The 288,358-nt window shown below is 45.1% G+C and overlaps 2 protein-coding genes across 2 annotated transcripts; one reads left to right on the plus strand and one right to left on the minus strand.

Moving 5' to 3' along the window:
* The first annotated feature begins 25,556 nt into the window (after positions 1 to 25,556).
* PGM5 (phosphoglucomutase 5) lies at positions 25,557 to 210,499 on the plus strand. Its single transcript, XM_075597528.1, has 11 exons — positions 25,557 to 26,282; positions 78,291 to 78,453; positions 81,367 to 81,513; positions 83,294 to 83,419; positions 84,333 to 84,523; positions 86,657 to 86,811; positions 150,600 to 150,715; positions 164,372 to 164,507; positions 166,258 to 166,441; positions 187,529 to 187,663; positions 209,014 to 210,499. Exons 1-11 carry the CDS (start codon positions 26,025 to 26,027, stop codon positions 209,101 to 209,103), a joined length of 1,701 nt encoding a protein of 566 aa, XP_075453643.1. The 5' UTR covers positions 25,557 to 26,024; the 3' UTR covers positions 209,104 to 210,499.
* An 11,737-nt stretch (positions 210,500 to 222,236) lies between these two features.
* Positions 222,237 to 223,572, minus strand: TMEM252 (transmembrane protein 252). Its single transcript, XM_075597542.1, has 2 exons — positions 223,245 to 223,572; positions 222,237 to 222,768 (listed from the first exon to the last, which is right to left on the minus strand). The coding sequence occupies exons 1-2, from the start codon at positions 223,523 to 223,525 to the stop codon at positions 222,492 to 222,494; spliced, it is 558 nt and encodes a 185-aa protein (XP_075453657.1). The 5' UTR covers positions 223,526 to 223,572; the 3' UTR covers positions 222,237 to 222,491.
* Positions 223,573 to 288,358: the final 64,786 nt, after the last annotated feature.

Raw genomic sequence — 288,358 nt, forward strand, 5'->3', positions numbered from 1 at the left:
TTTTGCAGAGTAAGCGTGCATTCTGAGCACCACATCTCTGTGCCGGTTGGGGTCTGATGGCTTCGGTCCTAGGGCTCTGTGGGCTCGGTCGGTATGCAGGTCGTGCTCAGACAGGTCGGGCACAAGCTGCAAGAAGAGTCTGCGGAGATAGGGCTGCAGTTCCTCTTGGGTAATAGCTTCAGGGATATTTCTGAGGCGGATGTTCTGCCTCCGTTCCCTATTTTCAAGGTCCTCGAGCGCACTTTGCAGGTCGCGGATCGCCTCCCCACATCTCAAGACCTCCTCATGGGTTTCGGCCTGCTCGTTAGTTACTCCCTCAATTTTTGCCTCAAGGTCCTCCGTCCGCTCCGTCAGCGCTCCCACCTCGGCTCGTATGGTTTGGAGGGCTTTCTCCGTGTCCTCCTGGACCCCCCTCCTCATTTTGACTATGAGGGAGTCAAAAAATTCTTTATTTAGGACGGGGGGGTCCGTCTCGATCGGGCTATGTCGGCCGCTGCGCGCCTCGTGCTCCGGTTCCTCCTCGGCGCCATCTTGCCCTGCAGGGCTGATGTCTACCAGGCGCTGTGCCGGAGCAAAGAACTTGGTGACAGGGTTTGGGTTCTTCTTTTGCGCCTTCCCTGTCATCTCTCCGGTGCTAGATGTCGCGGTGGGAGCCACATTCAGGGAGTTTGGGGTGGGGGAAAGTGCCTATTCTAGTAGCTTTTTATGCGAGGGTGCCGGGAGCTCCTCCACTAGCAAACCATCGGCGGTGACATCACCGGAAGTCCCCCGGAAGAGGACGCTTTTAACCAAGGTAAAGATGCCTTAATGCAGGCACTTCAATCTGCATGGAATGATATTGATTGCCTCTATGGACGACTTGATAAAGAGCAAGACGCCACGGCTGCACTACAAAAGTGTCTGTCCACAGCAATTGCTAAGTGCGCACTCCAGGAGAAAGAAAAGCATCAGTTGGAGAGTGACATGGTGATCATGTCAAGTAAGATGGAAAAGGCGTACACTGATGCTGCCCAGGACTAGAGCTCCGTTGATCAACTTAACACAGCGCTGGAGATCTCTCTAAAGGAAATTGACAGGCTTGGTACAGAGCTTGAAGTCTCTCAAAAGGAAGCTCACAGGCTTAGTACAGCGCTGGATGCCTCTCTGGAGGAAAGTTGCCACTTCAACACAGAGCTACGTGCAATGAGAGAGGTCGAAGGGTTTAATAGTGATTTTGAAACTGTAATCAAGTGTGCAAGAACTTCTCTGTCTGAGTCAGTGAAGGAGATAACAGACTCCATGAATTAGAAGAGAAGAGACTATTGGTAGAAGAAAAGTCAAGGATGCAATTGGCACTGGAAGAAGCAGGGGGCGCCTTGGAAAAGGAAAAAGGTAACTGCTTATGTTTCCAGTTAGAACTTTCTAAAATCAGAGCAAACTCTGAAAGAAAGAATAGAGGCATCCTAACATTCCAGAGATACTACAGAGCTCTCATCCAAGGAAGGCTGGAGAGACAGCGTTATCTGTTCAAATGCTCTGCAGCTGTCATCATACAGACCGTCTATAGAGGGATGAAAATTTGTCAGCTTTGTCACCGGAATAAAGCAGCCTGTGTGATTTAATCACAATGTGTGATTGTACTGCAGTCAAATGTTAGAAGATTCAGCAACAAAAACGCTACAGGAATATAAAGAAAATTGCTTGTGTGATTCAGTCCAGATACAGATCCTGCATCCTAACCAAGCAAGCTGTGAGTTCCTATAAGCGCATTAGCTATGCTGTCTCAGTGCTACAGTCTGCTTTCCACAAGATGCTGGAAAGAAGCAGATTACGACAAAGAAGTGCAATTCTGATCCAGTCATTCTACCGTGCTCACGTGGTTTTGAATTTTCTCTATATGTTATAGGATATATATATATATATATATATATATATATATATATATATATGAACAACAAGAAAAGAAAGCGCCCGATCCTAGTGCAGCATGAAAAAATACAATTTAATAAAAATGAATATGAATAAAACCAACAAATGCGAACTCACAAACACAGGATAAATAAATGCATATAATGAGTATACTCATTCGCCAACCGCCCACGTTGTGCCTTGGATGGCGCGCCCTCTCTCTGTCTGGGTTTTCTCAGCTCTGCTGAACCGACATCCAGCAGGGGATACAGGAAAAAGCTCACCACAATGTGACCCGGAAGTCCTCCACAATGTTAGTGTATCCGGATATGAGGTCTGTAGTCCGTGACCCCGCGATGCAGGGGCTGATCAGAGAAGTCTCTCTGCACTCCCAAAGGCAGACCGTAATGAGGTGGGCAGTGAGGATGAGTCAAAATATATATCACAGTGTGACAGCAGCTAAAAAACGCTCTTCTATACGCGTTTCTTCACATAAAGTGATTTCATCAGGAGAAATTGCCTTTGGGAATGCAGAGAGACTTCTCTGATCAGCCCCTGCATCGCGGGGTCACGGACTACAGACCTCATATCCGGATACACTAACATTGTGGAGGACTTCCGGGTCACATTGTGGTGAGCTTTTTCCTGTATCCCCTGCTGGATGTCGGTTCAGCAGAGCTGAGAAAACCCAGACAGAGAGAGGGCGCGCCATCCAAGGCACAACGTGGGCGGTTGGCGAATGAGTATACTCATTATATGCATTTATTTATCCTGTGTTTGTGAGTTCGCATTTGTTGGTTTTATTCATATTCATTTTTATTAAATTGTATTTTTTCATGCTGCACTAGGATCGGGCGCTTTCTTTTCTTGTTGTTCACAGATTTCTGGGAGTTCGTTGGTCCTTGATGAGAGCAGCCAGATCCTAGCATGGACCCTTGGTTTGGTTGATATATTTTTACATTTTTCACATTTTTTATTTTTATTTTTATTTTTATCTTTGACACACTTAGTGTCATTTTTTCTGTATTTTTCCATTCATCATTCATTTAGTATCATTCAGGAGGGATTCATTAGTGCAGTAGTCATAACTACCAACACATGCCATTTTATTATATTTGTATTGTTCACTGGCATATATTTGTGTTTACAGCAGCTTTTTAAACATTGGCACTCAGCATTTTATTATAACATATTGCATGTATTTTTATTAGTGTGAGTCAATCATCCATAATACTGTTGCATTCACTTTTGCCATTCACCTTTGCTATATCCATTTAATACAATCATTTGGTAATTAGTCTGATTTTACACCTGAGGAGCGCAGTCTATTCTTTGTTTGTTATATATATATATATATATATATATATATATATATATATATATATATATATATATATATATTTACCACACTTATTAAGGTTATGGTGAGTAAAAAAAAGTGACAAAAACCCTCCACAGTAAAGCATATAGCAACTGTAAATATTACTGTATGTTCATTTGCATGTCTTAGACAGGTCTGCAACCCTGTCTTTCACCATTATCGCCCAGCACACAGCACTTCCACTGCAGCAAGGGATTCTGGGAAATGACATGCAAATGAGCACACAGTGGCACCTGTTTGGCACCTGTTTAGAGCGTTTAAGGATATAATTAGCTTCTGAAACACCGTTTAAAAAGATTTTTTTTAAATATATGTATATACATACACACATATATATACACATATACCTACACCCACATACGCATATATATATGTATAGCTCTGTCTCCGTGTATCTTAGGTCCGTCCGGGCCTCAAAGTTATCCATGGGTCCCAGGTCCTGTAGAAACTATCAGTGGACTGGCTTAAGAATGCCGTCATTTTTTCCATTTCCATAACCTCGCCAATTCTCCTTTCAACCGCACGTCTGGAGGGAGGGGGCAATTTCTTCCAAGAGGCCGCAATGGCACATCTGGCTGCCGTGAGGATAAATGATATTAGTCTTCTCATCGGAGGGTCTATATCTGCCACCGGTTTAGATAATAAGAAGACCAGCGGGTCTTTAGGGATCGGGAGTTCCGTGATCTCCGAAATGATAGATTTGATCCTTTTCCAGTAATTTTGGATAACTGGACATGTCCACCAAATGTGGGCCATGTCTCCCTTTTGTCCACATCCTCTCCAGGTCAGACACCAGAGGGTATATCCGCTTAAGGCGCGCTGAGGTGAGATACCAGTAGTACATAATTTTATAAATGTTTTCTTTGATTGTAGTGCATATGGATGTTTTTGATGCAAACTCCCATATGTCCTCCCAATCATCTTTGTCAATTTCAATATTGAGATCATTGGCCCATCTTGTCATATAATCATGAGCTGCGGAATCCACTTTTGACTCTAGCTCACGTAAATCTTCGTAACTAGGCCTTTTTGGTAGAATATAACAAAACAATGTTACCGGGCGCTTCTAATAGTGACTAAATGACAATAAAGTAATATAAACGTGATAAATAAATGTGAACAACAAGAAAATATATAAATATATATAGTGAAAAAAATCCTTCACCAAATGTGAAAAAATATATATATATATAGCAGCTCTACACCCTTAAAGGACTGTCCAGGTCCAGAGTTCTTGCGTTTTCTTCCAGGTGGGTGGAGCGCTCAAATCTTGGGATGATATACAGGGAAAAGAATGGAAGAAATAATAGTGCAGACCAAATACAATATGTGCAAACAATAATCTCTTAGATAGGTCTCGCTCACAATAAATGGAGGAATTACAGACGTGTCAGAGACCCTTCTCTCTCTGACTAGAGCCCTTGTGCAATAGATGCCTTCTGATGGTATAGGTATTAAATCAGTATATCTGGTGGGCTAGAGGGGTCCATGAATTCTGAATGTACCTCCTGCAATAAAGAAAGAGAGCACACAATAGTGTAGTACATAAGGGTATAATGTGGCATAAACACACACAGGTATTACACTCACATTTGTACAATGGTATCAATCATTGGAGAGAGCCGTAGGTGACTCGTGGGGGATGCCGCTGGTACAGTCACTTGGAAATACTTCCGCGTACGTCACGTCCGGTGACGTCACTTCCTGTGACGCAGCGGTCAGGGCGGAAGACGCTGTCTACCGCTGTAATCTCTCTGGTTCATTTGCCAGCACCTCCTCACGTCAATCGGCCCCAGAACAGTGTCCTCCAAGTTGCTACAATAGATTCTACGCGTTTCGTAGCTAATTGCCACTTCGTCAGGAATCATCTTTTTGGTAGAAACCTTTGCTACTAGCACATCGAACCCTGACATAGTGGGGAACTCTAGCCTCGGAGATAGTTTTTGAAGAAAGTGCCTAATTTGTAGGTACTTGAATAAGTTTAGATCTGGTATCTCATATTTAGTTCGAAGCTCCTGAAAGCTCAACAATTTATCGTTATTCAACAGGTCAGAAATTACCCTGATACCCCTTGCTTTTAATTGGTTAAACTGTTTAGAGTCGCAGCCCGGGGGGAACTCCGGATTGTCAAATAGCGGAGTAAGCTGTGAGACAGGGGAGAGTAAGCCAAATTTATTTTTGGATTTTGTCCAATCTCCAAAATATGTCTCATCGCTCCGAGTGCTATCTTCTTAGTCTTTGTAGCTCTCCTCTCACCAGCTCACAGACCTATTGGCAGAGAAGGCGTTTTTGCGTAGTGCGTTTCAATGGATAACCAGCAAATCTGTGTCGGGTCGGTGTTCCAAACCACCACTTGCCTCAATTGAGCTGCCTGGTAATATTTGAGAATGTTCGGGATGCCCATTTCCCCCCCCCCCTCCCATCCTCGAGGTCATCAAAACTGTTCTGGCCATCCTGGGCCTTTTACCTTGTCATATAAAGTGGAAAATTTTGTTTTGTAGGTTTTTCAATTCAGACCCTGGTATTCGGACCGGGAGGGTTTGGAAGTGGTATAAGAGCCTCGAGAGGACGTTCATTTTAACCGATATCATTCTGCCGATCCAGGATATCTGGTGCCCGTCCCATTTAACTAGGTCCTTTTTAATATTATCAAATAGAGGAGGATAGTTTTTCTGATACAGGGAGTGATAGTGTCTAATCATATTAATGCCAAGATACTTGACATGTGTGGGACTCCACTTGTAGTTAAAATTTAGTTTTATTAATTTAAGTTATTGGTCTGCCAGGGTCAGATGTAATGCTTCAGACTTCGGAATTAATTTTTTAAGGTATTATTTTGATTATATAATATATTTTCACCTTTTTGTGCTTTAAAGTATGATTATTTTCTTTTTATCGTTCGTATTTTTGTTAAATAATTATTTTGTCAGTTGTCAATTAAGTTTTATTTGTTTGTTGAGCAGTTAGACGCGTGTAGTGACGTCTCTAGTGTTGGAAAGCCACTGCACATGGCGTGAACCCTCGATACTTCCGGGTTTGCTTGCCATTTAATTACTCAGGATTGGTGTTTATTAATTACACCTTGATAAAGAGCTTGACGCAAAACGCGTAGGTGGTTCCCAGTGCCGCCGTTTTATTCATAACCAAATAAATATCAATTTTTATGGAAGTCACCTTCGCTCTCCATTATTTACTTGGTGGAGCGCCATACTTCCTTGTTTTTTCATAATTTGTTTCGGTTTCCTAACAGCGTCGCACAGATGGTTGGAATCATTCGCCGTCAGATCTCCAACTGCAGCACGGGTGTTTATGGCTATCTAATGACTTTTTTTCTCAAATGGGTTAAGTTCATAAACCATAGGGGTTTTAGAAGAAATTTTGGATACCATATTTTCCTGGGGGCTGTACATTTCTATAGAGAAAGGACCGGGTAGGCGTTATCTTCATCAAGGCTAGCCCTACATCTGTATGCTCATATGGTATTTGAAATTGAAAACTCCTGCAAAGAAAAGACTATCAAGAACACTCATGTTTGTTTGTTTTTGCACTCTCTGAGCCCCAGATCCTTCTCTGGACTCTCTCACATAGGTAACCTAGTTGTTGCACCGCCCTGTCCACACCCCCACCCTCTCATCCTCTTTCTCCCCACATGTATTTCTCCCCTCCTAAGTCTCACTCCCCCTATCACTCTTCCTCCCTCTCTCCACATGTATCGCTCTCCCCCCACCTCTCTCTCTCTCCCTTACAACCTTACCTCTCTCTCTTATGCCCCAAACTCTCTCTCCCCCTCTCGCCCCACCTCTCTCCCCATCCCGTATGACCCCATCTCTCCCTTCCTTACACCCACACCTCTCTCCCTCATGCCTCCACCTCTCTCTCCCACATCTCTCCCTTTACCGCGCCTCTCTCTACTTCTTCCACCCTCTCTTCCTCTCCTCCCTCCCCTGTCTCCCTCTCCCACCTTTCTCTCTCTCACACTCTTCTCTCTCTCTTCCTGTCCCACCCCTCTCTTCCTGTCCCACCCCTCTCTCCCTCACCTACCCCCACCCCTCTCCCTCTCCTAACACTACCCTTCTCTCCACCTCTCACTCCTCCCTCCACCATCTCTCTCTCTCTCTCTCTCTCTCTCTCTCTCTCCCACTCCTCTCCCACCCATATCTTCCTCTCCCACACCACTCTCCTTCACCCACCCCTCCCTCTCCCACCGCACTCTCTCTCCATCTCCCATCCCTCCCTCCCTCTCCCACCCCTCTGACTCCCTCTCTCAAACCTCTCTTTCCCCCTCTCACCACTCTCTCCCACTCTATCTTCTCTCCCTCTCCCACCCCTTCTCCCGCCCCTCTCTCTCCCCGCCCTCTCTCCTCCTCCCCCCTTACACTCCATCCCTCTCTATCTTCCTCCCACCTCTCTCCCCCTTACTCCCCACCTTTCTCTCCCCTTACACTCAACTTCCCCTCCCCACGCTCAATAACCCCCCCATATACACAATAACCTCCCAATACACACAATATCCCCTCCCAATACACATAGTAACCCCCTCAATACACACAATAACCCCTTCCCCAATGGACATCCCTTACCATGGGGGAGGTCTCCGGTGCCGCGCAGATCCCATGGGTATATAAGGAAGTTAGGCACAACTTCTGGACAGGCCAAGCTTCCAGTGTGTGCATGGGGTGGGACTTTAGCAGGGTTGCCACCACCCCGGCTTTGACACGGAGACTACGGGTTTTGACCATGTATCTCTGGGCTCGGGGTTTACCTAGTAAACCTCTGGGTTATCATGTACCCATCATGTACCAAAAGGATATAATAATGAGAAACATATCTTGTCCGCCACTCAACACCTGTGTCATCTCCTTGTGACTCAGGGCAAGTCATTTCATGTCCCCATTCATTAGGTACTCAAATTAGATTGAAAGCTTTTCATGCAAGGGTTTCATTGTTCCTGCAAAGTTCTATGCTGTGCTGTTTGGGAAAAACATATGTTGTTCAGTATATAAAAGCAAATTGCAACTGGTTGTTGTGAGAACATGCCCGTTTTATATTCCACCAGCAGAAGGTGCTGTTCAACCACTTTCCTCATGAGAGAAATGTATTTTTAAATTATTTAAAGCAGCAAACAGCTCTACTAAAACCTTTTTACCATTTACCTGTCATTGTGCTGCTGTTTTTAACAACCTTTCCCTGTTTAAATGCTGTCTCACCTGGAGGTTGTCATGGTATCAGCTGATGCCAGTGAGATAAACAGGTGGAAAAAACTCAGCAAAATGAAGATGACGATTGAAATATAAACTAAAAAGAAAGAAACAGATCTGCACAACATGAACTATCAGACTTCAGGGGGGGGCTGCTTTAAGTCACATGAATGATTTAAGTAACATTGGAATGTTGCCCTTTATTCTGAGTTGGTCTAAAACTTTGATACCTCCAGCTATTGACGCAAGTAACAGAAGATGAATTGCCTACATGTTGGATGGTTGTTTCCACAGGCTCTCATTCAGTCTAAATATTACAGCGTTATTTGAATTTTCTTTCTCCGGGTCAGTCTAAAATAAAATTAACAACGTGCAGGAAACATACGTACGTACGTATGTATGAAGAAAGTTACAATGCAGAGGATTAGAGGCAAAAGTAATGTATTTGTTGCAGTGTATGCGATGGAAATAAAATACAGTCTAGAGCATTTTCACATAACTTTTTCGATGGATATCAGTTGTCATGTGACGGATGTATTTATAACGACTAGGGCAACAATTACACGCATTCATTCATTCATTCATTCAGGTATTCATCATTTCATGACTTTCGTTTAAAATTCACCTTCTCAACCCGCATTGACTTTTTTCTGTGAGTGCAGCTTTCATTGTGAAATAAATCTCCATCCCATCCCCTTTTGTACATTTTCTTTCTATTATTGTGTCCTGGAAAATAACAATGTTGCCTTTCGCTCATTATGTCCATGCAAGAGCTATGTCCATGCCGGAGCTATGTCTATGCCGGAGCTATGTCCATACAAGAGCTATGTCCATGAAGGAGCTATGTCCATGCAAGAGCTATGTCCACGCAGGAGCTATGTCCATGCAGGAGCTATGTCCATGTAGGAACTACTTTTATTTACGGCACAAACTTTGTTATACATTGATCATTGATCTAATGCCGGCTTTCCAACACTTAAAGACTCATTTATTTCTACAACATGGAAGACTTTGACTCGGTCATTTACATAAATAGTCTTTCCCAAGACCAACATTTTTCATGTTATGCAGAGCGATTGTACACATACCATGACATTGATTAATGCAAAATCTTTACAGGGACATCTGAGTGCTGACCACAATTCCAGAAAGACTCTGCACGATCCATGAAACAATAAGAGTTCTTAGAACATGCTTTGAGTACATTGACGATCACAGGCATGGGATGACGGATTCCCCTAGATTATAACAGGTAGGTTACATTGCTATATAAATAAATAAGGTGTTTTAACTTCTTTAAGCTCAGATCCACAGAGCTCAGTTAAGTGAGTTAATTTGATGTACAGCTAAGGTGACGCTCCATTATGCCTTAACGTGTATTTTCAAAGCTCAATAATGCTGCATTATTACCTGTTTTCGGCCGGAAAAGGCCATTGTGTTAAGTATAATGGAAGTTAATGCTTATTGTATGCTTCTATATTGGACCCTGTAGGCGGACGCTCACAGAGGTATGCAAGGGAGACTGATTATAGTGAAATTAAATAAGCCTTTTATTGCGCCTGTTTCCTTAACATCAGGAAACCATCCAAACAAGGGGTAAACAAAGCTTCTATTCACTTGGGAGTATTTCTAGTGAAATACTATGCAGTTCACAATTCCCTTAGATAAGCATGTCTTCCAGCCCCAAACATATAGCATGAATTAAGCAGATATAAGAAGTCTCATAAATGAAAGTCTTATCTGTTCCTTGTGGTTTGGAGGGAAAATCTTCTCTGTCCCTGGTTCAGCTCCCTTTTCCTCAGGGTGTGGCAGCATTCAGGTTTAGAAGTTTCCCCTGTATCTTGAAAGCAGCTTTGCTGTTTCTTCTAGCAGGGCTCAAGACTGTTTCTCTCCAAGTTCAGCTCAGGTGTGAGCTAAGGAGTCTCACTTCCTGTCTCAAAAGACAGGCTTTTCTAAGCAATCTAATCAGGCAGGTGGTGTTTGTTAATTGACTACCAGCAGTTAACAACCACACTGCTGGATTAGAGGTACATTACCTGAACAGGGATAACTCCCCTGTTACAGACCCCCAACAGTATTAATCCTCCGGTGCCGGGGCTGCCATGGTCAGGTAACCGCAGCGTGCCCTGGTGCCAGAGGCAGTCTCTCTTGATACACCTATAAATGGATTTCTGTATCTATAGTAGATGATATCCTCTGAAGGTGTCTTGTTTAGGGATTATCTCCATTCATGTGTTTTGAGTGGCACATGAGGGGTTAAGTGTTAGGATATATAAGGGCTAGAGTAACATGCAGTCAGAAACACCTCTGAAGAAGCATCCAGCGAAACGCATAGGGTTGAGTGGATAGAGAAGATGTTGTGAGAACTGAATAAGGAGAATGCAAGGGTCAGGTGGTCCGGGGATGTCATCGAAAATGTGGAACTGGGGGGAATCAGGCAAAAGTGGCGTCTCCATTGGATAAAGTCCTTAAAAGCCTCCTCATTATATATCGATGACTATAAGCCTTAAAGATTTTATTACGTGTGAGTGCAATACGTTTTATTGAAATCTATTATTTTTATTATTTTTATTATTAAAAAAATAAGACCCTGTTTCTCTGCATCTCTCTTTCTCATGAGGTATCCAGTCCTGGTTGCAATGAAGAAGTTTGGAAGTATATAAAGAGGATACATATAGGCACAAAATCAAGTATTTAATGTGTGAGCGCATTACCATTCCTTTTTGCAAATGTTTTATATTTAAAATAATGTTACACTGTATATTTTTTTATCTTTTCTGTTATTTTTCTGTTTGTGCCAACAGTTTAATTGTACTATAAAAAATAGTGGATAATATTCAATATTGTATAGATCCAGGGTGGGCAACTCTGTCGCCATTCGTCACTTGTGGCCAATTGGCAGTGAAACTGTGGTCGAACAGGGCTGCCGGGACTCCCTGATGGGGGGGATTTCTAACTTTCCTAACAGGCGGCAGGGGGAGATGATATGCAGCGGTGGAAGATGGTAAGCTGCGCGGAGATGGTATGTGGCACCGGGCTGAAAGTATTAGCCGGTAACATAATTACTTGTGAGAGTCAAAGCAGGAAAACAGGGGAGGTGCGCCATCTAGCAGCCTGACCCGGAACTTCCTGTCTGCTGCTACCTCACGGCTCCTCTCTCCGTGCTGCTCCTGCTCTGACTCAAGAGATTCTACTACCAGACAAGGTAGGCATGGATGGGAGGACTGGGAGAGATATGAGGGGGTCAGGGAGAGATTTGAGGGGAGATGGGAGAGATGTGAGGGGGCTGTGAGAGATGGGCGGGGGGCTGTGAGAGATGGGAGGGGGGCTGTGAGAGATGGGAGGGGGGCTGGGTGAGATGTGAGGAGGGCTGGGTGAGATGTGAGGAGGGCTGGGGGCTGGGTGAGATGTGAGGGGACTGGGAGAGATGGGAGGGGGCTGGGTGAGATGTGAGGAGGGCTGGGTGAGTTGTGAGGAGGGCTGGGGGCTGGGAGAGATGGGAGGGGGCTGGGTGAGATGTGAGGAGGGCTGGGGGCTGGGTGAGATGTGAGGGGACTGGGAGAGATGGGAGGGGGCTGGGTGAGATGTGAGGAGGGCTGGGTGAGTTGTGAGGAGGGCTGGGGGCTGGGAGAGATGGGAGGGGGCTGGGAGAGATGGGAGGGGGCTGGGTGAGATGTGAGGAGGGCTGGGTGAGATGTGAGGAGGGCTGGGAGAGATGGGAGGGGGCTGTGAGAGATGGGAGGGGGCTGGGTGAGATGGGAGGGGGGCTGGGTGAGATGTGAGGAGGGCTGGGTGAGATGTGAGGAGGGCTAGGTGAGATTTGAGGAGGGCTGGGGGCTGGGAGAGATGGGAGGGGGCAGTGAGAGATGGGAGGGGGGCTGGGTGAGATGGGAGGGGGGCTGGGTGAGATGTGAGGAGGGCTGGGGGCTGGGAGAGATGAGAGGGGGCTGTGAGAGATGGGAGGGGGGCTGGGTGAGATGTGAGGAGGGCTGGTGAGATGTGAGGAGGGCTGGGGGTTGGGAGAGATGGGAGGGGGCTGTGAGAGATGGGAGGGGGCTGTGAGAGATGAGAGGGGCGCTGTGAGAGATGGGAGTGGGCTGTGAGACATGGGAGGGGGGCTAGGTGAGATGTGAGGAGGGCTGGGTGAGATGTGAGGAGGGCTGGGTGAGATGTGAGGAGGGCTGGGGGCTGGGTGAGATGTGAGGGGACTGGGAGAGATGGGAGGGGGGCTGGGTGAGATGTGAGGAGGGCTGGGTGAGATGTGAGGAGGGCTGGGGGCTGGGTGAGATGTGAGGGGACTGGGAGAGATGGGAGGGGGGCTGGGTGAGATGTGAGGAGGGCTGGGTGAGATGTGAGGAGGGCTGGGGGCTGTGAGAGATGGGAGGGGGCTGTGAGAGATGGGAGGGGGGCTGGGTGAGATGTGAGGAGGGCTGTGTGAGATGTGAGGAGGGCTGGGGGCTGTGAGAGATGGGAGGGGGCTGTGAGAGATGGGGGGGCTGTGAGAGATGGGAGGGGGGCTGTGAGAGATGGGAGGGGGGCTGTGAGAGATGGGAGGGGGGCTTGGTGAGATGTGAGGAGGGCTGGGTGATATGTGAGGAGGGCTGGGGGCTGGGTGAGATGTGAGGGGACTGGGAGAGATGTGGGGGGTGGAGGGGCTGGGAGTGATGTGAGAGGGGCTCTGGTCTTTACCCACCTTCCCCCCCCCCACATGCAGTCCTGTTCAACTGAATAAAAACATTTTTTTTTAAACATAACTATAATACATAAACATAAAACATCTCCCCATCTCCCTCCCCCCCCCCCCCTGGTGGGAGATAATCTTTTACTAAAATTTTTGAATCCCACCACTGGGGGAGGGAGAGGGGGTGCTTGATGATGGGGGAGATCAAGGGTGCTGATCAAGGGTGCTGGGGAAGATGATGAGGGGGAGTTAAATGAGATGGTGATGATGAGGGGGTGAGGAGATGATGATGAGGAGGAGGGTAGTGGTGGCGTAAAGGGGGGTGAGAGGATGAGGGGGGTTGCGGTCTGAGGCGTGCGCTTGCTGTGCCGTGCGCGCGCGTGGCAGTTATAGTTGGCTGAGGTTAGGGCAGGAACCGGCCGACGGGGAAAGATGAGGAAAATAAAGATTTTACGCCACTACCACCACTGAAATGTGTGTGTGTGTGTGTGTGTGTACGTACAATGTTAATAAATAATTTATTAAAGCATTTCTTTATTTATTTCAAACGTATTTATAACACACACACACATACACACAGGACTTCAATCGCTCACAGCATACACACAAGAAGCATGCGTCACGTGCACGCGCGTTCGCACGGGCGCACACTATAGAACGGCCCTGAGAATTTATAAACTTGTTCAAACAGTGTGTGTTTAAAATGTTCGCATGCGCAACATAATACCTCAATTTGTACATTGTGTGGCTATTTTCACTTCTAATTCGCCACACCTGTGGCTACATTGAAAAATAGGTTGCCCACACCTGGTATAGACTATTGTTTGGCTGCATCCTTTACAGAAAATCTAGTTTATGTTGTATTTATCAGTCTTGACCTGATATTATTTTTGCTGGTTATAATATGTGTGTACTATACAATGTAGAGCATTGACCTGGTGGCGGTTTTTCAAATTTGTGCCTTTCAGTTTCACTTCGCCTTTTTGATCGAGGGAGTGAGATTGAGACAGAGAGATGGTGCGGACAGCAGCGTAACGGAGGAGTCAGGGTGCGCGGCGGATGAAGGCAGCGTAGCGGAGGAGGCAGCAGTGTGGCCGGTCCTAACACAAAAGTTAGGGTTGGGCACAACCGCCGTAATTACCGCCTGGGTGGGCTCCAGCCGCACTGCTGCCTCCTCCACCCGAGGAGGGGAGGCCCGTGGAGTAGGGAGGGAGAGATGGAGTGAGGGGGAGAAGGAGAGTGAGAGAGAGGGAAGAAGGAGAGTGAGGGGGAGGAGGACTAAGGGAGAAAAGGAGAGTGAGAGAGAGAGGGGAGAGAGAGAGAAGCAAGGAGAGTGAGGAGGAGAGTGAGGGGGACGAGAGCGAGGGAGAGAAGGAGAGTGAGAAAGAAAAGAGAAAGTGAGAGAGAGAGAGAGAGAGAGAGAGAGAGAGAGAGAGAGAGAAGAAGGAGAGTGAGGGGGAGGAGGGCGAAGAGGGGAGAGACGCAGAGTGAGAGAGATAGGAGAAGAGTGAGGGAGAAAAGAAGGGAGAGCAAAAAGAGGAAGAAGGAGAATGAGGTAGAGAAGAGGGAGGGGAGAGATAAAGGAAACAGGGCACAGAGTGAGGGGTAATAGAGAAAGGGTGAGAGAGATGCAGGTAGGAGCTTTGGGAAGCTTTGCGTCCCACAGATTTAATGTAGATTTTACATTACGTATGTGGTCCGCGAACCTTAGTAAAGCTTGGCAAGTGGATAACCAACCAACATAATTGCCCAGCCCTGTCTCCACATATTGTATAAAAGAGTGTTTGGGGAGGTACTTAACCCAAAATATATAAGATCCGTATTTTTGTAATGGATGGGAGTAACACAACCTTTAGGTAAGACACACTTAACATCATGTTATTGGAAGCTAAGGCTGAGGGCCCAGTGCGCACGCAGCGTGCACGACAGGGTGCCTGGCAGAGCTCTTTACCTGAGTCAGCGCGATCTGGTGGACGCCAGGCAACTCGCGATGGGGAGGCGTGGCACGGGCGTGGCCATGATGTCACGCGGCTGGTTCTCCCTCATTGTCTGAACCGCCGCCGTGACGTGGCCAGCGCTCCGTCGCCACAAGAAAAGACACAATCTTTGTCTTTACAAAATGTGGTCGCGCATTGCACATTGTGCCAGGACGCGCAGGCAACAATTGGGGCCAGCCCCATAGAGGGACGTACATTGTGTGCGTCGCACACGCCGTCACCGTCACAGCCGCGGCCACTGGGGACCTAGCCTAATGCAAGTTAGTGCTAGCTTAACATGGTGTTAGACCTATGCTAATGTGTTATACAACAGCCTTTGTTTTTGCCTGCAATTAGCTTTGTGGATATGCGATAACGTCAGGGTCCTGAGCCTCAGAGCCCTGAGATAATGCACCTCTGTGGATCTGGCCCTAAGTGCTGAAGGGATCAACAATGTGTTCCAGACCCTTAAGCCCTAAAATTAGCTCCATTAGATTGGGGTGGGGGCTGGTGCTGCCCCTATGACTGCAACTACATGGAAATTATCTGTGATATGATTGATTTATGTTTTCTTAATAGAAATCTAATCAGCCTTACAACAGGATAATAAGGTTGTTGCCAACATAATGCCACCATGAGATGTTGCTCCAGTCCTGGTTCCTAACGTTCGTTCCACTGGATTCTGACATATTTGCCATGCCTCACATTAAATGTTTACACTGGGTGTGCCAGCAGATTGTTAGCTTTGAGATTGAGGTAGCAGTTTCACCAGACATTTTAAAGACACCCTGTTTTTTACTGACGCGTTATTATTCTCGTTCACATTTTTTATAAGGATCAGAAAAACATCCTGACATTCTCACTGCAATTTTCTGCATTGCTCTTTATCCACGTTATCATCATTATCTACATATGCGCATGAGATTGATGTTCAAAACAGTGGCTTTATTAATGTGCTAACTTAATCGTTGCACATTACTAAATAACAGTCTGTAAGTGCTGAGAAATCTTTCAACCACACATTATATAAGTTATGATCAGTAAAAAAATGTGTCAAAAACCCTCCACCGTACAGTAAAATATCACTTGTGAGCACATTCACATGTCTGACATGCCTGGGCCAGGGGAATGTGCTCACAAGTGATATTTTTATATACAGCTACATAGTAGATGAGGTTGAAAAAAGACATGCGTCCATCAAGTTCAACCTATGCTAAATTTAGATGACAGATACTTTATCCTATATCCGTACTTACAGCATATTGATCCAGAGGAAGGCAAACAAAAAACCCAGTGAAATATCATCCAACCGTATCTCATAAGGGGAAAAATAAATTCCTTCCTGATTCCAGTAATTGGCAATCGGAATAATCCCTGGCTAAACATCCTTCCCATGTTTACTTATTTGGTATATTCCTGTATACATTTCCTTTCTAACAAGATGTCCAACCTTTTTTTGAACAAATCTATTGTATCTAGCATCACAGTCTCCATGGGTAATGCATTCCACATTTGAACTGCCCTTACTGTAAAGAACCCTTTCCTTTGTTGCTGGTGAAATATCCTTTCCTCCAACCTTAAGGGATGATATCGAGTCCTTTGTACTGCCCTTGGGATGAATAGTTCATTTGAAAGCTCCTTGTACTGTCCCCGAATATATTTGTATATAGTTATCATATCCCCTCTTTTCTAATGTAAATAAATCTAATTTAGCTAGCCTCTCCTCATAAGTTAGAATGTCCATCCCCTTTATTAATTTGTTGGCTCTTCTCTGTACTCTCTCTAGATCCATAATGTATTTTCTAAGGAGTGGTGCCAAAATTGTACTCCATATTCAAGGTGTGGTCTTACTACAGCAGCATTTCCCAAATGGGTGTCCGTGGAACCCTGGGATTCCGTGGAGCAGTCCCAGTGTATCCGCCTACGGACGGGCTGCCCGCACTCACTGTGCCGGATTTCCCCCTCAACCTTTTCCGAGCCCGCTCTCAGGTCAGTACGGAACTTCCCGTGCCTGCTAGAGCACGTGTGTGCGTGCAGCCCTGACTGCCTCCTGCCCCACTGCCGCCTCCTTCGCCCCCCGCTGCCTTTGCCCCCCTGCCGCCACTTCCTTAGCCCCCCCCCGCCGCTTCCTTCGCCCCCCTGTCGCCAACTCTTTTGCCCCCTTGCCGCCGACTTATTTGCCCCCGTACTGCCGCTTCATTCGCCCCCCAGCCGCCTTCTTCACCCCCTTGCCGCCTTCTTCGCCCCCCTGCCGTCGCTTCCTTCGCCCCCCCCTGCCGACACCTCCACCCTCCCGCTGCCACTGCCGCTTCCTCTGCCGGCAACCACAGGGCAGGATACCAGCCTTTCCTCCCACCTTAGGTAGGCTGAGGGGTGCTGGGAGAGATATATGTATTGGGATGGTGGGGGTCATTAAAAATGTTTTGGGATGGTGGGGGTCTTTTAAAAATGTATTGGGTGGGGCCTTGGGGGTCTTTTGAAAATGTATTGGAGCAGTGGGAGTCTTTTAAAAATGTATTTGGCCTGTGGGGGTCTTTTAAAAATGTATTGTGTCAGTGGGGGTCTTTTAGTGTTCCATAAGGTAAAATTAAGTGTTCTGCGAAAAAATGAAACATTTTCTCCTGGGCGCATTTCTTTTTTTATTTTTCATGTACTACGCTAAAAATATTAAAGGGGTTCTGTTGCAGGGTACATGCAAACACACACACGAGTTCTTTGGATAAGGCTTATTTATTTGAGCCTTAAAACATACAGCACACCAAAAACAAATAGCTTCTCATCAGCAAACAAAAGAAAATAGCTTCTTCTTCAGCAGACAAAACAAAATAGCTTCTTTTTAGCACACAGTACAAAATAACTTCTCTTTAGTATGCAGGAGACAGACAGTTCATCACACATGTACTTTGCAACACAGACCTTACAGCAGTAATCTCTTCAGCATTTTCAGTCCTGTCTCCTCACCAGCTCCCCTGCAAGTGTCTACAGCCTGGGGTTTTAACACCTTGATTATGCAGCTGGGATCAGACTAATTAAGCAGCCCTTCTCAACTTAACATCGTCACTGCTGCACTGCAAGCCTAAACATAGGTTTTCCAGGCATATGGCTGGTGACGTTCATTCATCCTGTCACAGGTTCCATTCTGTTGTACAAAATATAAAAGGGTTCCATGACTACATTTAATTGGGAAACACTGTACTACAGTAATGCTTTATTAAGGGGCATACAGTAATTATGTTTTCTTCCCTTCCATCCATTGCCCGTTTAATGCAAGATAAGATATTGTTTGCCTTTGCAGCTACTGCATGACTTTGGGCACTATTGCTAAGCCTGCTGTCTACAAGCACTCCTAAATCCTTCTCCATCAAGGATTTCCCTAATTTATCCCCATTTAATTTGTAAGTCGCCTGTTTATTCTTGTTTCCCAAATGCATAACCTTACATTTATCTGTATTAAACCTCGTCTGCCATTAACCTGCCAAAGGTAAATCCCCAATCTGATTTGTTATAGTAGACCACGTGACTACCTTTGGATGACGTCACATCCTTTCCTTAAAATGATTCTGTCACATGGTCACTACAACCAATCAGTTTGGGGATTTAGTTCCCACAATCTGATTCGCTGAAATCCCATGTGGCGCCGGCCATCTTGGATTTAGTGATGTCATCTTAAAGGGAAATGAAGCACAGCCATTCTGATTGGCTGGCATCATTCCCTTTAAATTACATCATTTAAAAAAAAAAGGGCACACGGTTTTAACAATGGACCTTCAGGAACCACCAGATGGCCCCCAGACCCCGTGGGAACCCGCAGACCCCCATGGTAACCAGCCAAGGGCCCCCAGACCCCCGTGGGGATGACCTGGGGACCCCCAGACACCAACGGGTACCACCCGTGGACCCCATTGGGGACCACGGGGACCACCTGGAGGCCCACGGAGCCTTGCAGGGACCACCCGGAGGCCCCCAGACACCCGTGGGTACCCCTTGGGGTGCACTATGTGGCCTGCAGAAACCCGTTGAGACCACCCAGGGACCCCCGCCGGCCTGTGGTATTAATCGTGTGTGTAACAAAATAAATTATGATTTTATGGAGGGTACAGGGGGTGGGTTGTGTATTGTTGCTTGCTAAATATTTTTACATTTAAATTTTATGACTAGTGTAGATGAGCAGGGGGTCTCCGAAGCAGAACCGCATTGGTTTCAGGTCCGGGGACCTTCTGCTTCCTGAGATACAGGCCTCGGTATGGGGTGCCATTATCTCCTAAGCATGTAAATGACCCACGTCCCGCAACGGGGCCTGTATCTTGGGAAGCAGGGAGTCCCCCGACTTGAAACCAATTTGGTTCTGCTCTGGAGACCCCCTGCTCATCTACACTAGTCATAAAATTTTAATTTAAAAAATATTTTTATTTCTAGCGAGATTTGCGCAGAGAGAGGCGGATCTCTCCCTGCAGCAGATAGATGTTGCCGTATGAGCCCATCTCGGCGCCGGCAACTCGCCATGTTTGGAAATGTTGCTCTCACTGGTATTCGGGCTTTTCTGCATACCGTGATAGCAACGCTGCCAAAAATGGAAAATTAAAAACCCTGGCGATAATTTCTATCGGACTTTACTGCATGAGGCCCTAAGTGTCATCAGATGGAGACTTTACTCTCTATTCCAATTTACAGAAAGATCTTTACCTATCCAGAAAATGTCTGCTCGCCAGCTGGGAGAAATGATTGATATTGATGTATGCAACTTTAACTAATAGTCTTTATAAATGAGCTCTTCCCACTGTCTTTTCTCAAAAGAAATGTATGTCTTTTTCTTAACAAATTGCATATTGGTGAAGTTATTCCTGGGCTTTATATGCTATAGTTATCTTCCGACGTCAAGATATGACCAAGCTAAATTAAGCCATGCAAGGCATACATATTAAAAGTCACAGATTGATGGATACTGCCAAGCCATGCAGTATGTTATTTGTGAGTCATCTTCACTAATCTCTGGCATTAGCTGACTGTCTGTATCACTAATACTGGTGCCAGAGAGCACAGACTCTTCCATGTTCTTATGATTATGCGAGCTATTGGTATGAGCATTAACATTACTGACTTAGCCTAACATTTTAAGTAGAAGGCAACCAGTTTTCATATATAACTATTTTGAGGTGCGTAGTAACCAATGTTGGGCTAACATGATAATACCCCCGTTTTGTCCCCTGCGGTTCTTTCAGTTTCCCGAGCCTGCCTCCTTCCCGAGCCTCCTTATCCGCTGCCAGGAAATCCAAGGGCCATTCAGCTATCATTTACTGTACAATGTAAGCGCTGGCAAGTTATTTAAACTGACCCATACAATAGTTAAATACATTATGTATTGCAGTGCACAACATTGACAGCCAAATACACACCTCAAAACATAATTAAGTGGCACTTTATTGTTGAACATTTCAAATGAAATTAAAATGATTTGAAACACCTGAGGCATATATCCACTTCTCTATGATTATTAACAGTTGTTTTATCACTTAAGACAGGGGTGCACAAACTTTCTACGCTGCGCCCCCCCCCCCTGCCTGCTCTCCCCCAGTGTCGTTCCCCCTTATGGCGTCAAATGACGTCGAGGGGTCATGTGACGTTATATGACCCCGTGGCTCCATTTGACGCCACGTTGCCATGGTGATGGGTGTCAAATGACGCCGCTGGGTCATGTGATGTCATATCACATGACCCCACGGCATCATTTGATGCCGCGTTGCCATGGAGACGCATATCCCGAAGCCGACTGAATTAAGGTAAGCGAGTTACAGAGGACTCGCACAGAAGAGTGCAGGGCCTCTGTAACTGCCGCGCCCCCCCCCCAGAAAAATGTCACGCCCCTGACTTAAGATATGCCTAACATAGAAATATTGAATTTGACAGCAAATAAGAACCTAGTCTTCCAACCGAGTCTTTCAAATGTCCTATCTACTGTAAAAACACGGACCTTATCTGACCCTTGGATTTTTTTTTCATGTTTAGCATAACCTTATAGATGTGACCAGTTTTACTGCACGCGACTGCGCCGATTGCGTCCCGAGAGGATTACCGTTGTGGAGGTCCCGTTGAAAGGAATGGAGCCCCCCCCAGCGCCATCGCGGATACCACCTTCTCCAGCGCCACGTTTTCCCCAGATTTTTGGTTTGCAGCGCCGAAAACAGCAAGTCTGGTCACGCCAGCATGTCTATCCAAAACAGTTTTGAATTCTTTGACTATATTAGTGTCTACCATCTCTGTTGGGAGCCTAGTCCACAAAAGTAAGTTCACAAATGCAAGCCTATCGAAATCTTCACAGAGGAAATGATTGTGTACATAGCTTTTGAAACGTTACATCTCTTCAAGTACCACCTCATAGGTCAAATCTATACTATCCAGGGTAAATATCGCAACTATGTAGGGCTATGAGCTACAAGCGGAGGACTAACAGCAGAAAAGACAACAATTTGTATTGTTTCGCTGTTATCTTCTTGTATCTTGGACCAACTAAGTTGAACTGAAACTCTGAAGCTTAAGGCCATAATCTTTACAGTTGGAACCTCTGACTCACTAGAACATTTCACTCCCACTTGGCATCTCAACTGTATGCCAACCTGGTGCAAACACGGAGCTCTGCCAAGCGTGAGCAGAGTTTCATGTACTGTAAGTGCAAACCACATATATATATATCTCATTTGTTAATTGTTTAGTGCGTGCCATGAAAATAAGAGAAAAAAAACTACGTGTGCACTAAGGAACACATTTTACATTTGTATATGTTATAAAGATAGATAACTTTTTAAATGACACCTTCTGTAAATGTATTATTTGTATGTGCATATTTCACTTTGGTTCCATGGAACAATATCCTTTGCCTAAAACCAGTTCTATTTTTCTTCTCTGATCAATTTGCAGTTGCCGTTTCTGACTAATTCCTGCATAGAAAAAAATGTTATGCTGCACTATAAAGTTCTGAAGCCTTATAGGGAAGTGCAAGCCATTTCATACTACTCTTCCTATAATATATCAGCAACTGCAGGCATGTTCATTTCTTGGCAGCAGTGAATGTTCTCTCAAACAGGATAAGTGTTTGTCACATTCCTTGGCGAGAGATACAGCAAGCATTGGAGAGAGTGCAACTGGAGAGAGGTAGAACAAGGTGTACGTAGAAAAATTAGCTTACAACTTCATACATAAAACCTTTATTTTTTTTAATCCACTGAAGTGGTTTAAGAAAACATGGGGGGGGAGGGGGTGGGGGTGGGGGTGCAAGGGGTGTGGGAGAGGAGGGTTAACCCATACAGTGCTGGAAGGATCAGCACTATTTTAAAGGTGCCTTCCTCTCTGCTAAAATAAAATACTACACATTTTTGTTGATGTAACATGTGTCTTGATGCTTTCTTCAATACATTCTTACATTTCATTTTTTTTGTATAGCACCCTCAAGATACCTGCTTGTAAATACATAGTGGGTAATTCTAAAGCCACAGAAGTGACAGTTCGGGCCTTTCTCATTGCGTACTGAAACTGCTGCCTCGTGGGTATAGAATGACCTCCATAGCCTCTAAGCTGCTCTAAAGATCCCGGACATTCATCTCATACAGCAATGTTTCTCAACTTTCTCCTCCGTGTAAATACAGCCGGACCATGTTTTGAGTAGAACCAGGTGATCCTATTTTCGCAGGTAACAAAACCGCATACATGTGCTTGATCATTTTTTTGTTATTGGTAAAATCTGGTCTGGCTGAGATTCCCAGAGGAAAGTGTTGAGAATAAAGATGCATTATTGTTGTGCTCCTGATGGGACTGGAAAAGATGAAGAAAAAAAAACCAGATCATTTGTATAGTACAGGGGCGGCCAACTCCAGTCTTCAAGGGCCACCAACAGGTCAGGTTTTAAAGATATTCCTGCTTCAGCACAGGTGGCTCAAGCAGAGGCTCAGGCAATGCGTAAAATCACAGCATCGCTCATTCAACAAGTTTACACGCTACAAGAGTTGAAATGAGTGTAATAGCTTGTGGCACTTATTCCCCAAGATTTGCCAGGTGTTTGCAGAATATGATGTTTGTTTGCAACTATAAAAAAATTAAAAAGACAAAAAAGAGTTGAAAATTATACAAATCGCATTTTTGGATGAGTGTCTTTACTTGAATGCATCTTTAATATGACTGAGCCACCTGTGCTGAAGCAGGGATATCTTTAAAACCTGACCTGCTGGTGGCCCCTGAGGACTGAAGTTGGCCACCCCTGGTATAGTGCTTTGATTCTCTTCTCGTGCTCTTTCCCCTCAAATATCTGGATGTGCTGCACCTTTAGACATTTGTAAAAGGCATCTAAACGAGATGCTGCACTTGCAACAAACAGCAGATGAGTCAAATCCATTGTCCCAGTAGCAATGAACAACGTATTAAAGGTGCATTCAAGTAAAGACTCACCCAAAAATACCATATGTATCATTTTCAACTTTTTAGTCTTATTTTTTTTTTTTATAAAACAATATGTTTATAGTTGCAACCAAACATCATATTCTGAAAACACCCGGCAAATCTTGGGGAATCAGGGCCACAAGCTATTACATTAATTTCAACTCTTGTAGCGTGTAAACTTGTTGAATGAGTGATGCTGTGATTCTACTCATGCCACAACGAAATCAGGGTTATGAAACAGTAATTCACAAAGGCAGTCATCTTTGCCGAGCCCCCCCCCCCTCCCCCCAACATATTTCAGTTAATTTCGCTTGATGGGACGATTTTGCAATGAAGTATATTTTTGGGATAAGAAAAGAAAAGTGATCCCTGTCAATTACAGCTCAGCTATCATCTGTCATTCCCAGGGATCAGTCATTGCACAGATAAATATCAGTTGGGGTTTAATACAGACAAATGTAAGGTTATGCATTTAGGAAGCAAGAATGAACAGGCGATTTTCAAACTAAATGGGACAATATGTGGTCAATCCTTGATGCAGAAGGATTTAGGAGTGCTAGTAGACAGCAGGCTTAGCAATAGTGCTCAATGTCAAGAAGTAGCTGCAAAGGCAAATAAGATTTTATCTTACATTAAATGGGAATGGATGGAAGGGAAGAAAGTATAATCTGGCCACTGTATCCTTAGTAAGACTACACCTTAAATATGGAGTAAGTATATACAGTAAGTAATCCTTAGTAAGACTACACCTTAAATATGGAGTACGTATATACAGTAAGTAATCCTTAGTAAGACTACACCTTAAATATGGAGTAAGTATATACAGTAAGTAATCCTTAGTAAGACTACACCTTAAATATGGAGTACAGTTTTGAGCACCGCTCCATAAAAATACATTATGGAACTGGAAAAAGTGCAGAGAAGAGCCACAAATTAAAGAGGAGGAAAAATATGACTGATAAGGAAAGACTAGCTAATTTACATTTGTTTACATTAGAAAAGAGGCGTCTAAGAGGGGATATGATACCTATTTTCAAATATATTCAAGGTTTAAACAAGGAACTTTAAAGAGACCAATTCATTCCAAATGCAGTACCAACAACACAGGGAACTTAAGGTTGGAGGAAAGGACATTTCACCAAAAACAAAGGAAAGGGTTATTTGCAGTAAGGGCAGTTACAATGTGGAATTATTTTCCCACAGAGACTGTGACAGCAGATACTACAGATATCTTTAAGAAAACATTAGACATATTTTTTTTAGAAAGGAAATGTATACATGGATATACCAAATACGTAAACATAGCATGGATGTTGACCCAGGGAGAAATCTGATTGCCATTGGTGAATCAGGAAGGCATTTATTATTAGATATCATTGTATAATGTTTCACTGGGGATTTCTGTTTGCCTTCCAATGGATCAATATACCGTACTGTAAATACAAATATAGGATGAGTATTTCTGTTGCCTATATTTAACTTCGGTTGAACTTCATGGGCATGTGTTGGATTTCTACCTTTGATTGGACTCGGACTTATATAAGTGTAGTATGTGACTGCCAGATTCTTGTGTACTTTCTAAAAAAAAAAAAAAAGATAATATAGCATTCATTTATTTACATGATGTGTATAATACACATCATTCTAAGTGCTGGACATTTTTTGCACAGAGCTCCAACAGTTCTCTCTGACCCCTGCTAAGTGCTGTGTGCGTTACATCTCTCATGTAGGCTGACAGGACTTGATACCCTTGAACAAATGTTACTGCACACAAAACAGCATCCAGTTACACAGCTAAAGGACAACAGTTTTCAGCTTCTTTTTCACGGGGATATTTTTGGCTTAGGCTTCTGTTGATTGCAAAGGTTTAGCCCTGCCAGTTTTTTTGGCTAACCCCTGTCCTTGTTCAAAGACTAGCATTTGTCAAGCATTGTAGAGACAGGATTCAAGAGAGGGAGGGAAAGTTGTGGGTGTGGGATAGGGGCTAGGGGGAGGGAGTAAATCACTGCAGGATTACAGTGAGGATCAGAAGATCCTCACTAAGGGAGTTGCACCCAGAAGCTTGAAAGTGCCCCATACAAGTTAAAGAAGAAAACAGCAGAAGAAAGAAAATCATAGATTTAAAAAAAGAAAAAGGAGGTGAACTCTATGTCATTAAATAACAGAGTCTATATCCCATAGACAACTGCAACCAAATCTACAGTTTGAATACACTGTGAGATAGGGAACAAGAACAGGAAACAATTGATTGACCTGAAGCCTGAGATTTTCAGGAGCATCCAGACTGCAGAGGATACAAGTTGTTGCAGTGGAAGCACAGCCAGGGAGGAGCTGACCTGCTTGTTCCTCTCTCTCCCTCTTGGGATACTTTCCCACCCCCCTTGCTATCCTGCCGGTTTTCTCTTGCAAAGCAGCAAGAGCAGTGGGCTGGAGCAGAGAGCAGCACAGGGACAACAAGTTGGAAGGGAAGTCTGGCCATGGAGATGAACCCCATTCCTGTGTTGACGGTTCAAACCGTCCCCTATGAGGACCAGAAACCAGGGAGCAACGGGCTGAGGAAGGCGACAGCAGTGTTTGAGAGCAAGAGGAACTATCTGCAGAACTTCATCCAGAGCGTGCTTTCCTCCATAGACCTGAGGGACCGCCAGGGCTGCACCATGGTGGTGGGGAGCGACGGCAGGTACTTCAGCAGGACGGCCACCGAGGTCATTGTGCAGATGGCAGCGGCCAATGGGGTAAGTAAGCAGCAGGGAGTGGGAGGAGCGACTGGTGGAGAGGGGGCAGAATTCATAGGGTGCTGGAGATGTCCATGGGGACTCCAGATAGAGGCAATCCAATGTAATACATCTATCAGAGCTGTCTTTCAATGGGCAAGGCAGGCATGAGAGGAGCTAGTGTCTCTCAGTAATACTGCATGGACACATCTATGCTTGCAACTGAGATAAGAATAGAAGTATCTTGGGGACAAACATGGAATTGTATGTATGGGGACTTGTTACTAGGAAAGTAGTATCATGGGAGACCCATAATCTCAGGGGGTCCTCCGATTATAGGGCTGCTTATATATCAGCACTTGGATACCTGTAAGTGTCTATAATAAAATTCCTATGTGCTGCGTACCGCGCACTGTACTGTCATTGGGAAGCTCTTTGAGTCCCATTGGGAGAAAAGCGCTACATGAAATAAAGTTGTTATTAAGCGCTGTGTTGAAACCCCAAACTATTTTTATTCAGGGGCACTCATTATGCACAGACACTTCTCATCTCCTAGTGGTGGAGATGTTGGTTCTAGATAGAGACATTGATTTGTGGACAATACAGCTCAAGACTTGTTCTTAATACTTGCACTTTTTATAATCTCACTTTGAGCTGTCTTTCTGTTTCTTGTACTAGTTTTTCAAATTTGTAAGGCAATGAAAGTCAAATACCCGGTTTTATTGGTGGTGGTGTTTTTTTAAGGAGACCGGGAAACTGCTTGTAAGTTACTGTGAGAAATAAGCGTCTTGGAGGCATTGCATTTATCTTCTGGTGTTTCTTAAGGTCCGTCTAATTAATTGCCCACATCTGCTGAAAAGGGTATGAAACAGGTAGGCTTGTGTATAAAAGTATCTATGACGAACTTTCACACTGGTTCAATATGTACAGTTTGGAGGAGAGAAGGCAGAAAGGATATAATTGAAACTTTCAAATGAATAAAAATTGTTCGACAAGGTACGAGAGGGAAGCATATTTCATTGAAAGAAACGTTGTAAAACTAGAGATCATGAAGAATGTAGCAAAAATGGAAAGCTTTGCGACATGTGTTGCCACCCATTAAAGGAGCATTCCTCATATGAAGCAGGGGGTCTCTGGAGCGGAACCACATACATTTTGGTACCAAGGACCCCCTGCTTCCCGAGATGCATATTTCCGTAGGTGTGACCCTCCGGTTTGCTGAGATTCATACATCCAAAGGTGTTGTCAGTTCCTTATGCAGCTTTATAGCTCGGTGTCACACGGGCCAATAGGAAGATGTGACAGATAACGTTACGGCTTCTAATTGGCTCCCCGTGCCACGGTACATATAAACCTCCATTTTCTTCACCCAGTGGGGCTGCTACCAGCATGACCTAGGGAGGTATGTATCTCAGAAAGCAGGGGTTCCCCGGAGGTGAAATTAATGCAGTTTAGGTATGAAGTAGCATTCTCCGGAGCTAGACAACAACAAAAGAACAACCCAGGCAAAACCATACCTTTAAAGGTCTATGTGCAAGGTCATGTGGACCTTTTTACTGATGTTTTCACTACATTTTGGTGAAAAGTGGTGAAATTCGGAAAACATTCTGGTGAAATTAGCCAAATTGGTGAAATGTTGTGGTAATCTGGCACGAAATGCAAAATTCTTGAGCAATGTGACCATTTGGGGGGAAAAATTGTAAAGACATGAAATTGAAGAAAAAAAACCAAACAATTTCGAGAAACACATTTAAAGACGTTTGCTCATGGATAGTGTCAAGAAAATGTGAGGAAGTACTTCCCAGAAACAATGATGCATTCATAGAATAGCTTCCCAGCAGAGGTGGTAGAGCCTAAATCACTAAGGGAATTACAAAAGTACTGGCATACAATAATCCAATAAAAACTGTAAGAACCTTCAAAAAATAGATGGCGATATTGAATTTATTTTAACATTTCATGGGTGGTTTGTGGTGTGGGCTCAAAAATATTTGGCTTGTAGGGGATTACAACTCCTCTGGTACCCAGGTGATTTCCACCAATACTCAGCAGTAGCCATGTTTTATACCATTAATACAGCCAGTGTACACATTGATGCACATCAGTATACAGTAGAGAAAGTCCATACTAATACATCTAATGAGTTTATCTGGGCTTGATAACTCCTCCCAAACACCTTCTACGAACAGTGATAGAATTGCTCTCTTACCTGAGCAGCCTCTAGATCTACACTGTTCAACTACGAATTTATATAGTGCTGGGTGACCACTGCTCACTAAACTACAGTACAGTATGTTCTTATACACACTATAACCAATGTACTAAAAAGTAATCCCACTGTTTCTTTTTGTCTCCCCACATGTTATTAAGATTATAAACTCTTCGGGCAGGGACTCCGTCTCCCAATGTTACATATATGTTGATGTACTTATCCTGATCTGTATTATTATATTCCCTGTATTGTAATCGTATTGTAATGTTGTATAAATTGTAAAGGGATGCATACCCCAGGACATAGTTGAAAACGAGAGGTAACGCTCAATGTATTACTTCCAGGTAAAACATTTTTATAAATAAATAAATAAAATATCTGGCTGGCGCTATACAAATAATAATATGCACACATACACAACGTGCTTGATACTTTGACTTCAAGGGAAGCTCCTGGCAGATGCCGCTGTTTGCATCGTCTTAATAACAAAATGGTTATTTGCATTACTTGATAAACACATCTTGTACTAGAATGGGATTGAGAGGGCACCAATGCATGGTACAGTCAGTGTTGAACAGAGCAGAAAGTCTGGAGGTGGAGAAGAAGCTCTATTGCACATAAAGTACATATATTTTGTCTTAAGCCCCACCAAAAAATGAAATTGTAGAAGATAGATATTTGCCATTTGCAAAAGGCAACAAAGAGAAACATACTCTCAGTGTCAGATTTCCCATTAGGCCCGGGCCCAAAGGCGGCAGAATTTGGGGGCGGCAAAAATGTCCATCCCCCATATAAGTTTGCCGCGCTCTAGGGCCTATCGGACCTAATGGGAAGGTACTTGCCTGTGTCTGCCGCCTCCTTTCTGCCGCCCTCTTGCTCCTTTTGGAATCCCGGCATCAAATGACCCTGCGGACGTCCCCAACGTGACATCACATGGCGTCTCGTTGCCATGGCAATGTGACATTGCGACACCAAATGACGTCCCATTTCCCTGGCAACGTGCCGCCGCTCAACTCCGCAGCATTATTCGGCGCCGGGATTCCAAAAGGAGCAGCAGGGCATTAGAAAGGAGGCGGCCAACACAGGCAAGTGCCTATGGGCGGCGGATTTTGAAATGCACCGTCGCATACTCTACAGATACATATACAAACTCTTTTCAGCTGTTTGGTTATGTAGAAAAGCGCAAAAAAAAACCCCTTTAATTGTAGCCTATCTCAAAAAAAATTCCCCCTACAACCAGCAAGTATCATCTAGATCCTTTTCTGAGTGTCTGAAAATGGGTGTTGAACCTACCTACGAGTGCTGAGACATCTAGGGGCCTATGCAGAGAGCAGCGAATTTTAAAATTGGCGAATTTATTAAAAAGTAGCTTTTTTGGAGAGTTTTATTCTCCATATGCAGAAAAGTGCGAATTCTGCTATGTTTAACATGGATGCGTGTGGCGAGTTTAAATTGGCGAGATGCGCGCTTCAGAAACGTGTAAAAACAAATTTGCGCCTTTTTTTTCCCTTTGCAATGGCCGCGAGCGGCAGCTTCTTGCCAATTTTTTCTGGCGAGGCAAAAAGGAGACAATCGCGCCATTTTTTTGGCGCGAACAGCCGCTAGATGCCGTTCTCGCCTCTCTGCATTAGGATATTTTTAAAACTGGCGAGATTGAGGTTCTCGCCAGCCGCCAGGCGAGTTTTACAAATAGAAAAGAAAAATTGGCGCGTTTTTCGGAACTCGCCATTTTCTGCTGCTTTCTGCGCGATTTTCTCCAAAAATTGGCGAATTTCGAAATAGCGCTGCTCTCTGCATAGGCCCCCTATTGTTTATTTTAATTTTTTTTTAAATGACTATGTGCGAATGTCTTAAACGTTGTTTCGCAAACATTTTAACGAAAATGTGACAATTTTGCCAAAAGTCGGATAGAACTGAATCAATTTTCACTAGAACTTTGTCCCCATTTGGCTGAAATTGGGTAAAAGTTGTAGTATATAAAGGGCCACTTGGCCTACACATTGACTTTTAATGCATGACAAATAGGCAAGTTGAGTCTGGTTGCAATTTTTATTTTGCACATCTCAAGAAATGACGTGATTTATTTTCTTCTTCAAGTTGCAGTTCAAGCTGCCATTTTTAAAAAATATATATATATTTTTCCCATTCAATATGTGCATCAATACAGTCTGCACACTGACAAGTGATTAGCTACGCTGCAGATCGATCCGTTCTCCTGTAATCGACTGTAATAGATTGCTTGCTCAACGTTATTTCATTCAGTTCTTGCATAGCATTGTGGGCAATGTAGTACCTAGAATATGACTGACTGGGGAGTTACTAGATACAATTGGTTCACTGCTAGAGAGAGGGCGGGGCTCAAGAGCCAGAATCAGAAGAAGGGGAAGGGGCTGTCACTTTGGAAATGCTTCCTACATTAGAAACGTAAAAAATGTCTTTAAAACGTTCTTTTTTTTTTTTTTTTTTATGCTACAAGAATTTTCTCATAGTACAGAACTGATTTATTACAAAACACACATGTAGGATATTGCTTGAACGGCTGCGTTCAAATGCACAATGGCTTTGCAGCGGTTTCCCTTCGTGGCCCATGATAGTAGAACTCCTTCCACCTGCAAGTCACATCTGTGTTAAATTCTTTCCATATTATAACCCTGACACTTCCTTCACCCTTATAATACAGCCTCACTTCATTTGTCCCATTCTTGGCATACCACAAGACATGATCATCCCTCTTCAATTCAGTCAGTCTCTCATTCCACATATGTTCATTCCTCGTATAACCCCTGACTCCATTTGTCCCAACTATATTTTGACACTAACACTTCATTTATTCATTCATCTTATGACTAACACTGATCCCAGCAATTACTTAATCTCTTCCGTCCCTGTTCTTATCGCCTTCACATAATTTATCACATATATCATTTTCAAGTTAAGCACAACCATAAGAGAGGTAGTGTTGGTGGGCAACATTTATTTATTTTTATAATTATTACATTCTTTAACTTTTTTTGTAACTACAGTACCTATTTATATTAGTTCTGCTACAATCACTTTCTTTTACAATAACAACAACAACAACAACTAAAAATGTATATTTATTTTCGTTCTTAAATGATATGTCTGCAAATAGAAGGTATGTTTGTAATTTGTTATCTATTTGCTATTTATGTTTGCATGTTAGTAAAAAATGAGACTAAAAAAAACGTTACATCACAAAGATTTGCTGATATAGAAAGTTGGACAATATATGGTAGAAAAAAATAAGCCTTCCTGCCTCTCACCTGTCTCCCCTACAATCTATCTTTAACGCTGCTGCCAGAATCACTACTCTTTTCTAAATCTGTTTCAGCGTCTCCCCTGCTCAAATCACTGTACTGGGTTCCAATCAAATCCCGCATCTCACACTCCATTCTTCTCCTCACTTTTAAAGCTTTACACTCTTCTGCCCCTCCTTACATCTCAGCCCTAATTTCTCGCTATGCACCATCCCGACTCTTGCATTCTGCTCAAGGATGTCTTCTCTCTACCCCCTTTGTATCTAAAGCCCTCTCCTGCCTGAAATCTTTCTCACTGACTGCCCCGCACCTCTGGAATGCCCTTCCCCTCAATACCCGACTAGCACCCTCTCTATCCACCTTTAAGACCCACCTTAAGACACACTTGCTTAAAGAAGCATATGAGTAGCACCGTGGATAATATTATACACCAGCGGTGCACAACTGGGCGGGAGATTTGTCTGGGGGGTGGGGCTGAGGTGTTTGCAGAGGTCCCGCGCTCTTCTCCATGGCATTTAATTTTAATGCCGGGGGATCGCGTGAGGCCCCTGCAAGAAGGAAACTTACCTGGAATCAGACGCGTCTCCATGGCAACGCGGTGTCAAATGACGCCGTGGGGTCATGTGACGTGACGTTACCCCGGAGCGTCATTTGATGCATCTGGAAGGTAGAAGAGGGGGCGCAAGACCGGGGGAGGCCTGGCAGGGGGCGCAACTTTAAAAGTGTGCGCTCCCCTGCTATACACGATACATAAAGCTTGGCCCACTGCAGACGCACTTATCAGAACTCCCTCCTACTGTCTCTGTACGTTCTCCCTACCTACCAATTAGATTGTAAGCTCTTCGGAGTAAGGACTCCTTTTCCTAAATGTTAATGTTAATTTTTATGTCTGAAGCACTTATTCCCATGATCTGTTATTTGTATTATTTATTATTTATATGATTGTCACGTGTATTACTATTGTAAAGCGCTATGTACATTAATAGCGCTATATAAATAAAGACATACAATACATGTATGTATGTATGTATGTATGTATGTATGTATGTATGTATGTATGTATGTATGTATGTATGTATGTATGTATGTATGTATGTATGTAACCCTTCCTGCTCGGCTCCTAGGGAGTTTACATTAGATAGTCTATATATTGTATTTGGCTCCCTCAGTGTATTACCTTATCAGGGTGCTGGGTCTGTGCAGCTCGGTGGTGATGGAGAAAGGATGGGCGCCAGGAACTCTATAGTTATGAACAAGATTGAGTTTACTGCAGTCCTGGAGAAGCACAGTCTTGGAACATTTTAAGTATTGGATTAGAAATAAGAGATAGCTTATTCCTTATGTTACTTATTCTCATAATAGCTTCTGGGTTCCTGCTTGAGCTAGTCCTTTATGTCTTTGGTCAACAAGACCTTAGTTTTATAACGTACTCTGGCCATGCTTGTAGTAGCGCTTCAGTGCTAGGATGGCAGAGGGGGTCACTTTCTCTTCGACCCCACATACTCCCTTGGGATGCTCACAGAAGGAGAGTGTCACCTTATACTCCCCTGGGATGCTCACAGAAGGAGTGCGTCACCTTATACTCCCCTGGGATGCTCACAGAAGGAGAGTGTCACCTTATACTCCCTGGGATGCTCACAGAAGGAATGTGTCACCTTATACTCCCCTGGGATGATTACAGAAGGAGTGGGACCTTATACTCCCCTGGGATGCTCACAGAAGTAGTGTGACCTTATACTCCCCTGGGATGCTCACAGAAGGAGTGTGTCACCTTATACTCCCCTGGGATGCTCACAGAAGGAGTGTGTCACCTTATACTCCCCTGGGATGCTCACAGAAGGAGTGTGTCACCTTATACTCCCCTGGGATGCTCACAGAAGGAGTGTGTCACCTTATACTCCCCTGGGATGATTACAGAAGGAGGGTGTCACCTTATACTCCCCTGGGATGATTACAGAAGGAGTGTGTCACCTTATACTCCCCTGGGATGCTCACAGAAGGAATGTGTCACCTTATACTCCCCTAGGATGATTACAGAAGGAGTGTCACCTTATACTCCCCTGGGATGCTCACAGAAGGAGTGTGTCACCTTATACTCCCCTGGGATGCTCACAGAAGGAATGTGTCACCTTATACTCCCCTAGGATGATTACAAAAGGAGTGGGACCTTATACTCCCCTGGGATGCTCACAGAAGGAGTGTGACCTTATACTCCCCTGGGATGCTCACAGAAGGAGTGTGTCACCTTATACTCCCCTGGGATGCTCACAGAAGGAGTGTGTCACCTTATACTCCCCTGGGATGATTACAGAAGGAGGGTGTCACCTTATACTCCCCTGGGATGATTACAGAAGGAGTGTGTCACCTTATACTCCCCAGGATGATTACAGAAGGAGTGTGTCACCTTACACTCCCCTGGGATGCTCACAGAAGGAGAGTGTCACCTTATACTCCCCTGGGATGATTACAGAAGGAGTGTGTCACTTTATACTCCCCTGGGATGCTCACAGAAGGAGAGTGTCACCTTATACTTCCCTGGGATGATTACAGAAGGAGGGTGTCACCTTATACTCCCCAGGATGATTACAGAAGGAGTGTGTCACTTTATACTCCCCAGGATGATTACAGAAGGAGTGTGACCTTATACTCCCCTGGGATGCTCACAGAAGGAGTGTGACCGTATACTCCCCTGGGATGCTCACAGAAGGAGTGTGTCACCTTATACTCCCCATGGATGCTCACAGAAGGAGTGTGTCACCTTATATTCCCCTGAGATGCTCACAGAAGGATAGTGTCACCTTATACTCCCCTAGGATGATTACAGAAGGAGTGAGTCACTTTATACTCCCCAGGATCATTACAGAAGGAGTGTGTCACTTTAGACTCCCCAGGATGATTACAGAAGGAGTGTCACCTTATACTCCCCTGGGACGCTCACAGAAGGAATGTGTCACCTTATACTCCCCTGGGACGCTCACAGAAGGAGTGTGTCACCTTATACTCCCCTGGGATGCTCACAGAAGGATAGTGTCACCTTATACTCCCCTGGGATGATTACAGAAGGAGTGAGTCACTTTATACTCCCCAGGATGATTACAGAAGGAGTGTGTCACCTTATACTCCCCTGGGATGCTCACAGAAGGAATGTGTCACTGTATACACCCCTGGATGCTCACAGAAGGATTGTGTCACCTTATACACCCCTGGGATGCTCACAGATGGAGTGCATCACCTTGGATATTCACAGCGGAAGGGGTGGGTGGGTGGGTGGGTGGATGGATGGGTGTGTGTGTGTGTGTGTGTGTGTGTGTGTGTGTGTGTGTGTGTGTGTGTGTGTGTGTGTGTGTGTGTGTGTGTGTGTGTGTGTGTGTGTGTGTGTGTGTGTGTGTGTGTGTGTGTGTGTGTGTGTGTACCATAATACTGAGTTAAGTTATGGTGAGTAAAAAAAGTGACAAAAACCCTCCACAGGAAAGCAAATATGCAAATATAGCTGTATGCTCATCTGCATGTCTTAGGCAGGTCTGCAACCCCACCTTTCCCCATTATCACCCAGCATACAGCACTTCCACTGCAGCAAGGGATTCTGGGAAATGACATGCAAATGAGCACACAGTGTCACTTTTTGCCTCAATAACCATTTTTAACATGGTTCCCTATAGGCTTAAGCTTGCTGCATGGTCACAGCTTTGAGCACAGCCAGGGTTAAGGTGCATACCCAGAAAACCACCCACAGACAGCTATTTCGACCTTGATGGGTCTCATCAGTGTGGGGTTGATTTTACTGGGATTGCAAGAGAGGCAATGGGATAGGCTAAACCATAATACTGAGTTAAGTTATGGTGAGTAAAAAAAGTGACAAAAACCCTCCACAGGAAATCAAATATGCAAATATAGCTGTATGCTCATCTGCATGTCTTAGGCAGGTCTGCAACCCCGCCTTTCCCCATTATCACCCAGCATACAGCACTTCCACTGCAGCAAGGGATTCTGGGAAATGACATGCAAATGAGCACACAGTGTCACTTTTTGCCTCAATAACCATTTTTAACATGGTTCCCTATAGGCTTAAGCTTGCTGCACTCAGTATTATGGTTTAGCCTATCCCATAGCCTCTCTTGCATTCCCAGTAAAATCAACCCCACACTGATGAGACCCATCAAGGTCGAAACAGCTGTCTGTGGGTGGTTTTCTTGGTATGCACCTTAACCCTGGCTGTGCTCAAAGCTGTGACCATGCAGCAAGCTTAAGCCTCAAGTAGACCGGCCAATGAGAGCCATGGGGGGGGCGAGACACCGGCCAATCAGAGCCGTGGGAGGGCGGGTGGACCGACAGACCACTCAAATGGTCTCCAGACACTCTCAAACAAGATTTTTGAATTTATAGATATAGATATAACAATAGCAAGAATGTTCCGGGCACTCAAAGGGAAAAAGTAAAAGGAAATAAACTTATCTGATCAGTTGTGGTGCTCACAGTGCGGCCAGGATCACCATCCAGCAACAAAAAATAGATAAATACCCAATATCAAAGAATCTGGAGCACTCACAAATTCAAAAAAATACAATTTAATGAAGTAACACAGGAATCAGGGGGTAATCACAGAAAAAAGAAGCAACGTTTCGGACCTTACGGTCCTTTCACAATGTTACCACTATAAGAGCATTCCACAGTAGTTATTACTTAAGAAGATAGTAGATAACCTAATTTATACATTACTTTCAAATAAGTTTAATTTTCAATCAGACAGATTTCATTCACATTTTTGCTTTTGCTGAGGCAGCAATTTGCACTTCTGGTGTATTTGATTTTCATTCATTTTTAACTGGGGGATCTCTCCCTCTAGTCATTAATCTGAGAGATGGAGTGTTCTTGGGACACTTTTGCCGGTGGGCACAAACATTGCGGTGAAAGAGAAAAAGACATACCCATGAGCCAATCGTGAGCGCAATGTCATTGAATATACGTACCGGAAAACATATGCATTCTCAGCTTTGGGGTGTATCCTGTGACATTGCTGAGATCAATTGCATTATTATTATCCTTTATTTGTAAAGCGCCAACATATTCTGCAGCGCGGTACAGCGCGGGTAGAGAGTGACATCAATTACATAAACTGAATGATAGACAAGTAAGGTCAGACAAGCGCATTGTAGACAAACCCTCAATAGAATTCATTGACTTATCTCCGGGGAAGTCATTCTTGAGTCAAAGTGACAGCTACAGTACAGATCGGAATTCATTGACAAACCCCACAGAATGGAGGTGGATTATAACCAATATACTCTATACAGCAGGCGGTGGCCAACGCCAGTCCTCAAAGGTCAACAATAGGTCAGGTTTTAAGGATATCCCTGCTTCAGCACAGGTGGCTCAATCAGTGGCTCAGTCGTCAGCCCATTTATGTTGCTATAATAAATTAGATACTGTATACATAATAATTATACCAAGATTCTCAGTGCAAATGGCAATTGCACTGAATCAGCAGTTTTACTTAATCCCCTCATCCATATTTTACGAAATATTCTCTTGCAATAAAGCTCTTCCAGTCCAAATTAATATATTCTGCACTTGCATTCAATAAAATTGCGAGTTAAAGCGGCAATTAAGGTAGGATTGACGCAGGGGGTTTCTGGAGCTCAACCCCATTCATTTCAGCTCTGGGGACCCCATGCTATCTGCTATCGTACTGCTACACCCTCAGTAGTAAGTGCCGGTGGCCACTCTGCTCGGCTAGGGACCACTTAACGTCCGCTTTTCAAAGCTCCCGCTCCCTGTGGGCCAATAGGAAGCCGTGACGCGGAAGCATTAAACTTGCAGGACATACTGGCAGCACCTACGGAGGTCTTTACCTCCTGAAGACGTGGGTCCCCGGAGCTGAAAGGAATGAGGTCCAGTTCCGGAGACCTCATGCTTCAAACTCAAGTTAAAAATTACAAAAAAAAAGAAATTACCAAAAAAAAATTGCCCGCTTGGATTGCTACTTTAATACAGTAATAGTGATAGAGGGTATACTCCCCCATTGGCTGGTTTTATAGTAAGCGCTAGCGTGCATGCGGCCACGCGCACAGCATTACGCACGTTTTGAGCCTATAGTCCAAACAGTGACGTGCATGGCTAGGGGGCGTGGCCATGACATCAGGAGGGAAGGCCTCACTGTGATTGGCTCACCGCGCGAAAATACAAATTTCATGTCTTTCCTCAGATCTGCCGCGCCAATGCTCATGGCCATGCGTGTACGTCTCAACTATAGCAACGTCAGGCTCACACATGCAATTATCATTGACGCACTCGCGCACGGAAGCGTGCGCGCTCCCTATATTACAGGCCTTAGTCTTTGGACGTCTTCCTCTGTCAATCTCTCTCATATACAAAGATTTCACTTCATTGGTTCAACTAGTTTTTGTGCCCTTTGGCCAAGGGTCTCTTTCCATGAGCTGGAATTTCTATTTATAGTGTAACTATGAAACAAAGGCTGTAAGCAATGGAACAGTGATTCAGCAGCGGACTCTAAATGTATGTTAAATATAAATGTGACTACAAACGCTGTTCTTGGTAACTAGGTGCTCCCTTTTGCTGAAAGTAGTGCCGTTCAGTTCCGGAGACCCCCTGGTTCCAGCTATGTAAAAAAATAAATGATTTGCAAAGGCTAGCTGTTATAACTGAATAAGAGGTCCTCAAAGCTGAAGGTTTTTGATGTGCTCCACGATACCTCACTCATTTTGCTTCAGACAGCTTTCTATATTACTATTATTGGGTCTGTGACAAGCTCCCTTTTAAACTCAGCTGCGGAATATTAAATGTTTAGTTTTTAGGCCTACATATATGCTAATTAATTGAAGGCGATGGGTCGAAGTGATTATAGTGTCTCACCATACATCTTAACCCCCTTAGTGCAGTAGGATTTGCAACACATTGTGATCTGACATGATTAGAAGATTGAGGCAGGGCTGTCACGATTCAGATAAAGAATAGTTTTGAATGTTAAAAGAAATAGATATCAGGGGCATACAATGTGACGAAGAATGGGATATGGTGTATCATATTATAATATATAGAACAGTGCAAAACTCAATAAACTTTCTTTTAAGACAGACTATTCATGGGATTCCATTTCAAATGGGAAAAATGCTAAGATACTAGAGTGCTAAAGTTTTTCAATTATACTTTTGTGGCTTTTTAAGTGACCCAATAACAATAAAAAGCTATTTAATGAAGTTTCTTATTACATTTGACTAAGATCATGCCTCAATTAGTTATTTTTCTGTTAGGAAAAGGGTACAAATGACATTGTGTAGAATTTGATACATCCTATTACAATATGTGCAGTGATTTATTGGGGCTTATTCTGTAAGCTCCGATAGTGCTGTTCTGTGCGAACTGCACGGAAAGCCCCATTGAAGTCAATGGGGCTTTCTGTGCAGATCGCACGGAACAGCACTAATGGAGCTTACAGAATAAGCCCCAATAACTCTTCCACTAACTAACTTCCCCAACACCACAAGCTGCAAATCCTCTCATAATATCAATTCAAACAGCAACAACACTATTTTTGTGCCTTGATACATAGACCTGTTACAGAAGTACTCTGCACTGCTCAATTACATTTTGGGGGGATATTACTTTTTATACTACCTTAACCAGATGGTCCCTCAGAGTGGAAATGTGGTGCCTCGACCTCTGGAGAACACGCGGTTCCTGAGATACAGTTGTTTTTGTCTACCAAGCAAAACTACTTGCCTGGTGGACTCAATTTGGCTGCAATGTCAGGCTTGCTCCGACGGCCAATAGAAAGCTGCAACATCATTAGGATATGGTGTTGTGACTTTCCATTGGTGACTGCACAGCCTTCTTTGTAGTCACTGTTACGTATGGCACACGGGTTAATACACTCAGCTATCTAGCTGATTCACTTTTCTCCATGCATGGACCCTCAAATGAACAATCCATCCAGATGTAGCCAGGGTACCTGAAGCTTCCGTTTTACCTCCATGCTGTGTGGGGAGCTGCGGGGGCGGCCGCGCCGCCAGGGACTCCAGGATGTATAGTTGCACGGCGCTGCCATGTTGCGCGTGTTCGCGCATGCGCAGTAGCGTGAGAGTTGCGGCGGCCCTTACCGATGGTTTTGCGCATGTGCAGATAGAAGCGCGCGAAGCAGGACTAATCCTGTGCAGGCTCTGAGCTGCGACTACAATTCCCATGAGCCTCAGCAGGGTCACAGGGTGCAAGGCAGCCAATAGGGCTTGAGAGTTGCTGGCTGACAGGAGAGGGAAGTGGCAGTTGGTGACAGTTGGTGCTAAGAGAGCAAGGAGAGAGGAGGTGCGTAGTGCAGGGGGTAAGTGACCCACTGCATAGGCCAGAATATTCCCTTAGGACCCAGTGCAGGCCCTGAGTCACCACCAGCTTGTTGTACTGCAGGGAACAGCCCTAGATAGGGACTTTACTCACTTATTGATAGTAGCAGTCAGGGACACAGCAGCTTCCTGAGCTACATGGTGATCTGAAGTTTGGGATCAGACTACATTGCGGAGTCTTCCAAGGTTCTAGAGAACCACAGGGGGGTGACTCGACGAGAGTGCCTTAAAGACACAGTCAGTCTTAAATCTTTTATCTCTGGGCAACCGCACCCTCAGCCAATCGATAGTCATCTGTGTTGTCATCCCGAGGTCTTCGGTTCTGACCCGATCCATCCCTAGGGGTCAGATTTAATCCCGACAGAAAAGATGCTGATTCCTTGGGGTAACGGAGCGAGATCTTTCTGCCTTCATGGTTGACTACAAGGCGGAATGGAAAGGCCCACCGGTAGCGAATACCCTTTTCCTGGAGTACCGCCGTGGCTGGTCGCAGCCCTCTCCTCTCAATTGTCATCCTGGACAGATCCTGGAAAATCAGGATGGTGTTGTTTTCAAATTCAATTAAGCCGCTGTTTCTGCAGCCTTTTATAATCCTTTCCTTGGTTGCATTCTGGTGGAGTCTTAGAACCATATCTCTGCTTCTTTTGGGGTCATCAAATCTCGGATCCAAGGCTCTATGAGCTCTATCCATCTTAGAGCTGGGAGTAAATTGACGTAAACAGTCTCTTAAGATATGGTTGGAGGGCTTCCGTGAACACCTGGTCAGGAACATGACGGATTTATAGATTCTGCCTTCGCTCTCTGTTCTCCAGATTGTCTATACCATCCCTCATAGCTCTTATCTCTTCATTGAGATGCAGGACCTCATCGTCATTATTTACCTGGTTTTGTAGGGAAATGTCCATCTTATTTTCAAGCTCTGCAGTTCTTTTAGCCAGTAAAGAAACTTCTGCTTGAAATTCCTTTACAGCTCTATCCAGAGATGACTGAAAAACTGCTTGCATTTCTTTAAGCATGTTCTGGAGGTCCTGCTTAGTAATTACTGTGCCTACCTCTGCCATACTCAGCTCTCGGTTAGAAGCAGCTCTCCCCACTGCCTCCTCCCCTGATGTGGCCCTCTCTGCTGAGTTTCTCAAAGTTGCCTTTCTAATAGGAATATCCCCTCTGGTCCCGCAACTTGCCTCTCTCCTTCTTTGTTAAAAATTGTAGATGCGCGCTGCTGTGTAATGAGCTCGGCGACTTCATTTTTGTTTTTCCTTTTATCCGCTGCCGCTGGCGACTCGTGGTTGAAGCGGGAGAGATCTGGGGTCCCCGGCTTCTGGGTTTTCTTCTGGGACATCCCCGCTGGTTCCCCAGACTGTTAGAGTGTCCCGCGGGACTGATCGGTGCGGCGATCAGAGGATATAATAGATTATGTCGTCGGAGTGCATGGAGCTTCCTAAGCCTGCGTGCATACGCGTTGATATCACACCCGCGCCCCAATTCTTGTATTTTTAAGACATTTTGTAACCAATATTAACCCCTCACGTGCCAGATTGATTAAAGTACTTAATAATTTCTGCGATATTCATTACAGTCACACTGACACAAAAATCTCAAATATCTCGGGAACCAGGAGGAGTATAGATGAGCTGTGGTGGACCCTTCGGTTCAAGTAAATAAAAAACATAGGGACATTCCCTTTTTAAAAAATCTAACTATGTGATATTGCCTATGTAGCCCCCACCTGGGGACTACTAATTAATGTAAGCGGTTAACAGACTTAATAGGTTAACCGGGTAGGATAACCCTGGTATTGCCCCCCCCCTATCATGTGAGACTGTGCAGAAGAGATTGCCACTCCCTTGCAGGTTTTGTGACCTGTGATGTCATCATCGGGAGATAGAAGGGTATATATATCTACACCCAATGTTCTATAAGTAGGTTCCTCTGAGTTCTTGCGTTGTCTTCCAGGTGGGGGGAGCGCTTAAATTCTCAAGGTGATATGCGGAAAAAAATGGAAAATACAATAGTGCAGATGGTATTGAAAATATGTATAAACAATATGTATAACAATAAACAATAGTCTCTGTGTTGGTCTCACTCACAATGAGTTCTGTCAGAGAACCTCACCATGAGTCCTGTAAATATGTTCAAGTGTATAGATGTGTGTAGTAAGAGTGTCCTGTTCCTGTTAATTGTTTTCAGTTAAGGAACATGCCCTTTTTACCGTAGTTAGCGCATATAGTAATGGCCCATGAGTGTTCTCATTAGTGAAGAGGATTGAGCATGTGCTTAGTAGAAGTTCTAAGAGTTGTAGTTCCGGAGTATAATCAGATCGGCCTCAGCGGAAGGTCCGTAGTAAACTCCTGATCCAATATGCATGGACAAAGTATGCAGTATACAGTAATGGGATACTGATCCCAGAAAGCAGAGTGTATTCCCAACAGGTATCCACTTGAGATTAGGCACTATTAATGAGATGGCATGAGATTGCCAATCTAACCAATACTAAGGCAAACAAGCATAAGTACCTCCCCAGCATAGAAGTGAAAGCTACCAAGAGAAGAAGCACAGAGTAACTCAATGATGTGCCATATACACGCCGAGTCTGCACCGACCCAGCACCCTGATCAGGTACGAGAGACTGAGCATTGCCATGTATACAGTTCAACTCAATGTAAACTCCTTTAGACCTGGGCAATGAGGTTTACACCTAGAAGACTAAAAAATACATAATGGTTACAAATAGCAGGGAAATGCATTGAAGACCCCACAAGCAATGAAGGAGTTTGTTGATTTATTTATTCATTTTGAAACAGTGGAAAACATACCGGCATGAATTTCCTGGAAATGTTGTCTGTAAATGTACTTTACTATTTGGGAACAGAGTTATGTGCTGTTATTGACCACCAGGAAGTTTGACGTCATTACTTAATGGTAATTTATACAGATTACCTTACCATATGACAATTACTGGGTTCATCTATGCCAGGGCTGCACAACACGCGGCCCGCAGGCCTCTCTGTGCGGCCCTCGATGAGATTTAAAAAAAAAAAAAAAAAACTTTGAAAAAGAAAAAAAAACTTTGAAAAAAAAATGGCGGCGATTCCCCGCGGTCCCGGCGCGCATGCGCAGGGCCCGCTCCTTGCTCCCTCTCCCTCCCCCAACCCCCCGCTCGCAACGTGGGACGGACGGGGAAGTCACAGCCAGCTGAGCTCTTCTGCGGCCGCTCCCCCCCCTGATCCGAACGTGGATATGTGCAGGGGGGTGAGGTGAGGTGCAGGGGGGTGAGGTGAGGTGCAGGGGGTGAGGTGCAGGGGATGTGATGTGCAGGAGGGAGGGGATGATGTGCAGGAGGGGTGATGTGAGGTGCAGGGGGTGAGGTGCAGGGGTGATTGGAGGTGCAGGGGGTGATTGGAGGTGCAGGGGTGATTGGAGGTGCAGGGGATGTGATGTGCAGGAGGGAGGGGATGATGTGCAGGAGGGGTGATGTGAGGTGCAGGGGGTGAGGTGCAGGGGTGATTGGAGGTGCAGGGGGTGATTGGAGGTGCAGGGGGGTGATTGGAGGTGCAGGGGGGTGATTGGAGGTGCAGGGGATGTGATGTGAAGGAGGGGGGGTGATGTGCAGGAGGGGTGATGTGAGGTGCAGGGGGTGAGGTGCAGGGGTGATTGGAGGTGCAGGGGGGTGATTGGAGGTGCAGGGGGTGAGGTGCAGGGGATGTGATGTGCAGGAGGGGGGGGTGATGTGCAGGAGGGGTGATGTGAGGTGCAGGGGGTGAGGTGCAGGGGTGATTGGAGGTGCAGGGGTGATTGGAGGTGCAGGGGGTGATTGGAGGTGCAGGGGGGTGATTGGGGGTGATTGGAGGTGCAGGGGGGTGATTTGAGGTGCAGGGGGGTGATTGGAGGTGCAGGGGGTGAGGTGCAGGGGATGTGATGTGCAGGAGGGGGGGTGGTGATGTGCAGGAGGGGTGATGTGAGGTGCAGGGGGTGAGGTGCAGGGGTGATTGGAGGTGCAGGGGTGATTGGAGGTGCAGGGGGTGAGGTGCAGGGGGTGAGGTGCAGGGGTGATTGGAGGTGCAGGGGTGATTGGAGGTGCAGGGGTGATTGGAGGTGCAGGGGTGATTGGAGGTGCAGTGGGGTGATTGGAGGTGCAGGGGGGTGAGGTGCAGGGGATGTGATGTGCAGGAGGGGGGGTGTGAGGTGCAGGGGGTGAGGTGCAGGGGTGATTGGAGGTGCAGGGGTGATTGGAGGTGCAGGGGGTGATTGGAGGTGCAGGGGGTGATTGGAGGTGCAGGGGGGTGAGGTGCAGGGGTTGTGATGTGCAGGAGGGGGGGATGATGTGCAGGAGGGGGGGTGTGAGGTGCAGGGGGTGAGGTGCAGGGGTGATTGGAGGTGCAGGGGTGATTGGAGGTGCAGGGGGGTGATTGGGGGTGATTGGAGGTGCAGGGGGGTGATTGGAGGTGCAGGGGGTGATTGGAGGTGCAGGGGGGTGAGGTGCATGAGGGGGGGTGATGTGCAGGAGGGGTGATGTGAGGTGCAGGGGGTGAGGTGCAGGGGTGATTGGAGGTGCAGGGGGGTGATTGGTGGTGCAGGGGATGTGATGTACAGGAGGGGGGAGGTGATGTGCAGGAGGGGTGATGTGAGGTGCAGGGGGTGAGGTGCAGGGGTGATTGGTGGTGCAGGAGAGAGTGATGTGAGGTGCAAGGGGAGAGAGTGATGTGAGGTGCAGGGGGAGAGAGTGGTGTGAGGTGCGGGGGGGGGAGAGTGGTGTGAGGTGCAGGGGGGGAGAGTTGTGTGAGGTGCAGGGGGGAGAGTGGTGTGAGGTGCAGGGGGGGAGAGTGGTGTGAGGTGCAGGGGGGGAGAGTGGTGTGAGGTGCAAGGGGGGAGAGTGGTGTGAGGTGCAGGGGGGGAGAGTGGTGTGAGGTGCAGGGGGGGAGAGTGGTGTGAGGTGCAGGGGGGGAGAGTGGTGTGAGGTGCAGGGGGGGAGAGTGGTGTGAGGTGCAGGGGGGAGAGTGGTGTGAGGTGCAGGGGGGAGAGTGGTGTGAGGTGCAGGGGGGGGAGTGGTGTGAGGTGCAGGGGGGGGGGAGTGGTGTGAGGTGAAGGGGGGAGAGTGGTGTGAGGTGCAGGGGGGAGAGTGGTGTGAGGTGCAGGGTTGGGAGAGTGGTGTGAGGTGCAGGGGGGGGAGAGTGGTGTGAGGTGCAGGGGGGAGAGTGGTTTGAGGTGCAGGGGGGGGAGAGTGGTGTGAGGTGCAGGGGGGGGAGAGTGGTGTGAGGTGCAGGGGGGGGAGAGTGGTGTGAGGTGCAGGGGGGGGGAGTGGTGTGAGGTGCAGGGGGGGGGAGTGGTGTGAGGTGCAGGGGGGGGAGAGTGGTGTGAGGTGCAGGGGGGGAGAGTGGTGTGAGGTGCAGGGGGGGAGAGTGGTGTGAGGTGCAGGGGGGGAGAGTGGTGTGAGGTGCAGGGGAGGAGAGTGGTGTGAGGTGCAGGGGGGGGAGTGGTGTGAGGTGCAGGGGGGGAGAAGGATGTGAGGTGCAGGGGGGTGGGATGTGTGTGGTGTGCAGGGGGAGATGGGGGTATGAGAGATAGATGGGGAGTATCGCAAAGGTTGATAGTGAGGGGTTCTGGGGGAGATATGAGGATGATGATGAGGGGTGCTGGAGGAGATATATGATGATGATGATGATGATGATGATGATGATGATGATTTTACCCGTGCGGCCCAATTTTTTTTTTCTTTGGAGCAGTTCGGCCCTTCTCGCTTTACGAGTTGTGCAGGCCTGATCTATGCATACAGGATGGGCAACCCTCGCTGAGCCCAAGCAAAGAAAGGGAAAGTGCCCCTCCTGGGTAGAATATCGATATATGCCACAAAAAGAGAAAGCGACCCCAGTTGTAAGTAAGGAATTCGTGACGGAGGGTGAAAATGAGCTTTTATTAGGCAAGTTAAAATAATGGAGCAGCTAATCGACGAAAGACGAACTGTACCTGCAAACGGCACTTGAAGAATATTAGAGTGAGCAATGCACACGTGAACAATGTAGGAATAGTACTAACCTGCATAAGCCAATCCAAATTGCATGTGGTCAGGGTAGCTAGCTACTAGGTACAAGATACTGATCTCTTCATATAGATGACTATATACAGGGCTATGTATTATTTTTAGCCCGATGCAGCAGCTGTATACCTATACACTACAGATAAACCAGCCAATTTATGAGTATTCCTCGCAGCACAATAGGAGGCTTAACCCTATACTAGCCACCCCAATCAGGAGCCATTACTACCCTGACCACATGTTATTTGGACCAAATGTTTTTTGTTGACACTTGGGTATCGGGCTATATGTATTCACTAGATAGTATTGTGTTATATACTGTCTGCACCGTTTTCTAGGGAGAGCATGCAGTCCTTCAATAAGGTAAGGTGGAAAAAAAAACTCTTTCTTCAAACTTGGAGTTATTTTGAGCACTATATCAACCAATCTATGTGGCAGATGCCTTTAAACAATCTGGTTAATATAAGTTTGCACAAAGCTTGTAAATATGTCAAGCAGAAACTTAGACAGGGTTTTGATTTCTTTAGCCCCTTTGTGTGATTTCACTGTATGTTGAACATGGTGTGTCCTCTCTTTCATATGCAATGTATCATCCTCTTCTACTTCCCTGTCTCTTGCTCTGACAGATGACGGCATGAATAAATAATGATGTTTATAGTATACTGGTGAAAGGAAGAGCAGCACTCGGGACTACCTAAGAAACATGTCCTTTTATGAGGACTAAGAAGTTGGTGAGGTAAAATAAAATCACTTTGATTTGTCCAGAAGGAGTGATGCACTTTCCCCAGTATCAACTATGGATTGTTGTCCCAGAGTACTAGTACCCGCAAGTATTATGTATACATTAGATTGTAATCCCTTGGGGACAGGAACTCCCTTTCTTAATGTTGACTTTGTTCTTTGAAGTGCCTATTCCCATTATCTCATTTAGTTTTGTTACATGTTTTAGTGGAAGAAACAGCAAGACTTAGCAAAAGTGTGAGTTAAATGTATCACCCAAGCAACATGCTTGGGAGAAAGTTGAGATTATGGAAAGCTCAGGTTCGGACATATTACGTTTTTAACAATGGCCTGACAATGACTATCACGGGAGACAAGGACAATTATACCAGGGATCAGTACACTGTTCAGAACTGCAGAGTTGAACAAAAGTGAATTTATTGGGAAAAAAAGTTTCCACAAACCTCCGGTACATAAAACACACACACACAGACTCACCCAACTGGGGTAACTGGGGGAACAACCTAAAGTCCTTGGTGCAGGGACCTCTGTCCAGACGTTTACCCCGATACACGTTCCCATAGCACCTCTGTCCTTGGTAGTATGAGTTGCACTGCTTTGCTTTCCCTGAGGCAGCAGTTTCAAATTTTCTGCCGTCGCTTCCCTCCAAACTCATCCGCAAGTCTCCGGAACACCCTCGGATGAATTTGAATATTTAAAGGATCAGCTTTGGCTCTCCATGTACCCTGCAATAAGTCTCTGGAACCAAAGCCGGGTTCCTGCCCATATATCCCTCGGTATCCATCCACTAACATGGAGGAAGGAGGACCGACCAATCTCCCTCTGTCTTCGGGGTCCAATCAGCAAGCGAGGGCTCCCCTGTATGAGACCAATCCCGAGTGAGGGCGGCTACCACACATCCAGGACAGCCTACAGGGGCGGGCTTAAGTCAAATGGACCAATGGACACTTAAATGGACCAATGGGAATTGTGCCTACCGAGCACAGTCCCGGCAAAAGTTCCTCTTGTTCTTCCAATACTCCAAAGGGATAGGTGACTCATTGTTTGCCCGAACAATGGTCCCCCCGCGAGGAGCCATTTTCCCCACACCTGAGTCCACAGCCCTGCATCACTCGACAATGTCCCAAGCCACTCACCTTATCTCGCCTAAGATCTCCTTTGTGTTGAGGCTGGATACTTGTATACCCATCTTCCACACAAAGGGGCGCACATTTAAAACACTCAACATACCGTTCACCCCTGGTTCCCGAAGTGCTGGAATCAGGCTACAAAATATAACATCAGCCCAATGTGGGCACAGTATACATATACAGGATGGTTACCATGAATTGTACATACACAAATAAATACCTTATATTATTGGCAGGTAGGGGTAATGGCGGGCTTAACATATTAAAAGCAGACAAATCTACCCCTACCATCATACCTCCCTCTTAAGCAGAGAGCTCTGGAGTAGCTACCGCAGCGGGTTGGTCCCCAACAATGATGCTCAAAGGTTTTAGCTTAGCCGGCCCAGGATTGTCCTGCCGGGTAAGTCCATTGTCGTGCTCGCTCCCCTTCTTGTGCTGTACACTGAAGTCATACTCCTGTAAGGCCAGACTCCACCGCAACAGCTTGGCATTATCCCCTGAGACCCACTGCCACCAGTTTAGGGGATTGTGGTCCTTAATGACTATGTACACTTATGGCTGGAGTTTCGGGAGGGCCCACACTATGGCCAAGCACTCCTCAATTGTAGCATAGGCGGCTTCCCGATTTAGCAACTTGTGGCTAAAGTACACAATGGGGTGTTTGACCCCATCGGTACCTACCTGACTCAGCACCAGACCGATGTCAAAAATAGAGGCATCGCTCGGAATCAGAAACCTGCATGTGGGCACAGTATACAAATATAGGACCGTACATACATGAATAAATAAATATATCATATTATTGACAGGTAGGGGTAATGGCAGGCTTGACCTTTATTTAACAGCAGTAAAATCTACCCCTACCATCACAATGACATCCAATACAGTATTGCATAGAGGCATTCTGATACTTGGGTCTGGACTTCTGACGCGTGAGTGCCTGGATATATATATATATATATATATATATATATATATATATATATATATATATATATATATATACTAGCTGAGAGACCCGGCGTTGCCCGGGATGTAATGTTCCTGCTCTCCTCTCTCTCTCTTTTTCCCTGTCTCCCCTCTCCCTCTCCCCTCTCTCTCTTCCCCTGTCTCCCCCCCTCTCTCTTCCCCTGTCTCCCCCCCTCTCTCTTCCCCTGTCTCCCCCCTCTCTCTTCCCCTGTCTCCCCCTCTCTCTTCCCCTGTCTCCCCCCCTCTCTCTCTCTCCCCCTCTCTCTCTCTCTCTCTCTCTTTCTCTCTCTCTTCCCCCTCTCTCTCTTCCCCCCCTCTCTCTCTCGCTTGCCCTGTCTACCCCCTCTCTCTTCCCCTGTCTCCCCCCTCTCTGTGTGTCCCATGTTCCCATCAATCCAGCTCCCCCCCCCCCTTTACAGGTCTGGTCCCTCCCCCCATTTAGCAGTCCGGTCCCCCGACCCCTTTCCAGCTCTGTTCCCCCCTCCTTTACAGCTTCATGCAGTGTGTGTGTGTGCGCGTCAGTCAGTGTGTGTGTGTGTGCGCGTCAGTAAGTGTGTGTGTGTGCGTCAGTCAGTGTGTGTGTGTGTGTGTGTGTGCGTCAGTTGGTGTGTGTGCTTCAGTCGGTGTGCGTGTGCGTCAGTCGGTGTGTGTGTGTGCGCGTCAGTCGGTGTGTGTGTGTGTGTGCGCGTCAGTAAGTGTGTGTGTGTGCGTCAGTCAGTGTGTGTGTGTGTGTGTGTGTGCGTCAGTTGGTGTGTGTGCTTCAGTCGGTGTGCGTGTGCGTCAGTCGGTGTGTGTGTGTGCGCGTCAGTCGGTGGGTGTGTGCGCGTCAGTCGGTGGGTGGGTGTGCGCGTCAGTCGGTGGGTGTGTGTGCGCGTCAGTCAGTGGGTGTGTGTGCGTGTCAGTCGGTGGGTGGGTGTGTGCGTCAGTCGGTGGGTGGGTGTGTGCGTCAGTCGGTGGGTGGGTGTGCGCGTCAGTCGGTGGGTGGGTGTGCGCGTTAGTCGGTGGGTGTGTGTGTGCGTCAGTCGGTGGGTGGGTGTGCGCGTCAGTCGGTGGGTGGGTGCGCGTTGGTGGGTGCATGCACGTCAGTCAGTGGGTGTGTGTGTGTGCGCCAGTCTGTGTGCGCGTCAGTGGGTGTGTGCGTCAGTCAGTGGGTGTGTGTGTGTGCGCCAGTCTGTGTGCGCGTCAGTCAGTGTGTGTGTGTGTGTGCGCGTCAGTCAGTGGGTGTGTGTGTGTGCGTCAGTCAGTGGGTGGGTGTGCGCCAGTCTGTGTGTGCGCACGCGCATCCGGCTATGTGTGTGTGTGCATCAGTCAGTGTGTGTGTGCATCAGTCAGTGTGTGTGTGTGTGTGTGCGTCAGTCAGTGTGTGTGTGTGTGCGCGTCAGTCAGTGGGTGTGTGCGCGTCAGTCAGTGGGTGTGTGCGCGTCAGTCAGTGGGTGTGTGCGCGTCAGTCAGTGGGTATGTGTGCGCCAGTCTGTGTGTGCGCATCAGTGTGTGAGTGCGCGCGTGCATCTGGCTGTGTGTGTGTGTGCGTCAGTCAGTGTGTGTGTGCGTCAGTCAGTGGGTGTGTGCGCATTAGTCAGTGGGTGTGTACGCGTCAGTCAGTGGGTGTGTGTGTGCGCGCCAGTCTGTGTGCGTGTCAGTCAGTGCGTGTGTGTGCGTCAGTCAGTGGGTGTGTGTGTGTGTGTGCGCGTCAGTCAGTGTGTGTGTGTGTGCGTCAGTCAGTGGGTGTGTGTGCGCCAGTCTGTGTGTGCGCGTCAGTGTGTGTGTGTGCGCGCGCATCCGGCTGTGTGTGCGCGTCAGTCAGTGTGTGTGTGCGTCAGTCAGTGTGTGTGTGTGTGTGCGTCAGTCAGTGTGTGTGTGAGCGCGTCAGTCAGTGTGTGTGTGTGTGTGTGCACGCGCCAGTCTGTGTTTGCGCATCAGTGTGTGTGCGCGCGCGCATCCGGCTGGGTGTGTGTGTGCGTCAGTCAGTGTGTGTGTGCGTCTGTCAGAGTGTGGTTGTGTGTGTGCGTCAGTCAGTGGGTGTGTGCGCGTCAGTCAGTGGGTGTGGGTGTGCGCGCCAGTCTGTATGCGCGTCAGTCAGTGTGTGTGTGTGTGTGCGTCAGTCAGTGGGTGTGTGTGTGTGTGTGCGCGTCAGTCAGTGTGTGTGTGTGCGCCAGTCTGTGTGTGCGTGTACGCCAGTCTGTGTGTGCGCGTCAGTGTGTGTGTGTGCGCGCGCATCCGGCTGTGTGTGTGCGTCAGTCAGTGTGTGTGTGCGTCAGTCAGTGTGTGTGTGTTTGTGCGTCAGTCAGTGTGTGTGTGTGTGTGTCCGTCAGTCAGTGTGTGTGTCCGTCAGTGTGTGTGTGCGCGTCAGTCAGTGGGTGTGTATGTGTGCGCGCATGCCAGTCTGTGTGTGCGCGTCAGTGTGTGTGTTTGTGTGCGCGTCATTCAGTGTGTGTGTTTGTCAGTCAGTGTGTGTGTGTGTTTCAGACAGGCAGTTCGTGTTGCAGTTCGTGTGTCAGTAAGTTTGTTGTTGTTGTTGTGTGTGTGTGTCCCTTCTCCCCCCCCCCTCTGCTTTTTCCTCTGCCCTGTCGCGAAGGGGGGGTGGGGGGTGGTTGTTGATACCTGCTCACGCTCCCGGCTTCCCGACCTGGCCGCTGGTCCGGGCGGGGGGGTCGATACCTGTTGGCGCCGCCGCGGGTGGGGGGGGGGGTGGTTGTGGGGTGGTGATAGCTGCTGGCGCTACCCGGCTTCCCGGCCCAGCCGCGGGGGGGCGGGGTTTGATGAGGTACCTGGCAACTTGTGAGAGTCGGTGGCATCGGTTACGGCTTCCCGGCCCTGCCGCGGGGGGGGCTTTGGAAAGGGGGGATGATGAGGTACCTGGCAACGTGTGAGAGGCGGCGGCGTTGGTTACTTGGCGGGATTCGGTGTGTCGAGAAGTGAGGTGGAGGAGTGGGGGCGTTTGAGGTGAGGCTGTGGCGCCGAGGAGCGTGCGCCGCTGGCCGTGGGTAGCGGTGCAGAGGCTGAGGTTTGCTGTGGGTGTGGGGGGGGGGGGGAATGTGGGGAGAGGAGAGGAGAGGTGAGGCGGCGGCGGCACCGAGGAGTGGGCAGCATGGCTGAGTGTGACCAATGAAGCATGCGGGGCGGGGCTGGTCCACGGACCAATCTGATTGGCCAGAGGGTGAGTGACAGGCCAACTGACCAATCAGATTGGCCTTATCAGATTGGTCTTTGGGACAGACATACAACGTTTTGAAAAAAAAAAAAAAAATATATATATATATATATATATATATATATATATATATATATATATATATATATACCTTTTGAAGCACGAAATCAGGGGACAGCACTCAGGTAAGTTGATCACCAGTTCTTTGTATTAGAAAAAAGACACATATACCGACGTTTCGGTCCCCCAGCGGGACCTTTCTCAAGGTGGTGCAATGAATACAGTGCAGAGTACATATATATATATAGCCCAAAACCCCAGTGCTGCTAGATAACACCAATCATAGCAATTTGACATCACCTGCCTGTGTAATCTGAAAACAACCTAACAGCAAGGAAGTAGTGGCCATTTTGAATATATTAGGCCGGTAGGTCGTGCTAATGTGTATATGAGCCTACGCAGGAGGCTCAGGAATTTTATAACTCAGCTGATGGCCTACTGTGGTAGTGTTCGTCTGTATAATCCAGTAGTACGGCGGCCATCTTAGGCCTGGGACATAGTAAAGAATTTGGTGCTGCTGCTCGCCCTTGCTTGCTGCCGCTCGCTCTACCAGGAGCTTTTTGCTGTCCTGGCAGAGGAGACAGCAAGAGCGCTTGGGAGGTGGGTATCACTGTGTGTGTGTGTCACTTTGTAGCTGTCAGTGTGTGTGTGTGTCATGGGGTAACTGTGTGTGTCACTTTGAAGTGGTCTGTGTGTTTGTGTGTCACTGGACCTGTGTGTGTGTGTGTATATGTGTGTGTGTGTGTGTGTGTGTGTGTATATTATATAATATTTTAAAAATTAAAAAAAAAGACGTGAGAATAAATTATTTATTAACATTGTGCAACTTTGATAAATATACACACACACACACACACACACACACACACACACACACACACACACACACACACACACACACACACACACACACACACACACACACACACACACACACACACACACACACACACACAGTGACACAGTGACACAGTGACACACACACACACAGTGACACACACACACACAGTGACACACCCATGACACATACACACACAGTGACCCACACACACACACACAGTGACACACACGCACACAGTGACACACACACACAGTGACACACACACCTCTGTGCTGCCTCTACTCTGTCTGGTCTGGTGGCTCTGCTATCTCAGAACACCGACACAGTAGGTAAAATGCCGGCTGCAGCCCCATTGGATGGGAGCGGTCACATGACCGCTCCTCCACTTCCCCAAGCGTCAAAATTTCAAACTTGCCTGTCTCTTCTGATTTTCTCAGCCTCCGCAAGCATCAGCGACGCTGATTTTACTATGTCCTAGGCCTTAGATACACTGCACATGCGTGCATATAGCTGTCACATAGTGTGCCCGTACCCGAGTGGGTTAACTGGTAACAAGAACAACCTAATGTGTAGAGCGGTTGGCAGGGAGGCAAAGACTGTGAAACACCTAACGTGTGTGCGCATCAGTCAGTGTGTGTGTGTGCGTCAGTCAGTGGGTGTGTGTGTGTGTGCGCGTCAGTCAGTGTGTGTGTGTGTGCGTCAGTCAGTGTGTGTGTGCGCCAGTCTGTATGTGTGCGTCAGTGTGTGTGTGTGCGCGCGCATCCGGCTGTGTGTGCGTCAGTCAGTGTGTGTGTGCGTCAGTCAGTGTGTGTGTGTGTGTGTCCGTCCGTCAGTCAGTGTGTGTGTCCGTCAGTGTGTGTGTGCGCGTCAGTCAGTGTGTGTGTGTGTGTGTGCGCGTGCCAGTCTGTGTGTGCGCGTCAGTGTGTGCGCGCGCGCATCCGGCTGTGTGTGTGTGTGTCAGTCAGTGTGTGTGTGTGTGTGTGCTTCAGTCAGTGGGTGTGTGTGCATCAGTCAGTGGGTGTGTGCGCGTCAGTCAGTGGGTGTGTGAGCGTCAGTCAGTGGGTGTGTGTGTGCACGCCAGTCTGTGTGTGCGTCAGTCAGTGTGTGTGTGTGCGTCAGTCAGTGTGTGTGTGTGTGTGTGTGTGTGTGTGTGTGTGCGTGTCAGTCAGTGTGTGTGTGTGTGCGCCAGTCTGTGTGTGCGTGTACGCCAGTCTGTGTGTGCGTGTCAGTGTGTGTGTGTGCGCGCGCATCTGGTTGTGTGTGTGCGTCAGTCAGTGTGTGTGTGCGTCAGTCAGTGTGTGTGTGTGTGCGTCAGTCAGTGTGTGTGTCCTTCAGTCAGTGTGTCTGTCCGTCAGTGTGTGTGTGCGCGTCAGTCAGTGGGTGTGTATGTGTGCGCGCGCGCCAGTCTGTGTGTGCGTCAGTGTGTGTGTTTGTGTGCGCGTCAGTCAGTGTGTGTGTTTGTCAGTCAGTGTGTGTGTGTGTGTGTGTGTGTGTGTTTCAGACAGGCAGTTCGTGTTGCAGTTCGTGTGTCAGTAAGTTTGTTGTTGTTGTGTGTGTCCCTTCTCCCCCCCCCCCTCTGCTTTTTCCTCTGCCCTGTCGCGAAGGGGGATGGGGGGTGGTTGTTGATACCTGCTCACGCTCCCGGCTTCCCGGCCTGGCCGCTGGTCCGGGCGGGGGGGTCGATACCTGCTGGCGCCGCCGCGGGTGGGGGGGGGGGGTGGTTGTGGGGTGGTGATAGCTGCTGGCGCTACTTGGCTTCCCGGCCCGGCCGCGGGGGGGGGGGGGGTTTGATGAGGTACCTGGCAACTTGTGAGAGGCGGTGGCGTCGGTTACGGCTTCCCGGCCCTGCCGCGGGGGGGGGGGGGGGGCTTTGGAGAGGGGGGATGAGGAGGTACCTGGCAACGTGTGAGAGGCGGCGGCGTCGGTTACTCGGCAGGATTCGGTGTGTCGAGAGGTGAGGTGGAGGAGGGGGGGCATATGAGGTGAGGCTGTGGCGCCGAGGAGCGTGCGCCGCTTGCCGTGGGTAGCGGTGCAGAGGCTGAGGTTTGCTGTGGGTGTGGGGGGGGGAATGTGGGGAGAGGTGAGGCGGCGGCAGCACCGAGGAGCGGGCAGCGTGGCTGAGTGTGACCAATGAGGCGTGCGGGCGGGGCTGGTCCACGGACCAATCTGATTGGCCGGAGGGTGAGTGACAGGCCAACTGACCAATCAGATTGGCCTTATCAGATTGGTCTTTGGAACAGACATACAACGTTTTTAAAAAAAAAATATATATATATATATATATATATATATATATACCTTTTGAAGCACGAAATCAGGGGACAGCACTCAGGTAAGTTGATCACCAGTTCTTTGTATTAGAAAAAAGACACATATACCGACGTTTCGGTCCCCCAGCGGGACCTTTCTCAAGGTGGTGCAATGAATACAGTGCAGAGTACATATATATATATAGCCCAAAACCCCAGTGCTGCTAGATAACACCAATCATAGCAATTTGACATCACCTGCCTGTGTAATCTGAAAACAACCTACCAGCAAGGAAGTAGTGGGCATTTTGAATATATTAGGCCGATAGGTCGTGCTAATGTGTATATGAGCCTACGCAGGAGGCTCAGGAATTTTATAACTCAGCTGATGGCCTACTGTGGTAGTGTTCGTCTGTATAGTCCAGTAATACGGCGGCCATCTTAGGCCTGGGACATAGTAAAGAATTTGGTGCTGCTGCTCGCTGTTGCTTGCTGCCGCTCGCTCTACCAGGAGCTTTTTGCTGTCCTGGCAGAGGAGACAGCAAGCGCGCTTGGGAGGCGGGTATCACTGTGTGTGTGTGTCACTTGGTAGCTGTCAGTGTGTGTGTGTGTGTGTGTCATGGGGTAACTGTGTGTGTCACTTTGAAGTGGTCTGTGTGTTTGTGTGTCACTGGGGAACATGTGTGTGTGTATATGTGTGTGTGTGTGTGTATTATATAATATTTTAAAAATTAAAAAAAAAGACGTGAGAATAAATTATTTATTAACATTGTGCAACTTTGATAAATATACACACACACACACACACACACACACAGTGACACACACACACACAGTGACACACACACACACACACACACACACACACACACACACACACACACACACACACACACACACACACACACACACACACACACACACACACACACACACACACAGTGACACACACACACACACAGTGACACACACACACACACCTCTGTGCTGCCTCTACTTTGTCTGGTCGCTCTGCTATCTCAGAACACCGACACAGTAGGTAAAATGCCGGCTGCAGCCCCATTGGATGGGAGCGGTCACGTGACCGCTCCTCCGCTCCCCCAAGCGACAAAATTTCAAACTTGCCTGTCTCTTCTGATTTTCTCAGCCTCCGCAAGCATCAGCACGCATGCGGAGGGAGAAACTATAGCCGCGCTGATTACAGAGGCAGGGGCTTTGTGCATCTGTTCAGCGCGGCTCAGCCCGCCTCAGCGACGCTGATTTTACTATGTCCTAGGCCTTAGATACACTGCACATGCGTGCATATAGCTGACACATAGTGTGCCCGTACCCGAGTGGGTTAACTGGTAACAAGAACAACCTAATGTGCAGAGCGGTTGGCAGGGAGGCAAAGACTGTGAAACACCTAACGTGCTCACCAAATGCGTGCAGAGAATAGAGTGGAAATAAAATATATACAGGGATAACGTGGCTGAATCTTAAGGAGTCTTTCAAATATGAATTCCGTCAAGCATTGGGCACGCAATGTCTGTCAGTATGTGAAACTAGTCGCAATATGTATCAGTGAAGACCCATCGACGTATAATCATGAGGTTGTAACCATCATATGGAGTACTGACACAAAATGATACATTTGGAGACAAATCCTTATGTTGATGAGTAGTGTGGGACACGATTAGCTGAATAATGCAACTATGTAGTTTCTATACACATAAAGCAAGGCATTTCTCTGAACGCTTTTGGTATTTATATTTATATATATATTGTGACAGAAACCAGGGGATGGTAATAAATTCCGTATATAGGGCTCCCAGGATACTAGACAGTTTCTATCCTGTTTGGCCTGGGAGTGCAGCCTTATAATACATACACTCCATCCCACAGTTTGGCAAGCGCTGGAACTGAGGGATGAGAGATCCAGACCAGAGTTTGTCTGCTGCCTGATTTCTGTCACCTGTCATGCTAATTAGGAATCAGGTATGAAAGACTGATTTCCTGTTTGCTCTGGTCTCCCCACAAGAGCCAGGAGGCTGGAAGGCTGCTGAACTACAGAGGGGAGAAGCCTCTTCCCCAAACAGGTTCAATCTTTCTGTTCATTTGTGTAAGACTGCAAAAGTACCGTGTTTTGATGTTGGAAGTGGAAAAGCCACTTCCAACCCTGAGTCAGGGATATCTAAGTTAAGTTATCGCTCAGGTGAGCAGCTTTTGTTTTGATCTGTTTTCTGTTGTATGCACTGTGGCAGTCTCAGTGCCTGGGACTGAATAAACCAGGCATAGCCTGTTTAAAGGAACAGTACGTGACGCCTCATCATTTAACCTACCCTAAAAGACCGTGTTCTAAACAGTCCCGGACAAACGACGGAGCCCCGGAGTAAGCCGTTTGTCACATATGGTGGAGAATGCGGGCAGAGCACTAGGGGGTCTGCGGGTTGAAGAACTTTGAAAAAAAAAAAAAAAAAAAAAAAAGTTTTTTTCATCCTCTGCAAACAAGATGGAAGACGTGGTGGGTGCGCTGGTACGCAATGTCGCTGCCCAGAAAGACGCGAATGAAACCCAGCAACAGCTGTTAATAGCCCAGCAAGAAACTAATACAAACCAGCAGCAGACGAATGCAGCCCAGCAACAGCTGCTAATAGCCCAGCAAGAGATTAATGCCAACCAGCAACAGGCGAATGCCAACCAGCAACAGGCGAATGCAAACCAGCAACAGACGAATGAAGCCCTGCAAAACGCGAATGCAAACCAGCAAGAGACAAACCGCTTGCTAAGAGAGGAGCAACAGCGGTTCGCTCAGGGCTTACAGCAGGAACTCGAGATCCTGAGGGGGACTATCAGTAACCTTCCACTGGCAGCGGCAGCCCCAGTACCGAAAATGACCAGGGCAAGCCACTACCTTCAGAAGATGGGACCCTCGGATGATGTGGAAGCCTATCTTCTCACGTTTGAACGCATGGCACAGAGAGAGGGATGGCCAGAAGCTGAGTGGGCTGGTCTAATCGCACCCTTCCTAAGCGGCGAACCCCAGAAGGCTTACTTTGATCTAGAGCCAGCCGAAGCTAACGTCTATGCAAAATTGAAGTTCGAGATCCTCGCCCGCCTCGGCGTAACCACGGCTGTTCGCGCCCAAAGGTTTCACGCATGGTCCTTCACGATGGATAAAGCCACCCGAAGCCAGATGTATGACCTCATCCACCTCGCCCGGAAGTGGCTACAACCCGAGATCAACTCAGCCAGCCACATCGTGGAACGGTTGGTCATGGACCAGTTCTTGAGGAAACTTCCCTCTGCCTTACGCCGTTGGGTCAGTCGGAGTGACCCCCACAATGCGGATGAGCTTGTGGCCCTCGTAGAAAGGTACAATGCAGCAGAAGAGCACCCGCAACCCACAGTCGTGGAGCAACCCCACTACCCGAGGTTCCAGGACTCTTCCAGAGACGGTAAAAGGGTACCGGGGTTAAGGGGCGCTGAAGAGCGGCGACCACCTTCACGCAGCACCAGCAACAGTGGTTCGCACACTAAGGGCAATAGCCAACATGGGGAGCCGGGAAAAGGCTCTAAGTGGGACACAGACTATGTACCTAAATGTGTAAATTGTCATGAGAGGGGCCACACAGCAAAAATCTGCCCACTAAATGATGAGCCCATGCAATGCAACAGCGTGGAACCTTATTCGCTGTTGTCCCAATGTATGGGCCCTAGCCCAGAGGACCCCTTGAATAACCATCTGTGGGCATTTGTAAAGGTTAATGGTAAGAGGGTTCGGGCACTTCTTGACTCTGGGAGCATGGTCACACTAGTGTCCGAATACCTCTTGCCCATTAAGAAGAAACAGGGAAACAGTTCACAAAGAGTGGCAATTTGTTGTATACATGGGGATAATCATGAATATTCCACTGTTGATGTTTTTTTTGAAACAGAGTTTGGTTCTTTAGATTTCAAGGTGGGTATTGTACCCAAACTGGCACATGATGTGTTAATAGGGACCGACTTTCCCCATTTTCTAAAAATGTGGTCCCCCGCTCAGAATAGCGCCCAGAGTTCAATAGCGGACCATAACGAAGTATTAGAAGAAACAAATCCTTTCCCTTTTTCAGAAATGGAGGTTGACGAGGGCCCAAATAAGAAGGGGGAAAAGGAGGAGTGCTGTAAAATTCCCTTCCCCATCACTACTTTGGTAGGGAATACCCCAAATCAAGATGTTGAGCAGACACTTACCACCCAAGAACCGGATAAGACCCTCGCTGACCTAGAGGTCAGTCCTGGGAGTTTTAAGAAGGCCCAGTGGGAGGACCCCACATTAGCGGTAGCAAGGGGAAATATACGGGACCAGAATAGTACTCCTGGCCAACCAGATAGGTCACTTGCTTACCCCTACTTCGAGGTAGAGAACGACCTAGTATATCGGGTTGATAAAAGGAAATCAGTTACAACTAAACAATTGTTGGTACCACGGACATTCCGTAACGTAGTATTACACCTCGCACATAGTCATCCATTGGGGGGACACCTAGGGGTGGAAAAGACAAAAGAAAAGGTTCTCCGAAGCTTCTATTGGCCTGGGGTTCTGGCAGAAATTACGAATTATTGTTCCTCATGCCCAGAATGTCAGATCACCGCCCCGTTCAAGGCGTACCGCAGCCCATTGGTACCCCTTCCCATAATAGAGGTACCATTTGACCGGATTGCTATGGATCTAGTAGGACCCCTAATAAAGTCTGCTAGGGGACATCAGCATATATTGGTAATATTAGATTATGCCACCCGATATCCGGAGGCAGTTCCCCTACGTAGCACCTCAGCTAAAAACATAGCAAAAGAGTTAGTAGTTCTGTTTTCCCGGGTCGGGATTCCTAAAGAGATTCTATCTGACCTGGGAACACCATTTATGTCCCAAGTAACGAAAGAGCTATGTAAACTCCTAAAAATCAAGCATCTCAGAACCTCAGTCTATCATCCACAAACAGATGGTTTAGTGGAAAGGTTCAATAAAACCTTAAAGAGCATGTTACGGCGGGCGGTTGATAAAGATGGGAAAAACTGAGATTGTTTGTTACCGTACCTGTTATTTGCCATTAGGGAAGTTCCCCAATCATCCACTGGCTTCTCCCCGTTTGAACTATTGTATGGCCGACACCCAAGGGGCTTACTGGATATAGCCAAAGAGACTTGGGAACACGAGGTTACCCCTTACAGAAGTGTAATAGAGCATGTTGCCCAGATGCAGGACCGCATTGCTGCAGTCCTACCCATAGTGAGGGAACACATGGAGAAAGCTCAAGAAGCACAGAGGAATACATATAATAAGGGTGCTAGGGTCAGAATTTTTTCTCCAGGTGATAGGGTACTAGTTCTGGTTCCCACCGTGGAGAGTAAATTCCTTGCTAAATGGCATGGGCCATATGAGGTCTTGGAAAGAGTGGGAGAAGTAAATTATAAGGTAAGACAGCCAGGTAGGAGGAAACCTGAGCAAATTTACCATATAAACCTACTCAAGCCCTGGAAAGATAGAGAAGTCTTGTTAACCCTAGTACCCCCAGGTCCGTCAGAGAATCAAGAAACTGACCCAGAGGTTAGCATAGCTGAAACCCTGTCTGTTCATCAGAAACGAGAGGTTCAGAATTTAGTGAAAAGAAACAAAGAAATCTTCTCTATACGGCCAGGTAGAACTAGCGTAATTGAACATGACCTAGTCTCTGAACCGGGGGTCCGAGTTAACCTTAAACCGTACCGAATCCCAGAGGCCAAAAGAAAGGCTATAGGTTTAGAGGTTAAAAAAATGCTAAAACTAGGTGTAATTGAGGAATCCCAAAGTGGGTGGAACAGCCCTATAGTCTTAGTCCCAAAGCCAGATGGTACAACAAGGTTTTGTAATGACTACCGGAAACTAAACGCGGTGTCAAAATTTGATACTTATCCTATGCCCAGGGTAGATGAACTTGTAGAGAGACTGGGCAAAGCCCGATATCTCACAACCCTAGACCTAACAAAAGGGTACTGGCAGGTTCCCCTCACAGAAAGGGCAAAAGAAAAGACAGCCTTCTCAACCCCAGACGGCCTCTTTCAGTATAAGGTGTTGCCTTTTGGCTTACATGGAGCTCCCGCCACATTCCAAAGAATGATGGATAAAATTTTAAAACCACATGCTCGGTATGCTGCCGCCTACCTGGATGATGTGGTAATCCATAGTGAAGATTGGCAATCCCACCTTCCAAAGGTCCAAGCTGTGCTTGACGCAGTCCGGTCTGCTGGACTAACTGCTAACCCCGCTAAATGCACTATTGGTCTGGAGGAGGCCAAGTATCTGGGATATTCTATTGGCAGAGGTTTACTCAAACCCCAAACACTCAAAGTGGAGGCGATACAAAATTGGCCAAGGCCAGTTACAAAAAAACAAGTAAGGACCTTTTTGGGGTTAATTGGGTACTATAGAAGGTTTATTCCCAATTTTGCAACTAAGGCAACCCCACTAACTGACCTCACAAAAGCAAGAGGACCGCTAATGGTAAAGTGGTCCCCCGAAACCGAACAGGCCTTTAGAAGCCTGAAAGAAGCTCTCTGTGCCCAACCAGTGTTGGTCACACCTGACTTCTCCAAAGAGTTCGTAGTCCAAACCGACGCATCTGAGGTAGGGCTGGGGGCGGTACTCTCCCAGGAGTCTCAAGGTGAGGAGCACCCCATCCTTTATTTAAGTAGGAAACTAAATCCCCAGGAGAAAAATTACTCCATAGTAGAGAAAGAGTGTCTCGCAATAAAGTGGGCTGTAGAGACGCTCAAATACTACCTGTTGGGGAGAAAATTCCGGTTGGTCACAGATCATGCACCCCTTACCTGGATGTGTCAAAACAGGGAAAAGAATGCTAGAGTGACCAGGTGGTTCCTAAGCCTACAACCCTTTAAATTTTCTGTGGAACACAGGTCAGGGCACAAACATGGCAATGCTGACAGGTTGTCAAGGATGCACTCCCTAATATCCATGGTCGCTCATCCCTCGAGGTCTGAGCTGGGGGGGAGGATATGTGACAGAAACCAGGGGATGGTAATAAATTCCGTATATAGGGCTCCCAGGATACTAGACAGTTTCTATCCTGTTTGGCCTGGGAGTGCAGCCTTATAATACATACACTCCATCCCACAGTTTGGCAAGCGCTGGAACTGAGGGATGAGAGATCCAGACCAGAGTTTGTCTGCTGCCTGATTTCTGTCACCTGTCATGCTAATTAGGAATCAGGTATGAAAGACTGATTTCCTGTTTGCTCTGGTCTCCCCACAAGAGCCAGGAGGCTGGAAGGCTGCTGAACTACAGAGGGGAGAAGCCTCTTCCCCAAACAGGTTCAATTGTTCTGTTCATTTGTGTAAGACTGCAAAAGTACCGTGTTTTGATGTTGGAAGTGGAAAAGCCACTTCCAACCCTGAGTCAGGGATATCTAAGTTAAGTTATCGCTCAGGTGAGCAGCTTTTGTTTTGATCTGTTTTCTGTTGTATGCACTGTGGCAGTCTCAGTGCCTGGGACTGAATAAACCAGGCATAGCCTGTTTAAAGGAACAGTACGTGACGCCTCATCATTTAACCTACCCTAAAAGACCGTGTTCTAAACAGTCCCGGACAAACGACGGAGCCCCGGAGTAAGCCGTTTGTCACAATATATATAAATATTAGACAGAAAAAAAGAAAGAAACCCCAAATCAAGCACTCTGTTATACCAACAAAGTAAGAAAATATTGAATTTATTACATACAAAATAAATAAAAAAGAGCTTAAAAACTAGAATATCTCCTGTAATACACCTCAATTAGCATGATCCCGTGATAAACAATGCAGAAAGCGCCTTTTCACTGTGAAATGTGTGTCTCTGATAGAGCAACCTGATCACAAATTGTGTCAGATGACACCATGGAAAAAACATGCTCTGCGGTCAAACACATGTAAACTACTGACTAAATTGCACAATAGCAACACATTAGCGGGGAAAGAGGGCAGCCAAACCAAAATAAAGCTAAAATAAGTTATATACTGAGGCTGTGCTTATATTGCCGGCGACAGCGACGTGACGTTGCGTCAAAACAAATGCTTTGTGTGACGGAGCGACGGCTTGGCCGCGATCGCTGGAAGTCATCTCAATTTGATTTTTCCAGTGACCACAGCCTGACGTCGCCGGCACTATAAGCGTAGCCTAAGACAGGCCGCGCTTTCAAACAGCATAACGGGATCAGTAGCAGAGATCTGATACGTTACTGGACCGGATCTCCAAAAATTCTCAGCATAAGGTTTGTATAATGATTATATCACAATACACGCATTTTTATATATATATATATATATATATATATATATATATAGTGCAATGCAGCAAGCATAAGCTTAAAGGGGTCATGTGAAATTGAATTTGAAGCAAAAGGTAGCACTGTGTGCTCATTTGCATGTCATTTCCCAGAATCCCTTGCTGCAGTGAAAGCACTGTATGCTGGGCGATAATGGTGAAAGGCGGGGTTGCAGTCCTGTCGAAGACATGCAAATGAGCACACAGTAATATTTCCATTTGCTATATGCTTTATAGTGGAGTTTTTTTTGTCACTTTTTTTATCCACCATAACTTAACTAATGTCTGGTGGATACCTATCCAAGCTTCAAATTGCATAGCCAGTATAACCAGCCTCACACTGATGAGACTCAAAAGGTTGAAACAGCTGTCTGTGGGTAGGTTTACTGGCTATGCATCTTAACCCAGGCGATGCTGAAAAGCTGTGCAATGCAGCAAGCATAAGCATAAGCGTAAAGGGGTCCATGTCAAAATGGAGTTGAAGCAAAAGGTGGCACTGCATGTCAATTCCCAGAATTCCTTGCTGCAGTGGAATCACTGTATGCTGGGTGATAATGGTGAAGGGCAGGGTTGCAGACCTGTTGAAGACATGCAAATAAGCACACAGTAATATTTCCATTTTCTATATAGTTGTAAGTGTGCTATATAGCAGGTGATTTTAAATGTAAGTTCACATTTGTGCTTACTGTATTTAATAAATGGGATTGATACCTATTTGTGGTTACCGGTCATCCTAATGTGGCACTGTGAAAGTTCGCCAGCACATCAGCAGAGAGCGAGTTCAGGCAGCTCTTCCCAGAGGTGGATGTGATTACTCCTTGTTACATAGTTACGTGTGTGTGTGCGTGCGTGCGTGCGTGTGTGCGTGTGTGTGTGTGTGTGTGTGTGTGTGTGTGTGTGTGTCGGATGAACAAAAAAAAAGCCAGATGTGAATGATTCTGAACCCATTAATGTCAGGATGCCCCCTCTTCACAATTTCTAAAGCAGCAATCCCGCCTGGGATCTGTGACGATTCAGGGGATTCCTTCCCCTTCTTTTCCCTCTGTTCCATCTCCTGCCAATTCCTCTACCCTTTCCCACTCCTGTCCTGTTCCGTCTACCTCTCCCTCACTACCTCAGTGCATGCCCCGCAGGTCTCGCGCGCCCGCGCGGTCCCCGCGCCCCTGCAGGGACGCTCCCCGCTCCCGGACACCCGCTGTGCCCGCGGCTAGTACCTCACCTTCCCTGGTAGCTCCGTCCGCTCCTCTTCTCTCCTCCAGCGGGGTGCCTGCGGCGCAGTGCTCCGCGCGCCTGGTGACCCAGCCTGTGCGCGTGCTCCCTCAGCTCGTGGAGGGCGCGCGCACACGCTCCTCCTCTAGGCCCTGTCGCCCTTCTGCTCCCTCCTCTCAGTCCCTGCGGGCCATCTCCCTGTCACAGCCTGTGTGCGCGCATCCGCAACTTACAGAGGGGGCGCGCACACGCTCCTCTTGGGACGGTCACATTTCTGACACCTCCTCCCAAACCCTTCAGGCCATTCCCCTGACTGCCCCTCCTGTCTCCTCCTCTTCTCTCCCTGACCTATCTCTGTTGTCTCCCACTTCTCTCTCTGCTCCTCCCCTCTCTCCTATTGGTGTGTCTCCCTTTATAATCCCTGTCTGTCCTCTCTATCGTCGCTCTGCATAGTTCCTGTTTCCCTGTGTGTGCTGACCTATGCTGTGCTCCCTCTGTGTCCCTGCTGTATCCTGCTCCTGTCTTTATCTTGGATTTTCCTGGCTTTTGACCCCTGCTTGTCTGGACTGCTCTGCTCTCTGGTATCCCTTTGAACCTTGCTACGAACTCTACCTCGCTTACCTCTGGCATCCTTGGACCTGGCTTTGTACCCTGACGACTCTACCCTCTGGACTCCTGGACATTGGCACACGAACACGACCATTCGTACGCTTACACCATCTGACTTTGCAAGTATATCTAACAACTCTCTCTACAGGCCCAGCAACGCCATACCACACTCCGGGCTCACTCCCACTGCTGTGGGTGTGTGGTGTAATACCGTTCCCACCTCAGTACTGGGGTCTTGCCAGGTCTGCGGGCATACAGGCGTGACATAATGCAGAGCCCAACAAACGCAGACCCCCCTGAGGTGGGTACCAGTATTTCCATAGAGGCCCTACAATACGTTAGTAACCAGCTGTCCACTGTCTCCCAGCAGTTGGCAAAATTCTCCCCTCAGGAGAGTCCCATGGCTCCTACGCCACCGGTGGCTACTACCAACGCCAACCCAGAGCCACGGATTCCGTCTCCGAACCACTACGATGGGGACCCCCTCGCCTGCCGCGGTTTCTTAAACCAATGTGAGGTGCAGTTTGAGATGTCCCCCTCCAGTTTCACACTGGTCGTACTAAAGTAGCATATGTCTACGCCTTGCTGACCGGAGACGCCCTCGCCTGGGCCTCGCCCCTATGGGAGCGCAAAAGTGTACTAACGCAAGATTACTCTGTCTTCAGACATGAGTTTCAACTTGTATTTGATACTCCTTCATGGCGCGAGACAGCCGCCTTCTCTCTTTTTCACATTTCTCAGGCCCGAAGATCAGCTGCCAAATACGCCATCGAGTTCCGTACGCTGGCCACCGAAGTTCAATGGAATGATGAGGCACTCGCCGCCGCGTACTGGCACGGACTTTCAGATACGTTGAAAGACGACCTAGCTACTCATGCCCGGCCTTCCTCCCTGGAGGAGTTGATTACCCTGAGCGTACGCATGGATCAGCGTACTCAGGAGCGACGGCACGAAAGGCACTGTTCTCGTTCTCCTTCTGTTGTCTCTCACAGGTCGCCTACAACACCTTTCCTGGCACTGGAGTCTCCGGAACCGATGCAGGTCGGCAGTCAGCAACTTCGGGCCACGGAGAGAGCGCGGCGTTGCCTGAATAGACTTTGCTTCTACTGTGCTTCTCCGGAACATCGTCTCCAGAATTGTCCCCTGAAGCCGGGAAACGGGCACACCCAGTAAAGGTAGAGGGGCTTCTACTGGGTACTGTCTCTCCTTGCCCCTCTCCTCCCGAAGCTCTCCCAAAGAAGTTTCTGCTTCCTGCCACGTTGGAGGGTCCGAACCTGTTCCTGAAGGTTGAAGCTTTCCTCGATTCAAGATCTGGTGTTAACTTCCTGGACCAGAAGTTCGCATCGGAGAATCACATCCCCATGGTCAGAAGGAAGACCCCCCTTGGCCTCGAGGCCATCGACGGCAGGCCACTCCAGCCGGCATTTATCATTTGGGAGTCTATTCCGCTTACATTGACCTTGGCTGATGGTCATAAGGAGGTAATCATCTTCGATATTTTTCAATCTCCCACGGTGCAAATTATTTTAGGATTGCCTTGGCTTCAACTCCACAATCCGTGCATTGACTGGACTGGTACTCTTCCTCTCCAGTGGCCTTCGTCCACAGACGCCGTTCCTGTGGAGCCTCCTGTAGTGGTGCTTGCCGGCCTGGATTCCGTTTCTTCCAATCTATTGACCCTGCCTACCGTGTATCATGAGTACCTGGATGTGTTCAACAAGGTACAAGCGGAGATTCTTCCTCCTCATCGTCCATATGATTGTCCTATCGATCTCATTCCTGGGACCATCCTGCCGAAGTCTAAGTCATATCCACTCTCCGTCCCGGAGACCGAGGCCATGACGTTCTACATTCAGGAAAACTTGGAGAAGGGATTCATCTGCACCTCTACCTCCCCTGCCGGGGCTGGCTTCTTCTTTGTGAAGAAGAAGGATGGATCGCTCAGGCCGTGCATTGACTTCCGCGGACTCAATAAGATCACGGTGAAGAACCGGTATCCTCTTCCGCTTATCTCAGAACTGTTCGATCGTCTCCAGGGGGCCTCTATCTTCTCAAAGCTCGACTTAAGAGGTGCCTATAATCTCATTCGTATAAGGGAGGGGGACGAGTGGAAAACTGTATTTAACACACGTTCTGGACATTATGAATATCTTGTTATGCCCTTTGGTTTATGTAACGCTCCTGCCGTTTTTCAAGAGTTTATGAGCGACATCTTTCGTGATGTATTGGGAACATTTGTCATAGTCTATCTAGACAACATTCTAATTTTTTGTAAAAATCTGGAGGAACACATTTCACATACCAAACTAGTGCTTTCTAGACTCCGTTCTAATCACCTATATGCCAAGATGGAGAAGTGTTTATTCCACCAGCCTTCTACTGCCTTCTTAGGCCATATCATCTCCAGCCAAGGCTTCTCCATAGATCCAGAGAAACTGAAAGCTGTTCTCGATTGGCCGCTGCCGAATTCTCTTAAGGGTGTGCAGCGTTTTCTCGGCTTTGCCAACTATTACAGGAAATTCATCAAAAATGTTTCTTCTATTGCTCTTCCCATCACCGCACTGACCAAGAAGGGCACCGATATCTCTTCCTGGTCTCCTGAGGCTATTCTTGCTTTTGAGGTCCTCAAGAAGGCTTTCGTTTCTGTACCCATCCTTCGTCATCCAGATACCTCCCTCCCCTTCACTTTGGAGGTCGACGCCTCGGACGTAGGAGCCGACGCAGTCTTTTCCCAGAGGACTTCTCCCCAAGAGAAACTTCACGCCTGCGGTTTTTTTTCACGGAAATTTTCATCTGCCGAAAGGAATTATGATGTCGGTAACCGTGAACTTTTGGCCATAAAACTGGCTCTCCAAGAATGGAGGCACCTTTTGGAGGGTACCAAAGAACCAGTTGCTAACCTCACTGACCACAAAAATTTGTTGTATATCGAGGGGGCCCGACGTCGGGGATCCCACCAAGCTCGCTGGTCACTCTTCATTTCCCGCTTTAACTACACCATCTCATATATTCCTGGTACCAAAAATGTCAAAGCGGATGCTCTCTCTCGTCAGTTCGCCACAGAAGCCGAAGCCGATGAAACCACGGAGCCTATTCTTCCTGCCAAATGTATAATTTCCGCTAACAACTTTGATGTGCTGTACGAGATCAACAAAGCTCAAACTCACATTCCCAGCAGGTTCAGGGTACCAGAAGGACGCCTATACGCAGCTCCACGCTTTCGCTATAAAGTATTACTTTGGGGTCACTCTTCTAGAGCAGTCGGTCATCCATGCTTCAAAAGGACAGCAGATCTCATTAAGCAGACTTTTTGGTAGCCAAAGATGAACCAAGACATTCTCAACTTTACTGTCCTGTATGTGCCTAAAGTAAGACACTCCATCACAAACCTTCTGGTCTTCTCTTGCCTGTCCCCATTCCGGAACAACCCTGGAAACATATTTCAATGGATTTTATTGTTGAACTGCCCATTTCCAAAGGGATGAACACCATTCTGGTCGTAGTAGACAGGTTCTCTAAACAAGCACACTTTATTCCCCTCAAGGGTCTTCCTAACTCGGCTACGTTGGCTGATGTCTTCTCCAAATAAATTTTCAGGTTACATGGCGTACCCATTTCTATTGTCTCTGACCGTGGATCACAGTTCATCTCGAAATTCCCAAAGACTCGGTATCTCTCTTTTGTTTTCTTCAGGATACCATCCTCAAACCAATGGTCCAACGGAAAGGATGAACCAAACCCTTGAACAATATCTAAGATGTTTCATATCGGACTCACAAGACAACTGGGTGGACCTCTTACCATGGGCCGAATTTGCCATAAATTCTGTGAAAAACGAGTCTACTCAGGAGTCCCCCTTTTTCATCAACTTCGATTTCCACCCCAGTAGCCTTCCACTCTCGCCCTCCCCTTCGGGCATTCCTGCGGCCGACTCTCATGTTGTTAATCTCCAAGAATCTTGGAAAAGGATCCTCAAGACTTTACAATCTGCGGTTGCCAAACAAAAGTCCAAGGCAGATCGTCATCGTCAACCTGGGCCTTCCTTCAAACCTGGCGACCAGGTGTGGTTATCCTCAAAATATTAGGCTGAAAACACCATCGCCTAAACTATCTCCTAGATTCCTAGATCCATTCAAAATTTTGGAGAAAATTAATCCTGTGGCTTACCGTCTCGACCTTCCTCCTACTATGAAGATTCCATCCGTTTTCCACGCCTCCCTTCTTAAACCTTTCGTACCTAGTCCTCATTTTCCTGTCCCCTCTCGGAAACCCGATCCAGTCTCCACCCTTGGACAACAGGAATATGAGGTCCAATCACTTATCGATTCCCGCTGGTCCAAAGATAAACTTCAATTCCTGGTCCACTGGAAGGGCTATGGCCCAGAGTAACGGTCATGGGTGCCGGCTCGTCACATCCATGCCCCAAGACAACTCCTTCAAATCCATCAAAACTTCCCCCTCAAGCCGTGGTTGGATCGCTCGGAGATCGATCCTGAAGGGGGGGATACTGTGACGATTCAGGGGATTCCTTTCCCTTCTTTTCCCTCTGTCCCATCTCCTGCCAATTCCTCTACCCTTTCCCACTCCTGTCCCGTTCTGTCTACCTCTCCCCCACTACCTCAGCGCATGCCCCGCAGGTCTCGCGCGCCCTAGCGGTCCCCGAGCCCCTGCAGTGACGCTCCCCGCTCCCGGACACCCGCTGTGCCCGCGGCTAGTACGTCACCTTCCCTGGTAGCTCTGTCTGCTCCTCTGCCCTCCTCCAGCGGGGTGCCCATGGCGCGGCGCTCTGCGTGCCTGGTGACGCAGCCTGTGCGTGCGCTCCCTCAGCTCACACACTCCTCCTCTAGGCCCTGTCGCCCTTCTGCTCCCTCATCTCAGTCCCTTCGGGCCATCTCCCTGTCACAGCCTGTGCGCGCGCATCTGCAACTTACAGAGGGCGCGCGCACATGCTCCTCTTGTTTGGCCGGTCACGACTCCTCCTCCCAAACCCTTCAGGCCATTCCCCTGACTGCCCCTCCTGTCTCCTCCTCTTCTCTCCCTGACCTATCTCTGTTGTCTCCCACTTCTCTCTCTGCTCCTCCCCTCTCTCCTATTGGCGTGTGTCCCTTTATAATCCCTGTTTGTCCACTTCTTCCTTGCTCTGCATAGTTCCTGTTTCCCTGTGTGTGCTGTCCTATGCTGTGCTCCCTCTGTGTCCCTGCTGTATCCTGCTCCTGTCTTTATCTTGGATTTCCCTGGCTTTTGACCCCTGCTTGTCTGGACTACTCTGCTCTCTGGTATCCCTTTGAACCTTGCTGCGAACTCTACCTCGCTTACCTCTGGCATCCTTGGACCTGGCTTTGTACCCTGACGACTCTACCCTCTGGACTCCTGGACATTGGCACATGGACACGACCATTCTTACGCTTACACTATCTGACGTTGCAAGTATATCTAACAACTCTCTCTACAGGCCCAGCAACACTATACCACACTCCGGGCTTGCTCCCCCTGCTGTGGGTGTGTGGTGTAATAACGTTCCCACCTGAGTTCTGGGGTCTTGCCAGGTCTGCGGGCATACAGGCGTGACAGGATCTTACCTGATCCGCAGTCCCTCAAGGTACTATACTGGAGGGGAGGTGTTCCCTACCTGTCTTCCGATGTCTCCCGCGTGAAACGTGAATCAGATCTGGAAGAAAGCAGGGTAGGTTACTTCGGTGTAGGTATACGGCACTTAAGATAAGACATAGAGGGAGAGGGAGGCAGGGAGGGAGAGGGAGACAGGGAGGGAGAGGGAGACAGGGAGGGAGAGGGAGACAGGGAGGGAGAGGGAGACAGGGAGAGGTAGACAGGGAGAGGGAGACAGGGAGAGGGAGACAGAGAGGGAGAGGGAGACAGAGAGCGGGACAGGGAGGGCGAGGGAGACAGGGAGGGAGAGAGAGGGAGGGAGGGAGACAGACAGGGAGGGAGACTGACAGGGAGGGAGACAGACAGGGAGGGGGAGGGAGAGGGAGGTGGAGACAGGGAGGGAGACAGGGAGGGAGACAGGGTGGGAGACAGGGAGGGGGAGGAAGAGGGAGGAAGAGGGAGGGGGAGGAAGAGGGAGGGAGAGAGGGAGGAAGAGGGAGGGTGAGGGAGAGAGGGAAGGTGAGGGAGGGAGAGAGGGAGGGTGAGGGAGAGAGGGAGGGAGAGAAGGATGAAGAGGGAGGGAGACAGGGAGGAAGAGGGAGGGAGACAGGGAGGGAGACAGGGAGAGTGAGGGAGGGAGATAGGGAGGGTGAGGGAGGGAGACAGGGAGAGGGGGAGACAGGGAGGGAGACAGAGAGGGAGAGAGAGGGAGACAGGGAGAGAGAGAGAGAGAGAGAGAGAGAGAGAGAGAGAGAGAGAGAGAGAGAGAGAGAGAGAGAGAGGGAGAGGGAGAGGGAGAGGGAGAGGAGAGAGAGAGAGAGAGAGAGAGAGAGAGAGAGAGAGAGAGAGAGAGAGAGAGAGAGAGAGAGAGAGAGGGAGGGAGGGAGGGAGGGAGGGAGAGAGGGAGGGAGGGAGAGGGAGACAGGGAGGGTGATAGAGGGAGACATGGAGGGTGAGAGAGGGAGACAGGGAGGGTGAGAGAGGGAGACAGAGAGGGAGACAGAGAGGGTGAGGGAGACACACCCACTGATACACACACACATACACCCACCCACTGATACACACATACACACACACACACACACACACACACACACACACTGATACACACACACACACACACTGATACACACACCCACTGATACACACACCCACTGATACACACACACTGATACACACACACACACACTGATACACACACACACACACTGATACACACACACACTGATACACACAGATATACACACACACACTGATACACACACACACACTGATACACACACACACACTGATACACACACACACACACACACTGATACACACACTGATACACACAGATATACACACACACTGATACACACACACACACACTGATACACACACACACTGATACACACACACACACACACACACACACACTGATACACACACACACACACACTGATACACACACACACACACACACACACACACACACACACACACACTGATACACACACACTCACCCACTGATACACACACACACTCACCCACTGATACACACACACACTCACCCACTGATACACACACTGATACACACACACACACCCACTGATACACACACCCACTGATACACCCACTGATACACACACACACTGATACACACACACTGATACACCGCGCCTCCCCCTGCACCGCCCGCCAGCCCCTGCACCGCCCGACAGCGACCGCGCAGCCACCACTGCCCGCCCCCGAGCCCATCTCTCACACCAAGGGGATGGGGGGAAGTGAGCACCCAGAGAGGCAAAGGTGGGAGCGCCGGGGGGCAAAGGTGGGAGCGCCGGGGGGCAAAGGTGGGAGCGCCGGGGGACAAAGGTGGGAGCGCCGGGTGGCCAAGGTGGGAGCGCCGGGGGGCCAAGGTGGGAGCGCCGGGGGGCAAAGGTACAAGGTGGTACAAGGTAGGTGGTACAAAGGCACCCCTGCTACCACCTCCTATTACCCCCCGTGGCTGGGACCCGGGACAGAAGGGGGACACTCACCGCGCAGCCGACAGAGGAGCCAGGAGCGGGAAGACAGACACACATGTGTGCTCTGCATAAAGCGGTAGCCCCGCCCCCGGCTTCCTCTGACCTGCCTGCGACCAATCCCCTGCGGGCCGACCGACATTCTAAGTCCCGCCCCCCGGCATTCTCCTTCATTCAATCCCCCTGGCAGCATGCATTCATTCATACACACATATAGAAAATGCTTACCGGCCGCCGCATTCTCCTCCCCGCCGCTGCCCCGCAATACCGGGACCAGGGACAAAAACCGGGACATTTCCGGGACGGACCTGAAACCGGGACAGGACAGAAAAAACGGGACTGTCCCGGCAAAACCGGGACAAATGGTCACCCTACCTATAGCATTTGACTGATTATCCATATTTCTCTCATTTTTGCGCTCAACGACTTCTGGCTATCTATATAAGAGTAAACCTGTGACACTGTGTGCTCATTTGCATGTCATTTCCCAGAATCCCTGGCTGCAGTGGAAGCGCTGTATGCTAAGAGATAATGGGGGAAGGCAGGGCACAAGCGATATTTTTATGTGCTGTACACTGTACGGTGGAGGGTTTTTGTCACTTTTGTACCCACCACAGTTTATTTACTGGTCTATAAGAATAGGAGTTTTTAGAAATGCTGGAATTTATGACATTTTCACAGTGAGCGATTCTTTCATGTGTTTGGCGGTGTCATTTATTTTCAACTTCACGTTACTGTACTTTCACAAGTTCAGGCCTATTTATGAGTTGGGATGTCAACTGTGTCTTAGAGGTTGGGTTGTTGCAATGCATTGCAGGCATTGCCCACCTATCATCATTAGATAGAAAGAAAGAAAAGCAAAACTCATCATTTTATATTTTTTATTTTTACATGTGTACATATGTTTTGTTTTAAGACAGGGCAGGAACAAATGGGTGTGTAGCCCTAATGTAAAGTCCATTGCAATCTCCCAGGGATGTAGTGTGTTTGTTCAATGAATGTGCAGAAGGAACAGATATCATGTAATTTGGCAGCTGCAGAGATGTAACCACAACAATGCAAATACTGTAGTCATTTAATGCTGTCAAAAGCAGCTGCACATTTGAAATACGAACCATAGCTAGATAGATATGTTTTCCTATTGATATTACATTCAGAGATGTTTCCAGCTGTTTTAACTCTTTCACTGTGACACATTACAGGTACCGCTGTTCTCAAAGAAGTTAAATAAATAAAAACAATTTCTAATTGTTTTCATTTCTGCTGCGAACATTTTCACTCTTCAGTGATAGAATGTTTGCTAATGCATGAAACAGCCAATGTCTTCTCAGAGCTGAGTGGTATTGAACCATTTTTGCAAACTTTACCTCCACTAAATGTTTTGTAAGATTTCCTCGAGGCAGAAGGCTAAATATATCATTAAGTCTAATAGGAGGCACAACTTGCATAGCTTTCTTCAGGGCAGCTAAAATAAAGCACCTATCTGAACAATTACACGCTTTTTGATATTACATGAGGTAACAGTTCACCACCCAAATTTTTAAATATAGGGCAGTGGTTCTCAATCCTTTAATAAGGACCAGTTTTTTGGGGGGGCAATTAGCCAATATCCTATTCATATGCACAATTCATTTTTTCACCTGTGCATGAATGCATTGGTTATTCCTAAAACAAGAAGGCAGGGCTGTAGGGTTTCAAAAGACAGGTTTGAGAACCACTGATATAGGGCGTGTTATTAAGCAGCGCAAAACCGCGTTCATTTCAGCTCTGGGGGCCCTCTGAGATACTTATTGGCATAGGTGCTGCCGGTTACTTCCTGGCTCTTAAATCTCCTGCGGCATGCAGGATAATTGAAAGCCAAGGCGTGTGATGTTGTGACTTCCTATTGGCCCGTGTGCCACGGGAGATTTAAGACTCCATTTTGTTTCCCCCTGCAGGGGAAGGTACCGGGTTCACCTTGGGAGGTAAGTATCTCAGGAAACAGGGGGCCCATGTAGCTGAAATTAACGCAGTTGAGCTCTTGAAATCTTCTTGTAAAAAAAAAAAAAATACAGCGTAAGATCAGATCAGTATATCGCAGGGGTTGTCAACTCCAGTCCTCAAAGGCTATCAACAGGTCAGGTTTTCAGGATATCCCTGTTTCACGTAGGAAGGGGGGTCATTCCTGCTCAACCTTAATATCCATCAATATATAGTTGTAGTGGCGGTGCAATGGGAAGAAACCAATATATTTCCAAAAAGGTGTTCAAAAGATGATCACCAGAAAGATTCCCATTAAGTTGCACTCAGCCTATTGTTTATTTTTCCTTATAATTAAACAGTAGGTGTCCTAAAGTTGCTTATGTTTCACAAACACCAAGGAGATAAGTACATAGGGAAATATTAAAAGTTAAAATCATTTTATTAAACTCATCTATCAAAAAAAAAAAAAAAAAAACTATATTAAAATTCTTCCTTCTCTTTTTTACACAGTATATTTACAAGTTCCTCCATGACGGCTGACGTCATCAGTGATCTTGAAGAAGTGCCGGTCCACGGCATGAAACAGCTGTCGGGCAGTCAGGCGACGCGATCACTGATGACGTCAGCCGTCATGGAGGAACTTGCTTCACACAGCATGCTCAACAGTTACTAGACGCTGGATGCAGAGACGCGGAGCTAACACGGTTGTATGAATCTATATCTATTTACAGTGTGATAATGCCACTCAGCTGTATTCCAATCCAGCATTAAGATATGTGTAAATATATTAAAAAGGGTACCTTACCTCATGTATGAAAGGGTAGCAGAGTGGCTAATAACTTCAGTGTATTTCCAAGTGCAATCACTGACTCATATGAAACGCCAGACTTGGGTTAAAACACATGGTGCTATTATTGTATGCATATATATGTTGATAAGGCCTTTACCCTTTGCTTTACCCATGTGAGATCAGAGCCGCATCTGTACTATACTCTGTTTATGGATATTAAGCACATATAGCTAAGACAACAATAGTGAGAATTAAATATATATAATTCTTAGCAGGGCTGTATTGACCTTAAAGGCAGCCTACCCAGCTAGCTCACAGTCCTACACGATACCAAGTGCAAACGTAACATCTGGTGCTGATATTGTATATGTGCATATATGTGCTTATAAGGCACTAACCCCTTGTTTTACCCGTGTGAGATCAGAGCCGCATTTGTATTATATTCTGTTTATGGATACTAACTACATAGCTAAGACAGCAAAAGTAAGAATTAAATTTATATAATTCTTAGCAAGGCTGCATTGACCCTAGGGGCAGCCTACGAGCTAGTTCACAGTCCTACATAATACTATATATACTGATACTTACCTTCTGTAAGAAATAACAGTAGATGAGCTGTGTTCTGACTACTGCTGTGTTTGTAACTTAGCAGGGTTACAATAGTAACCATCCATTATTGAGACAACTATTCCATCTCAGACATTGATATTTTGTGCAACTAAGATTGATACTCTATACAACTGAGAGTGATAAACCTATGATTAGAGTGTTGTTCACTTCTACATATACTAGCGTCTGGAGACTGTGTGATAACCAAACGATTACGATATAATTACCATTGGTGAAACAATTAGTACATACTGTGTAAAAAAGAGAAGCAAGAATTTTAATATAGTTTATTTGTTTTGTTTTTTGATAGATGAGTTTAATAAAATGATTTTAACTTTTAATATTTCCCTATGTACTTATCTCCTTGGTGTTTGTGAAACATAGGCAACTTTAGGACACCTACTGTTTAATTATAAGGAAAAATAAACAATAGGCTGAGTGCAACTTAATGGGAATCTTTCTGGTGATCATCTTTTGAACACCTTTTTGGAAATATATCCCTGTTTCACAACAGGTGGGTCAATCAGTGGTTCAGTCGAAGATCTATTGGTAGCCTGTGAGGACTGGAGAATGGCTTCCCCTAGTCTAGCCAGTGACTAACTCCAACACAGATCACTCTCGCCATGGATAAGCACGAGAGTCAATTACACTATACAAGTCAGGCTGACACCGTTACATAGAACTCAAACTTAACCTGCCATACTCAGGCATCAGTCCTGATCCTGTGGAAACTTGGCTAAAAATGTAATGGTCACGTTAATATTGTTTGCATGTTTTTGTACTCTTCATTGGAGATGTGCAATGGTCAATGACATATTGTTATACACATGCTCCATAGCCAGTTGACCTTGACTTCCGCATCAGGAATGCACAAAATTGGAAGAGGAGACTTAGGTGAACAACAGAATGCCGGAGGTTATTGTAAATACATATTGTAGACTTGTAGTGCCTATTCATTAACTCTTTGGGTGCCCCAAGACGTAGCCACAACATCATAGGATCTGGCACTCCAGGGGCCCCGTGACAGTGTGGCTTCATCATGCCCACCTAGAGCTTATTTTGTAGGGCAGGTCGCCTCCTGCCCTCAGCAAGCTGTAATGCAGGGAAGTAGAAGAGAGGAAGCCCTCCTCTTCCGTTTCTGGATAGAGGGATGTCTTGATCATGTAACCACTGAGGAACAGTAACCGGATCACCGTTTGACAGATTGCTGACCCGTGATAATGACATTTCCCTGTGAAAACAGCCATTTTCACACAGAGTTTAATCTCGCCGTATTTTTGAATCACTTATTGCATGTCCAAGCTGTGTGAAAAACTGATGAGATTTGGTTCCAATTGCGTGTGATATGCAAAGGAAGCAAATTCGCAAAATGGTATTCTCACGGGCTACTCATTAAGCCGCGAGAATTCATATCTCCAGGGACATCATGGCCGGAAAGAAAGGGAAAGGCAGAGTGAGTGAGCAATTAAGGAGTAGGTCGATTTACTTATACTCATTCAAATAGATGAAACTACACCCACACGTGGTGAGATGAAAGATACGGTGGGGACATACATGAGAGAGATACCTCACAGAGGCAAGATTACTGTAACCAAATGAGATGGAAAACGTGTGATTTTTATGCATAGATCATTTTCAATGAATTCGGCAAAATCGACAGATTTTTATCAAGTCAAATTGCATGCTATTTTCATGTGGTTTTGCATAAGCAATATTGCAGTTTAATAAATAGGCCTCCGCAATAAAAATAGCATTGGGTTTATTTCTATTTTTTTTTTTTTTTTAGCTATTGCAACACTGTTGTACAAAGATTATTGAAATATTATGACTCTCTGTGATCCATGATGCTGCAATTCTATATGTAACATGGATTCATAACTCCTTTTTAATTCTTGTCTTTATACATTTAGATTGGTCGTTTGGTTATTGGTCAGAATGGATTACTGTCCACCCCTGCTGTGTCGTGCATCATCAGAAAAATCAAAGCAATAGGGGGGATTATTCTAACAGCTAGCCACAATCCGGGAGGACCTGGAGGAGATTTTGGAGTCAAATTCAATGTTGCTAATGGAGGTAAGAATCTTATTTCCAAAGCACACTCATTAGTGGGAAGCTTAACTACATTTTTGACAAAGGATCTTATTCACAGCAGCGATACTAATATATTGAAAGAGCATACATACAGCACTGCTTAATGGATACAGTATGTCCAAACAAGTGGAGACATCCGTCTCGGCTTAGACTTTCAATGGAAAATCGTTTATTGGTCAGTTGAAGGACATTTGCTGGTCACCTTCCCAGTGGTTTGCAGTCTTCTTCAGCAAGTGTTGTTTTCATGCTCCAGTAATGGCATACACTTTTGTTAGTCTTTTCACCGCTACCGCACTCATGATATCAGACCAACTGTTATACTGCCACTCAGGATCGGCATGTGGGGCCCAAAGTCCTACCTGTGGAGCGTTTGCAGCACTGGAGGGATCCCACCCAGGGGGGTCCTGACACGGAAGTTGAGCCCCACCGGAAGTCGGGCCTGGCATCTGTGATCACCGCCTGAGTCGGCTCCCTCCGTTGCCGCTTCTGCGCACTCAGAGCCCTGTGCAGTCGCACCAATAGTACCTCTATCATGCCAGCCCTGTAGCCAGAGTGCCACTTGTTTGCCATTATAAGGTGTTCTCACTAATCTCCCTCTTTAGTGCTAAAGTTTACTTTTCCTAGACCATATATTAACTTGGTATTGCCACACACATTTTACAACACTTGTTAATTAATATTAGCTGCTATCGTTCTACTCTGTACATCAGGGGTGCGCAAACTGAGGGGCATGAGATTTTTGGGGGGGATGCAGCGGTTACAGAGGCCCCATGCTCTTCCCTAAGGCATTAAATGCCAGGGGATCGCGCGAGGCCTCTGCAACTTCCCTTACCTTGTCTTCGTCGATGTGTCGCCATGGCAACGTGGCATAAAATGATGCTTTTGGTTACGTCACCCCGCAGCGTCATTTGATGCCGGAGATAAAGTAATGAGGGGGGCGATCAGGGAGGGAGAGCAGGCAGGGGGGCGCAGGGGAATAATTTGTACACCCCTGCCCTACATCACAATAGTGTAACCCATCATGATGCCAACTCTGTCTATGTAAACATTCGCACTCTCAGCTTGTAGGCCAGGGGCGCTCAACTTCAGTCCTCATGGGCCACCAACAGGTCAGGTTTTCAGGATATCCCTGCTTCAGCACAGGTGGCTCAATCTGTCCCTGCTTAAGCAAAGGTGGCTCCATCAGTAGTCATTCATTATGACTGAACCACTAATTGAGCCACCTATGCTGAAGCAGGGATATCCTGAAAACCTGACTTGTTGATGGCACTTGGGACTGACGTTCGCCACTCCTGCAATAGGCTCAGTGATGCTGCTTCATTTAGCATTTAACATCTAAAAATGAGGCTTCTTGGTATTCAGACAAACACCAAAAACAGCCAACAAAAATACATTGGGAAAATGACAATAAATGAAAGTGCGAATAAAAATATTCCCTTTTTTCCCCTATGAAATTCACTCACAAAAGCATTCAAATCCATCGAAATGTCACAGGCAACAAATCAGAGATTGTACACTGATGCCTCTGTGAACATGTGTAACGGTGGTTCCTTACTAGTCTGACTCCCCCAATCTCATATTGGCCCCTGTGGTCTAACCAGCCCCCATTACATGGTCGTGTCTGGTGGTGCACCTGTAGGCAACAGTACTCCTGAGTCTCCCGCATGGAGGTATTCGGGGATTGTCACGCCAGACAGGCAGCTGAGGTAGTGTGTGCGAGTCCTACCTATATCCAGTGCAGCGCCTCCACCTCATCAGGATCTATGTGTCCGCAGGGAGATGGTGCTGATGAGGAACTCCTTCTTGGTGGTGATTGCCCCTGTAGAGTAATTGCAGACTCACACCATGGGGTTCTCGTTGAACAAGCCATCTTTATTTGCATCTTGTGGTTTGGGCCAGCTGCCCCTCACAGTTAGCAGCTCAGCCTTGCATCGCTCCGTGCTCCCCTTTAAAAGGTACACCCTCCCAATGAAGTGGGATCCCCTCTCCCTCGCAGGGAGATCACCCCTGTGCCAGGTCCCTGGACACAGTTGGCCTTCTTTGGCTTGATACTGCTGAATATAGAATAGTGCCACTAGTTACGGCACTAGTGGGCACATGGATTTCCCGCCATCCTCCTCACTCTTTCTTTCCAAACTCAACTGCTTGCACTATGCATCACAGCTTCAACACTAACTTTGGGCAGTGCTGTGCCTTATGTACCTCAGGAGGCAGGCATATCTCTGATGTCACTAACTGTGGACTCAGAGCATTTAGCCACTCCCATCCTTACATAGGGCACCTCACCAGGGTGTGAGGGCAAACCTCCATGATTACTGCTGGCATTCCTGTAACTTACCAGGTTTTGCTGCCAGCAGGAGAGATGACTGCAGACCATTATTATGCATGGCTACACATGTATTAAAACAATATTTATGTTTGGATTTTTAAAAGCATAAAAAGTACCTAAAAGCTAATCGTTCACGGCTGCACTTTCACTTGCTAATGTTTCTCTGGACACACTGCAAGAATGGTTAATAAATGAGCTGGCACCTGCTACTTCTCAAACCACACAGTTCATTCACATATGAAACTGCCACTATATATCTACTGGCATATGGTTCATGAGTGTATTGTTCAGCCAGATGTTTCCTTAGAAACATTGCTGCAGATGTTGGTCATATCTCACTATTCCCTCTGTCCCTTTTTGCCTATGGAACTTGATGGGCTCAATAACAACAGTAGCTGTTGTGATTCATCTGTTCTTAGCACATTGTCACTTGGTTCTTGGTAGTCATTTGTAACCAATCTCTGTATTTTTCTGACCGGACAGAAAACTCTACCGATCGTCTGACAGTGTTTGTTTAGTTCAATGCTCAAGTCGCCATTTCTTTTATTTTTATATATCTATTTCAGGTCCTGCTCCAGATACTGTTACAGATAAGATTTTTCAGATCAGTAAAACTATCGAGGAATATGCCATTTGTCCGGACCTCCGAATCGACCTCTCACGAGTAGGAAGACAAGACTTTGACCTAGAGAATAAGTTCAAACCGTTTAGAGGTATTCACATTTTTTCTGTATATACCAGCGTTGCCCTTAATTCAAGGAGTTCTCATGCACAATCTTTAAATGAGACAGATTTCTTTTCATAAGAGGTATCAGCATTCAACTACATTATGTGGACACATTAGGACAAAGTAGCTCTCATTTGTGCTACAGTACATATTAACCTTATATTTCACACGAGAGCTGCTTACGGTAACAACTGCATAGCAGAAGAAAATAAATAAACTCCAGTTTCTGTTAAGTAAAAAAATATGGTGTTTCATCAGTGGATAATAACGACAGCAATAAAAACTCCTGTTCATCACTATGCAACGAGAGAAAATAGAGATGGAAGAAGAGTGGTATGACTAATATACTACATATTAGAAAATAAAGTCAAAGCAAGGTTTAACTGGTTGTGAAAAGCAAATGATATATGTTTTGATGAAGTGACAATGGAAAATAAATAATATGAGGTGATTTTTGGCATCAGTGCCTTGACTGTGCTTGAGAAGAGAGATAGATGATAGCTTGTTAGGCAATGTTCACTTAGTAAGTAAGTTGTTGAGTGTGGAATTACCAATTGCTGACACAGAGAGGACTTAAGATGCAGTGGGAAAGATAGAGACGTCTACAAATTTTTCTCTGGTGTACAATTATGTCTAATGTAAATTATCCTTATATTTTTACATTGTTTTAGCACCTCCCTGTCATGTTTCTCATCATCATTAGGTTACAAGAAGCATTACCATTACAGAAGTCTGTTTTTTTAGACCATAAGGCATTTCTGTCTCATCAGAAACAGAAAGAAGTACAGTAATAGGTACATCAAATATATATAGGCCGGAATTCCTTAAGTGCTAATGCAGGGTATCGCTCCCAGATCCAGCATTGACTGCCCTTGACTTCAATGGTTCACGATTCAAACACCCCACATCGACGCTTAGTAAATCTCCCTACCAGGCAGAATAACTCTTTTTAGTTTGGTTGTTTAGAAATCTTGTTATGTAAACACAGACGTTTTGGATCTTGCTTTGCCATGTTCGCTATCCCACTTATTGCTTAATAACTTTTAGTAATTTATTTAAAAATTGACTAAATCTTCAATATATTTTTAAAGCACAATTAAGTAGCAATCACCTTAGACCAGGGCAGTATGTTGCCCAGCTGGAAGAGCTATTGATGCCAATGTAATATACCGTGTTCGGAGAGCATTATTACTAAAGATTTTTGTTCTATAATGTTTTTTATTTAACTGTTAACAGCTGTTATTGGTTCATATTGATATGCTGGAGATGGACAGAATTTACACCAGGCAGGAAGCGCTGATTCTCAGTGTTCTGAAACTTTAGCATTTAATAGCTATTACAGGTAACATTTTTGTTGTCAAATACTGACATTCGTACAGTTCAAAGGCAGATTATGTGGTCCACTTTTTTCAACAGATAGAATAAGAGCAATTAGTGAGACCATTATTGAGTCATAATGATTCCACACTATTTAAATGCTCCTGGCATTGGTGTCTTGAAGTTGGTGGGCAAGGAAGTTAAATACATATTGGGAAGTACCAGAGCTAGGGAGCTGAATAGGAAAGGGGTTTCTATTTATGTAGAGACAAACTGGACAGAAAAGATCCAAGAACAAATGAGTATTAATGGTATAGCTGGTGATTAGAGCTGAGATCTAAGAGGGACAGAACAGTGAGAAAATGTAAAAAGTAGGAGAACTTTGTTAATACAGAATTTAGAATGTTTTTTTTATTTTTATTGAATTGTATATGTTTTTTCTCTCTTAGTTGAAATAGTGGATTCTGTTGATGTTTACCTCAATTTGCTCCGAACTATCTTTGACTTTAATGGAATAAAAAGCCTGCTTACTGGACCCAACCAACTGAAAATACGGATCGATGCCATGAATGGAGGTAGGATCGGTTCCAAAGCTCCTATTTACTCCTCTGAGAGTATTATGCATTTCAGTGACACAGGTCATTAGCGGTCATTAATAGCGCTTCAAGAGAGACTGTTAATGACCCATAATTGTTATGGCGCTCTAGTCTTCAAAGAAAGATCATATGCTATAGCCTTTTTAATGTCTTACCAAAACATGGAAAAGCTCATTGTTGAAGACTATCCCTAGTAATACTCAAGAAAACACATTACTGCTATGTTACTCTTGCTGTGTTAAATAGAAGTGTCCTTTTTTTTCATCCCTCTTTTAGGATAACCAGTATGGTGGTAGTACCTTTCTGTACTGTAAATTAAAATTCACACATACTGTAGCAGAGAGAAGAAGAAACAAACCAAACAGTTTCTGGGTTAGCCATGGAGCTGACTTTTAAAAACATTGAACATTTTGTGAAAGGTTGTGTGTGTGTGAACCGTCAGACACAAATATGATGAAGTCATTGTATAATAAAGTGGTTTCAAATAGCTGTTTTATAAAATTGAATGCTGACCTGCAATGCTCGCATCTGTCCTTCACCAGTTTCAAGATGCACGTAACCAAACCAGCTGGCACAGTAGGGACGTGTAAACTCCAGTCTCTGTTGAAAGCCAACATGTTAAAGAGCAGGAAAGTTAAATGTAGCCTCTGATTAGTGGGCACCCCTAGGAATCTCATGCACAGAAGAGTGTGGGATAGCTTAGAAATCCACTGGCTATGGGATATTGGCTCCTGGTTGTCCCTGCTATAAAAATAACTGTTACTGTTAATTCTTTGGTATGCAATTCAGACAGTTTATTGGTATAAAGTATCCACGCTGAAGCATGTCAGAGATTCTGATACGTAATGATATTCTTAAGCATGTGTTTCACTCCGTCTCATCCCTCTTCCAGTTATGGGACCTTACGTGAGACGGATCCTGTGTGACGAGTTAGGAGCACCTGCCAATTCTGCGGTGAACTCTGTTCCCCTGGAAGATTTTGGTGGGCAGCATCCTGACCCCAACCTGACGTATGCGAGTGGTCTCTGGGAGGCCATGAAAGGAGGCGAGCATGGATTTGGAGCCGCTTTTGATGCTGACGGAGTAAGTATGTGGTGTATTTGAGGCCTGTGGTTTACTCTGCCAGAATTCTCAGTTGCTTTGATAATAGTTTAACAACTGAAAGTCTATTTAGAGACATGTCGTAACCAAATATATGGGAAAGGGGAAGGGGGTGGGGGTGGGGGGGATTTCTCATACCCTGTCTTATCCCCCGATGCACTCAGACATATTCATTGTGTGTTTTGACAGAAAGTGAAAATTCATGATATTAGGGTTGCCATGTGGTTTGTCCAAAAATACTGGACACAATGGTGACAGATGCAACCCCCCAATACCCCACATGCCCCCTGAATACATATAAAAATATACCCCCACGCTCCCCGAATACATATAAAAATATATCCCACGCCCCACCAATACATATAAAAATATATCCCCACGTCCCCCGAATACATATAGAAATATTCCCCCACAACCCCCAATACATATAGAAATATACTCCACGCCCCCCAATACATATAGAAATATACCCCCACGCTCCTGAATAAACAAAAAAATACCCCCACACCCCCCGAATACATATAAAAAATTGCGGAAGGGAGGCTGGTGTTTGTGGATGGGCAGAGGGTGGTGCCGGTGGCTGCAAAAGGGCCAGTGGCTGCAGAGAGGGGGGTGGTGGCTGCGGAGGGGGGGGACAGTGGATGCCGGGGACCGGCGGCCAGTCAGAGCAGTTGCCGCCATGCCCAGCTCTCCCTGCTGCAGGCTTCTCTCTCCCTGTCTGTCCCACACCGTGGTGTCTGAGGCTGACGCGCGCCGGGCCCCCCACACACAGCATGGGACAGACAGACAGGGAGAGAGAAGCCTGCAGCGGGGGAGAGCCAGGCATGGCGGCAACTGCTCTGACCGGCCGCCATTCCCCCCGCTGCAGGCTTCTGCACCCTGTGTTCGGAGAGATAATACCAGACACATACATGTCCGGTATTACCTTTTACACCGGATGCAGGGGCTGTCCGGTTCAAAACCGGACACCTGGCAACCCTACATGTTGAAAATAAGAAATACTTGTGGTTTGGGCCTTCTTGACTTGTTTCTGCAGCCACTGTGTGAGCAGCCAAAGGGTTATCAGGGTTACTACAGGTGTTTTGCATGCAAAAGAAATTGGTACCTGCCTAAAATGTTTTTTTTTCATATTTAATCCCTATTAGAATGAGCTAATTACAATTACCTTTTACGCATTGAAATATAACAGATTGCTTTTAATGGTATAAAGGGGAAACAATTACACAACAGATTTCATTTGATCCATTTTTGCTATGCTAGCACTTATTTAGCAAATACAAATATTGCTTGTGAGCACATTCACGTCTCAGACAGGTCTGCAACCCTGATTTTCACCGTTATCTCCTAGCATACAGTGCTTCCACTGCAGCAAGGGATTCTGGGAAATAACACGTAAATGAGCACACGCAGTGTCACCTTTTTTTACACTTATTTACAAACATTGGCTGAGTTACATTATACGCTCGATGTGAGACACTAAAAGTCTGCTATATAGGCAAAAAAATGGTCAGTGTTACATTTGTACAATGTCTCGGGTCACAGTACATGTACTGTCCTCTAGCATTTTCCTAACTCAGTTTCTTCCTCTGGTTGATCATTTACAGTAGCTACTGTTTCCGGCACCACTCTGGCATCACAACGTTTATTCAATGGTATTCTCATTTTTTTGTTTTACTCCATTGTTTGTGCTATTCATTGTCTCCACCAAATGCAGGACTAGAATGGAATTGCAAAGCACACACAGAACACTGGTTCGGGAAAACGTTCCCCTTCAGCTGAGCACTTTTGGAAAATAAGCATTGTCTGCCGGCCACCACATTGGCCCCTAATCAATATGTTAGGTAGTAGTCTTTTCCTTGCTGGAGAACAGCTCAGCTCCATTCAAATGAATGAGAGTAAAATCTTCTCCAGTGAACACAGCGTATTGAATAAGGGTCGGTGATGGAGGAAGAGCCAATCAATAAAAGGAAAACCACATCTCAGACACGAATGATACTTTGACACTGGAGCCCCCTTAATCTATGCAAAAAAAACAAAACATGTTTTTTCGGGGGGAAGGCTAGCTGCTTAGATCGTTTCATTGATGACAATGCTAACTGCTTGCATTTTTTTCAGGACAGGTACATGATTTTAGGAGAAAATGGTTTCTTTGTGAACCCCTCTGACTCACTAGCAATAATTGCTGCCAATTTCTCCTGCATTCCTTATTTCCGTCAGATGGGAGTTCGAGGGTTTGGGAGGAGTATGCCCACAAGCACAGCCTTGGACAAGTAAGTAGACCCAACGCAGATAGAGCTTCATTGTGGTTAATAATAGTAATACTGCATCTTCTTATCTGAACTGCTTTACATCATTACTCAGTTTGTAATTGAACTTGGTTTAGCTTCCCTGGAAACAAAGGCTTTGTTGCTTTTACCTGCTTTTAAATCTGAGAATCTCAGCGTTGCATAAATGTCTGACACTGGTCTCCAGTTACAACTTGGTAGATTTCTTCATTCCCTCTGACGGGGACATGTTGATACGAAGTTAATTGTGCTTCAGAGCTATAATTGAAGTATCCATATTACACACTGAGCATTTTACAATGATAGAACGGCATGAACACATACAAGGAGATTTACTGAATAGAACAGAGATTTGTTGTTGTAATTCAAAGCTCTAGTAGCTATACTGGTCCTGGAGAAAGGTAGATTCATTGTTGGTTGTGATACATTTTAGGGGATGAAAAGTAAAGTTCATCAAATATTAAATGATGGTGTATGGAACTTTGACGACCTCGTTGGTTTCTTCTTCAACATAGTACTGTACACTTGAAGGAAAAAAAACGTTGAGTTCATAACACTATAATTCCATCTGCAAAGAACCCTAATGTTGGTTCAATATAAGGTAGGCCGCCTACAAATGAATCTACATTTATTTCAGCTTCCAATTTGAAAACATACGTTTCCCTCTTATACCTGAGGGAAAACAAAAACATATTTATTGGCATTCAGAATAAGTTTTCTTTTTACTTTGTAAGGCATGCACATGACTGTTTTGACCACGGAGTACATTTTTCTGCTGTTGTAATATTTACAATACTCATTCTGTTTTTTGTTTTTTTTAAATGTAACCCTGATATTTTGCATCAAAATGAAGAGAAACAGGAAAGGGATATGTCAGCCTGGTGATAACTGGGTGATAATTGAAACAGAATGTAGTTTGATCGACAATGTGTGATAAGTAATCAGAGCTACAGCACACGTCATTTGTCCTGATACATTGAAAGTCATTTGTCTAACAATATTACATGAAAAACAAGCATCCAGCAGCTAATTCTACGTGTACATTTTTAGAAGTGTACTGTCTGAAATAATTGCTCACGAAAAGTTAAAGAAACTTGTCAGACCTTACTGGTTGTATTTATTTATATAAATGTTTTACCAGGACGTAATACATTGAGAGTTACCTCTCGTTTTCACGTATGTCCTGGGCATAGAGTTGGGTTGCATTCAGTTGTCAGTATTGGATAATTTTCATGGCTTTAAATGTGATACAAAAATGGAAGCCGGTTTCCAATTAAATGCTTTTCTGAGTTTGCAATGGGAGATCTGGAAATTGTTTGGCAATGGGATTTGTTGCTTATTATTTCACCGAGGAAGGTTTATGTGATGTAATCTGCCTCCAGTGATTCCCTTTTTGTATCATCCATGGCAATAATGTTCATGAATGAAGAGGGTGGAGCAATACTGTATAAGCAAAGTGTTTTAAACTGATTGTATTCACAGTCTTTTACTTTACACGGTTCAAGAGCTTGGGAACATACATCTTGGCCCCTCCAGTATTGGTAGGGTGACCAATGAATTTTTAAATAGCTTCTACCCTATCACTTGTATGTCAGAGCAAATGATTTTGTAAGAGAACAGCAGTTACACTTGCTAGACAGTGAATAATCTTAATTATCCTCTAAACCAGGGGTGTGCAAACTTTTTTCGCTGCGCCCCCCTCCCCACCTGCCTGCTCCTCTCCGTTCTGAGCCCTCCCTCCTTACCTCGTGCAGCATCAAATGAAGCCGTGGACGTCACGTGACCCGTAGCATCATTTGACGCGTGTGACGTCACATCACATGACCCCGCGGCTTAATTTGATGCCACGTTGCCATGGACACGAGTGACGTTGGCAGAGTCTAGGTACGTTTTACAGTTGCAGGGGCCTCACGCGATCCCCCAGCATTTAATTTAAATGCCTCGGGGAGCACGCCCCACACTTTGCGCACCCTAATTTAGAAGCACCTATCTTACATCATTCTTCATTCAGTTAAATGGTGATTGTTAACATGCTTTACTGAATAACGTATGAATTTGACATCCAGCCACCCTATTGTTGAGTAACCTCATGCGAATTGCAAACCTGTAGACCGAATCATGGCAATGTGTCATTTTTAATTTGTGCAACAGTTTTGGGGTCTGTGTTTCAATGTGGAGAGAAGGATGTTTTGATGCTCTGTTGCATCTGTTATGTGCACAGTTTTGTCACGTGTAATAAATACTTTTGATGTCTGGTGCAGAATGTTAGACTTGCTGACTGACTACTTCAGATTTGTCATCTTTGCTGTTGCAAACAAAACAGAAAAAGGGACAAAAAATGACAAACATAGAATTTCATACATTGCTAATTATAATTATATTCTGCGTTGCGTATCTCCTCCCTACCAACATCACACAAATTAAACATGTTACACACATGGCAAAATGATGATGGACTCGTGGCAGAAATGGAAACATTTTTGATCCAAACATTCACGCAGAATAAATTACATCCCAGTTTTGCTCCAAAATTGCATTGATATAAACTGAAGCCGTTTTCAGATGAAATTATTTATTGAATTTCACTTTGGCGGATATAGAATAAGCCCCTTAGTCCTTTTACTGTAACTGATTATTTGCTGTGCTTATTCTGACACAAAAATGTCTGACTTTAGGAAGACAAGGTTTCTAAACATGGTTAGTTTGCTCACAGAGTTGTCTCACAAGCAAGACTTGCCATTTGAGACTGATCTTTGTGTAGCAGAACAATGTGAATACCTGTGGTCTGGCAGAAAAAGCATTGTTCACAAACGCATTCTACTCAGCAGTGTTCAATTAAAATGTCCAGGGGAACTGCTACATTCTGCCTAATAATAAAAGCACTATTAGTGCCAGTATAAGGTACAGTAAGTACCTTTTACAGACTGTGAGACACAATAATATACTTCAATGCCATAGCAACTGGAATGATAAGCTAACATGCCTTCCAAACAGAGAACCTGCCTGTGGGTGAAACTTATGAAGACAATGGCTGCTTTCCATTGGAGATTCTATTCGTATTAGTGAAAGTGCCATCCAAAGAAAAAGAGGCGGGAAGAAAAATACTGCTTTCCTACATCTACAATGATGTCAGTCTATTGGTTATTCTACAGATGTTTATTCCTGTATATATATTATATATATATATATATATATATTATTTTATATGTATTATTAACCCCAGGTATAGTGCACTTAGAGCTGCAGTGAAGTGCTTTCAATACCATGTGAAATCCAATGTAAAGTAAACTGTATATACTGTAGTAATCTCTTTCATTAAACGCGATTGGGGCACTATTGCATGGAAAGCCTCATTGGCTTCAATAGGTGTTTCCGTGCAATAGTGCCACGATCAGCACTACTGCAGCTTAATGGATAACACCCTTACTAAAATAAAAATGACACACACATTATGCAAAAATACGCAAATACTAAAAAAAAATTAAAAAAAAAGCTATTTGTGATCTTAGGGGAGATTTGATTCTCAGCACGACTTGCAGGGATTATTTTGTGTGAGATATTTAAAGAAATTAGTAGAATGGGCATCTTTTCATCACCCTCTATTCATCAAAACCTCGGATTGGCATGTGACATTTCTGGCTGCATCTTTGCTCACAAACACTATTCTCACATGTTAATGAGTAGCCCTTAGTACATTTTCTGGATGAACAAAATATTGCATAACACACTGTAGGAGATGTGTGCAGAGATTTTCAAGCAGGAGACGGTTTTTAAAGGAAAATCATATAGGCTTTTATTAGCTACAACTTCTACAACATAATCAGCTTGTGATCAGCACAACAGACCTAAGAAAAACATAGAAATTCCAGGGATGGGAAGAAGGGGAGGGGAAGGGGACAGAGGAGAGCTCCCGCATCAGCACAGGTATAGTGAAAAATATTGAGCAAGTAAATAAGACCATATACTGGTGCAAAAGGGGATAAGGGTAAATGTGAACAGACAAACAAAAGATTCCCCCTTGAATGCACTCAGATAGATCAGTAAATGTGATATGATTGATACATTAAAAAACCTTTAATCACATATAAAATAATGTTGTAAAGAGGGACATGGTAGAAACAGTCCAGGGCCAGTCCCTAATAGCAAATCAAAGAATCTTCCAACACACAAGTAAACGGAAGATAATGAATAGCAGTACATCAATACACTGGGGGCCAAATGGCCAAGAGATTCACCTATTAATACCTACAGAGAAAGGTACTCATCCAGATAGTGGGTGCCCTTATATCTAAAAAATCAACAGACCTAGGTAGATGCAGGCTGCTGATACTGAATCTGTAGGGGTAAATAACTTAAAGTGAACCGGTCCACTAATTGGGACCCATATAATATTAATGGCCCACACTTAGGTAAGATGTAATGCAACACAGAAACGGTGTGAAACACACAAAATCAATGACAACTGAGTAGTGCACATAATAAACACATAGCCACACGTGGAAAAATAAATCTATAGACGTAGCTCTACAGATGAGGACAAGATTCCTTGCGTGATAGTTTAGACATCTGTCGAGGGCAAGCACAAAATGTGCTATATTAATGCCCTGAGGCACGGTTCAAGGACCGTATACAGTTAACGCCTCTACAACATAATAGTAGGTTGTACAGAAATCACACCTTATATACACTGGCGACACACTTTATTGAAGTGTGGCCAGTTCCGCAAGCCGGGAGATTTCCCGGCTTGCAAGTGGCATCCCCTCGGCGTGCCGCGCGTCACCGATGCGCGGTCACGCGTCATCGGGTGCCTGCGCCCCCTGCACGCGCGTCCAGGGCTCCCCGAGGGAGCCCTGGTGTCCCGCGATGTGGGGGGTGGCGGCAGGGGGTTCCGGGGGACCCGGCGGACCCGGAGAGGAGAGGGGGAAGCCGCGATCGGCGGGCCTCTCCTCCGCTGCTTCGGCGCGCGCCCGGCACCCTCCGGCGCGCGCCAGGTAACTGCTGCGGCCGAGAACGGGCAAATGCTCGAATAAACTCGGCCGCAGCAGTAGGACAGCTTAAATGGGTCTCATGGTAAGTAGTGTTACTGATACTGCATATTAAGATGACAACGTATATTGCTGAAAGGTGGTGTAAATGAAGGTAAACACATAATACCCAGGTTGGGTGATCAGTGTTAGCCCCATGGCTCTACAGATGAAGGTAAGATGCCTTGTGTGATAGTGTAGAAAACTGTGAAGGGCAAGCACAAAGTGTGCTATATTAATGCCCTGAAGCACGGTTCAGAGACCGTATCAAATTAAGGCCTCTACAACACAGTGGTAAAATGCACAGAGATCACACAAAATAACCTTACATTAATAGTACTTCATACAAATATCACTTAATAGTGATGTAGATGAGGTAAGTATATACTTCCCAGGCAAGGTGATCAGTAACAAGCCTGTGCTAATGGGGACTGAAAGTAACACTATGCTACCACATTCAGATGTTATTAGACCATGGAGATATCCAAATGAAGCAGTGGGGCTGTGACAAGTACAGCAGTGTGGGAGGGGTTTTGCATTCAAGTGCCTCTATCTAGCCATGTGACATAGGGTGTCCGTGGGGAGTCCAAACGGACAGGCTAGTAGGATGTTACACTTAGCTTGTAGTGCTGTGCTGTGCACATCCATCGTCACTTCGCCGGGTCCAAGTGTAAGGGGAAGTGGAGGCAGGATGCCGTGATGTATACTCGGCGGCTGAAATCCCAGAGACGCTATCACGCTTGTGTGTGGCGTCCAAACAGCATGGTGACGTCACTCCGTTCCGGTCACCTGACGTACGTTTCGCGCGTGTCCACGCTTTCTCATATCCCTCTTTACAACATTATTTTATATGTAAGAAAAACATAACAGGCCTATCTCATACAGGGAGTGCTGACTATACCACAGCTTACCACCCGTATCGATGGGTTGGAGGGCTAAGCCCCTTACCAACAACATCACAGAAAACAGTGTGGTCAGTTTACCTTCGGGCCCCTTTGGGGTCTGGCTAAGAGGGTGTAAGTGTCCCCGTACACGGCTTGCTCTCTCCAGCGATCCAGGTTGCATCCCTGGATCAGAGAGTCTAATCACAGCGTGGTGTCTCCCTGGATCGGAGTTTTCCCTGCAGTGACTGCTGCAGGCTTTTTAAAGGCCTCCAATGAGGCAGCTGAGCAGGCCAATTAAGCCCTCTGGTTTTAACCTGGTCAGTGCTATCTCAGGGGCTGAAAATATGTTTCCCTGTGCATTATTATGTGACAAGTGATCTACTCTGTTACACACACATTGTTAGGACCACCACCAGCATTCACAGGGGTCCAGGAGAGAGGTCTATACCTGGGCAGCCCCCAGGTTGTTAGCGGGGGCGTGGGAGGGAAGGAGATGTGTGTGTATGACACCCTGTTTTGAGTACAAGAGCGGTGGTTAAGGCCCTGATTCACCTGTTAGCAGGCCCTGCAGAGAGGGGGCCATCTGGCCCTAGAAGTTCCGTATGAATTATAGTCGGGCTTAACTTCCGGGTTCAGCCGGTCGTTCCAACCTTCGTTGCCTGTTATAGTTGGCTCTGCATAGGTTTTGTGCATGACTTAATAGTAGATTTGCTTTTTTAATCAAATAGAAGAGAACAATTTGAAAAATTTAAACTCCTTTAGTGTAAGACAGGCTAGTTATACTTTACATCCAGGGAATGGAGTAAGCTGCCATTTTTGTTTGTAACTTAAAAGTCACATGGGTTGCATGTGTGCAGAATGAAAGCCATTATCCTTGGTGATGCTTAATGTGACATTAAGTTTGGTTAACGTTAACTCACATAACAGAGCTTTATGGATCCAGGCTAAAGGGGGTTATTCATATAGGTTCATGAAAACTATACAATTCAAATCAGTGTGAGTTTCTGTGTTGTAGGGCACATTCAGCAATATCACACTTTAATGAAAAACCCCTGAGAGTCAGTCATAGAGTAGACATCGGCAGAAGCAGCTATTCTGTATCCATCAGGAACTTCCGGAGCTCAATACAAAATGGAGGACCGGTTTGGGAAGAGTCTAAAAATAATAGCGATGGTTACAATACAAAAAATAAAAAATATTAAATGATAAAAGACAGAAAGAGGAGAGAAGAACAAAAGTCATTGCATTTGCAACATTTTCCACACTTTGAATATTAGATAATATACAGTAAGTTCAATCTATATTTGTTTTTTAATGGAAACAGCCAAACATAAAATTCTCCTTTAATGCTCAACGATCTGTATTCTCAGCAGCACTCCGTGACTGACCTTACAGATCCAACTGGGATAAAACGAGCAGTGCAAAATGAAGTCCATATGTTTATTCAATATGGCTCATAGCCAATGCCTTTTCCTGTTTTGAAGATAAAAATAACAAATGAGTCAAGGAAAAAAAAAGTTAATGGTAGCGGAGAATATAACCATGAAATGTAAACTAATCTGAGTACTGTGCACTTACTTGTTTAGAGACAGAGATATAATTATTGTGATATGGGTTCTACTCAACTAAGAATATATATCAGTGAATTATGCTATAGCCATTGGCAGTCAATTTTAAAAGGTTAAAACGCACTTAAGGCTGAAGACTACATATTGCATCAGGATTTGACTTTTGTTCGAGAGCAGTTCCACATGTAGTTTGCATCTGATAGCTGATGACAAGAATTTGGAGCAGAGGCCTTGCTGTATGGCCTACCAGCCACCAATGTCATTAGTTTGTAACCTTTATCAACACTAAATGATACTATGAAAGTGATGTAAAATGAAGAATAAAGTGTTAGGGACTAGAAATGCAATGACAATTCTAAGATGAGTAGAGTGGGGTTTAAACAGGATTTGTTCTACTTCCTGTTTTACTTTCTATTCTTTAGGGGAATTTCTGAAAGTCTGCAAAACTGTGGCAAAAAGCTGCCTTTTCTTCAATTCACCCTGTTCTGTTATATGCTGTAGCATTGCACCTGTTTTGCAGACATGAAAACACTGGCGCACAAGAGAACACGTATTAAACATTCCATTGTGTGAAAATGGTCAAAAGAAAAATTATTAAAGAAAAACAGTCTATTATTAGCCACTATTTTGTCTTGTAGCAGTTTTGCATCTTTTTTTTTTTGCCCCAGAGAATCCACGATACATTAACCCCACAGTAACAAACCAGGAGCAGCTTAAAAAATAAGTAACAACATGGTACTGTATATTTGAAACTTTAAAAAAAGTTGTTGTACTTTCATACGTACAGTAGTTGTAGGAGCAGATAGAAATGTCCTTTCTTGTGCGTTAACTTCCATCCTTTCTGTGTTTAAGGAGTTCGACCGATAAAAGACAGTCTAGAAGAGTACAGAATCTTAATTAATTGAGGTGCTTTGTGCGATTCACACACCCTGTTTTATATATAGTCATCTTCATGCTTGTACAATATCCAATATTAGCGGACAGAATAACTAATCTTTAAAACCTGGAATGCAGAATAATCTCTCTTTCCATTTAAAGGAGGTTATTAATTCAACTGAAGTAGTATTTATTGCACAGAAACTCACATTTACTTAAATGGGAGTTTCCATGCGATAGTGCCCCGATCGGTTTAATGAATAACCCCCTAAAGTTAGCCAAATATCTTTAGGTGCAGTATCTCTTAAAGACTTTGGGGTTGATCCTATAAATTCAGAAACGGACAATCTCTGTAAACTTCCATCCAAGTCAATAGGTGATTTCGGCTGATCACGGTGCGATCAGCCACTGCAGAGTTTGTACAATCGGCTGCTTTATCCATCCATGGCCCCTGTTCAATTGAGTGAAGTGGGGTAAACGCACAGGTAATGATGCATGAACTTCAATTCACTTGATTGTAAATGAAAACATTGTTTACTGCATGTTACCCTGCAAGTTCTCACTATATGGGATAGGAATGTACAGTATGCATCGGAATTCCCAGATTATAAATGCAATAAGGGAGTGACTGACTTCAGACACTTCTGACATCACAGGGGTTTAGGGAGTGAATGCGTTGCAAGGAAATCAATCCAAAGAAAACAAAACCGTTTTACATTGTTAAACCAATGTTTTCCTGCTGCGCAACAGCAGGGGTTGTATTGTTTAATGGTTTTCAAACTACACGCCGTTAAACCTAGGCGGGAGGAAGAGATTACTGTGCTAACAAATGGAACATCAGATTAAGGGATCATTCAGATAAGATGTTTCAAAGGTCAGCTATTGAAATATTGGGTGGCTGAAATATGCAGAATACACTTATGCACACTGGAATAAATCTGCTGTTGACAGGAAACACCTGCTTTAATGTGATCCAATATCCACAGGACTGATGTAACAGGAGGGGGGCCCCTGATCTGGATGGGAATATTATTGCTGTGACAGCTCTCAATCTCAGAGAAGAATTAGCACATTTGTATTGAAGACTGATGCTCAAAAACTCTGTTAATATTTTTATACATATAGTTAAAAGTCACTTCATAACTGATCTTGTGTCATAACGGATGTTGCTATAAGCCACATGATACACATGTATTAGGCTGCATTGTCCCCTCTGGTGCAATATAATGAGATATCCTGTGACATTCCGTGTTATCACTGCTATTGAACCCCATGGAAACTGACATTCTGCGTTAGAACAAGATATATTGTGTCAGCTTGGGAAACAATGTCACCCAAGCTGACATGTTTATTCTGGGGGGGGGGGGGAGGGGGGGAACTGCACTATTCAAATACAGTTCTGTCAAAATCTATCAAAATAAAATGCTTTTAAAATGCAATGGTGACCTATCTGAATCTCTTTAAAGAAGCAATCACAGGGGGTGTATTTCTGGCAATTTTTTTTATATAGATGTTGCCATGCCACCTGTGGCTACTAGCCTGCCCTTGTACTGGCAGTAAGCCCTGGTAAGAACAGGCCTTGCCAGCAGTTAAGATGGGTTTTCCCCACCCCATGGTGGTGCACTTGATTGACAGTGGGAGGCGGTGACATCAGGCCGGAGCATGTCCAATCGTGGGACAGACCTGGTGCCCTCCTCCTGGCTGTACTTAAGGGCAGTGCCGCCCCAAATTCAAGAGTGCCTCTCCCCACGAGAGAGGCATAGTTGCACACAGGGAGCCTGAGACTGGGGCCTTCCCTATTCCTCTTCCACTTGGGGGAGAGTGAGTGTAGACCTATAACCTGACTCCTGATAGGGGAGTCGGGAAGAGCTAGGACAGCTGCAGTGGCCCTGACCTGTTGTTATTGTCCAGGGACCATCATCCAGTGGATAGCTGATCCTGAGATTGGGCAGACCCCTGCTGTGTTGTGGTGTATTCAATAAAGACCGTTCGTGTTTGCATATACCTCCTGCCTGGTGTGTGATCTTACTGGGAGGAGAGGGAGTAATTCTGCCATAGTAGATCACCTCAATTCATCTTGGAGACAGCAGCAGATGGAGGCGCTGCACTGCTAGAGAACCATGTGGGTGATGTATCCCAGAAACCTGATCCTGTGCCCCCACTATCACCGGCGGATAGCTCAGACCTCCTGTTACCAGCAGGTATCATGCACCACACGACTGGTAATGGCCAGATCTTCCACCGGGTGGGGGAAACACTGTTACATATACATAGTTGAGGCAGGGGGTCTCCGGAGCTGAACCCCACTAATTTCAGCTCGGGGACCCCCTGCTTCCGGAGATACCTGCAAATTAGGTGTAGCTGCTCTCCTCGGCAAGCAAGGTTCACAATATGTCTGCTGTTCAGATATTTTCTGGCCTAATTGGAAGACGTGACATCATCGGTGCGGCTTCCTATTGGCCCATGAGTCACGGGAGCAACAAACCTGAAATTCCTGCTTGCTGAGCCAGAGCAGCTACCAGCACCTACTTTGGAGTTAAGTATCTTAGGAAGAAGGGGGTCCCCGGAGCTGAAATTAAAGGCGTTCAGCTCTGGCAATCCCGTACTTCAATTATATATATGTAACGGTGTTCCCCCCCCCCCCCCATCTCATATTGGTTCCTTACGTGAGGAAACTGCCCCATGTTACATATACTACAGTGTGGTGCACCTGCTGGCTTACAGGACTCCTGAGTCTCCCGCTTGATGGTATAGGGAAATACATCAGGACTGGCTCGTGAGGTGATGCTGAGAACTACTCACTTCTGGTACAGCGCCTCCATCTCTTCCAGGTCCCCACGACAGCTGGGAGGAGTCTCTGAAAGAGAACCTCTGGGTGCAGCTTCTCCCTGAATGACTCCACTCAGGCAAGAAGGTTCTTTCAACTTGGACATTCTTTATTGTCATCTGGACTGGCAGACTGCCCATCATTGCGGCCGGTCTCTAGCCGCACATCATCAAGGTTGCCCACTTCAAGGAAGTCCCTGGACACCACTCCTAGTCAGGGTTCTAGAAGCTGTCCTTGCTCTTCCCATACTCTCTAATAGAGTAAGGGGGATAGTCTGTCCACCTCTCCCCTAAGGGAGGGCCACAATCCTTGCCAGAGCCCTGGCACTGTGTTGGGTCAGACAGTCTCAAGTGGCATGAGACACTCACACACACACTTCAACACACTAAATTCAGGAAGTTATGCGTACTATATAGCTCCAGTAGGCACCACCCCTGTGTCACTTTAAGTGGACACAGAGCATGATGTCACTTCCTTCACTACACAATACACATCACAGGGGATGAGGGCAAACCTCATGATTACTCCTGGCAAACCTGCCATTTTAACAGGAATTATTGCACAGGAGGAGAGAGGCATGTAACCCCAAAATTACACAGGGCTACATATTGGAAAAAAAACTTTAACATTTTTTGGGATTGCTCCTTTAAAAGAGATGTGTGAAACTGTAAAAAATGCAGTCGCACTCTTAATTTTAACCACACTGGCAGCATCAAAGGTGTAATTAATTATGGCCCCCCTCCACTGCCTCTTCCTCCCTTAGTAGAATACCATACTCCCAGGGGTGTGCAAATTTGGGTGGGTGCGGAGGTTGCAGAGGCCCTGTGCTCTTCCCCAAGGCATTTCAATAAAATGCCGGGGGATCGCGTGAGGCCTATGCAATGTCTCCTACCTTGTCTTCGGCGACGTGTCGCCATGGCAACATGGCGTCAAATTACACCGTGGGGTCAAGTGGCCCTGCGGCGTCATTTGACACCCAAGGTAGGAGGGGGGCGCAAGCCAGTTAGGAGAGCAGGCGGGTGGGCAGGGAGAAAAGTTTGCGCACCCCTCCCATAATCCATCTCCGGACCCAGTGGCCACAGTAACTTTAAGGCCTGGCAGACCATACACAAGGGGGCCTAGTGAGCCTGTCTCTTCCTCTGGCAAGTAGAGGAAGAGAATCATTATTATTTTTTATTTTCTTTTGGGTCCCAAATTATTTTTTTTCCACAATTCTTAGCCTCACACAATGATGTAACTGTGTGCGAATAAAAGTTTTGTTCATTATTTCCCTTTGCTAACATTAACGGAGATTCGTGGATATGCGGTTACCCTAGAGGCTTATTAGCATCTCATTTGCATATGAGTAAGCCTAACTGCCATCCAAAGTTAGCGATACAATATTTTACTGTTAAGTCGAAGTCAACGTTACGTTAATCACCTTAGTGGATAGGAGTTAGGATCGCACCGCCGCTTAGCAATTCTCCACATGCATTTTTAAATACAGACAGTCCTCGGTTATCCAAGGGAATCTGTTCTGGAAGTAGCTTTGGATAGTGAAACCGTTGTAAAGTGAGTCCCATGTTAATCAGTGGCGGTGAACGTTGGATAACACATTCAGGCGTCGAAAAATGATCCTTAGGGTTGCATTGTAAAGCGTTGGATATGCCATTCATTGTAAAGTGAAACGTCGGATAGTGAGGACTACCCGTAATAGAAAACCATAGTGCTTCCGCTGTCACGTTGTCGGGTACCGTCAGACCCCTGGCACTGAAAAGCTTTGAATGGCAAGCTGTGTGGAAGATAAAACTTGCAATTCTTAGGTGATCAGCGAGTGGCAGTGGAAGTGATAGAATGTGCATGGTAAGAATGCAAGGCTGAGAGAAAAGAATTCTGTGTAATAAAATGTAGGGTCTTATTCTATACTGTACTGTACTGTATAGAATATGTCAAAGAGGCTGTTCTACCTTTCTCATACAAAATTCCTCGTTGAAATCAATGGGGATTTTTGATCAAAAAAGGTTCAAACGGCCACTTTGAAAAGGTATACTTTTTACCGTACAAATATTTTCTTGTATGGGTTAACATAATACCGTCCCTCTCCCTCACACATCTAATAAAGACAGCATTTTTCCCACATGGAATATGAAACCCTAATAAGCCCACAACTAAAAGAGCTTTTTATGTTTATTCTGTGTCATTTGCTACAGTGCTTTCAGTGGCCAAATTTTTAAAAGTCATTAGTCATAACTTAAATCACGCAGCCCGCGCCCCCCCTACATAATCTTGCGCCCCCCAGTTTGCGCACCGCTGAACACCCTATGAAGAGCATCTTAAAAGTGTCATCCATAAGCATATTGTCTGAGACACTAGGAGACCACAACTGCAAGAAGAGGAAGCAAGTAGGCATAGAACACAAACTCACTGGTGAACTGCACAAAATAAATGTTATACAAGTATAATGTATATGAAGCGGCGGATTTCAAAATCTGCCGCCCCTAGGCACAGCTGTTGGGGCCGCCTCCTTACCTGCCACCCCCTCCTTCTGAACCGCAGCGTCATATGACGCCGTGGACGTCACCAACGTTGCCATGGTGACGCAACGATATTTGACGCGGCGACGTTGCGTTGCCATGGCAACGAGACGCTGTGACGTCACGGTGAAGTCCGTGGCGGCATTTGACCCTGCGGTTCAGACGGAGGAGGTGGGCGGGAGGTAAGGAGCCGGCCCCAACAGCTAAAATGATTTCCCCCGATAGGCCCGAGAGCGCAACATTTTTGCCGCCCCAAGATTTAGCCGCCCTTGGCCAAGGCCAAACAGGTCTAATGGGAAATCCGCTACTGTGTATATGGCACCTAAACAAAGTTTGACAGACAGGTCACTGATATAAGAAGTCTGAGATATATTTGCAAACTATTTTCCCTACAAGATTACAATTAATATAGTCCATGACATGGCAAATCCCAAAACATTGTCTTTTAGATAATAGGTGTGACCCCACATATAATCTTACAGGAAAAAAAAACTATTTGTATACATAAATACATCATGAGAATTATAGGTCGACACTAGAAATAATAAGATTATTTTGCGTACGGACAATGAGGGACACCATCCCTGAGAAGAGAGGGCGACATACATATATTGTTATAATGTGCCAGGTTAAAAAAGTGGGGTTTGGGGAACACATAACAAAGAAGTCAGGTTTGTTCGTGAGGCCTCTGTAACTGAACTTACCAAGGTTCAGATGGCTGGTGTGACGCGTCGCTATGGCAACGCGACGACAAATGCCGCCGCGGGGTCATGTGACGTTACGTCACATGACCCCGCGGCATCATTTGAAACCGACCTAAGAGGTAAGGGGAGGGGGGCGCGAGCAGTGAAGGGAGCTGGCAGGGGGGCGTAGCTTCAAGAGTTTGCACACCTCTGCTCTAGGAGATTCGTTATTGAGTCTCACAGTGATTGCATTATCTGAATTTCAAAGGAAGTGTCCAATATCACGTTCATATGTCTACAGGCAATGCCAACATATTCAAGTAACAGTTTTTGTGCGTGAAAGCCTCGGACTCGACTGCGACATGTAGTGATATTTACAATCCATCCTGAGTTTAAAAGACGCATAGAAAAGTTATTTTTGGAAATGTAGGAGCCAGATGAGCCTTCCCTGCCGGTCTGAGCTATGATAATTACCTACAGGGTGATAGATTTTTCGTGCATTTGGGCTCATGTTTACTAAGCAGTGCTATTCCATAAGACACCTTCTGTGTGGGATGGCCCCTCGTTGCCCATTCAAGTGAATAGGCTATAAGGTGTCTACAGGATCTGTATTTTATGGAATAGCACAGCTGAGTAAAAACAAGCATGAGTTTTTTTGGAAGGTTAAAAGGCTGTAAGAGTAAACACAATGTTTGGTGAGGGTATCAAAGAATGGCTCCAATCTTCAAAGCAGGATTACATGCATCCGAGTTAAAAAAATATTGAGTAAAAAATAAAATGATCGCGCACCATACTCAATAAAGTAGTCAATAAGACTATTTTTATATCTGCCCATTGTCTTCTATCTAATCTGGCCATTGCGTTTTTTTCTGCAAATACAGTATTCTTGGACGAAAATGTGGGGGGGGGGGGGGAACTGTCTTAATAATGCTGTGTAGTTAGTGTCCTGTTCGTGCAAAGCAGTTTTTTTTAAACTGTAATCAACTCTGTCCCGAGGCATTGCAGGCCTATCTCAAACACAGGAAATATGATCTTACATACACTTACCGTGGTCTATTTCCTTAAATAAGATAGTCGTGATGTTTTTAGCTTTAATAACTAAGGCCATTGCAGTTTATTACAGGATATGTACTAGATGAAAAGCAAATCACACACACTCCCCCTTGCCCTTCCCCCCCCCATTCTCTCTCCCCCCCCATTTTCTCTCCCCCCCCATTCTCTCTCCCTCCCCCATTATCTCTCCCCCCCCCCATTCTCTCTCCCCCCCCATTCTCTCTCTCCCCCCCAATTCTCTCACTCTCTCCCCTCCCCCTCTCTTTCGGGGGAGGTCCTTCCTAGTGCAGACACCAGAAGTTTTCAATGACTTCCAGGTCGGACCGCTGAGGCTGTCTCCGCCTCTGCCATCCTCTGCCGCCGCCCTCCTCCTCCTCCTCCTCTGCATCCTCAGCCCCTGCCACCATCCTCCTCATCTGTTTTGGTCACTGGGCAAACTAGGCAGCAGAATTTGGCGACCCCCAAATATTTCCAATCTAGGCATCCACCTAGTATGCCAAGTGGTTAAACCGGCCCTGACATAGATTACATAGACTCATGCCTATACTATTAAAACTTCACTGGATGTCTCTGTGGATGACAATACTCAAAACTATAGTAATATAAATATATTTATTGCAACCGCTGATACTATATAAAAAATTATAATTATACTGTATTAGAAAGTATATATTATACATGCGATCCATGTTTCAATATGGCTTAGATAATAGATAGCAAATCAAATTGTGCCACACAATGGCCTACTCACTCCTATTATTTTACCCCTTACCTCCAGAGGGGCCGGCAGTGCATTACAGTGGAAAGGGGTCATATGAATAGTAACCATGAGAGACATGTAATACTGTACTTCATCGCCGTCTCCACCTCTGAAATATCGCGAGGATACACCGTTTTCTCACTCGTGATGCAACTAAAATCCTAACTCACTCACTTATCCTGTCCCACCTTGACTAATGCAACCTTTTCCTAGTTGGCATTAACCTCATCCGCCTGTCCCAGCTTCAATCCATCCTGAATGCACCCGCCAGACTCATCTACCTCACTCACCGCTCTACATTTGCTGCTCCACTATACAAATCCCTACACTGGTTTCCCATATGCACTAGAATTAAATGTAAAACCCTAGCTCTGACTTTATAAACCTCTCAACAATGCTGCCACCCCCCCCCTTACATCTCAGCCCTCATCCCCAAATATACACCTATATGCCCCCTCCATTCTGCCCACAACATCCGCCTCTACTCCTGCCTTATTACCTCCTCTCACTCCCGCCTACATGACTTCTCCCGTGCTGCCTCCTTTCTCTGGAATTCCCTACCACGTACCATCAAACCCCACAGCTTGCAGGCATTTAAAAACTGCCTGAAAACCTCACCGTTTCAAGCAAGCCTCTCTAGCACACCCATAACACCCTCCCCGCCAACCCTATTGGTACTACCTGTGCTACTAGACCAGATGTGCGCAAACGGGGGGGCGCGAGACTGAGTGTGGGGGTTCACGGTTTACAGAGGCCCTACAGAGGCCCCAGGCGCTTCGTGAAGGCACTTAAATTAAGTGCTGGGGGAGCTGCAGGGCCTCTGTAAACCTTTACTTACCTTGGCTCCACACGCGTCGCCACGGCAACGCGGCGTCAAATGACGCAGTGAGGTCATGTGACGTCATGTTGCTATGGCAACGTGACGTCATGATGCCGGTGCCACGCTGGAGCCGAGGTAAGTGGGAGTGAGGGGGGGCGCTGGGGTGAGGTGACTGCCGACAGGGGGGCGCAGGGAAAAAAGTTTGCACCCCCCTGTGCAAGCCCATACTCCACGCTAACACCCCCTAACATCCACACCCCCAAACCTTAATGGGATCAGCTGTGTGGCTGGACCATACTCAAGGAATACGCCATCTCACGTAAGCAGCCACTTCACCTTTTGTTTCAACATTGTCCCTCATTCCTTCTAGATTATAAACTCACGCGAGCAGGGCTCTCATTACCTTCTGTATTTGTACATATCTGTATGTAATAATCAAATCGTTGTATCCCCTCTGCACCGCGCTGCGCAATATGTTGACACTTTACAAATAAACGATAATAATAATAATAATAATGTCAATGTACTCAATCTAATAACGGAAAAACACATATATTGAGCAAATTATGGAGGTATATATACAAAAAAGCACTAATAAAACAGGATGCAACTGAAGACAATATGGAATAATAATTGAGCTTCCCAGTGGGGTTAACATGTTTATAATAAATCTACAACTCCATCTGTTACTGAGATTATCACATGCTTACTGTACATATTTTCCATTTCTTCATGTTGACATAGGAAATATTCAGAATATCCTACAAATAAAATAGCAGGTGCAATTGATAACATGCACTTATTCCCTGACAAAGCTTTACTCAGTGGAGCTTGGTGGCTACAGACTAAGTGAAGACACTGTGCCTCGTGAGCTTCTCTCTCTTTCATGGTATTTTCCCTTACGATGGCTTGTGGAAACAAAACATTGCATAACAACATTAAAATGAATAAATAAAGGGTCATTTGCTCTGTGTGTCTGAATAACTAATCTCAGCTAAGCGCTGCCTTTAAATACACTGTACTAGACAATTCCCAGTCTCCTTTTGCCAGGTGCTAGTCCATACTTTATGCTTTCACTTCATCTCTGTATCATTTCCGCTTGCTCTCCCCATGCCTGGCTTGTACGTGGCTTTACTTGACTGTGTTGCCTTACGTTTACTGGGTTCATCATGCTGCCTGTTGCCGCCCTCCTCCTTGGGTTGCGCTTATAGTGCCGGCGACAGCGACGCGACGACGCGGCAAAACAAATCTATTGCTGCCGTCGCGTGCGCTTAAAGTAAGCGCGACGTGACGGAGCGACAGGAGCGATGCTGGTGGTGCAAATTTTTGAAGCCGGTCAAATTTGATTTTTCAGAGGCTGTCACCAGATGTGAACCAATCAAAGACCTGTTTGCCCGCGACGAATTACAACTTTAGCTAGCGGCGACGGCGATGGGTGACGTCATCCGTCGCGTCACCAGCGCGCGCACTAGAAGCGCAGCCTTAGTGTGGGCCTCTTACTCTCTGCCTTACACCTTCTCTGTCAAAGTAGCAAAGCCTAAGTTCTGAATTCAACAAATTGTTACCACTGTTACCAATTCATTACCTACATGCACACACATTAAATAAATACACACATGTGCAAATATTACATGAATTAAGTAGAAATAGCCGTGTTAGTCCAGTTCCAATTGTAATGAGTACTTCAGTATTAGGTGACACCTTATTTAGTTATTTATTATTTATTTATAAAATATTTTACCAGGAAGTATTACATTGAGAGTTACCTCTCGTTTTCAAGTATGTCCTGGGCACAGAGTAAAACAAATAATACATGGTTACAAATACAGTTACATAAATGAGCAGGGTATACATTATATACAAGACATTGCGTGCACAGTTAAAGAAAATATATATTTGGACTAAGGATTAAAATATTGTTGGTCCAAATAATATAATATCACTTGTTAGTCCAAATAAAAAAAGTTATCACCTAATGCTGAAGTACTCATTTACTCTGCATTTATTACATGGAATGTAACTAAACATTTTAACGTTTAGTTTCACAACTAAACAATGTTTCTTCTCCCTTGAAGAAGCAACATTGTTTAGTTGTGAAACGCGCAGGAGGAAGGACTTGAGTTCTGTTTTTGCGGAGGACCCATAGCCTTCCGGAGCTTCGTTTGACGTTTTTATCCGCTTTTTCATCCTTGATTAAATGATTTAATTGTTTGCACGTTGTGGGTTGCCTTGCGCGTTCGTTTGATAGATTTCTCATATATATATTGTGATATCGCCGTCACAGTGCAGTATCTTTAGTCCCAGATTAAGGCAGGAAACTTTGTACTTCTTTATGTTGGGTTTATTTACAGGGGTTAAATAACACAATAACAGGCCCACCGTCCCTTGGATGCAAAACAAAATCATAAAATAAACACCTACTCCTATTCAGGAGTCTAACTGCACAGCAGCTCCAGCCCTATCTATGGCCTCGTCCAGGGTAACGCTGAGCACGCACTCGCACTCAGCGTGATCAAACACATTGATATAATGTGTTTGTCCAACGTGAGTGCGCATGCACGTGCCCGTGAGTGCATAGCGCCCAGCTGCTTGCAGAGTCAAACAAATTTGATTCTGCCACGTCACATGAGCGGTTCGCCCAATGAGGGCGAACCAGCTCCGTGACATTATAGCCACGCCCCCATGCGCACACAAATACAATTTTCTAGCAGGACACGATTTACTCTGGCTTCACATGTGCCTGACGTCACGTCGGCGCTAGTTCCCAGCCTGGCCGCGGCCTAACTGGTAGCCACCAGCATAGCTGCTTATCAGCCCAAAAAGTGTACTACTATATGCAAACCGTATGAACAGTTTTAGGCACTTCAAAATATTACTTTGCTCTAATCTGTTGGGGGGGTTCGGTCCCACGAGAGTCAAAGAATCCCTCTTCTCTGTAGTTCCAATATTCTGGACAGGACATCCCTGCTTCAGCGCAGTCTCATGTCCTTCATTCTTCTTCCTGGAGTTAAAACCCAGGCAGTCCCAGCAGGCTCCGCGACCACCATCTAGCAAGCCTAGGGGACGGTGCCAGCCTCTTTCTGGCTGGGGAGAACTCCCCCCCCTTCTCTGGGGAAAGCAGTCTCTCAGAGTGTGCAGCTCTGTGTCTGTCTTTAAAACTCCTGTTCCTTCAGGAGTCCAGCCTGCTTAATTAGTTGCAGCTGCAGCAAGCTTTCCAGGAGGAGGTTAACTGTTTCTACGCTGGAAAGCACACTTACTGCACTATTCCAGCACTTATACAGTAGTTAATAGTTTAATGATGAGCAAAAGCTGTAATGGTAACTATACAAAAGGTATTGTAGCTTTAGGAGGGTGGCAAATGCACAAATAAAGAAATTAGAGGGCTCAATGCAAGTGTTTCCAGAGCTGTCATAGTTTGGGAATATTAAGACTTTGAAAGTCAAACCAATTCTATTTAAAAAAAAAAAAAAACACATTTAAGGATCCTCCTGTCTGTGAATTGTAACAGCTTCCCTAGTGAATTATTTTTTCCATTACAATAGGGAACACTGAGCTATGAAAAGGATTTATAACTTGTATTAGATATAACTACACATTGTAATTCATTATACAATAGCCAAAAAGGCATGTGTCCCAAGAAATACTCGCTGAAGAGCCCCAAGGATTTCACACCTGCCATTCTTTGGCTGGTTCTTACAGAATCTTACATAGAGATGTTCATATAAACCGGAATGCAAAGAATTAGCTTGTAGTAAATCATCCATATTTATTTACATGAATAAATCTTACTGTAAAAACCTGTCTATTAGTGAGGAGTAGGCACAATAATATTATTTAATTTTTCTCTTTAAAGTATTTTAATGTTTTATTGCGGGTCTTTTTGCCGGCCCTGGGCTTGGCTGGGCCAAGGCGGCACTCTGGCATAAGGCCCCCCTTGAAAAAAAGGGGGGGACTTATCTAGACTAGCAGCCCTCCTCCGGTAGCGTCACATCACATCACTTGACGCTGAGACGTCGCGTTGCCATCAGATGACATCATGACATCATGTCATGATGTTATTTGACGGCAACGCGGCGTCTCAGCATCATGTGATGTCATGTTGCCAAAGCAATATGACATCATATGATGCCGTGATGTTGCCTTGCCATGGCAATGCGACACTGCAGGAGGCAGCCCCTTCCAGAAAAGGTAAGAGTGAACACACACACCACCAACCCCCACACCTACTTCTCTGCCACTCCGGGGCACCCCTGCTTTCTCCTCTCCCTCCTGTCGGCGCCGGGATCCAACTTCCAACCAGAGAGGGGTGCTGGAGGAGGCGGGACCCCACACTCCCTCCTCCAGCTCCCCCTCCGGTCAGGTAAAAGTTGGAGCCCGGCACCGACAGGAGGGAGAGGAGGAAGTGTGAGGCCCTCGAAGGCGCGACATGGATGCATGTGCATTGTCCAGGTAAGAAAGACGAATCAGGGCACTGCGGATTTTTCAAAAGGAATTTATTGAACCAACAGGTAAATCGACGTTTCAACTGCTTCCGCAGCCTTTCTCCAGTGGAGTGACGTATTTTCCCTGGTCTCAGGATCATCGGTTAAAAGCCCAGCATCACCTATGCAGCCCAGCTCAGCACCACCTGCACAGCCCAGCATTACACACACATCCCAGCGTCACCGCCCAGATCGTTGCCCTCCGCGTGGTGCATCCACAAGCTCCTAGTGATGTCAGTGCAGCCGGGACTTTTCTACAATAAGCGGTTCCTCCGCAGCCCCAGGTGGAATAAGAGGGGGAGAAGGAGACTTGGAAGTCGAGCCCCTCTTCCCCCTCACGGGTCTCGGCCCGCTCATCTGGGGTACCCGGAGGATATATATGGGTCTAGTTACCACCAAGCATGTCCCTGCCCCCCACACAATACACAACACCCAACAAACATAAATAAATAAATAAAGATCATCTCCATGTCAAATAGTGCCCCACATAGGGTGACACAGGATCTGGGAATCACACAGGATCTGGGAATCACACAGGATCTGGGAATCGCACAAGAAAGAAGTTAAACCCATATGATCTCATATAACAGAGATGATTAACATTTTATTAAAAAATAGTAGTATATATGGAGAAGATATGTTATATGGGTTAGAGGTATATTATTGTTATGTTGAGTACATGTGTATATATATATATGTGTATGTTTGTGTGGGTGTACATATGTTTGTATATATGTGTGTTATTACATATTACCAGTGGTTGACAGGTCACCGGGAAATCTACTCGCCACACGAGAGGGTCTGCTCGCCACCTGGTGCCGGGCGTGTGCTGCTTGCTCGCCCGGGGGTTGGGTCCACTCGCCCGGGGCGAGCAGGTGTGTGGGTTTGTCGAACACTGCATATTACTATATACGCTATATAAGATTCCGCTATGATAAATATCTGCTGTTTCGGTTTGGCTGTACACGGTGTGCTACGAGAAGGTCTATTATGTCACGTCATAAGGACTACATCAGTGATGGAGACTTTTCAGCACATGCGGACTCGTTCGATATAAATATATTTATCTCTATATGAAGAAGCGGGTTATATGGAGGATACATACAATACAATTTACATATTATTTGTCTCTACGGATTGAAATTACCGCACGTATTGTATCCATATGCTAATGTTTCTCGTGTCATATCTGCCTTATATGTTCGGGAAGATGGTGTGCAGACATATATATATACATGTTTAAAATTTCATAAGTTAGCTTAATTAAAGCTGTTTAGAAGATGTTCACATTAGATAAGATTACAAACATAAGGGCTCAACGGCCTAAGGTTACTGTTATTTTACCAAGGTTAACCCCGCTAACCCCATTACCAGTAATAGCAATATCTAGATTACAATCGGGATTCAAGGTTCATGGTCATTAAGGTCACTGTTAGTGGCACTGAGATGATGTCACTATCATTTTATGTTGCAGTTCACAAAATATGCTTTGCTTTTTCCTTTTTGAAAAGTGCCGGGGGAGATACTCCCCTTCGAGCATGTGTCCCCTTCATCGGTCCCCAAATATGAGGGACCGATTCCAAGACCCAGGGTGGGATATCTTCAACACAGGAGACTGGCCCATCTTTAAAATGGAGTCAGAAGACCCACCCTTTGGGCACAGGAGCTACTCTCGGGGGCTCCCGAGATACGCCCTTGTTTTTTGTTTATCCCTTTTTACAATTTTATTATTATTTTCTTTTTCCCGTTTTAGCCCTCTTGTCGCTTCCCCTGTCTTGTCTACCTTTCCCTGCCCTCTCCCTTTCCCCTCCCTCTCCAGGGAGCATGGATTCCACCCAGAGCGTCTAACCGACACGATAGTTTGGGACACATCCGCCAGAAACCTCAGATATAATTTCACAAGTAAGTATGCAGATCACTATATATATCATTCCCTGCTTCGTAATACATGGCGTTAACATTAATCTCTCACAATGTGAAGGGCTTTAATAGCCCAATCAAAAGAAAGATTGCCTTTACAGATTACAAAAGAAAACAAGCGGATGTGCTATTTCTACAAGAAACACACTTTAGTAATAATAGCTCCCCCAAGTTCCTAGATAGGGGCTTCTCCCAATTTTATACAGCATCAGCATCGGTCAAAAAACGTGGGGTAGCCATCGTATTTAACAACTCAATCCCATTTATTCTCCAGACAATCAAAAAAGATGTAGATGGTCGTTATATCATTTTAACAGGGACCATACATGAGCAGCCTATTACGTTGGCCTCCCTCTACGCGCCCTGTACACAGGATGCGTCCTTTTTTGACAGATTCTTCCGCCTGCTAAACTCAGCAGCTAAGGGATACACTATAATAGCAGGAGATTTTAACATCACAATGCAATCCTCAATAGACAGATCAGGGGGAAATGACTCCGATAATAAAAAAGCTCAAAATTCCCTGCACAATGCCCTGAAAGATAATCAATTAGTAGACATATGGAGGGAGCTCCACCCTACGACAAGGGACTACACTTTCTATTCCCACCCACACACCTCATATAGCAGAATCGATTATCTCTTCGTTTCGTGCCACCTGGTCCCTAAGGTCAATCATACAAAGATCCATGATATTTCATGGTCTGACCATGCACCAATTGAGCTCAGGTGCAACAATATTCAGACCAATAGACCAGGCGCAAACTGGAAACTTAATGAATCCATTCTTAAAATACCCGAAACCTGCGAAACGATAGGTCAAGAAATAACTCAATTCTTTGAGATAAACACAGGCTCTGTGGAGTCCCATATGACTTTATGGGAGGCTCATAAAGCAACGCTAAGGGGCATAATAATTAATCTCACTGCTAAAAGAAAACGAGTGAGGGATTCCAAAATTCGGACGCTCCAATCCAAATTGAATTCCCTTTCATCGAGTCATAAGACCAATCCCGATCCACTTACGACACAGGAACTTAAAGATACAAAAATTGAATTGAATATGTTATTGACTTCCCGGGCAGATAACTCCCTATGTTGGTCTAAGAGGAAGTTTTATGAAAAAGCTAACAGGCCGGATACGATGCTGGCGCGCGCACTGAAAGATAGGCAATCTAAGTTTAATATCCAAGCTATACGCTTACAATCGGGTGTACTTACGGCCAATCCTAAAAAAATAGTGGAAGAATTCGGTTCATTTTATGGCTCCCTATACGACGGTAAGAAGGTGGCACACAATAACAACACGAGCAGCGCACTAAGAGATTTCTTAGCCAGCTCAAAACTGGAGAGATTGACAGAGCTAGACAGAGAAGCTATGGGCGCTGACTTCACATTGGAAGAAGTGTCGCAGGCCATCAAGGAGCTTAAGCCATCAAAGGCACCAGGCCCTGATGGCTTTTCGGGGCTTTATTATAAGAAATTTTCCGAATCACTTGCTCCGAGGCTGCTCCAAATGTTTAATGCTATCTTAGCAGGAGCCCCTATTCCTGGGGACATGCTGCGGGCGTCTATATCACTTATACATAAACCTGGCAAGGATCCGCTAAATTGTAAAAGCTATAGGCCAATATCTCTAATTAATACCGATATCAAAATATATGCGAAATTATTGGCCAACAGATTAAGTCACATCCTACCCAGACTAATACACCCAGATCAGGTCGGTTTTGTTAAGGGGAGGCAGGCAGCGGATAACACCCGACGATTTATTGATCTGTTGGAATTGGCTAACAAAAATAACACACAAAGCATGCTATTAAGTCTGGATGCAGAAAAAGCTTTTGATAGGATAGACTGGCCATACTTAAAAGAGACGCTCGCGGCATTTGGCTTCGGAAATCGGGTGAGTAGAGCGATTATGTCACTATACTCAGGCCCAACCGCCAGGGTCATACATCAGGGCTTCCCCTCGGTCCCATTTCAAATCCAGAGTGGCACAAGACAGGGATGCCCTTTATCTCCCCTCCTGTTCGCCCTATGTATTGAACCCCTCGCGGCACGAATTCGAGATAGCCCGGATATCTCAGGGTTAAACGTTTACTCCCAATCACATAAAGCGGCCCTCTATGCTGATGATATCCTATTAATTATCTCCAAACCCCTTACGTCATTACCTAACCTGTTTGACCTACTAGATAAATTCTCCAAGGTCTCAGGTTTCAAGATTAACCAATCCAAATCTGAAGCTCTGAATATCAACCTCCCTAGACATACAGAGAAATTACTGAAACTAAATTTCAATTTTAACTGGCAAAAGAACTCGATAAAATATTTGGGGACCTATATCACCAAAGATGCAAAAAGCATCTATAAAGCAAATTATCCCAAACTGATCTGGACTCTAAAACAAGACCTAATCAGATGGTCTTCCAAGAAGATTTCTTGGATCGGAAGGATTCACAGCGTTAAGATGAATCTACTTCCCCGTATCCTATACCTCTTCCAGACACTACCTGTGCCACTCAAACTGAAGGACATACTCTCACTTCAGTCTGGAATATCTAATTTTATCTGGGGAGGTAAAAAACCGAGAGTAAATAAGTTATCTATGAAGAGACCTATTTTAGCGGGTGGCCTAGCGGTACCCTGCCTGTTGTCATATTTTAAAGCGGCTCAATTAAGCCAGGTCATACAATGGCATTCCGACCCCAAATTAAAAAGATGGGTTGAGCTTGAACATGCAGCTTGCTCCCCTTTAGAGCTTAACAATTTGATTTGGCTACCTAAAACATCAAGGAAAAACACTATTTTACCGCTCACCTCAATAGCTAACTCCTTATCTGTTTGGGAAGCATCAAGAGTAAAAAACTCACTTACTTCAGCAAATTCCCTGATGTCACCCATTTGGAATAATCCTAGCTTTGCACCGGGTCTTATTGGTCATAATCACTCAATTTGGAAACAAAAAGGCTATACTAGACTCAAAGATCTGGAGGGCCATGATCTAAAAATTAAATCTTTTGACCATATCAGACTAGAAAAAGACATCCCCCACACTGAATTCCATAAATACCTCCAGCTCAGATCATTTTATAATAAATTTGCCCCATACCCCCCATTGGCGAATTTTGAAAAGCTCTGTCGGGCAGAAACCGACACTAAGGGACTCATATCTACGATATACAGAGAGGTAATCGAGCCTGCAATCTCAAAGCACCAATCACCTACATTCCGTACCCAATGGGAAAGGGACCTAGGGGAGACCTTGGACGACGAAGAGTGGAATGCTATATTCATAGGAGCCGCAAAAAGTTCTATATGCACCACACTGAAGGAGAACGCATATAAAGTTCTTATGAGATGGTACCTCACCCCACTCAAATTATCTAAGTTTATACCAGGGTCCTCCCCATTGTGCCCTAAACAATGTGGAGGAACAGCTGACCTGTTACATATGCTGTGGTCTTGCCCGCTGATATACCCGCTATGGGAAAAGATCAGAAATTGGATCCAGAGAGTTTTCGATCTCACTATTCCCCCAGACCCGTGGCTGTTTCTCATGAACAGACCCCTAAAGAACCTATCAAAATCACACAATAAACTAATTGCACATTTTGCTCTAGCTACGCGGTGCGAGATCGCAGCACTATGGAAACGCCCCGATATTCCAATTATCCCAAAGATTCGGAATCGTATTTGGTTTATCTGCCAGATGGAAAAGTTAACGAGCTTAGTTAATGACACTGGTGACAATTATCTAAAAGTTTGGGCCCCCTGGCTTGCCCAAACAGACATCCCTGGGGTAGAGCGTAACACAATTTGGCTATAATAGTAATAAATGCGTTCTCCTTTGGGGGCATGAGAACCAACCCCACACCTAGAACCTCATACTCCTTACGCCCAATCACTTATTCTACAGAAAAGCCTCACTAGTTGATACATAGTCCTCACGCTGTCCTGGTGTTCCCCAGATATATTCTTATTCTTGTCCTTGGATACACCTTCCCCCTCTCCTTCCCCCCCACCCCCTCCTTTACCTCCTCCCCCCCACCCCCCACCCCTTGGTTTTTTTTTTTTTTTTTTGTTTATATATTATTATTTACCCCAGTACCTTACACATGACGATTCCCACTCACGTGGTTAAGTAGGGCTCGAAAAACTACGTGAGTTTATTATGCTCTTGTTATTGTATATGATATGCTAAATATGCACCTGATGTCTTTTTTTTATGTATATCATGCATTTATAATAATAAAATACAAGTTATAAAAAAAAAAAAAAGTATCATGTGTTGTATTTCAATTTTCTGTTGTGCAACATGTTCTCTATATTTTGGATGCGCAATGTCCCATACTTTCTGCTGCATAAATTGATGCAAAGAGCGACATTGTAAACATGCATCTCATAACATGCATCAAGCTATTTTATTCTATTCCACCTTGGGCTGCGCTTATAGTGCCCGGCGACGTCGCGCCAAAACAAATACATTGAATCCGTCGCATGTCCTTACAGTAAGCGCGACGGTGACGGAGCGACGGAGCTACAAAAAAATTTGAAGTCAGTAGAATTTGATTTTGAGAGAGACGGTCGCCACATGTGATTGTCTCTACACCAATCACAGAGCGCCTATTGCACTCTGCCCGCCACCTCTGTGACGTCACTGGCCTTGTCGCCAGTGACGTCACTCAAAACTAAAGTGCAACTTTTGCCAGTGGCGACGGGTGACGTCATCGGTCGCGTTGCCTTTGCCGGCACTATAAAACGCGGCCTTGTTCACTTGTGATTTGAGAAGTGGTTATACGATTAAAAAAAAGAAGTTAGAGACGCAGGCAAAATATTTCTGAAAACGGCATCTGATGTAAGAAACTTCATTAACAAGTTTTCCACAAATCGTGCAGACCACAGGGGGGAATGGAAAATATTCACCTGCTGTACTAGAAGCAAGGAATGTTGTTCCCCGTATCTATTGTTAGTTATTGCACTTCAAACTTAAAGGTAGGGTTGGGAGATTGAGGAAATCCGAACCTCCCCCCCCCCCCACCCACGATCTTCCGCGATCCAGACTAGCCCAAGGCTCAGATCTCAGTGCTAGTCCAAAACACATTTTTTATAACTTTCCCTCTCTTATCAGATCCTGTAATATATCCTGCTCCCTATAAAAGCTGCTCCTCCCTTCCCCTGTTGCAATTCAGGAGGGGGAGGAAAGGTTGAAGTAGGTGAGGAGGATGGCACGGATATATAGAGAGGGCCAGAGAGATGCAAGAGGGGCAGAGGGAGTGACAAAAGGGAAAAGAGAGAGGCAAAACACACACACACATATATATACAGATGCAGCAACGAGTATTAGAACTCTGCCTGGGTAGATTCTGGGGCAGTCTCACAGTAAATGCCTCAACATTGCTGCAACATTGCCTCAACATTTCTATGAGATTCTTAATGGCCCATAGGATTAACACAGCAGGGGGTCCCTGCAAACTGAATGGGACTGCAGGGACCCCCTGCTGTGTTAATCCGATAGGCCATTAAGAATTTTACAGAAATGTTGAGGCAATGTTGAGGCATTTACTGTGAGACTGTCCCAGAAGCTCCCAGGAATTTCTTCGGTAAGTGTTCTATACTGGTGGCTTTATCAGGAAATATATATAGCTCAACCCCGTTATAACACGATCCGCTACAACACGAATCCGCTTATAACGCGGTCTGAGCATGGCTCCCGATTTGAAAGCCGCACTTACCGGCATATAGATCTCTCTCCTCACTTCATAGGGCTGTGTACACTTGCTCATATCTCTGCTCTCCACGTGCTCATCTCTCTGCTCTCCTCTCCGCTGGCCACATGCTCATCTCTCTGCTGCCCTCGTGTGCTGCGTCATTGTTTTTTAAACATTCAATGCTTAATACTTTGTTGACTACCCGACACATACAAATTGAACATAAATACATTTTGTATAAAACACATGCAGGGTTTGAACTCAGGACCTTCTCATACCAATCACAGACCTCTACATCACACAGCTCTTGTGGTGTAGAGGTAATGTTTTAATCATTTACAAATTATACCATATCATACAGGAATTGAACCCAGGCCCAGAACCACATATGTTGGTTAAGGTTTGTAACTCTACACCACAGGAGCTGTGTGATGTCACAGACATCTAGAAATAAACATAAAATTTAACATTGACATGTACGCTGTGGCAATGTGTTGTAGAGGATAAATATATTTATAGGGTATGTTTTGTCACACCAAGCCTATGGTGTAGAGGTAAGAGGTAAGGCATTGGTATGAGAAGATCCTGAGTTCAAACCCTGCATGTGTTTTATACAAAATGTATTTATGTTCAATTTGTATGTGTCCGGTAGTAAATAAAGCATTAAGCATTGAAAGTTTAAAAAAAAATTACTCAGCACACGACGGGAGAGGAGAGCAGAGAGATGAGCACGTGGACACAGCCGTATGAAGAGAGGAGAGAGAGCTAGATGGCAGTGAAATGTTAACGCGGTCTCGGGGTTTTGGACCCCTAGGACCGCGTTATAACGGGGTTCAGCTGTATGTATATATATATATATACTGTATATATATACAGTATGTCAATGTAATAATACATATGTCAAATATACATATTGTTTGTTATTCTACAAATGTTATGCTACATCAGGGGTAGGCAGCCTGTGGCTCTTTCAGCACCTACATGCGGCTCTCCTCACTGTGCTGCTCTTGGCTGCAGGGGGGGTGGAGAGGAAAGCACAGGTTGGACCTCTTGTTGCCACCCGGCATCTCTGCTTAACAATTCAGTAAATTACATTCAGGTAAAGAGCCTTACAATTTTAACTATAGAAAACTATGCCTTCGAGAGTAGTAGTAGCTGTATTGGACCCGGAGAAGTATAGTTTTGATGCAGGTTGTTATGGATTAGTATGACAAGTCATCATAGCTGAAGTTGCACACAAGCTTTTACAAGTGGTGTCTTGCATAGTACTGTCCAATACATCTGAATAAGGGACTTGTAAGGTTTTGAAAGTTTATATACAACTACATCTATCTAGAAAAAAATATTGGTCTTTAAAGCAATAAACTATTTCACAGAGAAGTATCTAACAAAATGCAAAGCAATGAGATTTTTAGTTTGATAAAAGGGGTTGTTTTTATGGGTCAGCAGATATACTTGATAAGTGACTCCAAGGGACTGCCAACAAAGAAAACTAACCCCTATTTAAATCCATGTATACATTCATGAAATCACACTTGTAAAAATAAAAGCTACTTGTTTATCAGACTTTACCAATTAGATAAGAACCTGGCTGCTTATCAGGCAAGATAAACTGCCCAGCACTGTACTAGGTCCTTATATGGCTGCTAAAGACTGCTGACCAAACCAGGTCATTTGCTTCAGTGTGTTATTGTTATCAAACCACTAGTTGTCCAACACAAACCATCCACTAATGTTCCATTAAATCAAAATTGAACATAAACAAAAGGGGGGGGGGGAGGGTTGATCAGAGTTTTTAGACGATTTTCCTTTTTCTCATCATGAAATACTAAGACTATGACATTGCGAAAATTGCAGTGTTTCCTCAATGCATCTTTTCTATTTTTTTTCTAACTTGTATTATTAATGAATTTAGACTGTAAGAATGCTTATATGCCCTAAAGGCATCCTTGGCAGGAAAACAAACCCTGTGGTATTCATCGTAAAGCCAATTTTCTGTCTACAAATATAAATAATAACCCTTGTCACATCTGAAAAATGTATGTGCACTTACAGCAAATCTATATTATATTTATGGATTACAAACCTCTGCTTCATGAAACCTGCACCTTCAGAGATTCAACTCTTCAGTTTCATTGTGTCTTGTCTTGATTACTAAAACCATCCCGATTCCATATTTGTTATAAGAGAAAAGAAATCCATTGAGCATTAGTGGTGGGAAGATATCTAGACCCTTAACTAGATGGCCAGTCCTAAAACATGCAGATAAAGTAGAAAACATCTGTGTACCCTGGGAAACTACTGAATCACAACTTTATTATAGGGCTAGCATTGCTCAGGCACATGCATGAAATGTAACACAAGTGAACCAAGGGAAATTCATTTTGGACACGCGCCTTGTAGTTTGTAAAGTGGAATAGAGATTGAGTACCTCTTAGTGAAAAAATAGGTGTGGAACCAGCGCTTATGCTAACAACAATAATGAATAATTTGTAAAACAACCTTAGATACAATGTCCAAATGGTAGTCCTGGAGCTGCCGAAAGAGATTGTTCTGGTATTTTCCACCCAGACTTGTATTTGCAGAAAAAAGCAACCACCTCTGGCGCTGAGGCAAGGATATGGATGGATGAACTTGAATTTCTTCTGATGAACAGTGACCTCAGGAAAGGAAAAAATAGAAAGACAAAACATGCAGGGGATCTGCAATAGTGTATTACCCAGGGATAACAAAGATATAAATGTGAAGAGCAATTTATTACACAGGGTTAAAAATGACCATTAAAAAGACAAATGCTATACATATGAATGAATAATTGATTAAGTGCCTAAGCACTAACCCAGATCTTGAGCACTAGCCAAGATCTTAGTGATTGCTCCGCCTGGTTAAAACTGAAATCCTACTCACCAGAGGTGACTCGGTCATGAGCACGGGTTTATTGGTCTTTGCCGCCGGATCTGCCGCTGTGCCTTGGGGTGTATTCGTCTGCTGCTGTCGGGGGATCAAATTCTGTGCTCCGCGATGTATTTGTAGAGGGAGAGAGGGGGTGGCCTGGTATTAAAGGGGTTGCACCCCATTTGGCCACCCCTGACCGCACCAGGGAGACAAGGGGTTAACTGGGCTGAGGTCCAGAAATGTGATGTAACCCTTGTTATGACATGTAAATGTATTTCCCCTGTTCCATTGTAATGTCTGGTTACTCAGTGTTTGCATCACACACACACTAGAATCCATCCGGGAGCACAAGGGTTAATAATTCTTTAATGATTATAGCTCTTTGTGTAGTTTTCCCGCCTTTTCAGGCACCATTTTGCAGGTCCCCATTGGCCGCCATTAGGGCTCAATGCATTTCAATAGGAATTTGTGCTGTTTTCGTCCTGTTTCCTGTAGTGACCAGCAGGTGGCGTCCGAGAGGGAGAGCGGCGGTTTCCCATTGAAAGTCAATGGGCTCATTGACTTCAATGGAGATGCCTCGAGGTAACCTAGTTGGCTGCCGTCCAGACCGCAAACCGCAAAGCGGATACAATGTCCTTCAAAAGAGCTAAAATCACTGGGTCAAGTTCAACGTCAATTAGCGGGGAAATAAACTGTTCTAGGGCACCTAGGGATAAAATTCTTTTTGCCCCTAGTTCCTAAGCGTCCCCCCACTCGACCACCACCGGGTCCCCGAATCCTGGACCCCCCATAAGGGTCGAACCAGATAGAGCGGGTCGCGCCATAGGCTTTGCCGGCGGCGGCAGAAACGGCTCAGAAAAATGACTAAGTGAGAAATGCTGAATTTTAGGAATCCATATCTCCGGTTCCGGAGGGTTCAGCGGATCAGGGTTTGGGGTATCTGTAGCCACTGCTCCGGCATCGCTGCAGAACCATCCTTGACCCGCTTGGACCAACCCGACGGAGTATGGACCCCCTTGAAGTTCGGGACTTTTCCCATAGACTTCAATGGCAGAAAACCCCCATTGACTTCAATGGCGGCGATTTACCATTGAAAGTCTATGGCGGAGCTGCCCGTTGTTTTCAATGGGGATTTAGTGAAAAGCTGAGATTTCTTTTTCAATGGAGATTTTTGTATTAAAATGATTTAATGTGCATTTGTGTAACTCCGGTTTCCTAGGTCGTAGCAAGTCGCTTTTTTGACCATATGGTGTCCCAGTTCTGGCAATGCGAACTGGGAAGTTTGGACCTGCTAAACCTAACGGAACCGGATATTTTAATACGTTTATGTTTTATGCTTAATAGTGTATCCTAAGGTAGGGATAAGTTCAAAAGGAAATTCTTTTGGGCCATAAGGTAGCAGATGGCCCTGGGGACGCCGCTATGTCTAGGATTTAAGTGCTGTTCAAAGAGTTTTATCACCCTCACTGTTTATCCGAAGCCCAAACCAGGGCAGGTCTTAAGTGTTCCAGTTAACACCTTTCAACAAAGGTTTTCCTGCCAGAACTCCAAATAGTAGACTTTCTGGCATTCCTGACGTAAATGTGGGGCTTCAGAAATGAGACCCCCAGAGTTCTACTGCCCATGTGCCAACTAGCAGGGGGGCATGGGTCAGAATGCTTTCCCACGTTAGTGAGTGGCTGGAGGTAATTGTAAACCAATCCCCTGTGCTTAAGGTTAAGAATAGAAGGAGAATGGTTTATAAACGGCTGTCCACCCATATATCCTTTGTCTTCGTTTGCTGATATGGTTACCTGATATCACCTGAATGATTTCCTCACTGCTGAAAGAAATGCTACATCATACTTCTCATTCCCCAACCCTTAAGTAAGTGTACTTCTTGTTTGTTACTGTATTATCTGTTGTGTTCACCTTTATTCTAAGGAATAAATACAATTTATTATATCTTAAGCCTCGTTCAGTTCAAACCCAATTATTTTTGTGTAATATTAATAAGCCTGTGGAAGCTATCGTCACAGGCGTATTAATATAACTGGTGGCAGCTGGCGGGACTGAACTGGACCTGGATTACAGTATTCTGCGGGGTACTGTGATCCAGTGGGAACTTGATGGTAATTGCAAGTTCCTGGGACTAAAGATATTGAACACACAGTAGTGCAACAAGTAACGCAAGTTGTCACACCACCTCACTGCTGCGACCCAGAACTCAGAGCCATGAGTGAAGCGGAGAACCTCTATTACCTGAGAACTAGAAATCAGCTAAGAGACAAGTGCCGTGCCTATGGACTGGAATATGTGGACCAGGAGGTCGAGGACATGGTTGTTGCAGTCACCGCATATGAAGCTGAGCATCCAGAGGTCCTGGAAGTAGCTCAGCTTGCCCTTTTACAGCCGCCCGGAGATCAGGGACTGAACCCAGTGCCGGGCTGGCAGGATCCCGGGGAGGGACCAAGTGCACCTCCCAGGACAAGTGCAGCAGGAGGGGCACGGGTAGCTGCGGCTACCAGTCCCTTTACCCCTGAAATGCTGGCACTGATAACAGCGTGGGGAGACCGAGGGACACCGGAGGAGCGGCTACAGTTTATCTCTATGGCAGTGAACAGACCCGCTTATTGCCCCCCGGTCCGACCCCCCAAAGATGGACTTCAACTGGACAAGCACAGCCTCACCAAGTATGTGGAGGGCACTGATCAGATTGACATGTTTCTAAGGAACTTTGAAACGCAGTGCCGGCGGTACGGGGTGCTTCCCCAGCATAGGGTTGCACGCCTGGACCCGCTACTCTCCGGCTTGGCTAAGCAGACCTTGATGGCGCTTCCAGATGAGTTTGCTGATGACTATGACCACCTGAAAGAACTTCTGCTGTTTCAGCACGGTTTTACCCCTGAAGCTTACCGGGGTAAGTTCCGGCTGGAGGAGAGGCACCCTCAGGAGACCTATGTCACTTATGTGACCCGCATGGCTTTGTACGGGTTACACTGGGTGGAGGGCTCTGAGGCCAAGACTTACCAACGCCTGCTGGACCTCATCTTTCAGGAGCAGCTCATGCAGCAGTGCCCGCCGGCGGTGAGGGCTTTTGTGTATGATAAAAAGCCCAAGACCTACACCGAGGCGGCGAGGATGGCAGATGACTATGTGGTCAGCCGGTCCCAGATGACCGCCAAGGTACCAGCCAAAGCGGTAACCCCACCGGCGCCGGCCAAGAAAGCTGTGAGTACCCCCCAGTGGACCCAAAAGCCGCCTGCGGGCAGCGGGTCACAGAAGGCGGGAGAGCTCCGGCATGAGCGCCGGTGCTACAATTGCAACAGCACTGGTCACCTTAGACCAGATTGCCCGGAACCCCTGCGTTCCAATGGACCCTACCGAGGGCAACGCACCCCAGCTGCAAAGCCGGTAGCCCGCGTGCGGGTGGCTTCCACCAAAGAACCAGGACCGGTCATGGAAACAACTCCCAGCGAGACGTCCCATGTCACCCCTACCCCGGTTTCTTCAGTGCCTACAGCCAGGAGCGGAGAACATCACAGCGCAGACCTGCAGCAGACAGACGGCAGGAGCAAGCATCTCACCCCGGTCACAGTCGGTGACCGGCAAGCAGTTGGCTTACTTGATTCAGGAGCTGCAGTGACCCTGGTCCGACCTGATATGGTCCGGCCAGAGGAATTGATCCCAGGCCCTGGGATGCAGATCACTGTGGCTGACGGAGAGCCACGTTTCCTGCAGGTGGCCCGCATTTTTTTGGATTGGGGGGTGGGCAAGGGTGTGCGGGAGGTGGGGGTTTTACCAGGTTTGGATGCTGAAATTCTTTTGGGCAATGACCTGGGACCGATGACCTGCACCTACGACCGTGTGCCCCAGCCCGCTGCAGTGGCGGCGGTTACCCGGAGCCAGACCGCGGCAATGCCGGCGGTGGCCACCCCAGTCCCCCAGCCTTTGGGACCAACGTTAGCGGAGGGCACAGAGGAGCCCAGGGAGGTAAGCCAGGATCAGTTGCAACCACAGGCTGACTTACTGTTCCCCCTTACCGTGTCCCTTTCCCCTGACAATGACATGACTGGAGGGGGGCCAGATTTAGGAGCCCAGTTTAGGGAGGCAGTGAAGGCAGACCCTACCCTGGCCGGCGTGAGACTTCGGGCGTCCGAATCTCAGGCAGGGGAGGGCACTGAGCGCTGCCTATGGCATAAGGGACTCCTATACAGAGAAGAAGGGAACCCGGGAATAGAGAAGGGATTGACCAGTAAGCGACAGCTAGTAGTACCCCAGGGGTACCGACAGCAATTGTTACGGGTAGCTCACTCTATTCCGTTAGCGGGACATCAGGGGGTCACCAGAACGCGAGCCCGGTTATTGCAGCGTTACTTCTGGCCGGGGGCATCCAGGGATGCGGCTGATTTCTGCCGCTCCTGTGATACCTGCCAGCGAGTAGGTAAGGCGGGCGACCGTGTGAAGGCACCCCTGAGACCCCTACCGATAATAGGGGAACCCTTCCAGAAGGTAGCGATGGACCTGATAGGACCCCTCATGATTCCTAGCAGGTCAGGGAAGCGCTACATCCTCACGGTGGTGGATTTTGCCACCCGGTACCCTGAGGCGGTAGCGCTGGGCACCATAAGTGCCAAGACAGTGGCAGCAGCTTTGCTGAACATTTTTGCTAGGGTAGGTTTCCCTAGTGAGATCCTAACTGATCAGGGGTCGCAGTTCATGAGTGAACTGTTACATTGTCTCTGGGATGCCTGCGGTGTACAGCACCAGCGCACTACCCCTTACCATCCCCAAACAAACGGATTATGTGAGAGGTTTAATGGTACCCTGAAGCAGATGCTTCGGACCTTTATAGAGGCGGAGGGGAAAGACTGGGAGATTCACCTGCAGCACTTGCTGTTTGCCTACCGAGAGGTACCTACAGGAATCTACAGGCTTCTCCCCCTTCGAGCTACTATATGGCCGCAGGGTACGTGGACCTCTGGACCTCTTCCGTGAGGGATGGGAGGGGGAGACTACCGCTACTGATGCTTCAGTGATCCAGTATGTGGTACTGCACCGACACACTTTATTCGAGCAAATACCCAGTATGTACCTGGCAGATACCTGGAATGCGCCGCTCCTCACCTCTGACAAGCCCCGTTGTGTTTGCCTTCCCAGCCTGGGTTCATGCCTGGCTGACGGGCGGCTGATCTGTTAAATGATAATGATTAGGATTTAATAGGCTTCAATGCTTCGCGTGTCTACCAGATGGCATAAATTCATGAATTGTAATGCAGTATATATATATATACTGTGCAGTATTGCAGCCAGCGGGAATAAAATGCTTCAATCCCTGCTTGGAAAATACCTCAATGCACTCGGGCAGAAAACAGTCACAAACCTCAATACACCCGGGTATACCCGAATTCGTGGGACTAGCCGAGCTCGAATAAAGTGTGTCGCCAGTGTAGATCTCAGAGACCGGTTAGAGATGCTTATGGGGGTGGCCCAGGACCACCTCAGGGCTGCTCAGACCAAGCAGAAGCAATGGTATGACCAGCAGGCCCGTAGCAGAGAGTTCATCCCAGGACAGCAGGTGCTTGTTCTCAAACCCACTCGGGAGAACAAGTTAATGGCTGCCTGGTCGGGACCGTATTCGGTCATCCGAAAGGTGAATGAGTGCAACTATGTTGTACAGGTAGCGCCTGAGAGGCACAAGACATATCACATTAATATGTTAAAGGAATACCGAGCACCGAGTATGGGAGCAGTAATGGCCATTTGTAGCCCACTGCTGGAGGATCCGGCGAGCAATGCTCTGCCTGATCTCCTAGGGGAGGCAAAGCAAGGAAACACTGTTGAGCAGGTAGAGATCGGGGCACAGTTGAGTGCTAGGCAGAAGGGAGAAGCCAGGGACATGCTAGCTCAGTATAGCGCCCTCTTCACTGACATGCCAGGGACCACACATCTCACCAAACACCCAGTACACACAGGGGACCTGCAGCCTCTGCATAAGCACGCTTATAGAGTGTCAGCAGAGGTCAAGACAAGTATGGAGAGAGAGATTGAGGAGATGCTGACCCTAGGGGTAATTACTCCGTCCCAGAGCCCTTGGGCAAGTCCAGTAGTCCTAGTGCCTAAGAAGGACAAAACCACCCGGTTTTGTGTGGACTACCGGTTGCTCAACGCTGGGACGGTGTCAGATGCTTACCCCATGCCCCGCATGGATGAGTTACTAGATGAACTCGCGGGGGCAAAGTATCTGACCACCATGGATCTGAGCAAAGGCTACTGGCAGATTCCCCTGACCCTGGAGGCTAGGGAGAAGTCAGCATTCATCACTCCAAGTGGCCTCTATGAGTTTTTGGTGATGCCATTTGGGATGAAGAATGCCCCGGCTACCTTCCAACGCCTGGTCAATAGGTTACTGGAAGGGATGCAGAGCTATGCCAGGGCTTACTTAGATGACATTGCTGTCTTTAGTAATTCCTGGGAATCCCACATAGGACATGTAGCTGCGGTGCTGGATAGAATCAGGGAGGCTGGGCTTACCTTAAAACCCACTAAGTGTATGGTAGGGATGGCAGAAGTCCTGTACTTAGGGCACAGGGTGGGTGGAGGGCATCTCAAGCCAGAGCCAGCCAAGGTAGAAGCCATAGTTCAGTGGCCTGTTCCAAAAACCAAGAAACAGGTCATGGCCTTTTTGGGCACCGCAGGGTACTACAGGAAATTTGTCCCACAGTACAGCGCCGTGGCCAAACCCCTGACTGATCTGACTAAGAAGCAACTGCCTGTGCTTGTTACCTGGTCTCCTGCCTGTGAAACTGCTTTCCAGGCACTGAAAGCTGCGCTTGCTGAGGCCCCCATCCTGGCTGCCCCAGATTATACCAAGCATTTTCTTATTCAGACTGATGCCTCTGACTTTGGTGTGGGGGCTGTGTTGAGCCAGGTGGGGGACGACGGCAAAGAGCACCCTGTGGTGTATCTCAGTCGCAAACTGCTCCCCAGGGAGGTGGCATATGCCACCATTGAAAAGGAGTGCTTGGCCATTGTGTGGGCACTCAAAAAGCTCCAGCCCTATGTCTATGGGAGGGCTTTCACGGTCATTACCGACCACAATCCCCTGAGCTGGCTACAGAGGGTATCAGGGGAAAATGCCAAACTGCTGAGATGGAGCTTGGCTTTGCAAGAATTTGAATTCACCATTCAGCACAAAAAGGGCAGTGAAAACAGCAATGCTGATGGGCTCTCACGCCAGGACTATCCCTCTGAGACTGAATTCATTAATGGTGCCAGCAGTGCCCCACTCCCCGTCAGGGCCAGTGGGCCACAGGACACGCATTAAGAAGGGGAGGTGTAGAGGGAGAGAGGGGGTGGCCCGGTATTAAAGGGGTTGCACCCCATTTGGCCACCCCTGACCGCACCAGGGAGACAAGGGGTTAACTGGGCTGAGGTCCAGAAATGTGATGTAACCCTTGTTATGACATGTAAATGTATTTCCCCTGTTCCATTGTAATGTCTGGTTACTCAGTGTTTGCATCACACACACACTAGAATCCATCCGGGAGCACAAGGGTTAATAATTCTTTAATGATTATAGCTCTTTGTGTAGTTTTCCCGCCTTTTCAGGCACCATTTTGCAGGTCCCCATTGGCCGCCATTAGGGCTCAATGCATTTCAATAGGAATTTGTGCTGTTTTCGTCCTGTTTCCTGTAGTGACCAGCAGGTGGCGTCCGAGAGGGAGAGCGGCGGTTTCCCATTGAAAGTCAATGGGCTCATTGACTTCAATGGAGATGCCTCGAGGTAACCTAGTTGGCTGCCGTCCAGACCGCAAACCGCAAAGCGGATACAATGTCCTTCAAAAGAGCTAAAATCACTGGGTCAAGTTCAACGTCAATTAGCGGGGAAATAAACTGTTCTAGGGCACCTAGGGATAAAATTCTTTTTGCCCCTAGTTCCTAAGCGTCCCCCCACTCGACCACCACCGGGTCCCCGAATCCTGGACCCCCCATAAGGGTCGAACCAGATAGAGCGGGTCGCGCCATAGGCTTTGCCGGCGGCGGCAGAAACGGCTCAGAAAAATGACTAAGTGAGAAATGCTGAATTTTAGGAATCCATATCTCCGGTTCCGGAGGGTTCAGCGGATCAGGGTTTGGGGTATCTGTAGCCACTGCTCCGGCATCGCTGCAGAACCATCCTTGACCCGCTTGGACCAACCCGACGGAGTATGGACCCCCTTGAAGTTCGGGACTTTTCCCATAGACTTCAATGGCAGAAAACCCCCATTGACTTCAATGGCGGCGATTTACCATTGAAAGTCTATGGCGGAGCTGCCCGTTGTTTTCAATGGGGATTTAGTGAAAAGCTGAGATTTCTTTTTCAATGGAGATTTTTGTATTAAAATGATTTAATGTGCATTTGTGTAACTCCGGTTTCCTAGGTCGTAGCAAGTCGCTTTTTTGACCATATGGTGTCCCAGTTCTGGCAATGCGAACTGGGAAGTTTGGACCTGCTAAACCTAACGGAACCGGATATTTTAATACGTTTATGTTTTATGCTTAATAGTGTATCCTAAGGTAGGGATAAGTTCAAAAGGAAATTCTTTTGGGCCATAAGGTAGCAGATGGCCCTGGGGACGCCGCTATGTCTAGGATTTAAGTGCTGTTCAAAGAGTTTTATCACCCTCACTGTTTATCCGAAGCCCAAACCAGGGCAGGTCTTAAGTGTTCCAGTTAACACCTTTCAACAAAGGTTTTCCTGCCAGAACTCCAAATAGTAGACTTTCTGGCATTCCTGACGTAAATGTGGGGCTTCAGAAATGAGACCCCCAGAGTTCTACTGCCCATGTGCCAACTAGCAGGGGGGCATGGGTCAGAATGCTTTCCCACGTTAGTGAGTGGCTGGAGGTAATTGTAAACCAATCCCCTGTGCTTAAGGTTAAGAATAGAAGGAGAATGGTTTATAAACGGCTGTCCACCCATATATCCTTTGTCTTCGTTTGCTGATATGGTTACCTGATATCACCTGAATGATTTCCTCACTGCTGAAAGAAATGCTACATCATACTTCTCATTCCCCAACCCTTAAGTAAGTGTACTTCTTGTTTGTTACTGTATTATCTGTTGTGTTCACCTTTATTCTAAGGAATAAATACAATTTATTATATCTTAAGCCTCGTTCAGTTCAAACCCAATTATTTTTGTGTAATATTAATAAGCCTGTGGAAGCTATCGTCACAGTATTACTTCCTGGAAAACACACGATCCTCTCGCTCGCTGACGTCCCCACTGAATGTCCACTGCTACGGTGTCCTTGCGGTGCCAATAAGCCTTCCAACGCGTTTCGAAACCTCCAATAATGTGTTTCTTCGTCAGGGATGGGTACTGCATGCATCTACAGTTCTATATATACCCCAGTCCTTATTTCAAAGCTTAAAAACGGCGCGGTTTTGTCCCTTGATAGAACAATTATCTCCTCATTGAGACAAACATGCGATTGCTAATGTAAATATGACATTCAAACCAAAAATATAGTGATAATTGATTACACCTATAATATATTACATCTAAGCATCTCTGGGATGGAATAGACAAATAAAAAATAAAGAAATAAAGAAATAAACGAAAGGTAACTTGGAAGTGTGTTATAATTGGTGTGTTATAATTGGTGGTATTCGAGCTACTCCCCAATTAGGAAAGTGTTGTGCATATTGCAAATCCTATGTCCAAGATTTGGTGATTTAATAACCATCACAGAGGTGCTTATGTTGTACATTTAAAAACTTTTGCAAACTTTTAATACATGATACATACCAATTGTTCTATAAACATAATTTAAAATAATTTAAAGGAATACATTTGGTATGTTGTACAGAATATAATATATAATATAAAATATAATATATAAAATACATATATAGAGCATCGGATATAAGGAAATTATGGATAATAATTAATAATTGAAATTCAGATTAGAATTAAAACTAAAACTTAAAACTAAAATTAAAATTAAAATAGAGAAATGGTGACAAGACATAAGTTGCAACAAGGAAGGAATCTCAATGTAACTCAACTTGTGATTAAAATGGTGATAGAAATTTTTTATATATATATAAAGTGATATAATATCATATAATGAAAGTGACTAAGTGAATAGTGGATACCGTTTTTTATTATTATTCTTTATTATTGTTCTTATTAAATAAAATTTATTTTTTATTTTTTATGCTTAAATAGTGATTTTAGAATATATGTGTATGTGGTGATTTATATAAAATGATTTTTATTTTTATAATTTTTTATACAGTATATATAATAAGATTTTTATAATTGGTGATATTTAGTGATAAATAACATAATAATAAATAGATGTTAAAATGAATGAATGAATAACAGGCAACATATAACTCATACGATTATATTAAAAGAGAAATTTCTAATCTTTCTAGCAATGTTGTGGTAATGTTATAGTAATAATATAGTAATAATAGTCGGCAGACAAATTATTAAAATTTCCTAATTATTAATCATTTTGATTTAAGAAAGACTGATAAATCGAATTCAACGTTCAACCCTAATGGGCTGAGCGTCTTTAACTCAAAAATCCAGAATGATTCTCTTTTTGAGATAAAATTGATTTTGTCCCACCTCTGTTACTAAAAATGGGACATTCAATGGCATGACATCTAAGTCCTATAGGGCTTTGTGACTGAACTGTTTTGAAATGAAGGGACACGTTATGTAATTCGAATCCCCTCTTTATATTATAAATGTGTTCTCCCAGTCTTCTTTGTAATGTTCTACCCGTGCGGCCCACGTATTGCAGACCGCGCGGGCATTCTAAAAGATAAATGACAAATTGGCTATGACAATTAATAAGAGTTCTGATGGGTATTCTTTTTGTGTATTATTTGATATAAACTGTTTTGTTTTAATACTGTACTGACAGGCTATACACTTCGCACATGGGTAGTAGCCCCTAATATTATTTTTAGTGATGTTATTCTTATTGAAGGGACAACTGGGTGACAGATATGTTTTCAAATTGTTTGCTCTCCTGAAATATATTTCAGGTTTCTCTTTAAGATGTTTATTTAAAATCTCATCTTGTCTTAGTAAACCCCAGTGTTTGCCAAAGATTTTAATTATCTCTGGTGCCAATGTGTTGTACTGAGTGATAAAAGCCACTGTGTTGTTACTGTTATCTTGTTGTTCTTTTGGTTTGTATTCTAATAAATTTGACCTAGTCATGTTCCTCACAGTTTCAACCGCTTTGTCCAGCTGATGTTTGTTATAATCTCGATCTAAAATTTTTTGTTTAAGATCCTGCGCCTGTACATCAAATACAAGAGGGTCAGAGCAATTCCGTCTAATCCTAACCAGCTGTCCCTTGGGGATATTTTTTATCCAACTTGGATTATGGTTACTGCTGGCTAGGAGATAATTGTTGGCCTGGACCGGTTTATAATACGTTTTTGTTTGTAGAACATTATTTTCAACATATAGCTGTAGATCTAAAAATTCAATACAGTTTTTACTTTCTTTAAAAGTGAATCTTAAATTTCTATTGTTATTATTAAGGTAAAATTTAAATTGTTCTAATTCTAAAACAGACCCCTCCATATGAATAAAATATCATCTATGTAGCGCCGCCATAGGACCAAATTCACCCCCAGCTCTAAATTGGACCAGATGTAATCATCCTCCCATTTCCCCATAAATAGGTTCGCATAGCTGGGAGCAAATTTAGTACCCATGGCGGTGCCACATACCTGTAAATAAAACTGTTCCATAAAAAGAAAATAATTGTGTCTTAAAATGAAATTGATAGAAACCATTAAAAATTCTACCAATTTTCTTGATATTGTTTTATCTTGTTCTAACTTAAATGATACAGCTTCACAACCTTTCTCATGTGATATGACGGTATACAGTGATGTCACATCTGCCGTGACTATTATAAAATCCTGATCCCATTGGATGTCCACTAAAATTTGTAAAATGTGGGTGGTATCTCTTACATGGGAACGTAGTTTAACTACATACTGTTGCAAATGGTAATCAATGAACTCTGATAATGATGAGGTTAATGATCCTATACCAGATATTATTGGACGACCTGGTGGTCTTAATAGGTCCTTATGTATTTTTGGGATCATATAAAAGATGGGGATTCTTGGATATGTATTGTAAATAAATTCTTGTTCTTTCTCCCCTATGACTCCGTCATTGACTGCCTGTTCCAATTTAGATTTTAATATTTCTTGATATTGGACTGTAGGTTTTTTTTCTAACAAACAATAAGTGTCTTTATCTTCTAATATATGTCTTGACTCCTCTATATAATAAGAGGCGTCCATGATTACGATGCCCCCCCCCCTTTGTCCGCCGACTTAATTACTATCTGGTCATTGCTTTCTAGCTGTGTGATTGCCTCTTTTTCATTTTTACTTAGATTTTCCCTCCTTGTTCCTTCCTTTAATATACATTTTTCTATGTCTGCTGTCACCATTTCCGCAAACGATTCCACCAAGTTACCCCTTGCAAATTTTGGGTAAAATGTAGAACTGGCTTTAAATTTTGTGGATAGTCTGTCATCCTTTTCATTTATAGTGGTATCCAATCTGTTTTTATTTTTTGCAAAGAATCTTTTTAATGCTAACTTTCAAATGAATTTTTGTACATCCACATGTAACCCAAAATGATTTGGGCCACATGTTGGAGCGAAAGTCAGGCCCTTGCTCGAGACTTGTTTTTCATATTTAGTCAGTCGGTACTTACTAATATTAAATATATTCAATTGTTTCTTTAATTTTCTAACTTCCTTTATTCGCTTATTGCTCTGGCTGGTCTTTTCTTTCCCCCCTCTTCTACCTCTTTTTCTATTTTTCTTTTTCTCGAATTTGGTGACTCCCATTTTTTCTCTGGTTGTCTCCTCTGAAACTCCTGATCTCTTTCTCTCTTCCAATCTAAAAAAGAAAACGTTGTTTTCTTTTCCTGATTGGAATTTTGTGTTTCTCTTATTTTTTTGTCACCACTATTTGCTTTGGGGATTTTTTCAGGACTATCCGATTTTTTAGATTTTGAGGTACGAGGAGGGCTCTTCTTCTTTTGGTTTGTGTCATCTAGATGTAAGCCTCTTAATTGATGGAAGGGGGAGTTAATATGGTATTTTGGTTGTATATTTTCAACTTCATTGTTGTTTTTACTCTCCTTTTTATGTTGGCTTTTATCAGTATTTTCTGTTTTCTTATTATTGTTTTGGTGTCTTGATGGTGTTCTATCATGAGATTTGTCACGTCCATCTTTAGATGGTACTCGCTTCTTATTGTCATAATAAGTATTCTTGTTTTTACTTTTACTACGTCCTTTGTAAAAGTTCTGGGATCTTTCTTGGTTAGATGATTTTTTCAAGTTTCTGTATTTACCTTGGGCATAGTCTATTCTATCCCTTTGATGTTTTATTCTTTTATTTTCTTTAATGTCTGCCTCTACTTGTTTTGTCTTTTTTTCTATTTTATCTTCATAAATTAATTTTTCCTGACTGTTAACTGTCTCGAGATATTCTTGAATTTCTGTGATTTTATTATCCAATTTACGAAGTAATTGTCTTCTATTTAAATAAGAAATTTCATTAATTCAAAAGAACAGTTATCGAGTAATCTATTCCACTCAATTATAAATTGATCATTATTAAAATCGGTGGTGGGTGATTTAAATATTCTCAGACCGCGGGGGATCATTTTTTGTCCTAAATATTTTTCTAAAGCTACTGCATCCCACAATTGTCGAGATTCATGAATCAATAATTTTTCTAATCTATCATAAGTGGCTTCTAAACCTTCTACCTGAACATCTTCTTGTATCATAGGTGTATCTGGGGAGTTTTGTGTGGAAAATACTGAGTCTATATCTAGACCCCTAGTACTACGATTCTGAAATAAAATTGCTCATATTGATATTAATGTACTATTATGTTACACGGCAGCTAACACCCAAGATGAACACAGCTTAGTGAAAAAATAGGTGTGGAACCAGCGCTTATGCTAACAACAATAATGAATAATTTGTAAAACAACCTTAGATACAATGTCCAAATGGTAGTCCTGGAGCTGCCGAAAGAGATTGTTCTGGTATCTTCCACCCAGACTTGTATTTGCAGAAAAAAGCAACCTCCTCTGGCGCTGAGGCAAGGACATGGATGGATGAACTTGAATTTCTTCTGATGAACAGTGACCTCAGGAAAGGAAAAAATAGAAAGACAAAACATGCAGGGGACCTGCAATAGTGTATTACCCAGGGATAACAAAGATATAAATGTGAAGAGCAATTTATTACACAGGGTTAAAAATGACCATTAAAAAGACAAATGCTATACATATGAATGAATAATTGATTAAGTGCCTAAGCACTAACACAGATCTTGAGCACTAGCCAAGATCTTAGTGATTGCTCCACCTGGTTAAAACTGAAACCCTACTCACCAGAGGTGACTAGGTCATGAGCACGGGTTTAGTGTGGTTTTAACAAAAAAGCGCTCAACCTATTATAAGCAAATAAATATACAATTAATGTGCTACATAAAATATACCTGTGCACAACACCTACAAAATGTGATACACTCATACAATTATAATTATTAAAGTGATGAAATATCCCAAATCAAACACGTCAGTAAATTATGGGATGGCAGCCATAGGACAATAAAACAAATCTATCCAATGACTTGTTACAACAAAATGATAAAACAAGAGGCAAAAAAATCCTGGCGAAATATAATACAATGTATACCAGTCCTTGCTTGAAAAAGAAAAGATTCTTGATCACAATCCTTTTCTTGCAGACGCTGGTCTTACACTGGCTCCTCACAACTGCATGGTTCTGTGGATGAAATACAAACAGACCATTGCGCAGTAACTTCTAAATCAATTGTACTCACTCCCTCAACTACTAACTACTTACAGCAAAATAGCAGAGAAAAGGCATTGATTGGTATCTTTGTCACAGGAATTGGATCACTGGTTACCACAAGTTCCCCAGGTTCTTAACTTCCATAGGCACCAATAACACAGGCTGAAGATCTCTGTGCAGCAGGGGATGGACAATGTGGGTTGGGGGGGGGGCACAGGAAAAGGAACTTAGAGGCTTCAGAGCCTATTCCTCAGTGTGGAACCATGGTGGGAGTGAGAGGATAGGGAGGGGGGATGGGCAAGAGGTCCCTTTGATAATAGTCCTTTAATTTTCCTTGAATCATTGATTTTTGGGTTTTGACTGTGACTGTATACCTCGAGGTCTATTTTTTTTAGGGATCCACAGTACTATATCTATATTTTGCGTTAGTTTCTCCTGGATGGGTCTATGCCAGGCCGATAAGTGGCTTAATTGTGCTGCGATAAAATATTTATTTAATACAGGCAAAGCTAGTCCAGCTTCTGACCTTAATGCATTAAGAACGGTTCTTTTTATTCTCGGTTATTTCTTTCCCCAGATAAAAGTGTACATTTTACTTTGAATATCATTTCAAATTTTGGTTGGAATGGAGACCGGAAGTCTATGCAACAGATAGAGCAATTTAGGAAAGAATTCATCATTACTGATATTATTCTGCTAATCCATGACACCGCGGGTCACGTGACCTGATGTCACATGACCCCAGAGCATCATTTGACGCTACTGCCAAGTAGGAGAGGGGGCGGGAGACCGGAGGAGGCCATCGCGGGGGGCACAGCCTCAATAGTTTGCGCTCCCCTGATATACAGTACCTGTTCCATTCCTCTACTCTTTATTGTCTGAAACAGTTTGGGGTAATTGGCCTTATAAAGTTTTGAATATCTAGCAGTCAGATACACCCCCAAATATTTTATACTATTTTCTTCTCATTTAAAATTGAAATTAGTTTTAGTAATTTTAGTGTCCCTGTCTCTACTCCTAATACCAGTGCCTCTGATTTCGTGTTGTTTATTTTATCATTTGAGAAAAAATTGAATGTTGAAATCTCCCCAAGTAGATTAGGAAGTGATGTCAGTGGTTTGGTAAGTGTTAGTAAAATATCATCTGCGTAAAGAGTTATTTTATATTCTTTAGATTGTTTTGTCAGTCCTTTGATATTTTTATTAATCCGAATTTTATTTGCTAATGGTTCTAGACTCAGTACAAATAATAATGGAGACAATGGACAATCTTGTCTATTCCCATTATTTATATTAATTACACTGGAGCTGATCCCAGCGCTTTAATACCATCTAGTATATTTCCCCTGATTTCTCTAAAGTTATAAACATATACGACCAGTCCACTCGGTCAAATGCTTTCTCAGCATTTCGAGATTAGTAACGTAGGTATTTTTGATATATTTGCTAAATGTGTGAGATTTATTACTCTCCTTATATTATCGGCTGCTTGTCTCCCTAAAATAAATCCCACCTGCTCTGGGTTGATTATTCTAGGTACATCCACAGAAAGTTCATTCGCGGTGCACACCACACTAATTTTTATTTTATTATTACTGTGAATATTTATAAGTGAAAAAAACGTGATACTGAAAAAATGATAAATAAAACGTCATAAAATCTGACATGTGATGCCTTGACCTATAATTGCTGCTGCCATGAATTAACCGCTAATGACAATGTAGTTAGTAAGCAACTGTAAGACATTATTGATCCATTATACACTGACATGATCATTGCCTAATACTGTGCTACAATTGGCATAGGGCATGATCACTGAATATAGTGAGTCCTGAGTTGCAACAATGTCACTTAACACTTCATTACTAATCCCATGCATATACACAGATATGGAATCATACAGTTCATAGTTGATTAACTGGCTCTCATATACTGTGAGTTCACATACATAGTTTAATGCAAACTCCTTTGGAATATGATATTGTAATTCTCAGTTATATGCCCAGGAGACCATACTGATGAGCAATGATGTAGTAACATAAATCACAAAATTGCAAGAAAATAAGAGTACTATGGGGTCCCTTGTCTAGCTAAACTCAAATATGCGAAAAGCTGCTTTTCTACAGGCAGCGCAGTTCCAACATCACTGCCAAGGTTTATTCTGGACTCCCTCTCCCAGATGACAATGCTTAATATACACTGATAGGCTTGCGAAAATGCTCATATGTTACAGTTGCAGTATATATGTTTATACAGAGAGTTATGTATCCAGGAGTTGTTCATACTCCATGCTACCACAACGAAGTTAAAGTTACTGTCAGTGCTGTGGGATCCTTTCACTAAACTCAAATAAGAAAAAGCTTCTCAATGAAGGCAGCGCAGTTCCAACATCACTGCCAAGGTTTACTTGGGGTTCCCTCAGTCTGAGTGACAACGATGGTAGTGCACTGTGGGCATAGCAAAATTGCTGTATAAATTGTGTCACAGTCGTGGCTAGTTAAAGATACTTAGCTGTATAGTTGCAATCACAATCGATCAGCAGGGCTCCGAGTGCAATGGCGGCGGCAGTCAGCAGGTCGGTGGCACCACGTGACGTCACCACGTCACGACGCACTACGCGTTTCTCTCCAGGCAGAGCTTCATCAGGGGCAAGATGGGTATAGGGAACATCCTCCTACTGCATATATATAGTAAATCTCATGATTGTACCCAATGAACGCAGTGCCAGGCTAAAGGGTCCTGTGACAGCACATAGATCCAATACTTTGCCTGTACTGGTGATGTTCAATTTGCACATGTAATCTTGCCTCATTCTTATCATATCAGCGATGTACTAATTACCCTTGTGAGGTGGATAAGAAGTGGCACATATGCATATACCCTGATGTTTAAAACACTATAAAAAACATAACCACAATACTGTAATTGTTACTTAGTCATTTATTTATCTACATAAAGAAGATCAAGAAGAAACTTATATATAAATATGAACTGCACTATATAAATATGTGTATCGTACACTGACTGGTTCTGTCCTAACCAGTATAATGTACCGATTGGGACCCCGAACAAAAAATCAAAAAAAAGAAAAAATCAAACACTAGCAGGAAGTAACTTTTAGGGAGCTTCTAGAGCTCCTGGGTCCTTTTCTTCTCCAGATCAGGGTACTGCATGAGTCGCAGCTGGAGGCCAGCTCAGATGTCACTTTGCACGGAGGCCAGTCAGCCTTCCTCGTCTCTCGGGCAGGGGAAGAAAAAAGATCCCGTGTGGGATCTTCATTCTTCATTCTTTGTTTGAATTCTTCTGTCTGGTAACAACCTTGGTGATGGACCGGTAGTCATTTTTCCGTTACTTTTTGGATACTTTCTCGGACCTCTTGGTCTTTTTGCTTGCTTCCTTTCTGGGTCTTCCCCTGTGTCCAGACGGGTATCCTGGTAGATTTGCTGGGTGACCCCGCAGTCGGAGGTGATATACAGTAGATCTTTGTATTAGACCCAATTTGATCAGTGCTTTTTCTCCTTCCTCCAGATTCTTCACCACTATTGTTGAACCATTATGCCAGATCACAAGCTTAAATGGGAAACCCCACTTACAGTCTGATTTTGGGTGTCCCTCTGCTTCTTTGTGGCCGGTTGCAGTTCCTTTCTTTTTAGCATAGTAGAGGAAGCTAGGTCACTGAATATTGTGATCTGGTGTCCTTCAAATCCTATCCACTGTTGCGTTATGGAGACTTGCATAAAGGCTTCTTTCACTGAATAATAATGAGTCCGCAATATAACATCTCACATCTTGTTAGGGTTAGAACTTTGATGCTGCTGGAGTTGTCGGCTTCTTTTCTCTGATATTGGCGGTTTGGCTCTCTGCCCAGACGCCCGATCAGATGTTTTTTTTATTTTCCTGCCAGGGAATCGGAGATGCTCCGTGTTAGGCGGCCATCTTTTCGGCCGTCGTGCATGCGCCGTGTGTTTGATATTTTAAAGTAGTACTACTAGAGTTTAGCCAGATATTTCTTTCCAAAGTAGGAAAGGCAACTTGTGGGTGTTCCACAGCGATAGAAAGAAACAGGAGATCCTCACCAACGGTAATTATAATATGTATATAGTAAAAAAAAATACAATTTGTTAAAACGTACGTTCAAGTAAGTATTAGTGCACACTGATCTCGCTGGCCATATAGTCCACACCCCATGTTGTAGCAGTAGGATACTCCCCGGCAGCTCACACCGCTGCTGTAGAAGCCTCATGGTTGACATCATAGTGAAATACCGTGAGGCAATCACCAGTATACCAGACCATACGTTTGTTAGGCTAGACATCAGACAGTGCAGCAATGATACATGCATGTACAATCAGTCCAACTACAATGATTAATTACATACATTTTAATGCAGCTGAAATTGGGGTTACTCACTAATGCAGTGAGTTGTATTATCTTTAATGAGAAGACTTCTGGAGGGGATAAATATAGTCAGTATCCTTATACAGGGTATTATGTTCATGTTCGGGGAATATGGAGTCATGGATTTAAAACCGTACTTTTACTCTTTGTGAGAAAGCAGACACCCCAGTATGGGCTTCATATACATACAGTACATAAGTAGTCTCAATGCTAACTTCTCACTTACGAAACATGGTGTCTGTTTCCACTCGTTTATCAGATTATGTAAATAATCCTTTCCCTGCCAGAGAGATTAGCATTGCAATGCCACTGTCAGTAAAGGGGGTAACTAATGTTTTTTCTGTAAAATAGAGTATACATTTGTAGTTACTGTATCTTATCTGTCCTAGTTTGTGCTTCCAGTTTACTCTTCCTACATCAGATGAACTGCAGTCTGTGTGTCTAGAAAGTCTTGTTTATCTGCTGTGCGCTCTGCTGAGGTTTGACAATTCTCTTCTCTCCACTTCATAAATTAAAAAGGAACTTGCTAAAGTTAAAACCCTTTACCATATAAGGGACAGCCATTGTTTAGTCCTGCTGTAATGCTGCAGTGTGCAGAACTGAGGCCATGTAAGGGAGCAGGGATGAGGGAAAACATCCAAGCACTGGCCTTCTCTTTGTATGAATGCTGCTTCAGGTTTCCAATAAAGTGCTTATGTCCAGATCCACAGAGGTCCTGTAACACAGGGCTCATAACGGGCCATTATCAAAATCAGTAACAGCCATTGGTTATTTTCCCTGAGGTTAACAAACATCCACAAAGCTATTTATATGCAAAAACAACTGCAGTTTTATATCTCCTTAGCACAGGCTTAACACCATGTTAAGTTAGCACTTCCTTACGTTAGCTTAAAATAACATGACTTACGGCTGTTTTACCTAAGGGTGGCTGTCCTGGAACTTCTCTGCATGTTTGATTTCTCTGTTCTGAGGCAGCCATTACTCCTCAGTGTAGTTGCAACAATGTTGCTACCCCTTGTGGTTTCCCAGCCAGTTGCCTTGGCAATGCCCCTTTTCTCTCAGCTAGTTGAACTGTTCCTGGCTCCCCCTGCTATGCTTTCATAAACGGTATAGCCCTGATTGTATTTACTGTCTGAACAGGCAAGTTTACTTCCTTTTGGAATCAGCAGCCTTGCGAGTAACATCCCTTTTACTGTTATCCCAGAACAAGGCAATCATTTTCTACCTTCCTCTCACAAGTGCCACCCCCCAGTTATTCTATGTTCCTGTATACCCCTTCCAATAAAGTTGCAGAAAATAGAAGGACTCTGTGTGCATTTAAAGGGGACGCGTTACACTGCTTTGAGCCTGGACCAGAACAGTGGCTGATACTGGAAGACGTTTAGCGTGCTTGTCTATTTTTTTATCTTTTAATTACGATGGATTTCTTTATCAAAATCTAAAACATCAACATTTTTGTACTCTCATATCTTCTTTTAAGTTCAAGTTGAACTATATTATATATATATATATATATATATATATATATATATATTTTTTTTTTATCTCCTTCCAATGGATGTGACAATAACTCATGTTCAATTATTTGTAACGATGGTTTCAACAACTTGCCTGGTATTCATGTGTTAATTTCGCCATCATTACATATGTTATTGGTATTGCCACTCAGTGTCCTGCTTTGATAACATCTTGTCTCCAGTGTTGTCTCATGCAAAAAATATTATCCCCTTATACCTTCACAATTCCAATATGCTAACACTAAAGTCAATTTGTATTAAACTACCCCAGTAAAGTCATTGATTCTAATTGAGACTGTAACGTTTGTTAAGTGTTTATGCACCTTAGACAATCAGTTATATCCATTCTGGCAGACTCCCCGTGACTGTTCAATGAATCGCGTGCTGTGTAATTTATTTTTGCTTATATTATGAAACAGCATGTAAGCATTAGACTTAATCTTACAGAAACAGATCGGCAAATGGGAAGGAAGTTTTAAACAAGAGGAAATGGTCTTTTATTTGTGATTTTATTTATTATTAATTTGCATCCAGAAATAAGTTTCATATGGTGTGACATGCTGGTCAAATAACATTAGATTTCATTTAGGTTTGACCCAGCGCACTGCCCTTATTTGCAAAAACCCAAGTTACAGTATGAAACGAATAAAAACCACAATAAGCCACACAATGATTGTGGGTTGTCATACAATAGCTTTAAGAAAAAAGATGAACTCTGCTAGACTTGTAATTGTGCTCCCAGCGTGTGAGAGACTGCAGACAAAAAAAGAACCCATTCGGGGATATGTCTCTTAGAGAGGTATGCGAACCATGTAACAACAAGTCATTCCTAACTTCTTTAAGGCTAGAAGGGCATGGGACAGATTATTGTATAATGCACTGCAGAGCCCCCAGTTGCAAAATTGCGTTTGCAATAGTTTTTAGGACTTTTACAGTATGTTTCAGAGTGATACAGTAATTAGATGCAGATGGCAAATTAATATCAGTATGCCAAGAGTAACACAGCTGCAAAAAATATACAGTTTGAGGGATGCAATCAACACGTTTTATTTGTTTTTAGATGATGAGACGTTAATGATAATTCTAATATTTTATGACCCATAAATCAGTTTAAATGCAATACATTTTGCACTGCCATACAGTAGAGGTGCTTTATGCGCAGTTGAATTATTTATAAATGACCTTCTCCCTTCCTCTGTATGTTAGCAGTGTTACATTTTCTCACATGTTCTTTCTTTATCTTTTTTGTCTCATAGAACTAAACTCATGCTATTTGTGTCATATGCGTAATAATGGTTTAGTGAGATATATGTTTGTATTAAACCACTCCAGAGAATTGATAAAGGTGATTTATTTTAGAAAGTCTTGTATGATAAGGGGACACCTACTAGTAATACAAGGCTGGAAATGGGGAGTTCAGAATGGCAGGATCGCTGGTTAGATATCCGAACTTCTGCGTTCATCCAGATGTGGTGTGGAGGGGGGGTATTGTGTCGGTATTGCGTGTATGGGGGCTTATTGTGTGAACATTGTGTGTGTGTGTGTGTGGGGGGGGGGGGGTATTGTGTGAAATTGTGTGTGTGGGGGGGGTATTGTGTGTGTGTGTGTGTGTGTGTGTGTGTGTGTGTGTGTGTGTGTGTGTGTGTGTGTGTGTGTGTGTGTGTGTGTGTGTGTGTGTGTGTGTGTGTGTGTGTGTGTGTGTGTATGGGGGAAGGAGTATTGTGTGAATATTGTGTGTGTGTGGGGGGGGGTATTGTGTGTGTGTGTATGGGGGGAGGAGTATTGTGTGAATATTGTGTTTGTGTAGAGGGGTATTGCGTGGAATTGTATGCGTGTGGGGGGGTACTGTGTGGGATTGTGGGGGGTATTGTGTGGGTTTGGGGGTTGGACCCTTGGGGTGGGGACAATGAGAGAGAGAAGGGAGTCAGAGAGAAAGAAGGGAGTGAGAGAAGGGAGTGAGAGAAGGGAGTGAGAGAGAGAGAGAAAGGAGTGAGGGAGAGAGAGAAGGGAGTGAGAGAGAGAGAGAGAGAAGGGAATGACAGAGAGTGAAGGGAGTGAGAGAGAGAAATGAGTGTGAGAGAGAAGGGAGTGGGGAGAGATGAAGAGTGTAAGACAGGTAGAGAGAGAAATAGAGGGGGAAAGTGAGAGGTGGGAATAGCGATGGGTGAGAGCGAGGAGATGTGTCAGGGAAAGTGGGGGGCTCCACAAGGCCACCGACAGCAGGGGGGGGGGAGGAATGAAAAAGCTGTAACCGCCCTGAGAATGTTGTAATGCCATTTTGGATACATTTAGAGACTTAAACAGTATTGCACTTAACATTATGTAAGCATATATAACATCTGTACCATATATATTTACATTACCTAAGCTTGCAAGTGAGTTTCAATGCACTTAGCTGCCTGGGCAACTTCAATGTAAAAATCAGAAGCAGACAGTTCAGGGGCCACTATAAGGCTCTCAGTGGGCCGCATTTGGCACACTGGCGGCAAGTTGAAGAGCCCTGATCTAATACATATAATACCCAACTGCTCTTCTTTCTAAGGCTGAGGCTATGCCCGGCGCATGTGACGTCGTGCGCGCCTGTCGGCTAAGCGATATTGTGGCCTGTGATCCACAGCAATGGGTAGGCGTGACTATGATGTCACATGAGCGGTTCACCCTCATTGGCTTAATCGCTCACGTGACCCAGCAGTCGCGAGACAAATTTTTTTTTAAAATTGTCTCGCGACAAAACGGTTACCTTGGTCTGAGCACAGATGGTACAGGAGGCCACCAACTTCTTCACATCCTGGCGGAGTTCTGGCCACCAGAATAAGTGAAGAAAGTTTGAGGTCTTCCTCTCCACCCGTAAACTTAGAGCTGTGTCCCCAACATACAGTAGTACTTCTTCGCCAAAGTGTTGGTGAACAAAGAGCTTATTTAAAACTAGAGTCAGAACATAAAACACAGACAGAGCTCAGTGCACATCCAGTGAAACTTATACACGGTACAGTGCCTAAATATATATGTATAGATATCTATTAAATAAAATGATCTTTTAGTTTAACATTTCGGCCAAATTATTGTAAGCCCCTGAGCCACTACACGGCAGACCACATCTCAAGGGTCCCTAACACTAATATAAATTCTTAATAACCTGTGCATTACAAGGAAGAATGATTTATAATAAATCTGTCAAAATTAGTTGCATAGTTCTAAGTCTGATTGAAGCTTTTATTAACCTGTACATTACCAGGAAAAGCACTTTGTATTAGATTTGTCACAATCATACTGCAAGCAAGCCAGTTCCCCTGAACAAAGAGCTTAGCCAGAGGTATAGGAAGACCCACAGGTTTGTCTGGTTGACAAGCAATGATCTGCTGCATGTGTTGTGAGTGATAGAGTAGATGATGCATGCTAGAGGCATAATGGTCCTTTGTTGGTCTCCTCCACACCATCTTCCAGAAATTGTCTAGAGAGAGCTCCGGCGTTGATGTCTTACCCCCTCAATGTGATGGCAATGTTGTTCCATACAATAGATGTTGCCATTCCTCCGGGGGCATCTTGATGAAGTTCTCAGTTCCTGATATCGTAAATATTTTCTAAAAGAACCTAAATGGGTGTAACCTGCTCTGGAGTTGACTCATTTGAAACAGGACTGCACCAGCCCCAATGTCAGAAGCATCCACTTTGAAAACAAAAGGCTTGGAAGAGTCTAGGTGAACCAAAATGGGGGCTGTTGAGAAAGTTATTTTGAGTATTTGTAAGGCAGTGAGGGTGTCTGGGGACAATTGAGAAGGATTCACCCCATTTTATTCACAAGGGCTGTGATCGGAACCGTAATCTGAGAGAAATTCCGGATGAACCGGCTATAGTAATTCGTGAAGAACAAGAATCTATGGATGGGTTTGAGGGCAGTGGGAATAGGCCAGTCAAGAACAGCAGAGATCTTTGCCAGATCCATTTTGAAGCTGTCAGACGAAATAATGTATCCTATTAAGGAAATATTCTGCTGCTCATAGAGACATTTTTCAAACTTGGCAAAGAGATGTTGTTGCCTAAGTCTTAATAGAATCTGCCTGACCAAAGCCTGATGTTCGTCCATGGATTTGGAGAAACTTAGTATATCATCCAAGTACATGATGACCAAGAGATCAATGAGATCCTGGAATATTTCATTAATGAAGTATTGAAATACCACTGTGGCGTTACATACTGTAGGCCAAAGGGCATGACCATACTCCTGGTGCCTATCTCTGATGTTGAAGGCCATCTTCCATTCATCACCCTCCTGTATATGAATAAGTTTGTAGGCTCCTCAGAGAACTATTTTCGTAAACAACGTAGCTCCTCTAAGTGGATCAAACAACTTGGGAATCGGGAAGAGGATACCTGTTTTTGAGAGTGATTTTTATTCAGACCTCGGTAGTAAATACAGGGTCTCCAAGACCCATCTTTCGTTTCAATGAAAAAGAATCCTGCCCCTGCAGGTGATGAGGATTTACGAACGAATCCTTTTTCAAGATTTTCCAGGATATACTCCTCTATGTCCTTTGTTTCAGGCTCGGAGGAGAGGAGGTATGTACAACCATGGGTAGGAATGGAGCCTGGGTGAAGGTTTATGCTGCAATCATAGGGCCGATGTGGGGGAAGTTTCTCAGCTTGTTTTTTGTCGCAGACGTCCACGAACTCTCAATACATCTCTGGCATGCTACAAATAAAAGCATCAATAGAATTTTTTTTGTCCCAGATAGGATCAGCATTTCAGAAACAAGAAGTTTGACAGGTGTAACTACATGCCATTACTTATCATGTGGACCATTCAATCCATGGATTGTGCTGCTGGAGCCATGGAAAGACCAAGAGGAGTGTTTCGTGATGGAAGCTGCTCACGTTGACTCGTAAAGTTAACAGTTCCCAGGAGATGGTTCCTGGGCCCCAAGGTCTCCAATCAATGGCCTCTACTGCCAGCGGATCTTTCTTCAGTCGAAGCAGAATGATGTGGGACTGCACAAAAGCGTGATTCTTGAAGTTCCTAGCTGCCAGAGTCGACAAATGCCTGTGTTTGATGTATAGCATGACAAAAAGAGTGATGGACAGGCAGAATGAGTTGTGTAGGCCGCAAAGGAGGAGGAAATGCCTTGGGAGTGTTCCTCTATCTTTACAAGGCGTTTGAGTTTCCTGGACAGGTAGGACAAGTATGGAGAAAATGGCCCTTTAAATGACAATAGAGGCAAAGACCAGCAGAGAGTTTTCGGTGCCTCCAGTTCAGATAGCCTTGTACCTACTATTTGCATGGGCTCCTCTGGCTTTGCAGGCTCAGTCTTGCACGGTTGAAGGCATAATGCTAGTCGAAAGTTGGAAACTTGCCAAGAGCAGACTTTCTCAATCTGGCACTTCCAAAACCGAAGGTCCATGCAGATGCAAAAGGCAATTAGTTAATTAAGGTCTTTAGTGTTTCCCGGCATGTCAACTTGTCCTTGAGCTGGTCACTGAGCCCCTGGAAGAAGACGGACAGCAAGGCCTCATTGTTCCATCCTATCTCGGCTGAGAGAGCGCGAAATACTATCGCATATTGACCTACTGTCCGGGTCCTTTGATGTATACAAAGGAGTTATGCTGTAGCAAAAGAGGTGCACCGTGGAGCATTGAAGACCTTCTTAAAGGCCTCAATGAAGGTCAGAGAGTCGTACAACAAGGGGGAATCCTTCTTTCAGATGGCGGAAGCCCATTCCAAGGCCTCATCTGCCAAGAGGGATATGATATATTTCACTCTGGAGCGATGGGTGGCAAACATTGATGGCTGCAGCTGGAACTGTATGGCACACTAATGCAGCTGGATCTTTTCCACAGCACTGTCGAGTCAGCGTATGTAGTTCATAGAGTGTGAGACATGGGGGAAGAGCTTAAACACACAAGCGGGGAAAAGAATAAACAGAAATCCAAGGTAACAAAAATCTTGCTCAGGCACTTGCTGGTTTGCAAAATGATCGCTATATAAAAGCCTAGGTGTAGCCAATTACAAGTATCTATCTTAGTTCAGGGTGAATGAGGCCAGTGTCTTCTGCCATCTTAGTTCAGGCAAAGGAAAACCACCTAAAGATCTCGGCCAACTTGGTTGAGTCTTCAGGGCCATACACCTTCCAGTGAACGTTGTACTGGATGCCACCTTATGATTATGCCTTATTAGTATTTTTGCTGTGCAAGGGGGAGGGTGGGGAGGGAGACTGTGTAGTGGAAGGTATATATGAATCCATTATCAGACCTTAGTGACCAACTAGCCAACTAGGTTGCCTACGACTATCAATGTATTGAAATGTTTTAAAAAGTTTAATCAAAGTAGTTTTATCACCGATTCTTGGTGGGTTTATGTTTGCCTACGCATACTGTGGCCATTACATATGTAGGCAAGATAAGTCAAACGCTATCCCATAAAAAAAATGTATTGTATTTTTTGGCAGTAACCGATATCGTCAGGTATTGGACTTCAGTGCATATTATGTGAATACGTAATTGAGTGGGTAATTACTCATATGCATGCTCATCTGCATATGCAGTGTTAAAAATATTGCTGCAATATGTCCATGGTAAAAAGCTTGTTTTCGCTGCTTTACCTATGGCTTCATGACTTTAGAGGATAGATTGATCCATAAAATTGGCATTAAGCATTAGTACTCCCCCCCTCTGCCTCCGACAATTGGGGAACCTAGGCCACAGAGCCAGAAGGGTGACAGTCCACCTTAGCTCAAAATTTATGTTTTTAGGCACACTTTTTTATGTTTCAAATTAAACAAGCCTTCCAGCAGCTTTCAAGTTCAGAGCAATGTTGGTGTAAAATAATTGTTTATGGAGACTCAAACAAGATTGTCATCGGGAATTTTTTTTAAAGATGCCTTTAGTAGCATTGCTGTAGGTATTTGGATATTAACTGTACTTAGGAATGATCCCTTAACTAGATTCTAAAGAATTGTGTTACATGTTTAGTGATATTTCCATTGTGCTTTTTGGCCTATATCTAAAATGTCCTAAAAATATATAATTTATGAAAGAAACATTAACCGTGTTATGTGGGCTATTACATGCCTGGGTGCTTTTACTTTATTACAAATCAAAATTAAACAGTTACGTGGGCCTGAGGCTTTAACATGCAGAATTTCTTGTTTTGGGTGTTTGGTGTTGTAGCCTGTGGGGTTATTTACTATCTTCAGGGTTTATGCATCAAGGCAAACGTGGTATCTTTCATATGTTTTAGGAAGAATGGAGTCTTCATCCTGAGTAAATAAGCAACTCGAGAAGTTTGTGCTGCTTTGTAGACGGTTAATAGCTGGCGGTAAAAGTTTGTCTTAACAAGCAACCATGGTTACTATAAATTGTTGTGGCAAAAATAAATCACTAACTTTTCATAAAACTCAGCCCCTTCTTGTTCATTTTCATGAAATTAAAAAGCTGCTGCTGCAGAGTGGAACAGAGCACAAAACCTGGCCTAAAAATCGAAAGGACACATTTTAGTAAATCATGCTGGGAACTATCAAAGCCAAACTCAGGTTGACATTCATTGTTAAGCCCTAAGCTGACGGGTAAAGGACTTTCCTGATCATATATAAAAGGAATGTATTCATTCACAGGCTGTGAAAGTCTAAGGTAGGTCTTGGGGGGAAGATCTGCAGAGTTCTGTTAAATCGGGGCAAAGTGCTTGGTGTTATGATGTCATTTTCCCTGAGTTTAACGGGTATCCACAAACCTAAATATAGGCAAAATAAACGGCCTTTAGTTATTTCGTTATCATGGCTAAATGCAATATTAAGTTACAGTAGCACTGTCTTGCATCAGCCTCAAGTAACATGGTGTTAAGCCTGCCTTACCCAAAGGCGGCGTTACTCCCATAAAGACCCTGAATAGGTATATAATTAAAGTTAAAAAGGAGAAGAACGGAGAGGGAAAGAAGCCTGTAAATAACAATATGATTGTTAAATCATATCTTACTGTGGTCTCACACTTATCCAGACCCTGTAAAATACCTATCATCACGGTCTGAATGTGAGTAACACCAAGTTTAGCTGTGACCTAACTAACGTAACGGTCAATCCCTGCGTTATCTATAACAGAGCTCTGCGGGTATGCGATATTAGAGGGAACACCTCTTTTGCATGTTATTAGCACTAACATCTGTTCTAGTAACGCAAAGGCTCGTTACGGCTGAAAACGGCACTCAACGCAGCGTTAGTGAGCTTTGAAAATACCCGTCGGCACATAACAAGACATTAACTTAAGTTAACATCTCGTCAATAACGGTGTTTCTTGGGGTTTCCTCCATGGTTTGGTCACTGACTTGCTGAGCTCTACTGGCATCTAGTAGGTCACAGGGTAGATTTACACAGCATTTGACTGGGGCATCTAGTCCCATTGGGAATCCTGATTTTAGGCTCCCCTCAACCCTTACCCATTTTGGTTGTCAAGCGGTATGTTTGGTGCTACAACCAGATTCCCCAGTGTGCCCTAGATGTCCCAGTAGGTGCCGGTGCTGAGCAGGGAGTGGGTGAGTTGTTTTTTTGCCTGTGGGTGTCATACGGGTGGAGGAGGTGCCTGTGGGTGTCGAGCAGGAGGGCCTGCGAGTGACAACTGGGGAGGGTGGCTGCTGAGATCCAAATTCTTTTGATTTCCATAGAATTAAATGAATTACAATTTGGGTACTAGTCTGTTCGGATCACTCCTTGCAGTGGCCTAGTATTATTATCATATCAGTACATGCACTGGATCAGTACAAATGTGTCAGAGGTGCTGCAGTAAATTATCTGGATGCAATTTCAGGAACTCAGTCCCACATGTCATTCATCATCTTCGTTTGTGCAGATAAAGGTTGGAAGAGTCAGGAGAGACACGTACGGCAAATGCTTTGCAAATAATTCTGTTTCTATCTCTGGACTACTAAATATAGCCACAAATTTGACCAGGATCAAAACCCCAGATCACCTTTCAGCATCTTCATCTGTGACTTACTAGGGGATTCCTTGACACATGTGCCTCAAAAGCAAACACCTACTGCCAGAACTTTGACAAACAAATTCTCTCTTTCTCATCAAACCAACTACTGCATTGAAATATTTCCTTCCCCTACACAATCTTTTCAAGCCTTTCCTCCATGCCCTACACAGTTTTCTTTACCCCAGCCTATATCAATTAGATATTGTACCAGAAAAGCTTGACTACGTTCATATTTATGAAATCAAAACAAGTTATGGTGAGTAAATAAGGGACAAAAACCCTCCACCCTACTGCGCACAGCAATGGTCCCCAACACCCTAAGCCTTTTGTGGGTGCCCGCTAATGACTGGCCAACCAGTTGATAATATGGCGTAGGTCAGGGGTCACCAGCATGTCGATCGGGAGCTACCAGTAGATCGGCGGCTGGCAGCGAGTAGCTCGTCGCAGTGCCGCCGACAACTGCCTCGTGCCTCTCGGCACCGGAAGTCAGGCCCAACCTCCGCATCCCCTAGCGGAAACTGGCGTGGCACTGGAGGCCTCATCCCAAGGTAAATAGATATTGAAACTGGCAGTCTCAAACTAGTGCTTCACAGCCAGAACAAATATCTTAATGTAACCAATTGCAATGAATATGTTCATATATGCAGTATTATAAAGAACTTGTTTTGTCCCCTCCGTATCAGACTGATGAGAAATTGCATTAAAAAATACTTGAATAGATGAAAGTCATTTGGTAATGAAATAAGTACTCACTGCACCGGTACACAGATGAGCAATCCAGGCTAGATCGGTGTGCTGTGCGTCTCCGGATAAACAATGCAGATGAAGGGCCCGAACAACCGGACACAAGGAGAGTACAGCTAAGAAGCAAAAAAATATTTGGTTATCCAACGGAAACTGTTCTGGAAGTAGCGTTGGATAGTGAAACCATTGTAGAGTGAGTTCCATGTTAATCAGTGGTGGTGAGCATTGGATAACGCATTCAGGCGTTGAAAAATGGCCACACAGTGTTGCATTGTAAAGCGTTGGATATGCCATTTGTTGTAAAGTGAAACGTTGGATAGCGAGGACTATCTGTAGTAACCTGAAGTTGACAAGCAGCCAGGCACATTGGTGAAAAGTTTATAATAGTTTTGCTTGTTTGACTGTATCACCTGTGATTATAAACATGAATTATTCAAATATGGTAGAAAGATGAGCTAATATGTTTCCAACATGTACGTAACCCCAGACATATTTAATTTTGCACAGTATATTTGTGTTGGTTCATTCCTCCAAAACAATGGCCCTTCTATAAAGTGCCATAGTGCAGATTCGGCATCGTCGCATGGAAAGCCGTATTGATGTCAGTCGGGCTTTCTGTGCCATATCGCCATATCACCAGATCTGCCCTATCGCACTTTATAGAAGGGCCAATTATTCATTTTGAAAATTGTTTGGGAAAAGCTGTCTGCACAGAAATGTTAGTTCAGTTTCATGCACATGGAGTGTATGTTCAAGAGCTGTAAAACTTCTTCTTTTTTTTTCACAGCAAAAACTATTTTCTTTATAAAGTTAGTGTAAGTACTTTGCATGTATCACAAAGTGACATACTGGGAGGTCAACAGAAGTTTAAATTATGGCGTTTCTAGGAAGCACCTGTTTTTTTTCTCAGCAACTAAGGTTGAAAAAATGATATACTGTATGTCCAGCTGGTTAAACACTTGTTAAATTAAAAATGTCCATCCAGATGTCTAAGTTGTAATCAAATAAGTTAGTTTGGGGTTTTATGCTTCTTTGCTATTACTTGGAAGTGCAAGTGCACCAATCTAGTTCTGCATATGAAAATAATAAATACCTAGCCCAACATTTCGTATTTCAGAGGCTTCAGGTGTAGTCCAGGTTACTGTACCGGTCTGTGTGTCGCTCTGCACCAGTAACCATTACAAGATCCAATGGCCATATGAAACAAGTATGCAAAAACTGCACCTGCAACTTGTATATCACTTCTGTCATATTTTGTTTTTCAGAGTGGCGAAGTTAATGAAAATTCCTGTCTACGAAACACCAACTGGTTGGAGATTTTTTGCAAATCTAATGGACTCGGGCAGATGTTCCCTTTGTGGAGAGGAGAGCTTTGGCACAGGTAAAATATTTGTGGCTTACCCATTATCATCAGCATGTTGGACTATTTGAATATGTAGGCAAGAAAAAATGTATGCAGCACACTGAAAGAATCAAGCACAATTTATGCTACAAAATACATTTATTTAGAGCCAGAGCACTAATTTATTTTATCACTCTGTAGTCACACAAACATGCATTTCTAAGGATAAAATCCATCCCTAGATTTCTTTTCAGAACCTATCAGGTTGCTTAATGGGGCATAAATCAAGACTCCCCTTGAAGTAAGGTTGAAAAGTAAGATTGGAAGGATGTGTGGACCAACTAGTCCGAGCTCAAAATTGTTTAACTTACCTTCACCAGTCTCTTAACATTTCCACTCATCCACTGCAGAGGCCCAGCCACGGAAAGACCACAACTGCAGAATAACTTCCTCAGATGTAGATCAATCACCCCTTGGCTTTCCATAGTTATCTCTGCCTCTGGTGTGCTTCTTCTGCAGTAGCCCTTATCATTGCCGATTTTTCACTAATCCTGGATGCGTCGATTTTTCAAGCCAGGCAACTAAGCATTTGTAGATACATCCCTACGCCATTGCAAGGTATCATGTTTACCCTACATTTGTATTCTTTTTCATGAGAAACAGTCTTTACATTGATAAAAATAGACAATACATGGAAGAATTTCATATGCACGTGTAAAGTTGTGTCGTACAGCACACATAATGTGTGTCACACACCAATGCAAATGCCGGAAGATACAGGTTTTAAACTAGAGGTGTTATTAATTCAATAAATGGGCATACTATTTCAGGGAGGGGTACAATATTCCAATCGGATTTATATTATATAAAACTGTGACTTTATATTCTCATTTTTTTCCCAGTTTTTTAAGTCCCGAAGCACCCCGTCATAATGATCATTTGTATATGTCCTTATCTGTTTCGCATGGTTTGTCCTTATTTGTAGGTCCTTCAGTTTATGTAATTGATGTCACCCTTTTACCCGCACTGTACCGCGCTGCGGAGTATGTTGGTGCTGTGCAAATAAACAATAATAATATGTCCCTAATGTTGTGTGTTGGGCTACAGAAAGGATTCACTACTGATGTGTTAGAATTGTTCTTGCTTATGGTATGTTAAGGCAGGGAGTGCTCAAAGTTACTGTCCTTCGCCCCCCCTGCCTGCTCTTCTTCTGGGTCGCGGCCCCCTTATCTTTAATGTGGCGTCAAATTACACCGCTGCGTCATTTGATGCCTGTCGCCATGGAGACGCCTGGACCGAAGCCTGTTAAGTGAGTTTACAGAGGCCTCGCGCTGAAGAGCACAGGGCCTCTAACACCGCGCCCCCCCCCCCCCACACCACCACAAAAATCTCGCGCCCCCCAGTTTGCGCACTTGTGTTAAGGCATGTTTATTCTTGCATTAAAAGTGTGTACTGTTTTACCAACTATACTTTTAAAACAAAAACTGCAACTGGGGCATTGTGTGCATACATGTATTAGGTAGAGCACATTTGATGAGCCACATTTAATTGAGCCCTGAATTTTGTAATCCATATTGGTATGTGGTATTAAGATTCTGTCTGTGGTTTGGACATGTCTGCTGGTTTCACACCTTTTGTGCAGACAGGGAAATGTCCTCTATTTTCAGTATTGTGGCAGAGCACTTCAAACAGTCAGCTGTTGCAGATTACAGTACATGGTTATATGCAGAAGGGTGGCCGGGGCTCCTGCAATATTTAATCACTGTAGCGGATACGTGAAAGATCTTTGGCAACAAGGCTAGAGGTGACTACTAGAGCAATGCAGTTATCCTTTTTGCAGTCAAGAAGTTTCCTGCGTTTTCTGGTGACTCTGTGTATTTGGTTGTCTGTAATCATAGGCGCTGCCTTGCCATGGTTTATGAAATCCCTCTTTAGAATGTGTAGATTGTTCTCTCTGTATGTAATTCTAGAGCACATATTAGTATGTTATGGTTCGGCTATAAATGATACAATGTTTTTGTGTCATAGGTGAAAACTATCATTCCTGGATGTATGTATTACCTTGTCCTTCAGGATGATGATGGTGTGGAGGAAATTCATTTAAATGAAGGAATGGCTTAGTTTGAAGTTGATCTCAGCTTAGTTTAGATTAAGTTTTTGGGGAATTGTGTGAGGTTTTGTTAGATAGGGATTCAGATTATGAAGTGTCTATCGTGTATATACTGAAGATTATTTAGGACTTGATGATTAGGATGTGGACACAAGATTCTTTGCCTTAAAAGAGGTTGGTGTGTTGTGGTACTATGATACTTGTACCCATGGCTGTTTCCATCCTTTGTAGATACTGTACATGTGATAACTTCCATCTATTTACGCTATGTTACATTTGTTATTTTAATCAATGCTTTAAATTCAGTGAATAATTGTCTTAAAACATCTGTTGTGCTTCATCATAGCTTCTTCTGTTGACAAACAAGGAAGCATGAAAATGCTCTTACATTGTTGTATATGTAACTCCCCTTCCCCTCTACTGTAGGGTATCACATCAGATACCTCCATAAAGTACTTGCTCAGTCTCTGAGCCATATACAGTAGATGGTGCGGTGCAAGTGCTGGCCAGGCGTGGACGAAAGTGTGGAATTGAAATGGGCGCCTGTAACCTTTATAAAACAAAGTGTGTTATTGAACGCTGTCCAGAAATACTTCATATACAGTAGATATGCACAGATAGCACGACATAATACACGTGACAAAATATAAGAGCTTTAAGGGAATCATCCTCTAGTACAGGGGTGTGCAAACTGGGGGGGCACGAGACTTTTCTGGGGGTGTGTGGTGGTTACACAGGCCTCTGTAAACTTACAAGACTCTGTAAACTTACTTACCCGGCTTCAGTCACGCGTCTCCATGGCAGCACAGCGTCAAGTGACGCCCGTTGCCATGGAGATGGGAAGTCAAATGACACCGCAGGTCGTGTGACATCACGACCCGCAGTGTTACTTGACGCCACATTAGAGGTTAGGGGGCGTGGCCCCGGATGAGCAGGCAGGGAGGCGCAGCGCAGGAAGTTTAAACAATCACAATTGTCTGGAATGAAATATAAAGTCTGTATCTGTGGTAAGGTTGCCAGGTGTCTTATCCAAAAATACTGGACACAATGGTGAAAGGTACGAAGCGCTCAAGAAAATTTGGTGGAGTGGGGTCTGTGGAGAGTGTGCCCTTTCCAGAATCATCATCATCATCTCATTTCCCCCCATCATCATCATCTAATTTCCAACTCCGATCATCATCATCATCATCTCATCTCCCCCCATCATCATTATCATAGTCCCCCCCTCATCATCATCTCATTTCCCACTCCCATCATTATCATCTCATTTCCCCATCATCATCTCATTTCCCACTCCCATCAAAATCATCTAATTTCCCACTCCCATCAAAATCATCTCATTCCACCCCCATCATCATTGTCCTCTTATTCCCTCCCATCATCATCATCATCAACATCTTATTCCACCCCCATATCATCATCATCTTATCCCCCCCCCCATATCATCATATTATCCTCCCCCCCCCCATCAGCAATCCCTCAGATGGATTGGAGCACTAGTTTCTTGAAGACAGGGCTGCTTTCAGCAGGCCTGTCCGCTTTCGTGGCGATTCTGCTCCTGGGTGTAGGTCACAGCAGTCCCAGCTGGCTCTGCCTGTGTCCATTCCAACAAGTGTCCTTCCTGGTTAGGAAAAGTCTCTCAAAGCTGGGAGCTGTCTGACTGCCTTTTAAACCCCTTTTTAGTCAGGAGTTCTGTCTTCCTAGGCTGCGCTTATAGTGCCCGGCGACAGCAACGTGACGTCGCGCCAAAACAAATACATTGAATCCGTCGCATACGCTTACAGTAAGCGCGACGGCGACGGAGCGACCGAAATTTTTTAAGTCAGTAGAATTTGATTTTGGGAGAGACAGTCGCCACATGTGACTGTTTCTACAGCAATCACAGAGCGCCTGTTGCACTCTGCCCTCCACCTTCGTGATGTCACTGGCCTTGTCGTCAGCGACATCGCTCAAAGTTGAAGTGCAACTTTCGCCGATGGCGATAGCGACGGGTGACGTCATCGTTCGCGTCACCGTCGCCGGCACTATAAACGCGGCCTTAGTGAGCTGCACCTGCAGCTAGCTCCTACAGAGGAGTTTAACCTCCTGCATGCTGGAAACATACACATTGCACCTCTCTCTGGCTTGCACAGACAGTGTCTCACAGCCCGCATGATAAAACACACAGTCGCATGCATTCTTTTTTCAAATAGCAATGATACATATCAGACATAATATTATTCAAATAACATATTTACAGATTCAAACATGGTACAGCATCAAAGTTGCAGAATAATATAATAACAGTGGCAGCGGTATAAGCACTGATCTCTATAATCAGAGTGTATTCTAGCAGTAATGGGCTGGATCCGGTTTCCTGACGAAACTTCCTTTTCCGTCTGACACTTCTATGAAGTGTACCCTCTTACATCAGCCACATACTCCGCTCGGTCATTGGAAATTACCTCCGGGGTGTTGTCTGCAGACAGACCCTGCACTCGAACCAGTGGGGAAAGCTGGGGCATGAATTTACATATTTACATGTAGCCCCCTTCTCATGGCTAAGGGAACAACATGTGCTGGATACCTGTCTGGCATACAGGAGGCCTAATCCTCCACCACTGGGAGCCTGGGGTCATCGCGTTCTATCAGTACACAGCGCCTCCACCTGAGAGGGATCCTAGCACTGCTGGATAAGTCCTCTTCAGGACCAATACAGTAATGAATAAAGATACACACACACACTTGTATGACTACTTATCTTTACTAACACATATATCTATAACAAAATAACAATACAGTCCCACATACAGTACCCACACATATACGCGCCCCGGTGAGATCCCCCAAAGTACTGTGGTACCCTGGGCACCTAACCACCTGGGATCCACAGAGCAAAGCTCACCCAAAGTGTGTGGAGTAGCGCTACCCCGTGTGTGGCTGTTGGTGCACGTGGGTACCTTCCTGGTCTCCGTCCAGACCAGGGTATATGGAGATGATGGAACCGCAGAACCGCAGAACCGCACAGTGATCCCACGACGCGGTCTACCGGATCCTTTCTCTCCGCCTGCTGCGTCCACCTCGAGGGAGCTGTGGTTGAAGGGTGCGCTGGTGTGTGCATTGTCCCTTTGAGTGTCCCTTAATGTCTATATTGTGCCTGTGGTCTGGTCCACGACCGTAGGCCACACGCACCGCTTGGCGTCCGTCCGACGGTGATACTCAAAATCACTATCAGCACTAGCGTAGTGACTACAGGGAAGCGATCCTATCTAGGGGCCTTCCCTGCAGCAACCACAACCTGGAAGGGACTTAGGGCCAATCTTGGGCCTACGGGGGGAATTTGGCCTAATCCGGGAGCCACGGGCACCCAGACACTACCTTCTCCCTTGGTGTCTCTGCTCCAACTGTCAGCAACTGTCGCAACTGTCAGCAACATTCTATCCTTCATCTGTGGCTCCTTGAGCCCTATTGGCTCTCCTGCCCACATGGTATTGCAGCCTCTGAGGCTGCTGGAACTTGTAGTCCCTAGGTCTTGTCTGTAGAGCCTGCTCTAAGATGGGCACCACTCGTGGCTGTACTGCATGCGCAAGACTGCTACTACGCATGCGCGAGGCAAACCAAATGGTGCTCCCCGCTGTTGGGTGCGCGCAGAGCTCCAGCGACTTGGTTGCCACACAGCCCTGCCCCTAACAGCCTGCAGCCCTACCAGATCACTCCCTTCACCTATGTCGGGTCTGCCGGCAGCGCTGGCGGCAACCGAGCAGATCTGCAGCCATCCCCCCAACCTAGAGACCCGAAAGTAGGGGACCTGGCTACATACATATTTTTAATAAGAAAAGATCAAGAAAAAAGTGGACCTGTAGTTTCGTGACTATTTTATTTTTACCTGGTGCGGCCCGAGTCCTGCAGTCGGATTTAAGGATTGTCCCCCAAGCTTATCGGAGTTTGACGGGTCTGGTCTACCGGGTCATACCCCCAAGTGTCCCAAACTCTGTCCAGAACACCCCTCTCAGCTTTGCTCAGCCGTGTCATGTTTTTTCAGTGAGACACCCCATATACATTTTGGGCAGGATTGCTGCTTCAATGCATGCCTTACGCAGATCCATATGATATGTAGTCACTTTGTCAATACGAATGAGTAAGGGCCTCTGTGTGCACTTCAGGGAGGAAATGACATGGAGGAGTGAAAGGAGAAGCACTCAGAGGTTTGTCAACTGACAATATAAAAAGGGTTAACATCAGTCGGGAAGAGGCCATTCATGCAGACATAAAATAGATAAACACTTTGTAATGAGATGCATGTGACACTGCTGTTTGCCCGAGTGAAAACAGACACAAAGCAAAGGGTAGCTTGTTCTCTGCAACATAACAGAACAACGCACACCACACCTCTTTCTGCTGTCTACTTCTGTGTGGTCCTGTGTTTTCATTTAGACATTTTGGTTGTCAGCTAAAATAAAAAGGGGGCAACATGAAACTGTTTCCCTGAAATACCATTTTTCCTTTACAAAACTGATTTTGACAAGGATTTGTTAGCATTGAAAATTGCATTACAATACTGTCAATGTTAACAAGAACAATATGCTTATTTCATGTATTTTGCTAATGAAAACGAGGCACTAATTTACATGCAGTTAACAGTATTATCTTTCTTTTAACTTTTCATCTTAACCAAAATAATATTGTATTCCAAAAATGCTTTCTAGAGGAACTTATTCATTTTTGTTCTAAATAGCACTGGATGTTTCTCACGCTTCTCCACTGTATTCGTACAATTTTCACACTCTTTCTCCCCTCACTCACATATATAACAACCCTGCACTATGCTTTTGCTATTGTTTCATCCATAGTTCTGTTTCACATTCAGAAAAATACAATGCACAAAAAAGTTAAAGTGCTGCACACCTCGTAAGTATATGAAAATAAGCGAAATACTTGCATGTTTAATACCTGGGTCAGGGAAAACCTGTCTAACGAAATCCTAAGCATAGATATGAATGGAAGATCCAAGGCACTACGGATTTTTAAGGGATTTATTATGTCAAAAATAGCGCAACGTTTCGACCTGCACAGAGGTCTTTATCAAATGACATGCCGGTCACATGATAAAGACCTCTGTGCAGGTCGAAACGCTGCGCTATTTTTGACATAATAAATCCCTTAAAAATCCGTAGTGCCTTGGATCTTCCATTCATATCACATTCAGAAAAGCCATCAAGTTATTGAAGAAAATGTCATTACCAATGTAGTGGTACTGAGCATTTCTTCTGTCACTGCATTAAGTAACCCAGTCCTGTGGAACATACTTAAAGGGGCGATCTCTCCTAGGATCAAAGTGAACACATTCCAGTGACATCTTCAAGGGGTCTAATTTTTTTTAACGGAAATTTGACACCTATAAGTGTGTTCAAGAAATACTTGTTCAGGAAACAGGTAATACCCTCTATCCCGGAACCAGGGTCACGTCTGATGTGGGAATAGCTCCAGTTAGCTTTAACTCAGCCCCCTTTCCAAAGCACACCAAGTCCTGCTATATTTTCTTCACTTTATTGGAAAGCATGATTTATATACAGACTCTTGTGGATGGTATGTTGTGATGAGAGAGTGCTTCTCTGTGGGTGCTTTATAATTAGGGGCAGGTAAAAAGGAAATGGCCTTGCCAAGAGGAGTGTAGCATAGAAGGGTACTCACTCAGCCAGAGTCAGGAATGAAAAGGAAGTGTGGGGGAATCTGGGTAACAGGAATAGTTTCAGGGACCGACTAACTGTCAGGAAGACAGGGGGAGGGCAGAATAGCCCATTCTGAGAAGGATCTCAGAGGTTGCTATAGTAACCCACTGACTACATGTACAGTGGCAGGGATTGTAACATTGTGTCTATCACACAGGCACTGTGTGTGTATGTTCAGAGCAATTATACAGTACATGCAGCTGAAAATAAGGAACTGACAGGCAGAAGCTGCAAAAGGGGGGGTGAACAGAATATGAATCTTGTTCCAGGACACCCTCCACAAAAATTCTCCTAGAGCAGCATAGACATAATGCTGTTCTGCAGTGTGTTCTCAATAAGCATGAAATGTGCATCACTACCTATTTGGACACTGGTTCAGATAAAAGTGAGTATCTTAGTTTGTGACCCAACACCCGTGTGCCATGTGCCAGGCATATCCCTTGGGCAAAAATCAAGAGTAAAAGAAAGCCCTCATTCTACCTTCTATGGGGAGATTTAAATGCTGATATGTGGTATTGCATCAAATTGGGGGGAACAATACCCTACATCGACACTTTGTGAAATATAGCCTATATTTATTGCTGCTTTCATGGTTACAGTAACTCCACATACAGTAAACAAGTAAACTGAGTACATATAACAACATATAATTTCGGAATGGAATTATCTACAGTAGTTTGCAGCAGCTAGGAACCCAGTGCAGTGAAGGAGTAGAATATACTTTTCTATGCATTACATTTTATAGTGTATAACAATACATTGTAATATGCTGCCTCTCAGTGTGCTGAATGAGTAGCTTAATGACTTGAAAACTCCCTCAGAAGTGGGGGAACCTATTACAAATGTCAACTCTCCTGTGGACTTTAGCAAAGTCTTGTTTTTTCTTCTCTGAGCCAAAATTTGATTGTAATCTCTTTGGACTGGGATAGTAATACATTTTATGTACATATATTATTAGCACTATAAAAGAAAAAAAGATTATTTTTTACAAAGCAGTCTTTTACAGACTCCTCGTGACATAATGGACTTAATGATAAGGTATCAGTATGAATGTAAAATCTTTTATATTTAAAACAAAAATTAAGTAATATAATCCAGCTGTATGCCTATGAAACAAGACATAGCTCAGCTTTGATACCATCATATTTTTGCTTTAGCCAGTAAATAAAAGCAATTTATTTGCTATAAAAGGCCAGGCAGCCTTGAGACTGTCTCGCATAGTGTTTCCCAGAACTGCTTTTTGGCAGCATGTCATGGAGCTGAATTCATGTTTTGAACGAAACTTCCATTTCTGTAACAGAACATGGAGAATGTCTGTGATGTGTTGGTTGTGTTATGCAGTGTCCCCTTCACCTGGTTAAACCCCAGTCCCCTGCCCGATCAACCACCACCACCCCAATCAATAACCACCACAGACTCAAAGTATGGAATAAGGTAGCCACAGTTTTATTCAACCAACTAACAACAGTAAACTGGGTCTAGTAACCTTCCAGGGCTATGGTGCACAGGCCTCTCCATCTACTGGAGAGGAAACCCAAAATCCCTTAAGCCACAAGATCCCATCTAAATATCATTTGGAACTAGCCCCTCAAGCATGGCCACCCCACAGAGCTGTGACACACCTAACCCACCTTCAGACCCATAACCATTCCTCTTCATCAAGGGGCGGGTGTGCTCCGTGTGTGCGAGTCTCCTTAAATGGCTAGCATGCCCCTGAGGGTTGGAGGGTGCCTAGTTTCCTGGTCACGAGGACCCTGCCCCCATTCTGGGGTCTCCATCCTATTACTTAAAGATTAGAGGCAGGCACTAGAAACAGTTATTATTGAATTTCATCTCACACAGTTTGTACTCAGCATTCCTCAGGCGTGGAGCTTTTATATTACTCAGAGACATTCTCTACATGGTTTTATATATTCCATAAGGGCAACAACTGGGGAAATGATACAACCCTACAGTACTTTCATAGCCTTTGCTAGTCATTTGCAGAAGACTGTACATTTGCAGTGCTTAGCAGATTCTGCATGCACAAGTAGGATGTACATAAGGATCTAGCACTCATCTAAGCAACACAGCACAGGTTTACAATTTCAGCAGTATGTATGTATCAGTATAATAGTGAACTTATACAGTGGGGTGCATCAAGTACTAGACGTAGGGCTGAATACGTAGATCAGTAGTATCTCACTCGCGGCCTGGTTGGAATCCCAGTGTCACCTCTGCTTGTGATCCCAATGTCCCTGTGCCTCACACACCACAATTTTATTGTAAGCTCTTTGGGGCACAGAATTATTGTGCCTGCAAAGAAATCCTTAGTATATTTGTCAGAAATATTAATGTTAGGGGTCAGCAACTATAAATATCAGAGGCATCATTAACTCCTTTTATTACCAAAGGTGCAAGAAATACATTGTATTTTTCCACTGGCCTACTAAATCCAGTCACTGATTGGTGCGCTGGGTGGGTGGTGGGTGTAGAGGGAGAGGGGGGTTAGCCCGGTATTAAAGGGGTTACACCCCATATGGCCACCCCTGACCTCACCAAGGAGGCATGGGGTTAACTGGACTGCGGTCCAGGAATATGGCTTACACCTTGTCATGTCAGGAAACTGTATGTTCCCCTGTTCCCATGTTTCATTATAATCCTGTATTTTAATGTTTTAAACTGCATTTCTGTATCTCCAGTTCTGGAGGTCACAGAGAGTTGAAATTTGGCCAATATGTGGAGTCACTGTAGGCATTAAAAACTGGCAAATTTCGACCCACTGAGCCTACCAGAATGGAACTTATTAATATGTGTAGATATTAAAGTGTATATGTATGGTATTTTGGATCTGTTCTGAAAAATGCAGATGCCATCTGCATGCTAATAGGTCATGAAGGGCAGCCGGCTGATTGAGCCTAAGCAATGTGACCAAAAGGTAACTGCCCTGATTGTTTACACTAAGTACTAATCAACAGACCAAGTACTAATCAACAAGACTCTGCCACTCTAATTGTTACCTAAGGGCAGAGAATCATCAAACTGGAGTGGTTTGTAAGTGTTATGTCTACACCTACAAACAATGCAGATACTTCATTTGGTAAACTGGTCGTCGCCCCTGATTTAATTATGGGGCTACCCATAGAGTCCCAGTACACATGGGCTAATTAGCTGGGGGGCATGGGTTAATCTGTGTCTCCACGTTAGGGATTGGATACAGATAATTGTTCACCAATAGTCTGTATTCAATGTTAAGAATAGGGTTACAAGGGTATATAAACTGTGTCAACCCTACAGTTTTTAGTTGTGCTTCTGATTCCACCTGGAATGTCACCGGATTGCTGGAGAATTGCTAGCTGATACTTCTCCATCCCCCAACCCTAAGTAAGTGTTACCTTCTTGTCTGTTAATTGTACTATATTGCTGTGTTCACCTTTTTAAGGAATAAATATATTTTATAATATCTAAGCCTCGTTCAGTTCAACCCAGATATTTGGTGTTCCTTATATCTTGTCATAAGCTACCGTGACAGTGGGCTCGTGGTCCAACAGAGCTTCTCAGTCCCACTCCCGTGCTGCTCCCCCCTGCCACCCCCTGCCTGGATAAAGGAGCAATCCGTGCAATATCCTATGTGTGTGTTTTTTTAAATAAATTAGTTCTGTAGTATTAGATAATACTTACCACATCTTAATGCCATTTGTAATGAGTTTTAATATAAAATATGTTATGAGTTTTAATATTTATCATAGCTGTATACTGTTTCTTAATGTTTACTTACATGGGAAATATATTATCCCCATATAATATTCAAATGTGCAGCTGGACCATACGCCAACTTGACACACTCATCCCACAATGAGCAGCCACTTTTACTTTTGTTGCAACATTGGCCCCCTTTACTCCCTCTAGATTGTAAGGCCCCATCCATGGTGAAGCTGAGCGCGCTTGCACGCTCATGCGACATGTGATCAAACACATGATCGCAATGAGTCTTGTCCATCGTGCCCGGGGGTGCTCTGTGCTCAGCTGCTTGCAGAGACAAATTTGATTGTGGCGCTCGCTGGCACGTCATGTGAGCAGTTCGCCCAATGAGGGTGAACCAGCTCTGTAACGTCACGGTCACACACCCCATACAACCCCCGACATGCAACCCCCCCCCCCCCCGCACGCAACTGCAAATTTCAACTGGCCAGAAATCACCCCTGCTTACTTTGCGCCTGACGTCATGGCGCTTGACCGAGAGTGTGCTCACTCTCAGCCTGGCCTAAGCACTCAAGAGCAGGGCCATCATTACCTCCTGTATCTGTTTGCACTTGTTTGTCCTTACTTGTAGGTCATTCTGTTAATGCAATTGATGTCAGCCTGTACTCCCATTTTACCGCGCTGCGGAATAATCATAATAAATAATAATAAATATTTGTGAGTAAACACTTATAGACATGTTTGACACTATATAGAATACTAGCTGATATACCCGGCGTTGCCCGGGATTTCATTTTCCCGCTCCCCCTCTCTCTCCGCTCCTCCCCCTTCACAGCTCCGGTCCCCCCCCCCCCCTTCACAGCTGTTTAGTGACTGGGTGGGTGGATGGGTTAGTGACTGGGTGGGTTTTAGTGACTGGGTGGGTGGGTTAGTGACTTTAGTGACTGGGTGGGTGGGTTAGTGACATTAGTGACTGAATGGGTGGGTTACTGACTGGTGGGTGCGTTACTGACTGGGTGGGTGGAGTTCTGACTGGGTGTGTGGGTTAGTGACTGGGGGGGTTAGTGACTGGGTATGTGGAAGACAATGACTGGGTGGATGGGAGACAGTGACTGGGTGGATGGGAGACGGTGACTGGGTGCTTGGGAGACAGTGACTGGGTGGGTGGGAGGCAGTGACTGGGTGGGTGGGAGGCAGTGACTGGGTGGGTGGGAGGCAGTGACTGGGTGGGTGGGAGGCAGTGACTGGGTGGGTGGGAGACAGTGACCTGGTGGGTGGGAGGCAGTGACTGCCTGTTTGGGAGACAGTGACTGGGTGGGTGGGAGACACTGACTGGGCGGGTGGGAGGCAGTGACTGGGTGAATGACAGAAACTGGGTGGGTGGGAGGCAGTGACTGGGTGGGTGGGAGGCAGTGACTGGGTGGGTGGGAGACAGTGACTGGGTGGGTGGGAGACAGTGACTGGGTGGGTGACAGTGACTGGGTGTGTTGAGTGATTGGGTGGGGTGGGTGACTTACCTTGACCGTGTGGGTGCTGCTTCCTGCTTCTTTGCCGCCAGACGCGTCACCTCCTGCCCCTGATATCCCCGTGGCAGCTGCCTGGGGTGGGAGGTGTGCTCGGTGGAGGGGCGCGTGGGAAGTCGGCGGGTGGGGGGGGGTGGCGAGACTGGGGGACTGGGCAGGAGGCGCTCGCGGGGGAAGCTGGTTTTGCGCTTCCCCTCCGTCCCACGTTGGGAGCGGGGGGGGGGGGGGCGCGTGAATTTGGCGGCTGGGGGGGTGCGGAGAGTGGCGGCCTGTGGCAGGAGGCGCGTGGGGGAAGCTGGGTTGGCGCTTCCCCACTGTCCCACGTTGGTAGGAGGTGGCGGGGGGGGGATCCTAGGGGGGGACGCAGGAGGGTGGAGAGTGTGAGGTTGCGGGGCGGCTTCAGGTAAGGTGCGGTGAGGCTGAGGACGCGGTGTGTGGCTCTTATGCGGTGTGAGGAGGCTGTTAGCGTGAGGGCGTGTGTAGCCATGTTTCTGACGTCACCCCACCCCTCAGGCCGCAACCAATGAGCAACCGCACAAACCCACACACAAACAAACTTTCAGTTATATTTATATAAATATATATATATATATATGTACAGTATGTTTGCTAATATGACCTTGTTGACCCAGTTTTAGTTTGTTTGTAATGTATTTATGTTGCTTCCCTTCAGGATCAGATCACCTGAGAGAGAAGGATGGACTTTGGGCTGTTCTGGTGTGGCTTTCGATCATGGCAGCTCGAAAGCAAGGTGTGGAAGAGATTGTAAGAGATCACTGGACAAAATTTGGCCGCCATTATTATTGCAGGTAAAGGCTGCATCAGATGTTTCTTTATGTATGATACAATTGGCCACATGTTTTAGAAGAGAAAGTTACGGCACTGGTATATTCTCAAAGACAAGAAATGCCAAACTTTCACATTTGAAGGAAACATGTTATACTTGAGTAATTTTGAAAAATACTCATTATCCCATTTCAACATGTTTTTATAACGACTACTTTTGGGGTTAGCAATTATAACAATTAATTTGATGTTCGCTTAGATTTTCTATGACCATTTAGGAGTGCAGCGATGCATTTTCTCATTGAGTGGCACGGTCATCTTTTCTTGTTCAGTCTACATCTGATTCTTGTTATGATGGAATTTTGTATGGATTCTTGCGTGTGTATGTAATCAGTGTGGACTAAGCGCAGCATGATTACAATGTATATGACTCGCATTGAAACAACATTTCCTCCAAAATGTAACTGGCCATGAGAAATGTAAACACTGAAATTAGTGTTTCTTATGTGCAGATTGTACTTGATTACTGCATTTAAAAAGGAAAAAAAATGGCATTCTACTGACATCACCATGGAAATATTATATCCCCCAAAGAATGTCCATTTTAAAAAGGTCTAATTCGCATGGTTGCCACCTTCTTCTGAAGGCTAACTTGGAGACAACATTTTTAAATTTAGCGCTTACCTTCGTCTCCCGGAATCTCCTCCTGCAACCAGTCAATATGAATACACGGCATCAAATGACGACATGTTGCCATGATAACGGGATGCTACGTGATGTCATGACCACACGTGGCGCCACGTTGCCATGAAAGGGACGCCTTATGACGCCGATGCGTCATGTGACATCACGTTGACATGGCAACGCGGCGCGATTGGACACTGCGCGCCATATTGACAGGAGTTGAAGGGGAGGATACCGGGAGACACCGCTGCTGAACGCCACCGCACACCACCAACCCGGAGTTGTACAAGGTAAACCTGTAGCCTAGAGATACGTGACCAAAACTCGTAGTCTCCAGGTCAAATCCGGAGTGGTGGCAACCCTGCCAATTCGTGAAATTTCTCTAACTGGAAAATAGTCAGAAATTAAAAAAACATTGGTGTCGTCTTTTGTAGGTTAAAGAGTTTCAGGCATAGGGCCTCTTACCGTGATCCAACCATAGAAGGCCTCCCCCTGTTTCAAAAAAGTGTTTATTTATTTTTAAAGAAAGGAACATTCACCCTTTTCCAAGATGGCCGCTACGCAGCTCCATAAATTCCAGTCACTGATTGGCTCTAAGCTACTGTAAATGCTGTTAAAGTGGAGATGCGTCTCCTGAACCAGAGGGCTTCCAAAGCAAACTTCCACTGGTAGATTCCCAAGTTGTAACAATGTGAAAAAAATACGCAGTGTAAATTGCTGTTTTTAAGTATTTTCAATGGTACAGATATGAAATAGCAAGAATAAATAAAAGTTCACTCAACTTCAGATTTTTGTAAAAAAAAAAAAAACTATTAGTGCATCACTTATTGGCACGCATGCGTGCTATTAATATGTCAAAAGCGCAAGCATGCTATTTTTTTAAGCATGTATGTGTGTTAATTGTATTATTTTATTTCTGCGTTTACTTATCTTACTGACTGACTAGCATTACGTACGAGAAAATAATGTGCATTCCAGTTTTAGGTAACTTCCCATTATTTCCTCTCATTTAACATGGTTTAGTGAAGCTGTGCCTTAATGACACATTCATCGGCATAGTAATGTGGCATTTCTTTTTTTGCGTGGCAGATTTGACTATGAAGCTCTGGAGGCCAGGGCTGCATTTTTTATAATGAGAGATCTGGAGGCTTCGATGACAGAGAAGTCATTCAGTAATCAGCAATTTGCTGTGGGAAATCACGTATACAGCGTGGAGAAAACCGACAGCTTTGAATACGTGGACCCAGTGGATGGCACAGTGACAAAGAAACAGGTAGGGACAGTCTATGGAGACGTATCACTTGTTGCAGTGCTCGTTGCAGTGTGTTTGGAGGAGAATTCGAAAAAATAAATGAAGTGTATATAATTAATGTTTGTTTACTCGGGAGCTGCTGCCCCGCCAGCACCCAAGGGGTTAAACGACCGAGACCTGTGTGCAATAATTATTCAAATAACAAAGCGTTTATACATGATGACGGTTTTTTAAGCTTTCTTTCATGCTCTTTAAAAATAATTTTTTGAAAAGGTTGACTGAATGAAAAAGAATCGAGAACAAGACTTTTTTTAATAATAAATAAAAATGAACAGTTTTACCGTCACTATCCCCTTTTCAATAAAATAGTGGGTGGTGATGGCTACAATTCTGTCTCTGGTCGATTTTTTTTTTTTTTAGACTGTAGAACCAATTTCTCTGTCACTTACAGAACAAATAACACGCAGACAAAGATGAAAGCGACATTGTCTTTTTTAAAGAAAAATTACAATACAAATTAACATTTTAAAATCTAGATATAAGGAGTAATGAAAGCTAAAAGAAGACAGGGTTTAATGTTTAAAATGTTTTCAAGTTATTCCTACTCGTGTAAAATAAGTGTTTTATCAGCCAGTCAGTGGCCAATACTTGTCATACCATATCATTGTATTCCTGTTAAGCATATCGCAAAAGTGGCTCTGATTTGCTCGGACATGCCAGGTTTCACAAGCGCTCTCTGCGTTAAATGTAAATACTTGGTATGGAAACAGGATTTAGGGTTAAGTAGTCAAACAAAATGTAATGTGTTATCTGTATAAATAACATATATGCAGCCCCATATTTCTATATAAGCTGTGCTATGTCATATGACACTTTCCGGTGCCAGGAGGCACCTTATGGTCAATCCACCTATAGCACCCCTTAGAAAATATGGGCCTTGTTTTCTTTATATATTTTTTTTATTCACTTACTACCGCTTGGGTTTGCATTGCATTATAAAGCAATGACAGCCTCCTTTAATAAAAATGTTACAATTGTGCCTGTTTAAGAAGAGGACAGGTCCCACCGAACACAGTGACGCTAAGGGCAGGGTGACCAGACATCCCGGTTTTTCTGGGATTGCCCCGGTTTTTGGGCTTGTGTCCCGGTGTCCCAACACCTTTTTCAAAAGTTTCAAAACGTTCCAGTTTTTCGAGCTGATCGCAAATGCGTGGCCGGCAAGAGCTGATCCTGCGCACTCGCAATCAGCTCTTGCTGGGCCCCACATGCGATAATGACCCACGCCGATAGCGAATGCCCTGCCACCAAGAGCCAATTGGACATGCACGGCCGGCAAGAGTCGAAATGGCGCATGCGCAATCGACTCTGGTCCTGGTTTTTAACTGGAGAAAAATGGTCACCCAAACTAAGAGGTCAATTCTGTATAGTCCAATAGTTCGGGCTATTTTTGTCTCAAAATCCCTATTGAAGTCAATATGGATTTAGAGCCGAAAACAGCTGCTTCAAAGTATATATAATTTACCCCTTAAGGGAGCTGCTATAGGAAGTATATCAATCACTGCGATGTAACCCCTTAGACATGTTTCTGCCATTGTTTCATTTTGGAAAGCGGGAGGACTGCACAAGTGCTCTTCGAATTCTCTTGTATAATGACCATCCCACTCCCTCTTCCTATTCAGAGAGGGAAAGATATATTTTTGTTCTTTTCAGGAAATACACAATTGGGCAACAGAAAGATTTTTCTTTCACAAGTGGCACTGCAGATATTAAACCATTGTACCGTGTTTATAACCACACTGATTTAATTTTTGGATTGATATCGCTTTTCTTAACTTCTCCACTTAGGTGGGGTCTGTTATGATTCCATGTAATTCCTCCATACCCCGCTGAGCCTTTCAGCAAAGAATAAGTAATACAGTGCAGCCAAGGGTAGTAAATGGGTTATTGTAACTGCTAAGCCCTGAAAGAGCCAAGCACATTGTAAACATTACAAACAGAACACGATAAATATGCACATGTATGTGTACCAATTCTATCAAAATGAAAACACGTCGTATTGGTTAGGTGATGTCATGTACCTCTAAAACAATGACACGCAATACAGTAAAAAGTTAAGGACAGCTTTTTGGGTCAGTTCCTTATGTTGGACTGTGGCTGGAATAATGTAGGCTAAAGGAAAGATACATTTTTTTTGCTCACTGGAATTGTTACAGTTAGAATTCCTGCTATGGTTCAAGGGAGTCGCTTCCAATGTTTAAGTATAGTAGACATGACCAATGTCTTGCAATCTTTTGTCACATGTCCATGGAGATCTTTGCATACGAGTATGTCATTATGTTCAGAACTTCGTCAGCCTACATTTGCGTCGCTCTAAAGGCGGCAGCCAAAGGGCGTCAGCTATTTGCTGCCATTCGCTGATGTTACAGCTGCTCTGTTATAATTCCAAAACACATCAGCCTTCTCACCCCCCTGTACCCTGGGGTTCCATTTACCCGTCCTTACAGATTGTAAGCTCCATGGGGCAGGGCCCTCGTTACCTACTGTTACAATGTATTTTCATGTTCGTTATTTTATTGTCCTTCATACTCCAACCCTACTGGACAGTAAATGTTGGCACGTTTCAAATAAATGATAACAATAATACCCACTGTAACACATTGAAAGCCTCCTCAGCCGTAAGTTTGTAATTATAAATAGCAAAAGTGATAAATCCCTCCTCGTTTTCTCGTTTTGTCTGTCAGTAAACACATGAGAAGATTGTTAAGTGGTTAATATTTCATCTTTGTAACCTAACAGCAGTAAATGGTTTCCGTATGGCATTGCGGCCTGTTTTTTAGTAGAGGAGACAAGCGTGCCTTTAAGGTGTGGGTGTCTGATGTATTCTCAGCTGTGGTCTAGTACTTCAAGCTTTCCAGCCTTCTAGCAATACATCACCTGTCATATTCCCCTTTGGTGCGAGGGTTTGTCTGTGTGTGGGCATGTCTATATATAATTCAATTGACCAAAAGGTCATGTCAGTGCGAACCCCTCCCATAAAATTATCTCCCCTTATATTTTCTGCATGTTATAGAACCCACTCTTTAATATCTGTTGCAATACAATGATTCAGTATCAGCTTTTACCAGAGAAGCTTAGCAGTTCACAAATCTACTGGTAATAGTGTAGGGTTGTAGTGCCGGACATGCGTGGGAATGTGAGGGTGAGAGTGAGCGTGTGTGGTCAGTGGTAGACATTTGTTTGTAGCAAAAGGGAAATGTTCAAATAATTGCCACTGCAGAGGGCAGCAGAAGGAGCTTACTTTGCAAAATGTTTTAAAGTTACTAATGAATGGAATTGCATCAAACCTTGTAATTTGTCTGATTTAACCCCTAACATCCAAACTGGCTAAGAGCCGTATACCCTGCACCGACGTATTGTGGTAGTGGCATCAGACCATAAAGCATATCAGAGGAAGCTAGTGTTGGGTTTGATGTGCTTGTAGCCAGATTTAAATATACATATTGCGGGCTATGTACTAACAGGGATCTTTCGGGGGGGATGGTGTCAAAATTGTAATTCTGCAAAGAAGTATAAATATTCATAAAATATGTGGGACAGCTATGAAGTTCCTCGTGACTTTTTATATATGAGGAACAGTTCATTGATTGAAATTATTTTGGGTGCATCGTGTCGCATTGAATACCTGATTGATACAACTTATATTAAAACAGAATCATGTGTATTTTATATATATTTTTTTTTAATAACTAGTTTTAGCAAATACAAATGATTAGTGTAATATAATTTATAATAGCCATACTGTGAAAATAATACTATTTGTTCATCTAGATAATTAAACATTCGTGTTGAGTCCAATACATTTTTGGTTTATACATAGCAACTTCAATCTTTGCTAAGAATACAAACAGACTTTTAAGGGCTTACACCAGGTTCAACATGGTGGACGATTTTGACGCACGTTGTACTTTTTTCGCATACAGATACTATTATTTTTGTACTTATCATTAACATCTGTGCACAATGCACATTTCATTTCTGTATTCCAAAATATGTGACTAAAACTTTTTTTTTTATGCTTTAGGTACACATTGAGAAAAATATGGTAGTACATAAGAACACACAAACTCAATTAAGTTTGAGATCTACATGCATCAATTACACGAGGTTGAACTTGATGGACGTACATCTTTTTTCAACCTCATCTTCTATGTAACTATGTAACGACTAAAATACTATTTGCAATGCTTTTTACATAGGCTCCTTAGTTTCGGTTTGGGATACATGCAATACTGATTGAGCATGGACACATATGATACACAGTTGTGTGAAAAAGAAAGTACACCCTCTTTGAATTCCATGGTTTTACATATCAGGACATAATAACAATCATCTGTTCCTTAGCAGGTCTTAAAATGAGGTAAATACAACCTCAGATGAACAACAACACATGACATATTACAAAGTGTTGTGATTTATTTAACAAAAATAAATCCAAAATGGAGAAGCCATGTGTGAAAGAGGGTGTGCTTTCTTTTTCACACAACAGTATATGTTGCTGGGTGCTATCTATGGTATTTCTGGGTTGGAAACACATGATATGGATATTTGAAATTTGTTCAATTGTATTTTTCAGTGTAATAATACTTTCTAAATCAATACAAGCTATATTTATGATGTTGGATTTTTCTTTGTTAACCCTTTGCGGTCCAATTAATTTTCACTAAGTGCGCCAGCAGGTCTAATTTAATTAAAAAAAAAAAAAAACACATACAGCTCAACCCCGTTGTATCATGATTCGCTTATAACGCTGTTTGAGCGTTATTATTATAATATTGACCGAATATTAAAAAAAAAAATGCACACTCACAGCACACTGTGCACACTCACAGCACACTGTGCACACTCACAGCACACTACGCACATTGCACACACTCACAGCATACTGCACACACTCACAGCACACTGCACACAGTCACAGCACACTCACAGCACACACAGCAAACTCACACCACAGACACACCACATTCACAACCCCCTCCCCCCACCCCCCTACCTCCGGTGTCAGCTGCTGGGGCATTGTGGGGCTGCCTGCGGTGGGGCTAGGGGGGATTGGTTCTGGGCTCGGGGGATCAGTGCTGGGTTGCAGGGATCGGTGCGGGGCTGGGGGGGTTATTTGGTGCGGGGCAGGGGGGATCGGTGCTGGGCTCGGGGGATCGGTGCCAAGCTGGGATGTGGGGATCGGTGCGTGGCTGGGGGGGAGATTTGGTGCAGGGCAGGGGGGGGGGTCGTGCCGGGCTGGAGGGATCGTGCCGGGCTTGGGGGATCGGTGCCAGGCTGGGATGCCGGGCTGCTGGCGGGGATCGGTGCAGGGCTGCGGGGGGTGGGTGGGGATCAGTGCGGCTGCTGGGAGATGTAAGGGGAGTGCTGGGGATGTACGGTGGCTGGACCAGAAGCGGCAAAATATTTTGTCGGATATATTCCGACATAGGACCGCAAAGGGTTAAACAAGATTTGTTACTGGATGATGGTATAGTTTATGTACCTTATATATAGCTTGGTATAATAGATGTTGAAGTGAAACTTCTTTGCTGGCACCTATAGAGTTTTGATAGGAAAAATCACTTGTCTTGTAACGAAAAAGCTTGACGGAAGTGACGTTACACTACACATGGACGGGCGGCCGCGAATGCACATACCTCAAAGTTCCAGGCCACATGAAGGTTGTAGGCAGCGTATACGCAGAAGAGGAGATTGCAGGCCGCACCACGCATGCGGGGAAGCCAATATTGCCCACCACGCATGCGCATTACCGCCCTTCTCTGTTTCCGCATGACACAACGGCCGCCGAACTCTGTACGTGCGCAGAAGTGCCAGCTCGATGCCGCGCATGCGCTGAAGAGGAAGAAAAACAATGCACTGAATAGGAGGAAAAACACACACTGAAGAGGCCACACACACACACACACACGCAGAAGAGGACACACACACTGCAGAGGACACACACAGACCACTGTTACTACAGGAAATCCAAGTGAGTGCAAATACAGTAGCAAAAAAATTACAAATGCACCATTTATAATAAAAAAAGATGTGCAAAACATGCAAGATGTGTAAATATATAAAACATGAAATGTGTATACATTTATATAATATAGTAACAGTGATGATTATAAAAAAAAGAAAAAAGAGGGGTTGGGGTGCCTATCATGCACGTTCTAACTCAAACTTCTTTGGGTTTTGTCACTGAAATTGTCTTTTGATTTTCACGATTTGCATTGAATGAAAGACAAAGGCATTTATATACTTTACAATCCAAAATATATGTATCTTAGTTTAGTGATCATAAGTCAATTATATCATGTATTCAAAGTGATAGTATGGAAATTTCAACACAAAAATGAATAAAATAAATTATACTCTCATTGAATTAAAAACATCACCATCGCAAATACAATTTCTGTGACAAAACACAAAGAAGTTTCACTTAAATGCGCGTGCTCAGCACACTCAACTTTGTTGATGCAATGATTCTCTTTCTTCCATTTTAGATCAGACATACGAGTAAAATATGGAAAATAAGCTATACCATCTTACTCGTATATGTCTGTTCTAAACTGGAAGCTAGGGACTGAGTGCATCAAAAAATCTATTACCGTATATCCTAAAATACTCAGTGTCATATGTTGGCTTGTCATTATTCATGTAATGGTGTATGATCTTGTTCATACATATCAATGCATAAAACAAAATTGCGTCTACTTGTGCACCAAGAAAAAGTTGACGCATTTCTGGCGCACACATGTGGCTTATGCTTGAAATTGTTTTATACATATATTTTGTGCGTGCGCCACCGACAGGATCCAAACTCCACCCACTAGCGATATTTTATTAATTGTAAAAAACCTAAAAAATTGATGCACACACTGCACCGCTAATTACATTCGGTGTTATACATTGGCACACAAAGATGCATTCATGTGCTACTTTTCTTCGAGTCAGTTTTCAAACAAATATAGTTTTGGTGCCCGTTTAGACATTGTACCCACTGTCTCTGGAAAGATAGTCTGGTCAGTGGCTGCCAAATAAAGTAATAACCTTGGCAAAGCATTAACCATAGAGCAGTGATTCTCAACAGAGGGTTCAGGACCCCAAGGGGTTTATGAGGTGTCTCCAAGGGGTTCGGGCCCCAAAAATTGTGACGGATCCCAGGCAGTATAGTGGGTCCCACACTGCACCTTAGCGTGATCAATGACAGCAGGAACTTCAAAAGCTCCTACCCATAATGCTTTGCGGTCACAGGGGCATTGCATTGTTGGGCGTGATTTTGGAAGCTCCCAGAGTAATTGACATCTATTCCCATGCTGCCTGCACAAACAGAGGTGCATTTTGGGGGCTTATTTAGCATGTCTGTCTCCATGAACTCAGGACACTATACTGCCTAGGATCAGTCAAACAGGTTTGTTAGCATTAGTCTGAGTAGGTAATAAGATTTATTAATTAGGGGTTCGCGGACAAATATTTTCTAGCAGGGGGTGCACAGTGTAAAAAAAAGGTTGGGAACCTCTGACAGGCCATTGGTAAGAGTAGCACAAAGTACTGTTCCTTTATTTTAGGAGAGCCTGACATGGGACAAATATTCTTAAAACCTCATTTATGAAGGTTTGAGCAATAATTATCATTTGAAAGCAAGGGAAAAAATGTTTAAGAAAAAATAAGTGGAGATTTCCAAATAAAAAAGCGCCCCCCCTGTAGTATCACAATTGAATAATGCATCAGAACATTAGAAATGATTAATATGCTGTTTTGAAATGGAGATGCACTTATGCCCACCATTAATAATATGGCGACCTGCTCTTTTTGAAGAATCCTTATATGCGTATGCTTGCGTGACAGCAGTACACGTTTTGGCTTAGATCAGAATGTGGTGTATGGCAGTGCATTGCTTTGAAACGTTACTGTTTCATTCCTAGCAACAGTGCGAGCGATGAATTTCCACATCTTCGTGTGCCAAGAGAAACAGTTGTTACCAGCGGAAGATGAAACATACATCAAGAGCATTTGAGCAGTCTGTTTCCCTGGGTAGAACACTTCATATCAGGTCACAGGGCAAGAGACCAAGGGATTTAGGTATTAGTCTCCCGGCTGCAAAACTGGGGCAAAAATAGCACCAGGTTTATCTAAGAAATTTGCCTTTAGTATGTGTTCTTTGACAAACCTGAGTGCTATTTTTGCCACAGTTTTGGAGCGCATTGTTACCAAAGCTAGCGGGTCTTGCTGTTTTTTGTAGTAAACATGTCCAAGGACTTTGATGAAACCAATCGTCTTCTTTTTTTTCAATTGTAGAAACCGGGCTATAGATATTAAAATGTTTTGAGTCAGTCTATGATTCCAGTAAGGATGTAGGTATATCTTTATTTATAGAGCGCTATCCCTGTACATAGCGCTTTACAGCAGTAATACACGTGACATAATAGGAACAAGCGCTTCATACATAAAAGTAGACATTAGGGAAAGGAGTTGCTGCCCCCAAGAGCTTACAATCTAAGTGACCTGGATCACCCATAATACTGTACTATAAATCTGTAAATGGAATAAAAGCTATATTTCCCGGGTCAGACGGTGTCTTAAGGAATATCACCACTTAGTAAATATGGGCCGACGTGTCAAGTTGATGTAAGAAGAGGTATTCTGATCTCATCTTGTTTCTAATGGTTTCAGCGTATCCTCTATACCTCTCTTCAAGGGGCGTAGCTAAAGCCCGGGGGCCCGTGCTCTTGGGTGCCCGCTAACCACCCCCCCCCCCCCACCTGTCGGCTGCCCAGATAGAGACAGGCTTCGGCGGGTAGGAGGAGAGCGGAGGAAGCAACTTCAGAGTGCAGAGCTGATCACAGAACGGAGGGAGGAGGGGAGCAGGGTTATCTGGCTGCTTAACCACTTCCGGGCAGCAGGTGGCACTGCAGAGCTCTCCATAGCTGCTCCTCTCTACATCTCCCGGTTCCTTGTACGTGTTGGTGTGTGTGTGTGTGTGTGTGTGTGTTAAGTGTGTGTGTATATATGTGTGTGTCTGTTTTGATAAGTGTGTGTATGTATCTGTGTTGGTAATTGTATGTGTGTATGTGTATGTTTCTGTGTTGGTTGGTGTGTGTGTATGTGTTGGTGTGTGTGTCTGTGTTGGTAAGTGTGTTTGTTTATAATATGTGTTGGTATGTATGTGTATTTGTAATGCATATGTGTGTTTCATGCGTTATGTGCATATATATGTGGTATATTTAGTGGGGTTTTTTATATGTTGAATATAAATATGTATTTGCATATGGTGTGTGTGGGTGGGTGTTACACTAATGTTACATGTTTGGTATGTGTGTATATGGTGTAGTGTTTGTGTGCATATATGGGAGGGGATGGAGGAGAGAGAATGGGGGGAGGGAGGAGAGAGAGAGAGAGGGTGGGGGGAAGGGAGGATGGGGGGAGGGAGGAGAGATGATGGGGAAGGGAGGAGAGAGGATGGGGTGGAGAAGGGAAGAGAGAGGATGGGGAGGGAATGGAGGAGAGAGGATGGGGAGGGAAGGGAGGAGAGAGGGAGGATGGGAGAAGGGAGGAGAGGGTGGAGCAGAAGGGAGGAGAGCGCATTGGGGGAAGGGAGGAGAGAGGATGGGGAAGGGAGGAGAGAGGTTGGGGGAAGAGGGGAGAGAGGATGGGAAGGGAGGAGAGAAGATGGGGGGAGGCAGGAGAGGATTGGGGGATAGAGTATGGAGGGAAGGGAGGAGAGAGGATTGGGGGAGAGGATGGAGCAGACAGGGAAGAGAGAAAATGGGTGGTTGGAGAGAGTGAGGATGGGGAAGGGAGAGAGTGAAGATGGGAAGGGAGAGAGTGAGGATGGTGGATGGAGAGAGTGAGGATGAGAGAGTGAGGATGGGGAAGGGAGAGAGTGAGGATGGTGGATGGAGAGAGTGAGGATGGAGAGAGTGAGGATGGGGAAGGGAGAGAGTGAGGATGGCGGCTGGAGAGAGTGAGGATGGAGAGTGAGAATGAGTGAGGAAAGCAACAAAAAAAAGGGGGGGAGGGGGCACGCATGTGTCCCGTTTTTTGAAAATCTGGTCACCCTAAGGAGGGGGAGGTCTGATGATGATGAGGATAAGAGAGCTGATGAGGAGGGGGGGAGCTGATGAGGAGGGGGGAGAGCTGATGAGGAGGGGGGAGAGCTGATGATGATGATGGAGATGAGATGGGGAGAGATGATGATGAGGAAGGGGGGAGAGATGATGAGGGAGGAGAGATGATATGGGGGAGCGAGGAGGAAGAGGGGGGTAAAAGTGAGGAGGAGGGGAGGGAGATGAGGATGGGGAGAGATGAGGAGAGGGAGAGATGATGAGGAGGAGGGGGCAAGATGATGATGGGGAAGGGGAGAGATGATGATGACGAGGAGGGCTGGGGAGAGATGAGGAGGGATGATGAGATAGAGGATGCGGGAGGGAGAAAAAATAGCAGTCAGTATTAATATTAATGAGGCCCAGAATTTTTTTTGCCCAGGGGCCCGCGAATGTCTAGCTACGCCACTGCTCTCTACCTTATGATTTGAGCAGTGTCAATAGGAGAAGTTAAAAAGGAGGATCCCACATAGCATGTGAAAGCGATGTATTAAACAACTTTCTGTTATTATCAGTGTAATTGGCCACCTAAGAAAGATTCAATTATGCTTAAAATGACACTCATAAAAAATCAAATGTGATGAACACAACAAAAACAATAATTTACCTGTAGATTTGAGGATTGACAAACACTCTTATCTCTAAAAGACATTAGCTAAAGATTATAGAAAGTCTTTAACGCATTTGTTAACCGTGTAACTGTTTAAAAAATACCTACTGTACACTTGTCTATTTTTTTTAGGCGTCAGCTACATTGATCCCATTAAACATGCCACTGTCCTTAGCTCACGTTGATCCTATGCTCCTTCAAGCATAAATAATATCTAACAGTATAATGTCACGTATCAAATGATTTGTCTGTGGAATTATTTGGCCCCTTAATGTCAAAATCCTCACCACTTGATTTAGCCTCAAAACACATCTACCCACTGAATCCAGGACAACTGTGTTATACTGTATGATCCATGTGTACAATACATAGCTTTGTATTCCCATTCACTGGTCTTTAAGCAACGCTGGTTGAATAGAATAAGGTACGAAGAAAGACTGGCTTGGATCATTAACTCCTGTCCTTCTAAATCTTGTTCACTCTGCCAGTGACAAGGACAGCTGTCTCCGGACACATTCCAGGCCACCCCAGTCTGTGGCAGAGGATTTGCCTGACACTATGTTACCAATCTACCCTCCAAGCACTTCTGCTGACCTCACCTCTTTAGTCAGATAACAAGTCTATTTTACCCAGAGAGCAGTAATTTTGTTGTGTCTTGCCAAACTGATATTGTCCTGGTGACACCTGTATAGTATTACTGCAGTAAAAGGCAAAGCAGCATTAAGGACACGCTAAGTGTTAACTCCTTCAGTGAAAAAGCGTTATAGAGCAACCATGGGAATTATATATATCTCTCACTTTAAATTATGAGTGGCCGTGAAGGGATTTTATAAAGCTACCAATTTTCTGGAAGGCTTAACAAGTTGCTCTTAAAACAGAATCTTTTAATAAGTATTTGTATTTATCACACTGATAAATCAAGTGTGGCATGTATTTGACTATTTATTACCAATTCCTATAAGTTTGGTGCCACATGTGATATCGATCTGTGTGGAGTCTGCTCTGGTTTGATGAAGAAATAGTATGCATGGAGCACCATCCCTCAGGCTATGAGAATAGATTAATTATTTAGCTAATTAAGGGGGGTATATATAGATGTGGGTGAGGGACACGACTGTTGCCAAAGCTGCAACTCAGCGAAACACGTTGAGGTCCTGATGTGTGAGCTCAGAGAGGAACAAGAGAAGTGCAGTCTGTGTTCCTGGGTGGCTGTAACCGGAAGTTATACCAATAGATGTCCCATTGGAGCGGACTTCAGCATTGTGGAGTGGTGAGATCACGACTCGCCATACCTCTGGAAGTTACCAGTTTTTACCTGTTTTTATACCTTAAAGAATGACCTTCCTGTAAGCTCTGAATCTGGAGGGCTTCTTCAATTTTGAAATAAAGTCTGTTTGCTTTTATATACTGTCTGCACTATATTTCGTTTCCTCTCTCCCGAGAACACCAACCCACATGAGATCATCTTTGCCACTGATTGTGATATGTAAATTTAACACCACTCACATGGGAGTAGAACTATTGGAGGTTACTCAGACTATTGCCGTTTCTCAACATTGCCATGTTACACTATTTGTGTTCTCTCTGTGTCCTCTTTTTCTCCGGGTGCGGTCCCCCACTTCCCTTTTCAGTAGAAGACCATGTACAGCTCAAGAAATTTCTGAGATTTCTATTCTAAGGGTTGAGTAGAGGAGTATCTTTTATTTTTTATCTTAATCACTTTTTTTTTGGCTTATTTCACTGGGTTCACTGTTTGCCTATACGCATTTGGTTTTCAATGTTTATGAAGATTTATAGCTGTACACGCGTTTCACAATCACTAAATTGTTTTACTTGAGAATATTTTGTGTGGGAGCACCACCCTAGGAGTTTTTTGGGTTCCGTTCCCACTGCAACAGGCCAACGGGAGGAATAACGGCTGCTAAATCTGTGATGTTTCGGGACACCTAGCTTCTTCCTCAGATTTGTATATGCACCAATGAATTGGAGTAAACTTTTTGGCAACACAGTTTCCTGAGTGCCTCCTTTTCTACTTCCTATGGCAGACATTGTCTTTATCCAGGTTGTGTGACTACATGGTTTCTATTGGGATTTAATCTTTCGAAATCTGAGAACCGTGGATACATTTATAGAAACTCCCGCCCCCCCCCTCCAATCCCCCTCCCCCCGCCCCCAGACACACGTGGCATTAAGGTTATCTACCTGTTTTTTGCTATTTGTCACTGAGAAGAGTTAGTGCGCTCAGTGGAGATGTGCAAAAATGCTGAGCAAAAAAACTGATCCTTCCCCAAATCAGAGATTTGTTTCTGAGGATCTTAAATGTTATTTAAGTATTATAATTATTATTAATAATAATAATAATAACAACTTTATTTAAATAGCGATTTTCTCCCAATGGAACTCAAAAGTACTTCACAAATACAAAAAGGAAAAAAAGAAGAAAATATTTAATGTTATAAAAGAGACCAAACACAAGGAAAGATATAATACAGGATGGGACGGCACTGTAGTTATTAAACGCCAGACAGGTTGTGGCTCATTAATTAAATGCCTGGGTAAACAGGTAGGTCTTGAGCCTGTGTTTATAGATTTCAAGAGAGGGGGCATGGGGGGCGGGGGGAGGGGGGTTCTCTGGGACGAGACAGATTGTTCTAGAGAGAGGGGGGAGAGGGTGTCTTTCTGACACAAAGTAGGATAATTAGGGTGCTGCTTAGGATCTATGTAAACGTAGTTATTAAAAACACAGGGTGGGTGCTAGCCATGAGATCCTATCATGGCGCACACGTGACAGTAGTATGACAGTTGACATAAAAATGAGCTTTTAATAAGGATATTTAAATAATGGAGACTTACACATGTGCTCACAATGCTCTATCTACTAATAGAGTATATAAAAAACAAATATACATGAACACAAGGTGCGACACGGACCAGCTATTTAAAGTGATAATATAAAATGAAGATATATATATATATCTCAAGAGACAGGGGTGCCCAATGCTACATCCCATTGACAAAACATATATGGTAAAAGTATAAAGTAAAATACTTCAATAATAATAATAATAAATACTTGGTTATTTGGTTAACCCTTTGGCCAAAGCGTCATAAGCCTGCATACCAACGCCAAGGTATAACCAAATTAATGCAGGTCCTACACTACACTGTGAACACTTCCCATTACCTCTGTAAGAGGGGAAGAACCATCATAAGTCCTGTTCCTGCAGCAAATGAAAAGACCTCCCAAGTTAAAAAGGTGAAGGAGGAGGAGTGAGCTCTGGGGGGAGGTGCCACCAGCCTCCGAACAGCTGCTACCAGTCAGACATTAATTAACACACATTCCCAGCTAGCTCAAACTCCCACTATACACACACACACACACACACACACACCGTATTGGCCCGAATATAGTGCTATGTTTTTTTCCTAAAAATGTCCTTCTGAAAACTGTACTGGTATTATATGCGCAGACTAACAGCTTTTATTTTTCATGTAGAACACCTTCAAAACTTTAGGGTCGTATATTGTGCGAGGCCGTACTATATTCGGGTCAATACGAAAGAGAGAGAGACATAGCTTCATAGCTACATGAATATCTGGAACTAGAACATGGCTAAAGTGCTAAAGATAAATATCTCATATGGCAATAGTCTCTCTCCGATCTTCAGACCCCAGACGTGGGTAGCAAGCGTCTCCCCCCCCCCTCTCTATGACTGCCTCTGCCTCGAGGCTGCTTGTGGTGTGTGATGCCTGCCTACGACCCATCGTACGATGGGTACGAAATTTGCTGATTGGCTCAGCTTCTTTCGGGGTAGCGTCATTACAGTCTGACGTCTCTTTTAAAGATACTGGTTACCTTGGTAACCGGTTTGCGTTCAACTGAATAGTGATTAGTTCGTAAAGGGATACGAACATGGCTGGCTTTAATGTGACTTTCTAATCATAGGTCCAAAATGTAGTTATGCTGGGAGTTTTGCGATTTTCACAAGACTTGGTAAAACTCACTAATAGTGCAAATGTTCATTGTTGAGAAAATGAAGCGATGTCAATGTAGCTTACGGAACACAGACTTTTTACCGTTGCACTGTTTTCTGCAAAAAAATCTGTACAAATACTTGCGAAATGATCTAGAATTATATTGCACATTTCTCTTCCTGATCTTAGCACTGGGAATATCCAATATAAAATATTGATCTGCAGTATCCTGACATTTTCCATCATTACAAATGGCTGCCAAGATATGTCCTGAACTAGTCCACATGCACTGAACTGATATTTTTGGGGTGCATGTAAGGTACAGTACGCGTAAGGTGGTCCTGCTCTGCAAACGATCCAGTCCCATAGTTAAGGCTGTTTCTTAGATCCACAGATCGACGATCCTGGATGGCTCTGAGGGGTGATCAGATAACACTTGGCAAAGCTTATTGCAGTGAAGCACTGACTAAACTCATTAAAGAATCACATATACCAAAACCTGTTACTAGATTTACAACAAACAATCCGCTATACTATATTGTATTTGTTGTTTTTTTTTACAGCTACAAAATTTAAACGTTTATAGCCAACTCAACATAATATTTCAAAAGATTTAGCAGGAAAAGGTTGAAATTCATAATGTACATGTTTAGGTTGAAGAGGGCGCACATTAACCAGTACAACTGCATGCTCACCTCAGCCTTTAGATCACTCCTCTCTAGGTCATATACTTTTACTTTGTGTTTCTTCTGTACTTCAACTGACTACTTATATACCATGGACACTGCTTTGGAAATAAATGTTTCAAGCTTTCTCAGGAACTAATGGCATGACTCGTTGGGAGAGAAACAGTGACCTCTGGTGGCTTGTGAGTCTAATGACAGCGCACGTGCAGTATGACACAGAAACTAATGTCCATAATGAGCAAGTATTGACCAATATATATAGTGGATATCGAGTTGCCTGCCGCTCCCCTCCCACCCTGAGGAAGCGTGGATCTCACACGAAACAGTCCGTCGGATTTTAGTGACGTCACTCTTGATGTCGGCGGTGGAGCCGCAGCACCGGGAAGTAGTTCAACGCACACGTCTGGATGTCTGGATGTCTGGTTGTATAGCGCTGCTATTTACCCCCTTTCAGCAACTCCATTTTGCTATTACTATTACTATATGTCTCCATGATACATCACACTTACTTGACTCCATATGAGAGATAGTGGATCTCTCTTTGATGCATGATAATTTGTATATTGCTCAATATGTGGGGGACGAGCATGGCATATGTATCTGTTTACTGCAAGTGTACAGTGAGTCCGTTATTGACACGAGTAGGGTAATACACCCCTGTTTATACTCCTAAATGATATGTATACTGATTGACATACCTATCTATTGCAACAGGTTGCCACTCTGTACCGCACACCAACTGCGCATGTTTTAGGGACTCTAATTAAGGCTGGGTCCATAGAGGGGGAAGCCGCGCTGAGCCGTACGGACGCTCCGCGCTGAGCCCCACCATCCTCAATGAGGATGTCTTTAGAGGCGGCTTCCGCGAGCGTCCGCAGGCGTGCTGAGGCGCCGGGATTTTCAGCCGACAGCCGAAACTGTTTCTCAGCGCGCTGTCGGCTGAAAACACCCAATCGTCACGAAGCAGCGTCATGACGTCAACGCCGTGACGTTGACGTCGGCGCTTCGCGGGCTATTGGCCTAGCGACGTCACTGCCCCGCCTCCCGATCGCGCCCGCTGGCTCTCCTGCCTGTCCATGGAATCGCTCCTGACCGAGCAGGCGAGCCTCCGCGTCAACGTGGAGGAGCACGGCTGGACCCCTCTATGGACTCAGCCTACGCCTCATTATATCCTGAGAAGTTTATTTCCAACACAATTATTGTTCAGAGACTATAAGCAAAGGTTTCTATCTAACTTTGAGAAACCCATTTAACGTATCAACACGATTACAAGAGATATTGAAGTCTGCTAGTATTTAGCCTTTGAAGTAAAGATATTGTTGCTATCCGTGAATTGTTACCTTTTCCAATAGGAACCTTATGAGAGATACAGTTAACATATGTATGAATACATTCATGGCATGTGCATCTTTTGCACACTCCCTGTACTGTGATTAATTGTGGAAGGGATGTTTATACTCAGGGAGTATTAACCCCTTGTGGGGCTAACTTGCCTTCCCACATACCGAGTACTCCTTACCCCTCGCTTGTGCACCACCACCAATATTTTAAACACTCTATTGTGTGTATATATACCTTCACACCCTGTGTCCCTTGAGTTGATATTGATAAAACTTTATTATTTTATATTTGGTTGTACTATTCAACGGAACGGCTTTAAGGGGTTATTTGTACCCTGGATAAACGTTATCCCTCCATTTTCTACTGTCCATGAGTGCAAGATTTGAGGGATTATTTTTGTTGTAGAATCTTCTATTTTTCTACTTCCAGTTTTTGCACCTTGACCAATATATAGCAAGGAAATCTTTGTGGCTATTTTATTTGTGAATATTTGCAGCTTACCACTGACATGTTATGTGGTCATGATTTATTAGAAATGTTTCCTTTAACATGTCTCAGTGTTGCAAAGCTTGTTGAATTACTTGGCTGATTTTAATTTGTACACAGAAAGGGATATAAATACATTGCAATTAGTAGAGTTAATTGTTTGGATGTCAAATCGAAATATTGCTTGTTGAGGCAAATAAAAAATATGAAATTGTATTTTAGTCTAATTTGACACACAATGTTGTGTGGTTTATTGAAAGCTCTAATAATAATATTAATTGTTATTGGTGATATTAATCAAACAGATAGGTGTCTAGGTAATTTGACACCCTTATTGTAACGCATCTTATACCTCATACAGGCCCACATTTACTAAGCGATGCTAAGTCATGGGACATTTATTTTTCAAATGGAGAAATTTCCAATAGTAATGTTTGTTAAAAAAAAAAACCTCCAACTCATTAGATCAATATGGAAACATTAAGGGATCTGTGTACTATGCGTCGCAAGTGGAATTGTTTCGTGTTACATTGATGCACGGAAATCACAAATCATATACATTATTTTATTAATAAAAACAGAGATGGCGGGTGGGAAACTCCTTTTCTGGCTGTTAGGGACAAAATGGTGGCCCCTATTTAAAAATTGTCAGCTTGTCTGCCTGAAAAGCTCCGCCCCCTAAAACCTTTAGCCAATAGAACCAGCCCTTCACATAAGTAGAAACATTTCAAATAATTTAACCCTGTGTGTGACACGGGTAGATGCCACCTCAGTCATGCGACCCATTCCCAAAGGGTACACGGGTCACTTCTTGTTCTGACAGCGGGGCCTGCAACTCGTTACAAAAACAGTGCTTTGCAGAGCCATCTGGCAGAGAAGGGGTTGAACACGAGTAGTATGCAAATGAGTTAGTTATAGAGGGCGTGTGCGAAACTGAATGCGTGTGTGCATTATCTGCGTGTGTTATTGGCACGTGAATGTGTTTGTTCTTTAGCAAAGGATGCCAGAACCTGCCAATGAATGTAGAAAGTAAACACATACTCTTTTTTTTTTTTTGTAACTAAAAACACAAGGTATTTCATGATTAAATCCCCCCACTATTAATGATGTTTTATACGGATTAGCTCGCTTGCTAGTAACCTCTTTTATATGGTGCAGTCTTCACTAGCTTACTTTAGTATGGCATATTTCCAGTGTAGCTTTCTCTTCTAGGTTTCTATTTCTCTTCCAAGTGCACATCGCTCCTAGGCCTTGATCCACCAGAGCTCTGTTAAAGCAGAACTCATAACGGGTTGTTACCTACAACAAGAACAGACATTATGTTCCCTGAGTCAACATGGTATCCTCAAAGCTGATTATATGCAAAAAGTAATGTCTGACCGGCATCAATTTTGCATAAACTTAATATCGGGTTATTTAAGTAATAATCCCCGAAGAACAGGGCATTACTGGCCAATAATGCCCTGGCTGGAAGAGTTGAAGGCCCAAGGCATTTTGTTCCTTATTAAGACAGGTCATGGGAGTTGCTTGTCCCGCTTTCCCTCCGGGAAAAAGAGTAACTATCTAGAAATAGTCTAGACTAGGGGTGGCCCACCAAGTAGCACGCAGTAGCATTTGCAGTTGCCCCCGTGACCAGCTTTTTCTCACGCTGCCCGGCTGGCATCTTCTCCCACTGTCCGGATGGAGGGGAGCTGGGGCCTCACTGCAGATGCGGAAGTGGGGTCGGCCCCACTTCTGGTGTGGGCCAGCGTGAGACGAGGCTGCGTATCACGCAGGCAACTTTACAAGGTATGAAAACCAAAGAAAAATATATATAATGCTCACTAAATCAAATGATGTGATGATAATATGATGGTGCCTGAGCCGTCAAGATTGACGGTGGGTGCAACTAATGAGCTGCAATAAACAGAATTTTGATTTCAGCTGAGAAGTGAAGGCATCTTTATTGCTACCACTTAACAACTAGAAGCTCATTTCGTAGTGCACTCCTAGGCTTTTAAAACTTAACATTTAATTGATAATTGGAATAAAATAAGTTCTTAACATAAAGTGATAATAATAAATACATATAATGTACATTGGCGGGAAGGAATGAGGAGACGATAGATGGCCAAGGTATATAGTCTGGTATGCTTATGCCTAATAGTACAAAGCAAAAGCAGTGATACCTAATAGGCCTTGATTGGGGGAGTGGGTTACTCAGCTGGGAGAGCTCAGAGGTGCTTGCCCTGTGTATGTGTATTGTGTGTCATGTGGCATAGCGTACCGAGCACCCAACCTGTATTGATAATTAGCCCAAATCAGTGTACTAGTCCTAAATAAATAAATATAATATTATGGCTAATAGATATAATCTACCACTAAATAAATATAATATTTAAGCTAATAGATATAATCACTGTATGTGCAACTCAATGACAGGTTGGTGGTACGTGGATTGATTCTGCGCCCAATGACATTTAACAATCACTCTACACAGATAGTATATACGGCAAGCTATTAATAATAAAAGACCAGGATAAGCTGATACTAAACACTCTGCTAGGTATTAAAGCAGTAAACAAATTATTACTGTGGTTATTGAATAAGCCGTCAATAAATAATCAATACTGTGAATAATTGTCCTTAGCAAAAATCCCTGCACACATAACCTTCTACCATTTCATAGAGCCATTTATACATGAATAGGTGTCAGTGTGTAGCAGATGCTGGCAGTCTAGCAGTAGTGAGATTGGATATGCATTAAATCGCAACAATTTGCAATTAAATCCCTGCTAGCTACGGGACAGAGTAGCATAGTGTATCACAGTACAGAGACAGGCTATAACAAGAAACCACTGAGCGAGTAGAACCAGTTAAGACCTGGACGCGATCGCATTTAAAAGGAGCACCAGCAGAGAACACAGACACAAAATATTGATACTACCCGTCTCTCTCAATTCCCTCGCGCTGACGTCACCACGCCAAAACGCCCTACGCGTTTCCCTCCTTGACGGAGATTCTTCAGGGGCGAGAGAATTTGTGTGTGGGTGGGGGAATTGTGAGTGAGGTAAGGGCGGATTGTGAGTGGGGAATTGAGAGAGAATAGGAGGGGGGAGAGTGAGTGAAAGGAGGGGGATTGAGAGAGGGTAAGGGGGAGACGGGGAAGAACGAGAAAGGGGGAAGAGTGAAAGAGGGAGAGTGAGAGAGAGGGGGTGAGAGAGAGACGGGTGGGAAGGGCTCACAGGCCTGCTGACATGGCGGGCCCAGGTGTAAACTCTAGTGCTTGGCCACCGGGAAAGCTGTCCCCCGACCCTGTCCGCTCCAGACAGACTGCCGTTGTCTCCACCACTGCAGTCCTATGGCAGAGATCGGGAGGACAGTGCCCCCAAAAAATGTTTTCCCTTTTATTGGTCCCCTTTTAAAAAAAAAAAAAGATTGCCCCCCTCCCCTGTCTACAGTGTACAGTATAAATGGGACAAGATCCGAATACTCTCATCGGTAGAGTGGTAATTTCACAAAATGTCTGTTGGGCTCCATTTATTTGCCATGTTCACATGATGCTTGGTAAATATAAAAACGCACGTTCGAAAGGTCTTTTGTTTAATACACCGCTATGTATACCATGGTCACAAAAGCTAGCACTCACTTTTGACCTGAGTTCTGCAAGGTCACTGATGGTTCATACCTCCTAACAAAAGGAGTAATACCATCATTATCAAATACCTCTCTCGACATCATTTTGTACCAGTACCAGTGCACCAGTGGGAAACGTACTCAGTTCCACTTGAATTGTTCACTATCCCCTTTGTTCCTTAACATGAAAGTGCCCACGATCCGTATGCAATTCAGATGCGATAAATGCTGCTTTGTGGTTTTCTAGGGCCTCCGAATTATATTTGCCGATGCATCCAGGCTAATTTTTCGACTCAGTGCTTCGGGCACTATTGGAACTACTTTACGGATCTACGCAGAAAGCTACGAGAAAGATCCCAGCAAACACAATAAAGAGCCACAGGTAAAGGGTTTTTTTTATGGAGTGAAATAATTCTTCTTTGCATTGCCTGCTCTACTGTCTTGAATGTGTTTCCTCTTTTCAGATATGGTCTGAAGCTTTCCACATGAGTCATACACTGAGAAACATGCACCTTTATTCAATATGGTGAGATGCAGGGCAACAACGCAGTAACTGTAATGCATGGCAAGCTTTTGTTATGCAGCCTCTCACTTTATTGACTAAGGGGTCAAAATGGTAAATATCAAGAAATATGCTATTTGTATTACTTACACCAGAGTACACAGTGTTAACCCCTCGGTGACAGAGAGAACAACGCACCAGAGAGCCACTGCCCCTCCGGCACATACTGATCACGTGACCGCACCTCAGAGTGGTCACATGATCGCTGCATCACTGATGATGTGAACAATATACTCTAAATACAAATATAGGATAATATCTGTCGTCTAAATTTAGCATAAGTTGAATGTGATGGACGTATGTCTTTTTTCAACCTCATCTACTATATAACAGGAAATGAGTCCACCTCTTCTATGCCGATACCTGCTACATTGAAAACGAGCTGAAAAGTCCCATGATGTAGTCACTTCATTATGGGGGCCCCTGGAGAGCCAGAAGCCATTACGCGGTGGCTACATCATAGGATACTCAACCAGTTGGCCCAGCAAAGTAGAATCCAGTGACTGCTATATGGAAACAATGAGAGCCGAGCTAAAAAAATCAACATGAAGAAAATTCACCATCTTTAATAATCTTGGAAAATATAATTTGAAGGATCAGGATGGCACGGGCAATGAGATGGTAGTTGGTAAATGACACCAGTGCTATAATCTTTCACTAGGTTGTTCCCAGGGAAGCCATCTGCTGAATAATGACGAAATGACTGCCATGTTCTCGGAGCAGAACATCAGCTATTTAGAATGGTGAACAAGATCAGAACAATGTTTTCTATGTAACAATACAAACATCCTAGAATAATTGCTATAGCTGATGGCATTTATGCGATCGTTGGGAAATTAAGGTTACTCATTTAAAAGAACAGCTTTCATGGTCAGTGAATCATTTCTAGAAGACATTAAGAAACGTAACGGCAATGGCCTTCAATGGGAACATTACAAACGTAGTTTCAGTTAGTCAATGAGAAATAAATGAATGAGAAAGTACATTTTAGAGATACGTGGTTCTATTACACAGTCAGATATTAAACATTACCATACCTTGCTTTCAGTGTTTTAAAAATACCCCATGTGAGCACATTCGCACGTCTCAGGCAGGTCTGCAACCCTGCCTCTCCCTATTATCTCTTAGCGTACAGTGCTTCCACTGCAGCTAGGGATTCTGGGAAATGACATGCGAATGAGCACTCGCAGTGCGTCACTTTTTGCTTATAGTCCTTTTCAACATGGACCGCTATAAGTTTGTTCCTAACGCATTACACAGATTGTCCAGCACAGCCTGGGGTAACGAAGTGAACAGCCACTAAACCTAGCTCACAAACAGCTGTGAGTGTACATTTGCATGTCATTTGAATAGCAGTTTTTCGGACGGTCACAGCGCAGTCAGACACTTGGGACTAGATTGAATAAGGACCTTTTTGAGAACTTGAGTATAAGAATCCAAGCAGAGGGATGAGTGAAGTTATGGTGTCAGCCATGTGCCTGTCATGCAGGATACTACGGTACTGCAATGTAATGGAAAGAGAGATAACAGGACCTTGCTTATGCAGATTGATGAGATTAATTTGGTACACACTGACCATGACATCCCTGTGGCAGGGAAGAGGAGATTACTGGGGGGAGGGATAGATTTGGGCAGCATCTGTTAAAGTTTCCCACATAGTCAGATTCATTAGGTTATATATTTTTTTTTAACTGCATTTATTGAAATTTCTTTTTGATTACAAAAAAATCGGAAAAATAAGGGGACCTTTTAGGGAAGGAAAGTTAGAAAACCAAAGGGTATACAGAAATAAATAGGAGTTAATAGGGAAAACTGGGGGTAGGGTACAGAGAGGTTTGTAGCCTCTGCATAGTGACAGGAGACTGAGTCTAGAACACTATACATACAAGTGAACAGAATGAGTCTAGAACATACATAAATGTGACCAGGGAATTAGTCTGGCACAAGATACATAAAAGTGACCAGAGACAGGGTTCTGGGGGTGTTACTGTGTTTAAGGCCTGATTACATTGCGCAATCCGCTGTCAAATTGAAACCAAGGACTCCAAACCAAGTTACACAGTTAATTTGTTCACACAGTAGACCCGTGATTCTCAACCAGGGCTCCGTGGAACCCTGGGGCTCTGTGGAGCAGTCCCAGGGGTTACGCCTAGCCGCCCACAGCAGCTTTCCTGGCTCTCCCCCTCCCGCCGGCTCTCCCCGGCTTTCCCTCCCCCGGCTCTCCCCAGCACCCGGCTCTCACTCTCCCCGGCTCTCCCTCCCCGCCTCTCTCCCCCCCCCCCCCCCCGCTTATAGTGCTGGCGACGCTGACGTCATGCTGCGGTCGCTGTAAAAATCAAATGGAAGTGACTTCCAGTGATTGCGACCCAGCCGTCGCGCCGTCCTGTCGCTCCTACTATAAGGGCACGCGACTGCGTCAATACATTTGTTTTGACGCAACGTCGCCAGCACTATAAGCGCGGTCTAATATGTGTCAGCCAGATAGGGGTTCCCTGAGATTTTTCAAAATACTTCAAGGGTTCCTCCAAACAAAAAAAGGTTGGTAATCACTGCCATAGACTAATCAATCTTTCTATTGTCATTGCCTCTCAGACTGCATTCTTGACTTGTGCTAAATAGGGGGCCTGTCTTCCATGCTCTAGTCATTTCACGTCTAGTTGCGAACAGTATATGGAAACATAGGGGTTGATCTTCAGAAGATCGCTAATTTTTTAACGTTCCGTTAATGTCAATTTAACGTACCCATATCCGTAACTCATATCCCCAAAAATGCTTAGAACAACGATGCCCTGTCATTTTCCTTAAAAATAACGGACGTTGGGCTTACTCATTTGCAAATCATATGGTAATGAGCAGTTTTCTTAACAAAAGAGATCCTCAGACCTTCGTTAATGTTAAAACATGGTATTAAGGCCACGATATTTAGCACCTTCCCAAAGCTGCCCTTACTCACACCCAGAACCTGATTATCATTGCGTTCTTTCTTAGAATAGCCTAAAAGCAATGTAATGCGTGTGGGACTTAACCCTTTCATTCCAAAAAGTTACACGGGTCATATAAAGATATATATTATGGGTGAAATAAATGCCTGAAACACATCATAAATTATATATATTTTTAGTGATTAAAGTGATGTTTGTGTGAATTAATATGGTATATAATCTAATTATGGGCATACAATAATGTGTATCCATACATCCCTCAACGATATAAATTAATCTTTCATTTTTATTAAGGTTCAATTAAAATTAATGAAGGATGTCTTTCATTTATTTGAATTCTACATTAGTACAAATTATATATTAATTTATAGTGTTGAGGTATGTATGGAGATACATTATTGTACACCCATACTTTATAAAGTCAATATTACATTATATACCATATCATTAAGTGAAAAAGTTAATAAGTGTAAAAATGATAGATTTCTCAATATTATAACAACATTTGCATTAGCTGTGGGTAACACACATGAAAATCTCAGTTAACAGCGCTGCCTTCATAATGAACCTTAAAGTTTGACCAATGCGCATGTGCAGTGTATGAGACATGAAAATCACAGTTAATAGCGCTACTACTTTGAAAAACAGACTTTATTTTTGCATCTCATTAGCTTCGAGGATCCCCGTTAATTAGAAGAAAAATAACGTCCGTTCCCTATTTCTAGAATGTTACATTATGAGGTGAAAATTAGTGGAGCTCTGAGGATCTACCCCTGATTTCACCAAGGTCTCTGTCTGGCCCACCGATAGGTTTACTTATTAGTTTAGATTTTTGTATATTTTAGCTAATTTATCAAATTCAAGCTTGTGCTTACTATGAAATCACAAGAAAATTAAAATGTACTGTAGACCAATACATCACCCCATTCTTTGCATACTATTGGAAAATTACATAAAATGCTAAATATAATCGTCTTTGTCTTCACTACCAGCTTGCATTTTATAATACTTTGTTAGTTTACTTTTTTTTCTCAATAATAATGTATTTTTCCCTCAACTTCAAAAATCAATTAGGATATCTATGAGTGGCTAATATTCAGTGACCAAACATGTTTACCTTTTTTGCAAACTCCTTCTACAGAAGAGATACAAATATTGGTTGGACCATTACTCAGCACGTACATAGAGCCATTTTCTACAAATCGTTCTTTAGAAACCTGTAAAGTACATTTTAAAGAACAAATCACGTTTATCTTTTCATCAGGTTTTTCAGTACATTACGACAAAAAGAATTTAAAGAAATTATTAATTGACTTTCTATTACTAAATCTTAGTATAACATATAAGGGCCTATGCACTAAGCGCCGGCAAAAAAAAATCGCCGGCCTGTTTAAATTGCCAGTTTTGACAGCGTTGCTATCACGGTGTGCAGAAAGCCCTGAATGCCTGTTATAGCAACATTTGCAAAACTGGCGAGTAGCCGGCGACGTGATAATCTGAAAAGGGCTCACCCGGCGACTTCTTTCTGCTGCAGAGTGAGAGCCGCCTCTCCCTGCGCAAATCTTGCCAGAGATCAACATTTTTTAATATAAAATGTGATACTCGTGTATTGTAGCAGGGGTCTCCGGAGCAGGACTTCGTTGATATGAGGTCCGGGGACCCCCTGCTTTCCGAGATACAGGCCCCGTTATGAGGTGCCGGTATCTCCTGTGCATTTTATTCCCACGGTCACGTGACGCGGGACATTTAAATGCATAGGAGATACCGGCACCCCATAACAGGGCCTGTATCTCGGGAGGCAGGGGGTCCCGGACCTCAAATCAACGAGGCTCTGGTTCGGAGACCATTTGTTACAATACACTAGTATTAAAACCCAAATCAAAAATGTAATACATTTGTTACGACTATCTACTATGGCAGCGCTGCGCAAGCTTTCCTGCTCGCGCCCCCCCTCCTGCTTCCCTCCCTGCACGTGCCTCCCGTCTCTTATCTCCTCTCCAGCTCCCGGCGCCAAATGATGCTGTGGGGTCACGCTATGCTGTTGCCATGCCACCGTGATGTCACACTAACATATCACCTGTGGTGTCCCGCAAGGCTCTGTTCTGGGGCCCCTACTCTTCTCGGTGTTCATTAATGATCTTCCCACAGCTTGTAAGGGTGCTTCAATACACATGTATGCAGATGACACAATCCTATATGCACACAGCCATAGCCTCTCTGACCTTCAACACATACTTCAGTCTGACTTTTTGAGACTCGAAAACTGGATTTCCCAAAACAAACTGTTTTTAAACACTGACAAGACTGTAACAATGGTATTTGGGACCAAGACTAAATTTTTAAAGCTTCCAGTGACTGAGCTCCAGATCAGAACCAACGCTAACACCACCCTAATTCCTGTTACTAGTTTTAAATACCTGGGCATATGGTTTGACTCCCACTTAACATTCGGAATGATCATTGATACCCTGACAACCAAGACCTATGCCAAACTAGGGGTACTTTACAGGAACAAATCCTCCCTAAGTCTCCTGGTCAGAAAGCGTATCGCACAGCAGATGCTAATGCCAATTATTGACTATGGAGACATAGTATATGGCTCGGCACCTCAAACCCACCTTAGCAAACTTGACACCCTCTACAATTCAATTTGTCATTTTGTTCTCCAATGCAACTACAACACACATCACTGCGAAATGCTCAAAGAACTAGATTGGTCATCACTAGAGTCTAGGCGCAAAGTTCACTTTTCCTGTCTTGCCTTCAAATTCTTTATGGGCAAGCTACCCAGCTACCTGAACAAGCTCCTCACCCCTACCACATGCAGCACTTATCAACTGAGATCAGACTCCAAAAGACTGTTCATGGTCCCAAGGCTCAACAAAGTATCCGGCCGCTCCTCCTTCTCTTACCGTGCACCCCAAAACTGGAACAACTTACCAGAGACCCTCACATCCACCACCAGTTTAAGTTCTTTCAAATCTAAGGCTGTCTCACACTTTAATCTGGTCTGTAACTGTTTCATACGCTCATAATATATATTATCTCTAACTGTACATGCAATGTCTTGTATATAATGTATACCTTGTTCATTTATGTAACTGTATTTATAACCATGTATTATTTGTCTTAACTCTGCCCAGGACATACTTGAAAACGAGAGGTAACTCTCAATGTATTATTTCTGGTAAAACATTTTATAAATAAATAAATAAACATGACCCCGTGGCATCATTTCATGCTGTGTTGCCAAGGTCAGTTAGTTGCAGAGGCCTCACGCGATCCCCTGGCATTCATTTAAATGCCTTGGGGTAAGAGCACAGGACCCCTGCAACCGCCCGCGCCCCCTGAATAATTTTGAACCCCCCCTGGGGGACGTGCCCCCCAGTTTGCGCACCGCTGTGCTATGGTAATAAAGCTGCTTTGATGTAATTTTTATTAATAGTGTGCGGGAGCAGGGGGTCTCCTGAGATGAACCGCATTGATTTCAGCCTTTGGGACCCCCTGCTTCCCGAGTTACAGGCCCTGGTATGGGGTGCTGGTATCTCCTCTAGTATTTAAATCCCACGGTCACGTGACGCGGATGATTTAATAATGGCGGCGATACTGGGCATAAGTGGTTTAGCTCAGGAGACCCCTGCTCCCGCACACTATTAATAAAGATTACATTAAAGCAGCTTCATTACCTAAGCGAATAGCCGTTAAGGCACAATAGCAGGTTTATTGGGGGAGGAGGGGGTGAGTGAAGCGGGTACTTGGCCCTTTACTCACCCCCTCTGCCTCCAATAAACATTACAATATGTATTAAGCACCAATACACCACCCACCCCCTGTGCCCCTACATAAAAACATTTGTATTTTTTTCTGCCAGAAGTGATGCCAGAGGCCGGCGGGGGTCCCAATGTGGTCCCTGCGAGTGTCCGTTGACCTCCAGGTGGTCCCCACGGGTGTCTGGGGGTCCTCGGGTGGTCCCCGCAGGTGTCTGGGGGTCCTTGGGTGGTCCCCACGGGTCCCCACTGGCCTGCGGTATCAATTCTTTTGGGGGAAAAATGGTGAATACATTGCAATAAATACACCTCCCCCCCCCCACCTCAACACATACAGTACAGTAATGGGCAAACTTACTATTATCCAGATATGGATAATAGATCCTTTGCCCATTAGTAAATAAAACATTAGCCAGCATAAATAAAGTAAATAAACCTTTCGACTTACCCCTGCCATCATGAACGGTGTCCTCGTCAGCATACTGCAAGTCCTTGTCCTCGGATGCCAGAAAGAATACAAGAAAAAATACAATCTAATGGCCCCTAACCCCTTAATCCCGTTAGCGGTTAATAACCACTATAGTAATTAAGGGGTTAACCCGCCCTCCCCCGCTACCCACCAGGGAGGCCTAATCACCCACCCCGTGACAACTGCACCCACCCTGTACCCATTGATTGGCATAGTGGTACATATTGTAATGTTTATTGTGGGCAGAGGGTGTGAGTACCCGCCAAGGGCCAAGTACCCGCTTCACACACCCGCTCTGCCCCCAGTAAAGCTGCTGTGGTTCCTTAACCCCTTCATTGCCTTAGCTGTTAGCCGCTAAGGTAATGAAGTTGCCTGTAAATGCATTTTTATTGCATGGGATTCATGCCGGGGGGCTCCAGTGCTGATATTAATGGGTATCAGCTCAGGAGACTCCCGGCTTCAATCCGATGCAGTTAAACGCATTTTTTTTTGTAAGTACTCTCTCGCCGCTTATTGGCAGCTTCTCACCACATTCTTGCCAAATTTTCCTGGCAGTAGGATTTTCAGAGGAAATCTCTATTCTAAAGCCTTCATTAGCCCCGATAAGCTAATTGGGCTACAGAATTGCATGAGTTTGAAAACCTGCCAATAAGGGGCTTCTCACTGCTCGTTTGGCGATTTTTTTTTTTCCCTCAGGAAAAAAAATGCAGAAAAGAGCTTTTATCGGCGACTTATCAGGGCTTACTGAATACCAGTAGGCCTTTTGGGCGAAAAGGCCTCTAAGTGGCTTATCGTCGCTTAGTGCATAGGCCCAAAAATTTGCTGTTTAGTGGTTTGTTTCCACATCAGCATTGAGGTGATTTATCTTCAGTACAGCAGGTGTTTACAGCTTACAAAAATCACTTACAGATGCAGCCACGAGTATCCGAACACTCGCCTGGGAAAATCTGGGGCAATCTCCCAGTAATGCTGCAACATTTCTGTGACATTTCTGCAGACAGACTAATGGCCCATCGGATTAACATAGAGGGGGTCCCTGGCAGTCCCATTCAGTTTGAATAGGACTGCCAGGCACCCCCGCTGTGTTAATCCGATGGGCCATTAGTCTGTCTGCAGAAATGTCACAGAAATGTTGCAGCATTACTGGGGTATTGCCCCAGATTTTCCCAGGCAAGTGTTCGGATACTCGTGGCTGCATCAGTAGGTGACAATCAGGGTTGCGACCTTCGACTATAGGCCATCCTGGAGATTTTTTTTTTTTTTTAAATATAGCACTTACCTCTACATCCTACCGGCGTCTTCCCCCTGCAACTCTCTTCTGCTGTATATGGCTGCACGGCATCAAATAATGCTGCATTACCATGACAACAGGACGCTACGTGATGTCATAGCATCATGTGGCGTCAAGTTGCCATGATGTCGCCCCGCATGACACGTAGCGTCTCGTACCGCCCCGTTGCCATGACAACGAGACATCACGTGGCGTTCCCGTTGGCATGGCATCGCGGCGCCATTTTATGCCGCGCAGCTATATTGTCAGTAGCTACAAGGGGAGATGCAGGGAGGACATTGCCGCAGCCCGCCCAGGGATGCCACCACACGGAGGTTTACTAGTTAAACCCGTAGCCCAGAGATATGTGGCCAAAACTCGTAGTCTCCGAGTGAAACCTGGAGTGATTGCAACCCTGGCAACAATAACAATTGAGATTTAAGATGCAACTGTAGTCTGCCTCTCTCTCCCCCCCCCCTTTCTTTCTCCCTGTTTCTTCCCCCAAATCTTTCTCTCTTCCCCCCTTTCTCTTCAAACCCATATTCCAAGGTCTGGAATTAGTTTGCAGATTTCCAGTGATAACAGAAAACACGTATCTGCCCTTTTTTAATTGATCACAAAATGATGTGGATGAAAGGAAATTTTTACATTTGAATTTCTGCGAAAATGTTTGCCCATACTGGTGCTTTCCATGCTCTCGCTCAGTTGTACAGCTATGCTATGCAGGCCCCTGCCATAGGCCTCTCATCCTGTCATGTCCCTAGTTTCACACATGCGGCCAATCTGCCGTCCACGGCTCCTCAAACTTGTCCCTCTCACAGCAGCTAACTCCATCTGGCTGTACATCTGATACCAAGTGCCCAGCATTGTCGTCATTGCCAGGATCACGTGCATGATATCTGCATATATTTTTTTTTCCATCCTTTTGAACCATCACCTTGAAATAGTGGCAAGAAATCACAAGAACAGGGCTGTCATGTCATTAGACTATTTTAGTGTTTTGTTCAGTCATTTAATAACCATAGTCAATGCAGAGCTATTTCTGGGAAGTACCTTGGACTTTCTTGTCAGCACATTTCATTGTTCTTGTTTATCATTTAATCAGTGTGAAGTGAAAAGGTTAATAAATGAGTTGTGTGACGCATGTTTTGAGAAGAAACCTCGTTGGTAATTAGATATATGTTTTTACAGCTTGATTAACCTTGCTCTGAAAGTAAATAACTGACGCTGCTTAGCTACAGATTCACACACACGGCAGTGTTTGACCTGCTAAAGGAAGTGTTCGCTTGATGTGCCAGAGCTCAAGTGCTTATGATAACACACAATTGTGTTGTGGATGTTAACTACAATACATTATACAGTGAGGGAAAATATGGTCTTAGGCCCAGATCCACAAAGACCAGTTAACTCCGTGCTATTAACAGGACGTTATCAAAATCATTACTGGTCGTTTATTTTCCTTGCGATTCTCGCCTGTCTGCATTAACATAATCTTAACGCCATCAGAGAGAGAGTGAGAGAGAGTTAAAGCAGCAAAACAGCGGGCCCCACATCTTTTAAAATGTCTTCTCTTAGTTGTAGGATTGAAGCAGGTGGTCCCCATAGCTTACATCAGAAGACATAAAGCCCCAATGCTACATTCAATATGACAAATGATATACTGCAGTTACATATTTCTCTGTCTTCTCATAAGTAAGGGTCATTTAGTCAAATTCTTTAGCCAAGGTATCCCGTTCCTGACACTGCCTGCAAACGCTCTCTCCACCTCTCTAATGGAGGGAGAGCTGTCTCAATAGACTGGTGGGTTTGGGTTCTGAGCTTACAGGGGTTGTGCGTTTGTAAATTTCAATTGGTAAACAATTGTTTGGAGGTTTGTGCCCCCTCCTCCCTGGTTTTAAGTTCACTCATCCCACTTTTAAACGGCAGGTCTTGTTATGCACCTGTCAATGACCATGTATATATTTGTGTCAAAAGGAGTGCTACTGGTATTGTGATCCAATGTCGGCAACAAAAGACAACAAGCCGCAATGGTACATCCAATATGAACAATGATATCATTGTATAGTCTCCCGGATCTTAACTGTGATAATTTCAGCTCCGAGGACCCCCTGCTTCCAGAGATACTTAACCCTGATAGCCCTTATCGGAGCTTAGTGAATCCCAGCCTAGGGCCCTTATTCAATATTCTGTGAACCTGCTTCCCAGTGCTAGACAAGAGACCATTCATGTGGCCCCAGACCAGTCACATGACTGGGAAGCGGCTTCACAGAGTGTTAGTTAGGTCTCTATATTTTATCTTTCTGTTAATATACTATTTTAGTGAAATACAGTCGGGCAGATTAAGGTGGGGGCACAGTGGGCACGATCCATGGGAACTCCTATTCATGGTGTCAGGGGGAACTCATGCCATCCTGGCAGCAAGAAAAGGCCTTGGCATGGCTGGGCCCCCACTCTGCCGGAGGTTCTTGTTGGCGGCGCCAGAACTCGGGCCAGCTCTGCACCAGAGTAGCCCTCTTCACCACCCCTCCCCAAGGTAACATGCTCAGAAGAGGGGGGGGTGGATTGAGTGTGAGGAGGCATTGATTGTGGAGGGGGTATTGAGTCAATGTGAGGGAGTAATTGAGTGTGAAGAGGGGGGATTGAGTGACATAGGAAGAGGTCTGAGTGAGAGGGGTGGATAGAGTGAGGGGGCGTGAATGAGAGTGAGGAGGTGGGGGAAAGATTGAGAGAGGTGTGATTGAGTGAGATAGTGGGGTGTGTAAGAGGGAGCGGGAGAGAGGTGGAGTGAAAAGAGGGAGGAAGAGTGAGAGAGGGGAAAGGGAGGAAGAGAGAAGAGGGAGGAAGAGTGAAAAGGGGTGTGAGAGACAGAGGGGGGAGAGAAACATAGTGGGAGTTAAAGGATGAGAGGGGAGTGTGAAATAATGAGCGTAGTGTGAAAAGGGGGAACAAAATAGAGGGGGTGAGAGCAAGGAGATGTGTGAGAGTGGGGAGTGTAAGAGAAAGAGAGGAGGGCTCGGGTGGAAACTAGATTTATTTAATAGTTTTTATTTGCTGGGTCCCTCCTATCTTAAGTGCCCGGAGCTCCCCAAAGCCTTAATCCGGCCCTGAATACAGTACAGCACGTTACAGAGGACCCTGTAATGCACTGTAATAGTCTTTTAAAAGGCTCAGCAGCGATACACAACTATATTCTGTCAGAGTAGTCATTGGGGAAGTTTTTTTTTTAATGTCTCCTAGCTGCAACACTGGGGAGAATCCAGTGCAAAAGAATTGCCCCAGATTTGTCAAATGAAAAAGTCTCATTGCTTTCAATGGGATTCATTTTTCTTAACAAATGTTGTGTTTTTTGCACCGTTTTGTTCATGTTTTGAAACTGGGAGACTTTATTAAATAGATCCCATTGTTATTAAAGGCTGACAACTGAACTAATCGTCTGGGCTCAGATAGACTGAAATAAACATATCTATGTTAGAGTATTTTTCTTTGATGGACTAACATACTCGTTCTTTATTGATATATCTACCTATCTTATACTATATTTGTGAAAGCACTGTATGCCTGTCTGCATGGCCTCTGTCCCTAGGGGAAATCTCATTGGTCCCTTGGCCCGCCCGCCCCCGCACACCTCTCATTGGCCTGAGGCGGAGTGACGGGCCAAAGGACACACACAGACACACAGACACACAGACACACACGGTAGGGGGGGTGTTGTGGGGCCACAGTGTTAGCAGCACATCTCCCGGTCTCTTACCCGCCGGTCCCGGAGGCTCCGCCTCTTCCTCCCCGAACATCAGCCTGAAATCCAAGTCATTGTGACCCGCGCGCACCTCCTCCTCTCCCCGTGTCTCCCCCCGGTGCTCCGCTCAGCTCCGCTCAGCTCCCCCCCGGTGCTCCGCTCACCTCCCCCCCGGTGCTCCGCTCAGCTCCCCCCCGGTGCTCCGCTCAGCTCCCCTCCGGTGCTCCGCTCAGCTCCCCCCCGGTGCTCCGCTCAGCTCCCCCCCGGTGCTCCGCTCAGCTCCCCCCCGGTGCTCCGCTCAGCTCCCCCCCAGTGCTCCGCTCAGCTCCCCCCGGTGCTCCGCTCACCTCCCCCCCGGTGCTCCGCTCAGCTCCCCCCCGGTGCTCCGCTCACCTCCCCCCCGGTGCTCCGCTCAGCTCCCCCCCGGTGCTCCACTCAGCTCCCCCCCGGTGCTCCGCTCAGCTCCCCCCGGTGCTCCGCTCACCTCCCCCCCGGTGCTCCGCTCACCTCCCCCCCGGTGCTCCGCTCAGCTCCCCCCCGGTGCTCCGCTCACCTCCCCCCCGGTGCTCCGACAGGCAGTGGGCAGGCAGCCTGCACCTGCCACGCGGCACCTAAGATGGCGGCGCCCGAAAGGACTCCCTCGCGGACTAACTAAGATGGCGGCGGCCGGAAGGAGAGGTGACGTGTGTGTGTGTGTCTCACTGTGTGTGTGTGTGTGTGTGTGTGTGTGTGTGTGTGTGTGTGTGTGTGTGTGTGTGTGTGTGTGTGTGTGTGTGTGTGTGTGTGTGTGTGTGTGTGTGTGTTACACTGTGTGTGTGTGTGTGTGTGTGTGTGACACTGTGTGTGTGTGTGTGTGTGTGACACTGTGTGTGTGTGTGTGTGTGTGTGTGACACTGTGTGTGTGTGTGACACTGTGTGTGAGTGTGTGTGTTACACTGTGTGTGTGTGTGTGTGTGACACTGTGTGTGTGTGTGTGTGTGACACTGTGTGTGAGTGTGTGTGCCCCCCCTCCCGTCCACTGTCCCCCCCCTCCCGTCCACTGTCCCCCCCCCTCCTGTCCACTGTCCCCCCCCCCTCCTGTCCACTGTCCCCCCCCCTCCTGTCCACTGTCCCCCCTCCCGTCCACTGTCCCCCCCCCTCCCGTCCACTGTCCCCCCCCTCCTGTCCACTGTCCCCCCCCTCCCGTCCACTGTCCCCCCCTCCCATCCACTGTCCCCCCCCTCCTCCTGTCCACTGTCCCCCCCTCCTCCTGTCCACTGTCCCTCCCCCCTCCCCTCCTCCTGTCCACTGTCCCTCCCCCCTCCCCTCCTGTCCACTGTCCCTCCCCCCCTCCCCTCCTCCTGTCCACTGTCCCTCCCCCCCTCCCCTCCTCCTGTCCACTGTCCCTCCCCCCTCCCCTCCTCCTGTCCACTGTCCCTCACCCCCTCCCCTCCTCCTGTCCACTGTCCCTCACCCCCTACCCTCCTCCTGTCCACTGTCCCTCCCCCTCTCCCCTCCCCCCCCTTTCCCCTCCCCCCTTTTCCCCCCCTCTCCCCTCCACCCCCTTTTCCCCCCCCTCTCCCCCTCCCCTTTTCCTAGCGGGAAATTTAACTCCCGGGCAACGCCGGGTCTCTCAGCTAGTAATACATAGAAATAAGAGTATTGTGAGGTTCAATGCATTAAAAGCATGTGTACCACTATATCTAGGAAGAAATATAATGTTGGCCCATTAATATTTGCTGGTATAAACAGCACAATTGTTCAAATAAAAACAAACGGTAATTTTACAGAGTTAAAAGTAAATGTATCTTAGTATCAAAATTGAGCAATGGTGACATGTAATTGAACATGTGTTCACAGAAATTAACTGTCAGGCGCTCATGCGTGGTGGCGCAAGCAAGCAGCAAATTCAAATTTGCTTGCTTGGTAAGCAGCTAAGCGCCGTGCATGCTCAGGCGCTTGCTCACGCTGGCCACACACATTGCTGCAATTGCGGCCGGCGTGAGCCCATCCGCTCAGCGCCACCCTGGCCGAGGCCTTACATCTCAGCCCTAATTTCTCGCTATCCAACATCCCGACTCTTGCGTTTTGCTCAAGCCCTCTCCCGCCTTAAGCCTTTCTCACTGACTGCCCCACCCCTCTGGAATGCCCTTCCCCTGAATACCACTCTCTCTATCCACTTGCTTACAAAGCATATGAGTAGCACCTTGGATAATTCTATACACATGATACATAAAGCTTGGCACTCTGCAGACGCACTTATCAGAATGCACTCCTACTGTCTCTGTACGTTCTTCCTACCTATCAATTAGATTGTAAGCTCCTCGGAGCAGGGACTCCTCTTCCGAAATATTACTTTTATATCTGAAGCACTTATTCCCACGATCTGTTATTTGTATTATTGGTTATTTATATGATTGTCATGTGTATTACTTCTGTGAAGCACTATGTTGTTTAATGGCGCTATATAAATTAAGACATACATACATACATTTGCAGCAAGATCTGAAATTAGCGATAGCATGGAAATGGATAAAGCCTGCACAGGAAACCACAGGCAGTGTGGGCTGCAGTCTAATTCTGCTATTACTTAACATACAGTATATTGCATCTGTATCTTGATTACTTTCCCATATACTCTCTAATGACATGAGGTACGTGAAACAAATGCAGCTAAACGATGTGCCTGATAACCCTTAACATCTTGCAGATGGCATTGTTAGGGCATATGCCAGATCCCATGGTTTCTTCCCTTAAAATAAATTAAACTGAAGCAAATGGGCTAATTGTGTTTGTATGAAGCATAACTAACAGGACATGGTGGAAACAGTCATTTGATTTTCATGTTTAAAACATACAGCACACCAAAAACAAATAGCTTCTCATAAGCAAACAAAAGAAAATAGCTTCTTCTTCAGCAGACAAAACAAAATAGCTTATTTTTAGCAGACAGAACAAAATAGCTTCTCTTTAGCAGACAAAACAAAAATAAGGCAGCTTCTCTTTTGTATGCAGGAGACAGACAGTTCATCACACATGTACTTTGCAACACAGACCTTACAGCAGTAATCTCTTCAGCATTTTCAGTCCTGTCTCCTCACCAGCTCTCCTGCATGTGTGTACAGCCTGGGGTTTTAACACCTTGATTATGCAGCTGGGGACAGACTAATTAAGCAGCCCTTCTCAACTTAACCTCGTCACTGCTGCACTGCAAGCCTAAACATAGGTTTTCCAGGCATATGGCTGGTGACGTTCATTCACCCTGTCACAGTACAGAACTTGGAAGATGCTATACACAAAGGCAGCACTCAGTAATACAAGAGCCCTCAGTGAATAGTGGGGGGGGGAAACGCAGGAACAGGGAGAGAAAAACAAGGAAAAAACACATAGGGGAGGTGGAGGGGGTGGAGACAGGAAAAATAGGGGGGCAACGTTTTGGGGTAATAACCCTTTCCTCAGGCCCATTCCCAAAGGTTAAATTGACCAGTGGTACTTCCCATTCCCTATATACACAAAGATACAAAAACCCCAGTAATGGTTTCAGTCCAATCACACTCCTAATGAGAAGCTATTAGGGTACTCAATGAAAAAGTATGTCCATTGCAATGTAGCACAGTTCAAAAAAATCAGCACAGACGGTGAGGGAATATGAAGTATACTGAACTTGGATCAGCTGTGATATTCCTCTCTGTATAACCTCCTGCTGGCATCGCAATGGAGCAGCCCCATTTCATATTTATATAATGAGCATGAGGCTGTACTGTAACCTTTCCAAAACACATTGTTAATTTGAAATCGTAGTTTGTATGTTCATTATATAAATAACATGGAAATGTTGACAGTTGGATACTGTATGTAATCTTCTGTATGATGTGTGAGCTTATCTTATATACAGTAATTTAATCGCATAAAAAATGATGCTTGTCATATATACAGTTGTGTGAAAAAGAAAGTACACCCTCTTTGAATTCTATGGTTTTACATATCAGGACATAATAACAATCATCTATTCCTTAGCAGGTCTTAAAATTAGGTAAATTCAACCTTAGATGAACAACAACACATGACATATTACACCGTGTCATGATTTATTTAACAAAAATAAAGCCAAAATGGAGAAGCCATGTGTGAAAAACTAAGTACACCTTATGATTCAATAGCTTGTAGAACCACCTTTAGCAGCAATAACTTGAAGTAATCGTTTTCTGTATAAATTTATCAGTCTCTCAAATCGTTGTGGAGGAATTTTGGCTCACTCTTCTTTACAACGTTGCTTCAGTTCATTGAGGTTTGTGGGCATTTATTTATGCACAGCTCTCTTAAGGTCCAGCCACAGCATTTCAATCGAGACTTTGACTGGGCCATTGCAACACCTTGATTCTTTTATTTTTCAGCCATTCTGTTGTAGATTTGCTGGTGTGCTTGGGATCATTGTCCTGTTGCATGACCCAATTTCGTCCAAGCTTTAGCTGTTGGACAGATGGCCTCACATTTGACTCTAGAATACTTTTGTATACAGAGGAGTTCATGGTCGACTCAATGGCTGCAAGGTTCCCAGGTCCTGTGGCTGCAAAAAACAAACCCAAATCATCATCCCTCCACCACCGTGCTTGACAGTTGGTATGAGGTGTTTGTGCTGATATGCTGTGTTTTTGTTTTCGCCAAACGTGGCACTGGGCATTATGGCCAAACATCTCCACTTTGGTCTTGTCTTTGCAAAGGTCATTGTTCCAGAAGTCTTGTGGTTTGTTCAGATGCAACTTTGCTAACCTAAGCCATGCTGCCATATTCTTTTTTGAGAGAAGAGGCTTTCTCCTGGCAACCCTTCCAAACAAACCATACTTGTTCAGTCTTTTTCTAATTGCACTGTCATGAGCTTTAACATGCTAACTGAGGCCTGTAGAGTCTGAGTTGTAACTCTTGGGTATTTTGCAATTTCTCTGAGTATTGCACAGTCTGACCTTGGGGTGAATTTGCTGGAACGTCCACACCTGGGAAGATTGGCAACTGTCTTGAATGTTTTCGACTTTTGAATAATCTTTCTCACGGTAGAATGATGGACTTTAAATTGTTTGGAAATGGCCTTATAACCCTTCCCAGATTGATGGGCAGCAACAATTGCTTCTCTAAGATTATTGCTGATGTCTTTCCTCCTTGGCATTGTGTTAACACACACCTGAATGCTCCAGACCAGCAAACTGCTAAAACTTCGGCTTTTATAGAGGTGGTCACACTTGCTGATGATCAATTAATCAAGGGCATTTGATTAGCAGCACCTGTCTGCTACTTAGCATCTTAATTCCTATGGAAGCAGTAAGGGTGTACTTAGTTTTTCACACATGGCTTCTCCATTTTGGCTTTATTTTTGTTAAATAAATCATGACACGTTGTAATATGTCATGTGTTGTTGTTCATCTGAGGTTGTATTTACCTCATTTTTAGACCTGCTAAGGAACAGATGATTGTTATTATGTCCTGATATGTAAAACCATAGAATTCAAAGAGGGTGTATTTTCTTTTTCTGCATGTGCATACTTTTTCTGTGGCATGTTAAACATAAGAATGAAAGGACAAATAAGTTAAAATGTGTGTAACAACCATTTTTGTGAGTTTAATGAGTATTCTGATCATGAGCATGACCGTAATTGCATGGATTGGTCCAGCACTAATAGGTTGAAAGTCCAAATAAGTAAGAACCCTTGAGTGCAGGTCACTACTATTAATAGCCTCCAGTATCAGTGACTGAGGAATAAATAAAACCCAGAACGGTGTTGTGCTTAGCAAAGCAAACACATCCTGAGAAATACATACAGGTACATACCCCACTAGAATATTACAAGTAGATCATTACCAAACTGGTTAACGACAGGGAAAAATTCTGCCTGCCTTCTCATTTGCTCAATTACAATATCTGCCAGTGATATGCTTCTTTTTTTTCTTTTTTAATATCAATCTTCATGACATTGTTACAGCTCACAGTGTTGCCCTTCCCATATCTATGGGTGGCATGCAACGCGTTGCTTGCTCTAATACTACAGCAACACATTTGGCTGGGATTCACTAAGCAACCATGTGAGGTATCACACCCTGATCCAGCGTTAGCTGCCACTGACTTGCACTGGGGGTGGTGACGGCTGTGGTCATGTTGTGGGGGGCCAGACAAGCCAGCACGACATTGCCTGCCACACACGTAACATCTACAGTACGTGGATTGTTTTGTATGTCCTAACTGGTTTGCGTTAAGGAGGGCCAATGGACAAACTCCTTTCATTTAGTTGTTTTACTCTGTGAGGATTGTATACATGAGGGTACTTTTGTATAACAGTGTTTTGTGATTACTGCCACAGCAGCTCGTGAGAGCCGGAGATAGGGACTTACAAGCTAAGCTGCTGCTGCTGCTGCTGCTGCTGCTGCTGCTGCTACTGAGTGACCTATCTGCCCCTAGTGCCATGCTTCCCAAGTCAAATCAAGTCAAGGCCACAAAGTGAACACTCAACATCCGTTATGCGCTCTGTCTCCAACATACTAGATTTGATTGTTTTTTCTACTAATCTCCTCCTCTATCTAACTGGCTCCCTTGTCCTGACTGCTTGGAAATAGCATCCTTCATGGGCTCCATCTCCATCATAACATACTTGTATGTGAGGATGGACATGAAGACAATAGACATTAGGAATTCTGCATCTGGCCTCCAATGACTTTATTAGGCCTGCTATATATCTAATATATTATCTAATTATTGTCCTTTCTGGCAAAGCAGAAGAAAATTCTGCATCAAAGAGCAAATGGTCAAGACCACAATGTGAACACTCGGCATACTTGTCTGCAACATACTAGATAGGAATGGTCTTGCAAAATAGTTTCCGCCTCCACTTGCAACCTTATCCTGCCTGAGTTGAAAAGCGCATGCACTCCGTCTCATCTCCAACATAACATACTTGATTTAAATGGTCATTTTCAAGACAGTCTCCTGCCTCTTCTAACCCTTGTTCTGTCGGACTTGAAAAGAGTGTTCTTCATGCAATCCATGCACTCTCCAACAAAATATAACTGATTTGAATAGTCTTTCTAAATCCTTCATGAACTGTCTGCTTTCCAAAATAACGTACTTGATTGGAATGGTCTTTCTGAATGGTCTTTTCCACCTACTAAGCAGTGCCCTCTTCCTTTTGCATTTGGAAACCGCATTCTTCATACACGCTGTCTCCAACATACCATACTTGATCATTTAAATGGTCTCTCTAAATAGTCACCTTCTTCTAACTAGTTTTGTCCTGTATCTGTTTTACTTTATCCTGGTGTTTGTTCTTGGAAACAAACACAACCCATATTATTATTTGTATTATCATTATTATGTTTGCTAAATAGATTGTAAATGACACAATACTTTAATAGGTAGCAAAAAAAACAGCTAGATTACATGACGGTATTATTTTTTTCATCGAATGTACATTTTCCCCAGAATCCACTTTTGACAACAAAATAAAACACATCTCTAGAGAAAAAAACAATAACGCCAGAGAGTGGGGAAAAGGTAGAAGAGAAGGGGAATAAATGAGAAAAGATTGAAATTGAGAGTAGAGGATAAAAGGCGAAAGGACAGAGAGTGATTAAGAGTCACAAGGCTTGTGAAAATGATGAAAATAGAGACAGAGAGAGTGATGACCAGATAGAGCAGCATTTTCCAAACCTCTCCTCATGACCGGCGGCCACTCCAGGGTTCTGAGACAATCACGAATGAAAAGTTCAGTCCGCGCTCTGGCTCTTTTTGATAGCATAGAAACGATCGGAAATAAGCAGGAACGGTACACTTGAGTGTGTACTGGTGGTGGGTCGACTGTTGTGGCTGGCGGTTTTACTACCCACCACCAGTACACACTCAAGTGTACCGTTCCTGCTTATTTCCGATCGTTTCTATGCTATCAAAAACGGACAGGCATCCTAAGGACACCTATTGAAGGCCCCGGTTCCTGCGCATGCGCGCTACACTCCGCACCACGCTACCACACGTGGAGGACAGGAGAGTGAACAGAGACAGCCCCAGCGCGCGGGTCTGATCTCTCAGAACTGAGATTACCCTTCATACTTCCTATGTGATGCCCTACTCCTGTGATAGACACCAGAATCGGGGATTATTAAAGAAATTTTATATGTAAGTTACTAATTTTATTATTTGTTGCTAATACAATATCTATCTCTCATCTTGGTGCGCTTTTGTGTTTTTTCTTGTTTTTCTGAGACAATCACATAGCATTCTATTAATATACAAAAACAAGTGCATTCACCTGGATGCAAGTGCTTTAGTTATTCCCAAAACCTGGTGTGGCCATGGATCACGAGAAGAGGTTTGGAAAACACTGAGATAGAGGGACACAGCAACAGGGAACAGGTAAAGATAAAGTAGAGAGACAGAGTTAAACACCACTAATCAATATACTGTGAAAACAGTTCCCTATGTTGTACAACAGATCTGCCTATACAAATGGGACAAAAATCTTCTCCAGTATGAGAAGTTGTCTTCACAGCGTATTGAATAAGGGTCAGTAAGATGTCCCACTTAAATAGAAGTATTTGGAGAAGCTATAAATCTCTGTTTCCAGAAGAGCGAGTGTCACAAGAGGAAAGGGAAGAAGATGTACAAGTTAGTCAAGTAATGGATGAAAAAAGAATAGCATAACAGATGAAGATGTGTACAACAAATATGAAGGAAAATGGAAAGCAGAGAGGCGGGGCAGAACAAGGAGAGAGCAAATGAGATCGGGTATACTGTGCGTGTTTTCAGAGGGTTAAATGAGTTATATACTGTATAGTAGCAGCTCACTTTTACCATCACTCACAAAAGCTGGGCCAACTGAGACTCTATTGAGCATTCTCCACAAATGTGAACAGCCTTACAATGAAGACACATCACCAATGATATTGTAGATACAGCACATCCAGGCAATGCTTGTCAAAGTCCCCGCATATTGACCACGTAGTCAGTTATCCAGTTCTTTTCTTTTCGCAGGTGGTGCTTGGTCCTCTAATAGCTATCGCTCTGAAGCTTTCCCAGATTCATGAGAGAACAGGTCGCAAGGGACCCACCATTATCACCTGAACACGCCACTAAGAAATCACCCCGGGCCAAAGTCAAGTGTGTGAAAGAGAGATGATTTCCTTTAACTAGCCAATGCCTTTTATCTTAGCTGTATATGCTTTTTTTGAATGTGGAAAGATAACATGTGTTATGCCTTTTATCTTATACACTGTAATTGAATCAACAACTGAAGGCCACTGCATATTAACACCTGTGTGTCGGTAATGCCATATCCTTGTTTTGTTACACTTCCTAATTGTTTTGTGTTTTCTCTTAATTATAACATTAACAAATATGTTTGCAAAAATGTATCATTAGCAGTGATGGGATGTGAAGTTTTTGTACCTGCTCTGCCATGTACTGATCCTTATGAAAGGCAGAAAACGGTGAAAGAGGCATAGCAGTGGGTTTTTTTTCCCTCTTGAAGTCACATTTATTAATTTATGCCACTTTCTGGGGGGGAGGGGGGGGCTTTAGTTACCACAATGTGTAGGAATTTGTGGATGTTGTCACAAAAGTTAAACAAGTCACTTTTATATAATGACACACTAGTGATTCAGAAATAAGCACGTAGTAAAAATAATGTATGCTATTTAAATACACACTGTGATAAACTCACTGTGATAAACAGCTTCTTTTTAACTTCTTCAGGGGCGCCGCCAACATACTGCGATGGAATTAACATCACAATGCAAAGGGCTCTTGGCATTGCAGGGGTTAAAGGACCAGGATAAAGCACATATAGGGGTCTTTTTTTTTTGTGCTACGCTGTAACTCATAAATAAATGAGAATACTGTAGATTTGTGCTTGTAATGGGAATGAAACATTGTGGATAGTGGTATTGTGTTTGAAGGCAGGGGAGCACAATCACTTTAAGGGTGCAGTCCCACATACAACGAGGGGATTAATTGCAGTGATAGCTTCAGTAGGTTAAATAGGTTATGTATTTGTTTTGGAAGAGAGAAAAAAAAAACCAATATGTTTTCTTAAATCATTTTTGAAAGTGTGGACACTTTCCTTTCTTACTACAAGGATTCTGCACCCGAGAAGTCTGCGAGGAATGGTATTGTCAGTCCGGTTTGTTCAGGCTCACACTGACCGACAGGGGGCTCTGTGAAGTCAGGAGGTCCAACAAGGACATGACTCGCCAATGTTCCTGGAATGAGAAGGAGAGTGACACAATGTGAGGTTGACTAGGGAGACTGGCAGGATATCTCACAGCAGTAAGTCTTTGAGTATAGTTGCATAAAGTAGTTGCAGGGACAGTCAGATTGCTCCATGTCTACCAGTGTAGTGTATGTTTGAATTAGTTTGCTCTGCATCTCTCAGTGTGTGTGTGTGTGTGTGTGTGTGTGTGTGTGTGTGTGTGTGTGTGTGTGTGTGTGTGTGTGTGTGTGTGTGTGTGTGTGTGTGTGTGTGTACAAGATCATAACGTTGTCTGTTATGGTCCTCTAGTGAAAGCTATCTGTTTTTCCCTGTGTAACCTTGATACCCCGGTCTGACACTGTATTTGCGTCACCCCAGTTTTAAAGAAACCAGATTTATTTATTTTAACACCCACTTCATGTCGGAGGGCCAATTTAGAAGAGACGAGAGTGATAAAAACACACCCTACAATTCAGGTTCAATTTTTTTACAAGCATTCTCAAAAATGATTTTCAAATACTTATGTTTGCCTGTTTTTAAAGTACTTAATCACCCAGTTTACTAACTTACTAAACATTCAGTTTGGTTCTAGGTGGAATTGCAAGTGGAACTGTACACAAATATTTTTTAATATTTTCCAATTTTTGTACCAATGTGTTAATCATCCAGATTTAACCCCCCTAAACATGTCACTGCCATTTGCTCAATTTGGTCCTAGGGGGACTGCACCTTTAAACACTGTTTTTAAAGACTATGGGGCTCATTCCCAAAGCAGTGATAAGTGGTTTTAAGTGCGATAAATGCCCTTACAGCACGCTACTGCCTGTTCTGCTATTCAAACAGCAGTGATAACAGTGCAGTATCGCGCTATAATGGCTTTTTATCACCAATAAACAGTCCGTGGAAAAAAAGTCGTACGATAGGCCCAAAAATGGCAAACCTGCTGTTTTTTGCCAGTAACTGCTATTCACAAAGCAGTACATTTATTGTACTGTAAAAGCTTACCATTTCTTTTCACCAGCTAAAGGCTGGCGCAAAAAAGATGGAGACATGCATAAAAGCATTTTTTTTTCTGCACAGCATTAATACAAGAGGCTGTCGGGGGCCTCTGCGGGGTGTCCGGGGGTCCTCGAGTGGTTCCCCGGGTATCTGGAGGACCTCGGGTGGTCCCCGCTGGTGTCCGGGGGCCTCCGTGTGGTCCCCGCTGGCCTGCGGTACCAATCCTATGCACACAAAAAAATTGTCCAATACACTGAAATAAATACACCCACCTCCCCCTAACATATATATATATAAAGGTACAGTAATGTGCAAAATTACTATTATCCAGATATGTGCATTTGCCCATTTAAATTAAAAATTTAACGAGCAAAAATAAAGTAAATACAACATGCACTTACCCCTGCCAGCCTGCCAGGATGAAGGCCGTCCTCATCCTCATCACTATCCATGTCCTCCGTTGTCAGCAAGAATAAAATAAAAATACAATCTAATGGCCCCTAACCCCTTAATCACCTTAGTGGTTAGTAATTAAGGGGTTAACCCACCCTCCCCCACTACCCACCCAGGAGGCCTAGCCACCCTCCCCTGGCAACTACCCTCACCCTCCACCCATTCATTGGTACAGTGGGTACATCATGCCCATGGGCATGATTTAACACTATAGCAATAAATGGTGAAGCTAAAAAAACCAGGCCCAAAATAAAACACATTACATAGAAAAATAAACACGTTACAAATGCCAATAAACCAATTGATTGGCACAATGGGTACATCATGCCCATATAATATGGGCATGATTTAACACTATGGCAGTCAATGGTCAACCTAAAAAATAAACAACCACCAACAATATCCAATGCAATCAAAACAATCACCAAATAAACAACAATAAACAAGTAAACACCACAAAATTACCAGCAATAAATTAAACAACTACCAAATAAAAAACAGAATTAACAAATAAAATACCAAAAAAAAGAAGAAATAAAAGAAAGCGCCAAATAAACACCATTATTAAAAAGTAAAAGATCAAAAATAAACCACAATTAAAAAGCAAACAACAAAAAAGTAACAGAAATAAACAATTGAAAAGACCACAAAAATTCCCATCATAAAAATCAAAACACAAAATAAATAGCAGAAATATTTCAAAACAAAGAACAAAAATACATTGAAAAGAAATACAAGCAAGCATTTGCCAAACAAATCATTGCTTGTCACTGTATGTTTTATAGAGGGGCATACATAATTACAATGGCAATCACTGGGCAATAAAAAAATTACAATAAAAAAAAATACAATGAAAAAACCTGTAAAAGAAAAATAACATTCATTCAATGTTTTTTCTTACCATTAAATGTCTTCACCCTCCGATAACCCGTGGTCTCAGCAAGCTCTGGAACAAATCCACGATCCAAAACAGCAACGGGCCTCAGGTAAAGTCCAAAGTCCTTTTCTTCCTTCTTTTCTTATTTCTTCTTTCTTTATCTTCATCTGTTAATTGTAATCCATTTGGGGGTCTTCTTTCTTCTTCTGTATCTGTATCTTCATCTTTTTCCATCTTCATCTGTAACGCCATTGTAATCCTATTGGGGAAGAGGTCTTCACTCTCCAGCTTCTTGCCATCAAATGGTTATCATGGTTATCCCAGCCAATCAGGTGGCGTGGGAACCATTTGCCACTCAAATGTGGCGTCACAGGCCGTATAAAAGCCTGTGCAGTCTCATTTGACAGCAAGAAGCTGGAGAGTGAAGACCTCCTCCCCAATAGGATTACAATGGCATTACAGATGAAGATGGATGAAGATGAAGATACAGAAGATGAAGATACAGAAGAAGAAAGAAGACCCCCAAATGGATTACATTTAACAGATGAAGATAAAGAAGAAAGGACGTTGGACTTTACCTGAGACCCGTTACTGTTTTGGATTGTGGATTTGTTCGAGAGCTTGCTGAGACCACAGGAATCAGAGGGTGAAGACATTTAAAGGTAAGAAAAAACATTGAATGTATGTTATTTTTCTTTGACAGTTTTTTTCATTGTATTTTTTATTGTATATTTTTTATTGCCCATTGATTGCCAATGTATTTCTGTATGCCCCTTTAGGGCTATACATACAGTGACAAGCAATGCTTTTTTTTGGCCAATGCTTGCTTGTATTTCTTTTCAAAGAATTTTTGTTCTTTGTTTTGAAATATTTCTGCTATTTATTTTGTATTGATTTTTAATGATGGGAATTTTTGTGGTGTTTTCAATTGTTTATTTCTGTTATTATTTTGTTGTTTGCTTTTTAATTGGGGTTTATTTTTGGTCTTTTGCTTTTTAATAATGTTGTTTATTTGGAGCTTTTTTTAATTTATTGATGGTTTTTTTGTTGTTGTTTTAATTGTTAATTCTGGTGTTTATTTGGTAGTTGCTTAATTTATTGCGGATAATTTTGTGGTGTTTACTAGTTTATTGCTGTTTATTTGGTGATAGTTTTGATTGCATTGGATATTGTTGGTGGTTGATTATTTTTTAGGTTGACCATTGACTGCCATAGTGTTAAATCATGCCCATATTATGAGCATGATGTACCCATTGTGCCAATCAATTGGTTTATTGGCAGTTGCAATGTGTTTATTTTTCTATGTAATGTGTTTTATTTTGGGCCTGTTTTTTTTTTTTTGCTTCACCATTTATTGCTTTAGTGTTAAATCATGGCCATATTATATGGGCATGATGTACCCACTGTACCAATGAATGGGTGGAGGGTGAGGGTAGTTGCCTGGGGAGGGTAGTTAGGTGTCCCAGTTGGGTAGTGGGGGAGGAGGGTAGTTAGGTGTCCCAGTTGGGTAGTGGGGGAGGGTGGGTTAACCCCTTAATTACTATAGTGGTTACTAACCGCTATGGTAATTAAGGGGTTAGGGGCCTTTATATTGTATTTTTTATTGTATTGTTGATGCCCACGGAGCACATGGACGGTGATGAGGATGGGGACGGCAGGGTAAGTGCATGTCTTATTTACTTTATTTCTCCTGGTTAATGTTTTATTTTAACTGGGCAAATGCACTATTATCCATATCTGGATAATAGTAATTTTACCCATTACTGTACTGTATGTATTTTTTTTTTAGGCACTGGATTTTTACCGCAGGCCAGCGGGGACCCCCGGACACCCGTGGGGACCACCCGAGGACCCCCACAGGTACTACCCGAGGACCCCCATGGGTACTACCCGAGGACCCCCTGACACCCACGGGGACCATGCGCAGGGACCACCCGATGGCCCCCGACACCTGCAGGGACCACCCGAGGGCCCCCAGAAACACCAGGGACCACCCGAGGGCACCCAGACAACCACAGGGACCACCCGAGGGCACCCGCCGGCCTCTGGTATCACTCCTGTGCATAAAAACAAAAAATTGCTTTTATGTGTGTTAGGGGGGTATAGGGGTTGTTGGGGGCACAACGGGTGGGTGGGTTGTGTATTGGTGAATAGTACATGTTGCAATGTTTATTGGGGGCAAAACCTGCTATTGTGCCTTAGCCCCTTCATTGTCAGCGGCTATCCGCTAAGGTAATTTAGCTGCTTTAATGTAAATCGATCGCCTGTAAGAGCCGTGCATGGAGACACAGCATCTCCATGCAGCTTTTACAGGCTGCAGTTTTTTCTATCAGCTATCGCACTATATAATTTATAGCACTGATACAAAAACAGCTCGCAGGGTCATGCATTTGTTTATCAGACTTTTAAAAAAATGGCCTTCACTTCTTAGTGAATCCCGCTTTTGGCTTCATGTCTTATAGCACGATTAAAAAAATGCATTGTCGGACGCAAAGGCACTGATTTTTATCACTGCTTTTTGAATAGGCCCCTGTGTATTTATAGGGTAATGACAGAGGGAGAGGGTTTTCAAGCAAAGAAGCTGATTTTCTCAGTATCACTGAGTGCTGCCACACCTTAACCAGAATAGGCCCCTCGATTGCCTACAGACATACTGAACAGTTGTAGCCAGCCTCAGTTTCTGCTAAAAACACTTCTGAAACACAGCCCCAGTGTTTACATGCCTCATTACATTGGCCACCTGAAATAAAGTCGTCAAACTCCAAATTATTTGGAAGAAAGGAACAGTAGATCTCTGAACATACGGTTGCTACACATTGCTTCCCAACATCTGCACAGATGCTGTCCAACTAGGTCCAAGAATTCTTAATCATAGCTCCTTTCTTTGATTTAAAGGAGCTGAGAAGGAATCCAAAGGGCAATAAGCAATAATCAGCATAATTAAAAACTTGTTGTAGAATGTGTTTATTTGCACAAATCATGACAGCATCTAAACCTGAACCAAAAGGGAATGACAAACTCTAGTGAGTCTACTTCTGAAACATCAAGAATGTCTTGGGTAGTTAAGACGTATTATAAATGGGGTGTCCTGTTTAGCAACATTCATCAGACTTAAGATTGACGAAGCACTAATGCAGGTTTTCGCACCGAGATCCAGTGTTATCTGCCGCTGACTTGATGGTTCGGGATATAATAACCTGCGTTGGCGCTTAGTGAATATACCCCTAAAGTGAGAGGGGTGAAGATATGATTAAGAATATAAAATGTATGCTACTGCTGTTAGGGCTTAGTTACCATAGGAGCTCATGCCTAACTGAGAAAAACAGGTTACAACTATCTCAAACTTGTAGTTATCCGGGCTGAGTTGTATCACATGTACTAGAATATTACAATTAAATACAATTGTGACGCTATGTATGTGTCCCTTCAAATAATGTGTAAACATCATATTTTTCAAGAAAAGAAAATGACTGGAAGATTTTAATGCTGATGTGTAATCAGGATGAAAAGGGGAGAGGGGAAGTAAAATCAGTTTATATTGACTTCACTCATAAATACACTCACAGATACCCACACACAGTATGTATTTAACTGTGTCGTAATTGTTTTAGAATCTAAATTGAATTGCAGCTTTGGCTACCTCTGGTATATGTTACACTCGAAAAGCACATTACATGCATGTGATCCGTTTGAACTCATGTTTGCTTCACCGGGAAAATGATCAACATGACTTTTGTGCTTCAAGGTTTCACTTTATTGCAACGATTGTGCATGCAGCAAGCGTCATTTAGATTGTTACTGTTACAAGGAGTAAAAAACATTTTGTTTCTTTCAATGCTTCTTCAAAAGTAAGCTGTGATATTAAAGTTTTTAATAAAGTGGAATGCCAGGTTTGCACATCTGAGGCTCTGTTGCTTTTTTTTTTTACATTATACAAAATATTAGAGACTCTTTCTTAACATCAGTTAAGCAGCTCAAAGTCAACAAGCAGGTGTTTTACCAAACCTCTTCTCATCTACAGTATCAGCGTGAGCTGATAGAGACAATCAATGCATTTGTGAGCACACATTCCTTATCTATGAATGGAATATACCCTGGATTCTGAACGAGGGGGCGCTACAAGAGGTTTAGAAGTTTGTAGACATTTCCTATTCAAAGTGCCTTGCGCCTGTCAATATTGCAGTAGAGCAATTTGTTTTATGGAATTTAGAAATGGAAGAAGTTAGGATAAGGTTATGAATCAATTAATATCTGTGCAATATACTTCCCTTTTGTTAACATTGTTGAAAACCACAAATACTGACCGACCTTATTTGCCTAAGAAATGAGAAAAAAAAAAATCATTTATTTGATGTGATACAATTGTTTTACAACAACTTGGTAACAATTGGCTTGATTTATAGGCTCAAGTTGGAGAAAAATGCAATGATTTTATTTCAAATGCACAGTTCTGCAGCAATATTTTTCTCATCATCTTACTATATATTTCTGAAAGCAGTGTATGTATGTATATTTCCCTGGTGTGTTCCCTGTCCCTAGCGGCAATCTCATTGGTCCCTTGGCCCGCCCGCCCCCGCACACCTCTCATTGGCCTCACACACTCACACCACTGCTTCAGGCCCCCTTGGCCCGCCCCCGCACACCTCTCATTGGCCTCACACACTCACACCACTGCTTCAGGCCCCCTTGCAGCTCACTTTCCCCCCTCCCGTTGGCCGTCACTCTCCCCCGTCACCCGGACCGCAGCTCACCTTCCCCCCCCCCGGACAAGCCCCGCACCTTCCCCCCTGCCGGTGGCCGTCACTCTCCCCATCACACGGACAGGCCCTGCACCTTCCCTGCTGCACGTTTCCCGGTGGCTCGCGCTCACAGGTGCAGAGAGGGGGCGCGTGCGCAGCGCTCCCCGGACGGGAGCAGGGAGAGCAGAGAAGGGCCAGGCGCGCGACAATCGGAGGAGCGTGGGAGAGAGGAGCGGTGCTGTGAGTCCTGGAAGAGGTGAGGGGGCTTTGTGTGTGCGTGGGGAGAGGGGGGGACAGTGTGTGTGGGACACCGTGTGTGTGTGGGGGGGAGGGACAGTGTGTGTGTGGGGGAGGGGGGGACAGTGTGTGTGTGGGGGAGGGGGGGACAGTGTGTGTGTGGGGGAGGGGGGGGACAGTGTATGTGTGTGTGAGGGGGGGACAGTGTGTGGGGGAGGGGGACAGTGTGTGTGTGTGAGGGGGGGAACAGTGTGTGTGTGTGTGGGGGGGATAGTGTGTGGGGGGGGGGAGAGGGAGGGACAGTGTGTGTGGGACACCGTGTGTGTGTGTGTGGGGGGGAGGGACAGTGTGTGTGTGGGGGGGGGAACAGTGTGTGTGTGGGGGGGGAACAGTGTGTGTGGGGGGGGGGACAGTGTGTGTGTGGGGGAGGGGGGGACAGTGTGTGTGGGGGGGAGCGGGGGGACAGTGTGTGTGGGGGGGACGGGGGGGGACAGTGTGTGTGTGAGGGGGGGACAGTGTGTGTGGGGGGGACAGTGTGTGGGGGAGGGGGGACAGTGTGTGTGTGGGGGGGGCAGTGTGACTCCCGGGCAATGCCGGGTCTCTCAGCTAGTTGAAAATAAATGCCTATTTTTGTTTTTATCGATGCAGTAAAGAAAAAGAACTCGGGCACTCCCTATAAAAAAGAAAGCAGAGAAATATAGCAAGCTTAGCTTCAGTGGATTGGGTGCAGGGTGGATGATCAGTGTCCACCAAAACTAGATCAGGCAATATTATATATGGAAAAAGTATTACACTGCACTCCAGGTTAGAAAAAATAGAAAATGTCATTAATGCATCAAGGCAAGTACAACCATCAACAACGATGTTTCAGACCACAGAGGGTACTTTCTCAAGATCCTAATGCAGCATTGAGAAGAATGCATATTTATAGGAGGACAAACAATCATTGTTAAACAGTACCATGGTCTGAGAGGGATGGGTATATCAGGTGTTTAGAGAAGGGTAAAATTACATTAGTCTGTATTAATTACACCCTGGTGTTCACAAAGCTCTGTTCACCATCTTAGAATCTACCTATTAATGGGTCATTAAAGTGAAAAAATAATAAAAACAGCGCTCCTTGTGAGGAAATAACAATAAGTGCAATAAAGTGATATGCAGTGATGATAAATGATTCAATTGGTGACAATAGTGATAATAAAGTGAATACACAATAATAAATATGCAGCTCTGAAAACCCTTTCTTGGGAACGGTCCTTGACGTTCCCTCTTGGTGAAGCGTTGGTGAATGTTAGGGGAGCGTGATACGTGGAATATACTGTATGTGGAAAAGAAAATAAGTCATATAGTGTGATAATGTATAAACAGTGTTCAATATCTGTCCTGGAGGAGTCTTTAGATTTTAAACTCACATTCTTTCAAACAAATAAAGGCATCTCCAAAACAGTGGCAAAGGTGTTTTCAGTGAGCAGGTCTTCCTTCAATATGGGGAAGTGACGCGACGGGAGAGAGATCAGAGCGGAGGAGGGGGTGAGAGCCCAAAAGCTACATTCACTTTTTGCTATGTGCCTGTATTTTATGTTGAAAATGTAAGTGTATTTCCACTAGTTCTAATAGATAAAGAGTTTTGCATTACACTGGTGTGCACTTGTCACGGTAGACCAAGCTTATTAACACTTTACCATCTGGGTCCTTTGATTGAATAAAGCATGAAACAAAATAAATTGTATTTATTCACATAAAGAACACACAGCTGGAATTACAAAATTATCACAAATAAACACTTAACTGGGATGGGGCAAAACTAAATAAAATGTCCACGGAATGAAATCCACAGAAATCAAGTCTCTAGGCATCAATTCCCAAACGCGGGGTGATGCGCAAAAAGAGCCGTGTAACCATCCTTGGCTAGTGGCGCTGCCTGCAACCACTCTTACTCTGCCGAAGGTGATATTTTCATTCCCCCAATGCAGAATTAGTTAGCAAATCCTTAGTCCTTACGAATACTGAAAGCTGGATACAAATCTTTAGTTGCGATGAAACAGTCTCTGGACTCCCCCCCCTCCCCCCACCAATGCTGTAGCTTAGATGAATCAGATGGAACTTCTTACAAGATGGCACTGAATCTGTTATATGATGGAACTAACTCCTCACTGGCTGCACAAACTTTTAAAACTTTCACATATCCTATATTTTCAGTCTGCAGCGAATCCCTGCGTGGGAACTAAACCTCCCACCTATGGCAAGGTTTTGCCAGGCATATACATTGCATATAGGATTGTGTCATCTGCATACATGTGTATTGAGGCTTCCTTACAAGCTGTGGGAAGATCATTGATGAACACTGAGAAGAGTAAGGGCCCCAGAACAGAGCCTTGCGCATTGCGCTCCCCTATCGTTCACGAATGGGTCATAATGGTCTGCACATGTGTATTCACTGCAGTGATGCTGAAAGCACCATTTGTATGTATGTAATGTGCACAGTTTAGCAAAAACTATAGTGCTAGTCTACACCAGGGGTGTGCAAACTGGGGGGGGGGGCGCACCGGTTGCAGAGGCCTCGCGCTCTTCCCCAAGGTATATAAATTAAATGCCGGGGATCGCGTGAGGCATCTGCAACTCAACTTACCTTGATTCAGAAGGCTCCAGTGATGCGTCGCCATTGCAATGTGGCGTCAAATGATGCCTCAGGTCACATTACGTCACGTGACCCCGCAGCATCATTTGACACCGCATCAAGGTAAGGGAAGGGGCACGAGCACCAGGAAGGCAGGTGGGCGCAGCTGCAAAAGTTTGCGCTCTCCTGGACTAACCTATACCCATTTTAAAAATCCCTCAGACCAGAGAATCATTCAATAAACTACAATCAGAAGATCCTACAACAACAACTGGCCTGGATATTTTTCAGGGGAATGTGGTGGAACGCCTTTTCTGAACCTTTTTCATAGACCACGTGGTAAATATCTTTGATTAGATCCCTAGCAGTGTATTAACTGTGAGTCTTAAAAGAGTAGGTGAAAAATCTTACATAAAATGGATGTATTTCTTGAAAACAATGTATTCAACCTCACCACACTACTGTTGAAAAGAATAGTGTAGTCTTAAACAATTCATCATACTTATGATATGAGAAATTTGAATAGTAATGTTCGATCTAAGTAATATATTTTAAGAGACGTTTTTATGATTGCTTATATCCACTTTTTCCTGCATACTGTAAGCACTTTTAGAGTTTAGTTGATCCCAGTTAAAGAAAGTTAAAACACAGAATTTGAATGCAAATATTTTTTTTAATAAATGAGAAAAACAAAACAACATATTCAAATAATGATAACAGTGACTTAAGAACAAACAGAATGAACCAAATAGCTTTTCCACTTCAACAGATGGAAGCAAAATAAAAAGGGAAATCGTGTATATGTGTATATGTATATATATATATATATATATATATATATATATATATATATATATATATATATATATATATATATATATATATATGTCCAGGGATGTATAGACAAGTATTTAAACAGATTAGCTACATACCAGACACAGATATGTTATATTGTCTAGCAGCTGACAAGTGAGTTGACTAGAGTACAGTTTGGAAATGTCAGTATTAATGTAGCTTTCTATTGTTATTAATATAGCTGGCTCCTTCTATAGCAGGAGTGGCCAACTCCAGCCCTCAAGGGCCACTAACTGGTCTTATTTTAAGGATATCCCTGCTTCAGCACAGGTGGATCAATCTGTGGCTCAGTCGTTAACTGACCTGTTGGGGGCCCTTGAAAACTGGAGTTGGCCACCCCTGATCTAAAATAATGTCTGATGAATAGAGAGAGACAGGATGGATGGCGATTCACAGTTTTACTCCAGTTTACATTGACCAACTCAAACATTACATGTGGAATCAATTGTCAAAAATGACTTTCTGCAAAACTCCAGAAATGCAGATGTTCCAGCGCTTTTGTTTGGCCCCAGTATTGTAGCAGGAATCCAAGTAAAATGTATGGTCATCAACGAGTGAGGCGAATACTGGTGCAAAACTGGAGTATATCCCTGATATATCCTGGTCAATTAATTTGTTCATTAGAACAAGCTTGACAACATTCACTGTTGAGTTGTCCACATTTCATTTTGTCTAAGAAAGACACGTGTCTTGTAATTTCAGCATTTACATGGCGTGTGCACTTCTAACTGGCCAGCCAATTTTTTCTATTTTCTCATTTTCATATGTGATTACATTGACAAGTCAATATTGTATTTTCCTATTGGAAGACGACCATCAACACAACAAGCATGCTATTATCTACGCCTGGCTAAGAAGAGATGATTGTGCATGTACATTGTAGCATATTGGTTGTCTTTTATATGTTTTGCTGTATGCTGTTTGCATCTCTCAAGATCATAAAGAAATGTACAAATATGTTACAGGTGGATTATGGAAAATTGCAACATGTCCCACAACATTAGAAAAGGTGAGTGATGCACTGGAAAACCAATATAAACACATTTATAGGATAAGCCAAGCTGGTAGTTGCCTAAACACCCCCAACCTACGATGTCTACATTGTTCTTCTTTCCGAGGAAGTGTGAGTTTGACCGAAACAAACATATACTTCTGCATGTTTTTGCATACTAGTCTTTCCAAATCCCATATGTCTGTAAACATTGCAAATCAATATAATATTAAATAATGTAAACAATTTGCCTTTCCGTTTATGTAACACAAGAGTCACAGATTTCCAGTCATCCCTTTCATTGGTGTTCCCTTGCGCGTTTTACCAAAGGGAACTCCTCCTGTGCTGTGAGGTTGTGGGACATCACAAGCGACCTTTCTAGTCATACGCTTACTGCATCAGTGCAATACATTCATGATGCTGCAGAGAGCATGCTGCATCATATTTGACGTTAAATGCTTTCCTTCCAAAATCTGTTGATAATACTTTTATCATTAGTCACATGCTTCCAGTTCATTGGCGTTGACAGGACCTTGGTCCTCTTCTGGGCTAGATTCTGTGACAATGCTAGGCATCTGCACTGATGCTTCATATGAGGGGGGAGGCCCTTCACATGCATATGTTTCATCCACAATGTCCACAGTGCTTTCAGTGTATAGCGGAGGGGGGATGTTGTAGCTTTCTTCAGCCTCTCTTATATGAAAGTTTGTTTCTGGATGGAGATGGATTTCTCTGATTATGCTGTCATAGGACGGAGGATAGAAATCTGTCCTGAAATGAAGAGAGAAAAAAAGGTCAATATTTTCTTGAATAGATGAGATAAGGGTTCATGCAGAGCAAATGACGAGGATAATGTAGACTGACCCCAAATGAATCACACACACAATACTGATGGATGCAAGGGATAGTGTATGGGATTTATCCTTTAATGACTGGATGTACTAAGACTGGAGGAAATACACCGACCCTTAATATTTTTTGCTGTAGCTAAAGAAAGTTTGCAAAAAAAAGTTATTTAAGTGTATAGACTACTAATGTTTACTTGCCTCATGATACGTTTAAATCTGTCTGCATGAAACTGAGATTTGTAGTGGTAACCTAATTGTCTTTAAAGCTGGTTGACCTAGTTTGAATCCCAGTGACGCTTATTTGTGATCTTGGGGAAATTAGTTTAATATCTTGGGTCTCGTGCACCGAAATGCATTTTTATTCTGCAGTGCCATATCAGAACAGCAAATGAATCTTACCTGTCTACTGTGTTAACATGTACGTCTTGTCGATTATGGGCTCGCCTGATCATGGTACGAAAGAGGCTTTTGTGGTTGGCCTCATGATATGTGCTCCAGAAAATCCCAGCCAGGAGCAGGAGAAATCCTAAGGGTAACAGAGAATATACCAGGATCATTTCATTCCCACAGTTGCAGACATAGCTGGACGATATGTGGAAGGCTCCCAGGCACACCAGAGAGAAGCCACTAATGAGAAGAGAGAATCGGATCACTGTATACACACTATTCGTCATCTTCATGGTTGAGAGCTGTGAGTGCAGGGAACACTGAGACTGACTACCCGATCCACGCCATTCAGTGACTTTATATGTTATGAAGAGAGGTGGCCTCTGGACAATGATTGATGAGAGCCATGGACAAGATATTCATTAACTATGGGAGGATGTTATTTAGAGGTAATATCCTCTAGGATTAACTTTTAATCAGAAAGGTAATGACCACAGAAACGCAAAAGCCTTATGCTTAGCCTTTTGCTTGTGTCAGTCTGGGAGGAATGATTAGTACAACTTACCCAACAGCTTGGTTTTATACGTAACACACATTTCCCTACACACATTTTTAAACCTGATAACATTGGAAAGTATTGGCATGCAAATAGGGCAATGTATGAAAGATTCCCTGCCACTATTTGATTCCTCTTTCAATTAGATTATTATATATATATATATATATATATATATATATATATATATATATATATATATATATATATATATATATATATATATATATAGATAGATTATTAGATTTCAATCATGCTGTTTTTCTTACCTATGAAACGTTGTTACAATATTCAAGTCTCCTGGCTACAAAACTGTTGCAAACAGCATTAGAGTTATAAAAAAAACAAAATCCCATTATATTCATCATCATGTTTTCTATGATAAATTTGATGCTGTTCCTTGCTGCAGGTTTGCAGTTCTGGGGGGGCTGCAGCCAACTTTCCCGGGGCCCCACCTGGCAGTGGCGCTACTCTCTTTCTCTTAAACTTTACCCCTCTCATTTTTGTGATGCTCTGCTGGGAGATTATCTTTTAATGTGGAGTTTTTGTAATATTATGAACATTTTGTGCATTTCAATATAGGTCGTTTTATTTAATTAAAAATGACAAATTTAAAATAAAAAAATGTATTACTTGCAATAATAATTTGGGGATGTCCTGAAACTTGACTCTGAATTATCATCTATCATACAGGACCAACCCAAATTTGTGTTAAAAAAAAAAAGCAAGAACACTAGCTACACACCTTTCACCAAGTCTTTACACACCACCAGTCACTCATACCAAGAAACTTATAGCCCCAACAGGCTTTCATAAATGCCGTTATTACAGTATCTGTCGATATGCAAAACCGATACAGTCAATCAAATCCAAAATGAATAATGACACATTTAAAATAAAAAAAAATATTACTTGCAATAGTAATTTTGTCATTTATAAACTGACTTGTGTATGCGGAAAAGAATATATTGGAAGGACCATCAGACAGCTGAAGGTGAGAATTATGGAACACCTGTTTCAAGACATTTCTCTGAATGTCCCAATGGTGACATAAATTCTTTCCCCTTCAGCGGACTTGAACAGATCCCCTTGCCAATTAGGAAAGGTGATCGTCAGAGTACTCTAAACAAGGAAGAAATGTTTTGGATTAAGACTTTAAATTCATTGGCCCCTTGCTCTGTTTTGTTTGTTGTTTTTTATTCATTTGTATTGTTTTAAATGTTATATGTGTTATTGTAGCAGATCTTTTTGCCACAGCTGTCACTCCACTAGCCACGGCGGGACTTGATTCGGTTTCTAATTTTCTTTGGGTGCAGTTATGTCCGTGCACAGGGGGCGTCAGCAACCGGCATTAGGACTGCTATATACCGTTAGGTCCGGAAATAATTGGACACTGACACAATTTTCATAATTTTGGCTCTGTACGCCACCACAATGGATTTTAAATGAAACAACCGAGATGCAATAGAAGTGCAGACTTTCAGCTTTAATTCAAGGGGTTGAACAAAAATATCGAATGAAACGTTTAGCAATTGCAACCATTTTCATACACAGTCCCCTTATTTCAGGGGCTCAAATGTAATTGGACAAAATAACACAATCATAATTAAAATGTTCATTTTTAATACTTTGTCAAGAATCCTTTGCAGGCAAAGACTGCTTGAAGTCTGGAACACATGCACATCACCAAACGCTGGGTTTCCTCCTTTGTGATGCTTTGCCAGGCCTTTACTGCAGCTGTCTTCAGTTGTTGTTTGATCGTGGGTCTTTCTGCCTTAAGTTTTGTCTTCAGCAAGTGAAATGCATGCTTGATCAGGTTGAGATCAGGTGATTGACTCAGCCATTGCAGAATATTCCACTTCTTTGCCTTAAAAAAACTCCTGGGTTACTTTCGCAGTATGTTTTGGGTCATTGTCCATCTGTCATTGTCCATCTGTAAAGTGAAGCGGCTGCTTCTGTCTTCTGTCACATCATCAATAAACACTAGAGACCCAGTGCCATTGTAAGCCATGCATGCCCATGCCATCACACTGCCTCCACCGTGTTTTACAGATGATGTGGTATTCTTTGGACCATGAGCCGTTCCAAGCCTTCTCCATACTTTTTTCTTCCCATCATTCTGGTACAGGTTGATCTTAGTTTCATCTGTCCAATGAATGCTGTTCCAGAACTGGGCTGGCTTTTTTAGATATTGTTTGGCAAAGTCTAATCTGGCCTTTCTATTCTTGAGGCTTATGAATGGTTTGTACCTTGTGGTGAACCCTCTGTATTTGCTCTCGTGAAGTCTTCTCTTTATGGCAGACTTAGATAATGATATGCCTACCTCCTGGAGAGTTTTCTTCACTTGGCTGGATGTTGTGAAGGAGTTTTTCTTCACCATGGAAAGGATCCTATAATCATCCACCACTGTTGTCTTCCATGGATGTCCGGGCCTTTTTGTGTTGCAGAGCTCACCAGTGCGTTCTTTTTTTCTCAGAATGTACCAATCTGTTGATTTGGCCACTCCTAATGTTCTTGCTATCTCTCTGATGGATTTTCTTTTTTTTTTTTTGCAGCCTAAGGATGCCCTGTTTCACTTGCATTGAGAGCTCCTTTGACCGCATGTTGTGGGTTCACAGCAACAGCTTCCAAATGTGAATGCCACACCTGGAATCAACTCCAGACCTTTAACCTGCTTAACTGATGATGAAATAATGAAGGAATAGCCCACACCTGTCCATGAAACAGGTTTTGAGTCAATTGTCCAATTACTTTTGGTCCCTTGAAAAAGAGGGGGCTACATATTAAAGAGATGTAATTCCTAAACCCTTCCTCAAATTTGGATGTGAATATCCTCAAATTAAAGCTGATAGACTGCACTTTAAGCCCATATTCATTATTTAACTGTAACTTGAATTAATTTTGGTACACAGCCGAAATAACAAAACTTGTATCAGTGTCCAATTATTTCCGGACCTAACTGTATACTCTATCAACAGGAGTATAGCTACTTTTCGACAAAAAAATGGTTACGCAAAATGCGTTAGAGTGCTCCTGCAGGATGTTTTTATTGTACTGCCACGGTAGATAATACATTTTCGTACATGATCCAGCCTTCGTCCATTTTTGCGGCTGTGCACCGCTGTTCTCTTCCCCCATGGGAGTTCCTTCCTGTTTTATTTATATAGTGTATTGTCTAACTATTGAATGTATAAAGTTTGTTGATGCCAATGATGGGACGAGTTATGGAATCTCATTGGCTACAACTGCACCGTGATACTATATAATGAGGAAGGGAAGGACTAATTGTAGAAGCCCCCTGATGAGCTTTTGGCAAAATGCAGAAGGCGTTGCTTTGTGGAACTTTGAGGACACTGTATAAAGAAGAAGCAGCAATCTTGGAGGTACTCTAATCCCAGAAGAAGAGCAAAGCGAAAGACGGCGGTGTACAAGCGGGTCAGGATTTAGTGAACGCTGGAGAGACGTTCTGTTACTTTGGATGTATCAGACAATATTACAAGCTCATTTTATGGAATTTTTCTGAGAGCATTTTTTTCCTTTTTTTGGGATTCATTAATTAAGTAAACAGTATTACACTGTTATTCATTTTTCTGTATTTATTTACTTGGGGGATTGAATCCATAAAATATCTTCCTCTGTTTAAGAAGCCTGATCACTCATGGTACATTTGAGCAAATAAGATTACATGACTGGGCACTTTAATATTATTTTAAACAATATTGCACTGTTTTGCTGTTATTTATCTTTTCACATGACCCTGGGAGAGATGGCTCAAATAAATTCCAAGAGCTGTTTCCTAGAACGGAGGGGGGATTCTGTAGATTGAGAGCTGCATCTACAAAAGGGGGTTGTATTAAGTTCTCTATCGAGCACATTATTTTCACTAAAGTTTGAGGAAGGTGGTTCTGTTTGCACTTTATTGTATTTTTATCAATGCAAAGGAATGTCTTCAGGCACCACATGGGTTAATATACCATATAAACACCCTACACATAAAATACAAAAATCCTAACATCTACATGTGCAAATGTTAAGCCTTTAGTAGTCCACGCAGCGATGTAGTCATGGGTTGACCATGACTAGCTGGCTTCTTGATTTTCTAAGTGGTTAATATATTTTTTAGTTCAACACTGTTAATATTATGTATTCATATAATTCATTCTAGGTTGGCTAGTCTTATCTTGCCTATGTCTGCACTGGCTATTGTATACACATAGGCAAAATCCACCTAAAGCCAGCGTAGGGTAGGCGATACAAACTGGTGCTATTTTTTGGCAGTTGCCCGAAATCACCAGGTATTGGAGTTTAGTGATATCATGGGAATAAGTAATTCGCTGTTAGTGCCTCATTTACAAACATTTACAAACATTTGCAGACATTTGCATGCTTATTTGCGATACTGCTGTTGAAGTTAACACTCTAGTCTAGCATATGTAATTAGGCGATGCATACTTATTTGCATATTAGTCAGCTAACATTACATTTAGCCCACACTGTGATAAAATGACGCCTCGATCATGTCATCGCTCCACGTAGCGGTCAAGTGATCGCAATGTGCCGGAGAGGCTGTTGAACTCTGGTGCCGCAGCCCATATGGCTCTCGTAAGGGTTATTATTAATCCCCTTAAAGTGTAGTCCCATGCTAATCATGCTCAGATCTAGCAGTCAGGAAATGCCACACCATATCTAGAGAGAAACGCCTGCACACTTCCCAAACACCCTCCACCCCCTCCTCCACCCTCCCCCCCTCCTCGTGGTACAGAAGCTGCCGCGCTAGCCCCGCTCTGGCTTAGGAACCTTGTTTAACCTTTTGCTAACTCTAGTGTCACATTGGCTAGCACACTGGCAGTCATGGTGTTTAGTACACACCATGTCTCTTTTTGCTTGTTTCAGGAGGACACGATGACCTCCTATTTCCTCATCCCTGCGTGATGTCATGGGCGAGTCATGGTCACATATTGTAGTCATAGTGCTAGGATTTCTGTAGAAATGAAGAGATCTTTTTGTCACGTGAAATCTGTTGCCGATTTGCTTTTTTTTCAGCAGGATGACAAATAAATAGCCCTCTTGTGTGTGAATTTATTTGACAGCTTAAAAATTCTCATTCTGGATTAAACATGCAGAACAATAAAACAGGCCTCCTAAAGTCAACAAGTTAAACCTTTAATAATTCGGAAACAGGTGAACAGTTGGACATCCGCACAACAAGAAGTTCCACATGACAGCGTAATGTGACATTTATTGCACAATTAATGGGCTGTGCTTCCAATGCTAAAAGTCAACAGAGTGTTCTATTATTTGATTTGATTGCTACTTCTAGCCAAAAAATAGCTCATTCATTATTTTTCTTCTAATTTTTCCTCATACTGTGTCAGTGTCTCTGACTTCAAACATAGCTTGGATTAAAACATATACACCGTGAAGAAAATGTACGAAATACGGTGCACCACCAAATCAACGATGGAGGGAGAGGGTGACTGCCATACAAATATTTATTTGGTCATGAATGAAAAGGAGGTACAAAAAGAAAAGGAACCCTAACACGTATACACAGAATACAGATAGGAAGACAAAGTGATATTGATCACAAGCACCAACGATGCATTGTCAACACACATCTTGCCTAGGGTTGCTAGATTGCTTCACCAAAAATACTGGACACAATGGTGAAAAATGCGGCACACTCAAAGTCGGTGGGGAGCCATGTTATTTATACATTCTCAGACGTTACGTCATTTTTTCAAAATTTCACTCCATGTATGTACCAATCTGCACCATTTCATATTCTATTTCGTAGAAAATTCTAGGAGGCGTTTGGGGATTGAGTGCCCTCCCAGCATTTTTTACAAAATAGAATATGAAATTGGTGCATACGTGGAGTGAAATTTAGAAAAAAAAATGACATAACGCTCAGATAATTTATAAATAAGATACCTGCAGTCATACATTGCGAGCTATACTGATCTTAATGCTTCTCTCCAACTACCTCCCCCCTTATTACCCTTCACCCCAGCATTTTCCCCCAACCCACACCACCATCTTTCCCATTGTGGTTTTCCTTGTCTTTCCCTTCCCCTGTGTTTTTCCCCATACCACCATATTTAGGGTCTATTTCTGTATTACCCACTTGTGTGACATTGCTCCAAGAGTATAGATATCTTGTGCTTTCATTATTACATTTTCTATTTGGCATATTACCTGTTTGACATTTTTTTCTAATAGTCAGTGAGTGCTGGAACATGCGTCTGGGTTTTGTTATTGTTTGAGGGGGAATTTGGGTCCTCCTTGTTCCATTGGCACCCTGCATATAGTCTTTGAATTACTGTTTTAGAGTGCAGTCTATCACTAATGTTAACTATATGTATATATTTCTCTACGGATGTCTGCACATAGCTCTGTGATAGACTGAATGGCCTGTCACACCCAGAGACAGCCTGGGTGACAGCTGTCTGCACATCCCTCCCCTTTTGTGATAGGCTGAATGGCCTGTCACTCACCCAGAGGCAGCCTGGATGACAGCCCATTATATGTCTGCACATCCCTCCCCTTTTGTGAAAGGCTGAGCGGTCTGTCACTCACCTACAGACAGCCAACTACACTGCACATCTCTCCCCCTCTGGGTTAGACTGAGTGGCCTCTCACTCACCCAGAAAACACTAGCAAAGGGGATTTTAATGGCAGTGGGGGGCAGAGGGAGTAATCTCTCTTATATATATATAGATAGATAGATAGATAGATAGATAGATAGATAGATAGATAGATAGATAGATAGATAGATAGATAGATATAGATATGCATATATATATTCATATAAAAGCCTAAGGATGTCTCTGCACACCCCTCTGTGCTAAGCTGAATGGCCTGTCACTCACCCAGAGACAGTCAGTGAGGCTGCACATCCCTCCCCCTCTGTGATAGGCTGAGCAAAGGACCCAGGGACTGCCAATAACACTGCACATCTCTTCCCCTCTGTGTTAGACTGAGCAGCCTCTCACTCACCCAGCAATTTGAATGGCAGTAAGTTGGAGGGACATGTGTTAATGTCCTTGTCACGGAAGACCAGGACAATTTACACCAGGGATCAGTGTAACGGGGAGGAAAGGGTTAATACCTGATTTGCCATGCATTACTGTTGTTGCCCTGTCCCCGCCATTTTTATTCCCCATGTGCAGGCCATTCCCTGTCTGCGAGGGTAAAAGACAAGATGCATTGCTTGCCATAGCCTCTAACCAACACATGATAGAAGATCTTAAATGTAAGGCAGGAGGTATTTTTTTGTAAGTCTAAGCAGGAATTACTTGGACATCCAGCTGTGATATGGGTGAATGAGCTTCGGTGTTTTTATGACCAAGCCTGAAAGGGTTGTAATTATTTTTATGATGGAGCCTCAAAAGGCTCCCACAGATTTAGAGTCCCCCTGTCTAAAAGAGTGTCAATTATGACAATACCCAGAGGCCAATAATGTATACAATACTGGCAACACTGCAGATGTCAGGCTAGTGACACCAATAAGTCAGAGACCAGACACAGTGGCCCCAAGAAATGGGTGTAGCCCAGGTATGCTAAGTGGCATAGGCATCAACCTGACCCATGCGCCCTGCCCACCGGACAGCCCTTTTGACCGGTCTTATGAACTGTGGGTCACTTGGCTATTCGTGGTTTTTTTTGTTCCCACGAGGGGATTGGATCCACATGTTAAAGATAGCTTTGGCCAGTCTATAACTGTGGCTCCCCAGCTATCCCCAGTGTGATTCCTGAATTTTAATCCATGATGTAAAGATGCAAGACTTTGTTCCAGTACAGCAGCAACCAGTCCAGGAGTGAAGGGGTTAACAACCACATAACCACAGGACTTTTAAAACCAAGGCTGCATTTCTTGCACTGGCAAGCAAAGGACCATTTCTTTCGTTCCAAGGACAATTTATTTTGTTTCCTGATCCCAGTGAGTGTGTTTTAAGTGTATTCTGCAGATGTCGTGTGTTTGTCTATTAAGGAAATAAATCACAATTTGTTTTGCAACTTGTTCTGTTCAATCAAGTACCCAGAAATATAAATGTGTTGATAAAAGTTGATGTCATCGTGACAATCAGTACACAAGACAGAACTGCAGAATTGAACAAAAGGGAATGTATTGGGAAAAGTTTCCAAAAACTTCCAGTACATAAAATAAACACACAAACTCACCCAACTGGGGGTATTAACCTAAAATCCTAGGTGAGGGGGACCTCCGTGCGGAAGCTTACCCCGATACGTGTTACCAATTTGCGCCGCTGTCCTCGGTAGTATGGACAGCACTGCCTTGCTCTCTGCTAGCTAGTAGTTTTAAATTACCGCCATTGCTTCACTCCAAAAAGCTCCAGCCAATGCTGCAAACACAGGGAGCAGCAACACTGGGTGCTCCAGACCCCTGCAATGGGTCTCCTTGGTTCCCTTCTTCTGACTCCCTGTCAGCTCTTCATTTACAGGGGCTCTGCCAGTCGCCTGTCAGCACGCAGCTTTCACAATGAATATCAGGTCCAGAATGGAGTATGCATACCCTTGTCCCAATGAGGGAGATGTTAGGTAGTCTGGATAGGAACAATATTCCTGGTCTCTGCTCATGACCCTAAACCCGTTTGATGAGATTACTGGGGTTGAAGGTGGGCCAGGACAATGCTGATACAATCTCCTTCCACAGACAAACAATACAGATACAGCCCCAAGGTTTAAAGCTTTCTTGCAGAGTAAGTCCACTGAGCAGGTGGTCGACCTCTCCCTGGTTCCTCAACAAGGGGTCTAATCCCATCACAGTGTCCAGGCGTACAATACCAACTGTTGATGTGATTACAGCTCCTTCTGAAAGAGAGAGTTAACCCCTACAGGTCCCCACTATTGAACAGAGCTGTACATCACTGTTTTCCATCCTCCTTTAAGAATAACATATATAGGACTGCTACAATAAACTGTACATACATAAATAAATACATCATATCATTGACAGGTAGGGGTAATGGCGGGCTTAACCTTTATTTAAATGCAGACAAATCTACCCCTACCATCACAGTCCTAATTTATGTAGGCTGCACATCTATGCCCCTCTGTTATAGGCTGAATGGCCTGTCACTCACCCAGAGACAGACAGTGATTTACCATTCAGTTTCAAACGAAAACCATTTCACATACAATAAATAAGTTACAAGGCCAAACAGTTGATAAAACATGACTTTAACGACCTGGGCCTGTTTTTAGTCAAGGACAATTATATGTTGCTCTATCACGAGTCAGATCGTTAGATTCACTTACTGTAGTGTCGGAAAAGGACCCAGAAATTGACAATTGTGTTTTTAGAGCAATCTTTGATTTAAAAATATAAGTACAAAAAAAAATGCATGAATGTTTAATTAATAACCTTTTAGATCTCCTAGATCATTCAGTGTATGTTACGCCGGGTCCAGCTAGTATTATATAAATGATCACAAAGAACAGTTCCGACTCCCAAAAAGAATGCCCAAACAGTATTCTCTGGGTGACCTAATAGTGAGAATAAGAAAATAACAACAACAAATAGTGAATATTATTGATGCATTGCAACCTTTAATACAGTATTGAGCATCAGGATGTAGCCTGCAACTGCTGGACCCTCGGGCAGCAGAGAGTTAAAATATTTTACCACTAGATAGAAGTTTCCTCTCTCAAGAACACATCTCTAGAGAGTGCGGGAACATGCTTAGTATTTGGACTTTGTATCACTTTCCACACAATTTGATCAACAGTTGTACATAAATAGTGCTATATATAGGCATGTCAACATCATCGTGTATCTCGGATAATGGTTTACAGTGGTGCTGAACCAATTACTTTAAGGAAAGTTATAGAAGTTGATTATTACATATCAGAGAAGCTTTATAGAAGAAAGTAAAAAATTAACTTGAAAAACAGACTTTTATTGCAGTTATATAAAAGTTTGACATGTTTGTTAACATGCGTTAAGAGATTAGATTATGTAATCTGAGATAAGAGGTTACATTTATGTAAGGACAACAATACAGTAAGTGCAGACTTCTTCAGTGAAAATACTCAAGAGTGCATCTACACATCTCACACAGGTTCTTACACTGGTGCAGTTTAACAGTGTTATTTGTCAAAGCTGCCCTGCTGCAAAACTGAGTGGGACTTATTTAACTATGGTCCTTCAAAAAGAAGCACACCTGGGATATATGGTATTACGATATGCAAAGTCTATTTTAATTACTCCTATTACCATACATATGTAGAAAGACTCACTGTCTCCAGAGACAGTGTCTGCTGCAGTAGCGCTGTGGGGGGTAGGGGGGGAGGGGAGGGTCTATGCTTTCATATTAGACAACATACACTGATGCCACATGACACACCGTCATGTGACCACAGCTTGCCCCAACGCTGGAAACAATCAACCTTGCTGTATCTGTATATCTCAGGTATCTCAGATGTGCTCCTTCTTGTGCACAGGTGTCTGTCCTCTTGTTGTTTGAAAGTCAGTATCTCTCTCTCATTAGCTTAGAAGATACCCATTAAACTCAGGGAACGTAACGTCCATTACCTATTTAGGTAACTGGACGTTATTTGTCCTGATGTCATTGAGTTTAGTGCATCTAGCCCATTGTTAATTGACTTAAATGAAAATGTTAAGCTTGTAAAATGTACTGTACAAATAATAAATGGGGAAAGTTCCTCTACAGGATGGGCATGTGATATGGGAAAACTGGTAAAAATGAAAAATGAATGTCCAGAAATAACCAAACTTAAAAACATCCCTTATTATCCATTAACAGCTTCATCCAGTTAATTTATTTCCAGCTGCTACTAACACCGTTGCAGTTTACCAGTACATCTGGGTAATACTAGGTCATTTTGTTTCCTCTTTTCTCTATGCAATGGAAGCATTACAAATATTATATTATAATATTATATAATATTATAATATTGGTAGTGTAGATCCTTCTAATAGAGTCACACCGTACATGGTTGCAGGTCTCAAATGTATTGGTCAAAGGTTTGAACTGAATAATTTGTCATATTGGATGTAGCGTTGTGGCTTCTTTGTCTATTGTGCGATACAATACCAGAAAGAAATGTGAATACTGTATCATTACAAAACTTATGGGTGCATGGGTTTAGCATATATACCAGGACTGGGCAAATTACGGGCCGCAGGCCACCTCTGGCTCGCGGGACGGTTGAATGCAGCTGCCCAGGTAGGGACTCGCTCCCCGGTCCCTACCTGTGGTGCTGGTGGTGGAGACAGTGTGGTGGCAGAGGAGGCAGCAGCGCGTCCAGAGCCCACCTGGGTGGTCCTAACACAGAAGTTAGACCCGACCGAGTGTCGGGCCAAACTTCTGTAATCACCGCCTGGGTGGGCTCCAGACACTCTGCTGCCTCCTCTGCCACCAAGCTGCCTCTGATGCTGCCTTCGTCGCTCACACCACAGGTAAGGATCGGGGAGAGAAGGACAGCGAGGGAGGAGAGTGAGTAAGGAAGGTGATGGAGAAGAAGAGTGGGAGAGTGAGGTAGGAAGGTGACAGAGAAGAAGAGTGAGAGAAGGGATAAGGAGAGAGGGAGAAGAGTGAGAGAAGGGAGAAGAAGAGTGAGAGACTGGTGAAGTAGAGTGAGAGAGGGAGAAGAAGAGAGAGAGAAGGGAGAAGGAGAGTGAGAGAGGGAAAAGAAGAGTGTGAGAAGGGAGAAGGAGAGTGAGAGAAGGGAGAAGGAGAGTGAGAGAAGGGAGAAGGAGAGTGAGAGAAGGGAGAAGGAGAGTGAGAGAAGGTAGAAAAAGAGTGAGAGAAAGGATAAGGAGAGTGAGAGAAGGGAGAAGGAGTGAGAAAATGGAGAAGAAGAGTGAGAGAAGGGAGAAGAAGAGTGGTGGAGAGTGATGGAGAAGGACAAGGAAAAGAGTGGCAGAGAGTGAGGGAGAAGAAAATTGGTGGAGAGTGAGGGAAAAGTAGCGAGAGTGAGGGAGAAGGGTTTTGAGGAAAGGAGGGAAAAGAAGAGTGGGGGAAAAGGAGGGAGAAGGAGAGTGAGGGAGAAGAAGAGTGGGATAGAAGGAGGGAAAAGGAGAGTGAGCGAAAAGGAGAGTGAGGGAGAAGGAGAGAGAGGGTGTGAGAGAGGAAGGGGAGTGAGAGAAGAGGAAGATGAAGAGTGAGTGAAGAAGGTGAGTGGGGAGAAGGAAAGATAAGGAAGGAGAGGGAAAAGGGGGACGGGGGAGAGTGAGGAAGGAGAAGGAGGGAGAGAAGAGAGAGGGGGGATTAAAATAGAAGGGGGAGAGTAGGTGAGAAAAGGAGGTAGAGAGTGAGTGGGGTAAGAGAGAAAGGGTAGGGGAGATACAGATGGAAAAAAGCTGGTGAGGAGGGGAGCTTTGGTAATCTTTCCGGGTCACAGATTTAATGTCCTATAATGCTCTAATCGGGCTTTCTAGAGATGTTAAACTTATTACTTTCATATGATATCATCAGATACAACTGTTTGTTTCATAGCATGTAGAAGTGTAAAATGATGCACGCAGAATCAGATGCCCTCTGCCACAGGACCACCTGGCCGTTATGTTATGTGATTTAATGATAAACACAAGGCAGGCAGGTTATGGCCCTTATTCTGTAAGGTGTGATCAGCGTTGATGACGTGCTATTGCAGGGAAGCCCTGTTAAAGTCAAAGGGGCTTTTCATGCGCTAGCACGTCACCAGCGCGTATCACACCTTACAGAATAAGGTCATGTGTCCTGGCTGAGGCCACATCATTTTCTTCCAAGAATAATATGCACACTTTTAGTTTAGCATTGCATAGGCCACATTGGGTTCATTAGAGAGGAAGTTCCACTGTGGTAACATTAACAAGCACCATAATTATTGACAGCCACAGTTAACAATACGGATGTCAAAAGAAGAAGAAACATGACAATGATTAAACCTTTTCACTCACTTGTTTCCTATGCCAGTGTTCCTGCTGCACACAGATGTCCTACTGCTGAGTTCTGGCTCAGCTTGTTAACCTTGCTGGACAACGATCCCTATTTATCAGCGAGATTCGCAGATTTTTAGCTATGCATATAAAGTTTATTTTGTTTCTCCCTGAAGATATTTCCCTCACCCCAATGCCAGTCAATCGATGTTTTAGAAAAGCTGCGCATTTTCATCGCAAAGCTCCCTGAAATTAGCGTTCACCTGTTGGTTAGTATGTGTTTAACACATTGCTGTTTATATTTATAATATTGCATTAAACTGTAAGGTTTAGTATATTTCAGAAGGCTTATTCTGCCTCTCGCCAACTTCCAATAAAACCCACAGAAGTTAGCAAAAAAATGGACAAATGCCACTTAGGGACTGTGACGCTAATAATGAAAGCTACATGTGATTAAGTCTACCAGCTAATAACTGCACGTCAAGAAAATAAGCCACCATTATGCATTCCTACTTACTTTGTTTAGACGCATAGTGGATTTCATTTAGCCTAGTGTACTGCTTGTACAACCCCTAGCAAGGATAAGGCACTCGCATTTAGGTGTGTAGAAACAGTATTGTGTAAAATTTATATACTAAGCCCAAGAGGATATGGTCATTCTGAACCTGAAACCAATACAAGAAGAATTGTCACGAGGGGTGTCACCAAAACACATACCTGTCATGCAAAGATGGTGGAACTACATACCCATAACCGCAACAGAAACCTACACAGGACAGTGTACATGTTCATACGGCCACCCCACACTCATCTACCTCCACTGCTGATACCAATCTGCTCAATGTGAAGATGGCGGAGCTTCAGAGGCAGGAACAATCATTGCTCCTCTGTCAGCAACAACGAAACATAATGTTAGAAAAAAATGTATGCTGAGCAAGTTATGGGCAATAAACTCTTATCTTGTAGGGTGACATTGTTAGCAGATTGAGATGCAATCAATTAACATATGTTATGGTATTGTCCTAAAGTGGGGCAATTTTGGAAAGAAGTAAAAACGAGTAGATTTGGTTTTGATTTGAATCCAGATCTGATAATATTCATATTAGGATTTCATGATACAGTCAAAAATATAAACAAACTACATCGGTTTATGTTATTGAGAGCAATAATTCTATCTCAAAAACTAGAGCTACAGAAATGGAAACCACATTATACCCCCTATGTTGATCAGTGGGTAAATTCAATAGTTCAATTAGCTACTTTAGGGAAATTCTCATTTAAAAAAAAAACATAATATAATTGTATATGAAGACATATGAAGTCTCTTTTTAAACGTTGGCTAAGTAACAAGGAAAATAAGGGAAAAGAATATAGTATTTTCTTTCTTTTCTCTTTTCCAAGTTAAACTTTCTATTTTAAAATGACTATGGATTTCCCCTATATATAACCTAAAATAATTATAGAAAGTTTGGTATATATAATATTGTGAATGTTCTGTGTACAAATATTTATACATTTTAAAGGAAAAGTTCTACAAAATTTATGTATTTTCCAAGTTATATTAAAGGAACAATTCACCCCAACTAACCTCTGTTTGATTTTAAAGGATTGGAACTTAGCCCAGCTCCTGAGATACTTAATGGTGAAGTTACCAGTATGAGTTCCTGGTTTTTAAAAGAGGAATTTAAATGGTCATCCAATAGGGAACCACAACTCATTATGTTGCAGCTTCCTATTGACCTGAGATTTGGCAGCCATTTTGTTTCCGTTTAGGGAGATTTAAACTCGGTAACTATCTTGGGTATTGGGGAGTCCCCAGAACTGAAAGTAGTAGCGTTTGGCTCAAGGGACACCCAGTTCCCAAGCTTTAAAACAAGTGGGAGGGGGAAAATGAGTAGGAGGGCCTGCTCTTTAAATAAATATACATATACAATGTATATATCATATAAATGACAGATCTGGTGGAAGCATGGGCCTGGTTGTAGCATATCTCCATGGATGTGATTGCTATGGCTGGATTGGGTAACGTTCTTAAGAACCAAGGCCTTAAGGAGTAGTCACTATCACTTGTAAAGGAATGGGAACAACTGAAACTTAATTGTGGGGCAAATAATACAAATGAGCAGTAAGGTGTAATATTTGATAAGTGTACTTACCAAGAAGCCATTCCAATTGTGGTTGTCTAACCTCCAGTAGGTCCGAAATGGCATAGTGGTAAAATATGAAGGAATCGTGGGTGCAGCCAGGGTATTCAGGAATCAGATTGGTGATGAGAAGTGAAGCAAAAGAAGTGAATAGGACAATAATGAAAGTGTAGTTTCCTATTTATTTACGTGGCATCATCCCTCTGTGAAGGCACTAGTGCTACATGGGTGCAGTTCAAGGCTCCCGCAACATTTGGGAAGCGAACGAACCAGTAACATTTTTATTTGGTGTCATTGATGGCCTGTTGATTCGGAGGGAACTTTATTAATATTTTAATTCTAGAGAGCAATGCCCTCAATGCCTGCTTCAAAATGTGGGATAAAGCAGGCTGAGATACTCCTTCAGAAACAACTACTACCTAGTGAAATTACCCCGTAGCACAGAAATGTGCAGTACTGCCAGAGGTTTTGTCATTGGAGGTACAGTATACCTGTTCTAGGCTCTAGATCAGACTGAATGAGAATTTCAATGCTGATCACTACAAGGACCAACTTTAAATTGGCCGCTCACATGACAAGGTGCAATTTAACACCCTCGTTTAGGTCATTTTAATAAATTAGGCATGGACATCTCTCCGCTCTGGCCATCAAGTCTTCACATTAACATGCCCTACGTAAAGAGTGTTTGGCACCTATGTTTAGCCAACTCTAAATTGGGGTCTTATTTTTACGAGGCGTAAAACCACCATGTAGCGCGGGCGCAATGAGTTTGCACTTCAACTCTAAATCACTTCCCTTCCCCCCCCCCACCCCCGTTTACAAACGGATTGTAAAAAATATATATTTTAAAATACTTATAGCTGTCCGATTGTGGTAATAAAAGGCATCCGTCACCCAGATGGAACCCTTTAATCGTGTCACTGCAATGTCACATGTGACACGTTGGCCTTAGCCCCGGCCCCCATTCCTGGGGTCTATTTCCTGCGCTATTAAAACCTTCAGGAGGATGTGACAGTGAAGGAAGTGCATGTGTAGGATATTTATACGTTAATTTCCACATTAGCTCAATGTTACTGATCTATTTTATTGCTTAACTATATTTTTATATCGTCTCTTATTTTATTTTGTTAATTGTTCTTATCTTTATATGACTGTACAAAAAAAAGTTATTTTTCGGAGCTATGTAAGTGGTACTGGGGTTTGAGATCTGTTTCATTTTTATGCCACACAAAAAAAGTGGCCCTACAATTTTAACCCATTCCCTGCCAGTTTTGTCTAGCACAGAAGGAGTTAAAGCAGCAATACTGCTTCCCGCTCTCTTTTCTTTTCTTTCTTATTTTTATATGTAAAGCATGAGACCATGTATAATTCTACATTCTTACCTACAGTACGATGGCAATCGTTTGGTGCTCCTGTTATTAGAAGAACGTGGTGTGTGTGGTGCTCAAACCTGGGCAAGTGTCCTATTGAGACATATGACATATTATAACCATTATATGGTGGTCCGGTGATAATGGAGTGCCCCTCAATAAATTGCAGAGAAACTGAGTAGTACTGTAGGGGAAGTGACAAGTGGAGTCAGTTGGGACAACCACAGGGATGTACACAATAATCACCCAAACAGTATATTGAAGAAAGCAATAAGGATGGAAAGCAGGATTTAAATAAGGCACTAAGGCACTTTACCTGTTGGTTCCCAGGGGCACTCTCCAGATCAATGCGTGCAATCCGTCCGTTGGTAGATTCAGAAGTACAGAGAGTGCAGACAGAGCACAGCTCCAGACGTCCTGCAATGTCAAGCAGGAAGAAACACACCAGGCCACTCCGCAGTAATAAAAAATAAAGATTGTATTGAAAGCTAGTAACACATACAGGGAACAAAAATAGGACAAGAGGAACGCACCTCTTGTCCTATTTTTGTTCCCTGTATGTGTTACTAGCTTTCAATACAATCTTTATTTTTTATTACTGCGGAGTGGCCTGGTGTGTTTCTTCCTGCTTGACATTGCAGGACGTCTGGAGCTGTGCTCTGTCTGCACCCTCTGTGCTCCTGTTATTAACCTGTACAAATGCTGATTGTGTGCCTAACTAAATGTCTGCCTTTCCGTTTGACTCAGTCCTTCAGTCAGTGTAACTCAGCAGCTACAATGTATCCTGAGATTACTAAGGTAACATTGACTATTGTTACAGTTTGCAGCTCAAACTGCTGGGAACGTTGGCAACAAATGATCACACGCATGAACGTGTTGCAACGATCTTGCACTGCTTGGGAGGTGTGCTTTAAAATGAATGAAAATGGCATTAAGAGTTGAATTAAAACAAAACAAAAACACAGTCACTATTATCTAATATTACAGAACTGACTTATTTAAAAAAAAACATATTAGATTTCACATGTTTTGCTGCTGCAAGACAAAACCTGCCAGAAACTCAAGTGAGAGACAAATGATTACCAAGGCCATTTGCAACATTATGTTAGAACAGGAAACTGTATCCAAGTGTAACATTTGTCAGGTGTCTGCATGCCAAAATCTGTTTCCTAAGCAACTCCATAAATGTTGCTAGTTATTAAACTATCTGGCACGTGGACAAAAGTCAAATGTCTAATGAGTTTCCTGAGGCGAATACTACAAAATGGGAAGATGTGCATTAGCCTCGTTCATTTCAGCTCTGGGGACCCCCTGCTTTCCTAGATACTTCCTATATGCTACCAGTACTTCATGGTAATTACATCTCCAACTGCGTGCGAGCAGCTCCCATGCCACGGGAGATTTAAACATGCATGTTGTTTGCCCTGCCGGAGATGGTACATGGGGCACTTTTGGAGGTAAGTATCTTTTGAAAGCCAAGGGACCTCGTAGCTGAAATTAACGAAGTTCAACTCAGGAAACCCCCTGTTTCCCACCTAGAAAATAAATAAAAACAATTCTAGGCGGAATCATACTTTTAAAGTACTTTTTTTTTTATCATGCTTTCATCAGTAGTTTGGAGAGTGGTTTTGGAGTCAATAGGAGGAGTTTGAAAAGAGTTACATGATTTTTATATTATTATGGGATAAAGTTCTGCGTTTCATGCAAGCCATTGTTCTGCCATTGTACTGTGGATATCACAGACCACCGATTGCCAAACCTTGGACCTGTGTCACCAGATGTGAGAAGGTGTTCCAGTTTATTCCTCAAATGTTCTCACAATGTTTTTTTGTTTTTTTTAAGAAATTTGCCTTGTAGCAGAAGAGCTTGTGGTTACATCAGTATCTTGATGTAGCCTAGTGCCCCTGGCTATATCCTTTCCCTGGCCCTAACATTTTTGTAATGCTCGGCCTGCCCACAAGCCAGACGAGACCCCGGGACTGAGGTGGAAGGGAGAAATACCAACTCCAGCTTAGAAGGGTAAAGTCCGTAAGCCAATGGTCAAGGTGTAGGGAGAGCAGCGTGGTAGAGTGTCCGTAAGCCTGGGTCGTGGAGCGGAGAGAGCAGCGTTGTAGGTGTCCGTAAGCCGAGTCCAAGGGATATAGAAGTCTGCAAGGTAGAGAGTCCAAAGCCAAATCCAAGGGGGTCCAGAGAGCAGCGTGGTCGAAGTCCAAAGCCAAAGGTCAAAATCCAGGGAGGTCAGCAGAGAATCCAGGGACAGGAACAGGGACTGCAACACAAGAGAGCCAAGCAGAAGCAGACAGCACCAAGGTACAGAAGCTATGCAGAGCAATGTGGTAACGGTGAGGGGAGACTAAATAGTGGGCTGGGACCTATCAGGGAAAAGGGAGGAGCGGAGGTCCGGCCCAAGGGAAGCCCTGATAGGGGAGAAGAGCCTGGGGGTGGACCTGGTGGAGCAGGGGCAAGAAAGCGTGCCGATGCGCGCGCCGCACTGGAGGAGGCGGGGTCAGGCTCCTGGCACCAGAAAAGGGAAGCTTGGGTCCGCGTGCGCCCGAAAGGGTGACGCGCGCGACCCGGAAGTGCGGGAGCAGCCGCGGGGGAGACGCCGATGACCGGGGAATGACGCCGGGGACCTGTTACGCCGGTGCTGCCCGCAGACCAGACCCGTCCCCTGAGCTGAAGGGGGAAGTGGTAATACACGCACCCGCAGCAAAGGGAGCGTGTCCGGAGTGGAGAACGGAACTTGAAAGTTATGGACGCGAGTGCGCTGACGCTCTGAGCGGCGTACCTGGATACGTTGATCCACTCGGATAGCCAAATCAATGAGGACCTCCAATTGATCCGGCCTGGATTGGCGAGAGAGTTCGTCCTTGATGGGATCTGCCAGGCCTTGCCAGAACACGGAGACGAGAGCCTCTTGTCCCCAGTTAGTCTCGGCTGCTAGAGTCCGGAATTCCACAGCATACTGCGTCACCATTCGCCATCCCTGAGGGATCTGGAGGAGAGAAACAGACACCATCTCCCGACGAGCGGGAGAATCGAATACTTGTTGAAACTCGGCTTTAAATGCCGGGTAATCTTGGGTAAGGTCAGAACGTCGCTCCCAAACCGGGGAAGCCCAAGCCAGGGCGCTGCCAGTGAGGAGGTTATAAATGTAGGCTACCTTCTTGCGATCAGTATTGTAGAGATGGGGGGCCATTTCAAACTGCACCTCACACTGGTTCAGGAAACCCCTACAATCTTGCGGTTCACCTGCATAAGGCTTGGGGGGAGGAATCCTTACATCTGAGCTGCTAACTGCGCTTGCGGAGTGGGGGCTTACATCTGGCGGGGTCGCGGTCGGTACCCTGTCTGAGAGTGCCACAATTTGATCCGCCATGGCCTGGTTTTGCTGAAGCAGATTGGAGAGAAACTGTTGAAGTTCGGTCTGGTCTGCGTCTTGTGGGCTCGACATAATGTTACGCCGGTGCTGCCCGCAGACCAGACCCGTCCCCTGAGCTGAAGGGGGAAGTGGTAATACACACACCCGCAGCAAAGGGAGCGTGTCCGGAGTGTGGTATGAAGCGTTGCCAGGCCAGGTGAAGTAAGGTAGACAATACTTGCCGGTACCGGTTGTAGAGATAGAGTGAATGATGCCTTGCCGAAGTCAGGGAGTGGAGATAGGTCGTAGTCCAAGCCGTGTTCAAGGGGTTACCAGAGTGAGCGTTGTCCAAGGAGTGCCGAGATCAAGAGCCAGAGGGGGTAGTCGTACGAGCTGCGTCAGAACCTGTGAAAACACTGAGAGAATCCAGAAGTACTTCCATACAGAGACTATGTCGAGCAAAGACTGAGAGCAGAGAGGAGCTAGATAAAGCAGGAAGGTCCAATTAGGAACGGAGGCGGGACAGGAAGAGCTACAGGGAGACACTGCAGATTGGTGCAGGCATAACAGGCCAGGTGAGTCTTGTTAGTAACCTGAGTATGCCCGTGCAGTGTGCGGGGCGGAGCCTGAGGTCCGGGGGACGGGAAGAAGAGTGTGTAGACTAAGCGTGCTCCGTAACTCGTGTACGCGTGTGAACCGAGCCAGTTGATGGTGCAGGTGTGCGTGCAGGAGGGTGTGGGCGCGCCCGGCGCTGAGCAGAGGAATCGCTGAGGGGAGTGATCCCGCGACGGCGGCAGGGGCGAGGAGCCGTGGAGGCCGGTAAGGCAGGATTGTTTTGTGTGTCCAGGGGCTCCCTGCGGGGAGGGAGTGCTCTGTGTGGGGAGCGAGGAGAACGTCGATTCCTGACAGGACCAGAGGCAGTGGGGAGAAGTGGGGAGAAGAGGTAAGGAGGCGCTGGTAGCGGGAGTCCCCGCAGTGCGGGTCCTTACAATTTTAAGTCCTGATAGGAACAGGCAGTGTTTGGGGTTAAACTCCTGCACAGTGGCCTAGCTTGTGAGTTGCATACTGGATAAGATACAATGTTATCATATCGAGCAGCAGGCCTAGTGGAAGTTTGAGTCTCATGTCTGGGAGGGTACTGACTGGATCACATGCAAGGGGTGTGATGCCTGTATGTACCTGGACCTGCCCTGTCATGGGGCAGGGTTACAAACTCCTCCCCAGGTATAAAAGTTGGCACTTCACTAAATTGTGTAGGTTCTGTCCCCTCCCTCTGTGGAGTGGGAGCTATTCCACCTTGCCCTATCAGGGGGTAAGGGCAGGCCCACCAACAGGGGTGGTCTGCCGGGTTGATGTCCTGGGCCCCGTGAGTCAGGGGCATGCGTGCCCATTAATAATAATAATTTTTTTTTAAACGCATTGTGCTGCCAGGTCTCTCTGATGGCAGCGCCAGAAATCAGCTGGGCTAAGGTTCTGGCGCGCCAGCATGACAGGGAGGCCCGGCGCGTGTGTGAGCATCAGCGTGGGACAGACAGTTGCCTGCAGCGGGGATGGCAGCTACTGCTGTGACCTGCCATTGGGCCCCTCGCAGCACCGCCAGACACCGCCACCCCGCCCCCCCCCCCGCCGCCACAGCTCCGCCAGCCACCGGACACCCCCCCGCAGCACTGCAAGCATCTGGACACCCCCCCGCAGCACCGCCAGCCACTGGACACCCCCCCCCGCAGCACCGCCAGCGACCACCCCCACCCCCCCGCAGCACCGCCAGCAACCGGACCCCCCCTACAGCACTTCCAGCCACCGCCCCCCGCAGCAATGCCAGCCACCACCCCCCCCGTAGCACCGTCAGCCGCCCCCCCCTATATTATATATTGCTTGTTGTCTATGACTACCACCATAGTGATTAATGTAGTACATTTTGCATGGGGACACTTTTACAAAGAAAAAACACAACATTTAGCCAACGTTCCTAACCAAAACTCGTATATGACTTTTTTTAACCTCGTTATTGAAAAAAGAAAATGTTTACTAATCTGGTTTCAGCTAATTTGCTGTGACTGTAACTAATTAGTTGTGACCTTTGCTGAATGGAACTGCAGATTCTACTGTAATTTTATCTGATGAACTGGCATAATGTTAACATCAGTTCTGCAGTGTCACGTACATAGATTAGTCACTTATTTACTGAGTGACAAAAATGCACAGCATGTAGCTGTGCTCCTAGTTCTGCCATGTCTGTGTTGATTGGGACTAGATAACTGATACTGTTGTGGAATTGGGTTACTTAAAAGTGGATGGACCTAGAAGATAGTGCATGTTTTTAGCAGTTGATGAGTTCTAGACATTCTACTCCTTTGTCTGATTAACACTTTATATCAAACTAGCTGAGAGACCCGGCGTTGCCCGTGAGTTAAATCTCCCGCTCCCTCCTCTCCCCCTATTTCTGTGCTCCCCCTCCCCAGAGGGAGGGGGGCAGTGGACAGGAGGGGGGGGGACAGTGGACAGGAGGGGAGAGCAGTGGACAGGAGGGGGGGGGGCAGTGGACAGGGGGGGGCAGTGGACAGGACAGGAGGGAGGGCAGTGGACAGGACAGGAGGGGGGGCAGTGGACAGGACAGGAGGGGGTGGGACAGTGGACAGGAGGGGGGGACAGTGGACAGGGGGAGGGGAGAGTGGACAGGGGGGGGAAGTGGACGGGGGGACAGTGGACAGGGGGGGGCAGTGGACAGGAGGGGGGGCAGTGGACAGGACAGGAGGGGGGCAGTGGACAGGACAGGAGGGGGTGGGACAGTGGACAGGAGGGGGTGGGACAGTGGACAGGAGGGGGGAGGACAGTGGACAGGAGGGGGGGACAGTGGACAGGAGTCACCCTTACCGCACGATTTCAACTGTGCACCCCTCTTACCCTACAATAAATATAGCCTTCGTTATAGACGTTGACCTGACCTGCCTTTTAGTCTTTTAGCAGCCACCAAAAATGGAAACACACAACCTTTTATACCACCACCCCATTTTAAAACCACACCACCCTCCCATTCAACTTCCACCCCCTCTCCACTTACCTTCCCCCTCGGCACGCCTTCCCCCTTCAACAGGGGGAGCAGGGCAGTGGCGGCCGCGCGGGACATGCCCTTCCCTCTGGGAGATGGCCACGGGGGGAGGGGCAGAGCAGCCTCTTCCGATGGCGCCCAGAGGAGTGCACAGTTGAAATCATGTGGTAAGGGTGACGACAGGATGGAGTAGTGCGGAGCGCCATTTTAATATTGTGAGCCGGTGGCATAGGGGGGAAGGGGCGCCGAGGGGGAAGGTAGCGGGGAGGTAAGGGGGGGGGTGATGGCGGGGAGGGGAGCTGTGGGTGAGGGGGGGTGATGGTGGGGGGGAGCCAGCAGGGAGGTGAGCGGTGGGTGAGGGGGTTGATGGTGGGGGGGAGCCAGCGGGGAGGTGAGCTGTGGGTGAGGTATGGTGAGTGTGATGGGGTGAGAGTCTGTGGCAGTATGTGTGTGTGTGTGTGTCACAGTGGAGTAGGTGTGACTGTGATGTCAGCGTACCTGTTGGCCAATGAGAGTCGTGGACCCACGGACCAATTAGATTCACCACATCGAGTAACAACACCACAAAATTCAATTTTATATATATAGATAATATACTTTAACATATAAACGCCCTTATTCACCAACCTTCATGATCCTAATTAATGTGACGTTAGCTTAAATCAGTGGTTCCCAACTCCAGACCTCAAAACCCTCAACAGGTCAGGTTTTAAGGATCACCCTACTTGAGCACACGTGGCCCCTTCGGTGGCTCAATCATTTTGACTGAACCACGTGTGCTGAAGCAGAGATATCCCTAAAGCAGGCCTATTGGGGGTTCTTGAGGACTGAAGTTGGGAACCACTGGCCTACGTGAAACCACGTTAATGGTAACACAGTATTGTGACGTCAACTAGGATTTAGTCCCATAAACAGCATGGCGTTATAATAAACAACCATTAGTGTAAATGACATGCAAATTAGCTCATTATAGCCTATAATAAATCTAACCCATATTCACTAAGCTCCGTTAAACCACGGAAATAATGTCACATTATTGAAGTCTGTCTCTTAGGCAGTGTACATAGCCCAGGTGATCCGTGGCCTGTGGGGTCTGGAGGAGGAGACACGACCACGATCAGCAATGATTCACAGTTTGGGGGCATGTGGGCGGTTCACCCTCATTGGCTGAACCGGGCACATGACCCGGCCTTCGTGCGGCAAAATCAAAAGATTTTGTCTGGCGAAAAAATTGGTGGCTCCGTCGCGCTCGTGCACGTGCTCTCTATGGCCGTCCACATTGCCTTACAGGCTTTTGTGTGCGGCGCACCCGCCATTGCTCGCACCATCACGCTTCCTATGGCCGCGGGCTTACTGTGGCCCTAATTCTGTAAACGCAGATTCTGCCAATCTGGTATCTGTCTGAGGTAACATCACATTATTTGATTTAATGTAACAGAGCTTGGTGAATGCAGGCCAAATTTTAGCAAAGCACAACAGATTATGACTTGAAACATTCCAGTTTTTGATCATTGCTAGCACTTACAGTATGTTGATAATCACCTGGTCGATGCTACTTTTCTAAGAGAGTTTAAGAACTTTAGGGTGAGCAGTCACAATTTGAAGATAGCTCATATCATGCCACATATTTACTAAGCAGTGCTGTTCCATAGGGAAGCACATAGACTTGAAAGAATGAAGTTATTTATGTGTCTGCATCAGAGCTGTGATGTTCAATCATACTCGGAACTGCTTTTAATCCCATTGTGCTACCTTCCACCTTCTCTACCAGTTTTCACTAAAACAAACACCAATGTCCAACTGAAATAGAACTGAGCTTCCGTCCTTTGCTGGGTTTCGTAATGCATGACCAGGAACTACTTTTTGGGTGGGTGTACAGCCAGTAAACACTAGTAACACACATTACCACAATGCAACAATGTAAAAACCCAGGGGTGGCTGCTGCACCCACCGCACCCTTAATTCCAGCCCCCATGCATAACCATAAACACAGCGAACTTATGGGAAAATGATACACAACACTAAACTTAAAGACTATGTGAATCTTTAATAGTGATAATAAAATATTTTTACAACTGTTACAGTACATGGCAATCACGACTACAGTTTAATCTATGGTCTCAGGTTCATTGACACTTTGCTAATTAACTGCAATTGTAGTTTAGGTATTTTTATGATACAGTATAACAGCCAACACTGCCACCATGTGGTTAGATTATAAATCCACACATTGCCAAGCCTCATGTTACAGTAGCTGCTCATCACTTCACATGAAAACATTTTTCATTTGCTTTGGCTTTCTCATACATTGTACATTTGTCTGTCTTTATGAGCCCAAGTACTATTATTGTTCATACAACTATATATGCATTATATAGTAAGTCGCTAATGCTGGTTAACTGGACATTAGGAAATTTGAAACTGCATAAATATTTGATTTTGATTGCATAATTGAAACTGGAGGGTCTTCCCTATTTCTGAGATAGTTACAATTGTAGGTGGTGGTGCTCCATTATTGAGAAAACAACGTATCCATAGTTATCATCCAATTGGAAGATGCAACCGTTGACATTGCGGCTTCCTGTTGGCCGGTGGATCTCGCAAGATTTGGTGCTTGTATTAATTCCCCAGGAGGGAACTTTAAATCCCATACATTCACTATATCTCAGTAACCAGGGTGTCCTCCCTGAAGCTGAATTTGGCACGTTTTAGCTACAGAGGACCCTCTAGTTCCAATAATGTAAAAAAAAAACTAACTTTTTAAATCCCAATTCTCCCAGGCTGCTTAAAGAAAATCAGAAATCCTATAAAACTGGTTAGAAAGTACAAATTCCTCCCATTTTTCTTTACATTTGATTGTATACCTTTTCACAGTAATTTCACAATGACAATGTTTGTAATTGAGGTGAGGTGTTAACACATTTGCTTCACTTGTTTCACAATTTTTCACAAATTATTTTGTGATTTGGACATTTAATAAGAAGCGCCAGAATCTATCTTTCTGTATCTTGAAACTTCTGCAGTTTCACTGCCCCCACCACGTTTTTCTTGCAGTTGCAGTAGCAGGTGGAAATATTTGGCGTTCAGCTGATTCTGCCCTTGCTCTCGACGTCAATGTTCCAGGAAGTAGGGACACACATCTTCCATGTATCCAGGGTCTCCAGCACTCCCAACATACTAGGGGTGTTTTGTGGTATGTCTCGTTTCTGGGACCATATAAGAGATATCCTCATCATCATAATCATCATCATCATCATCATCATCATCATCATCAGAAGGCCTGAAACGAACACTCTTCCGGGTTCATTACAGAAAAAATTTTACCCTCCTTTCTGGCACTTTCAGATGTATTCTTCACACTGACCTTGGGAGGCGCTATTGCTTCAATAATCTCTGTATATGCTAGAACCACAGCTGGTAGTCATACAGGCAGACTTCACTTGCAGAGATCGTAGCCCCTTTGCAGAGGTATATGTAGACTTTTTATTTTTGCTGAGCAGCCATTTTAAAAAACCCATGTGTTTTTTGTTTTTCTTGCACACATAATGGAGTAGACTTTCTTCACAGAACCAGTATCTTGTGTGAGTCGTCATCTATAGCAGTCCAGCCGGTCGGACTGTGGCGTTTGTGGCTTTATCCAGCGCAGTGTACTTTTCCTGCCTGGTTCTTGCAGCTTGTTATTTCTCTGCATGTGGTTCTTCCATTTTACCCCTGTTGGTCGAGCTGTTGCAGGTTGGAGGGGGTAAGCCAATTACCAACAACATCACAGAAAACAGTGTGGAAGTCAGTTTACCTTCGGGTCCAGGCTTACTCCTCTGTGGTAAGAGGGGTGGGGGGGAGTGGGGGGTGGGGGGTGGGGGGGAGTGGGGGGTGGGGAAGTCCCAGTGCAGGTGTGCTCTCTTTAGCGGTCCAGGTTGCATCCTGGGATCAGAGAGTCTACTCCCGGTTTGATCTTTCCAGTGGTCCAGGGTATCTCCCTGGATAAGAGATCTGTGCAGTCACTAATGCAGGGTTTTTAAAGTCTGTTAATGAGGCAGCTGAGGATATAAATTAAGACACCCTGCTTTAGAATAAACCTCCCCATTGCTGTATCCGCTTATGTAATCGATTTTCTCTGTCTCACTATCTGGCAGGGAATTCACCCTGTTACAGCCAGTCCATATGGGGAGCTGAGTTTCACATAACTGGTTCAAAACTGAACTATAATTTAATCAGAAGCAAAACTGGAACATAACACGTCAGTTAGTATTGTTAGGCCTCACAATATTACAATGTTCCTGCATCATTTTATCGGGTGCTTGCTTATCCTATAAAGATGGCGCCAGCATGGAGGCAATAAACAGTATCCAGCTTGTCGTATTAATTACGTATTTAATCTGTTATTTAAAGGGCCAAGTGTGCACAGTAATCAAGCAAATAAATAAGAAGTAATAATCAGGTAAGGAGTAGTAGGATTTGAAACGTCAGCATATAGGCTGGGAAGTCTGTGCTTTCACTCTCCATCAGATAAGCCAAATCTGAAACCAATGGATATCTTCTGAGTCTGGTAGTTTGTGTGTAAAAACAATGATGTGAAATATGAATGGAAAAGTATCTGTGCTTTTGTACTTTGCTGGGTGCCATCATGCATAATCATAAACTGCACTTATGGAAAAGATTATGCTCGCCTCGCCGGCTTCTCTGGCATCTGACGTCACTTCCGGTAGTGCTCTCTGCCTCCGGTGTTGTCTGCTCCAAGCGAGTGATGAAATTACAGGTGCTCTGCCTCTGACCGCTCTTCCCCCCAGCAATCTCAACGCATTTCACAGCACAAACACGCATCATCAGGAGATATCGCATCGTCAGGAGCGGTGTTTGTGCTGTGAAACGCGTTGAGATTGCTGTGGGGAAGAGCGGTCAGAGGCAGAGCATCTGTAATTTCTTCCCTCGCTCGGAGCAGACAACACTGGAGGCAGAGAGCACTACCGGAAGTGACGTCAGATGCCAGAGAGGCCGGCGAGGCGAGCGATTGGAGCGGTGCAGAAGGGGTATCCCACATCACCTAGAGGACCTCAGGGCTGCAGCCAGGCATCATCTGAAGCCCCAATACTGCACCAGAGACTCAAGCCCAGCTGCTTCCCTTGTTAACATTGCCTATTATACATGCACAAAGTGTGAGTACTTGGTGTACATGTTTTTTTACTAAATATTGTCTATATTGGATCGCACTATGCCTCTTCTTTTCTTATCTTGGGGGAATATCCACATCATCCACAATTCTGTCCTGGAGAAACCTGTTCCTACATATCCTTGGGGATCCCAAATAATAGCAGCATAAAGAAGAAAACCCACTAGCCACTGATTGGATGTGCTTTATTATTCTTAGGCCTGGGACCCGCTGCGCCCGGCGGCGCGGGCGGCTGCACGGGCTTTCCCCACCAGCAGGGGAATCCTCCCGAGCAGGTCCCGGTCCCCCCTGGCTGCACAGCTCACTACACGCTGTGACGCGTCAGCCGCTACGGGATACAAGAGAATGGTGTTCCCTAGCGTTGACGCGTCACGTGGTGTGGCTGTGAGCCAATGAGGAGGGGAGGCTTCGGGAGGAGCAGAGGCTTCGGGGAGCGGGGAGGAGTGTGGAGTGCCTGCCTCTGTGTGTGTGTGTGTGTGTGTGTGTGTGTGTGTGTGTGTGTGTGTGTGTGTGTGTGTGTGTGTGTGTGTGTGTGTGTGAAGACAAAATGATAGTTATTAACAATGCTGACAAAGGGGGTGCCCTTGTTTTTCAGTCAGCCTTACAATACCAAAAGGATGCACCTAGACAATTGGGTGACACAGAATTTTATTTATGCTTAAAGAAAAAACCTACACATATATATATATAGTAGAACTCCAACAACTCATAGAGTTTGGTACTGTTAGAAATCTATTATATTAAAATGTATGAATGAGAACTTATATCAAGACAATTGCATTGAGAATATAATCCTGAGTTTTCTAAAAATGTTAGAGTTTGGTTGCCAACACATGTTTCTCGACGTTTAACTGCTCCAATCAGTACCCCAGAAACAACACAAGAGGGCGAAATAACACAAGGGACAGAGAAAGATAGATTAAATCAATTAATTCATTCCACAACAGGAGAATCCACCGTGACCATTGATATTTTGAATAAAATGATTACCCAAATTACCAACGATACCTTTCAGTTTTTTGGCCAAGTTTCAAACTGCATACAATCTTTTATTTTCTGACGACTGTCCAGAGAAAATGATTAAAGCATTTGTGAAAAAATTCAAATATCTTGATCCCTTGACTTTAGCAGTAGCTTAAAAGAATCAATAGATGTGGCAGCTTTGTTCGTTGATAATATCAGATGCCAACTGCTGCTAAATAATCCTATATGTAAAGTTTCTGGAGTCAATAGGAACAAAGAGGACTTGGTTTGTGGTACTCAAAGGGTTAACAGAAATGCAGTCTTATGCAGGACAGAACAAAGGAACAGGCAGGGTGAATTTCGAAAGGAAATCAGACGCTATTTTTGTCACAGAGTTGGACATTTAAAGAGAAATTGCAAGTTTTTAGATTTACAGTCTGAAGAATTAGGAAATTAAAATGGGCTCATTCAACCATTTGCACCTCAAAAACCAACACATTGTCCACATGTACATCCGTCTGCCCCTCAGGAACAAACACACAGTCCATATAGTCCAGATGTCCCACTGCTCAAAGAAATAAGAGAAATTGTTGCTAACCAGTCCGTGCTGCCGGGAGCGACAGGCTGGGAAGGTACTGTGTGTGTGTGTGTGTGTGTGTGTGTGTGTGTGTGTGTGTGTGTGTGTGTGTGTGTGTGTGTGTGTGTGTGTGTGTGTGTGTGTGTGTGTGTGTGTGTGTGTGTGTGTGTGTGTGTGTGTTTAGATTGTGAGTGAATAATTTATTAAATAAGATTTTTAAAAGAAAAAAAATGTTGAATAAATAAAAATTATTTTTATTGTGTACTTATTGACGCATACACACACATACACACATACATACACATGCACACACACACATACATACACACATACACATACATACATACATTACAGTGCCGGTAGCGGCGCAATATCATTATTTTCACTGACTTCTCCGTCGTCGCTCGGCCCCACGCTCACTGCGTGCGCACGCGCGGCCCTAGTATAGAACGGCTGACTAACCACAGCCAACCTATATGTGCCGCACACGCGCACTGCGGAGCTACACGCCAACTATATAACTGCCCTTAGAAGGTCAGGACACAGAATTTCTTATTGATACTGGGGCACAATTAAGTGTGACAAGACAGAAATTGCCAGTGTTGTACCCTGGTGGGATTTAATGGGCATGGTAGTACATCTGCTACATTGGTAAATGATATTTCTTTAGAAATACCAGGCTGTTGAAAACTAAAATTGATATATGATAAAGTGAAGGTGTTGAAAATATCATTGGTACAGATGTGATGCAAAAAAGAAGATAGATTGTAGATTTGGGAAATCAGGTTGTTTGGGAAAGATGCTAAAGGGGAAAAGCCTGTGTTAATTGATCCTTCTGAACATGGACATGTAGGGAGTGTTTGTCCAGAGAAAATGGTCACTAGTGAGTTTCAATTGCCTGAAATCAGTGATCATTTTTTGCCTCAAGCAGGTTGTGCAAATTTTTCCAAAATTGTAGGCACAGGGAAAAAAAATGATTGTGGCAGATTTAAAGATGTAATGGTTGATGTGAAAGGTTGTGTAGAAAGCCAGTGCATCAGAAAAAACAAGTCCTGTTTGGCATAATAAACTGAGGTTTAGGATAAACTCCTTCAATGTAAGCATATAGCATAACGAAGCCCTAATAGGGTTAGGGGACTAGTACCTTGATAAAGGGCATTTTTGCCTGAAACTAGTTGGTGGACCCCTGCTGTGGCCTAGGGGGGACCCTTTTGTCCACTTTTTATGTAATAAATCTATTTTTTGTTGCTTAAAACCGTGAGCCTCCTTCTGTTACTTTGGGCAGTGCACTGCCTTATTTTTCTACTTGTTGAAGTGAAAGAACAGGATGTTCCATCTCAATGTCAGTACAGATTGCCAGAAGAAGCCATAGGTTAAATTGCAGATATTATTCCAGCACATAAGAAAGGACAAGATTTTCACACTACAGAGATTGCAATAGTTGATTCAGATCCTGACACTAGCCAAGGAGCTGGGCGTCTCTCAAAAAGACGTTTGCAGGCTTAATATGGATCTTAAAGTCTCTCAGAAGGAGCTTCACATCCTCAACTGGACATATAAGTCTCACCAGGAGACCGGAAGTCTCTACTAAGAAGTGCGTAAATGGAAGGAGGACTACAAGGAGGCCCTAAATATTACAGAGACTGTAAAAAGAGAAAATACACAGCTGAAAGCAGAAAATTCTGATTTGCCTGGCCACGTCAATGAAAAGAATAAAAAGCTTCATAAGCTAGAAAAAATGATGAAACTATTTGAATATGAAAAGTTAGAAGCATTGGAGCAACGCACACAAGCAGAGCACATACTGCAGAACCAACTGCAAGGTCTGTGTACACACCCACAGATTGCCAAAGAGAAGCAGCAATATCTGCGGGAAGAAAATCTGCAGGCTGCTAAAGAAGTACAAATGCTGCTGGAATGTCTGATTACCCAGTGTGTCCCCGCAAAGCAGCATATGGTAGGAAGTGTCTGCAGCAAAGATACTACAAAAAAAATGAAGGAAGCTGCTGGTGTGATTCAATCTAGATATAGGTTCTACATCACAACCAAGCAAGCTGTGCGTTGCTATAAGCGCACCCACAATGCCATCTCAGTACTACGATCAGATTTCCACACAAGTCAGGAAAGAAGAACCGAATTACGACTGAGAAGCGCAATACCAATACAGTCATGCCTCATGGGCACCATTTGCCAAGCCATATTCCTCACAATAAAGATAGCCACTAGAAAGATACAGTCTTTGGCTAGATTGAGGCAGAACTGTTTCGGTGTTCACAACTCTACAGGTACAACACTAGGTAACTACCAAACTGAGAGGCCACGGAGTCAAACAGTATGGATAAAAACTCTGCCCAGCTTGAACCACCCGTGAATATGGCTAAAGAACCCGATGCAGGTGGTCATCCTAAACTCAGGGAAGAAAGGATCGCCCGACGCAGGGGAAAATACGTGACCAAGCGATCAGAAGAAAGACTATGCTTGGGAAAAGTCCTCCTCGAGCCACTGAAGAGTGCTGAACTCAAGCACCTTCTTGAGGAGACATTACTGACCTGGAGAAAGGGCTCAATCCCAGCAGGACTAAGGGAACTCTCATTCGAGCTGCAGAGATATCTTTAGTGAGAGTGAAAGGATGGGCTTTAGCCATGGCAAGCCCGAGCTTCCCACAAACAGGGGAGGTATGTAACAGGGACTTCTCCCTTTAAGTTTAATCCTGTTTAAATAAAGCAGCCTCAGCGCTCTGAGAATCCAGCAGAGAGATAGTTAATTGCAGACTTTCAATTAACTAGTCTCCACCTGGACTAGTGAGAGCTCTGTAAAAAGCCTCACGTGAGACACAGGAGAGAGATTCCATAGCTCACATTTGAGCTGACAGAAGGAGAGCAGAGATGCCTGCACACAGACACTGTCTTGTGCACAAAGGCTGTGCTGAGATCAAGACACCCAGACACACAGAGACCTACACATCTCTTACAGGGAGGCTATGTGTATGGGGGGGGGTTATGTGTATTGGGGCGGTTATTATGTGTTGGGAGGGGGATTATGTGTATTGGATACTGGGGGGTTATTATGTGTATGGAGTTTATTACGTGTATGGGGAGTTATTATGTATATTGGGGAGGAGATTATGTGTATGGGAGGATATGTGTATTGGGGGTATTATGTGTATTGGGGGTTATTATGTGCATTGTGGGGTTATGTGTATTGGGGAGGGGGATTATGTGTATTGGATATTGGGGAGTTATTATGTGTATGGGGTTATGTGTATGGGGGATGGGGCTTTGTGTATTGGGGGTTATGTGTATTTAGAGAGGGGGTTGTGTGTATTGGGGGTTATGTGTATTGGGGGAGGTTATGTTTATGGTAGGGTTATGTGTTTTTGGTTGGTTATTATGTGAATTGGTGGAGGGGGTTACGTGTATTGAGGTTATGGTGGTTATGTATATTGTATATGGGGGTTATGTGTATTTGGGGAGGGAAGCCGGTTGTGTTTTGGGGCAAGGTTATTAAGGGTACGGGTGTGGGAGATTGAGGTGGTGGCATAGGAGAGGTAGAGAGAGGTGGGGCGTGGGAGAGGTAGAGAGAGAGGTGGGGTGTGAGTGAGAGAGAGGTGGGGCATGAGGGGGAGGGAGATATATGGGGGCATGAGGAAGAGGGAGAGAGAGGTGGGGGTGTAAAAGAGGGGAGTGAGAGAGGGAAAAGGTGAAAGGGAGGGGAGAGATGGGAGTGTGAGAAAGAGACAGGGGGTCTTGCAAGGCTACCAACACTGGGGGGCAGTGGAAACACTAGTTATGTGTCCCAGAAAAGCTGTCAGCAGCCCTGCAGCCAGCCTCGTTGTTCTGTTAGATGACCCAACATATCCCATTCTAACAGAATATCACAGAGTTTCCATAGGATTTAAAATATCACAACATATACCATTATAACGCTGAATATCACAACATAACCCATTATAGGGCAGAATATCACAACATATCCCATTATAAACATAGAATATCACAACATAGCCCGTTATAGCATAGAATATCACTATTTATCCCATTCCAACGCAGAATATCACAACATATCCGGTTATAATGCAGAATATCACAACAAATCCTGTTCCAATGCAAAATTGAAGTCCATGTGGATTTTCAGCCAAAAACAGCCCAAGCAGCTGCTTCGGGGGATATAGACTAAGCTCCTATGGCCCAGATGCACGAATCTCCACTTGGCTATTTAACCTAACGTTAACTTAAAATATTGTTAGGTTATCCATCACACCTAACTCATTGAAATAGTGTATGGGTAAATTTCTACGGACGTTAGTGCTACTCATATGCAAATGGTATGGTAATGATCCGTCATCCTAACATTGCAGATGCACAACATTCCGAGAGGGTTAGCACAGGAAAATAACTTCATGTTTAATATCTAGTCATATGTCACAACTAGTCAGACCTGGATTATCCGAACATTATTTCAAAGCACGTTATTTCAAAGCACATATCGCCTGAACATGTATCCTTAGGGTATAAGTGATGCACCTGCTCACAGGTGATTGCAGTAGTTAACATAGCCAAAAGCATAGTTAACTTCATTCATACATCATAGATCATCATGTTGGGTGTTACGCTCATTCACCAGGCGTGTATGCCATGGCCTAATAAGCTTTAACTGTCATATTGCAATTATTATTATGTAATCACAAAACTTCTATTAATCCTATTTATACCATGTAAAGTATATGCTATGACATGTATGATACCCTGTAATCATAGATAAAATAACAATTAAATAGCATATGTACATAGAGTTAAAGATTTAGATACAATTGGAAAATTGAAGTCTGGCAATTAATCAATTATGTTATTCAATAATCAGAACATTAACAATTAGTTTGTTATAAAAGGAAATAGCATATAGTGTATGTTGCAACCATTTGTCCGAGGGCAAGATGGAGGCTGCCATTTTGTTGCAAAGAGAGAGGAGAGTTGTGGATAAAGCTATTGCCAGATTGGAGGAGGAGGAGCAAAGCCTGAGAGAGAGACAGTTGGTGGAGGAGAAGGGAGGAAAGAAATAGAAGGGCGCTACTACAGGAGAGGAGGAGGGTTATTAGGCCCAGAATATTTAGAGTTAGGCAGTCTCTCCTTGTTCTGAGGGAGGAGGAGGTTATAGGCCCAAATCGCTTGGGCACAGCAGCTATTAGGCTGTTTAAGAACAACTAAGACCAGAGCTGGAGCAACTCACAAGCAGGAGCAATGCCGTTCCCGGAGTTGTGAAAATACTGTGCTCATTACATTATTTAGCCTCAGGGTCTTTTAAGAGAATAGTGAGAGCAGTCTGTGGTATACTGCATTCAAATTATTGCGCTGCTTTCATCATTTCTGAAAAGATACACGGAAGAATATATAATGGTCTGAGAACATCATGGCAAGAGATAATGTTTAACGGAAATAAAATAGTGGGCCACTAAAGTAAAGGTCTAAGTGCAATAGAAATTAAAAAATTAAGTAAAAAAGTAAGGGATAACTATTATCCAAACATTTACAAAATACAGTGAAATAAAACACAGGTGTAATCAGCTGTATCTAATAGCTATTGATAAAGTAAAGTCCCATTGAATAATTATTACGGATGTGCTCGCCACAAACCAGGACCCAACTGCAGGGCTGAGGTGGGGATAGAGAAACACCAACCTGGAGCTGTGAAGCCGGGTCCGGATTGTGGATTCCCAGTCGGGGGTTGAGAGATCAGAGTAAACAAAGTCCGGGCTGGGGTTAAGGCAGGCGGCACAGGAGCGATGGTTGGGGTCACAGGCTGTGGTCGGCATCAGGGAAGGCTTTAGCGTAGGGGCTACAGCCCAATGAAGCCTCTGGAAGGAGGAGACTCCAAAGCAGGAACAGCCACCGGAACAGTGAACTGTAGTGCAGGAGATCCAGCGCTGGTGCTTCAGCACAGAACCAATGGTCGAGTTCACAGACTGGGATGATACCAGGGAAGGCTTCAGCAACTGGAAGCTTCAACATAGGGGCTTCAGTACAGGAATGGCCTCTGGAAGGAGGAGGCTTCAGGAAACAGGAAGCTTCAGTACAGGGTCTTCAGCACAGAAATGACCTCTGGAAGGAGACTTCAAGAAACCAGAAGCTTCAGCACAGGGGCTTCTGCACAGGAATGGCTTCCTGAAGCAGGGTAGGTACTGGAAGCAATGAAGGCCTCTGGAATCATGGTATATAGCAGAGAGGCGACTGGAACAGTGAAGCTCTAGTGCAGGGGGTCCAGTGCAGGCAATTCAGCACAGGAAGGCCTGAGACAGGCCAAGCAAAGATGCTTGTGACAAGCACAGGTTACAAAAGAAAGAATTCAGGAATTATACTCAGCCCCTTCCTCGTAGAAGGGCTGACCCTAAATACCACAGCCAGCCATATGGGGCAGAGCTGCACAGAAGGCAGCAAAAAGGCAGCTGGAGTGTGAGTTCAGAAACAGCTTATCCCAATTGCTCAGTTCAGGGAGAGATTTGCCTGGAACCTCTATAGCCATGTAAGGGTGAGTTCCAGCCAAGAGGTGTGTGGCTGTCATGCGCTCAGGCTCCCCGCTGTGAGATTCAAACACTTATAGTGTGAATAGCTGAACGGGAGGCCAACGGAGCATAGGAAGACCACTATGATAGTCGGGGCTCAGGGGTAAAGAAAGGTAATCTTACCCCTGTCAGCTCTTCCGTCTTGGGTCCTGTTGCTCCTTGAAGGCACTTCCCCTAGCGTCCATCCGGCAAAGTGAACATGTAGAGGTGAAGAGAGAGTGTCCGGTGCCACAGCAAACAGCAGGTCTGACGTCAGTTCCAAGGATTGTACAAAAGAAGCTTTATTGAGATGAATACACACTTGTAAAACAGCAGGCGACAGCACAGCCTCCTCCTCTACGTGTTTCACGCTGTACTAGCGCTTCGTCTGGGAGTCTGAGTTCCAGCCAAACCCAGGACCAGAACCCTTACAATAATCAGACGGTGAAATCTTATCTGTGATGACAGAAGTGGTTCCAATTTTGAGATAAAGGTTTCAGGCGTGTGCTGCTCTCTGTGGCAGGTTTTCCTCTCTTCCTTTAGTACATGTTAGTACATGTTTCTTTCCCAACATGGCAGGAGCTAAAACGTATTTCTTACAGGATTGCTGGCTTCCCCAACATTATGGGAGAAATAGATTGCACACAGGTAGCTCTGGCGCCAACCCAGAGCAATAGAAGTGGAATTTCGCAATCACATGTAATGCCAATCTAATAAATGTTTAATGCGGTTGCAGGCTTTCCTGGCTCCTCTCAGGATGCGCATATTCTGTGTCGTTCTTCACCAGTGGGAACATCACAATATCAGGACATTGTGGCATTAGATGTCGGCATGTTGTCACGGCAACACGTCGCCATGTGTCGCATTGCCATGACCATGTAGCATCTCATAACACAGCGAAGTCGATGGAGGAGGGCTGTTCTGTTACAGAGGCCTCGCTTTCCCCCAGCAATCAGTTTCATTGCTGTGGGGAAAAGCGCAAGACCTCTGTAACTGCTTCGGGGGGGCTCATCACACGTCCGGAGGGAGGGTCCTGAGTCTCTTCAGGCCCTGCCTGAGCTGGGGTCCACAGGACATGCCCGGACATTCCAGGCAGCAGTTACACCACTGTTCTTCAGTCAGTATATAAGAAGGGTAGACTGTTAGGTATCTGAATATACCTAACAAGGGCTGACTGTTAGGCATCTGAATATATGTTTTATGTATAATATTACTGATGGGATATTCAGTAATCATGCATTCCTGTCATACTGTAGCTGCAAAGCAACATCAGGTGTACAGTTATGGAAAAGTAGTGAGCTGCAACTCTTGTGGACTTTATAAATGTTTAAGAACATTTTGGTCTGCCACTTAGCCTCTTATCTGAAATAAAAGGTCTAGGTGTCAAACCAAAATGTGAATTGTATTTAAACATTTCTAAAGTTCACAAAAGTTGCAGCTAATTACTTTTCCATTTGTTAATATTTAAAATTATATATATATATATATATATATATATATATATATATACATATATATATATATACAAATATATATATGAATGTGTGGAATAGGTGACACAGGATATGGTTGCCAGACTTGGCTTCTTATGCCCCTATCAAATTGCCAGAATACAGTACAACTACGGATGATCTCCTGTGGGGGACAGGATGTAGCGGTGCACTGCATGTGAGTAAAAAACGATGGGAGCCGGATCGCAGAAAAAAGATTTATTTGTCTGTCAGCAACATTAAAATAGAGATATGGGAACCTCTAATACATTTCACGCACCTGTGTGCTTTTTTCAACAGTCCGAACCTAACTGTTTTTGCCTTAAATGAATGGCTTTATTTTCAATTAGGTAACTTGTTTTTTCTGAGCACTCATTCAGAGACTGCTGTTCCCTTTTTTTGTATACAGCACAACTAAGACACAATGAGGCACTCATATCTTCAGTCATCCAGCAGACATTTGGTATGTTAAAAAGTAGCTACAGGTGTTTAAATACATCTGGTGGTGTGCTACAATCCAGCCCTCATAAAGTAATTGATATAATAATAGCTTGCTGCATTATTCACAACATAGCTATTAGTTATAACATGCCAGGAAACATAGATAAAACCTAGATGAGGATCGGGAGTTGGCAGCTGCTGGAGCTGAGGAAAATCTAGTGGGAAGTCGCCAAGTACAAAATAGACTCACTGCTAACATTTTTTGCATGTAATTACAGTACGTGTGTATAATTAAATAGTTTGCATTTTTTATAATGACTGCTAAGAAGCAGTCATTGTAATTTAAATATTTAATCCCTAATACAGTTCAAGCACTGATTGTAAACTTACTGAACATAACATGTGAACATACACATTTCCTAGAATATAATGTAGGCAACAAACAAATGATATTAATTATAATCACTGCATAGGCTACACTATTTAAATTCCGGGGGTTATTGAAATCCCTACTCTCTTTGGTCAAAATTCCGGGCTTTATTTAGTCAGTAATGCCCACAATTTTTGGCAATCTGCCAATACAGCTTGTTGAGTGCCTCAGAGAATTTGCAATGAAAAACCGCCAAATTTAAAACTGTAAATAACAAATACCTCTCTTGGTGCAAGCTCCAGCTGCACCTCCATTCCCCTCCTCACACACAGCTCGACAGCACATGCAGTCTCTCTCTCTCTCTCACACACAGCTCGGCAGCACATGCAGTCCCTCTCTCTCTCACACAGCTGCACCTCCGTTCCCCTCCTCACACACAGCTCGGCAGCACAAGCAGTCTCTCTCTCTCTCACACAGCTGCACCTCCGTTCCCCTCCTCACACACAGCTCGGCAGCACATGCAGTCTCTCTCTCTCTCACACAGCTGCGCCTCCGTTCCCCTCCTCACACACAGCCCGGCAGCACATGCAGTCTCTCTCTCTCACACAGTTGCGCCTCCGTTCCCCTCCTCACACACAGTCCGGCAGCAAATGCAGTCTCTCTCTCTCTCTCACACAGCTGCACCTCCGTTCCCTCCTCACACACAGCCCGGCAGCACATGCAGTCTCTCTCTCTCTCACACAGCTGCACCTCCGTTCCCCTCCTCACACACAGCTCCGCAGCACATGCAGTCTCTCTCTCTCACACACAGCTGCACCTCCGTTCCCCTCCTCACACACAGCCCGGCAGCACATGCAGTCTCTCTCTCTCTCACACAGCTGCACCTCCGTTCCCCTCCTCACACACAGCCCGGCAGCACATGCAGTCTCTCTCTCTCACACACAGCTGCACCTCCATTCCCCTCCTCACACACAGCCCGGAAGCACATGCAGTCTCTCTCTCTCTCACACAGCTGCACCTCCGTTCCCCTCCTCACACACAGCCCGGCAGCACATGCAGTCTCTCTCTCTCTCACAGCTGCACCTCCGTTCCCCTCCTCACACACAGCCCGGCAGCACATACAGTCTCTCTCTCACACAGCTGCACCTCCGTTCCCCTCCTCACACACAGCCCGGCAGCACATGCAGTCTCTCTCTCTCTCACACAGCTGCACCTCCGTTCCCCTCCTCACACACAGCCCGGCAGCACATGCAGTCTCTCTCTCTCTCACACAGCTGCACCTCCATTCCCCTCCTCACACACAGCTCGGCAGCACATGCAATCTCTCTCTCTCTCACACAGCTGCACCTCCGTTCCCCTCCTCACACACAGCCCAGCAGCACATGCAGTCTCTCTCTCTCACACACAGCTGCACCTCCGTTCCCCTCCTCACACACAGCCTGGCAGCACATGCAGTCTCTCTCTCTCTCAAACAGCTGCACCTCCGTTCCCCTCCTCACACACAGCCCGGCAGCACATGCAGTCTCTCTCTCTCTCACACAGCTGCACCTCCGTTCCCCTCCTCACACACAGCCCGGCAGCACATGCAGTCTCTCTCTCACACAGCTGCACCTCCATTCCCCTCCTCATACACAGCTCGGCAGCACATGCAGTCTCTCTCTCTCTCACACAGCTGCACCTCCGTTCCCCTCCTCACACACAGCTCGGCAGCACATGCAGTCTCTCTCTCTCTCACACAGCTGCACCTCCGTTCCCCTCCTCACACACAGCCCGGCAGCACATGCAGTCTCTCTCTCTCTCACACAGCTGCACCTCCTTTCCCCTCCTCACACACAGCCCGGCAGCACATGCAGTATCTCTCTCTCACACAGCTGCACCTCTGTTCCCCTCCTCACACACAGCCCGGCAGCACATGCAGTCTCTCTCTCTCTCACACAGTTGCACCTCTGTTCCCCTCCTCACACACAGCCTGGCAGCACATGCAGTCTCTCTCTCACACAGCTGCACCTCCGTTCCCCTCCTCACACACAGCTCGGCAGCACATGCAGTCTCTCTCTCTCTCACACAGCTGCACCTCCGTTCCCCTCCTCACACAGAGCCCGGCAGCACATGCAGTCTCTCTCTCTCACACAGCAGCACCTCCGTTCCCCTCCTCACACACAGCTCGGCAGCACATGCAGTCTCTCTCTCTCTCACACAGCTGCACCTCCGTTCCCCTCCTCACACAGAGCCCGGCAGCACATGCAGTCTCTCTCTCTCTCACACAACTGCACCTCCGTTCCCCTCCTCACACACAGCCCGGCAGCACATGCAGTCTCTCTCTCTCTCACACACAGCTCGGCAGCACATGCAGTCTCTCTCTCACACACAGCTCGGCAGCACATGCTGTCTCTCTCTCTCTCACACACAGCTCGGCAGCACATGCAGTCTCTCTCTCTCTCACACAGCTGCTAGTGCTGTCAGAAAGCCACAAGTCCCAACTAGTAACTTTGTTACCTACAACAAAGTAACATGTCTAACACAACTTTGTATACATTGTGTTAAAGCAGCAACACGTGAAATAGTATATGTTTTATTTTTATAACATATCAGTTCTGTAGTATTAGATAATATTTACTGCATTCAAAAATATATTATTCAACTTCTAATGCCATTTTTAATGAGTTTTGATTTCTATAGCAGGCTTAATCCCACCTGCCAAGCAGTGCAAGATCTTTGCAACACTTTCCTGTTTAGGATCATTTGTTGCCAATGTTCCCAACAGATTGAATTGTAAACTGTAACAAAAGATAATGTTACCTTAGTAATATAAGGATACATTTTAGCTGCTGAGTTACAATGAGCCATTATGTTAGTGACATCATAAGGATTTAGTCTGATTTATAACAGGAGCACCAAACAATTGTCAGCTTAGGTAAGAATGAATGTATGAATGTTTGTCTTTATTTGAAATGAAGAATGTAGCATTATACATTGTCACAGGATTTACATATACTGTACAACAGGCCTGCACAGCATGCGGCCCGTCGGCTTTCACTGTGCGGCCCGCGACGGCGCGGCTGCTGCTTCCCCCCCTCCTCCTCCTCCTCCCAAGTCCGCTCTCCCTTCCCCGAGTCCACTCTCCCTCCCCCGAGTCCGCTCTCCCTCCCCCCACGAGCCGAGCCCCCTCTCCCCCCCCGCGCGAGCCGAGCCCGCTCTCCCCCTCATCCTCCCCCCCCCCCAGCCCGCTCTCAAGACTGCACGCTCTTGCAGTGCGGTACTTCCGGTGCCCGCTGCTTGCGAGCGCACGCAGTCCCGCCGTGATCTGAGGTGAGGTGCAGGGGCTGATGTGAGGTGAGGAGGTGGAGGGGGTGATGTGAGGTGCAGGGGGGTGATGTGAAGGGGGGGTGATGTGCGAGGGGGTGATGTGAAGGGGGGGGGTGATGTGAAGGGGGGGTTAGAGGGGGGTGATGTGAAGGGGGGGTGATGTGCGGGGGGGGTGAAGTGCAGGGGAGGTGATGTGCAGGGGGGGTGATGCGAAGGGGGGGTGATGCGAAGGGGGGATGATGTGCAGGGGGGTGATGTGAAGGGGGGTGATGTGAAGGGGGGTGATGTGCAGGGGAGGTAATGTGCAGGGGAGGGTGATGTGCAGGGGGTGATGTGCAGCGGTTGATGTGAGGTGCAGGGGGTGATGTGCAGGAGGGGTGATGTGAGGTGCAGGGGGTGATGTGCAGGAGGGGTGATGTGGGGTGCAAGGGGTGAGGTGCAGGGGGTGATTGGAGGTGCACGGGAAGGTCATTGGAGGTGCAGGGGAGGGTCATTGGAGGTGCAGGGGGTGATTGGAGGTGCAGGGGAGGGTCATTGGAGGTGCAGGGGAGGGTCATTGGAGGTGCAGGGGATGATTGGAGGTGCAGGGGGGTGATTGGAGGTGCAGGGGGGGTGATTGGAGGTGCAAGGGGGGAGAATGATGTGAGGTGCAGGGGGGGAGAAGGATGTGAGGTGCAGGGGGGGAGAGTGATGTGAGGTGCAGGGGGGGAGAGTGATGTGAGGTGCAGGGGGGGAGAATGATGTGAGGTGGAGGTGGGAGAATTATGTGAGGTGCAGCGGGGAGAATGATGTGAGGTGCACGGGGGGAGAAGCATGTGATGTGCAGGGGGGTGGGATGTATGTGGTGTGCAGGGGAGTATTATGTGTGTGGATGAGGGGGAGAGATGGGGGTATGAGAGATAGGTGGGGAGTATCGCAAAGGTTGATAGTGAGGGGTTCTGAGGGAGATATGAGGATGATGATGAGGGGTGCTGGGGGAGATATATGAGGATGATGATGAGAGGTGCTGGAGGAGAGATGAGGATCATGATGATTATGATTTTACCCGTGTGGCCCAATTTTTTTTTCCTTGGAGCAGTTCGGCCCTTCTCACTTTACGAGTTGTGCAGGCCTGCTGTACAAATACGAAAAAAAAAGGAAAAATGTGTGTGTGTGTGGGGGGGGGGGGGGTTTGTAGTGTGTGTGTGTGTGTGTGTGTGTGTGTGTGTGTGTGTGTGTGTGTGTGTGTGTGTGTGTGTGTGTAGGAGGTCTGCAGTGTGTTTGTGTATAAATAGGGACTGCAGAGTGTGTTTGTGTATTATGAGGGGGCTGCAGTGTTTGTGAGGGGGGCTGTAGTGTGTGTGTCGGGGAGAGGGGTCTATTGTGTGTGTGTGTGTGTGTGTGTGTATGTGTAGGGGGAGGGCTGTCATGTGTGTTTGTGTGTATAGAGGGGGGCTGCAGTATTTATGTGTGTGTTTGTGTGCATTAAGGGGGGGCTGCAGAGTCTGTGTGTGTATGGAAGGGAGCTGCAGTATGTGTTTGTTTGTATAGAGGGGGCTGCAGTGTGTGTGTGTTTGTGTGTATAGAGGGGGCAGCAGTGTGTGTATGTGTGTAGAGAGGGGGCTGCAGTGTGTATGTTTGTGTGTATAGAGGGGGGCTACAGTGTGTGTGTTTATGTATAGAGGGGGGCTGGAGGCTGTAGAGTGTGTGTGTGTTTATGTGTATAGAGGGGGGCTTTATTGTATTTACAATTCAATTTAATTAACAAGTACAGTAAAAGCATAAAAGAAATGTAGTATATCATGTATATAAAAGTAAATATAACTATACAAAAGGGTCTATATTATTTATGGAAAAAAATCCAATTAGCTTATTATAGTAATAATCACCTCAGAAAAGGGTATTACTGGCCAATAATGACCTGGCTGGGTTACCTCAGCTTTGCCTTGGGCCTTCAGCTCTTCCAGCCAGGGCATTATTGGTCAGTAAAGCCCTGCTCTGAGGGGATTATTACCTAAACAATGTGTCTTTTTTTCCTTTCTTCCAGAGGAATGTGCAGGCTGACTTGGCGCCTTTGACGGGTTCTTCCACGCCTTGCTGCTTGTTGGTAAGCTGGTGCGGGTGGGGGAGTTGACGTAACAAACAACGCTACACATGTTGGTAATTAAATCGCTTGATATAGCTGGGGGTGCACATCCTTGAGGTGGGTTGCATTCCCACCGTGGCTTGTTGCACTGCCCATGTTAGGCTATTTACAGCACATGTCAATTGTGTCAGACTGTTGGTCCCATTTTTATTATGTTGGCGAATGATATTACAGAGAACTCTATGATGACGGCTATTTTGAGTTCTCAGCTGACCAAAAGTATGAATAATGTCACAATAAATGGCAAAATTTGGGGGTGGCAAAAATGTCTGCCCCGGTATACATTTGCCGCGCTCTCTGGCCTATCGGACCTGATGGGGAGGCACTTATATTATGCCACCTCCTTGCTGCCGCACCCCTTCTCCTTCTGAACCGCAGCGTCAAATGATGCCGCAGACATCACCAACGTAACGTCACACGGCGTCTCGTTACCATTGCAACACGACGTCGCAGCATCAAATGACTTCATGAAGTTGCGTTACCACGGCAAAGCGCTGCTGTGCGACGTTACGTTGGTGAGAACCGAGGCGTCATTTTGGCGCTGTGGTTCAGAAAGAGAAAGGGTGCGGCAGCAAGGAGGCGACCACCACAGCTAAGTGCCTAGGGCTGGCAGATTTTCAACACCGCTGGGTGTAGACATAGTCACAGCTGGGGCAGCAGCAGGTGTAGGCATAGTCACAGCTGGGGCAGCAGCGGGTGTAGGCATAGTCACAGGTGGGGCAGCAGCGGGTGTAGGCATAGTCACAGCTGGGGCAGCAGCGGGTGTAGGCATAGTCACAGGTGGGGCAGCAGCGGGTGTAGGCATAGTCACAGCTGGGGCAGCAGCGGGTGTAGGCATAGTCACAGCTGGGGCAGCAGCGGGTGTAGGCATAGTCACAGCTGGGACAGCAGCGGGTGTAGGCATAGCCACAGCTGGGACAGCAGCGGGTGTAGGCATAGTCACAGCTGGGGCAGCAGCGGGTGTAGGCATAGTCACAGCTGGGACAGCAGCGGGTGTAGGCATAGTCACAGCTGGGGCAGCAGCGGGTGTAGGCATAGTCACAGCTGGGGCAGCAGCGGGTGTAGGCATAGTCACAGCTGGGGCAGCAGCGGGTGTAGGCATAGTCACAGCTGGGGCAGCAGCGGGTGTAGACATAGTCACAGCTGGGGCAGCAGCAGGTGTAAGCATAGTCACAGGTGGGGCAGCAGCGGGTGTAGGCATAGTCACAGCTGGGGCAGCAGCGGGTGTAGGCATAGTCACAGCTGGGGCAGCAGCGGGTGTAGGCATAGTCACAGCTGGGACAGCAGCGGGTGTAGGCATAGTCACAGCTGGGGCAGCAGCGGGTGTAGGCATAGTCACAGCTGGGGCAGCAGCAGGTGTAGGCATAGTCACAGCTGGGACAGCAGCGGGTGTAGGCATAGTCACAGCTGGGGCAGCAGCGGGTGTAGGCATAGTCACAGCTGGGGCAGCAGCGGGTGTAGGCATAGTCACAGCTGGGGCAGCAGCGGGTGTAGGCATAGTCACAGCTGGGGCAGCAGCGGGTGTAGGCATAGCCACAGCTGGGGCAGCAGCGGGTGTAGGCATAGTCACAGCTGGGGCAGCAGCGGGTGTAGGCATAGTCACAGGTGGGGCAGCAGCGGGTGTAGGCATAGCCACAGCTGGGGCAGCAGCGGGTGTAGGCATAGTCACAGCTGGGGCAGCAGCAGGTGTAGGCATAGTCACAGCTGGGGCAGCAGCGCGTGTAGGCATAGTCACAGCTGGGGCAGCAGCGGGTGTAGGCATAGTCACAGCTGGGGCAGCAGCGGGTGTAGGCATAGTCACAGCTGGGGCAGCAGCGGGTGTAGGCATAGTCACAGCTAGGACAGCAGCGGGTGTAGGCATAGTCACAGCTGGGGCAGCAGCGGGTGTAGGCATAGTCACAGCTGGGACAGCAGCGGGTGTAGGCATAGTCACAGCAGGGGCAGCAGCGGGTGTAGGCATAGTCACAGCTGGGACAGCAGCGGGTGTAGGCATAGTCACAGGTGGGGCAGCAGCGGGTGTAGGCATAGCCACAGCTGGGACAGCAGCGGGTGTAGGCATAGTCACAGCTGGGACAGCAGCGGGTGTAGGCATAGTCACACCTGGGACAGCAGCGGGTGTAGACATAGTCACAGCTGGGACAGCAGCGGGTGTAGACATAGTCACAGCTGGGACAGCAGCGGGTGTAGGCATAGTCACAGCTGGGACAGCAGCGGGTGTAGGCATAGCCACAGCTGGGACAGCAGCGGGTGTAGGCATAGCCACAGCTGGGACAGCAGCGGGTGTAGGCATAGCCACAGCTGGGGCAGCAGCGGGTTTAGGCATAGCCACAGCTGGGGCAGCAGCGGGTGTAGGCATAGCCACAGCTGGGGCAGCAGCTGGTGTAGGCATAGCCACAGCTGGGGAAGCAGCGGGTGTAGGCATAGTCACAGCTGGGGCAGCAGCAGGTGTAGGCATAGTCACAGCTGGGGCAGCAGCTGGTGTAGGCATAGTCACAGCTGGGGCAGCAGCGGGTGTAGGCATAGTCACAGCTGGGGCAGCAGCGGGTGTAGGCATAGTCACAGCTGGGGCAGCAGCGGGTGTAGGCATAGTCACAGCTGGGGCAGCAGCGGGTGTAGGCATAGTCCCAGGTGGAGCAGCAGCGGGTGTAGGCATAGCCACAGCTGGGACAGCAGCGGGTGTAGGCATAGTCACAGGTGGGGCAGCAGCGGGTGTAGGCATAGCCACAGCTGGGACAGCAGCGGGTGTAGGCATAGCCACAGCTGGGGCAGCAGCGGGTGTAGGCATAGCCACAGCTGGGGCAGCAGCGGGTGTAGGCATAGCCACAGCTGGGGCAGCAGCTGGTGTAGGCATAGTCACAGCTGGGGCAGCAGCGGGTGTAGGCATAGTCACAGCTGGGGCAGCAGCGGGTGTAGGCATAGCCACAGCTGGGGCAGCAGCGGGTGTAGGCATAGTCACAGCTGGGGCAGCAGCGGGTGTAGGCATAGTCACAGCTGGGGCAGCAGCGGGTGTAGGCATAGTCCCAGGTGGAGCAGCAGCGGGTGTAGGCATAGCCACAGCTGGGGCAGCAGCGGGTGTAGGCATAGTCACAGCTGGGGCAGCAGCGGGTGTAGGCATAGCCACAGCTGGGACAGCAGCGGGTGTAGGCATAGTCACAGGTGGGGCAGCAGCGGGTGTAGGCATAGTCACAGGTGGGGCAGCAGCGGGTGTAGGCATAGTCACAGGTGGGGCAGCAGCGGGTGTAGGCATAGTCACAGGTGGGGCAGCAGCGGGTGTAGGCATAGTCACAGGTGGGGCAGCAGCGGGTGTAGGCATAGTCACAGCTGGGGCAGCAGCGGGTGTAGGCATAGTCACAGGTGGGGCAGCAGCGGGTGTAGGCATAGTCACAGCTGGGGCAGCAGCGGGTGTAGGCATAGTCACAGGTGGAGCAGCAGCGGGTGTAGGCATAGTCACAGGTGGGGCAGCAGCGGGTGTAGGCATAGCCACAGGTGGAGCAGCAGCGGGTGTAGGCATAGCCACAGCTGGGACAGCAGCGGGTGTAGGCATAGTCACAGCTGGGGCAGCAGCGGGTGTAGGCATAGTCACAGGTGGAGCAGCAGCGGGTGTAGGCATAGTCACAGCTGGGGCAGCAGCGGGTGTAGGCATAGTCACAGGTGGAGCAGCAGCGGGTGTAGGCATAGTCACAGGTGGGGCAGCAGCGGGTGTAGGCATAGCCACAGGTGGAGCAGCAGCGGGTGTAGGCATAGCCACAGCTGGGACAGCAGCGGGTGTAGGCATAGTCACAGCTGGGGCAGCAGCGGGTGTAGGCATAGTCACAGGTGGAGCAGCAGCGGGTGTAGGCATAGCCACAGCTGGGGCAGCAGCGGGTGTAGGCATAGTCACAGCTGGGGCAGCAGTGGGTGTAGGCATAGCCACAGCTGGGACAGCAGCGGGTGTAGGCATAGTCACAGCTGGGGCAGCAGCGGGTGTAGGCATAGTCACAGGTGGGGCAGCAGCGGGTGTAGGCATAGTCACAGGTGGGGCAGCAGCGGGTGTAGGCATAGTCACAGGTGGGGCAGCAGCGGGTGTAGGCATAGTCACAGGTGGGGCAGCAGCGGGTGTAGGCATAGTCACAGCTGGGGCAGCAGCGGGTGTAGGCATAGTCACAGGTGGGGCAGCAGCGGGTGTAGGCATAGTCACAGCTGGGGCAGCAGCGGGTGTAGGCATAGTCACAGGTGGAGCAGCAGCGGGTGTAGGCATAGTCACAGGTGGGGCAGCAGCGGGTGTAGGCATAGCCACAGGTGGAGCAGCAGCGGGTGTAGGCATAGCCACAGCTGGGACAGCAGCGGGTGTAGGCATAGTCACAGCTGGGGCAGCAGCGGGTGTAGGCATAGTCACAGGTGGAGCAGCAGCGGGTGTAGGCATAGTCACAGGTGGGGCAGCAGCGGGTGTAGGCATAGCCACAGGTGGAGCAGCAGCGGGTGTAGGCATAGCCACAGCTGGGACAGCAGCGGGTGTAGGCATAGTCACAGCTGGCGCAGCAGCGGGTGTAGGCATAGTCACAGGTGGGGCAGCAGCGGGTGTAGGCATAGTCACAGGTGGGGCAGCAGCGGGTGTAGGCATAGTCACAGCTGGGACAGCAGCGGGTGTAGGCATAGTCACAGGTGGGGCAGCAGCGGGTGTAGGCATAGTCACAGCTGGGGCAGCAGCGGGTGTAGGCATAGTCACAGCTGGGGCAGCAGCGGGTGTAGGCATAGTCACAGCTGGGGCAGCAGCGGGTGTAGGCATAGTCACAGCTGGGGCAGCAGCGGGTGTAGGCATAGTCACAGGTGGGGCAGCAGCGGGTGTAGGCATAGTCACAGCTGGGGCAGCAGCGGGTGTAGGCATAGTCACAGGTGGGGCAGCAGCGGGTGTAGGCATAGTCACAGCTGGGGCAGCAGCGGGTGTAGGCATAGTCACAGCTGGGGCAGCAGCGGGTGTAGGCATAGTCACAGCTGGGGCAGCAGCGGGTGTAGGCATAGTCACAGCTGGGGCAGCAGCAGGTGTAGGCATAGTCACAGCTGGGGCAGCAGCAGGTGTAGGCATAGTCACAGCTGGGGCAGCAGCAAGTGTTGGAGCTGCATACTCCTCTTGAGTCAGTTCAGTAAAAAGTAAAGTGACCTCCTCTTGCAGCACATCCACAGAGAACATGCCCAGGCAGGTCTCAGCTGCTGCTGATGTCTCTCTGTGAGATAGTACTATTGAAATGTAAAAACATATGCTATAATGCAGTATAGTGATTTAAAAAATGTAAATGTTTTACATGTATTTTTTTTTTTTTACAAAGACTTTTATTTATCATATGTATATTCCTTAAATAAGGAAAAGGTGAATAATATATAAATTAATCAACAATGGAATAACAATAATGGCAGCATTGTTTATTTATGTTATAAAGTAGCAATTAATTCAGTACTTTACATTACAGTACTATTGAGATCATTTTGAAAATACGTTTATAAATATTGAATGACTAGTTTAATGTTATAAGTCATAGCCGTAAGTACACTTATTGGTTATGAGACCTTGGAAGTAATCATCTTATATATAGGTTAATGGGATAAATGCTCACCACATTAATTGATTCACTATCATGTGTACACACAGAAACCTGAATAAATACTCCACATGCCTTGTGTTAATGATTCTGCACAGGTTTTGGAGATGAGTATTACTCTAATTGAGTAGGAACCGAAAAGTGATATATATATATATATATATATATATATATATATATATATATATATATATATATATATATATATATATATATATAGTGCTCGACAAACCCGGTCGCCAACTCGCCAGCTGCGATCGGATATTGGCTCGTGGCCAGTAACCTTTCCCCTGCTCTCTAAAAAAAAAATCCCCTGCTCGAAGAAAAAAAAAAAAAAACGGAAAAAAAAAAAATCAGAGCTGATAGGCTGTGACGCGGGATGGAGTTGCCAGGACTTCAAACCGCCCTTTCTGCATGGGTAAGTAATGGGGGGGGGGGAGTGCGTGCGTGTGTTTCTCCTCGTGCGTGTCTCCTCGTGCGTGTCTCCTCCTCCTCCATAGTATCCTCTTGTATAATTGTGTCAGCTCCTTACAAGACCTGCACTGATCCGGCCATGGAGGAGTTTGTACAGATGCTTGAGGTGGGGGGAATTTAATACACTTTAAATATTTATATATACACTGGTACATCTTTCCCCCTCTCTCCGGCGCTCCCGCTGCCCGCGCGGGACCTAACATACTCTAATAGGCCGGGGTGCTTCTCTCCCCCCCCCCTCCCTCCGGTGCTACCGCTGCCCGCGTGGGACTGAAGATGTTGCAGTAGCCGGGGCTTTTCTCTCTCCCCCCCCTCCCTCCTTCCGGTGCTACCGCTGCCCGCGCGGGACTGAAGATGCTGCAGTAGCCGGGGCTTTTCTCTCTCCCCCCCCTCCCTCCCTCCGGTGCTACCGCTGCCCGCGCGGGTCTGAAGATGCTGCAGTAGCCGGGGCTTTTCTCTCTCCCCCCCCCTCCCTCCCTCCGGTGCTACCGCTGCCCGCGCGGGACTGAAGATGTTGCAGTAGCTGGGGCTTTTCTCTCTCCCCCCCCCCTCCCTCCCTCCGGTGCTACCGCTGCCCGCGCGGGTCTGAAGATGCTGCAGTAGCCGGGCTTTTCTCTCTCCCCCCCCCCTCCGGTGCTACCGCTGCCCGCGCGGGTCTGAAGATGCTGCAGTAGCCGGGGCTTTTCTCTTTTCCTTTCCCCTCCCTCCCTCCGGTGCTACCGCTGCCCGCGCGGGTCTGAAGATGCTGCAGTAGCCGGGGCTTTTCTCTCTCCCCCACCCCCTCCCTCCGGTGCTACCGCTGCCCGCGCGGGTCTGAAGATGCTGCAGTAGCCGGGGCGTTTCTCTCTCCCCCTCCCTCCCTCCGGTGCTACCGCTGCCCGCGCGGGACTGAAGATGCTGCAGTAGCCGGGGCTTTTCTCTCTCCCCCCCCCTCCCTCCGGTGCTACCGCTGCCCGCGCGGGTCTAAAGATGTTGCAGTAGCCGGGGCTTTTCTCTCTCCCCCTCCCTCCCTCCGGTGCTACCGCTGCCCGCGCGGGACTGAAGATGCTGCAGTAGCCGGGGCTTTTCTCTCTCCCCCCCCCCTCCCTCCGGTGCTACCGCTGCCCGCGCGGGTCTGAAGATGCTGCAGTAGCCGGGGCTTTTCTCTCTCTCCCCCCCCCCCCCCCTCCCTCCGGTGCTACCGCTGCCCGCGCGGGTCTGCAGGAAGTAGCAGGGTGTTTCTCCTCTCTCCCCTCCGCGCACGTCCCTTCCCGTGTGTGTGTGTGGGTGGGTATGAGAGTGAGATTGAGTGTTTGTGTGTGTATGGGAGAGAGAGATTGAGTGTGTGTGTGTGTATGAGACAGAGATTGAGTGTTTGTTTGTGTGTGTGTATATGGGAGAGAGAGATTGTGTGTGTGTGTGTGTGTGTGTGAGAGAGAGATTGAGTGTTTTTGTGTATATGGGAGAGAGAGATTGAGTGTGTGTGTGTGTGTGTGTGTGTGTGTGTGTGTGTGTGTGTGTGTGTGTGTGTGTGTGTGTGTGTGTGTGTGTGTGTGTGTGTGTGTGTGTGTGTGTGTGAGAGAGAGATTGAGTGTTTTTCCTGGAACCAGGGTCACGAATGATGTATGATTAGTTCCAGTAAGCTCAACTCATGTCCTCCCTCTTCCAAAGCATGACAAGTCCTTAATGTCTTTCTTAATTTTATTGCTGGATTAGAAAACACAGGAACTTGTGGGTGTAGTGTAGGCAGAGAGTGCTTCTCTATGTGGGATGCTTCTATGAGGTTGGACTATGGTAAGAGAGAAAGGCCTTACCAGGGGTGGATGCAGACAGGTCTGTACTCACTGTAATCTAGGGTGGAAAAGAAAGTGAGGGGCAGGGGTCACACTAAAGGTTGAGTGGGACTGCACTAACTGTCAGCAAAAGACAGGGGAGAACATGGGAAAGTCCATTAACTGGGAGGACTGGAGAAGCTGCAGTAGCAGTTCACTGATTATGTGCTCAGAGGCAAAAAATGCAACATTGTTGCATGTTACACAGGCACAGTGTGTGTATGTGGAGCCAATGCCTGCAGCTGAACTTAAGGAGCTGACAAGCAGAAGGGGGGTCGGGCAGGAATGTGATTCTTGTTCCATGACACTCCCCGTCTGGTATCTGGAGATACCACTATATAACTGGAATATGTGGAACATATGTGCAATGCATAACAAAGATAACATCACATTCTCAAACAATGCAAGAGTCCATGTCCACATAGCGATGTGACACCGGCCGGTATCACTGGTATCAAGGTCCCTTGGCCAAGGTTCTTTGGCAAAGGATGCAGGGTGGATGCACAGCTCCAGGTTTGCTGGTTGCACCACAATGTCTTTGTATAAAAGTCTCTGGCACTGTTTCCTTTTAGTCTTGTGAGAGAACAGTCCTTTTGTCTCTGTAGTTTCACCCACAGAGTGTATCCCCTTGTGGGTATACCAGCCGTGGTAGCCTGTCGCTCTATCACCTGGCGTTTGGCAGAAGGAGAGGGCTTTTGGCTCCTTGTGGGAGCGGATTACTGTCCCTGGAAAACTGGTTGTCGAATGTAATCCAATAAAGGGGGCGTCATTCAGGGAGACTCCCTGAAGCTGAGCGCTGGGGTTGAACATTACCCGGATTTGATCGGGTTCCTGAGGGTGGTAGGCCCCAGGTGATTGGAGGTACCGACATTCTTTGCCTTCCTCCATTAGAGGTGCTGGCTTTGCGTGGCCGGTAAAGAATATCTTCTGGATGAAGACCACAAAGTTGTTTTTGGTCTCTGGTTCCCTTTGTGGGCCGCAGAGGTGCGAGGTGAACCTAGAGATGGCATGTTCTCCATTGTTTAGGAAGTGCCTCCTTGGTGAACGGAATGGTAGCGGAGTCACCCGACTGCTTAGTCCGTCTTTAGAGGGCTCCTTGACAGTTAACCTCGGGAATCCTCTATCTTCCCTCGAGGGTGTTTGTTTGTCATCGTTCCTTGTTGTCTGGAACGCTGTGCACCGTAGTTCATCGGTACATTTCTCTTGCACGAGAACATCTCCGCGTAGTTTGGTGAAACGCTTTTGTGTTTCTTTGTTGACTGCCATCGGGAGGTTGTTTTCTCCCTGGACATGACGAAGAACAGTCTCTTTTGTCCTTGTAAATCCTTTTGGGAAATGTCTCTGCAACTGTCCCCTTTTACGTGTTTGAACGAACAGTCCTTTTGACACTGTGGCTTCGCCTGTGGGGCGCAATCTTTTGCGGCTATGCCAGCCGTGGCAATTGGTTGCTCTGTTGCTTGATACTCGGTGGAGAGGAACAACTGTACGTCTTAATTGTGCCCTTGCTCGCGGGAGTATTGTCTGATTGTTTGTTGTTTTTAGGACGATCCCTTTATCGGTCACCTTTGGGAGGTTACTCTCTTCCTTCGGTGGGGTCGACTCATCATCCTTGGCTGTCTGGACTGCTGAGCATCCTAAGCCATTGTCGCATCCCATCGGCGTGAGGATGTCTTTGTTGGTCTCAGGGGTATGACCTTGTCTTTCCTCTTCACTTGGCCCTTCGGTCACTTGGAGATGGCCAAGACATGGTTCAGAGAGAGATGTGTGTCCACATTCTGTCACCTCCGTTCTGCGGGCATCAACGTAGTCTTGCCCGTGCTCTCTGTTAGTGCACGAGTTGCCCACTATCACCCATCCTAGGTCGAGTCTTTGGGCGTATGGCGCGTTGTGGGGTCCGTTGTGCTGTTTACGGACTTTATGTACCCTCATGATGTCCCTACCGAGCAGCAGCAGGATCTTGGCGTCTTGTTCCACCGGCCGGATGTGGTTGGCTATTCCTTTGAGGTGGGGGTAATGGAGTGCCACGTCTGGTGTGGGTATCTCGTCCCTGTTTGTGGTCATGTGGTTGCACTCGATGAGTGTGGGAAGGGGCATGTTCACTTTGCCGTCTATTGAGCATATGGTGTAGCCGTTCACTCTTCTCCCTGTGGTCTCCATTTGCCCTGCGCACGTTCTGAGAGTGTAAGGAAAGGCACCATCTTGTATGTTAAACATGTCGAAGAACTCTGACCTGACCAGTGATCGGTTGCTCTGGTCGTCGAGGATTGCGTACATCCGAATAGCCTTCTCAGGTTGTCCCTGGGGGTGCACTGCGACAAGGCATATTTTGGAGCAGGACATTTTGTCACCTTCTTTTCCGCAAACCTCAGTGCGCTGAGATGTGACGGATGTTGACTCTCCTTCTTCTTTCTCCCCGCCATGCTCCGCTATGGAGGATGGGTTCTTGAGTTGGTGGAGTGTCATCGCCTCTGGGTGTAACGCTGTCACGTGCTTGTCACTCTCGCACACTGTGCATTTGATCTCTTCCTTACAGTCCCTGGCTAGATGGGTCGTGGAACCGCAGCACTTGAAGCAAACTCCGAATTCTCCAAGTAACCTCTTGCGTTCCTCTAGGGACTTCATCCTGAACCCAAAGCACTTGTTGAGTGGGTGTGGCTTCTTGTGTATGGGACATTCCCTGTTTGGGTCCCTTGGTTCCTTGTCTCCGGCGACCGACTGATCGGGAGTAGTTTGGGCCGTGGGAGGCACGTCCGTCCTACGGGCCGAGATGGGTGTTTGGGGGTTACCATATCTCGTCGCTGGTCTCTCGTTCTTCGGGCTGCTTGCACTGTATGTGGTTTGCGCACCTAAGATGAAACTGGGATCGTTTCTTGTCTTTGCCGCTTCGCAGATGAAGCTCACGAAGAATGAGAATGGGGGGAAGACAACCTGCTTCTCCCTTTTGTATTTGGAACCTTGTGAAAGCCACCTTTCTTGGAGGTTGAAGGGTAGCTTCTCCAGGATGGGTCTCACTCCACGAGCTGAATCTAGGGCGTTGAGACCTATTAAGGAATGGTCTTTCCTTGCGAACTCCAGTTCTTGCAGCAGGTCTCCAAGATCTCGTAACTTCGAGTAGTCTTTACTCGTGATCTTGGGGAAGCTCTCGATTCTTTTGAAGAGTGAATCCTCGACTGCTTCAGGGCTGCCATAGGTCTCTTCTAGCCTTTCCCACACTAGGTCCAGACCTACTTGGGGTTGATGTGCGTTTGCCGTCCGAAGTCTCTGCGCTTGCTCCCTGGATACGTTCCCCAAGAACTTAACTAACAGGTTGAGCTCTTCCCTTGCTGAGAAGTCCAAGCTGTCGATTGCGTCTTTGAACGTGAACTTCCACGTCCGGTAGTTCTCAGGGCGGTCGTCGAAGCTGATGAGTCCTGCGTGCACCAAGTCGCGCCGGATCATGTACTTGGCTATGTCTGTCAGACCTGAGACGTCGGCGCGTTTGCCCCGTTCTGAGGTAGTTGCTGGGACGGTCTGTGCGGTCGCCTCTTCCTTGGCGTGGACGCGTGATGGCTGCTGGCCAGTGTGAGGGGCTGTTTTCTCCCGCGTGGGTGTACCTGGATTACGAGCCTGTTGTGGTGCATCTGTGTGCGCTCTGGCGTGTGGATCACTGTTGCGGCTGTGGCTATCCCAGGCAGCGTGTGCCATTGACGGAGCAGCGTCTTCTCCTCGTGGTCCTAGCGAGTCTTCGTTGTCTGTGGTGTCGCTCCCTCCGTGTTGAGATGGTGCGCTGGTGTTTACACTGAAGAGGCTCCTTACGTAGTCTTCAGTGCGTTGGGCTGGATCCTCTGAGGCTATCCGTCTGTACGGTAGCTCCCCGCCATCCTGTTGCGCGGCTGCTTCTAGGACTTCAGCTTGGGCTATGGCGGCGGCGGCTTCCTTCTCTTGATTAAGCGCCTCTAGTTCCGCATCAAATTCGGCTTTCCTACGCGCAGTGGCGGCATTGGCAGCGGCGGCGGCGGTAGCAGCGGCGGCGTTGGCGGTAGCAGCAGCGGCGGCGGCGGTAGCAGCGGCGGCGTTGGCGGTAGCAGTGGCATTCTGCTCCTCCTCTTCTATGCGCGCTTTTTCTGCCCTTACTGCTGCCTCTCTGCGACTATATTCGGCCCTGGCACGTGCGGCCTCTGCGGCGGCTCGCGCCTTGGTAGCGTTTGTGCTTGCGCTAGACGCGTGAGATTGCACTGATCTTGCTGACCTTGATGAGTGTCTGGATATGCTTGAGCGCTGCGATGCAGTTTCCAGCAAAAGGTCTTTTCTCCTACTCTCGGCTTCCGTGATGGCGGTTTGCGCGATGCCATTACGTTCTAGGTCAATCGCTTTTTGAAGGTCGCGCTCTCGTATGCTATCTTCCGTGTTAGCTCTTGTTAGATAGGTGAAATATGCCTGTGACAGTGCTTGGTAGCGTGAGTGGTCTATCTTCAATTGGGTTATTGCCTGCTCGAGCTGTTGTACATAGTTACCAGTGCCGGCGACATTGCCTATCCCAAGTGTGATGGTTTCCCAGGCCAACTCTAATTTAGCGCGGTGCGCTTCAATGTCATTCTCATATTTCTCGCGGGCCTTTTGTGTCAGTGTGACTGCCCGTTTAGGCCTTGCGCCTGCCTGCGCCTGTTGCAGATGCGCAGCGGTCTCTGTGTCTGAGAGATCGCTTTCCTGCGTGATGTCTGGTGAGGCTCTGAGTTCTGCCATGCTGTAGGTGTGTGTAGGCCTTTGCCAGTGCGTGTGGCGTGCGGTCTTTTACCTTGTCAGCGATGGGCGTCTGTCTCAGATGATGCCGAGCGGTGTTCTGCACCGTGCAGCGTTGGGGTAGCTGTACTTACAGATGTCCGTTGGCTCCTCACTGTGGGGCTGAGCAGCGGGTGGACTCAGACAGAGAAAAAGGCAATTAGGTTTGTGTGTACAGTCTGTTTGCAAAGCTGCTGCCTTGTGTGCAGGGTTGCTTGTGCAGTGTAAGCTGCTTGCTTCTCTGTAAGGTTGCAGGCTGTGTGCAGTTTGCTGTATAAAGCTTGCTGCCCTGTCTGGCAGAGTGAAGCTGCTGCTTGTCCTGGGGTGCAGAGACTATTCTGTATAGCATAAAGTCTTTGAGTAGTAGCCCCTGTGTGATTCCCTAACACAGGTTTTTGTTTTACTGTTCTGTTTAAACTGCTGCTTGTTTTTGCAGAAAGCTGTAGCAGTTTGCTGTATAGCTGTGTAGAGCTGCACCTTTGTAGCATGAAGGCTGTGAGTGATAGCTTCTGCGTAGACCTCTAATACACGGTCTCTCTCTTACTTTCCTGGAACCAGGGTCACGAATGATGTATGATTAGTTCCAGTAAGCTCAACTCATGTCCTCCCTCTTCCAAAGCATGACAAGTCCTTAATGTCTTTCTTAATTTTATTGCTGGATTAGAAAACACAGGAACTTGTGGGTGTAGTGTAGGCAGAGAGTGCTTCTCTATGTGGGATGCTTCTATGAGGTTGGACTATGGTAAGAGAGAAAGGCCTTACCAGGGGTGGATGCAGACAGGTCTGTACTCACTGTAATCTAGGGTGGAAAAGAAAGTGAGGGGCAGGGGTCACACTAAAGGTTGAGTGGGACTGCACTAACTGTCAGCAAAAGACAGGGGAGAACATGGGAAAGTCCATTAACTGGGAGGACTGGAGAAGCTGCAGTAGCAGTTCACTGATTATGTGCTCAGAGGCAAAAAATGCAACATTGTTGCATGTTACACAGGCACAGTGTGTGTATGTGGAGCCAATGCCTGCAGCTGAACTTAAGGAGCTGACAAGCAGAAGGGGGGTCGGGCAGGAATGTGATTCTTGTTCCATGACAGTGTTTGTGTGTATATGGGAGAGAGAGATTGAGTGTGTGTGTGTGTGTGTGTGTGTATGAGAGAGAGAATGTGTGTGTGCAGGACACCAGAGGTAACCACCCAGTCACCCCACCCCCCCACCCAGTCACCCACCCAGTCACCCACCCAGTCACCCCACCCCCCCACCCAGTCACCCACCCAGTCACCCCACCCCCCCACCCAGTCACCCCACCCCCCCACCCAGTCACCCACCCAGTCACCCCACCCCCCCACCCAGTCACCCATCCCACCCCCCCACCCAGTCAAACGCAGTCACCCATCCAACCCCCCCACGCAGTCACCCAGTCAGTCATCCCACCCCCCACCCAGTCAGTCATATGTCAGTTATCCCACCCCCCACCCAGTCAGTTATCCCACCCCCCACCCAGTCAGTTATCCCACCCCCCCAGTCAATCAGTTACCCCCCGTCTCTCCCCCCTCTCTGTCTCTCCCCCTCTCTCTCTGTATCTCCCCCCCTTCTCTGTCTCTCCCCCCTCTCTGTCTCTCCCCCCTCTCTCTGTCTCTCCCCCCTCTCTCTGTCTCTCCCCACTCTCTCTGTCTCTCCTCCCCTCTCTCTGTCTCTCCTCCCCTCTCTCTGTCTCTCCTCCCCTCTCTCTGTCTCTCCCCCTTCTCTGTCTCTCCCCCCCTTCTCTGTCTCTCCCCCCCTCTCTGTCTCTCCCCCCTCTCTGTCTCTCCTCCCCTCTCTCTGTCTCTCCTCCCCTCTCTCTGTCTCTCCCCCTTCTCTGTCTCTCCCCCTTCTCTGTCTCTCCCCCTTCTCTGTCTCTCTCCCGTTCTCTCTCTCCCCCCCTTCTCTGTCTCTCCCCCTCTCTCTCTGTCTCTCCCCCTCTCTCTCTGTCTCTCCCCCTCTCTCTCTGTCTCTCCCCCTCTCTCTCTGTCTCTCTCTCTGTCTCTCCCCCTCTCTCTCTGTCTCTCCCCCTCTCTCTCCCCCTCCCCCTCTCTCTCTCCCCCCTTCTCTGTTTCTCCCCCCTTTCTCTGTCTCTCCCCCCTTCTCTGTCTCACCCCCTCTCTCTCTCTCTCCCCCCCCCCTCTCTGTCTCTCTGTCTCTCCTCCCCTCCTCTCTGTCGCTCTCCCCTCTCTGTCGCTCTCCCCTCTCTGTCTCTCTCCCCTCTCTGTCTCTCTCCCCTCTCTGTCTCTCTCTCTCTCTCTGTCTCTCCCCCCTCTCTCTGTCTCTCCTCCCCTCTCTCTGTCTCCTCCCCTCTCTCTGTCTCCTCCCCTCTCTCTGTCTCTCCCCCCTTCTCTGTCTCTCTCCCCTTCTCTGTCTCTCTCCCCCTTCTCTGTCTCCCCTCTCTCTCTGTCTCTCCAACTCTCTCTCTGTCTCTCCCCCTTTCTCTGTCTCTCCCCCTTTCTCTGTCTCTCCCCCCTTTCTCTGTCTCTCCCCCACTTCTCTGTCTCTCCCCCCCTCTCTGTCTCTCCCCCTCTCTCTGTCTCTCCCCCTCTCTCTGTCTCTCCCCCCCCTCTCTGTCTCTCCCCCCCCCCCCTCTCTGTCTCTCCCCCCTCTCTTTGTCTCTCCTCCCCCCCTCTGTCGCTCTCCCCTCTCTGTCGCTCTTCCCTCTATGTCTCTCTCCCCTCTCTCTCTCTCTCTCCCCTCTGTCTCTCTCTGTCTCTCCCCTGTCTCTCTCTCTCTCTGTCTCTCTCTCACTCTCTGTCTCTCACCCACACTCTCTCTGTCTCACACTCTGGACATGGATATCTTATTTACCCTATATATCTTAACAGCCCTATACTACACCGAAATAACAAACTGCTTTCTTCCAGATCTGACTCAAGCTTCACACAGGAAACATCGGAACCCCCCTAACCCAGAAGACAGGTAGGGAACGCCTCCCCTCCAATGTATAACATTGCGGGAATTAAGGTATCTGGACATTGAGGGACTGCGGATCAGGTAAGATCCCAGGCGGGATTGCTGCTTTAGATATTGTGAAGCAGGGACGTCCAGACATTGGTTAAGGGGTTCAGGAAACTAGTCATTCACATCTGGCTTTTTTTTCTAGATCCGACACACACACACACACACACACACACACACACACACACACACACACACACACACACACACACACACACACACACACACACACGTAACAAGGACTAATTGTAGTATAATGTAATACAATAAATAAACTTATGTCAAAAACAAATGTTCTTACTAGGAATTTATTCAATTTATTTTATTTATGTATTTTTTTAAAAGCGGGGCGGGACTAAGGGCGGGGTTGGGGGCGGGGTTGGGGGCGGGATTAGGTGGCGAGTAGATTTTTTGGTTCGGCGAGTAGATTTTTGGGTGATTTGTCAAGCACTGTATATATATATATAAATGGTGCTCCTATTAAATTATTTTGTATGTGTGACTGACGTGTAATTTATGTGTATGTGTAATTAATACTGTAATCATATTTATTTCATATCTTATTTAATATAAAGTTGGCAGTAATATAATATTGAAACATTATATTGATGTACACTGTATTATAATATTTGTATTTTTTAACTTATCAGGTTATCCTTGAGGACGATCTCCTGTGTCCATCATAGTAGGAAGACCAACAACTTGTGAGGTGGCTATGACCTCATTCTCCTCTCATATGAAGACAAATTGAACTTGCGGTGGTCTCCCTTCTGTTCGTCTGGTCTCAACTGTGTGGACAGCATACCCTTGTGCATTTAAATCAATCAGAATTTGCGACCATAAATTATTATTATTATTATTTTTTGTGGTGCTAGTTTTGTAGCAAAGTTCACCTAGTTTGCCATTTATGAGGATCTCCAATTCACTATCTGTGGACTTGATACTCACCAGCCTAGAGGCTTCAGCAGCAACAGAGGAAGAAACATCTTCAGCCATATTAATATCGCTAGGATAAAACACTCTTACAAACTTTATGTGCTGTGATTTATTTGAAATGTGTCTTGGGTGTGGGTGTTACGTGCAGGTAGCGCGCGTGCGGGATAAGTTTGAAACGTGGTAGTGTGTTAGAAAACGTCCTAGTTGCGTTCCAACTATGCGAGTGTCAATGCGCATGTGTATTGTATTGGTTATTGCATTTATGTGCTACTTGAGGTAAGTCGGTTATTCGCAAATGATTTTATCGCGTACAGGCAAGTGCACGATTTCAGTTTGGGCCTTAATACTTTAACCATGCGCTAATGATTTTTGGAACGACTGTTGTTTTTTAATATAATTCGCTTAGTGGCTCCCGTTAAAAACAGAAAAAATAACGTCTGTGACAAATTTCAGATACCCTAATGTTATTTGCCCTGATTTAACGTAGCTTTGTGCATCTGGCGTGTTAGCAAATATTTTGTGCTTACAAACAAAAATGCAATACTGCGCTTCACCTCCAGAGGTAGCACTTTGACCAACATGAAGCATGCTACTAAGAATGCTTCTGCAATCTGTCAACAAAATCTGGGAATGGATGCTTATTGTGGAATACATTGTTTTAAAAACAAGAGAACTCTTCTCTATTTTTTTTTACTTACAGGTTGTCTCCTAACCCTTGTGTAGACAGACTGACATGCACATCACTGTGGTGGATTAAGTGTGATGACAGGTTCTTGGCTCTGCTTAGAGCAGTGAGTTGGGTTCGGAGGACTAGTGTTACTGGGGATAATTAGTGGGGCAGCTGCACAGTAGACTTTTTTCTTATCAATACTTTTGTGGATATATCGAATTGTACGTTTCACAGTATGGGGCTTTTTGGCTACACACATTGAGCTGTATTCATTCAGTTTGTAACACGTGACACAGGTCTGTTGGTCAGTTATCTTTGAACCGCTTCAGGCTTGAAGAGATTTCTTGTCGCCATTAAAATGGGAGAGAAACTGACCGCCTGGCACACAAACAAAATGATATACCCCCCATTATGATATGTGCTTGCCCCAACTTCTTCATTACTCCTATTCCTGCAGATTAACCAGACCAAGTTGCAAGACGGCATAAACAGCCTAGGGAACATTAGCTTGATACAGCGAAGCTAAGGCCTCACTCAGGGTGCCAGAGGCAGGAGTTGGAGGGCGGGCGTTCGCGTGTGCGTGCGTCAGTCTGCTGGGCGATGTGTGCACATCATCCCCAGCAGACATTTTCAAGAGTTGAGGAGGCAGGGAGGAGGCGGGGCTACAGACAGCAACTTAGGGATCAGTGTTGATGTCTTGAAATCATTCTCAAGAATGATTTCATTGGCTGCCGAGGTACCAGTGACGCTGCTGCAGCTTCAAAAAACAAGTTGGGTTGTTTATTGAACCTGTAGCTAGCGTCAACTCCGTACTTCGGAGACAGGGCTGCTGCTAACCTGACAACCGCAATTCACTTTACATACATTGTTTCGGACTGCCGCCCTCACGTAAGCACGCCCTCCCTCCGAAGCCTGCACCCTGAACGAGGCCTAAGAGACGCATTTTCAAAATGCTTCTCAGTGCTAAGTTTAGGGTTACGTTATTACATGTGCGAGTATCATTTGCCACTAATCCTATGTCTACTTCATGCCTTCTCCTTTTGACTTCTCTTTTACCTACATTTTTATCTCGCTTGACATGCCACTGTGACTTTCTACAAACCACACCCCACGCCTCTTGTTTCAGGATAAGAAGGACGAGGAAATGTTATTATTCTTTTAGCCTGTAGCTCACAAGTCATATTGTTTTCTCTTAATGGTGTGTGCAGTTTGTCAGTGTAGTGTCTGGCATAGTCTCATGCAGTATGAATCTATGTTTATATTTAGGCTAAGGCGTGCGAAGGCTGTGATGTCACCCGCGTGAAGCGGGTGCGTTTTCTGTCCATGGGGGGCGTGCCTATGGGTGACATGGTGCTGGTTCGCCCAGATTGCCCGAACCACTCACGTGACCTGGATGTCGCGCCGAGAAATCCGTTTCAACTGATTTCCCATGCAATGCACACCCCTTCCTGCTGCTGCCCGTGCGGTTTATGGGTGCGATCAATGCCTTTAGGCAATGTGCTCGCGCCCCGTGCAGAGGTGTATGGACCTGCCCTTACATAGCATATTATTACCAACCATTTACAATATTTTAAGACTAGACATTAAAATACAGGGAGTTTTAGTACAAGTACCCATTATTATATGCTAACGTTCTTAAATTCCGGGCATTATTGAAATCCGTGCTCTCTGGTTAAAATTCCGGGCATTATCCAATCAGTAACGACCCGGAATTGTTGGCACCCTGCCAAGTTTTTCAGTCAATCAACTTTCGGTTCTCATTCACAAAGAGTGAGATCAGCTCTTAGACAGGGGAGGTGATTGGACAGGAGGCAGCAGCAAGGTTCTGACTCCTCCCCCACCCTGCCTGCAGTAAGCTCCGCACAGGAGAGTGAGGGGAAAGTAGTGTGTGTCTGCTGTGTGTTTTGTGGGTGTAAAGGGGGCCAGCAATGTGTTTTATTGGTGTGTGTCTTCTGTTGGTGTGTGTTTTGTGGATGTAGAGGGGGCAGCAGTCTGTTTTGTTGGTGTGTGTGTCTGCAGTGTGTTTTGTGGGTGGCTGGTGTGTGTGTGTATGTGTGTCTGTGGCTGTAGAGGGTGGAGGAGAGCTGCAGAGTGTGTTTTGGTGTGTGTGTGTGTGTGTGTGTGTGTGTGTGTGTGTGTGTGTGTGTGTGTGTGTGTGTGTGTGTGTGTGTGTGTGTGTGTGTGTGTGTGTGTGTGTGTGTCTGCAATTTTGTGGGTTTACAGGGGGCTGGAGTATGTGTTTGTGGGTGTAGTGGGGGTGCTGCTGTGTGTGTTGTGTGTTTGGTGAATGTAGAGGGTGGATGAGGGCTGCAGTGTGTTTTGTGGGTATAGAGGAGCGGTGGGAGCTGTAGAGTGTGTAGGAGGGGCTGCAGAGGGTGTTTGTGTATAAAGGGGGTTGTGTGTATGTACAATTTCCTTTTAATAAACTTGCAGTAAAAACAAGACTGTAGACAATTATGCTGATAAAAATCAATGACTACAAGTGTCTTATCTTTTTTATAAAAAATGTTAAAAAAATAAATTTAAAAAAGCCTACATTTAGCCTATAATAGTAATAATCTCCTCAGAACAGGGCATTACGAGCCAATAATGACCTGTCTGGGTTAAAGTCCCTCGGCTTCGCCTCGGGCCTTCAACTCTTCCAGCCAGGGCATCATTGGCCAGTAATGCCCTGTTCTTCTGGGATTATTACTTAAATATAATAATGCACACTGTTTGAATTTATGACTTCCCTCAACATTTAAGAGGTGCATACTGTATGTATATATTTTATTGGGATTACATTCCGTATGATAAAGAATATTTACCTATATACCTACTGTCTGTAATTTGATTTATGCAAAAATAGTAAACATGGTTGTCATGATAATATGAGATATTAGGTATTTGAATCCCTTTGGTGTTTAAGGGGTTAATGAGCTACAGTCTGAGTTTAAAAATACAGTATATATTGGGTATATGACAAGCCCAGGCTTGGTGCTGGGTTTCAAACAGAACTTAACTGGTGGGCTATCCTGTATGGGCTCACTTAAAAGGGCCAGACGGGTTGTATATTGCTGATAGAGTCGAGATAAGGGCAGTGTCTGGAGACTTGGGAATAAAATATGGCCCCTGTGACAACTGATTATAAACATGGTCATTTTACAGCTTGCTCCAAAGCATTCTCTGGATGGGATTTATGGGTGACCAGGGGCATGGCTACAGAAGGTATCAAACCAAGAGTGACTTTATAAAAAAATGAGAATATCATGTGACGTCCTCTGCTGAACATGCTAAAAATTACATGTGTGTATCCGTGGAACCAAGTCCCACATAATGATTACAGACACGTCAGGTCTAGCAGGTAATAAGAGACACATAAAGATTTGTCTCTTATATTTAGAATTAAGATGTTCATATTTTCTCTCATTGTGTCCACGTTGATAACCTGAATATATTGATGTATCTCATGTGTGTGTAAGTATTACAGAAGTGAAGCTATGAGTGTAGTTATATACTGAAGCACAATTTAAACGTCGTTGGTAAGAGTTTTTTTTTCCTCTGTCGTAAAAACCATCAATCTCACAG

The sequence above is a fragment of the Ascaphus truei genome, chromosome 1 (assembly GCF_040206685.1).
Source record: "Ascaphus truei isolate aAscTru1 chromosome 1, aAscTru1.hap1, whole genome shotgun sequence".
NCBI lineage: Eukaryota > Metazoa > Chordata > Amphibia > Anura > Ascaphidae > Ascaphus > Ascaphus truei.

What these genes read in the sequence shown, in the direction of transcription:
- PGM5 (XM_075597528.1), top strand. Translation starts at nt 26,025, where the DNA reads ATGGAGATGAACCCCATTCCTGTGTTGACGGTTCAAACCGTCCCCTAT. An exon ending in GATCGATGCCATGAATGGAG is followed by an intron (nt 83,420 to 84,332) that starts GTAGGATCGGTT and finishes TCCCTCTTCCAG; the next exon opens with TTATGGGACCTTACGTGAGA. An exon ending in ACAAGCACAGCCTTGGACAA is followed by an intron (nt 86,812 to 150,599) that starts GTAAGTAGACCC and finishes TTTGTTTTTCAG; the next exon opens with AGTGGCGAAGTTAATGAAAA.
- TMEM252 (XM_075597542.1), bottom strand. Translation starts at nt 223,525, where the DNA reads ATGAAGATGACGAATAGTGTGTATACAGTGATCCGATTCTCTCTTCTC. An exon ending in CATGTTAACACAGTAGACAG is followed by an intron (nt 222,769 to 223,244) that starts GTAAGATTCATT and finishes TCTTCATTTCAG; the next exon opens with GACAGATTTCTATCCTCCGT.